General features: G+C 45.4%; 1 long non-coding RNA gene across 1 annotated transcript; it reads left to right on the forward strand.

Moving 5' to 3' along the window:
- Positions 1-140,535: 140,535 nt before the first annotated feature.
- LOC144775436 (uncharacterized) lies at positions 140,536-243,330 on the forward strand. The gene is made up of 3 exons (XR_013600553.1): positions 140,536-140,699; positions 190,961-191,242; positions 242,013-243,330. It is a non-coding gene; the product is annotated as an uncharacterized LOC144775436 (long non-coding RNA).
- The last annotated feature ends 24,462 nt before the right edge of the window (positions 243,331-267,792 follow it).

Consider the following 267,792-nt stretch of genomic DNA (forward strand, 5'->3'; position numbering starts at 1 on the left):
ATACGCAATCCCACTACAGCTGGAGAAATGAGATACAATGATGCCCATGGTAGGACACGTCGAGTGGTAGAACGAACATTTGGCCTGCTCAAGTCTAGGTTTCGGTGCCTGGATAAGACTGGAGGGGCCCTGCCTTACTCACCAGGCAAAGTATGCAAGATCGTGATAGCGTGCTGCATGCTCCACAACCTGGCTGTGCGCAATAACATTGAACTGCTCTTGGACCCTGATGAACTGCAAGTTCCTCGCCCTCCCGACCCACCCATGTCAACTGATGAGGATAGTGGTGAGGAGGAAGGTGTGGACCAGAGGCGCCAGATCATTGATCGCTACTTCCCTTGATTGTGAGTGTGCTCCTCTTGTGCTGCTTGGGTATGCCCTGTGAATGTGTGCTGGTGTTGTGGCATTGTGGTGTGCTTCATCTCTGTGTTCTGCAATGTGATGCATGCATGTGTGTGTGTGTTAATTTTTGGTCAATGCACGTCTCCATGATGTGTGTCGTCTCATCCATTACTGTTGTGATGCGTGTGGGTTGTTCAATGTTGCACTGCAGTGTGTTCTGATGAGTGTGATCATGTTTCCTGACGTGTCTTTGCGGTTTCTATTTTCCCTAGGTCACTCCCGCAGCGCCATGATTCTGTACCAGTTGGATACCTGTACCTAGTAACATCTGTTTCTGATGCATTCATGTGAATAAACATGGAGGCAACACATGATTGAGTGAGTAAGTGGCATTTATTTACAAATTGTGCATGGGTGTAGGTGCATATTTACAAATGAGTGAAGGGGTGGGGGAGTGAGAGTAGAAGGTTATGGCAGATGAAATGTCCGTGCTGACACCACATAGGGTGGTGTCTGCCTAGTGCAGCAGGCCTGTGGCAGGTGGGACCGGATAGTTGGCAGGGTGAATGGCATGCTCAGGTACTGTTATAGTCATTTTCGGTTCCTCTTGGAGCGTGTGCCAGCTGCTTCCACACTGCTCTCGCCCACTTCCAGCCTCGGACGGCCCCTCCGTCTTTGTGACGGTACGGAGTCAGCAGGGTGCGCTGGCGCATCAGGTACCACATCCGCCCCAGGTGGCGGTGGCGGTGGCGTTGTTTGTGGGGTTGTGGGGAGGGTGGTGTTGGCGGATGTACATGGCATCCGCATGTTGGTTGTCACGGTAAAAATGTCCACTAGTTGGCCAAGCCGCCTCTCAATGGCCCCCAACATAGCAGTGTTGTCAACAAAGTCCTGGTGGGCCCGGTCTGCCTGTGCCTGCCCACGTTGATAGCTTTCCTCCACCCTGGCCAGTGCTTCCAATGACTGTTGCACAGCATTGTGTGTGTTGGTATCCTCCTGTCGTCTTTGGCCTATGCTCCTGCCTGCCGGATCTGGCCTTGCATCTCTGCCTTGCCTCACACTCTCCCTGCGTGGCTGGGATGGCGCTGGCACGGCGTTGGCCGGTGGGTTGGGCAGGGTGGCAGGGGCAGAAGTGGTGGTAGTAGTGGTGGTGGTGGTGGAGGTGGTGCTGGTGGTGGCTGTGCAGGTCACAGTGGCCGGTGTTGTGACAATGGCAGAGGCCGTAGTCGTTGGTGCAGGTGTGACCTGGGAGCCAGATGGCCCTGGCTGCCTGCTTGTGCCGGGATCATCCTCTGCCCCGGAGGTGGCTGCCCAATCGTCCCCTGAGACTTCTGTGTGTGGCGAGTCTGGAGGGCGGGTGTTGGTTCCAGCTGTCAGATTAGGATGACCTGCAAAACGATAATGTGAGGATGAGTAATGTGGACTTGACAGGTTGTTTTCATTTTGTTGCCGATTCTGTCTGCACTGGTACTCACCCCACCCACCACCACCACCGCCATCCCTATGGACATGGGGGCCTGTTGGGAGTTGTAGTTCCGTCCCCTCACACCCACCACCCACCACCACCACCGCCATCCCTATGGACATGGGGGCCTGTTGGGAGTTGTAGTTCCGTCCCCTCACACCCACCACCCACCACCACCACCGCCATCCCTATGGACATGGGGGCCTGTTGGGAGTTGTAGTTCCGTTCCCTCACACCCACCACCCACCACCACCACCGCCATCCCTATGGACATGGGGGCCTGTTGGGAGTTGTAGTTCCGTCCCCTCACACCCACCACCCACCACCACCACCGCCAACCCTATGGACATGGGGGCCTGTTGGGAGTTGTAGTTCCGTCCCCTCACACCCACCACCCACCACCACCACCGCCATCCCTATGGACATGGGTGCCTGTTGGAGTGATTTCGACGTTGGTGAGTATGTGGACTGCATGCATGGGTTGGGGTCTGGGAGATGTGTCTTCACAGTTGTGTGAGGCACACCATGTAGTTGTGCTCGTGGTGCTTGGTTTGTACTTACCAGCCTCTTCTCCCTCAGCAAGTCCATCAAGGGTCTCAGGGTGGATGATGGTCATCACCTTGTCCTCCCACTCGGTGTAGGGTAAGGGCTCCGGGGGGGTTCCACCGCCTGTGTGATTTGCCCGGAGATAGTTCTTGGCTCGAATGGATTTCACTCGGGTCTTGAGATCATGCCACCGCCTCTGTATATCCTGCTTCGTCCTCGGGATGCTCCCGAAGGCATTCACCCTGGTGACTATCCGGTCCCACATGCTGTTTTTCCTGGCTATGCTGGTCTGCTGCACTAGGGCCCCGAATAAGTGGGGTTCGACACGGATTATCTCATCTACCATAACCTTTAACTCGGTGTCAGTGAATTTTGGGTTTTTTTTTGGTGCCATGGTGTGTGGTGCTCGGGGTGTGGGTTTGCGTGAATGGGGAGGTGCAGGTGTGTGGTGTGTAGGAATGGTGTGATGGGTCTTTGTGTGGTGGGTGTGTTTGGGTGTGGGTTATGTGAATGATATATGTCTTTGCTGTCAGTTAAGTCGTGTATCCTGCTAGCAGCTATGCAGTGATGCAGAGGATTTGTGGAGTGGGTGGGAGTTATTTTATGGTGTGTGTCTTGGCCGTGTCTGAATGGTTATTGGCAGTCAGGTGCTAGGTGGGTGTGTTGCCAGGTGTGCATTGTGTGGTGCTTGGCGGTGGATCATTGTGTGTTGTGATTGGTTTGGATGTTTTCGGTGGGTGGTCGTTCATTTTCGTGTGTTTGGTGATAACTTCCGTCGCAATGTATGGCATTGGTTTGACAGTAGGGATGTTGTTTGTGTTGGCGTTCCGCTGTGGAGCACGGATTCTCGGTGCATTGGTACCGCTGCGGACGTGGATGGCGGTGACTACCGGGGTACTTGCGGAGTTATCCTAATCGCGGACACGGACACTGCGCAGGTATCGCGGGGGAAGTGGATGTATTCGCGGTCATGTGCGTACGCGGCGGTCGGTGTTCTTTCTGTTCCGTCCGCCTGCCGCGGACTCAGGTGTACTACGACCGCCGCGGACGGGGATTGGTGTGCTCCGTACGCCGCGATCGGCGTTTTTAGCATATTTTATCCTAATTGCTGTTGCGGATTTTCCGCGGACAGGTCCGGAGTATCTTGCCACCTTCCGCGGCGGACGGTACACGTTTCCGTCCGCAATCCTAATCGACCCCTAAGTGTGAGTTATTTTTTTTTTTAAAGCTTTATTTAGCGCAAACTTGACCCGAAATCAGGTATCAGAGTGCTTTACATGGCACCAGTTGTGTTACATGAGGATAGATTAATTTTTGTTAGGCACGGGGAGATTAAGTGATTTGCCCAGATTCACAGTATGTTGAGCTTCATAGTCGAGACTCGGACCCGGTTCCCTAGATTTGAGGTCGACCGCCCTAGCCGTTAGGCTACATCCTCTACCCATAGTTACGTTTGCATTGCTGCCGCCAGTGCTACGTCTGCTCAAAAGGTGCTGATAAACTTGTCTGTTATCTACCTATTTTGTGCAAGAGTGAAAATTGCAAGCTGCACCTGTGCTGCCCCTCTTCTGTAGGTGTGAAAAGCATGTACTGCAGCTGTATGTTTTGCAAGTTCTTTCTGTGTGATGACATCTTGCACTGCAGCTATTCATGTTAAACATTGTGTGTGTAGGGGAAGCTTGTACTGCTTCTGCTTTCCATGTTGGACATATTTTTTCTATGTAGGACGCTTACCATGCTGCTCTTCATGTTGGACATCTTCTGTGTGTGCAAGGGAAGCTTGCCGTGCTGCTCTTCATATTGGACAACTGTGTGCGTAAGGAAAGCTTGCACTGCTACTTTTCTCACCATATGTGTCCTATGTCTGTGATAGGAAAACTTGCTGCTGCTATGCTTGTACCGCTGTGTCCCATGGTACAGATGTTGTGCGTGGAGGAATCACGTAAAGGCAGCCTTGCTGCTGCTGTCAGTATTCCCACCAGTACGCTATGTGGGAGTCGATCCTGCTGTACCACTTCCTGTTCTGGTTTTGCTTTCCGTGTGAGAAAAGTTTCAACTCGCACTTCCATTGGAAACTTGCACTGCTGCTGCCAACAGTTTTCTTAAGCTTAGTGTATGTAAGGACGCCTGCAATGCTGTTTTCAATTATGTATCTTTTTGCATGTGTTAGCCAACTTTCACGCATGATGGCATTTGGCATCTGTTTCATATGTTGCTGCTGTTGGCGTTGAGAGTTTTTTTTGTGTGTTTGGGAGAAGCTTGTACAGTTGCATGATTCATTACAAGAAGTGAGGTGATAAGCGGGTTTCATTATATTTCATCTTGCTTCAGAAGGGAAGTGCTTGAACCTGTGCCCTATTGTGGTGGGTACATTTCTCGAATATGTGGCAAGCTGCGAATGACTCATCCACTTTTCTTTCAGTCAGGGCCGGCTTTAGCGCTGGTGGCACCCAGGCCAACAATGTTTGCCCCCCCCAGTGACCTCTTTCTCCATGGACTCCCTCACTACCACCCTTCAACAGTGTCCCTCAAGTCTCCATAGCCACTCTCTCTCTAATGAATTTCTTTTGTTTTATAGCGCAACTCATACCAGTGTATGGGGTCAGAGCACTTTACATCACATACACATTACACAGAGACAATGAATCATGTGTGTAAATCAGTGTATAGGTAATGTTACATAAGACAGAGGACTACAAGGTGTTGGAGTCACATGTCATCTATACTGGTAAACAGCATAGTTTAAGAGTGCTTGCTCTGCAGAAGCACAAACTCAGACATTTAAAATGTAGCACCGTGTTTAGAGGTTGGCTTTCCTAATAAGTATTGATTTCTATACAAGTGAACCCTTTTTGCAACATTAGGATAATGACAGACTGGGGGAAAAATTATAACGCGCTAATCTATGCCTTGCAGTTTGCATGCAGCTCTTTGATGATAGTTAGTAGCTCACTGTTCTACGTTAGGATTTAAACTTATAAACTGCAAGAAACAAAAGGGGCTCTCTGACTGAAGCAGTGATGTGATCTTCATAGTACACATGCTTTCACTTTGTGATCTGCATAGTACATGTGTTTTGCAACAGGCATTTTAACCCCTTCGCTGCTAGGCCTTCCCCCCCTGTGCCAAGCTTGTGTTTGGCTATTTGGGGTAGTTCGCGCTAAGGCCCCTTTAACTTTTTGACCACATAAGGTATCCACTCCAAATTTGCGTCCTTTTCATCTAAAATCATAGAGATTTTAAGGGTACCCAGGGTTTGTTTAGTCCCCCGGGGTAGACCCAGAAAGTAGCCAAAATACAGCTAATTTATTTGTTTTGTTGGAAAAATGGGAAAAAAGTGCTGCAGAAGAAAGCGTCTGTTTTATTCCCCTGAAAATTGTATCAACAAAGGGTTTTGTGGTGCTGAAATCCACATCTACCCAGCTTTCAGGGACTGACAGACTTTGGTCCGAAAACCACACTTTTTTTACACACTTTTGGTATATTACTGGGACATAGCCTATTTTTGCTATTTTGTGTGCTTTCAAACTCCTTCCAGTTAATGGTAGAAATGGGTAGGAAAGCAATAATAGATCCTGGAAAGCTATACATTTCAGAAAAGTAGACAACATTTTGAATTCAGCACAGGGTCATTTTTGTAGATCCTTCAAGTTTTGGTTGAAGAAACTAACAGCTGAAAATAGGAAAAATTGAAAATGAGTTGAAAACAACTGCTATTTTTACCAACGTTTTAACCTGTAACTTCTTCTAAGTATGACAGATATTTGAAAGTAGTATACTGTTACATCCACTGGACCCTTCTGATTGTGGGGATATAGAGGACTTGTAGGCTTCACCAAGAACCAGAGGAACCCAGAACCAATAACTGAGCAGTATCTTGCAATGGTTTTTTATTGTGTACCAGTATATAGCAATTCATTTGGGAAAACAAAAACTTTGAAAAATCGGTATGAAAGACACCTACGTATTTACGAAATGGAAACAAAATATAGAGTTTAGAAACAGTAGCATTTTGCACATCTTCAAAATTGTTGGTATCCATACTAGCATACTAGCATACTAGCATGTGAATTATAGGACATTTTTCAAAGTGATTTTCTTTTACACATTGTCTTACATCTGGAAGGTCAATAGGTAATAACAGTTATTCTACAACTCTATACTCCCCCAAGTCTTCCGATAAAAATGGTACCTCACTTATATGGGTAGGCCTAGTGCCCACAATAGGAAACTGACCAAAATGCAACGTGGACACGCCACATTTTTACAGTGAAAACAGACCCTTTTTTTGCAAAGTGCCTAGCTGTGGATTTTGAACCCTAGCTCACTGGCACAGAGGGGAACCTATAAAACTTATACATTGAAATCTAGACACCCAGAGGAATCTAGGATGGGGTGACTTGAGTAGCTCTCATCAAGTTCTGTTACCCAGAATCCCTTGCAAACCTCAAACTTTTTAAAATCAAACACATTTTTGTCACATTTCTGTGATGGAAAGTTCTGGAATCTGTGTGGGTCCACAAAATTCCACCCACCCAGCATACCCCAAAGTCATCCCAAAAAAATGGTACCTCACTTGTGTGGGTCGGCCTAGTGCCCTCAAAAGGAAACGGCCCAAAACGCAAGGTGGACACACCACATTTTTAGAGTGAAAACTGACCCTTTTTTTCAAAGTGCCAAGCTGTGGATTTTGTACCCTAGCTCTTCCGTCACCTAGGGAAACCTAGCAAAGCTATACATTTTTAAAAACTAGAAAGCCAGGGGAATCCAGGATGGGGTAACTTGTGTGGATCTCACCAGGTTCTGTTACCCAGAATCCCTTGCAAACCTCAAACTTTGTAAAAAAAAAAAGAAAAAAAGAAATTTTCCTCATATTTCTGGGATGAAAAGCCCTGGAATCTGCGTGGATCCTCAGAATTCCACCCACCTCACATTCTTCAAAGTCTTTTGATAAAAATGGTACCTCTCTTGTGTGGGCAGGCCTAGTGTCCGCGACAGGAATCGGACCAAAACGCGACGTGGGCACAACACATTTTTACAGTGAAAACTGACCCTTGTTTTGCAAAGTTCTTAGCTGTAGATTTTGGACTCTAGCTCTGCCAGCTCCAAGGGAAACCTAGCAAACCTAACATTTTTGAAAACTAGACACCCAGTTAAGTCCAGGATGAGGTGACTTGTGTGGCACTAAACACGTTCTGTTACGCAGAATCCCTTGCAAACCTCAAACTTTGTAAAAAAGAAAACACATTTTCCTCACATTTCTGTGATGGAAAGTACTGAAATTTGCGAGGATCCACAAAATTCCACCCACCTCGCATTTTCCATATTCTTCTGATAAAAATAGTACCTCACTTGTGTGGGTAGACCTAGTGCCCACAACAGGAAACGGCGTGAAACACAATGTGGACACACCACATTTTTACAGTGAAAAAAATGACCCTTTTTATGCAAAGTGCCCAGCTGTAGATTTTGAACCCTAGCTCTGCCGGCACCTAGGCAAACCTAGTAAAACTATACATTTAAAAAAAACTCGACGCCCAGGGGAATCCACGATGGAGTGACTTGTGTGGCTTCCACCAGGTTCTGTTACCCAGAATCCATTGCAAACCTCAAACTTTGAAGAAAACAAAAAACACATTTTCCTCACATTTCTGTGGTGGAAAGTTCTGAAATCTGTGTGGATCCACAAAATTCCATGCACCCTGCATTCCCCATAGTCTTCAGATAAAAATGATACCTCACTTGTGTGGGTAGTCCTAGTGCCCGCGACAGGAAACGGCCCACAATACAATGTGGAAACACCACATTTTTACTGTGAAAACGTACCTGTTTTTGGCAAAGTGCCTAGCTGTAGAATTTGAACCCTAGCTCTGCCGGCTCCCGGGGAAATTTTGTAAGTAAAAGAGATCCAGATGTAGCCAAGTAGTAAGTTCTAACAATGTGGTTTATTAAGTACAGTTACAGATCATGAAGATGGTCAGTATGATGATAGATAGATAGCTGATAGCCTCACCAGGAGCAGCCTCCCTGCTGCTCAGCCTGCACACACGAACTGACACTCAGCCCATCACCAGGTACCAATGCATTCCATGACATCACCAAACATTCCAACACTCATCCTGGATGAGCAGTAAGGAAGATATAACTAAGGGAAAGGAGAGGTGACAATTAAGTCACAACATATCCCCTTTCTTTACAGAAACAAAAGACCGAAGTAAAATGTGAAAATGTGAATTCAGCAACTGAATATAAAACAAAGATAAAAGGTTGCAAACATCATTAAATACGTTAGCATCACTGAATAATAGACATCACATACAATATGTCCTAAATGCTATAAAACATGAAATGAATTGGTAGAACATTCCTGAAGTCATAAAAAAATGTAATTATGAAAATGCATTAAATCTTGTAAAGAATTACCTTGAAATCGCTCTCACCCATTCCCTTTCCTCACAAGAGAAAAGATGCAAGCACATGGCACATTATACTGTATGCATGACATGAACTACCGTCACAGGCAACACACATACGCATCCTATAAACCTGACAAGACCTAATGTCTCAGGTAAAACACACTACACTGTAAACTGTAGGGCGAGCAACCCTATCACGCATACACTACACTGTAAACCTGACAAGACTAAATGTCTAAGCAAAACACACATAATCTCCTGTACACCTGACAAGACCTAACGTCTCAGGCAACCACGCATACTATGCACCTGACATGACTTCCCTTCTCAGACAATGAACACACTACACCGTAGACACTAGGGCAACCAATCCTATAGCGCAAAGAACTGCGCTGTACACTTGACAAGACAAAATGTCTCAGGCAAAGCACACACTATGCAGTAAACTCTAGGGCAACCAACCCTATAACGCAAACACTGCGCTGTACACCTGACAAGACTTGACATCTCAGGCAAAACACCTGGGAGTACACAACCCTTCCCACAGCCCAAGAATAAAAAACCCTATAACTCAGAATCAAGCACATAACATTACCATGCAGTACTAGGGAACAAAACCCCTAACACAACGAACTTCTGCACACAACTAAGTACAGTACAAGTAAGCTAGAAGTCAACAATAGCCTCATTAAATTTCAAAGTATAGATTAGCCTTACTAAATTCCAAAGGATAAATACCAGCACACTTGAAAACAAAGCCAGAAAAAGAGTAGGTAATATAACAATATACCAGTGAATAGCAAGTGCATCATGTGACTTAAAAACATGAGCAAATGAAATAAACAGCAGCATGGCACTGTAGAAAGAAAAACATAAGTATAGACAATGTAACAGGAATAAAACAGTTGTCAATATCATAGTTCCGTGTTGTCACTGATGTAACTCTGCTGAGCGATAACCCACCCGACCCATTGCAGAAATAGTTGATAGAGACCTCGCCAGGACTCTACCATCCACTCGCATTAGAGTAATTGCAGATGGCCCAACCCTTCAATCCTCCAATAACTTTGTGCTCTGCGGTCCACTAATGTCTTCCGTTGCATCGAAAATGGTGACAAACAGGCGCTGTAGACACTTAAACTGTACTCGCGTTGTTCGCCTTAATAAGGTCACACCAGATAGGATGTCCGAATACCGACATGGTCCTTTGTTAGCTTCCGTTAAAAACAAATGGCGAGAAACAGCACACTCAAGCATTGCACAATCAGAAGGATAAGGAATGCTGCCAGTATACCCACAGTGAATGCATTACCAGCAGACTTTGAAGCCCTTACTCGCAGCAGCGTGAAGAGTGAACTCAGGTAGCCAAGATGGCGGCAAGCACGGATAGAGGGCACCGGTTGGCTCACACCCCGTGCGTGTTCTTTCAACATGCAGTGCCACTTAACAGGAAAGCTTCAAATCGACAGTGGCAGGCGAAAACGTATGGGGAGCTTCACGCGACACCAGGATAAGGTAAGATGTGAGCGCTCTGGCCATTACCACAAGCGGACTGCGGCTGATTCAAGTGCCACTTAAAGTAACGGCAAACGGCAATCTTCAGACACAGTTAAAAAGCCACTCGCCAATAAAAACAGTGGAGACTCTCTTCGCCACACCAAAACTAATCCGAATGGCTTACGATGCCAAAAACTATGAATGAATGAATGAATGAATGGAATCTTCTAAAGCGCAACTTAGCCCAAGGGCGTCAAGGCGCATAAACAGGTCAGGTAGAGAGTAGTAAACCAGGTGAGATCTTACAGATACGCTTCAGAGAAAAACCAGGTTTTCGGTGCTCTGCGAAACAGTGCAAGAGAGGGTTGCCTCAAGAGCTCAGGGGGAGGGTGTTCCATAATCTGGGTGCAACCATGGAAAACGCTCTACCTCCCCATTTGGCCTTTTTGAACTTAGGTACTTCAAGAAGATTTTTGCTAGAGGAGGGAAGAGATCGACAAAGTAAAGTAAAGTAAAGTCCACATTTGTAAAGCGCACAATCACCCGTAAGGGTCTCTAGGCGCTGGGGGCCGTCGGGAAGATTAAGCGAGCTATTGCCCAGCGTCAGTCGCCCTGGCCGCGGCGCCAAGGAGCATACGGATGTATAAGTGACCTAAGACCCTCAGCACCTGTGCCATGGAGAGCCCCGTGGGCAAGACAAAGAATCTTAAATGAAATCCTAGACTGAATTGGAAGCCAATGTAGCCTTTTACGGGCTGCCGATGCCGAGGCACGTCTAGGGAGGTTAAGAACCATCTTTGCGGCCGCGTTCTGAACCATCTGAAGGCGATGAATAAGACTCTTGTTAATGCCCATGTAGAGGGCATTACAGTAGTCAAGCCTCGAAGAGACTAAGGCCACAGTGGCCAGTTTCCGGGTGTCAGGGGACAGGTAGTGAGCAATTTTTCTGAGGACCCTGATGATGCCACAACAGGTGGAGACAGTCCTACTGACCTGACGGTCAAAGGAAAGTGCGGAGTCCATCAGAACCCCTAGGTTCTTAGCAAACTGACGGGGAGGGAGGGCAGTCCCCGAGAGAAGCCGGCCACCAGTCGTTAGACCAGACATCCTGACTGCTCCCAAAGATCAACACCTCCGTCTTCTCCCCGTTCAGTTTCAGGAAGTTCTGAATCATCCACTGAGACACCGCCTCCATGCAGTTCCTGAAGTTCAAAGCAGAGTCCTTCACAGGCTGCGAAATAGGGACCAATATTTGGGTGTCATCGGCATATGAAAGTACTTCAAGCCTGAAAGATCTAACTTTCCTGGCAAGTGGGGTCACATAGATATTAAATAAAGTAGGGCTGACAAAGCTGACACCAGATGCGGCTTCTGGCTCCTCAGAAGCAAGCGCTTCCTTTATAAATCATGAACCCCTTTCACTTTATGAAGCACACGCCGCAAGAAACTGATGATTCTGTTCTCATCAGTAAAGCCTTAAATCATGGAGTACTTGTTCAAGTGCGGCTTTCCACGCTGTGGCAGATGTTTGCCAGACTTCGTAGATGAGTTGTTTGAAGTCTTGCCAGACACTGTAAATAATAAAATCATGCTCTGACAGTCACTGCAGTTCGCTGCTCAAATAAGGATGCAAGTAAACTCCCAATGACTAATATCCATGTTCTTAGATTTGAGGAAGGTCAAACGCCCTAAACAGGCTGTCCAGGTAGTAAAGGACACTGGTGGGGCTAGTAAGGGCGTTGTTTTCCTTCAAGTTCCAGGCTTCTTGAGCACATATTTCTTTAGTAGTTTCCAGTAGTACCGTTCATTATCAGTATTCTTCGTTACAGGTTTCAGGTTTCCACAGCAGTTTTAGATGTAAATCATATTCAAATACACACAGGTTCTTGTTTCAAACATCGCCAGAATGTTGTAAGTAAAAGAGATCCAGATGTAGCCAAATAGTAAGTTGTAACAAAGTGGTTTATTAAGTCCAGTTACAGATGATGAAGATGGTAAGTATGATGATAGATAGATAGCTGATAGCCCCACCAGGAGCAGCCTCCCTGCTGCTCAGCCTGTACACACCAACTGACACTCAGCACATTACCAGGCACCCAAGCATTCTATGACATCACCAAACATTCCATCACTCATCCTGGCTGAGCAGGAGGGAATCTATAACTAAGGGAAATGAGAGGCGACAATTAAGTCACAACAGGAAACCTAGCAAACCTATACATGTTTTAAAACTAGACATGCAGGGTAATCCAGGATGGGGTGACTTGTGTGGCTCTCACCAGTTTCTGTTACCCAGAATACCTTGCAAACCTAAAACGTTGTAAAAAAAACACATTTTCCTCTCATTTCTGTGAGGGAAAGTTCTGGAATCTACATAGATCCACAATATTCTACCCAACTTGCATTCCCCAAAATCTTTCGATAAAAATGATACCTCACTTGTGTAGGTAGGCCTAGTGCCCGTGCCAGGAAACGTCTGAAAACGCGACGTAGAAACACCACGTTTTTACAGTGAAAACTCACCCTTTCCTGACAAAGAGCCGAGCTGTAGATTTTGAACCCTAGCTCTGCCAGCACCTAGGGAAACCTAGCAAAGCTATTCATTTTTTGTAAATCTAGGCACCCAGGGGAATCCAGGATGGGCTGACTAGTGTGGCTCTCACCACGTTCTGTTACATAGAAACCCTTGCAAACCTCAAACTTTGAAAAACAAACCACATTTTCCTCACATTTCTGTGAAGGAAAACTCTGGAATCTGTGTGAATTGACAAAATTCCACCTACACTGCATTCCCCAAAGCCTTCTGATAAAAATAGTACCTCACTTGTGTGGGTAGGACTTGTGCCCGAGACAGGAAATGGCACAAATCAATCTGGACACATCACATTTTTACAGTGAAATTGGACCCCTTTTTTGCAAAGTGCCTAGCTGTAGACTTTGAACCCTAGCTCTGCCAGCACCGAGTACAACCTAGCAAAGCTATGCATTTTTTTAAAACTAGACACCCAGGGAAATCCAGTATGTGATGACTTGTGCGGTTCTCACCAGGTTCTGTTACCCAGAATTCCTTGTAAACCTCAAACTTTGTAAAAAAAAAAAACATTTTCCCCATATTTCTGTGATGGAAAGTTCTGGAATCTGCGTTAGTCCATAAACTTCCACCCACCCACATTGTCCAAAGTCTCCCGATAAATACGGTACCTCACTTGTGTTCGTAGGCATAGTGGCTAAAACAGGAAATGGCCCAAATTGTACTGTGGAGACTTAAAAATTACCTATCATAAAACTACCTGGTTTTGCTTGGGCATCTGTTTTTTTGCCCTTGGGCTCGCGGCCATCTACAGAAACCTAACAAACCCACACATTTCTGAAAACTAGATATGCTGGGAAGTCCAGTGAGGTATGGCTTGCGTAAATCCCCCAACATTTTCCTACCCAGAATCTCTTGCAAACCTCAAATTTAGCTGAAAAAATCACTTTTTCCACACATTTTTGTGTGGGATCACTGTGTCAGTGCCTGTCTGTTAGAAGTAGCATGAAACCTTACTTACTAATGTGCCAGCCGCCCAGAAAACCTCCAGGTGGATCATCAGGCATAAGTAAGCATCAGCATTTTAAATGGAAATGTAGAAGTGCAGGTACTCACTGTCCAGAGTACCTGTTTGCTACTGAGGAATGCAGGTACTCTCCCTTTCAAATTAAAGTGCAGGTACTCAGTACTGGACAATACCACACATATGACTCCGTTGATCAATGCAGTGCTGCTAATTCAATTGCCTTTATTTTGGGACCCATATTGAGTCATCAGTCTCAAGCATCAGCTAAATATGTCTTTGTTTTCCTAAAAGAAAGAGCTTGATACCCCACTCTTCTATTTTATCTAAGACCCAGCGTGCAGTGCTGGCATGCTTCCGCCAAAGATCTTTGCCCTATGGTCTATCCGAAATCATGATACAGCAATGCTTTTATTTTCGGCTTTTTATGTACTACTAATTTTTTACTCCATAAACCCAATTCCTGACTGTTGGCCATTTTAGATTTTTTTATTTTATTTTTAGGGGCTTTCTTTCTGAGCTTTAAGTAGGAATAAAATTATGTGTGGGCTCTAAAAGGGGCGTGGCAGAAGAAGCATATTGAGGAAGCATGGCTATGTAGTTAAGGGCATGGCTTAAAGCATATCAACTAAAACCTTGCGCTCTCCACAACATCCATCTGGCCAGTATTTTGTTGCCTTTCTATGAGCTTTTTTTTCACTACATTCAGGCAGACCTCACAATAACTCACATATATGTAACAGCAAGGAATAACAAATACGCCGCACTCTTCTTGGATGTTTTCAAACACGGTTTATTGACCCGTTATTCTCCCTTTCACCTACGCGTTTCGAACTTTTCAGTTCCTGGTCACGGTAGTATAACAAGTCCATCATTAGTTTCTTACATTTATCCTGAGTCACCACTTTTACCTTTACGGAGCATTGTGGGCTTAGTAGTTTTTATATATACATGGCTAAATATAGCCTATCTGTCTCATTCGCTGTTTATGTGAGCCCTGATTCCCACCGCGAGTCATGGCTGATATTAATTACCATAGTGGTTTGATATTTGTCTGTGAGCTTATCTCGTGGCTAACATGAAAGTATAACTATCATGTTTGCCAATGTCTCTCGATTTATATTGCAACATTATTGGGTACATTGGTGAGACTACTATCATTAGGCTAAGTGCCTTTTAAATCAGCCATGTGCCAAAAAGTGTTTCCCAACGTTACCTTAATATATCAGTTGAAAGCCTCAAGACTGCCCATTCCCTATTGTTTAATTCTTGCCTAAGTGCCATTAGTTTGCTATGACCACAATCGATGTGTACTCCACAGCTCACTCTACAGCGACGACCACAGATACAAAATACACTACTCACTATTACTTATTTACACTAACTTCGAAGAATTTGACTGCTTGTCTAAGACTCATTTTTCCTTTTTCCAGTTTTTACACATATAGGGGCTCATTAGGATGGCGGACGGACTTGCGTCCGTCCGCCACCCTAGAGTAGGAGGGACCGTCCGCATGGGCTGCGGCGGTCCCTCCGTGCAAATTAGGATGTGACCGCCACCCTGGCGGTCACATCCTGGATATTTAACATTGCGGCGGGTGCAGCTTCAAGCTGCACCCGCCGCAATGTTAAAAAAGCATACATTGCATATGTAGGCAGCAAGCAGCAGGCTCCGCGCTGTGCCTGCCGCTTGCTGCATACATATGCAGGGGGGTACCATAGGTGCCCCCCATGTGCACCCCCCACCCCCCTTCACCCAGGGGGCCCGCAACGGGCCCCCGCAGTGAAGCTCCGTATGCTTTTACACGGCGGAATATCCGCCGTGTAAAAGCATTTCTTTCTGTGCATCCTAATATGGTGGACGGTGTCTGAGAGACACCGTCACCATATTACAGCTTTTCCGCCGCGGTTGTAAGCCAACCGCGGCGGAAAAGCTGCGGACGGAAACCAGGACCCACCAGCCATCCTAATGTGGCGGTGGGTCTTTGGTGGGTCCGCTGCGGTATTTCCGCATCCTCCGGGCCGGCGGTGGATTCCGCCGGCCCAGAGGATGCGGAAAAACCGCCATCCTAATGAGCCCCATAGTGTTGATATCTACAGTGCATTATGGACCATTCTTCAGGCAACAAAAAGGATTGCTAGAAAGCGTGAGGATTTTGGAAAGACATGTAGATGCATGATAAAAGGAACGTAAATGTCTAAGAGGATCGAAGATTATTTGGGATGGAATTTCTCATAAATGTAACACAAAGTCTATAAAATCAGATGGTATTGGAATTAATGTGGTTTTCTCATTTCATTTAGACCACCCCAAGTCCGTTCAATATCCTTTCCTGTCATTTTTCTCAGGTATTCAAAGCCTTGAATATTCAGTTGATAAGTTGATATATATTTTTTAAAATATTTTTTAGTGGACAGTTATAGATGTACGTACATCTCCTTGTCCCCATTTAGACCCTGGGGAATCTTGGTCTTAAGCAGATAATTAATTTCGATTCCAAACGTCTCAGTTTTTGGAGTCGATTGCCTCCTCTTTCATGTTCAATCACCATTGCTAGACCAGAATATTTGATGTTTTGCCAAGTTTTGTTAGTGTGGCTTAGCATGTGTTTAGCTATAGCATACGTTGTGTGCTTGTTCTGGATTGCTCGAATATGTTAAAGTATTTGTTTTTTCAGTGCACATATGGTTGATCCAATGTAGCGTTTGCCACAGTCACATTCAATTAGATAAACTATGAAATGTGATTCACAGGTTATTTTGTTTGTGATCTAAAAATGTTGCCCCCTAGGGTCCATGATAGATTTAAGTTTTTTTCCTATCTTGCATGCTTTGCAAGACATGCATTTGGTGAATCCTCTCTGTCGTTTTTACAGCCAAGTTTCTGTTTTTTTGTTGGTAAAGTGACTATTAACCAGTGTGTCTTGAAGAGACGGTGCTTTTCCATATGAGATTAATGGTCGATCTCCAATCAGACTGCCAATGTCGGGGTCCTTTTTGAGCGCGCTCCAGTATTTCGTTAAAGTTTTCCTAATTTGGAAGCTTTCTTAGGAGTAAGTTAGGATGAGTCGAGGTTTGTCCTCATCATTTGATGATTTCTCTCCTTTATTCTTTGCAATTAATGTTTTAGCTCGTGTTTTTGTTCTAGCTCTTAGCTCTCCGCGGTTGATGTCACTGTGTTTATAGCCTCTCTTGGCAAATCGTGTTTTTGTCTCATTGAATTTTTTCTCCATCTCTGTTGGTTCTGAGCAGTGTCTCTTCATCTGTAAAAACTCTCCGTACGGAATGCTCTGTTTTAGAGATGCTGGATGGAAACTTGTTCCGTGGAGGATGCTGTTCGTTGATGTTTTCTTACGAAAGACTGTGGTTTGTAGCTTATTGTCTTTTATGTACACTTTTGTGTCCAGAAAATCTATTTCTTTACGTTGTATGTTGTATGTAAATTTGAGGCCCACTTCATTGTGATTCAGTACTGCAATGTATTCAAGGAGTTCCTGTTTGGAGCCTTTCCACAAGAGGACGAGATCATCGATGAATCTCAGCCACAATGCCCCATTGGCTGTATATGGATCGTTTTTTTCTCTCCAAGCTATGTGTCTCACCCACCATCCCATGGTGAGATTAGCATAGCTTGGAGAGAAGCTAACGCCCATAGCTGTTCCACACTTTTGTGAATACATTTTGCTGTTAAATAGGAACACATTGTTGGTTAAGCATATTTTAATCATGTCCAGAATCATTTTGGTATGTTGAAGTTCTCCTATCGGTCTTTGCTTTAGAAAGTATGAAATGGCATGTAGACCTATCTCATGGTCAATCGAAGTATATAATGACACAACGTCAATTGTGACCAATAAATATTGAGGTTGCCATTCTGTATCCATCAAGATTCTTAAAAAATCCCCTGTATCCTTGATAAAGGAACTCAGTGTGGGAACTATAGGAGCCAAAAAGAAGTCAACGTATGACGCTATGTTTTCATAAAGTGATCCACAACTAGAGATTATTGGACGTGCTGGTGGTTTGTATAGTGTTTTATGAACATTGGGCAAGAAGTATATGGTTGGAGTTATCAGATTAGTCACGGTTAAAAAGTTCTTTTCATCCTGACTTAGTAAGCCTTTTTCTTGCCATTCTGTAATTTGATTATGTATGTTACTTGTCATCTCTGGGATTGGGTTCCCAAGCAATATTGTGTAATTAGTTGTGTCGCTTAATTGTCGATTTGCCTCCTCTATATAGTCTTGCTTATCAAGGATAACAATGTTTACACCCTTGTCGGCCGGTTTTATTTCAATTGCATTATTCTCTCTCAAAGATAGTAATGCTTGACGTTCATTCCATGAAAGGTTTTCTTGCTTCTTTGTTTTGATGTTTTCCATGACATCTAGTTCTGTCACCACTAGGTCATGGAATACGTCAATTCGGTTGCCAGGATGGAGGCATGAAGATAACGTTGGGGAACACTTTTTGGCACATGGCTGATTTAAAAGGCACTTAGCCTAATGATAGGAGTCTCACCATGTACCCAATAATGTTGCAATATAAATCGAGAGACATTGGCAAACATGATAGTTATACTTTCATGTAACCCACGAGATAAGCTCACAGACAAATATCAAACCACTATGGTAATTAATATCAGCCATGACTCGTGGTGGGACTCACGGCTTACATAAACAGCGAATGACACAGGTAGGCTATATTTAGCCATGTATATATAAAAACTACTAAGCCCACAATGCTCCGTAAAGGTAAAAGTGGTGACTCAGTATAAATGTAAGAAACTAATGATGGACTTGTGATACTACCGTGACCAGGAACTGAAAAGTTCGAAACATGTAGGTGAAAGGGAGAATAACGGGTCAATACACCGTGTTTGAAAACATCCAAGAAGAGTGCGCCATATTTGTTAATCCTTGCTGTTACAAATTATTGCGAGGCTGACTCTTCCTCGCCGCCGGCACCAGCTGTCTGCTGCTCCTCCCGTGAAGGACATTTTGCTGTAATCACATATATATATATATATATATATATATATATATATATATATATATATATACATACAAGCTGCAATTCAGGACTGCAAATTGTACCAAGTTCGTTCTATGCCTGGAAAGCGGGGCAGTCACGCCACGGATTTTGAACTTTCACCCACTGGGGTTTTATTTTGCTTGAACGTGAAGAAAACTGCGCACCCACTGGGGTATCATTTAAAGGAACTACACTCACCAGAAGGCAGTGAGAGAGCCGCGCCCACCGGGGCAGGTGTGTGTAATATAAACTGTGATTTTTGCAGTGCGAGTTTTCATTCCTGCATCTGCCACTGACGAAGGGAACTTGAATCCTGAAATGAGTTTGGCCTGCACTTTGGAAATGCTCAAACCCGGTGAATGTGACGGCTTGCAAGATTTTCGAACATTTAATAAATGAACTTTATTTCAAGCTTCTGTGGCTTCTCTCAAAGTGGGTGCTACCTGAAAGTTTGGATATATAAATATATATATCTCCTCCCGGCGGTCACCTGTAGGTAGTTATAGTTAGAACCTAGTTTCCATAGGAAAAGCATTTTTTGATTTGCTAATAACTTTGGCATCGTTTGAGGAATCTTCGCAAAATTCTCAAAAAAAAGGTCTATTCAGGTCACCTATCCTTAAAGTTTGGGGGTGATTCGTCAAGCGGGGGCTGAGAAAAAAGGAGATCCCAAAAAGTGTTTTCTCAATGTTAATTTCCATAGGAAACTTTAGCCAAGGCCACAGCCCAAACTGCTGATCAGAATTACACCAAATTTGGCAAAAAGGTAGCGCTTGGTTCAGAAAGTGACCTTTTTTTTAAATGGTGTAAATCCGTTCAGTAGTTGCTGAGAAATTCAAAAAATAAGAGACAAAAAATCAATTTCCTATAGGAAACTTTAGCCAAGGCTAACTGCTGAACGGAATCACACCAAAATTGGCAAAGAGGTAGTTCTTGGTTCAGAAAGCGACCTTTTGTACAATGGTGCAAATCCGTTCAATAGTTGCTGTGAAAATAAAAAAATAAAAATATCGATATCTTTGGCTGCGGTGGGTTAGTGACCCCTCCCGACCAGACGCTTCATTCTAATTGGCTGCAAACACGCTAAACCAGGAAGTGTTGGCTGCCATCTTGTGACTCGGTAGAACCAAGTCACAAGAAAACAGTAAAAGAAAGTGAAAAATGAAGAAAGGGGAGCCGGGTAGATGCACCCTGACCCCCTAGGCCTGCTCAGGGGGTCCCAGAAGAACTCCCCCCCCTCCCCCAATTTTTTTTTAAACATCTGAATGCGCGCTGGGTGCGGGAATCCGGACGAAAAAATGTTTAAAAAAAATTAACTGGGGGTTTCCCCACTTCATTTAAATGAGCCCCCAGGTGGGCCAGGTCCCTGGGCGATTGTATAATAATACGCCACCTCCTCGGTGCTATGTAAATTAGGTGCGGGAGGGCACACAGCCTTCCCACAGCCCGTTCAGGGCTGGGTGACGGGTCCTGCAATGTCCCGGGATGTCCACCACCATGACAGGGCGTGAGCATTGCTTCCACCTTGTGATAGCAAACCCTGGTTTGCTTTGTTGAAGCGAGAGGAGGAAAACCTCCTCCTGCTTCAATAAAGGAAAGGAGAATTGCTTTTGGGCAAGGGAAGCTGCATGTTAGCAGCTCCTGTTGCCCAAAAGTTACATAACCAAAGTTTTCCGCACTGCAAGAAGTACCATGGTTGCGTGTGCTATCCATAGCACAATGTAACGTGGTAGGGCCGAGGGGCAGCATCATGCATACATAATGAACACACAGACACAGTTAGATAGATAGTGGAACTGGGTATGGGCACGTGCGCTCAGCCCTTTTTTATTACCAGGGTCACATGTCCCGTGACGTGTTTCCTGGATGCGTGTGGAGTGAGTGTAAGGCAACCTTGAGGGAATGGTTGGTGCTGGCAACAAGTATCATATCGGATCATACACAGAGATTCAATCATAGAGGGTCTATGACTTGTGTTGCACTAAGGTAGGGGCACCAGATGTGAAATAATACACAAAAGATTCTAACGTAAAGGGTCCATGACTTGTGGTGCCCTGAAGTAGGGGCAGCAGATCTGAAATCATATACAAAAGATTCTATCATAAAGGGTCCATGAGTTGTGGTGCACTGAGGTGGGGGCATCAGAAGCATTCAGCGTGTGCGCAGCTAGCGATGATATGTGACCCGGGTGGGCCGCACTGGGAGGATTGTCTGTTGCCTTCTTGACTGCGTCATCTGCAATCGCGACTCGATCTAAATTGTGAGCCCTGCTGTCCTCAGTGTACATCGAAGGCAGTAGTCTGTACAGACATAACTCTGCAGTGCTGTGCCGCTGGGTTCGCAGGGGGCCTGTGTCAAAGGGGCCCTCAGTCACGGCGGCGGCCTTGTGGCAGGCTGAGGGCTGCCGCTCTGGCAGACACGTTGAGTTTTCCAGAAGTGAACCACACCCAGAGACCCGGCCTATTTATTCACAATCTTACGCTGGAGTGGCATGCGTTGGACCAGCCCACTCTGCTTAGCTTCTGCTTAAATGGGGGGACGACACAGCTACCTGATTGAGATCTTCCCCACTGCCTCAGGTAACATCGTTGCGTCCACTGTCCACAAAACTACAAGCACACATAGAGAGGTCTGTGCTCTGCATAGTGAGGTCTGTCCAGCACATCGGATGTATGATGTTACAACGAAAGTGAGTACGACGTGTGCCGTTACATCGCGGTCACTACAACGACTGTGATGTTACCACGATATGCCATTACAACGCAAGTCTTTACATCGACTTGCGCTAGATGGTGTGCTAACATTAGAAAAGTGTAATTTACTATTCCAACTCCAGTCCACTTAACAGTAGGGAAGGTGTTGGGATAGTAAACTACACTATTTGTAATGTCAGCACGCCATCTAGCGCAAGTCGATATAAAGACTTGCATTGTAATGGCATAGCGTGGTTACATCACGTTCGTTGTAACAACCGCAATGTAACTGCATCGCGGTGTGCTGACCGCGATGTGAAGGATGTTTTCCGCACATCACCGCTACACCTGGCTTTGTGTGCATTGTTCTTGATGGGTGACTTGCGTCCTTCACACATACTTGGTTCCCACATCTCCCGACATTCAGTGGAATATTTAGGCAGTGACGTCGCCAAAAAGCCCCGACCCGCTTGGAAGGGCGTTCCCCTCGTCGAAAATTCATATGGATGTGTAGTTAGGAGAACGCCCGCCTGCTGCCTTCATAATTAACTTGATAAGTTGGTTTTGCAGAGCCACCACTGAAACAGGAGGCCCTGCCATTGAATGGAAGGTAGGCCTGCTGGCTGAGGATTCACAGAACATTCCATGGCAGCCAGGGTTTGCGGAGGAAGTTAACCTCTGCACTTCGGAGAAGGAAAAGGACAAAGCAGGCAGCCGTGTTGTTTTTAAACATCCGACATTCATAAACATGATGTCGAGCATGCTTGGAATGTGAATGTGATTCATTACCGTAAGCCCAAATGGAACAATTCCGAGATGCAAATAAGGATGAGCAATGCCTTTCTCATTTCATTGACTGAAATCTGAACTTTAAACTGTTGCAACTTTGGAGGACACAAAAGAGTACTTTCCAACAGTATTACAATGTATTATGAAGATTGCAGTCCGAGTACGGACATTACTTTGATTGCAGCAGCATTAACTTCAACACTATTTCGAAATGGTTGCACTATGAAAAAAAAGTATTATGAAACAGAAGCTCAAACTGCAAGCTGCATTTTATAAGGAACACATTAGTGTTAAGGTTTCACTTTAAAACCGAGCCATACTTCCAGCACAGTAAAAGCCCTCCATTTGGAAAATAGGTAGAATAAGATTTTAATCATAGCAGGCAAGCCTTGTAATACAGCGACCCTTGACCCCACCAGGTAGGTCGCTCCCCCTCCGCACAGCACCGCCTGTGTGTCTCTGCCCCAGCTGCCGCTACTGAGGAAGTTTGGGGCCCTCCACTACCCGCAGGCTACCACCTGCGCCTCATCCCTGCTGGCCAGTGGTAGGCCGTAGTTAGGTTTGTTCATCTGCCGCTTTATTGCTTTTATTTTATTGCCTGTATTTTCATTGTTATGTCTGTGACTGCTGTTGTCTGTCTTCCCCCGCTGCCTGTACGTGGTCCGTGCCCCTTTTTCTTCCCTCTGTTCCCCTCGCTGTCCCCGTGCTCTCCCTGCCCAGTTTTCCAATCTGTTCCCCCCGCTGCCCCCGTGCCTCTCTGCCCGTTCTGCCTTCTGTTCTTAGCTGCCCCTGTATTTCTGTACTTTGTATTCTGCCTCTGTTCCACTTGTTTTTTTGTGCCCTTCTGCCCTCTGTGACACTCGTTTTTCCCTCGTTTTTTGTGCCTTTCTGCCCTCAGTTCCACTTTTTGTGCCTTTCTGCCCTCTGTTCCACTCGTTTTTTCCCCTCGTTTTGTGCCTTTCTGCCCTCTGTTCCACTTGTTTTACCCTCTTCTTTTTTTGCCCTTCTGCCCTCTGTTTCACTAGTTTTTCACTCGTTTTTTGTGCCCTCTGCCCTCTGTTCCACTCATTTTTTTGTGCCCTTCTGCTCTCAGTGCCACTTGTTTTCCCCTTTTTTTGTGCCTTTCTGCCCTCTGTTCCACTCGTTATTCCCTCATTTTTTGTGCCTTTCTGCCCTCTGTTCCACTCGTTTTCCTGTCATTTATGTGCCCTTCTGCCCTCTGTGCCACTCGTTTTTCCTCGTTTTTTGCCTTTCTGCCCTCCGTTCCACTCGTTTTTCGCTCGTTTCTGTGCCTTTCTGCCCTCTGTTCCACTCGTTTTTTCCCTCGTTTTTTGTGCCTTTCTGCCCTCTGTTCCACTCGTTTTTCACTCGTTTTTTGTGCCCTCTACCCTCTGTTCCACTCGTTTTTTGTGCCCTTCTGCTCTCTGTGCCACTTGTTTTTCCCTGGTTTTTGTGCCTTTCTGCCCTCTGGTCAACTCGTTATTCCCTGTTTTTTTTGCCTTTCTGCCCTCTGTTCCACTCGTTTTCCCCTCATTTTTGTCCCCTTTTGCCTTCTGTTCTACTCGTTTTTTGTGCTCTTTTGCCTTCTGTGCCACTCGCTTTACCCTCGATTTTGTGCCCCTTTTCCTTATGTTACCTTTGTTGTCCCTCACCGCTGCGTTCCCTGCGGCCCCGCCCCCTGACTGCCCACTGCCCATTCGCTGCCCCGCCTCCCAGCTGCTCCTCCCTCCCACCTCTCCATATATGCCAGCCGCTGGCGCGCCTAAGGCAAGCCCGTCTGGGCCCGTCTGCGCCTGGACCACACCCAGCGCCAGAACCCCTGGCCCCCGCACCCGCCACGACGACCACCGCCACCACGACGCCAGCACTCTGCACGTTCTCAACTCCGGATGGAGCCACACTTGCTTCAAGGCCGCCCCGAAATGCACACACGGCCCCTTCACCTGCCGGAACTGCAGCTACTCCAGCCTCAGAGCCGATGAACCACCCGCCACGAAAGACCCCCAACCACTTCCGATGCATTCTACTGAACACTCGCTCTGCACGCAAGCATGCCGCCGAGCTCTGGGACCTGCTCGATACAACATCCCCGGACATCGCCTTCCTGACAGAGACCTGGTTTAACGACTCATCCGCACCCGACATCGCCATAGCCATCCCAGACGGCTACAAGATCACCCGCAGAGACGGCATCAACGGAGTCGGAGGAGGAATCGCCATCGTCCACATGAACAGCATCAGGGTCTCGACTAGCACCGATGGTGTGCTCAGCACCGCCGAACACATGCATTTCCAGATCCAGATAGACCCTAATTCCACCCTCAGAGGCTCCCTGGTCTACCGACCCCCCGGAACCCACCCCTAGTTCAGCGACTCCATCGCCGACTTAATCAGTACGCATGCCCTGACCTCCACTGACTACATCCTCCTCGGAGACCTGAACTTTCACCTTGTGAAGAAGAACAACAACAACTCCACAACCCTGATCGATAACCTCGCCAACCTCGGACTGAAGCAACTCGTCACAACGCCCACCCACTCCGCTGGCCATGCGCTCGACCCCGTCTTCTCCTCAAGCCCGTACGTCTCCATCTGCCACACCACCGAACTCCTCTGGAGCGACCACCACTGCATCCACTTCGCCTTCCAGAAACCCACCACACACCATCGCACCCAACAGATCCCCCGCCGCTGCTGGAGCAAAATCACCGAAGACCAACTACACGCAAACCTCGCTCTCAGCCCACCCACCGAACCCTCCAACGCCGACGATGCTGCCCACAGCCTCAGACGCTGGATCGAGGACTGCACCAATACCCTTGCCCTGCCGAAGAACCCCCCCCCCCCCCACAGAGACACCAGGAAGAGGGCCAGCTGGTTCACCCCAGAACTCCTAGCCTCCAAGCAAGCCTGCCGGAAACTAGAGAAGAAATGGCACAGTGAACAAACTCCGGACAGCCAGGCAGCACACAAGGACGCCATCCGCAACCACCACCACCTCATCAGGGTGGCCAAGAGGACCTCCTTCAAAGACCGCCTCAACAACAACGCACACAATAGCAAGGAGCTCTTCAACATCGTGAAGGAACTCTCCAACACCAACGACATCCCGCCGCCGGAAGCCCTGTGCGACTCCCTCGCCACCTTCTTCCACCGCAAGGTAGCAGACATCCACAACGGCTTCAACACCCAGACAGCCCCAACAGACATCAACAAAACAGACCCTCCGTACACCATTGACCATGACCCCTGCTAGCCTGGGCCAGCGTGAACATCGATGACTCCATCAAGACCATGCGCTCAATCCACTCCGGCTCTCCGTCAGACCCATTCCGGGACCATGTCTTCAACAGAGCAAGCAGCTCCATCGCACCCCACCTGCGCAACGTCATCAATCTCTCCCTCGAGACCGCAACCTTCCCAGAGATCTGGAAACACACCGAGATCCACACCCTATTTAAAAAACCTAAGGCAGACCCAAGAGACCTCAAGAATTTCCAGCCCATCTCTCTGCTCCTCTTCCCGGTCAAGGTAATCGAGAAAACAGTCAACAGACAGCTAACCCGATACCTCGAAGAAAACAGAATCCTGGACCCTTCCCATTTAGGGTTCCGCAATAACCACCGCACCGAGACTGCCCTCATTGCAGCCACCGATGACATCAGGACCCTGCTGGACAATGGCGAGACTGCAGCACTCATCCGCCTACACCTCTCTGCCGCCTTTGACACCATCTGCCACCGCACACTATGCGCACGCCTCCACACCGCAGGGATCCGAGACAAGGCTCTGGTTTGGACCACCTCCTTCCTCTCCGGCAGAACACAGATCGTCCGCCTCCCCCATTCCGTTCCAAAGCCTCTGAGATCATCTGCACCGTACCCCAGGGATCCTCCCTCAGCCCGACATTGTTCAACATTTACATGGCCCGCTCGCACACATAGCCTGACAGCACAAGCTCAACATAATCTCCTACGCCAACGACACTCAGCTGATCCTCTCCCTCACCAAGGACCCTATCACTTCCAAAGCCAACCTCCACAAAGGTAGGAAGGCCGTCGCCAAGAGGATGAAGACCAGCCATCTGAAGCTGAACTCGGACAAGACGGAGGTCCTCATCCTCTGCTCCAACCCTTCAGCCTGGGACGACTCCTGCTGGCCAAATCAACGCCGTCTCCTCCTCCTGCTTCAACACCCTCCGCATGCTCCGCAAGATCTACAGATGGATCCGGACAGATACAAGAAAGACAGTCACCCAGGCCCTCTTCAGCAGAAGACTCGACTACGGAAACACCCTCTATGCGGAAGCCCCAACCAAGCTCATCAAACGACTGCAACGCATCCAAAACGCCTCGGCACGACTGATCCTCGACGTACCAGGCCACGGCCACATCACCCCCCACCTGAGAAACCTGCACTGGCTCACCGTCAACAAGAGGATATCCTTCAAGCTCCTCACCCACACACACAAGGCACTCCACAAGACTGGCCCAGCCTACCTCAACAGATGGCTCTCCCTCTACATCCCCAACCGCCACCTACGCTCCGCCGACCTCTCACTCGCCACCTTCCAGCGTATCAAAAGAATACCACCGGTGGGAGATCCTTCTCCCACCTTACCGCCAAGACATGGAACACCCTCCCACTGAGCCTACGACAGACCCAAGACCTGCTTACCTTCAGGAGGATACTCAAGACCTGGCTGTTCGATCAGTAGCGCCCCCCAGCACCTTGAGACCCTTGCGGGTATGTAGTGCGCTTTACAAATGATTGATTGCTTGAACCTAATGGTCCTAATCATATGCAGCGCCAAGCATCTGGTTTTTTCAACTTATATATGCAGCAGTAGTAAACAGCAAAGGAGGACACAATACACAGAAGCTCGGTTTTAAAGTGAAACCTTAACACTAATGTGTTCCTTATAAAATGCAGCTTGTAGTTGGAGCTTCTGTTTCATAATACTTATTTTGCATTGTGCAACCATTTCGAAATAGAGTTCAAGTTAATGCGGCTGCAATCAAAATAATGTCCGTACTCGGACTGCAACCTCCATAATGCATTGTAATACTGTTGGAAAGTATTCTTTTGTGTCCTCTAAAGTTACAACAGTTTAAAGTTCATATTTCAGTCAATGAAATGAGAAAAGCATTGCTCATCCTTACGTGCATCTTGGATTAGTTCCACTTGGGCTGATGGCAATGAATCACATTCACATCCCATGGAGAGAGAGAAAGAGAGAGAGATATATATATATATAAATAAAAAGAACATTCGATCAGAGGGCGACCGAAAGGAAAAGGGCCAGAAAGCGTAGACAAAACCGGAGACGGAACTCAAGGCGCAAGCAACATAAGAACAACTGGGATGGGAACCAGAGGCCAGGCAGCAAAGAAACAATAATGGATAACACCACACAAAAACTCACGGTAATGAACCTTAGTAACAGATTGTTATCTGATGTAGAAACCAATGTACTTGAATTGGGTTTATCATTTTGTCCTGATAAAGGTCTAGACTATGAAGAACTTAGGGTTGATCTTTACAAGTTCGAACGTAAATTGAAACTATGCAAACTACATGCATCCAAGAAAAACAAAACAGGGGTAGACTCCAACCTAACTGGGGACGAAAACATGGACATAATAATCAGAGATGTTCCTGCACTTCAAGTGTTGACCGACTTGGCACAACAGACACCCGAAATTACCCCCCCTGCGACCATAGATCCCTTTGATCCCAGAAGCGCGACCGACATCCCTGACCTCTTAGGAGTAGAAACATGCAAAACCCCACTGACTGGTTTCAAGAGTAAATCTAAATACATACCAGTACTACCCAGCAATAACATAGACGTTTTCAGCGAACTAGTTGTACATGATCTCCTTTCGCTTACAGGGAAGCCCAACACCAGCAACAATCTCACTAAGGCACAGTGGGGAACCATCAACAATCTACAAAAAGATCACAACATAGTTATCAAACCCTCTGGCAAGGGCGGTAACATTGTCCTGCTGACTCGGGAAATGTACCTCAAAGAGGCATACCGCCAACTAAATGACAAAACATGCTATGTCAAAGTAGACAGAAAATATCTAATCACACTCAAAGACACATATCACGAGAAACTTAAGAACTGGCATGAACAGGGTCTTCTAAGCTGGGACGAGAAACAATACCTTACCAACACAACACCCACCACACCGACTCTATACCTTCTACCAAAGTTCGTAAGAGCGAAACCAATCCACCAGGGCGACCCATAGTCTCCTCCAAAAACAGCCTTATGGAAATAAACAGCACATTTGTAGATCACTTTCTCTTCCCTTATGTCAAGGAATTGAAATCATACCTACGTGACACAACCAATTTCCTACACAAAACCAAGGACATCAGAATGGGGGTGGGTGATTGGCTGGTATGTCTAGATGTAGAGGCGCTCTACAGGAGCATACGACATGCCGATGGCATAAAAGCTTGTCAGTTTTTCCTAAGGAGCCGTAGAGTGGAATATTTACAACCTACTAACATGCTGATAGAGATGATATCTATGTGCCTAAAAGAAAATGTTTTTATGTTTGAAAATACGCATTTTAAACAATTGCAAGGCACTTCCATGGGCACTTGCTTTGCCCCCAGCTATGCCAACCTCATGGTGGGCTGGTGGGAGAAGCAAGTGCTCTGGAATGAACAAACTGAAAAGTGGGCATTGAATGTTGCAAAATGGCTCAGATACATAGACGATGTCTTTTTTGTATGGAAAGGATCTGAAATTGAGTTGAATATGTTCATTGACTCTCTAAACTGTAATGATTTTAATCTGAGATTCACCAGACACTACAGGCAAACATCGATTGACTTCCTAGATCTGAGACTCCCTGTAGATAGAGGGAAAATAGGCACTAATCTTTTGCACAAAGCCACAGCAGGAAACTCCATCCTACACTCCACCAGCGCGCACCCACCTAGCTTTAGATGGGGGATTCCTTACAGTGAATTTCTCAGAGCTAAATGCAACTGTAGCTCTGAAAAGTCCTACATTGAAACCAAACAAGACATGAAACTCAGATTCAAAGAAAGAGGTTACTCCAAGAAATCCATACACCAGGCATAAACTAGAGTAGAAACCAAATGCAGAGAGGAGATATTAGAAGAGGACAGAACCGTAAACAGAAAGAGATAGAACAATGGTACACAACCAATAAGGTTTATTACCAAATTCTGCAGTCAATCCAATCAGATCCTCAGAATCCTTAAGAACAGATGGGGAATACTCAGACAAGATCCAATCCTCCGCAACCCGATAGGGATTACACCATATATCACCTAGGAAAGAAACTCTTCCCTCAGAGATATGTTAGTACAGAGCCATTTTCAAACTAAAAAAAGTTGCTGGCTACAACAGACCAAAGGGTTCCTCAAGTGTGGAAACTGTAAGGCCTGTAAATATAGCAACAATGTCACTGACACCATCCTAGAGAGAACCAAAACCAGATGGAAAATACCGCATCTAATCAATTGTAACACTTAATTTGTAGTCTATGCCATCGTCTGCCCATGTGGCCTCTGGTACATAGGGTTAACCACCTTTGCAGTAAAAAAGCGCATCCTTGAACAATGGTGGGTCATTGCTAACCAAGACAACAGCTACAGCACAGCTAGACATTTTGCTAAGGAACATGAAGCAGACTGGACCAAAGCTAGATTCTTTGGCCTAGACACCGTTCACCCCAACCCCAGAGGAGGAAACCGCATTGCAGCACTCCGCAAACGCGAGTCACAGTTCATCCTCCTAGCTGTTAGTAAGTTCCTGTATGGCATGAACCAGGATGAGGAGTTATACAGTCACCTGTAACCTTAAAATTTAATTTTTCTTCCTTGCTCGCCTTGTCTCGCTGACCTACTCGCCTCCCTTTCTTCCTTGTAACCTCCCCACACACCCACTGACTCTCCCTTTCCTTCACCATGAACTCACCTCCTGATCCCCTTCTTTTAATATGAGTACTGCAATTCCAGATACCACTTTTTCATGGTTAAATGGATACATAGACTGACCTGATGCAATAACTGTCTTGTTTTCCTCTTACAGGAGAGTGTCGCGCAGTTTACTCCACAACTCACCAACAATAGAGATATGAGCACTGGAGCATACGGCGGCCGCCTGAACTCCTAGTCACCTTTGATACTGAGCACACTCAGGTACTAAACCTGCACTTTGAGGACCGTAATAATAAGACAATCTACACTTATGATTTAGCAGTGTATAGAATGATCAAGGAAATTTGCACTCTATGTATCTTACAATTTTCATATGTTTCATTCTATGTGTACTGTTTTGACCACTATGTATAATCATGTTGACAATCTCCAGAAATAAGTTTTTTTTCTGTTAAAGAAGCATCTACGTGGCACCTGTATAGCCATACTACCATCTATAAGTAATGTACTTTGAAACATCTTAATCACGCTGGCAATTTACAGTAATGTACTCTATACATCCTTATACTGGCTACAACACTGAACCCTAATTGGCCCTAACAGTAATGTACTCTAGACATCCTACATACTGGCTACAACCCTGGAATTGAATTACAGTACCTTTTGTTTTCAATCTATGCACAATTATAATTTTTGCACTCCTATTTACTTTCTAATTTGACATCAACATGTGTTAAAGATGTTACTTTTCTTCTATGTCTATGACAGACAAATTGTAATTGTGTCTTTAAAATGGCTGCAATGTGGAGACGTGGGTCATGTGACCAAGACCACAGACGTGGTCGAAACGCGTCGTCTTTTCTGCCAGGAATAAACTTACCTGCTGCATCTATCTTGTGGACTCGCCTGATTTCCTCCTCTCTGGATCTCTGCTCTGAAAAAAATATATATATATATATTTATTTTTTTCCCGCACCGAACCTTCACCGCCGCCGCTCCTCCAACGTTCCCGGCTGCTTCAATCCAGCGGAGGTGAGCCGCTTTAAAACTCCAACACAAACAGCTCGTATCGCTGAAAAACGGAGAGCACACAAGTATCCTATTGCACGATGTTTATTTACAGACCCCTTCACTCCCCGACAGACGAGTTTCGCCTTCCGGCTTCAGCAGTGTCGATTTGTTTGTGACCACAACCGCCATTTCAACTTTCCAAACAGTATTAAACTTAAAAGAAGGATTTTAGCAAGCGTTACGAATGCAGCAGCCATCTTATAGCATGTAATTCAGACACAATCGATTTGGAAAATACATGGGATTGGTTGTTAAAACATATAAAGTGCTAAGTGCCAATAACGAAAAGAATATGTGTGTAACAAACATTAATGTGCAGAAATCAAGGGGGGAACATATGTCATTTTTTGAGACAAAATATACCAAACTCACTGAAAACTTTCATTATCATTCGGTTAATATAATATATGCAATAAAACATTATATTTGTTTAAAAATGCACATAGCATAAAAAATTCATATATGTATAATTTTCATATAGTGTACTAATTATAAATCCAACTTATAATTTTTAAAGATTTTAGTTTCATATCTTGTTTGGTCTAAGTCTCTACAAGAGTTCCCTTCCTTATTATACGGCCCTGTATGGGCAATTTCAAACTTGGTGTAATGAAGATCGCCGTATCAGAGGGTACAGTGTTCTGGTTACATAACCTGACTGTATATACAATGTTCTTTTATGCTTTTACTTCTAATACTGTCACGTACCCCCGAGACTTAAGAGAGCGCGGTTTTACCAAGGTGATTACTTCTTTAGTGCATGGTCCCATGTCCTAAAGGTGTACCCACAGTTCTTCGTCATTGTTTAACCCTCATGGGGCTCTCGTCTGGAGGTCTATAATATACTTGGATTCTAAGATCCGGAGGGCCTTCACTCTATCCCCTCCCCTTTCTTTACGTTCCACCTGATCTATGCAATAAAAGCTCAATAACTCCCTGCTGCTCTGATGGAATTCTGCAAACTGGCGAGCAACAGGGTAGGTCTTATCGTTATTAGCAATTGCACGCATGCGCTCTAAGACGCAGACTCAGCAAAAGGAATGGTTTTAATGCTAATAAGGTACGCTTGGAGCGATCGAGAGAAGTGCCTGAAAGAGATCGGCATCCTCGAAGAGACAATCAAGAAAGAGAAGGATGCCAAAAGCAGTGAGAACTTGAGAAATGCCATGACAAAAAGATTAAAAGATAATGAAACAAGCATTAAAAAGAGAAAGCTAACTAAGTTCCAACGGGACGAGCAGGATTACGCGACGGGTTGTATCCTAAAATTCGCCCGCAAATTTGATGCCACAAGGAAACGGCTGGCGCAGAATACCCCTCATGTGAGCAATAGACACACATCGGAATCTGAAGCAGAGGCATTGGATGGCGAACAAAGAACGAGCAGAAGCATAAATGATGGATCAAACGACCTCCCTTTTTTAGACGAATATCATGTGATCAAAGAAACTCGACAAGACTTATCATCATGAGCCAAACCCCCACAACAAAACGCAAAAGGAAAACTAGGAGGGGCAAGAGGGGGAGGCCAGGCCACCGCTTCGCCGAGAATAACACGGAGCCGCGGCAGGTGGAACAAGAGACAATAAAGACAGAAGACAACAACATCATTAACCTATCACAACGAGTACTAACGGAGGACGAAACAAAAGTACTCAAAAAGGGTTTAAGCTTTTGTCCTTCTGCCGAATTTGATCAAGTGAACATACGGATAGACCTATTCAAGTATATACAGAAATTGACATTTCAGAAAATATTTCTCCTACACCCAAACACTAACGATCTGGGGGAGCCTCATACTGATACAAGTGAGGACATTGACAACACACAAGGAGCGAATTCACAAACTTTATTGACAATCTTAGCCCTGAACAAAGAGCAAATGGCAAGAAATGGAAACACAAGGGAACAGGTGGAGGAACCAAGGGTAACTCAAGTAAGAGACCCCAGTAATTTCAAAAGGAAATCTAAAAAACTCCCAAATACATCTAATGACGCCATTGATGTCTTCAATGAGGCAATCCTCACGGGCTTGGAAAAATTGGCGAAGACAAAAAGTAAAATGGACAATAAACAATCCAATATAACCAGCAGAGAATGGGAAGCGATAAAATCTTTGAGAAATGACGCAAGCATTGAGATTAAACCCTCGGATAAAGGGGGAAATGTGGTGATTTTTGAGAAAGAGGACTATGTCCAGGAAGCTTTGCACCAACTGATGGACGTGGAATGTTACACCACAATCAAGAGAACAGACTATGTCCAATGTACAGTTGATTATCAAATATTATTAGAAGGTTAGAAAAATGAGGGTATGCTGAGCACAGAAGAATTCCAATTCTTACAATGCGAAGCACCGACAATACCAACCTTCTATCACTTTTCCAAGATCCACAAGAACGCCAAAAGACAACCAGGAAGGCCAATTGTATCCTCCATTGGCAGCCTACTTGAGAACACTTCAAGATTTATCGATTCTTTCCTGGCTCCAATCGTAAAAGACTTAGCGTCGTATGTGAGCGATACGCAGGACTTTCTCCGACAAATGGACAGTATAACATGGGAATCAGACATGCTACTTATCATGCTAGATGTCACCATGTGTATACCTGCATAGCACATGAACATGGGATTGCAGCTACCAAATGGTTTATAGACAGAAAAGCATCGAAATATTTTAAACATAATCAGATGCTACTTAGCATGATGAGATACTGTCTTTACAATAACATCTTTCTTTTTGCAGGCAAAATCTACAAACAGATTAGGGGGACAGCGATGGGCACGTGCTTCGCCCCCAGCTACGCGAACTTGTTCGTCGGCTGGTGGGAGAAGCACGTGGCCTGGGGCCTGGGGCAATGCCCATGACCACAGGACCAGCAGGGTACTACTATGGACTCGTTACATAGACCTTTTTATCATTTGGCGCGGAGCCCGCTCCTCGGCTGAGGAGTATGTGGCCGCTCTAAATGATAATGACTGGAATCTGAGATTCACTAGCACTATGAGTACAACATCTGTATGCTATTTATATTTGGAGGTTTTTGTAGAGAACAATATTTTAAAAACGAAACTCTACAGAAAACCTACGGCGGGAAACGCCGTGCTGCACGCAGCGAGTTATCACCCCAAGAGCCTAATAAAAAACATTCCCTTTGGCGAACTCCTACGTTTAAAACGTAACTACTCGACGGAGGAGGATCATCAACACGCCAGAGAGGAAGCGAATATCAGGTTCGCAGACAGGGGGTACTCAAAAACCTTTTGAAGGGGGCAGCAGAAAAGGCAGCCACAGTCAAACGGAGGGACCTTCTGGTAGTGAAATCAATAAATAAAAAAGAAGAACCTACCAGAATGATTACTGACTTTAACGTCAGATCAGGGGAGGTGGTGCACATTTTTAAGAAAAACTGGCACATCCTACAAACTGACAACATTCTCAGGAAACACTTCCCAGAGAGCCCCCCGATCTCATACAGACGATGCCAGTCACTCAGAGACCATTTGGTTCGAAGCCATTGCTCTCTCCCACAGCAACCCCAGAGAATAGGAAACACCAAGGGGTTCTTCCCATGTCTCCGCTGCAAAGCCTGTAAAAGCAGTAAAAAGGTATTAAATTACCCAGGGAGACAAGATGACACCAAACCCACTAGAGAAATAAAGAAACTTCTGAATTGTAGTTCTGAATATACGATATACTGACTACAATGCCCATGTGTGAAACGGTACATAGGCAGCACGTTCCACACTGCGAAAAAACGCGTCTTAGAGCACATGCGTGCAATTGATAATAACGATAAGACCTACCCTGTTGCTCGCCATTTTGCAGAATTCCATCAGAGCAACAGGGAGTTATTGAGCTTTTATTGCATAGATCAGGTGGAACGTAAAGAAAGGGGAGGGGATAGAGTGAAGGCCCTCCGGATCTTAGAATCCAAGTATATTATAGACCTCCAGACGAGCGCCCCATGGGGGTTAAACAATGACGAAGAACTGTGGGTACACCTTTAGGACATGGGACCATGCACTAAAGAAGTAATCACCTTGGTAAAACCGCGCTCTCTTAAGTCTCGGGGGTACGTGACAGTATTAGAAGTAAAAGCATAAAAGAACATTGTATATACAGTCAGGCTATGTAACCAGAACACTGTACCCTCCGATACGGCGATCTTCATTACACCAAGTTTGAAATTGCCCATACAGGGCCGTATAACAGGGAAGGGAACTTGTAGAGACTTAGACCAAACAAGCTATGAAACTAAAATCTTTAAAAATTATAACTTGTATTTATAATTAGTACACTATACGAAAATCATACATATATGAATTTTTTATGCTATGTGCATTTTTAAACAAATATAATGTTTTATTGCATATATTATATTAACCGAATGATAATGAAAGATTTCAGTGAGTTTGGTATATTTTGTCTCAAAAAATGACATATGTTCCCCCCTTGATTTCTGCACATTAATGTTTGTTACACACATATTCTTTTCGTTATTGGCACTCAGCACTTTATATGTTTTAACAACCAATCCCATGTATTTTCCAAATCGATTGTGTATGAATTACATGCTATAAGATGGCTGCTGCATTCTTAACGCTTGCTAAAATCCTTCTTTTATGTTTAATACTGTTTGGAAATTGCGGTTGTGGTCACAAACAAATCGACACTGACGAAGCCGGAAGGTGAAACGCGTCTGTCGGGGGGTGAAGGGGTCTGCAAATAAACATTGTGTAATAGGATACTTGTGTGCTCTCCGATACGAGCTGTCTGTGTTGGAATATGAATATATATATATATATATATATATATATATATATATATATATATATGTTTTTATATATATATTTATATATATATATATATATATATATATATATATATATATATACACATATATATATATATGTATATATATATACATACATATATATATATATATATATATATATATATATATATATATATATGAATCCGACTTTGATCCAAAATTCAAGCATCCGGGTGCTCTTCAGCGGTGCACTCAAGGCGCGGCAGGACCCAGCCGCGTACGTATTTCTTTTACGGTTTCTCCCGAAGGGGAAGTTTGTTCCTTGTGCACTCCCAAGCTTCACAATAACTTTCTCTTACACGTTTTTGGTCGTGAATTCTTTAATCATCACAGCAAGCCAGCAACACCTTACGCGTTTCGGTCTCTACAGAGACCTTGCTCACAGGAAAATATATATATATATAGTAAGCCAGTCCTGTTTCTTTTGCCAAGGCTGGTTAGAAGTATCGTAACCCTAACAACAAAAGAACCGGGGGTCTATAACGGAGCTTCAAGTACTCCGAGCTGCTGTAAAACTCCTACATAAGTGAGTTACGCGCTAATAGAGCTACATAAGTCTCTATATCAGAATGTGTGCCAGGACAAACCTGTCGAAGGACCTACTGAGATTGTTGGTAAGACCCGTACAGAGATGTGTTGGATTCCCATCAAATAGGTATGTAGATCAAGTGTTCTCATTTGGTCATCCAAAAATGGGGTGGTATGTCTCTTGATCAATGAGACCCATCCATCGCCCTTACTCAATTGGGTCGCACCATCAATCGCTAAGGTACCCATGAACAAATGATACAGATGGGATCGTGTGCAGTGCAAAAATCAAAAGATATGTGAGTTAAAAACAAGGGGTAAAAGGATCAATAGGCGAAAAACTCTAATGTAATTTGTCCTTTCCCTCAAACAAACAAGAACAATGCAGAGGAAGCAGTCTAAACATATAACTGCATTTACAAGGCCAACATGTTTCAGCCGGTAGGGACAAGATCCCATGGCTTTCTTCAGGGCCAGAGTTCTAAGCATTAGCTACTGCATACATAAAGTGAACGTAATGACAATCTGTAAAGGATATACATAAATAGTCCAAAATCGTGTTCCTCTGTACCAAACGGTGTCTCTTACATCTGTTAACAAGAAACAAGAAATAAATTGTAGTAAGTCCTATCAAAACAGGAAAGACCTGGCACTGGCTTCTACTAATTAAGCCAATTTATTTTACTAATGTTACTCAACTGAATAGTACAGGGAGTGTACCTCACCTCTCCTGGAACCCAGCTAAGGAAAAAGGAGGCCCCGCTCTGTGAAGGCAAGGAAGGGGTAATGAACGGAAGGGTGGACAGTACTACTCTATCTCTCCCTCCAATACATAATATAGCCCCTATAACAGTCAAGCTTCACAGAGCCACAAAAAATCCTAAGGGTGGAATAAGTCACAGAGCCCATAAAAGTCCCAGGTTCCCAAGATCCATCACTTAATGTAAAAAGCTTTCCTCTAAATATGAGTGTCCTAAATAGGATGGAGCTAAACTGTAGCAGAAGTATCAGACAAATGAGCAAATGAGTTACAACAATGATTTTGTTGTGAATAATTCTAATTGAAAAAGTTTCACTTCTGAAAGTATGAGACTGTGAATTAAATGTTATTGAGGTCTCCTGAAAGGGCAGTGGTCTTCAGAATGTGGCAGTTACTCTACACAGAAACGCACCACTCACCTGTAAGCACTACATTTTTATTTACTTTCACACTGTAAACAATTTGACAGCTGTTTACCTTCTTCACACGCTTTTGTGAAAATCACAATTATAATTGGCATTTGTGACCAATTGCTCTGTGTGATCTGCAGAGAGGCCAAGGACCAGATGAGCACGTGTTCCGAGCACACAGACACCTACCAGACACCTACAGGCAACCCAGTTCCAGTTATAAAACCATTGCTCAGAAATCACTATGGGGCAGATTTACAAGCCCCTTGCATCCCTTTTGCGCCACAGTTGAGTCACTTTTAGTGACGCAACAGCACCGTAAACAATGTGCCACATTGTGGCCCATTTACAACGTGACACATCTAGGATGATGCATCACCTTGTAAAGCCCTGTGCCACCTTATATCTGCGTCAGGTATAATGTATGCAGGGTGGGCGTTCCCACGCAAGAAAGCCTCGTAGAAATGACACAAGATTTCACTGCACCACCACGCTGTGAAATATACAAGATTTCAATGCACCACTTCTAGAACACCACTGCACCAAAACCTTCGAAGGAGTGACACAGCACAATAAGTATAGGCCTCCCCATGCATTGGTGGAGTTGCGTTGTGTCGACTCCAGCAATGCGTGACTTTTACGTCAACAGATGCATCAGAATTTTGAACGCATTTGTCAATCCTTGCACCATGTTGCCCCGTATTATAAATACGTCGCATCCATGGTGGAGCAAGGGTTTCGCATGGAGGCACAGGGAAATTGATGAATTTCTACAGACACGTCAGTTTCTTGTAAATATGCCCCTCAATGCTTTTCCCTATAGAGAGAGGATATAGGGCCTGAAAGTCACCTGTTTTAACATCAACTTTTAACTACTGCAGGGTCTCGAGCCCATAAGGATGAGCCCCAATTAAAGTCCTACCACCCTTCAAAGTTGAGTAAAGCTGAATCGCTCATTTGTCCTGCAACTAAAAAGAAGGCTGTTGAGTTGTGTTGCTCCACATGGTAAGCTAGGGCTCTATGCATTCTGGTTAACCCCTTCGCCATGGGCCGAATTCAGCTGCGGTTCGGGGGGGGGGGCTAGGGGGTGGGTGTGTCGCTGCGGTACTCATGTCTTGTTCTGGTGCTGATTCTCCTCTGGTTTGTCTGTCAGGTACAATGTGTCTCAAACCTTCACATTGTATTAGTCCCATGCCCAGTGCTTCTGTTACATTGCTGCTCTTTAACACAAAACAATCTGTCTCCCAAAAAACCCTCGAAGAAACGGCTTTGTCAGGAAACAAGCGTTGTCTCAAATGTTGGTAATTGAGCCTGTGTGCTACTGTTTTCAGACAAGTTTGTATGACCGGTATTCTTTGGTTGAAGAGTAACTGTTTCATGTTCAGGGATGGGGAGGGACCAATTTGACACTCCAAAAAGAAGCTCCCGAAAGAGGCCTTGCATCAGTCTATGCCCCAGAGCCCAGATATGAACTCAACATTTAGAATCAGATTGTGATGTCTGGCGGAGATAGTGAGTGTCAGAAAAAGGGTTCCCCTTTCTGAGTCACTTAGCTAGTTAGAGTTGAAAAAGGGAAATATTTGGAGACGGCAAAGATAAAAGAAAAATATAACTACAAAAGTGGATAAGACCAGTGGGAATATGTGGGTTTTTGGAGCTTTGCAGAGGTAGTGATGGGACATTAGGCAATAGAGGGCCGAATTTAGAGTTTAGCACCCAGATATCCTTTCCGTCTTATTACAAATGCCATAGGATATGATGAGATTGTGAAATTAAGAACGGAACATCTGTCATGTTTGTGCGTTTAAGCGGAAAATAGATTACTATGTTCAACTATGGCTCAGCGCTCGGTTGTGTGGCCAGCTATCTTTCTGACCGTACGTTCCAAGTTTTCTCCCCTTCCGCAGCCTCAAAAATTCATCACTCCACCCGCGGTGTCCCTCAGGGCTCGATCTTGAGCCCTCTATTCTTTAACTTATATGCTAGATCCATTGCCACCATTGCGGAGCAAGCCGGACTCGTTATTTATTCCTAAGCTGATGATACTCAAATCATCTTTTCATTATCCACAGGTCAAAATTCCTCTACCTCATCTCTTCACTCTGGTCTTAATAACATAGCGAGTTGGATGCATGACAACAAATTAAAACTAAATGGGGACAAGACCGAGCTTCTTTTGTTTGGCCCCAATACCACACTTTGGGGTCCCCACCATTGGCCACAGCAATTGGGCTCCCCACCTGTTCCCTCCAAGACAGCTCGCAACCTAGGCATCGTATTTGATGATCAGCTGTCGATGAGGCAACATGTGATCAAGGTCTCGGCTACCTGCATTACCATCATCAGGTGGCTGAGAAAAATCATATGGATGCTTCCCCATGACACCCAGAGAACCGTGGTCCAGGCGTTAATTACTTCTTGGCTGGACTATGGGAATATCCTTTTTCTGGGTGCATGCAAGGAGGTAACGCGCAAACTCCAGACAGTTCAAAATATGGCCGTTCGATTACTATGTAATCTTCCTAGAACCTCTTCTACCTCGGCTTCGCTGGGCAGCCTTCATTGGCTCCGCATTGAAAACCGTTCTAAATTTAAGGCCCTCTGTTTCATGCATCGTATTAAGTCAGGCACTGCCCCTTCCTACTTAAGTACTCTGGTTCATCAATACTGTCCCCCCCGTACTCTCTGTTCGTCAACCCAAGAAAGATATCAGGTCCCTCGCATCAGGAGAGCCAGAATGGGCGGTCGCTCATTCGCTTACTTGGCTCCCTCCCTGTGGAACGCATTACCTTTCTCCCTATGTTCTGAACCCTGCTATCTTAGGTTCCGTAGAGATCTCAAGACCTGGTTATTCAACCTTTAGACCATCTAGTTTCTTTAGAGACCTTCTTCCGCAATTAACTGCCCCCTCTTGTTTGGTTAGCGCCGGGAAACCTCCGGGTAGCTGCGCGCTGTATAAAATTAAATATAATAATAATAATAATAACCCTTTATTTTTCTGTTTATAGAAGGTGTATTATAAACTGGAAAAAGGGTTCTAGGCAATTCACATTAAATCTATGTTTGCAGGCAAACAAATCTAGAAAGTGAATAATGCAATTACATGTATGAAAAGACACATATACAACGTAACGTGTTATTATTATTGAGTTGTTTATTCATCATTTTTTTAGAAAAGGTTTTTCATATCTTAAGACATCCAGTGTTTACTGCGACAGATTCCTGACGAAGGCTCAGCCGAAATGCACGTAGTGTCAACAACCCACCAGCTTTTGTCCATCGCTTAGTCATTTCATTCAGCACTGTCTATAAAGAGCATTCATGGTTCACATAATGAAGTTATGTAAAAGTAAAAATGAAGTGATAATACGGATTAATGTAGTATATATGCAAATATCCATGTAGTCACTGTGAATTTGGGAACTTGAAAAAATTATTATAAAACATTCTTTTAAAATATTTAAACATTTGCCCTTGTTCATAGTCCGTCTGATCTCTCGCGAACTTATGCGCTATGCGAATTTTGATTCTATGTTCATATTTGCGCAGTCGTTCGCTTATTTCTTTCCGTGATTTAGATATTAATTCCTTTTGCTCACTTAGGGCTAATTTGTCCAGCTCCTCATTAATTTTCTTGATATCTTCTAGGAGAGCTTGGCGGTCGATCACCTCATATTTGATTAGAATTTTTACTAAGTTCATGGATGCCTCCAGGTTACTTTCCCCCCATTCTCACAGCATAGCGGGGTTTGGTTCCTCAAAGCTTGGCGCCAATAATATCCTCATTCCCCGGGGGACTCGTCCACCTCCACATATTTGGTGAGAGACTTATGCTCCCACCATTTAGTAATTTCGCTCTTCATTTTCTTTTCCAAATTCTTCAGTAACTGTTTTGTATCATGATTAATCACAGTTTGGCTATTGTCTGCCCCTTACTGTATTAGTGCTGTTTTTTGGTCGATTGTCGAACAATACTTCTGCTGCCTCTTCCCGCTCTCTTTCAAGACTGGCTGACATTCTTCTTTAGAGCGGAGTCAATTTAATCCCGCGGTTGGCGTTCGCCGTTCCCCCCCACCTCTCTGCTGACGAGTCGTTACCCCCCGCCCACCACCTGCGCGCGGCTGAATTGTAATCACTCACCGCTGGTCTACATGTTCGACGGGTCCTCCGACTCAGTCGTTCTCGTGTACCACTCGGTTTCTGTGATGGATTATGCTGCCGTAGGGGGCCACCGCTTTGCTACTCCTCTCCGGAATCGTACATAGATTTGGTTGTTGGCGTAGGCCACTTCTGGGGGAGGGGGTACCGTCACCGGAGACAACCAGCTTCCGTCATTACTTCGCACCAAACATTCTCTCCAAGTTTTCACTCTCAGTGAAAAGAGAGAGACGGACTCAATCAGTTCTGGCAGGTAGATATTTATTAAACCTCCTCTCTGCTACGCGTTTCGAGCCCGAAGTGCCCTTGATCACACAGAAAAATACAGCGTCTGCCATTATTTTAAAGTTTTCAAGTTGCTTAGGGCTAGATGTAGCTAAATCAGATTTACCGATTCATAAATACCGAATTTTACCGATTCGGTATTCATGAATGGGTAAATCTGATGTAGGTAATTATTCGGTAACAAATACCGAATCGGTAGGATTCAGTATTTACCGATTCGGTAATTACCGAATCGGTATTTGCCATTGATTCCTATGGGCCTTGAAGCCTATGGGCCTTGAAGCCAATAGGAATCAATGGCAAATACCGATTTGGTAATTACCGAATCGGTAAAAATACCGAATTGCCAAGGGGGACAGGGTGTCACTTTGACACCCTGTTGCACCCCTGTTTCTAGCTTGTGTGCCATGTGACACACATATATGCCCTTAGGGCATGTCTGTGTGCCACATGGCACAGGTGTACATGCACAGATGTGCATGTACACAGGAATTCGTTATTTACCATGCAATAGTATTACATGGTAAATAACGAATTTCTAGGGGCCTGTGGCACTGTTTACTGTGCCACCTACATCTGGATTTACAGAATCCGTAAATTTACCGATTCTGTATTTTACAGATTCGGTAAAGTTACCGATTCGGTAAATTTACCGATTCTGTAAATCTCAAGCCCCCTACATGTCAAACACCAAATACCGGTCGGTAACGGCCGAAATCGGCCGTTACCGACCGGTATTTGGTCTCCTACATCTGGCCCTTAGTGTCCAACCCCTTTTGTGAGTCACAAGACTTCAAACACTAGACATAGAAGGAAAACTCCGCTTTTTCACTCACATACCAATGTATTATGTCGAGTGTTTTTTTCTATTTTCATGAGTTGTAATGGCTTATTTCATTGAGGTTTTGTGAGTGTTTTACATTTCTTTAACAGCATAAATGCCAAAGAGTGCAAATGCAGCAAATCAAAATAAATACATATATAATTACATAAAAAAATATATAAATATATAAATAATGATAAAATCTTTCCTCCATCTGCAACTTGACGAACCATATGATAGTATAAAAAAACATATACATTAATATATTAATATATACATGTAATCAATTGACTGTGCAAAAATTCGCAATATGTGCAAAATCCGCAACTCTGGGTTAACATTTAGGAAAAGAAAATCCTCATGTTGGTTCCTCAAAACACTTGATTAACTTAATCATCGAACCTACTGGCGGTCACCAGTAGGTAGTTATAGTTAAAACCTAGTTTCCATAGGAAAAGCATTTTTTGATTTGCTAGTAACTTTGGCGTCGTTTGATGAATCTTCGTGAAATTCTGAAAAAAAAGGTCTATCCAGGTCACCTCTTATCCTTCAAGTTTGGGTGTGATTCGTCAAGCGGGGGCTGAGAAAAAAGGAGGGTCCCAAAAAGTGTTTTCACAATGTTCATTTCCATAGGAAACTTTAGCCAAGGCCACAGCCTGAACTGCTGAACGGAATTATACCAAATTTGGCAAAAAGGTAGCGCTTGGTTCAGAAAGTGTGCTTTTTTTTAAATGGTGTAAATCCGTTCAGTAGTCGCTGAGAAATTAAAAAAATAAGAGTCAAAAAACAATTTCCTATAGGAAAGTTTAGCCAAGGCTACAGCCCGAACTGCTGAACGGAATGACACCAAAATTGGCAAAAAGGTAGTTCTTGGTTCAGAAAGCGACCTTTTGTACAATGGTGCAAATCTGTTCAATAGTTGCTGTGAAAATAAAATTATCGATATCTATGACTGATGTGGGTCCGTGACCCCTCCCGACCACAAACTTCACCAGTAAGTGTTGGCAGCCATCTTGTGACTCGGAAGAACCAAGTCACAAGAAAACAGTAAAAGAAAGTGAAAAATGAAGAAAAGCGGGCAGGGTAGATACACCCTGACCCTCTGGGCCTGCTCAGGGGGTCCCAGAAGAAGAAACACGCACATTTTTTTTTTAACGTCTGAAAGCGCGCTGGGTGCGGAAATCTGGACGAAAAAATGTGAAAAAATGTAACCCGGGGCTTCCCCACTTCATTTAAATGAGCCCCCAGTTGGACCAGGTCCCAGGGCGATTGTATAATCATACCGCCACCTTCTCGGTGCTATGTAAATTAGGTGCGGGAGGGCACACGACCTTCCCACAGCCGGTCCAGGGCCGGGTGACGGGTCCTGCAATGTTTCGGGATGTCCACCCCCGGGACTTCGCTATGACAGGGCGGGAGCATTGCTTCCACCTTGTGATAGCAAACCCTGGTTTACTTTGTTGAAGTGAGAGGAGGAAAACCTCCTCTCGCTTGAATAAATGAAAGGAGAATTGCTTTTGGGCAAGGGAAGCTGCATGTTAGCAGCTCCTGTTGCCCAAAAGGAATGCCGGCTCCTGCAGGAGGCGGGGAGCTGGTGGGAGCTGGCATTGGGGCTCCCCCCACGGTCCGCAACAGAGAGGCCAGGCCTGGGGGATGGGATCCCCTGGGACAGAAGTAGCCTGGGAGGGGGGCCATGGGACCCCTCCTCCCTTTTGAAAAAAATAAAAAATAAATATGTAGATGTGGGTATTCCTCGGGGGATGGGGTCCCTGAGGGGAATGTAAATTGATGAAAGTGAACGCTTTTTATTTTTCAAAAAAGTTTGGAGTTGCGACCCTAGAGCGGCCCCCTAGTGTAAACACGAAGGGTGTGCGGCTCTCAGCGCTTCTCCCTGATGTGAATACAAAGGGTGCGCGGCCCCGTAGTGTGAACGCGCTGGGTGCGCGGTACTCGAGTACTCCTCTAGTCTTTAAAACACTAAGGGGCATATTTTCAAGGACACGGCACTTTATTGCAGCGAAAATGGTATTAAATTTAACGCACCATTCACAAGTTGGTGCAAACAGCCCATATCACCAGTTTACCAGCGATAGCAGCCTAAAAAAAACATTGTCACGGACGACCCCAGCAAATATCGCTAATGAGATGCAGAGTAGGCGTGCACGTGCAAAAAGCAGTGAACACACCACTTCGCAACCTTTTCAACCATCAGCAAGATCAGCAAAAAGAATACAAAACAGGCGATAAGGTGCGTTAACAGTAGGAAGTTTACACCTGCTCTGACCTGGGGTAAAGTCGGACTACAACCTGCAATATGAAAGGGAGCCCAGCCCACAGCCATACCTAAATGGCAACAGATTCCATGGAGCCAATGATCATGCAGCTCAGACCCCAACAGTGCCCCGACACCCCCCACCTCCAGACCAGTGTCAGCCATCCCCTCCTGAACCCCCGACAAACAAATGTGACAGCAACCTTCCGGACTGGAATGTAACAAATCTGCTGATGTTGCACAATTATAATAAAAAAGATGCATGTTCGGTTGGACAAATGAGAATCACAGTCATCTATGGATTTAAATATAAAACATTTTATTTAAACAAAACAACAACAAATAAAAGTAGGTACAGCCATGGCGTGTTATCCCTCGACAATTTGTGAATCACAGCCTGCAAGACAAAAAGCAAAATAAGATTGTGTGTCATGCCCCCATCAAAGGAGAGAGGGAGAGAGAGAGAGAGAGAGAGAGAGAGAGAGAGAGAGAGAGAGAGAGAGAGAAAGAGCGAGAGAGAGAGAGGAAGAGAGAAAGAAAAAATGTGAGCGAGAGAGGAAGACAGAGAGAAAGAGTGAGGGAGAGAGAAAGAGAGAAAGAGTCAGAGAGAGAGAGAGGAAGATAGAGAGAAAGAGTGTGAGAGAGAAAAAAGAAGAGATGGAGAGGGAGAGTGAGTGTTGACTTTGTGGACAAAACCCTCACAGCTCACCTTTCCACCACCAGTGTGTCTTCAACCGCGTGCCGGGACATACTGCAGCCCTCAAGCTCACTCATCTGAAACATAGACTAGAATGAGTAATGGCAGAGTACATACAACTGCACACGCCTAAATCGTTGTACTGCCCCTGCGCACCAAGGCTGCTGCACCCCATCCACTCCTGCCGCCCAGAGGTGTCTGCCTGCTCCTGCGCACCTAGGCTGCTGCACCCCATCCACTCCCGCCACCCAGAGGTTTCTGCTTGACCCTACACACCCAGGCTGTTTCACCCCATCCACTCCTGCCACCCAGAGGTGTCTACCCACCCCTGCGCACCCAGGCTGCTGCACCCCATCCACTCCCGCCACCCAGAAGTGTCTGCCCACCCCTGCGCACCCAGGCTGCTGTACCACATCCACTCCCACCACGAAGAGTGTCTGCCCACCCCTGTGCATCCAGACTGCTGCACACCATCCACTCCCACCGCCCAGAGGTGACTGCCTGCTGCTGCACCAACGAGCCTCTCTGCTCACCTACCCCCACGGGCGTGTGTGGAAGAGGGCCCACCACATGCCTATGAAACCTCCTCAGCCGTGGCATACAGGCAGTCGTGCCGAGCTCACAATTCAAATCCGGTATTGATTGCCAGGATGGTGTATGGAGGCCACGCATCATCTTAGGCTGCACACCTGCTCAGCTCTGGTGGCACTAACTCAGTGGAAATCAAGTCATCACCATGTGGCGGGAGGCCCTTGTCGGGCAGAGTGCCTCGGCTGCCACCAACTCTGTGTACTTCAAGTCATGGGAGAGAATGGAAATGGTGTAGAGCACGTGCGCCCAGGCCTTTTTATTGGCAGGATCACATATTCTGTGACGCCTGTGCTGCATGGGTGTGGTGTGGGTGCAAACCAGCCATGAGGGAGTGGCTGTGGCATGCTGACAACTAGACCTGTGATCAGTAGATCACTAGAGGGAGGACCTGTGACATGTAGCATTGTGGTTCCTCCCTGTAAGCGTAAGCGGATTGGGCTGGCCTGGCATATGCCAGTTCTGTGTGAGGCTGTGAATAATGACTCCAGAGCTGTGGGCGTGGTTCCATCCTGGGCTGTATGAGGAATCAACTGATGTGGGTGTCTCTGTTGTAGTGTTGCCGCCATGCGGGCCGCAAGCGCTAATGTGTCACCCTGTGACCCAAGTCCCTCAACATGGCCAAAATGGAAATTAGGGGGAATCACTGACCCTACATTCATCCATACTTCCGCACATAAAAGATCGGGGACATATGTATGTGGATATGAATGTTTATTGCACATTCAGTGGAGTGTTGCAGCTGTAGCAATACAGGGCCATGCAAAGCCAATTAGAGCCAAGCTCGTGCTCGGGGGTTAGCCTCCGCCAACATACGTACTTATCCAATCACTCCGCCAAGCCCCAAGCCCTTTTAAATTCACTATATACTCTCCTTGTAGTACTCTAATGATCCAGTCTCTACCTATGTACAATGACCGAGACAAAGTTACATAACCGAAGTTTTCCGCACTGCCAGAGGTAACATGGTTGCATGCGCTATCCACAGCACCATGTAATGTGGTAGGGCCCAGGGGCAGCATCATGCATACATAATGAACATACAAACACAGTTAGATAGATAGTGGAACTGGGTACGGGCACGTGCGCTCTGCCCCTTTTTAATACCAGGGTCACATGTCCAGTGACGTCTTTGCTGGATACGTGTGGGGCGAGTATAAGGCAGCCTTCAGGGAATGGTTGGTGCTGGCAACAAGTACAAAGGTAATTATCGGATCATACACCGAGATTCAATCATAAAGGGTCTATGACTTGTGCTGCACTAAGGTAGGGGCACCAGATGTGAAATAATACTCAAAAGATTCTAACGTAAAGGGTCCATGACTTGTGGTGCCCTGAAGTAGGGGCAGCAGATCTGAAATCATATACAAAAGATTCTATCATAAAAGGTCCATGAGTTGTGGTGCACTGAGGTAGGGGCATCAGAAGCATTCAGCGTGTGTGCAGCTAGCGATAATACGTGGTACGGGTGGGCAGCACTGGGAGCAATGTCCTTTGCCTTCTTGACTGCGTCATCTGCAATCGCGACTCGATCTGAATTGTGAGCCCTGCTGTCCTCAGTGTACATTGAAGGCAGTAGTCTGTACAGACATAACTCTGCAGTGCTGTGCCGCTGGGTTCGCAGGGGACCTGTGTCGAAGAGGCCCGCGGTCACTGTAGCAGCCTCGTGGCAGGGTGAGGGTTGCCGCTCTTGCAGACACATTGGGTTTCGCAGAAGTGAACCACACCGAGAGCCCCGGCCTATTTATTCACACTCCTATGCTAGAGTGGCATACGTTGGACCAGTCCACTCTGCTTCGCTTCCACTTACAGAGGGGGATGACACAGCTACATGATTGAGATCTTCCCCACTGCCTGAGGTAACATGGTTGTGCCCACTATCCACAACACTAAAAGCACACATAGAAAGGGCTGTGCTCTGCATAGTGAGGTCTGTCCAGCACATCGGATGTATGATGTTACAATGAAAGTGAGTACAACGCGTGCCTTTACATCGCGGTTGTTACAACAACTACGATGTTACCACGATATGCCATTACAACGCAAGTCTTTACATCGACTTGCGGTAGATGGCGTGCTAACATTAGACGTCATCAGCATTGCATTGCGGGGCGTGAGTTATAGTTAGCTGAACTAACTATAACGGGGGAATTTCTATGGTTTTGTATGAGAGAAATGTCCAACTAACTATAACATGCCCGAAACCTATTGTTTTTTCTGTGAATTTCTTCAGAAAATAGGTCAAATAAGATTTTAATCATAACAGGCAAGCTTTGTAATACAGCATAATGCGTTTCAACCTTATGACAGTCTTAATCATATGCAGCGCCAAGCATCTGTTTTTTTCAACTTGTATATGCTGGAGTAGTAAACAGCAAAGGAGGACACAATACACAGAAGATCGGTTTTAAAGAGAAACCTTAACACTAATGTGTTCCTTATAAAAGGCCACTTGCAGTTGGAGCTTCTGTTTCATAATACTTTTTTTGCATAGTGCTTCGAAATAGTGTTCAAGTTAATGCTGCTCCAATCAAAGTAATGTCCGTACTCGGACTGCAACCTCCGTAATGCATTGTAACACTGTTGTAAAGTACTCTTTTGTGTCCTCCAAAGTTGCAACAGTTTAAAGTTCATATTTCAGTCAATGAAATGAGAAAAGCATTGCTCATCCTTATGTATCTCAGAATAGTTCCATTTGGTCTGATGGCATCCCAAGCATGCTCGGCATCATGTTTACGAATGTCTGATGTTTAAAAACAGCACGGCTGCCTGCTTTGTCCTTTTCCTTCTCCGAAGTGCAGAAGTTAACTTCCTCCCAAACCCTGGCTGCCATGGAATGTTCTGTGAATCCTCAGCCAGCAGGCCTCCCTGCGATTCAATGGCAGGGCCTCCTGTTTCAGTGGTGGCTCTGCAAAATCAAGTTCATTATGAATGCAGCTGGCGGGCGTTATCTTAACTACACATCCATATGAATTTTCGACTAGGAGAACGCCCTTCCAAGCGGGTCGGGGCTTTTTGGCGACGTCACCGCCTGAATATTCCACATGAAAAATCATGCCAGACTTCCAGCACAATAAAAGCCCTCCATTCAGAAAAAAAGGTAAAATAAGATTTTAACCATAGCAGGCAAGCCTTGTAATACAGCATAACGCGTTTCAACCTAATGAGGGTCCTAATCATATGCAGCTCCAAGCATCTGGTTTTTTCAACTTATAAATGCTAGAGTAGTAAACAGCAAAGGAGGACACAATACACAGAAGCTAGGGTTTAAAGTGAAACCTTAACACTAATGTGTTCCTTATAAAATGCAGCTTGCAGTTGGAGCTTCTGCTTCATAATTCTGTTTTTGCACAGTGCAACCATTTCGAAATAGTGTTCAGGTTAATGCTGTTCCAATCAAAGTAATGTCCGTACACGGTGATGTCATGAGTGATGTCACTGACCATGTGATGAGTGATGTAATATGTGACGTCATCAGCAGTGTATTGCGGGCGTGCGAGTTATAGTTAACTACAACGGGGGAATTTCAGTGGTTTTGTATGAGTGAAATGTCCAGCTAACTATAACATGTGTGAAACCTATGGTTTTTCAGTGAATTTCTAAGTTTTTTTAAATGCTAATTTTTAACTATAACGCGGGTGAAACCTATGTTTTTTTCAGTGAATTTCTAAGGTTTTTTAAATGCTCATTTTTAACTATAACGTGGCTGAAACCTATGTTTTTTTCAGTGAATTTCAAAGGTTTTGTAAATGATCATTTTTAAATGTATGAATTGTTATATATTTGTTATACTGATTTACTACATTATTTTAAATTATTTATTTTTAGATATTTTATTTTTTAAATTACATTACATATTTTTTATATAAATTGAAAAATAAATGTTTTTAAAAATATTGAAATTGTAATATTTGTATTTTTTTATATTTTTTAATTGATATATATTTTATGTAGCAGGCAATGATATCCTATGGAAGAAAATTCAAGTTACTGGTAAGTACAGTTAAATTTACTTTTCAGGAACAGTAGTGAGCTGAAAGATGCAGCACTGAGGTCTCTCCTGAAAACAGGTGGGTAAATAAGAATTCGTAGTTCGACTGATTTTTGAGGAATTTTTTAAAGTTCCAAAACTCCACACTTAGAAGATTTTCCAAGTAAAACATGTCTATGTTAGCCTATGGAAGGAAATTCAAGTTACTGTAAGTATGGTTACATTTACTTTTCAGGGTCCGTCCTGGGCTCAAAGATGCAGCACTGATGTCTCTCGTGATAACAGGTGAGTAAATCAGAATTCATAGTTCGGCTGATTTTACAGGAATTTTTTAAACTTTCAAAACTGCACACTTACAAGAATTTCCATGTGAAACCAGTCAATGTTAGCCTATGGAAGGAAATTCAAGTTACTATAACTACGATTAGAATCTTTTTTCAGGATCAGTAATGGGCTGAAAGATGCAGCACTGAGGTCTCTCCTGATAACAGGTGAGTAAATCGCAATTCGTAGTTCGACTGATTTTACAGCAGTTTTTTAAAGTTCCAAAACTCCACACTTAGAAGAATTTCCAAGTAAAACATGTCAATGTTAGCCTATGGAAGGAAATTGAAGTTACTGTAACTACGATTAGAATTACTTTTCAGGATCAGTAGTGGGCTCAAAGATGCAACACTGACGTCTCTCGTGATAACAGGTGAGTAAATCGGAATTCGTAGTTCTGCTGATTTTAGAGGAATTTTTTTAAAGTTCCAGAACTCCACACATAGAAGAATTTCCAAGTAAAACATGTCTGTTAGCCTATGAAAGGAAATTCAAGTTACTGTAAGTATGGTTACATTTACTTTTCAGGGTATGTCCTGGGCTCAAAGATGCAGCACTGACGTCTCTCGTGATAACAGGTGAGCAAGTCAGAATTCGTAGTTCGGCTCATTTTACAGGAATTTTTTAAAGTTCCAAAACTCCACATTTAGAAAAATTTCCATGTGAAACCAGTCAATGTTTGCCTATGGAAGGAAATTCAAGTTTCTGTAAGTATGGTTACATTTACTTTTCAGGGTCGGTCCTGGGCTCAAAGATGCAGCACTGACGTCTCTCGTGATAACAGGTGAGTAAATCGGAATTCGTACTTCGGTTGATTTTAGAGGAATATTTTGCTCATAGTGAAGGAAGGGGGTGGGGCCTGAGGACACATGTGTGCAAACACGCCCTGTGGCGCGTTTTAGGTTGGGGAATATATTCCTCTTCAATCCTGAGGTCACCTGTGAGCCAACTAGCCCATCAAGTACCTCCAGTTTGCACCAGGGAGCTGCGTTGTAGAGAGGTGGTCAGAGGGCACGCCCCCTTTTTACAACACTCTGCAACACAGCTCCGTGGCACTTACTAGAGGTACCCGTTGGACTAGTTGGCCCCTAGGGGACCTCTGGATTGAAGATGAATATATTCCCCAACCTAAAATGCGCCACAGGGCGTGTTTGCACACATGTCACCTCAAGCCCTGCCCCCTACCTTCACCACTGTGCAAACATGCCCTGTAACGCGTTCTAAGTTGGGGGATTAAGTCCTCTTGCATACTGGAGGTCCCTGGGGGCCAACTAGCCCACCAGGAACCACCAGTATGCGCCAGGGGGCTGCGTTGCAGAGAGCTGTAAAAAGGCCACACTCCTTTTTACACCTCTCTGCAACGCAGGCCCCTGGCACGTTTGCAGAGGGGGAAGTAATTCCCCTCGCATACTGGAGATCCCTGGGGCCCAACTAGCCCACCAGGAAACTCCAATGTGCCCCAGGGGGCTGCGTTGCAGAGAGGTGTAAAGAGGCCATGCCCCTTTTTACACCTCTGCAACGCAGCCCCCTGGTGCTTTTTCAGAGGGGGAACTAATTCCCTTGCATACTGGGGGTCCCTAGGGGCCAACTAGCCCAATGAGCTGCATAGCCCCCCTCCTATACTACCATAAGACCCCGGGGTGGCCTGTTTTATTATTATTTTTTTTTTGGGGAGGAGGGCCGTGTGGCCCCCCTACTGGGCCACTTCTGGCCCCGGGGACCCCATCCCCCGGGGCCTGGCCTTCCTCGTTGGGGGGTGTGGGGGGGTCCCCTAGCCCCCCACGGTCCCTGCCGGCTCCCCACATCCTGCTGGAGTCGGCATTGCTTTTCTGTATGGGGAGCAGCTAACATGCTGCTCCCCGTACAGAAAAGCAATCGGCTTTGATTTTTTAAAGAGAGAGCAGGTTTCCTGCTCTCTCTTTCAAAAATGAAAGCAGTTTGCTGTGGTAGGGTGGGAACCGCGAAGCTCCCACCCTACTACAGCAAACAGCAGTGTCCCGGGGGTGGGCACCCCGGGACACTGCAGTAGCCGGCCCTGGGGGGTGGCGGTCCCTAGGGCCATCAAGGGCTCCAGGAGGGGGGCCGCGAGGTCCTTGTCGGACTCCCTAAACAGGCCTAGGGGTTCAGGGTGTGTCTACCCTGCCCCCTTTGCGTGTTTTGCGCATTTGTTTTCAGCTTTCTTGTGCCTCGGTTCTTCCGAGGCACAAGATGGCTGCCAACACTTCCTGGTTTGGAGTGTTGACAGACAGTTGACAGACAATTAGCATGCAGCTTGTGATCGGGAAGGTACGCGTACCGTAAGCTTACTGTACAGAGTACAGTAAAGAGTACGGTAAGCTTCTATAGATATACTTATGATTTTACTTATGATTTTCTCACGAACTACCGAACGGATTTACATCATTCAACAAAAAGCGTGATCTGCGAACAGAACTCTACCCTTTTGCCAAGTTTGGTGTAATTCCGTTCAGCCGTTCGGGCTGTAGCCCTGGCTAAAGTTCCTATGGGAAATTGCATGGGGAAAACACCTTTTGGGCCCCCGCTTTTTTCTCGGCCCCTGCTTCACGAATCACCCCCAAACTTTCAGGGAAGGAACAGAGCGGAGCAGGCCATTTTCTTGGTGAAATTCGCGATGATTCGACCACTGCCGCCAAAGTTATTCCAAATAGAATGTTGCGGATTTCCTATGGAAACTAGGTTTTAACTATAACTACCTACTGACGACTGCCAGTAGGTAATGAAGCCACGCCCCTTTTTACACCTCTCTGCAACGCAGCCCCCTGGCACATTTGCAGAGGAGGAACTAACTCCCCTTGCATACTGGGGGTCCCTGGGGGCCAACTAGCCCACCAGGAACCTCCAGTATGCCCCAGGGGGCTGCGTTGCAGAGAGGTGTAATGAGGCCATGCCCCTTTTTACACCTCTCTACAACGCAGCCCCCTGGCATGTTTGCACAGGGGGAACTAATTCCCCTTGCATACTGGGGTCCCTGGGGGCCAATTAGCCCACCAGGAACCTCCAGTATACACCAGGGAGCTGCATTGCAGAGAGGTGTAATGAGGCCACGGCCCTTTTTACACCTCTGTGCAACGCAGCACCCTGGGGCATTTGAAGAGGGGGGACTAATTCCCCTTGCATTCTGGAGGTCCCTGGGGGCCAACTAGCCCACCAGGAACCTCCAGTATGTGCTCGGGAGGTACAGAGTACAGTACAGAGTACCATACAGAGTACTGTACAGAGTACTGTACTTCATACCCCGTAATTAAAAAAACAAAACAATTGGGGCCTTGGGGGTCCTTGTGGGACCCCCTGAGCAGGCCTAGTGGGTCAGGGTGTGTCTACCCTGCCCCCTTTGCGTGTTTTGCATGATTGTTTTCTGCTTTCTAGTGCCTCGGTTCTACCGAGGCACACGATGGCTGCCAACACTTCCTGGTTTGGAGTGTTGACAGACAGTTGACATCCAATCAGCATACAGCTCGTACTCGCGAAGGTAAGCTCCTATAGATATACTTGATTTTACTTATGATTTTCTCAGGAACTACTGAACGGATTTACACCATTCAACAAAAAGCGTGATCTGCGAACAGAACTCTACCTTTTTGCTAAATTTGGTGTTATTCCGTTCAGCCGTTCGGGCTGTAGCCCTGGCTAAAGGTTGCATGGGGAAAACACGTTTTGGGACCCCCCTTATTTCTCAGCCCCTGCTTCACGAATCATCCCCAAACTTTCAGGAAAGGAGCGGAGCGGAGCAGGCCATTGTCTTGGAGAAATTCGCAAAGATTCATCCACCGGCGCCAAAGTTATTCCAAATAGAATGTTGTGGATTTCCTATGGAGAGTAGGTCCTAACTATAACTACCAAATATGTGATCAAGGGCATTCATGCCCGAAACGCGTCACTACATGCTGAATTGGGAATAAAGAAAATTCACTTGCCAAAGAAAGTGGTCTGTTCTCCTTCTTTGCCGGTTTCCTTGGGACTGGAGGTGGCTTGGAGAATTGTTTTTTGCTATATATATATATATGTATATATAAGGACAAAGGACTTAACCGTGGTGGCTGAGTTCGCCTGTCATTGCGTGCACCTCCAACTGTGGCAGCGTAATGGAACATATTTACTGGACTAGCCAGGTCGGGGAGGTAGCAACATCACGAAAATGTTTGTGGACTGCAGGATTCGAAATGTTGAAAAACCGCATTGCAGCATGACAGGTTTTGTGCATTTAATTTTAACGGACACAGATTTGGAGGCCCGACTAAGGGTTTGATTTTATCTTGCAGGAGGCAGAGCCCAACATGGGCCATATGGTGGTTGGAGGACTACGAATCCCATAAGTCCAAAGATGACGTCAGCAATAACTTCTATGAAACAGGACGAACCTGGGACTTGTTCTCTTCCTACGTCTGCCGCTGCATGCCCGCCCCGTGAGCAAGGGGCATAAGGAGCTCCGAAACGCATTGGGGCTGAATGAAATATCCAGCGCTGTGTCCCGTTGTGCCTCAACAAAGGACTTAACCGTGGTGGCTGAGTTCGCCTGTGCGTGCACCTCCAACTGTGGCAGCGTAATGAAACATATTTACCGGCCTAGCCAGGTCGGGGAGGTAGCAACATCACGAAAATGTTTGTGGACTGCAGGATTTGAAATGTTGAGAAACCGTATTGCACAATGACAGGTTTTGTGCATTTAATTTCAACAGACACAGATTTGGAGGCCCTACTAAGGGTTTGATTTTCTCTTGCAGGAGGCAGAGCCCATCATGGGCCATATGGTGGTTGGAGGACTACGAATCCCATAAGTCCAAAGATGACGTTAGCAATAACTGATATGAAACAGGACGAACCAGGGACTTGTTCTCTTCCTACGTCTGCTGCTGCATGCCCGCCCCGTGAGCAAGGAGCATAAGGAGCTCCGAAACGCGTTGGAGCTGAATGCATTTGTCACCCCAAGTGGGATGGGTATACTCAGACGTGAGTCCCATGCTCTCCATACCACTGGAGTCAAGCTATCCTGGCTGAAGACGGCTGATAGCCAGAAACCGGTCCTAGGATGCTTGATTCCGGTCCAGGAAAGACATGGCTTGGCAAATCGGGCTGGACTGTTCCCATGAGGCACAGGGTCAAGGCTGATTTGCATATGGCCATGTCTGAACTGGGGTGGTGTGGAGTGCTAGAAAACGATGGATTTAGGCCCAGATTGCTGTCCTGGGTGAATGTATGACATTGTTGTGCATTCTGTCCATCAACAGTTGTTTTTGCATTCATTTAATAGTGTGTCAGCAATGGCATCACCTTTGGCTAACTTAGATTTAGCTCCTGTGTAGGCTTCACATTTTTATTACCGCTATCCTGGCGTATACTAGTCAAGTCAAAAAGCACTTTATTCGATTAAATAAAAATCATAAAAGTATACTATACAAATACATAAAAACATCATACAGGGCTGTTAATTACTGTACATTTAAAATTCATTAGCAATACATATGGATTGTACTAACACACAGAATTTACACAATTATCAGTAATATTTCATATTTCATTATAAAATATATGTAGAATGAAACAGAACCTGGAAATTAGATCGTACTATCAGGTATAGGGCAAACATTTACCCCAGCTATACTCGTCTGGAGTCTCTTCCGTCTAGCACGGATTGATGCAACCAAAAAATTGGCTACACCGAACATCACCCGATGATTTTCCATTAATTGAAGAAACAACAATGCAGGTTTCAACTGTAAAAAACCCATATCCCTTAGGAGGGGCTTAATATATTTTGCCCTACCTTCAGAGAAGAAGGGACAAAAGAATACAAAATGTATCAAATCCTGATCGGAGAAATTGTCACATTCACATGGTACATTATCCATTGGGGTACACCATTTCTCATAAATACCCAGCAGAAGATGTGCCTGATTAAATCTGAATTTGGTTAGCAACCAGCGATGATATGGACGTGTAACAATAGTCAGATATGGTTGCACTGACATTGAAGTAATCAGCATAAAATGTGACCTTACTGTAGGTTTAGAGATTTCAATCAACTCTCTTTCCATTTCTCGGATCTTAATAAAATTAAGTTTTACCCAGTTGATATCTTCTTTATTCAAATTTTCCGGGTTTAAATATAGTTCTGGTCGACCCAGAAGTACTGCAGTTGTTTTAATATAGGCCAACCATTTAATATCAGCCACTCTGTCCCGCCCCAAACAATCAATAATAATTTTATGGTTCAATGTAAGTTTGGGGTTAAGCCAAGTTCTAATCCATAATAAAAGCGGCGCCATGTTTAACATGTCCGCAATATATCCCATTCCCAACTCTGAATGGACTGCAAAAGATGATGTGGATTGGGGGAGGCCCAGGAGGGATCGCAAACATTTATTTTCCTCTCTCTGTATCAAAGATAAATCTTTATAGCCCCAAATTGCTGCCCCATACCTGGCTATTGCTATTGTTTTGGCTCTATAAATCGCCAAAATTGCCTCAGGAGGTTTCCCACCCAATCTTTTCGCAAAGCCTAGTATTGCAGCCGATGACCTTTTCACTGCCACTCTTTTATTGGTGACTTGGGGGGCCCAGCTACCCAGGTCATCAAACACTACACCAAGATATGCGAAGATTTTTACTTTTGATATTACTGAGCCATTACAAGAGAGGGACTTGATGTTGTTCCTGCCTTTCCCAACGAACATCACATGCGATTTCTCAACATTGATTACAAGGTCCAAATTTCGCATAAAATTCCCAAAGGAGTTTAAAAGACGTTGTAAACCTATGGGTGTCCTCGACAGCAGCACTGTATCGTCAGCATATAATCAAACTGGCAATGGGGTACCCCCCATGCACGGGACATCTACAGACGCTGCCGTCAGATTTGCACCCAATGAATTAATATAAAGGGAGAATAACATTGGGGCCAAAATACAACCCTGGCGTACTCCCCTCCCAGACTTAAAATCAGCCGTACACTTCCCCTCCTGTGTCATGCGTATGGCCGCTGTCAAGTCTCTATGCAATTCAGCCAGGAAGTACACCAATGCCTGATCTAACCCCATATCCAATAGCATGGTCCACAGCTTTGACCTATTAACTAGGTCAAAAGCTGTGGACAAGTCCATAAACGCCAAATAGATTGACCCCCTTGAGGCCACAGTATATTTACTGACTATTAGATGTAAGTTGAGGCACTGATCCTCAGTGCCTCTACCAGGTCTGAAACCATACTGTGCGTCACACAAGATGTCATTGTTAGTTGCCCATGTTGAGATCTTAGCTAGGATCACCTTCCCTAGTATTTTAAAGGACGAATCCAACAATGATATCGGCCTATAGCATCTTGCGTCCCCCCTCTGGCCCTTCTTAAAAATTGGGACTATAATAGACCGTGACCAGGTTATAGGCAGTCTACTTTTATCAATGCTGGCTATATTAAAGATATTTGTGAGGACAATTGACCATGTGGAAGAGTTGGATTTATACATGTCTGCTGGTACCCCATCTGGGCCCGGGGCCTTATGAGCAGTTGTGTCCTCTATAGCCTTTTGGACTTCTTTAATAGTGAATCTCAAAGGTAACACTAATTGTTCACTTACTATTGGTACAAATGGGTCTATCGGGAGGTTGCTACCATATATCTTTTCAAAGTGGTTCAGCCATTCCTTTTCAGGTATATTCAGTTCCAGCGGAGAATTTTCTTTATCACTGAACAAAGGTGTATTTACAATTTCCCAAAATTTGGAGCTATCCCTCAATGTGGCCCTATCATAAAGTGAGTCCCAGGCGTTTTCCTTGATCTCCTTCTTATGGGATTCTACTATGGTTTTATAGTTTTTCCGTAATGTGGCCACTACTTGTTTGTCCCGGGGGGACTTTTTTAATTCTGCCAATAAGTCTTTATGGGCCTTAGAGCACTTTGCATCGAACCACCCATGCAGTTTTTGCTCCTTGGGTTTCGTCTTAGCAGTTAAGTTCGAAGCTACTTGCTGGCAGATAATTTCAAAGGAAGTAATAATGTCACCTCCAAACCTAAGAGGGTCCATACAGGTGTTGATTTCATCTCCCACCTTCTCAGTAAGTTTAGAGAAAAATTCCTCTGGGATAATTTTACTCCACTTGACCCGTCTCCCCTGGTCTTTGGCAACTAACTCCATACGGGAAACAATCTTTGTATTTGCAGATAGTATTGCTAGATTTTTGTTACATAATTCCATAACCACTAGGTTATGGTCACTAAAAGTTGTTTCCACAGCATTATAAAAAATTACATTTGGTAGCAAGCCTGGTGACACAAATATGAAGTCTATAATAGAATTTGAATCCCTTGCACTATATGTGGCTACCCGGTCATTGGTGTCGATAAACTCTGGCTCAGATAAATCGACATCTGACAGTAATTCTTCTAGGGCAGCCCCCTTTATAGAGTGTTCAAAGTGAGAGTGGGGAGGACAATCCATATCTGAGTACGCCCTATATTGACAATTTTGCTGACATACCCTTGGGGAATGTGGGTGACGTTGCTATTGAGTCTGATGAGGTAAAGAGGGTGGTGCGTTCTCCACCGAGAAAAAGAAGGAGAAAGGGGGGCGTAAAAAGGAAAGGCCAAAATCGCCAGATAGTACTATCACCCCCACCAATAGTTATCCCTGACCAACTAATCTCCCCTCATGTAGAGCTACCGGCGCCAGAATTATTAAATTTGCCTACTCCTGAATTAGTTACTGTAGGGTCTGGTGAGGTGTCTTTTGCCATCATAGAGAAGCTCATTAAATCTTACATGTTACCTTTGTTGGAGCGTGTTAAGATCTTGAATGATAAACTGGATTGCCTATTGGTACCCTCTGAGTTAACACAATCCTCTACCTTAGTTAAGGGCAAGGGAGTATCCACTAACCCACAAAGTAACGCACAATCCACAGGTAATATAAATCCTAACATCAGTCAACATCCTAACAGGGTAAAAAATACAGCCACTATTCCAAATAAAGCATCTGCTGTGGCTGTTAAACCCCCTAGTTCAGCTAGTATGGCCAATGCGAATCCCAGGGTAGTCGCTAACAAACCTCCCCTACAGCGAACTGTCCAACAATCAAAGAAAGGTGAGGGTAAATCGGCTCCCCGATCTGGTAACCCACACAAACCCCCATCAAGGAGGCTTAACGTGGACCTACCACCGGATTCCATGAATTTTGTTATAGTAATGACGGGTGTGCCACCAATCGCGGAAGGGGATCGGGAAAACAATGGTAGCCTAAAAAATAAAGTCATCTTTTGGCTAAAGACAAATAGACCCCTTCCTGCACATCTTAATGGGGACATTGTCTCGGTCAGAAGATGTCAATGGGTGGGGGTTCGTCCAAAGGATTTAGAGGGAGATATAGTCATCATCAACTTTAGGGACAACAGAGTAGTATCCTTCATCTCAGATTGGTTTGTAGGAAAACAAGAGGGAGGGGTTTCCACCAGGAACCTTGGTTATTTTTATCCTGAGACCTTGATTAACCCAACTGAACAACCCCATGTTAAAAACACCAAAAGCCTCCTCAAATGGTCCAATTTTACATCTAGTTTCCATGGACCCCAAATTAACCCTGAGGAACAGTATCGTTCCTATAACCAATCTAGCTACAATTGTCCCCCGCAAACTCCAGGTTGGGCTAAAATTAAATCTCAACCACCTGGCCCTCCAGTCATACTGAACTATCCTGTTCCAAATAATCCTTTGTACCCCACAGCTCCTTTTACCCAAGTGTTTCCACAGGCTCAACAGTTCCCTAGTTTTTACCCAGCTTATCATCATACATCCAGCCTTAACCCCAAAGACCACTGGAGTATACCGCTGAGGAACTTTTATGAGCCATTAACAGGGTTATCGTCAAATGATTGACCAGTAGTGTTAACGAGGGATGATGAATCTATCTTGGATTATATGGGAGGGGGGGTTGTTTTGTCTAATTCATCACTCCTTAATGGAAGTTTAGTCAAACAACCCTGTAACGGTATTGAGGGGGGCACGACTAACCGAGTGGTGCTAGGCACACCGGATATGGCATTAACCCCTTTGCCTTTAATGAGTGTTGTTATAGAGGGTGCAAATCCAGAGCCATGTTCTCAGGTCGGGCCTGAGGGTTCGATGATGCTAGGTACGAACTTGGTTGCCTCCGTGCCTGAAGCAACCCCTCCCCGGTCTAATGACTCACACCTTCTCGAGAATTCTAACCTGTGTGAGCTAATGTACAATAAGGGCACTGTTATGGGTTGTTGGAACATCGCAGGTTTGGAATCTCGTACATGTATTCCTGATTGGGTAGAGTTCGTCTCTGAAGGAGATATTTGGTGTTTTCAGGAGACTTGGGCAACCCTTCCAGTGTATCTCCAAGGTTTCCTGAATTTTTATAAACCTGCGACTAAAGGTTCAAGAGGCCGGGCTATGGGTGGCCTCACAACATGGGTTCGCCAAGCTGCAGGTGTAACTGTCAATGAAATTTTTATTGATTGTCCTGACCTGTTGATAGTTACAATTCATACATGCAGTGGGCTGGATATAATGTTGATTAATGTTTATGCTAGGGGTATGACGGGTGGCAGAGTCTCACACACCCTTACTTGCTTAGATGATTTTTTAAGTTCCAATGTTAACTCCGGATATGTAGTGGTGATGGGTGACCTTAACACCTGCTTCGAACCATTAAGTTATGACGATGGTTTATTAACTGAAGCAGAGGACCAGACCTGGGGGATCCCACAACTTGAAATTCCCCCGTTAAATAAATGGTCTCAAGCAGCCACATATATTAAAGGTATTTGTTTGAACTGGGGGCTCCGAGCACTCAATGGTCGTACTAGCTCGGATATGATGGGAAACCACACTTTTTCTAATGGTAGACATAGCAGTCGTATTGACTACATTTTAGTTGATATCAAAATGTGGCCTGTGATTTTGGATATGACTGTTAAACCGCGCCAAGAAAGTGACCATGAACCCTTGGTGGCAGAACTGAAGGATTTTAGTTTTGTAGGGATGGCAGTACGTCAGCCTAATCCTGTTCAGGAGGCGGTAGTACTCACGAATGATATGAGGGGGGTGCGCTGGCCTAAGGTCTCGGTAGACGTAGAAGCACGCAAAAAGATTAGAGCCTTGGTCTCAAACACCCTGGTAGAAACTGAAAAGTGTGATGTACAGAATGTAGATTTCTCATCCATTCATGCCAGTTTGTTTCTGTCCCTAAAATCATTGTTTGTTAAGTTTGTTGCAAATAAAGGGAGAGGGAAGGGCAAGAAACCATTAAATTGGTTTAATGAAGCCTGTAGGAAGTCCCACGCAGATCTGTTTAAGGCGTTAAAATCCAAAAACCCTTCCCTAATCAAAGAAAGTAGGAAGGCTTTTAATGTAGCCAAGCGTCAGGCCAAAGCCGCCTGGGATGAGGAGCGATGGTCATCTCTCGCCGAAGCCTGTAGCTCTAGGAATCTACAGCAGTTTTGGCACCTCCTTAGGTGGGGTAGCCCACAGGATGATCGCCCAAGCCCCGCATCTGTTGCACCACAAAAATGGGTGTCCCACTTTGTGGAACAATTCAGTTGTCGCAACACTGCGCATGTTTCCATTAGCTGGCCATTATCTTTTGACACTCTTGTGTTTTCGGCTAAGGAAGTTGAAGCAGTTTTGAAAGCCATCCCTAGGGGTAAAGCGCCAGGTCCAGACTGTATCCCAGCGGATATATTTTTGGAGGACCAGGATCTCTGGGTTCCATATCTGGTGCGTTTGGTAAATGCTTTGGCAGCGGACGCCAGAGTACCTGACTCCTGGGCCGGTGCTGAAATATTGCCTATCTTTAAGAAGGGCGATCGGTCGGTTCCATCCAACTACCGGCCGATCAGTCTAATAGACGCGGTACAGAAGATCATAACCCGTCTTGTGCTCACCAGGATCCAGGCATGGATAGAGGAGTATGATATCCTCACCCCTCTCCAAGCTGGGTTTCGATCCCATGTGAGCACCTTGGATCAGGCATTCCGATTTATGCTTCTGCACTGGAAGACAGTTACCCTGGGTAAAGGTAACCTGTACGCGGCCTTCGTGGATCTTAGGTCAGCGTTCGACCTGGTCCCGAGGGCAGGCCTATGGAAATCCCTACTGGATATGGGCATGCCGCCCATATTGGTACGCCTCATAGTAAACCTTCATGCCCAGACCTTTGCTTATGTGCGTTGGGGCAAACCGGGTGAGGTGACGGAGAATTTTCCCGTGGCTAAAGGCGTCAGACAAGGTTGTGTCATGGCACCTACCTTGTTTTCCCTATATATCAACGGGGTCACTAAATACTATGACAACTGTTCCACGGATGCTCCAAGTCTGGCCGGCATGCGAATCCCCCTGCTCATGTTCGCTGACGACACTCTCTTGATTTCACGTACCAGGCAGGGTCTGCAAAAGGCACTGTCTAGGTTTGAGAGGTTCTGCAGCGAACATGAGCTGGAGGTGAACGTGTCTAAAACCAAATTTATGGTTTTAAGGGGGCACAGACAAATAAACGCCAGGGTTTCCATGGGGGATATACCCCTGGAACAAACTAAGCACTTCACCTACCTAGGTGTTGCCTTCAGCGACACCTTGAGCTGGACCCATCAGATCGAGCTCATGTCCTTGAAACACCAACAGTTGGGCGGGGCATTGATCAAGGAACACAAAGGCTCATTTACGAGGCCGATGTCCCCGCTTATTAAGATCTATGGTGGTAAGGTTCTATCAGCAGTCCTGTACGGTGCGGAACTATGGGGTGGCAGCAATTTGGGTCCGCTTAAACTTGCCCAAAATAAATTTTTGAGAATGTCTACAGGTCTGCCTCAGTCGACCCCACTAACTCCCCTTCTTTACGACCTCGGGTGCCAATCGGTGGAGGACCAAGCTAGACTCCGGCCTCTAACATTCTGGCGCCGTTTGTGGACAACACCAGAACTCCATCATTATGCTGTAGCATGCCTGGAGGTTAAAAATAGCCCTGGTGCCATAAACATAGGATGGTTCAGAGACCTCAAGGCTACCCTATTGGCTTTGGGTCATGGAGATCTTTGGTCCACGCCGGAGTCAGCCATTTTCCCTTCCAAAAAGGAACTCAAAAAATGTTATTGGGATTGGGTGACTCACAACATGTTCTTGAATTCGAGCTCAAGCAGCCTCACTGGACTATTCATTGTGCATGAGGACGCGCCCAAGCTAGAATGGTACTGGGATGCTATTACTAAACCCCTGGACCGCCAACTTTTTTTTCAATTTAGATGCGGTTCGCTACCCATTGGGGAATTTACCAAAAAGTGGGGAACGGATAGGTCGGGGTTTTGTCCTAAGTGTCCAGGTACTGGGGAAAGCCTGAATCACTTTTTGTATGTGTGTCCTTTATACTCTGCCCCCAGAGCCAAATGGCTAAGACCGGTGTGTAGAAATTAAGGTACCAGATCTGCTGTGGAAGCTACCAGATTGTTAAAAACTAACCTGGATTCCCTTATTGTTGTGGGGGTTGCTAAATTCCTTGGGTGGGCCTGGGTGCTCAGAATTAGGCTTATCAAAAATAACCAATTGGTGACTGCCTAGACTTTTGTAACCTGCTGACCAATGGTTGTACCAGAGTTCCTCTGTAAAGGCGTCAGACAAGGTTGTGTCATGGCACCTACCTTGTTTTCCCTATATATCAACGGGGTCACTAAATACTATGACAACTGTTCCACGGATGCTCCAAGTCTGGCCGGCATGCGAATCCCCCTGCTCATGTTCGCTGACGACACTCTCTTGATTTCACGTACCAGGCAGGGTCTGCAAAAGGCACTGTCTAAGTTTGAGAGGTTCTGCAGCGAACATGAGCTGGAGGTGAACGTGTCTAAAACCAAATTTATGGTTTTAAGGGGGCACAGACAAATAAACGCCAGGGTTTCCATGGGGGATATACCCCTGGAACAAACTAAGCACTTCACCTACCTAGGTGTTGCCTTCAGCGACACCTTGAGCTGGACCCATCAGATCGAGCTCATGTCCTTGAAACACCAACAGTTGGGCGGGGCATTGATCAAGGAACACAAAGGCTCATTTACGAGGCCGATGTCCCCGCTTATTAAGATCTATGGTGGTAAGGTTCTATCAGCAGTCCTGTACGGTGCGGAACTATGGGGTGGCAGCAATTTGGGTCCGCTTAAACTTGCCCAAAATAAATTTTTGAGAATGTCTACAGGTCTGCCTCAGTCGACCCCACTAACTCCCCTTCTTTACGACCTCGGGTGCCAATCGGTGGAGGACCAAGCTAGACTCCGGCCTCTAACATTCTGGCGCCGTTTGTGGACAACACCAGAACTCCATCATTATGCTGTAGCATGCCTGGAGGTTAAAAATAGCCCTGGTGCCATAAACATAGGATGGTTCAGAGACCTCAAGGCTACCCTATTGGCTTTGGGTCATGGAGATCTTTGGTCCACGCCGGAGTCAGCCATTTTCCCTTCCAAAAAGGAACTCAAAAAATGTTATTGGGATTGGGTGACTCACAACATGTTCTTGAATTCGAGCTCAAGCAGCCTCACTGGACTATTCATTGTGCATAAGGACGCGCCCAAGCTAGAATGGTACTGGGATGCTATTACTAAACCCCTGGACCGCCAACTTTTTTTTCAATTTAGATGCGGTTCGCTACCCATTGGGGAATTTACCAAAAAGTGGGGAACGGATAGGTCGGGGTTTTGTCCTAAGTGTCCAGGTACTGGGGAAAGCCTGAATCACTTTTTGTATGTGTGTCCTTTATACTCTGCCCCCAGAGCCAAATGGCTAAGACCGGTGTGTAGAAATTTAGGTACCAGATCTGCTGTGGAAGCTACCAGATTGTTAAAAACTAACCTGGATTCCCTTATTGTTGTGGGGGTTGCTAAATTCCTTGGGTGGGCCGGGGTGCTCAGAATTAGGCTTATCAAAAATAACCAATTGGTGACTGCCTAGACTTTTGTAACCTGCTGACCAATGGTTGTACCAGAGTTCCTCTGTAAAATTTTGTATATTTGTACAAGAAGCTGATTAGCTATAAATGATTTAATACTTGTTTTAACTGTTTTATATGTATATATTGTATTTTATGTCTTTTAAGATGAACTAATCGAATAAAGACTTCTTGAACTTGACAATTTTGCTGACACAAATGTATATTAAAATCTCCAAACAAGATTAAATGAACAAAAGTGGTTTGACTCTCCTTATAGGTGGTTAAAAATTTTGCTAATTCGTTAATATTTTCATTACAATGCGTACCATGAGGGGCATTATAAAAGTTAACATAAAGGAATTTGACATTGTTGGGTAAAGTAAACTCACAGGCTAAAAGGTTATGAGAAGTAGTGCTTACGATTTGCGCAACTCCCCTGTGTTTAACAGAGATTAGGAACATGAGCCCACCTCGATCTCTCCCTGAACTGGAACCCTGGGCAGCTTTAAAATAGGAAGAGTACCCGTCCAGCCAGAAATTACATTCCCTATCCCAGGTTTCCTGGAGCGCCACCACCTCATAGCCCTTTAATTGTTCCAACCATATTACATCATCTCTCTTGGAGCGGAGACCTGCAATATTCCAGCTCGCCATTTTAACAGTCTCCCCACTTTCCCTAACAATGGTGGTAATACAGTGAGTCTGGTCTGTATCAGCAACATTACCAGGCAGTCAATCATTTTCATCTAAATGAGACAAGGCAGTGAATCTATTTGTTAGTTCTAAAGTGGCCCTATTTGTAGGTCTAATGGGGTCGATATGACTAGGGGTAAGATTTGGTGTTTGCAATGCCCAAGATGACAGCCCAGTACCCCCTCTGATGGCACCTAGCTGCTTTTCCTTACCTAGTGGTAATTTGGGGATAGTTGGCCGTGGGTAAAAAAAAACAAGTGGTACAGCTCGAATCCTTCCAACCTTTACGTCCGTTGCATCCCAGAATAAACGGGCAGCCTCATGGGGTCTGTTAAAATTGACTATAATGCAATCACCTGGAAGGTTTTTTGCCGTATACCCCAACCAGTCAACTCGTCTCCCCATAGTGATGTGAGTGGATATATCCCTTGGCCCTGAACAATTTTCATCACACCACGCTTTTATATTTGCTAATAGGGTACACTGGGACTCCACCTCCCCTGGGTTCAAGTGCGGAATGTTTACTAAAACAGCGACAAAGGGGGTTGCCTCAGGTGGTAAATTAGTACGGGGCTTCCCCCGCGGCCTCCTTTCTCCCTGTAGCTGTTCGCTTTTATGTACGGTGGTTTGCCTAGCTACAATGTTGACCTTATCCCCAACTTGGGTCAACATCAAGGGATCGGTGTGCCCGGCCAAATTGATGGGGGTTTTTGGACATACTGGGACGGGGGGTATTGGGGGGAGGATTGGGACAATTGGGACAAGTGGAGTAACAATCCCTATCCCTTCCATTGGTGTTTCATGTTGGACAATGGGAGCAGGTATAGCCGGAGGGGCCAAGGTTGAACATTCAGATATTTTAGGGCATAACAACATATTTAGCCTATCACATTTCCCCACTATTTCCGAGACACAATCTTTCAAGGTCTCAACAATATCATTCGCAATCTGGACAAGGGTACTTTCAATTTTATCTGTGAACACTTTTTCCACCTTGTCTCTAATGCCTTTTTCAAGTCTCCTAGATGCGTAACGTGATGTAGCAACCAGCTGTGAAAAATTCCTTTTTGATCTCTTTAGTCGCCTTTGGTGCGCTTAATAACTGGGGTTACAATGTCTTGTGCGCGACTTTGATAATCAACTGTGCCCAACAAATTAGGTTCATCAGGAGCCATTGCAGTACATTGGGGTTGTAATGTCAGATCCTTGGCGGTAATAATCTGAACAGAGGGCTCTAAAGGTATAGCTTGTCTCCCAGACAGTGGGGGCACCGGGTTATCCAATAGAGGTGTGTCTAGCCCCAGTTCACGTTCTGTTGCTGCAATCTCCTGATTCAGTTTCCCCACAGCAGACGTTAGATAGGACATAATGCTAGCTGAAGTCGGAGCTTTTCGGGGAACCTTAGATTTGCCTGCCCCACCGGTAATTGATGTTTGGAGTTTGCGCTTACCCATGTTGGAGTTGAAGGCCTTAGGGGGGTGACCGTCCCGTCCCTCGGCGTCCCCGGATGGCCACAGATGGCCCGCCCTCTGCCCCGGCTCCGCCCGGCATCGCCCGCGCGCGTCCCGCGACGCGGAGGGGTTGTCCCGCCTTTGTAGCGCCTCCGGGCGCGAAGACAGCGGGAAACCGGAAGTCCACGCAAAGCCCGCTGGGAGCTGTAGTCTCGAGCCGCCGTAGAGTGGTGATGGCGGCGAGACCTACAGCGTACCAGACCCAGGGGCAGAGGCTGCGTGTGGCGTGCTGTCCAAAAGGTAAGTGTGGCCAGTTGACCCCCCGCTCCACCGAGGGGTTGTCCCGCCTTTGTAGCGCCTCCGGGCGCGAAGACAGCGGGAAACCGGAAGTCCACGCAAAGCCCGCTGGGAGCTGTAGTCTCGAGCCGCCGTAGAGTGGTGATGGCGGCGAGACCTACAGCGTACCAGACCCAGGGGCAGAGGCTGCGTGTGGCGTGCTGTCCAAAAGGTAAGTGTGGCCAGTTGACCCCCCCTGTGGCCAGTTGACTAGTATTGCTGTAAATAAGATCCTTACTAAAGGACCATTTTTAATAAGACGCCCGGCTTCTGTTATGAATCTGTGATACTTCCACAGCTGGCCACAAATAAGAACTGCAAAGCATAATGTGAGTCAGTTTAAATGTTAACAGTTTTACCCTTGACTAGTATTCATGCTTTGTTACAGCATACAGGTCATCTTATTGGGTAGATGTTCCAAGTGGCAGAGCTACACTTCAGCTATTGCTATAGCATACCCTGCTCTGTAATCAGTGTCTATCATTCTGCTAGAGGAACCATCAGTGTACAACTAATAGTCTGTCTTTACTAATAGTGTCTAATCTTGGCGTGGTGCCGTTTTCTACAATCTCAACAACAACTTACTTAGGGGTCTTATCTGTTTCTAAGAGAATGGATCTCATCAGAATAACCTATTGCAGGTAATATTTTTGCCAAATTAACAGGTGGGAATCTTATTATGACAATTAGACAACATGGTGCCATTAATAACCTGTGTGCCTGCTAGCAGAAAAATGTTGTGTCGATCCAGACAGCAACAACTACACCAAATATGGCACCTAGACAATACAGGTATAGTCCAACACTATGAGAGCCGTCCTCTCCACCATCACAGCTGCGGACTCCTAATCACTGCAGAAAGCAAAGTCACATAGTTGTGTTCCACAGGCCTTTCTTTTCCAGCTGTGCCAGCACACCATTGGCTGGACTGTTCCCATGAGGCACAGGGTCAGACTGATTTGCATATAGCCATGTCTGAACTGGGGTGGCAGAGTGGGCTAAAGAACGGTGATGGATTAAACCCAGATCTTTTGACTTGGTGTGAGTGTTTGATTGGTTCAGATGCTCCGTCCATCACCACCCCCTTTTGTACAGCACACCATTGGCAGCACCACATCATTTGCAATGTTATTTTGCTCTGAAACAGAGATGGAAAGGCAGTTTGTAGTCCAGCAGTCCCATGATGGCGCGATACACAATGTCTCTTTCAATTTTTGAAACAGTTTGCAAGTTCATTTTGTAACAGTCATAGCATCTGCATTCATTACCCTTTGGTGGCAGCAGTTCATTATCCCCAGGAAGGACATCATTACTTTCTTGGTGGGCAGAAGCTGAAAGCCCTGAAACAATTTAATTCACTGCAGTAAGCAAAGTCACATAGTTGTGTTCCACAGGCCTTTCTTTTCCAGCTGTGCCAGCACACCATTGGCTGGACTGTTCCCATGAGGCACAGGGTCAGACTGATTTGCATATGGCCATGTCTGAACTGGGGTGGCAGAGTGGGCTAAAGAACGGTGATGGATTAAATCCAGATCTTTTGACTTGGTGTGAGTGTTTGATTGGTTCAGATGCTCCGTCCATCACCACCCCCTTTTGTACAGCACACCATTGGCAGCACCACTTCATTTGCAATGTTATTTTGCTCTGAAACAGAGATGGAAAGGCAGTTTGTAGTCCAGCAGTCCCATGATGGCGCGATACACAATGTCTCTTTCAATTTCTTGAAACAGTTTGCAAGTTCATTTTGTAACAGTCATAGCATCTGCATTCATTACCCTTTGGTGGCAGCAGTTCATTATCCCCAGGAAGGACATCATTCCTTTCTTGGTGGGCAGGAGCTGAAAGCCCTGAAACAATTTAATTCTGTTAGGTGATATGCGGCGTGTAACTTGGAATATCACAAAACCCAGGTAAGTCACCTCTTTTTCTTTTTGCAGCACTGGCATTTTGACAATGAGGCTTCTCTTCTCTCCTGGAGGTAGTTCAGCAGAGCTACAGTGTCTTTTGTCACAGGCTTTCACAGGCCTCAAGTGATGGAGATGTCACAAGGAGGTTATCAGCATAGGTGGTCCAAGTCTCTCTTTACTGCCTGCGCATTGACATTGGGACTCACAGTGAACGAAGTGGACTTGGTATTACAGTATGATGTCACAGGGGTTTTCACCCAGTGGATAGACTTTAATGCTAAAACCCACTGAGGAGAGAAAAATACTCTGCCTCTACAGGTATAAATAATAATGTAGTAGTGGTGTCAGGCACAACAGGCTCTAAGGGAACCACAAATTCATACGATAATCACTTTATGAGGACAGCATGTTATCACCACATTTCTTTTTAAAATGTTATTTATTTTAACTATCACTTTATGTTGAGGGCATTTTTCCAAACCTCTCCATTCCTTAAATCTTTAACCTTATTGTTAGTTATGTGTACATCCATCCATTTCCTTTTCATATGTAACAAACTGCAGTCTAACAGCATCATTCATCATCTCTCAACACATCCCTAAGTGCGCTACAGAGGTTTTATACAACAGAGAATCCTTACTGAAGCTGTAAGTAGTACTTGCCCAGTTCTAACCTGTCGTTAGGTATTTGCGAGTATATTCCATTTATTAGAAAAATATATATATACATATACTGTTGCAAAATTATATTTATTGATATTAAAGTTGTGAAATGTATCCCTTTATCTCCCACGTTAGTGGAAACATCTTCCACTTTAGTGGGAACATGAGATTCTCCTTAGGCATGTCTGATATCTTCATCCTGAAACACTGTGCAGCAATGTAACTGATACCATACTCTTATCTACTCTCTGGTATCTACGCTTCACCCCTTGATAATGTTATTCAGTGGAATAAACCCACCCTGCATATCTCCTTCAAAGGTATTATTTCTCAAGAAAACAGTGATATCCTAAACAGATCTGTGGTGTCCAATATAGTTCCAGGAAGGCGTAATCAAGCCCAAAATTCCATTGCAACAACTAGGTAAATTCTTCCATTTATTAAATGTCGTTAAATTACTAATGGCGATATCCCTAATATTATTAACATGAATTGGGCATTAATTTTGACCCTAATTTCTTTAGGCACATTATAGATTTAGACATCATTTGAGCAAAATGTACATTTACCTGTAGTGCTGTAGTGTTGTACCCTACAATGGTAGAATCAGGATATTTAATTAATATAAAGGAATTTAAGTTGTTTAAATTACTCTTCAACCTTACAAGCTTTCATAGTGTAATGTAGAAATCACATACTGTCTCAGTGGCTCCCTGTGCGGAAAATTTTACATGTAGTAAGGCTTGTTCATTTTAAATAAAGAACTTGGCCTTTTGACCCTTAAAAACCTGTTTTCTCTTGTGTTAGCGACCCCAGTGACGTTACCCCATGTGGCCATCACAGTTCAAGTAACTCTCGAGGAGCATGGCTGAAAAAATATTGCTGCTCCGTGCCAGTGTGCTGATATATATTTTTTTAAGGTAGGATGTAATTTATACTTTCTTATTTGTTTTATTCTTGTATACTACTCTTTTCTAGTAACCTAAAAAAGTGGCTCAAAATATTTCAGTTTTCAGAATGCCATACTTTTCTCCTAGTATTCTTGTGCATAAAAGCCAGAGATTGCATAAAGGTTTGTGTTGTATTCTACCTATTGCATATTCCCATGTATGCCTTAACCCACTTAATGCCCTTCTTGTGGAATGTCTCAGCACTGTGATGCACTACGGAATGTTGGGTGCTGGTTGAAGATAAGCACAGTTATGATGGGGCTGAGCTGACTGCTGGCTGCTCCTGGTGGGGCTTATTCCAGGATACTTAACATCTTACAATAAATCTTCATGAAATACCTCAACCAGCCTGAAGTTAATTACTACATTTTGATGGCGACGATTTGATCTTACCTACGTGTTCAACTCAAGAAATCAAGCTTCAAGAAGGCAAGTCTTTCAAAATGTTTATCTATCTTCCAACTTCAAACAAAGACTCTGGCACCAAGCCCCACCAGTGACCATTTCACCGGTCGCCCCCAACTTCTTCGTGCCAGATTCCTGTTCACATGTCTCAATAATTAGACTTTTCAACCATATCACATAACCAGTTTGGCTCTATGGATTAGCTGTTGAGTGTGCCTGCCATATATAGTATGATATTCAAGCTCTGTTCCTTTCAATCTCAAACAAATCCAAAAATGGGAGTTCATCCTGCTTACGTCTCCCTTCTACCTCACACTGCCAGCTAAGTGATGTTGCGCAAAGACACCTGTTTATGTCAAAACCCCATCCATCAATAAGGCCCTAATGGTTTGGTGTTTAATTGAGACGCAGATTTTACAATTCCTGCTGCCTCCTAGTACCTACTACTCATACAATATCTCCAGAGAGATGGTAAAGGCAGGGATTCATTTCTACAACCTACGGTGTATTTTCAAAACTGCTGTGGATGTTTTCAACATTTAAACTGCTGCTGCTTTCTACGTGCCATGTTGTTTGGAACAAGTGTAATCAAGATTTAAGTGCAGTGCTGGAGTGGCGGTGTTTCCACAATATCTCAAGATTGTAACAGATTTCATCCAGTTGTTATGCCTTCAAGTGGTTTAAGACGTTTCACAAGCCTGGTGACAATCGATGGTTCAGTCACACCATACATCTCTTCAAACTTGGCTGACATCCCTGTTATTGAATCTCATACTTCTTGCCATTTCCTGCCACCTCCTGCTGCACTCACAGTACCTCAACTATGATGTTAAACTGCCTCAAGAATCAAGAGTTGCCAGCTCCTGCTTCCACAACGTCTAACTGTGTGCGCTACAAAGGAGTGCATACATGACATTTTCAAGTGCTCCTTGCGTCTAAAGTAGGAACAGACATTTCTACATAGGATCCTGCAATAAAACGGACCTGTCAAAATACTGTCAACTGTGAACATATTCGACGAAGTAAACATCGCACGAAGCAGAACTGTGCACATTTACAACGTTGATACTTCAAATCAAGCAGGTATGCAGTTATCCAGTTATGAACTTATGGGGTAAGTCTATTTTTTCTCAATTATGGCCCAGTCCTCTCCTCGACTTTTGGGCAGTTCAATCAGTCTGAAGAAATGGCAATATCTTTTTTGTAAAAGTCCCAACCTTCAAGATGTCTCTACAAACTACTTAGTACATTTGATCTACGGTGGCATCCGGATTTGTTGAGACATATTTTTGTCTTTTACGGTCTCAGGCATTTGAAATATTGTACATATCAACCTCTGTGCATATTTTTGAATTCAAGCACGAGTCTCACCCGGCACATGCACACTCACCGGCATTCTTTTTTCATGCTCAGCTATTCCAGTCTGATCACTGTTCTCGAAGCTCCGTTGCTACGAAACCCGGAGCTCTGTAATGGACGCATTGCAGCACGCCTTCACCAGGAGCCATCCGGCGCAACGTACAATGCGTTCGCCACACTGTGATTGGCAACGTGCTCCTCTTGTGCCTCTGCCGTTTTCATTCTATTAACCAATCACATGCAAGGTACGCACTTTCAATTATAATTGTTTGGGAATCACCTGTCATTCCCCAGTGTAGATGCTCCCCAGTGAAGACACGTATCTACCCGAACGTTACTTCAATATTTCAAAGGTACTTTTCAATTTCCACGCGCTAAGTTATCTTTGGGAACCTTCAAGATCTCCTCTTGTGTTTTCCATTGAAACTGTTTCTAGTGCTATATAAATAACGTTCTGCAAAACGCTGAGAAAAATAATTCTCTTTGAGCACAGAGACTTGTCAGTTGTCAAAGCTTCACAGGAAAGCACAGTCAAGTCAAAACAAAGTCTCTTAATTTATTGTTAACAGCGACACTTGGTGGATATTGGTAGTATTTTGAGTGCTTCCATTTCTCCATATGGATTTCTTTCCAAAGGCAAGCAGAACGAATGTCTTGAAATAATTAATTGAGGATAATAAAACCTTCTGTCGCACCTATAGTAACTGTCAAAATGTCGGAAAAAGTATATCTGAACAGGCTGATACATTAATGAAACACCAAAGGGAGTTCATCCGTCTGATGGTGGTTGAATGCATAGCAGCAAAAACAATCGCATTTATATTCTCAATGTATGGTAGACTGTGAACTCCGTTTTAAATTCATGTACATGCTCCTTGTTGGAATTCTTGGTGTTTTTTTTATTCTTTCCAGTAAAGGGACGCCTTGACTCGAAATCAACTACAAAGACCACGTTTTGCTGTCTTGAAAGGTACTTTTGGAAGTCATGCCATCTTCAGGTCCTATCAAATTTTCAAGTTCTTCTCAATTGTCAAATAGATATTACTCAAATTACATGCTCTCAAGATTTCTATTACTCTACATTCTCAATGTATTTTATTTATCAATGTACTTGCATACTTTCAATTCATCAATTATATCAAAGGACATGCATGTGATAGTTCTATTACTCCATGGTTTAAGTTTATTTTCATGCATGTTTGCATGTTTCTCTATTTGGGATTGCGCATTTCAAATTTTCTTTTTCTATGTGCACGGGTGTCTGTTGCATTTTCTAGTTGGACTGTAAATTTCAATTGTTTATTTATCAATGTGCATGCATGTGTTCATTTACTCAAGTACAAGGTTCAATTCTATTCTTGTTTTCAAGTTGTGCAGTATTTTTCTACCAAGGTCTGTACAGTTCAATTTTAAATTCATTTACTCAAAGACGGAGTTCAATTCTATTTTTGTTTTCAAGTTGTGCAGTAATTTTCTGCCAAGGTCTGTACAGTTCAATTTTCAATTCATTTACTCACGGACGGGGTTCAATTCTATTCTTGTTTTCAAGTTGTGCAGAAATTTTCTGCCAAAGTCTTTATGGCTCAATTTTCAAGTTGTTCAGTAGCTCCCACCTTCCCGAATCAAAGCCTATTGAATTAAAGTTATCACTTCCTTGTCCCTGCTACTCTAGAAGTTCCATCTCTATTTCACCTGTCAAGTGTGTCAATTCAACCTGTGCTGTGCCTTTGGTGAGGGCAAGCATGTCTCGAAGTACTCCTGCACACATCCATTGTACCTGCCTACCAGTTACTTTTACAGTGCCTCAAGAATCTACTATTCTTCCCATCTTGCAGTACCTCCTCCCGTCTATCAACCAGTGCTCCAAGTTTTGACATAGGACTTTAGATCAACTAGATTAAAGACACGTTGGGGACACGCACCTTAACTAGTACTTTAAATGTGCCTGGGAGGGTGACGACTCTATTTGTAGACATATTTTATACAGTGGGTAGACAGAGCCATGAACTTTTACGACGCAGATGTTTCATTTCAAGCACATTTGCTGCAGTGAGTCAATTTTAAGAGGTTTTGGTCTGTGGTTGACCTTACAACCACCCGGCACAACAGTTCGGTAATGTGTCGCAATCTCAGTATTGGCGCCTCACATCAAGATTTTGGTCCTCTTTCTCATTCAAGATGTTCACCCTCAATAAAGTTTTTTTCAAATAATGGCAGTGTTGAACACGAGTTCTATCTCGTGTTTCTAGCCCTAATCCAAGAAAATATTTTACATGCCTTGTTTTCTTCTATGTCGTTGTGGTGCATATCTAATCCACTGGTCATGCGTGTTTACATGAGCACGACTTTGACTCTCTAGAATTAATTTTGCCTCAACAATTAATCTATTTCTCTTCATGTGCCTTTTAAAAAAAAAATTAAATTTCTCACGTGTCTGACAGTGTGTTTAGGACATGCTTTACAAGCCAGGGTGTTTACCTCATGTTCTTCCACACCGGCAAAGTTTTGTTTTCCTGCCATGATGTTCTTGTTAACTGTATCTACCTTGGACTTCAATGCTTCACTATGTGCAGTGTGGTAGTATACTTCTTAATTTCAAAATGCTATTATTTGCTAATGTATGGTTTCAAATGTTACTATAAATTGTTCTACTGTTATTTTTGTTTTTTAATTCACATGCGTGCCTGGACTATACTTTAATTTTTCAAGTCAAATGTTTTCTCAAATTGTTTTCTTACAAGGTTGCATATGTGTAATTGTATTCAAATTCAATGGTATATTTCTACTTGAGGTTGCCCAGGTTGCACTTTACTCAATCCTTTATATTTTTCGATTTGTGCATGTCAGGTGACCTCTGCTTGAAGTTTTCCAGGTTTGCACATTCTCAAACTTATACATTTTCAAAAGTGCTATTACATACTGTTTAATGCCTTCATCCCTCTCATTCTTTTGAATGCCTTTATCCTCTATTTTTTCAATTAGCCTAGCATTTTCACGAAGTATTGCAAAGTTCAACTCCTCGATGTTTTCAATTTCTATTTGTACCGTTTTCTCTATCTATAATTGCACATTTCAATGTATGACTTGTTGGGAATGTTTGTCAAGTTTTTTTTCTTTTGCTCAAGCTTTTCCAATTTGTACATTCTCAAAAGTCTTAATATCAATTTTGCAGTATTCACTTGGTGGGATCAATCTAGTTTCTAGTCTATTGTATGAGTTCTCGCTTATCTAGTCTTGTTATTTTACATCGTTGTTTACAGGAAAGGAATGGGTCAATTTATATTGTTTATTCGTTTCCTTCTCTGTATCACTATGAGTTTTGTACTCTTAAAGTCAAGTTGTTTTACATTATATTTAATTTAGTTTCAATGCTCCTCTGTTAATTGTTTTGGAAGAAAAGGAGGTATGTTGTATTCTACCTATTGCATATTCCCATGTATGCCTTAACCCACTTAATGTCCTTCTTGTGGAATGTCTCTGCACTGTGATGCACTACGGAATGTTGGGTGCTGGTTGAAGATAAGCACAGTTATGATGGGGCTGAGCTGACTGCTGGCTGCTCCTGGTGGGGCTTATTCCAGGATACTTAACATCTTACAATAAATCTTCATGAAATACCTCAACCAGCCTGGAGTTAATTACTACATTTTGCAATGTAATTCTCATGTCTGTACAGCTACTCATTGCATAACTTTGTAAGTGCCCTAATATTCAGTAATACTGTGATTGCTAGAGAAATTTAATATTCACCCTTTTAATTTGGTACAAGCACAAAAGCTTTACTGAAACATAGAAATTTTCTTTCACCCTTTAGAAATAAGTAATTATTTACTATGAGATCCAAAAATATGGAAAAGCAGGATAGGAAGTCCTTACTTGTATTCTTTCTGTTTTAACCAAAATATTCAACGTCTATTTTAAAACTTTCAAGAGTGCTGCAAAATTTTGTATCTATTTTTAATATGTGTTATGTCCTAGTTTTGTAAAAACACACAAATTCTTTTTTCTCTGTGAGGCCTACTTTTTTTCTATTCAGTACCTTTTCCTAGGAACAGTCAGTATTAACATTTATCATGCAACAATTAGTATTAAAGACAAGGTCTGTCTCTACCAAACCACTCGCCCCCACTCCTACAAATCTATTCCTGCCTGACCTTTTCTGCCCTTTTTGACACGTCCTGGGTTAACAGCTGCTGCCAAAAGCCTCTGATTCTACTGACGGTGGTTTCCGTGAGGCTATGTATAATGCTCCTAGTAACATGAGGATGTATGCTAGTATTTCTCAAAATATTCATATTGGAAAAACAGTTTAACTAGTTTAAATACATTTATAGAAAACAAAAATAAATAAGCAATGCCCAAGCCAATAGGTCTGAAATTGGAGGTCAGTCTTTTGATTTTTTTCTTTTCAATGCATGCATTTTTCTAGGCATGGTTTTTTGTAAAACCATATCAGTGTTGGAGCTGCTGGGCCCTCACCATTTTAACAAGCATTGCCAAAAGCAAAAATCGTTTTTGGTCTAAAAAATTACACATTGCCACAGGATTTCTGGGCACTGTACAAAACGTTGTGGGTCAATATGCTGCTTGTGAAAGAGCAGAATACAGTCACTCACAGTGATGCCAACATGCAAGTCACTAGGTTTGCACAGACTCAAAAGGGCATTCCAACCCTGGCTTACCACTAACTTCAGCCCTAGTATGAAGACCTGCAGAAACGTGGCAGCCTAAGGGATTTGCTAGTATTCAACCCCTGCTATGGTATGAGCCCTGGCATAATCAGAAATGCTATAACAAAACATTTATGTAATGAGATTGCTGCCATAATTTGTTGTAGCATTGCATGGCAATACAGGGCAATGTATGCAAAACCAGTCTCCTTTTATATGCTGTACTTTGTAACTTCTTCACTGTCCATAGTACTTAACATATTGTCTATACTTCATATTCTTACCTTCATTTGAATTTTTCTCTCCTGATGGTTTTTTAAACAGCTTTCTAGTGAGCTTACCATGATTTTCATCTGAGATCCTGTCTTGTGATGTTTGACTTGTACTCACAATGTTCGCTTATACCCTGAAAGATAAATTCAAAATGTCTCCTGCAAGGGAAACATTGTTAGGTGAGGGATAGAATAGGTTAGAAAAAAGGAAAATGTACACTTATGGACCAGCCAGAGACATCACATATAAAACCCATTTCCTTCTCTCGTGCACTAATGTGCTTCACTTTTTATACAAGTCAAGGAAACATAGAGGTTCAGTACTGAAGATCAATACCCTATTCAAATGTAGTCATTCATCCATGACATAACTACGCATATTTCAAAATTATTCCCTGTGTTCCGTTGCAACCAGCAAATCAGAAGCTCCACTCACTATATTCTGGGAGGGTTTTTTGTGGGTAAAAACAAGACCCCCTCCTAGCATAGGGTCTCCTGAAAATGGATTTTATAAAACCCCCAAAGGGTCTAGCCATTTGTCAATATTTATTGACATAAAGTAACTTAGTTACTTATCAGTCACCTGCTTCACCACTTCTTATATGTGTAGGTACACATAAATTATTCTCTAACCCAGGCTCTCTTGCAGTGTATGCCACATATCAATTAGTATATTGAAACAGAGAGTATTTTTAAAAACATTCTCTACAGTCCCCTGTCTTGGTTAAATGCCAGTCAATGCTCCTTTTATTAATACTATCTGTTAAATACATATTTGAAAAGACTGAAAGGTCACTTACAGCAAGGCAAGTTAGTTATTTAGCTTACATCTCACTTACCAACTGGTGACATCACAGTCCTCCAATATGTCCCACTTTCTGACACCATTTTAATGGGGAAATACTGGCACCATCCCAGGAGCAATTGAATGAAACTCACCAGACATAGCAGGTTTGCTCAGAAACAGAGTGAAATGTATTTATTGTTACCAAAAGCATGCATCATTGCTAATCAGCAAGCAAGAAGTCAGATCTGCCACCTTAGGGGCTCACAGACCGCTTCTTCCCAGAGTGACAAGTTTCTAGGTGTTATATAGAGTATGAAAAGCCATATCAGCGGAACTAGAATAAGGCACCGAGCCAAATAAGGCTGACATGGATGTGCAATGTCTGCACCATGCAAAACAGCCAGATATGGGCAGACCAGAAAGGCAAGCTCTGCACTGTGTAACACTTGCATATCATGTGGTCAAGACAAGCAAGGTGACCTGTAAGGGGGCACAGAATAGCTTGTTGAGGCTTGTCCAGTCAAGGTCAGATAGGAATCCCTTTTGAGCTCCAGGCCTCATGTTAATGTGAAATATCTAATCATGATATCTTTTAAAGTACGTACACATGAATTTGTAAGGATATTCATATATATTTTATGACACTCACATCTTTCTGAAATTTTCCATCTGCACATTTCACACATCATCTGTTTCCACGTCTGCATGCAGTTTTCATTCTCTCCTGCATGTACTTCTTCACATCTCCTTTTCGTCATCGTCCTCTACACACAAACTCACCCACTCACCTGCATGTAGTTTTTATTCTTTACTGCATGTACTTCCTTGCATCTCCTTTTCTTTATTGTCCTGTACACAGAAACACACGCACTCACCTGTAAGCACTATATTTTTATTTACTTTCACACTGTAAACAATTTGACAGCAGTTTACCTTCTTCACACACTTTTGATAAAATCACAAGTTATAATTGGCATTTGTGACCAATCTGCAGAGAGGCCAATGACTGGATGAGCACGTGTTCCGAGCACACAGACACCTACAGGTATCCCAGTTCATAAAACTACTGAATAATAACATCCAGAAAAAGCAAATACTCCTAGGACGGAGAATTGAGTTAACTATGTGAAATGGAAACAGGAGCTACCTCTCTGATATGGGCTGTCGTAACACATTGTAAAACCATTGCTCAGAAACCACTTAGGGGTAGATTTACAAGCCCCATGCACAGGCGCGGTGCGTCCATTGGGGCGTAGGGGCGTAGCCCCCCTAAGTCCCATGGACCCACCGCGTCGTCGCTAAAATAAAAATGCAAATATTTAATGATTGCCCTACTTGCCGGCCGGGAATGCGGGAGACACCCGACTTTTCCCGAGTGCGAATGGGGGGCTGGGCCTGCTGCAGCATGAGTGACAGTCCACTCAGCTGCAGCAGTACTGCGCACGTGAATGTTTGGGCAGATACTAGCCCGCGCATGCGCAGATGGGTTTCCAGCTCAAGTTCCCCTTAGAGAGAGGAGCAGGGGGCGAGGAGCAGGGGGCGGGCCACAGCCCCCGGGGTTGCTAAGGGGACTGGGCGAGCAGACATGGTGCCCCCCTAGCCAATCCTGGCGCTGTATGCAGCGCCAGGATTGGCTGGTCCAGTGGTCCACGTGCAGGCCAATCACTCTGTGACTTCGGGATGGCCGCCACTGTAAGGTTGTCTTCCACTCTTAAATTCATCTAGCCTGGAGCTCGCTTCGTGCCAGGCTGCAGATCGTGTGTGACTCTTGAGTCCCGCCTCACCGTCACGGTACAGCCAGGTAAGGCCAAAGAGCATTATGCGTTATGTTTTGCAATGTTATGTTTCCCGTTTTTCTTGCCCGCTTTTAATCCGTTTTTTTTGCCCTCTTTGCATTCGTTTGCCTTGCCCTCTGAGTTTCTCCGATCTCCTTGCCCTCTGTTCCGTGTGTGTGTGGGGGGGGTGCTTCGTGCTTTGTGTGTGGGGGGTGCTTCGTGCTTTGTGTGTGTGAGACATTAAAGCGCTTTGTTTTTCCAAGTTAAGTCCCTGTGGAACTGCCCTTTGCTTCTTGCTTTGTGTGTGGGGGGGGTGGGGGGGGAGGCTCTGTGGTTATTTTGCAATGTTATGTTTCCCGTTTTTCTTGCCCTCTTTTAATCCGTTTTTCTTGCCCTCTTTGCATTCGTTTGCCTTGCCCTCTGAGTTTCTCCCGATTTTCTTGCCCTCTGTTCCGTGTGGGGGGGGGCGGGGGCTCTGTGTGTGTGTGTTTGGGGGGGCTGCTTCGTGCTTTGTGTGTGTATGGATGCAGGATGGGTGGGTGGATGGATGGGTGGATGCATGAATGATGTATGGATGGATGCATGGATGCATGCATGATGGGTGGATGCATGAATGATGTATGGATGGATGCATGGATGCATGCATGATGGGTGGACGCATGATGGATGGATGGGTGGATGCATGAATGAATGATGGGTGGGTGGATGGATGAGTGGATGCATGAATGATGTATGGATGGATGCATGGATGCATGCATGATGGGTGGATGCATGATGGATGGAAGGGTGGATGCATGAATGAATGATGTATGGATGCAGGATGGGTGGGTGGATGCGTGAATGATGTATGGATGGATGCAAGGTGGTTCGGGCTCGCTCGCTGCGCTCGCTCGCAGCGCTTGCTCGCTGCGGTGCAATATGCAAATTAGTTTACGCCTCACCACTTTCAAATGTCACCAGCCGCCCCTGCCCATGCATCCCTTTTGTGCAGCAGTTGAGTCACTTTTTGTGATGCAGCAGCGCCGTAAACAATGTGCCACATTGAGGCCCATTTACAACGTGACACATCTAGGACGATGCGTCACCTTGTACAGCCCTGTGCCACATTATATCTACGTCTGGTATAATGTATGCAGGGTGGGCGTTCCCACGCAAGAAAGCCTCGTAGAAGTGACGCTGTGAAATATACAAGATTTCAATGCACCACTTCTAGGACACCACGGCGCCAAAACCTTAGAAGGAGTAACACTGCACAATAAGTATAGACCTCCCCATGCATTGGTGGAGTTGCGTCGTGTTGACTCCAGCAATGCGTGACTTTTACGCCAACAGATGCATCAGAATTTCCGACGCATCTGTCATACCTTGCACCATGTTGCACCGTATTATAAATACCTCGCATCCATGGTGGCGTAAGGGTTACGCATGGAAGCGCGGGGAAATTGATACATTCCTACAGACACGTCAGTTTCTTGCAAATCTGCCCCTCAATGCTTTTCCCTAAAGACATTGGATATAGGGCCCAAAAGTCACCTGTTTTAACATCAACTTTTAACTACTGTGGGGTCTCCAATCCATAAGGATGAGCTCCACTTAAAGTCCTACCACCCTTCAAAGCTGAGTAAAGCTGAATCGCTCATTTGTCCTGCAACTAAAAAGAAGGCTGTTGAGTTGTGTTGCTCCACATGGACCGTCGGTAATCTAGGGCTCTATGCATTCTGGCTAAGGGGGCTCACACAGGCAGATCACCCATGGCAGGAGAGAGAGGGCACAGAAGACATTTACTATTATCTTCTGCCTGACACGAACACCACTTTAATTTCATTTGTGTGTTCAGAAGGAGCATTGTTGTGTTCAGGTCTGGATCTTTATATGAGTCAGTGAGAATCTCATTAAATCATGTGAAAAAGAGAAGTGCACTCCAAGTAGACACGCTGCCCACCAACACTGTCACATATTTACATCAGTTCAAGAAGATTGGATGGTATCAATGCGGTTGCCCTAAAATGGGGAACAACCTTTACAACGCAACTTTTACAACGCACTAACATTACAACAAAACTTTTACAACGCAACATCCATTACAACGCATGTCTTTACAATGCAACCATTACAACGCATGACACTACAATGCATACCACTAGAACGAATGTCATTACAACGCAGTCATTACAACGCATACCATTACAACGCATAACATTACCATCCAACACTTACCCTACTGTTGCACCCCCTGGTGTTAGAATAGTAATTTTTACCCCTACACTATCCAACACTTACCCTACTGTTGCAGCCCCTGATGTTAGAATAGTAATTTTTACCCCTACACTATCCAACACTTACCCTACTGTTGCACCCCCTGGAGTTAGAATAGTAATTTTTTCCCCTTCACTATCCAATACTTACCAAACATGCAATGTAATGTTATGCGTTGTAATGGTATGCGTTGTAAAGGTAGTATGCATTGTAATGGAATGCGTTGTAAAGGTAGTTTAACAATATTCGTTGTAATGGCATGCGTTGTAATGGAATGCGTTGTAATGGATGTTGCGTTGTACAAAATGCTTTGCAAAGGTATGCGTTGTAAAAGTATGCGTTGTAACGTCATACAACCCCCTAAAATATTAAGAACAATTATTTTGCTTCTAATTTTCAATCCAATTTCTTGTTACTTAAGCATCCTTTAGAATGTGCACGCACGGTGCGGAAGACGTTTTTGCAATGTCTAAACAAGAGTTGGAGAATGGACATGTTTTTCTCCTGCCTATTCACAGCGATGCAAGTTGAAGGAAAAAAAGGGAAGTGTTCCTGAGAGGATTGGGGCACCAACAGCTGAGGTCAGACTTCTCCAGCCATAGCTCTTGTTCTGGTGCCGATTCTCCTCTGGTTTGTCTGTCAGGTACAATGTGTCTCAAACCTTCACATTTTATTAGTCCCATGCCCAGTGCTTCTGTTACATTGCTGCTCTTCAACACAAAGCAATCCATCTCCAAAAAAAGCCCTGAAGATACGGCTCTGTCACGAAATAAGCGTTGTCTCAAATGTTGGTAATTGAGCCTGTGTGCTACTGTTTTCAGACAAGTTTGGTTGACCGGTATTCTTTGGTTGAAGAGCAACTGTTTCATGTTCAGGGATGGGGAGAGGCGGAGAGGAGAGGGGAGGGGCCAATCTGACTCACACTCCAAGAAGAAGCTCCCGAAAGAGGCCTTGCATCAGTCTATTCCCCAGAGCCCAGATATGAACTCAAAATTTTAAATCAGACTGTGATGTCTGGCGGAGATAGTGAGTGTCAAAAAGAGGGTTCCCCTTTCTGAGTCACTTTGCTGGTTACTTAGAGTTGAAAAAAGGGAAATATTTGGAGACAGGGCAAAGATAAAAGAAAAATATAACATCTAAAGTGGATAAGACCAGTGTGAATATGTGGGTTTTTTGAGCTTCGCAGAAGTGAAGTTAGTGGTGGGACATTAGCCAATATAGGGCCAAATTTAGAGTTTAGCACCCAGATATCCTTTCCGCCTTATTACAAATGCCATAGGATATGATGAAATTGCGAAATCACGAACTGAACATCTGTCACGTTTGTGCGTTTAAGCGGAAAATAGATTAACTAATAGATTAACTATGTTCAACCCTTTATTTTTCTGTTTAACGAAGGTGTATTATAAACTGGAAAAAGGGTTCTAGGCAATTCACATTAAATCTATGTATGCAGGCAAAAAAATCTAGAGAGTGAATAATGCAATTACAGGTATGAAAAGCCACATACAACATAGCATGTTATTATTATTGAGTTGTTTGTTCATCATTTTTTTAGAAAATGTTTTGCATATCTTGAGATAAATATATATAAATGTATTGTTGATCTTTTGATTAAATATTTTTAAATATTTTTTTACAATAATATTTTCAAGTTCCCAAATTCACAGTGAATACATAGATATTTCCATATATACTACATTAATCAGTTTTATCACTTCATTTTGGCTTTAACATCACATCATTTTGACCTTATCATGAGTCTCTATTGCCTAAGATCTAGATATAAAGAGAATGAAAGAGGAACCAAAATGGTGAATAGAAGAAAAAGAAGAGAAAAGAGAAGTAAATGATATTTCATAATATGAATGGTGTTGACCAGTCCAATGTTATCTTATGTAAATACCTCAGTGCAACCTCATGCTGGAGAGAACATGCTTTTGATAGGCTAGAAGACAAGACATACCTATGATAATGATGATTCAACTGGAAAAAAAGGTATCATGGAGATCAGGTAAAATGTTGTCATGGAACTTGAATGTTCCTATATTGATGCAAACATGAATGTATCAGTATAATGCAAGGGAAATTGTCTTTAATGTTTAAGAGACCAATAGTGGATATATTAGTCAGCAATAATCCATTACCTTGTGTATTATGCAGTAAATATCTGGGAACTGTACGTAATGTTAATAATATTGTAATCTAGTCTTATGTTATTTTGTGTCCTATCCAGCGTTTACTACGACGGATTCCTGACGAAGGCTCAGCCGAAATGCGAGTAGTGTCAACAACCCACCAGCTTTTGTCCATCGCTTAGTCATTTAATTGAGCACTGTCTATAAAGAGCATTCATAGTTCACATAATGAAGTGATGTAAAAGTAAAAATGAAGTGATAAGCCTGATTAATGTAGTAAATATGCAATTATCTATGTATTTACTGTGAATTTGGGAACTTAAAAAAAGATTGTAAAAAATTCTTTAAAAATATTTAAACAAAAGATCAACAATAAATGTATATATGTTTATCTTCAGAAATGAAAAACGTTTTCTAAAAAAATGATGAATAAATAACTCAATAATATTAACATATGTTATGTTGTATATGTGTCTTAATATACATGTAATTGCATTATTCACTTTCTAGATTTTTTTGCCTGCATACATAGATTTATTGTGAATTGCCTAGAACCCTTTTCCCAGTTTATATTTTCCTTGTTATAGGCAAGTTCATCTTGTATACAGGCCCCCCTTCTTTGCGAGTTTATAGAGGGTGTATTTCAATCCCTAATATCTTGCTTGTTTTTAAATGCTTTTATGTGTGCAGTCTGTTTAAACAACCATTTGTTTGTAATAATCTATCCTTTAAGAGCTGGTCTTTTATTATGAATGGGAATTCTCAGATGAGGGGCCCTTTGATCGCAGCTACAAAACATGGGGTTACCCAATTATCATCTTCAGCGCTAAGATATCTGGGACAGAAACCATTAAAGCCATTTATTTTGAACTTCTATAGTGTCAGTCTATCCTCAGCTTTGACCTTGGCTCCTAGAAGGTCTGTGCCACATTACATTGTCACCTAATTTCACCCATTTTTATGTGACCCAATGATCTTCTCTGCATATTATAGTGATCTCTCTGTCCACCAAAGCTTCACCTGTACCTTATATTGCACTTGATATCCCACTATATCCAGAAATGCTGTGCTCGTTCCTTAGTCTCACAGTTTCTGTAATGGTCCAGATCTCCAGACATGCACCTCTTACCGGAGTGGCCACTGATTTTCTTCAGATTATCCAGAAATAATGATGCCCTTCCCTCACTTTTGTGTCCAATGATGTTCTTCCTACGATGGCGGTCCCTCACATTCTCCCTTTATGCCTAAGTCTGACTTTCAATTGCATGTATCCAAGTAGCAGTGTAATAATGGGGGCATCTCAGTCTCCGTATACCCTTTAGAATGTGTGGCACAGGGTTGCCTGTCTCGCTTTAAACTCCCACAAACCTTTGGAAAAAGGGACCGCTATGTAAAACTGAAACCATTTCCGAAGAAACCTTAGCGTAGGAGGAGACAGATGAAGACATACACAAACCTTATAGAAATGTTGAGAATCTCCAGATCATTGAAAGTCCCCCATTGGTAAATCCCCTCAGTACAACCATCATTTCAGAGTGTGTTGATAAGTCAACTGGAAAAATCTCAATTGCTCTATCGTTTCTCAGTGAAGTTTGGCTTTTGTAGCGAGACCATGAGTTTGAAACTTTCAGTGTTGATGAGTCACAGTGTACAGTTTGGGGTCGCAGGCTAGGAAGGTCTGACTTTATCTCATCTGCGGGTGTTTTGTAATGATTCAAATTAGGTGCCTCCCCTGAGTAGAAACAACGGGCCTAGAGCTCATAAAACGAGGTACAGACACTGCAATACCCAAAAGTCAAAATGCATGGTTCAAACTGACGGCCAAGACTGTCAGTAGTGGCAGACCAAAACCTAGACAAATGAAAGTGCCTTTTTGTACCTTGTTTCAGGTCAGTCTTGGATATTGTTAGATAAGAGAAAGCACATAAAGCAAAGAAAAAAACACACTCTTTGTATTTGCAAATTTATTTAAGGGACACCATATTATGTTATGTTATGTAATGTTGATTTGTAGAGCGCACTATCACCTGGAAGGTTATCCTGGTGCTGAGTCCAGTCAAACGTAGGGCCTAGTGGTACTACTCAAAAAGTCAGGTCTTCAGCTTCTTGCCAAATTCATTAAGTGAGGAGGAGACTTTTATGTGTTGCGGCAGGTCATTCATACTTTAGAAGCGATGTAGGAGAGGCTCAACCACCGGATCTGGTTTTCTATATGTGTGGGATGTTTGGAAGTAGGAGTCTGGATGAGTGGAGGTATATGGAAGTTTATGTAAACAGATGTTGAGGAATGCTGGGCTAGTGCTACGTCGTGCCTTGAAAATGTTGGTGAGGAGTTTCTAATGTGCTCATTTGTGTATGGGGAGCCAATGGATCTCCTTCATGTGTGGTGTGATGTGGGTGGTGGAGAGTGATACTGGTCACCTAGTTCCCAATGGTCTTCAGTCTTCTGGTGAGTTTTTTGTTGATCCTGCCATTGTAGTGTAGCTCCTATTTTCCCAATAGGCTCTGCGCATTGGAATAGTACCTACAGCAGTAAAGGCCTAGACCAGACGTTAACTAGGTCTACTACTGTCGATACTAGACTTAATTTTTGGGTTTGCCAGCTAAGCTCAGAGTTCGCTAGAAACTTTCTCGAATGTTCAAGGAAGGATTAACTCCCCTGATTAGACAAGAAGGGATTTAGTTTCTGACAACCATAGAACATGACAACTTTGCTCTCCCCTAATCAAGAGTCAATCTCAAGAGTCGTGTGAGCACAAGGCAATTATTTTACTCAGTCAGTACGTGCATTCTTAGTCTCATCAGAATGTAGAGAAAAGGAAGAGACGGGCGTGTTCAATAAAAGATGTTATTTATTGATCAGTCTCTTTTCTCGTACAAGAGAAATGGATCGATATTATTGCAATACTTATTGTTAAGTAAAGTGCATACATTAGAAGCAATAGTATAAAATAATACTGTAAAAACATTGATATGGTTTCTGAGCCATATGATGTTTAAAATGATTAAAATATATTTACATATACATATACATTTGACTAAACGTACTCAACTGGTGTTTCTAAATACGCCTACCCCGTGTACCTGACCTAAGTCTAATGCGTGGGCGGGAATAGAAAGTTACAGTTTAAGTTAAGTTTGTTTTTGCCAAGTGAATAACTAAAGAATTCTCTGTGAGGGGTTATTCAGTTCTGTACCTGGAATTTAGGATGAATGAGGAATGGTATCTCTTTCTCTGCTCTCGATATTCCAGGCTGCCTGCGAGGGCTGCCCAGAAGCGCCGGTGCTGGGTCTCTCGGCTTGAGATAGCAGCGCGTCTCTCAGCGCGTCAGGAAGGCGGGGCTGTTGCCTGCGGGGTCTGCTTCTGCTCTCGGCTTCGGCAAGTATGGCTGCTCCGTCTTGTCACCACGCGTGTGTTTGCATAGGGCAAGGTCGGCAATATTTATACCTTAAAGGTGCCGGGATTGACGTAAGGATGGACATAGGTACGTCAATAAAGATGTCATACGACTTGCTCGTTAGCACATTCTTTACTAAAGTTCTCTGTGAAATCAAAACAATGGCCGCACGGATTATCCAGGTTGTCATAGGTTTGATTTGTTATGAGAACGTCGTATGCCTTATCAGGGGCTGGAGGAATGTCGCTTGTCTAATTAGATCTCAAGCGTTATGACCTAATCAGATAACACGTTCCTGTGCCGTAGTGTGACTGCGTCAGATAACGGTATCTGCATCATGGGGGTTTTCTTGCCTCATGGGCTGACTGTTAGTTAACTAGCTAGGTAGTTTAACCAGAATAGGGTCAGGAATAGGGGGATCGATTCAGAACCTATAGAAATACACGACACCCACTCCACGCTAACTATGGTCATATCTACTAATCTATGCATAGTATAACATAGTACAACATACTATAGAGTATAGTGTATACCTTACCACCCCAAAATACATAAATGCATTTTGAAATTTTCAAATATACTGAAAAATTGCAGTCATATATTGTATGCACTTAAGCTATGAATTAAATGCAAAAGTAAGCACGCATTTTATGCATTATTGCTTGTTGGTATATGAGAAATACACATGAAATGGCTCTTAATATGGCTATACAGAAAGAAAAGTCGAAACCATTTCATCACATAATATATTTTGTGAACATACCAGCGGGCAGCTAAAGTCTATATAAAGTATCTAAAAATAGAAATCTTAGTTCTCTAGGAATAGTTTCTTACTTTAAGCAGAAGATCAGTGTCCCGGGGAAAAAATATATAGAAAAATATTTTAAGGGCTTGCTGAAAAAGGTTGCTGTCCGTGAACTGGATTGTAATTGTTCATGTGACTTTATTTTTAAAGTTGAAGGCCGAATTCAGGGAACGCCGTGTGTGAGTTTACTCAAAAGTCTCTATTTCTGTTCCGGAGAGAACATCATATCATTCAGGCTTTCGAAAAAACTGTCAACAGCTTCATGGGAAAGTTCCTCTAAGTCGGAAATAGGGGTAACCATGCATTCGTGCGCATGATTGTCTCCATTGACATTCTGATTTGCATTGCTGACAGAAGGTCGTACCTGTTCGATGCTGCTTTCATCTTGAACTTCACTACTCTTCAATCGCAGTGGTGAAGATTCCAGGAATGCCGTCATCAGAATTGGCAGCCTTTGAGGGCAGCACAGTGCGTGAACCTTGGTAGGAACCAACAGTGTATCTGCATCCACCGGCGCATCCGATTGTAGCGTCAGACAGGTGTCTAACACGCATTCTTCTCCGCATAGCAGACACCTTAGTACAGGTAAAACACACCTTTGCCACATTGGTCGAAATGATAGAAACCAAGTCATGTTTAGAGTCCCAGGATTTTTGATATCCGGTCCCGGTATCCAATGGCTAGGATCGTATCTTCCATTGTCGCGAGAGTTTGATCTGTGACATGGGTTGCCATAACGAAAAATAAGGACTAGGAATAGGATTCCTGCAATTAGTCCCAGGATCAGGGGAAGTCCGCCAAAAATCGAATGGACGAAATCTGGAAAAATACCCAGTATGGCTTTGAATGGTGTTAATGCCATCGAAAATACTGTCTTAAATACCTTTGAGACCCCAGTGGTATCAGAAATATTTAAGATTTCGCTCAGGATTTCTGCGAAATGTACGGGGGAATTAGTTGATAATAATGTATGTATCTCTGCAGTCGTCCTTGCGACTTGTAGATCATACGTTTCTTTAGATGACGTGAGCCTTGTAGGCGTCTGAAGAAGCACTGTTTTCATTCTGCTCAAAGTATCTATTTGAATAGAAGTAATTTTCAAACCGGGCCATGCCCTTGCCTCCCTGTCTGGAAAGGAGCTGGGGAACAAAGAACGTCCACAGCACTTGACCTTCGCCGTCGTAGTGACGAGATAAGGAGTCCCGGGCATAAGACTACAACATCTGCGGTCTACAATAAGAATGTAACTCCCATTATAGAGTCTTTGAAAGAATGGTTCTATTTCAGTTGCAGGTGCGCCTTGCTGGTGACATGAAAGGTTGTATGAATTCCCTTCACAGGCTCCGTGCAAACTAATACCGTTACACAGAAGCGTGCCGCTTAGTGACATCGCACAATTGTTGCCACTAAGAAACACTTTCTGTCCTTTGTTACTGACACATGCATGTGAATAGGGCAGGTTCCAAGTTGTTTTAAGGTACCCCTTTCCCAATTTCTCGTACATGCCAGCCTGTATATATTTTTGGCAGTATTGAAACCTGAAGGTTGAGATTGGAATATTTATGATTCCGTGGATTATCCATTCACTGACAGGTCGTTCTGACATTGTCATTGGTAATCTTTCTAGTTTTTCAATGCTCAAGATTGTATAATCAGCACCCTTCTGCGCCATACCGATTTGTCTATCAGTAAGGTTAAAGATTTGGAATAGTGACGTTGTGTTGATTAAACGCCAAGGCACGTAGCCTGAACGCAGATTTTGTAACGTCCAGCCAAGCTGTACAATAGAACGCAATTGTGACTGTCCATGTTGTAATAACAGTAAGTCTTGCGATAATATATCGATTGCTGAAGACACAATGCTGTCCAATGAAAAAATTCTGGAGGACAGAGTCATTAACCCATTGTCCACTACAGAAAGTGATTTTTCCAAATTAATACGATCAATTTCACGTATTCTCTCTGCTGTCTCAATTTGAGTAACCTTCCAGGCCTCATTGTATGCTGCATATACAGAGGCTGCTATGAAACGCTTATGACGCTGTTTGCGTGGTCCCAGTATGAAATCACGCAAGTCAGCACCATCAGTAAGTAAAGTTAGGTGTTGCTTAATTTCAGGCAGTGTGGAAGTTTGTAGCCATTGAAGGCATAATTTGCCCACACTGTAGGTTGTAATTATCCCTGGGTGATGTCTTTGGGGATATCTAGGGTCTGGCCTGGTCATTTTGAAACCCTGTGTTTTATTCAGGAATCTATCTTGACAGTTATTTGTATCTGTGGGCCAGATCAACCATTGTTTCCAATCAGGATGTGTTCTGTTTTGGTTAAGTATATGGTTTATGTCTATTTCTTCATCTGTATCAGAGTTATTGCTAAACATTGTTGGCTTTGGAATAGACAGGTTATTTAAATCTTTGATTTTGGCTAAGCCAAGACAGGTGGTTTGTTGAACAGTGTCATTTAAAAATATCATTTGTTCTGGGATCATGCAGGCTCTAAACAAAGCTTCTATACCCTGTACTTGCCATTCTTTTGTACCCCAAACACTTTTCAAATCAACATTTTTGTCCCAATAATCAAATCCAAAAGTATTCATTTTTTCAAAGAATGAATCTGAATATATCAATTTCGTGTTGGTTATCATGGTTTTCATCCCTGTCTTGTTTGACAATTTGTAATAAAATGTTTCAGCATTAGTTATGTTAAAACCTGAAAAATATGAATATTTGTCATAAACGGTTCTAGAGCTCCCTTTTGGAGGTGTAGCACAATGTTCCCATTGATTATAATTTAAAACATTTCTAGTTTGTGCAGATTTATGCAAGAAATGGTTACCATAATGGTTATAGCAATACATACTATCATAATTTGTAGAACCCTGCAAATAATCATGTTTTGTAAATTTAGCAGACATTACTAAGTCAGACATCATATTATTTATACTTTCAAAGTCCCAATCATCAGCAAATGAGTTTGGTTTTGCAAAATCACTCAAGGAGATCTTGATTTGGTGTGGATATTTCAGGATCTCGACCGGACCATAAATTTCATAGTCAGTGTTGTCCCAGGCTACCCCACCAGGTATTGGAATTGCTGTGAAGTTGGCTGAAGAAAGTTCTGAAGAAAGTTCTCGTTTCTTGACGTGTGAAGATGTGTGTGGTTTGAGGACCAAGTTGATGTTCTGACTTGCTGTGTCCATTTTAGCATATTTTCCCTCAATGAAGCGTCCCAAGGTAAATACCATGATGAGCCAAAGTATGAGGATAAATGCACCAAAACCCACCCAAAATTCAATCCATGGAGAAATCAGATATGTTTCTTTTAGTTGTTTCAAAAGTTCCTTTGCTTTGTCTTTAAAGGATTTTGATGATGGCTGTGTCTTTTGTTCACTGAAGCCGTCAGAGGAATCATCGAAGTTGATGAAGTAACCAGATGCAGTTCTATCAATTGTTCCAATTGGTTCAGGATTTTTGTTTTTTGCATTTTCACTTGGTACTTCAGTATAGATTGGTGTCTCTCTGCTAAATGTCTTTATTTGGGTTTTCAGAGGTCTTAGTTCTATTGCATTGTTGCATAGTCCTTGTTGTTCTTCTGTAGGCGTTTCGAATGTGATGAGCCTCTTTGATAGGACCTCTGTACTGGTAGCAAACCTTGGTGTTCTGCTACTTATTGGGAGTCCACTTGGCCTACTGTTTGTTATCGGCCACATGTTGTGGTTTTACCAGGTCGATGGATACAACTCGGTTCTCCTTTTTTCCAGCAAGTGGCGGTAGTACAACTGATCTTGTCCCGTTGACAGACAAGACAGGAACTGCTTTTCTGTAAGAAGGCCCAATTCCTTCTTTACCGCGATCTTCTCCCTGACTAGATCCCCGACTTTTGGAATCCAGACAGGTCTTGCTGGGACAGGTGGTGAATCTTCAGTGGTCGTTGGCTGTTGTTTCAACTGTATGTTGCTCAGGTCTTTTCTTGTTTTGTTTAAGTCCTGCAAAATAGCCAAACGGTCTTTGACATCAAAGGTTTTTTCTATTACCACTGAAGTCTGACTATCAAGGTCAGAGATCAACATCCTAGTTCCGAATAATAATTCGTACGGACTGAATCCCTTCAGAGAATTTCTTGGCAAGTTATTTAGACTACGTTGGACACTTATTAGATGTTTGACCCACCCAGCTCCCGAACCTAATATCCTTTCTATTATAGATTGCTTTCTGCCTTGGTTTTTTCTTTACACCGTCCCATACCCTCAGGAAGGAAGTGAGAAGATTCCCGCTGGGCTGTGCTCATTTGGCCATGTTTCCCCCCCAGGCTGGTTTGCTTGAGTGAAAGAAATGGTCGAACGTAGCATGCTCTTAGCGTATATGCCATTTAGACTCGCAAATCTTGTATAATAGTCCGGACGTCAGCCAAGTGCTGGTGATCTACATTATAAGTGGAAACTAGCCTGTATATGTTAATCGCAAGCCATTCTTTTTGCTGGTAATTTTATCTGCCTTGATACGACGAGGTATTAAACTGCTTTTCTCCCCACTGCGATCTCTGTTGCAGTTTGGGCAGTTTTTTACAAACATGGTGTAGTGCAGGCTCATGCCTGGCCACCAGTACCGTGATTGTAATTCTTCCAGAGAATCTTTTAATTTAAGGTGTCTGTGACCCTCGCCCATGTGTGCGTCTGCGATTAACAAGTTTCTCCTGTCCATGTTTGGAATCACTCTATCCCCCACTCCAGGGATTCGAGCAAAAGGGACGGAGTTTGCATCGATTATGTATGTATAATTGAGTGGATAATTGATCGGTAACGCTGAGCAGTCGCCTTTTGATGACGTTTTCACCGCCAGCAATGTTTCGCCGTCAATGTATTTTAATGTACGCTTTTTTCGATCTACGGGAGCCGGTTTACTGGCTGCCGCTGCGGCTGTTTCAGCCAATGAATTCCCTACAACGTGAACGCCATCACGCTGGTGACTCAGTGTATGTATCACGTGAGTCTTTGGTAGTTCTTTTTTCAAAAGAGCTACTTGTTCCCAGAGAAGTCTCTGCTTTATTGGTGCATCTGTGTCATCTTTGTAACCGTTCTGAATCCATGTCTGCAAATCCTTGTTATATGCTTTGACGCAGTAATATGAATCTGACACTATAAGTGTCGGGAATTCGCGATCCGCATTATCTAGCGCCATTTTCAAAGCTAATATTTCAGTTTGTTGTTCTGAATTGGTTTCTACTGAGTGTGTCTTTGTTAATAGAGGTCTTAGTTTACCTCCGCGCCACACTTCTTTTGTAATCTCACATGTGAGATTGTATGCATGTTCTCCCCAAACTGAGGGTTGAGCATGTCCGTCTGTATATATTACACAGGCGTAATGTCGTAGAGGCAGAATGTCGATTGGCAGAGGATACGTCTTTTCATATTTTAGATTTTCCAATTCTTCTAGTTCTGGATCAAAGAAGTAATATACTTTGTCCGTTGTGATTGAATTTACCCATTGTAACCATTCTGGATCCAATGTTGTTGTTGGTAAATTACACGGTGTTGTTAATGCCTCAAAGGCTGATTCAGCTGTTCTGACTGTGATATGTCTACCGTCAGCTATGTCTTTTTCTCTAGCTATTGCGGTTTGAACTGCTTGAACAATTTTTCCTTTGTTGTTGAATCTCTGTTCAGCTTTTGTGTACAAATGTGATTTGAATGCAATTGGTACCTTTTCTCCCTCATTAGAGGTTAGGTATGTGAATCCGCATCTCCCTGGGATGACTCGGATCACAAGGTTGCGTGTATTATCACGGGTTTCTAATTTTGTTTTAATTAGCATGTCTGTTTGTAAGGATCTCAAAATTTCTGTGTGTGCTTGAGTCCAACTGGATCTTTTAAAGTCTGGTTTAATTAGATCATAAAGGGGTTTGACCCTTTCTGCGTAATTTGCAATGTATGTTCTTCCGAAATTTAGGAAGCCTAAAATTGACTGTAGGTTTTTTAGTGTTTTAGGAGCTTGGATAACGGCACATTTCTCTAGGAAATTGTCTGCCAGGCTTTTACCTTCACTTGATAGCTCATATCCTAAGAATAGGACCGTCAGATGGGCAATTCTGGACTTTTTGAAGTTGAATTTGTAACCCTCTGCAGCGAAACCAAGTATTATGGTGTTCACTCTTTTCAAGTGAGTCTCCAAGTCATCATCTGTTAAGTAAATGTCATCGACATAAGATAATGCTTCATCATCATATAGTTGTAGTAACTCTGTTACTCTCGCTGAGAATACCCCCGGGCTGTTCTTGTACCCCTGGGCTAACCGACAGAATTGTTTTTGAGTGCCATTTACTGAGAAAGCTGTTAAATATCTGCTCTCTGGTGCTATGTTTTGACAAAAGAATCCATTGGAGATGTCCAAGGTTGTTTTGTATTTTTTGCGCACTATGTTATTCATTAGTGCAGCACTGTGTGAGTTTTGCACTGCAAAGGTTTTGCAACATGTGTTAAGGTGTCGGTAATCCAAAACTAGACGATATGAGTTGTCTGGTTTGGCAACCGGAAACAAAGGATTGTTCATTTGTGAGGTGCAAGTTTCAATCACCCCCTGGTATTCTAGCTGATCTAGTATTTCATTTACTTGTTTTTTAGCTTCTTGCTTAATTGGGTACTGCCTTTGTGCAGTTGGTTGTGATTTTAACTGGACTTTGTGAGGAGGAGAATCCTCATCCCATCCTACATGATTTTTATATAAAGCAGGTGCTAAGGCCACTGCCCACTTTCTAGCAAGTGTATATTTTTTATGAATCGGTATTTGATTCGAGAAGGCAGGCATAATTACTTCTTCGCCATGAGGGCACTCCCTGACAAACTCTGGTGGCCAGTCTTTTTCAGCTAGAAGGATGTCATAGCCTTTGGAGAGGTTATCCCAAAATAGTCCCCTAATTTTCCTAGTCTTATCTCCCTCTATACGTAATGTTATCTCGTATATTTTGTGGGGTTTGCTAACTCTGGTATCTGCAGTTTCCACTTGAAGGTATTCATTCGTGTCCACTGTCTCCAGATGATTCATAAGGACTTTGCGAGCTATGCTCACCTCTGCTGCGCTGTCTAGCATTGTCTGAGCCCACTCTCCGTTTTTCAGTTGTGTCCTCAGTATTCTCGGCATTTTTAACTACCTTGATACTGGCTACCTTCTTTTTTGGAAATTGTGATTTCTTTTTCAGTTGAGCAGGTTCCTTGTCTTTGGACTTGGCGTGCTCTTCTGATCGTCCTCTTCTTTCCGATTTCTGCGAGGAATTCTGAAAAGATTGAGAGGGACGTGTATCAATGTCTTGATATCTATCAGGTTTTTTAATATTATCCCTATTTCTAAGGTTATATCTATTCCCAGAGGGGTCACTCTGGGGTGACCTTTGTCTCGGGTTTGGAGATTTCTCTCTTCGCCTAGGAGACCTTCCTCTGGACTGGAATTTCTTTTCTTTAGGATTGGATTGTTTATTTCCATCCCAGTTCTTTTTTGGTGAATTATTATTATTATTAAAAAACATTTTTTCTGGACTTGTAGTCAGTTGCGGTTTTACTGGTATTCCACCTAGACTATCTCTGCCTAGTTCTTCATAGGATTTTTCTATGATTCTGGCAATTTCAGCTGGTTGGTCTGCTATATCTGTCTCTTTTAACCTCTGGCGGATCGCCACGTTTGCTGCTTCACCTTTTATGTTGGCTAATAATATAGCCGAGACCTGCTTGAAGTCTTTCAGTAATTTTATACCAAGAGTTAAAGCAGGTTCTGGACCGTATTCATCTTGAATTTGTTTTAGCACATCTGGTATTACCGAAATGGATGGAACACCGTGCGTTTTTGTATAGATGGAAGCAAAGACTGTACCCCAAGTGTCACAGTCCTCAATGTGTGGTGCGATTCCCATTGGGAGACATATAGTCAGAATCCTGTGTTTTTCCAGCGGGGTGGTGTCAGGAAACACCGCCTCTATTTGGGTAATTTTCTGTGCCAACCAGAATGGTATCTGTTCCCGTTTAGCTGGAACTTTACCTAGGCAGGATTGGATGTTCTGTGGTGTAATTTTATTTGTGTTCCCCTGGTGAGGGGTCAGCTGTGGAAGTTTAATCGCTGGCTGAATTGTTGAAGTCCGCATTACATACTGAACTAATTGTCTGTGAATTTTTAGTAGTTGTTTTAGCTGTATTAACAGCTCTGCTGCAGGCATTCTTTCGATGTCTGGATGTGGTGTGTATCCGGCTAAGACCGGCCACGTTGCTCCTGGTCTTCCTAAAGGACCGAGCCTTGTAATGTGATTGTTATGTTTTAGGGCGCCATCAAATATGAGCAAATGCTCTTGGAATTTGAGTGGTACTTCCACCTCCTCGAAAGGAGTGTACGTTTCAGGAGGTTCCTCTACTTTGTAATAGTGGAAGTACTTTGTTACAGCATTTGCTGCTGGAAAATGTATCCATGTATAGTATACCTCTGTCTGCCGATATTCGTGTGCCTCAATTACGAATATGACTGTGCCACCTCTAGGTGTCAGTCCATTTTCTATAAGTTTTAAGGTTATAGATCTCCTTTTAATGACCGGAATGAGTATTATATCCGCGTCTGCTGCTTGCATGGTAGCATCAGCATCTGCTATTTCAGTAGCTAATCTAATTGCCTCTCTTTCTCCATCACTGTCTCCCATTTTACTGACAGGATGGTATTATTTTTGTTTGCAGATCAGGTTTCTTATGGAAACAGAGATTAGATGCACAATATTCTGGAACTGTTTTATCCTTCAACGTTGACTAGACCAAGAACCATACATAGGAGTTCCCTCCTGCGAGGTTTTGGAGGATATAATAACCTTTCACCCACTCCAGACGTCTTTGGAGTATTTGGGAAAAGGGGTCTGAGTGAGAAAGCACGACTGAGTTACTCTAAATGTCTTACGTTAGTTTTATCGCCCTTTCCAAACGCGTTGGGCGCCATGTAGTGTAGCTCCTATTTTCCCAATAGGCTCTGCGCATTGGAATAGTACCTACAGCAGTAAAGGCCTAGACCAGACGTTAACTAGGTCTACTACTGTCGATACTAGACTTAATTTTTGGGTTTGCCAGCTAAGCTCAGAGTTCGCTAGAAACTTTCTCGAATGTTCAAGGAAGGATTAACTCCCCTGATTAGACAAGAAGGGATTTAGTTTCTGACAACCATAGAACATGACAACTTTGCTCTCCCCTAATCAAGAGTCAATCTCAAGAGTCGTGTGAGCACAAGGCAATTATTTTACTCAGTCAGTACGTGCATTCTTAGTCTCATCAGAATGTAGAGAAAAGGAAGAGACGGGCGTGTTCAATAAAAGATGTTATTTATTGATCAGTCTCTTTTCTCGTACAAGAGAAATGGATCGATATTATTGCAATACTTATTGTTAAGTAAAGTGCATACATTAGAAGCAATAGTATAAAATAATACTGTAAAAACATTGATATGGTTTCTGAGCCATATGATGTTTAAAATGATTAAAATATATTTACATACACATATACATTTGACTAAACGTACTCAACTGGTGTTTCTAAATACGCCTACCCCGTGTACCTGACCTAAGTCTAATGCGTGGGCGGGAATAGAAAGTTACAGTTTAAGTTAAGTTTGTTTTTGCCAAGTGAATAACTAAAGAATTCTCTGTGAGGGGTTATTCAGTTCTGTACCTGGAATTTAGGATGAATGAGGAATGGTATCTCTTTCTCTGCTCTCGATATTCCAGGCTGCCTGCGAGGGCTGCCCAGAAGCGCCGGTGCTGGGTCTCTCGGCTTGAGATAGCAGCGCGTCTCTCAGCGCGTCAGGAAGGCGGGGCTGTTGCCTGCGGGGTCTGCTTCTGCTCTCGGCTTCGGCAAGTATGGCTGCTTCGTCTTGTCACCACGCGTGTGTTTGCATAGGGCAAGGTCGGCAATATTTATACCTTAAAGGTGCCGGGATTGACGTAAGGATGGACATAGGTACGTCAATAAAGATGTCATACGACTTGCTCGTTAGCACATTCTTTACTAAAGTTCTCTGTGAAATCAAAACAATGGCCGCACGGATTATCCAGGTTGTCATAGGTTTGATTTGTTATGAGAACGTCGTATGCCTTATCAGGGGCTGGAGGAATGTCGCTTGTCTAATTAGATCTCAAGCGTTATGACCTAATCAGATAACACGTTCCTGTGCCGTAGTGTGACTGCGTCAGATAACGGTATCTGCATCATGGGGGTTTTCTTGCCTCATGGGCTGACTGTTAGTTAACTAGCTAGGTAGTTTAACCAGAATAGGGTCAGGAATAGGGGGATCGATTCAGAACCTATAGAAATACACGACACCATAGTGGGTATTTCCAGAGTCCAGCTTGCTTGTGACGAGGGCGTGTGTGACGGTTTTATGGGTGCTGATTGGCAGCCACTTGAAGACCATGAGAGAGGTCAGCTGAATGCTTAGGCACGATCTGACCCTGTTACAGAGCCCAGCACAGGCGGTGGGGGCTCCATGGTGTTGCCCTTCAGGTGGAAAAAAGCATTGTGGTTAAATAGTACTGAGGTGATGTCATTTAAGGAAGTCTTTCTTCCAATTCAATCAGATCAGGAAATGTACAGTCATACAGGCTGCTAATTTCAGTTGTGATTGCGTTGCCACGCAACGTAAGCGTGAACAGAGATGTGTATGTAAGTGGGCCTCCTCTAATATTCTCTCTGCTCATGTCATGCAGAGAAGGCTTAGGGCTTTACTGGGAGTAGTGCGTGGCCACTTCCTATTTCTTCAGTTGTTTAATGCATTCAAACAAGACCTTGTGGGTATCACTGCGAAAGGCGCACAATTTTTTGAGATTCAAATCAAGTTAAAAAACAGTAAGTGTGGCCCTGTGCACAATAAATAAGACTTTTTCTCAATCACTGTCATTTTGGTCACCCTAGTTTCGAGTGAGCGATTTAAACTTGGGAAAACTACCTATCTTTGGGTACCACAATGCCACAACAAAGTGCTTTCTTCCTTTCACTTCTGGGTTAGAAGTTCATCATTGCCCTGTGCTGAACCTTAGTTATTTTACCAGACTCAAACTGTCAACATGGATACCACCGATCCACCCCTTACCCACTTTTCTTCAGGCACTTGGCAAACTGCCTCTACAGTTTAAGTCATGGTGTCATGACTTTACCTCAGTACTGTGCATGTGCATCACTGTAGAGGAATGCCAGAAAAAGAGTCATATTGGTACATTTCTTGGGTAGTTAGGGACACAGGGGCTTATTTACAAGCCCCTTGCGCCACTTTAACGTCACTTTTAATATGAGAAAAGTGACGCAAAAGTGGCACAAGGGGCTTGTAAATCTACCCCACAGAGTATTTTCTCATCCTCCTGTGCTTGTGTAAGCGGAAGGAGAAGTCCTTGATGAATAGGAGGAAGCTATTGAGAAACAGTTTTCCATTAAACACTTTAGTGCATAGGCGATTCAGTTCTTGTTCCAGAGAGCAGCTTGCTGGAGAGAGTATGGGCACCTACCTTGCTACATTGATTGGGTGGCATCTCAGTGAGAATTTGGTAACTTGTTGAGGCCCTGATCTGAGACCAACTTGTAGTCAAGTGCTATGACAAGAAGATCCAGGAAAGGAAACTTTCAAGTAAAGACTCTTCATTACACATAACCAATAGTATTCAATCGTTGCAGGGAGAGGTTGAAGAAATCGGCCACAATGAAGGGGTAATCTGGCGGTTGTAAAGACATTTCAGAAAGGAGGGCTAAAATGTAAATAGTCAACTGAATCAATGCTCTCTAGGGTGGTATGTGATATAGGCATGGCTCTTTGGGTAATTTAGCAAACTCCAAATACCGCCCAGTTGCAAAAAAATACATCATGCCCGTTTTTTAGACCTATGTGAATTCTATGCACAATTTAGTCACAACTTTGCGGGTAAAGTGGAATTTGACAAAGTTCTACAAGAGAAACGTTAAGTTTGAGTGGGGTGGGTGCAAAATCTATCTTTGAACAAGTTCAAAGAAGTACTGTGTAATGCAATTGTGTTAAGTAGGTACATCATGCCAAACAGGGAAGTGTGCATCATCACGGTTAACGCAGGTGATTAAAGTGTAAGAGCTCTTGTGACACAGATTAGTAGCAGTGGTGAATAGACGGTAGCCTTTGCATCTTGAATGAAGCAGAGAAGGCTTACGCGGTTAACAGCTTGCATGTAGGCTGTTAAAAGGCTCAAACACTACTCTGGTGAAAAAAGTTTACTTTCAATACTGATCACAAACCGCTTATGTCTATTTTGAGTGGAATAATCGTCAGTCAGTAAAAATGAGGACCCTCCAAATGATTAGTTGTTTTACAGGAAATCAAGAAAAGTGTGAAGGCGGTCCAAAAGAAAAGCAAGCAATGGTATTATGATAGACAAACGGTAAGAAATCTGGATGTTAGTGCATGTGATAGATCAGAATGAAGTTTCCAGGAAGATGAACTAGAAAGAAAGAAAGAAACTGTGTCTGTTATCATATTTTGTCTCTTTTTTTCTCTCGTTCCATCGTCGCGCATTGTATCATTCTAATATACATTTGTTGTAGTAAATGGGAATAAGAAATAAAAACCCATGGCAACAAACAATAGTTTTACCCGTTCACCAGGTTGTACCCACTAGTCGTGGTTCCACCTAGATCGCTGGGGAGTGTCTTGCAGTCCTACATACGCTTGGTTACCACCTACTGTCAATTATGAGTGGCCTCCTTCAGAATGTGCCTTTTATGTCTGGTGTTTCATCACTTTAGGCTACCTATGCACCCTCGGTGTATGAGTTCCTAGCTGTATTTGTTAGTTTTGGTGTTAATGTTACATGCAGTAAGTACATTATTACGGAAAAGAACATTATTTCATGGTGGTTGCTTGTCAGCCACAGATGATTTTTCCAACAGGATAGTATCCTAGTCATCAGTAGCAACTCCACATGCCCCGTGTGTTCTTTGATTTACAAGTATCCTTAATCCAGCTCGTAACATCTTGAAACCAGGTGTTGGTGCCCTTGTGGCTTTTCATCAGATTGTAGTATTTCTTTTGGCAATCACCATCGCTAGGTCTATACATTTTGTGCTTAGGTCTAGGCATGCAGGCACACTAGGGTGCTGAGATCTATGCATTTTCTTGAGCGATTTGTTAACAGTGTCTAAATGCCAGCCAAATATTGCTTCACCCCATGGCACTGCCATATCATGTGTTAGAAGTCTGCCTGTACAGCCTGGCCGCTCAGTGAGGCATCAGATGCACCAGGCTTTATTTTCGGACTACCTTTTTCATAGATTGGTAAGCTAGATGCAAATAATTCAATTGCGTGGGCTTGAACCTGGGATTCATAGTCTCCGTCTTAATGTATGACATTATCTGTACCCATTCCTTTTCACTTCTCTTCCCATTGTCCCTGTAGCGCTGTTCCATCAATATGCAGAACTGAGACCACAGTTTATTTCAAAATGTTTATGGCACGTTTACTAGTGCCATAAGTTATTACCTTAACGGTTCAGATCTAGGGGGTTCATTTAGTTCTTCCTTCCACATCATCTTGACAGTTTTCATCAGCATATTAAGAGGTAGAATTGTCCTCTATCCAGTACAAACTGTTCTATGAGTGATTTGTTTGAAAGGAGGTTTTGTCCCCGAGTAATGGTCACCATCAGTAGTTATTTCCAACTCTTTCCAGGAAGTCATGTCATGTGTTTTGAAGAGTGCCTGAAATCTAGACAAGGGCCGCAGTGATATTTCTGGGGTGAACAACACAGGGGTACGACATATCTAGATATATCTTACCCAGCAGTATCTTGCTGTATGCCGCAACTTGGAGCGGTGAAAAGATAGGGCAATATCTCCAAACAAGGCCCTTGAACTGAAATTCCCTTTTGGTCCCCTATTATTTCTATTCCCTCAGTTTCCTCTTTACTGTCCATCTATCACAATGGCCATATCAGTTGAGCTAGAAGTAGTATTCTCAAGATTGGGGACTCCAAGGTTCCCTCTGCAAGCGGTCACAGTGCCTTGCCCATGGCAAGTTGGTTTCTGGGGGTGTTTTTGTGTTTAAAATAGTTGATTGATTATAGTCAAGACAGAGAAGTAGGAACATACACAGAATAGTGCAGTAACTGTAAGGAACAAAATCTATCAAATTGCATAATAATCATACCAATGATAATTTAGGTCAGCATATTAGATTAATAAAGTGGCTAAGAACTTAAACAAAATAAATGAAATCATAATGATATGGGCTACTGTAATAAAAGAGAGAACAAAATATTCTGAGCACTATGATGCATTAGAGTTAATAATGTATGGGTGTATCGCACAGTAGAAACAAGCATGAGAGAATCCTTACGTGGAGAAGATATTTTGAAAAATACTAACACCTAAAAAAGATGTAAAGTCCCACCAAGCATGAACATATGATAAATTGTAAACTTTCCAATTTGATGTAATCGAATTACCAGCTGTTGTGATAAAGAAATCATAGAGCTGGCAATCATTGTGAGAAAGTGCATGAGACTTAAACATATTGATGGTGAATGACATAGGTATTTGAAGACTTAACATAATTCCAATAATTTCCACACTTATGAAATTGAAAATAACAGAGCAATCATAGAGCATATGTTTTAAGAGAACCCGTTGCATGTTTGCCATGCTAACGGTTTGATGTGCCAATTCATTTCTCTGTAAACATTTTAATTAGAGACCAGAAACAATTGTGTAAAAGAAACACAGTAGTTTATGAGAGAGACACCAGGAGAAAACTAGTGATATTACTTAGCCAAACAGATTGCCACTGTTCTATGGGTAGATAAACACCACTATTCCATCTGTGTGCTAGGTTAGTAAAAGGTGAGGAATTACTAGTGAATTTGTTATATACTTTAGAAGCTATGGGGTCCATTAGGATGGCGGGCGGATTGCCCCCGCCAGGCCGGCGGTAGCCACCGCCGGCCTGGCGGGGGCAATCCGCCCGCCATCCTGAACCAAAAGACCCCCCCGCCATATTATGATGGTATGGTTGGCCGCGGCGGACGGAAAGACTGTCCGCCACTTTTCTGCCCCGGTCCCCTTGCGGCCGGGGCGGAAAAGGGTTCATATGGTGGCGGTGTCTATTAGACACCGCCAGCCATATTAGGATAGGCATTTGTGAATGCCTTTCCGTGGCTGCAATGCTGCCACGGAAAGGCATGCGGAGTCCCCCTGCGTGGGCCCGTTGCGGGCCCCCAGGGACACCATGGGGGTGGGGGGTGCACATGGGGGGTACCTATGGTACCCCCCTGCATTTCAATGCACAACATGACAGGCACCTCGCGGTGCCTGACATGTTGTGGATTGAAATGCACAACGTGTATTTTTAGCATTGCGGCGGGCGGTGCTCTCAGCACCGCCCACCGCAATGCTACAAATGCGGGAAGCGCCCGCCACTGTGGCGGGCGCATCATAATGTGTGGCACGGGACCCCCGCCCTTATGGCGGGTGGTCCCATACACCGGTAGGATGACGGGCGGACAAAGTCCGCCCATCATCCTAATGGACCCCTTAGTGTCCTGAATGACTAAAAATGCTTAAGCAAACTTAAGTTGATGGTATCAAATTAAGGTAGGCATTAAAAATAGAATAACGAAACAGTTACTATTCATAAAAGTCTACTTTAGGTAGATCGAATTTAGAACTTAATTTAAAAAAAGAATAAAATGCATATCCTTGGTAATTACCACTAATGTAAAATACATGCCTGCCTCAATCCAGAAGTTTAAAAGAGATGTTTGTTATGTTTCAAATTGAGATTGTACCTTTTTGGAGGACATCATATTGGTGCAGAATATGTCAACAAAAATCAATAGAGCAAGTTTAGTGGTATTCATATCAGGTGAATGTTATCAATGTTAGTGTTAGCCATAGTTAAAAAAGCAGGTAAGGGGAAGAGGTGTAATTGATTATGTTCTATCAATAGCATATTAGGAGCATGTGCAGGCACAGCAGTTTGGAACTATAATGTACTTTGTGCATCTAGAAATGATGAATGGTATATCATAAAGTCTGGTAATCTAATACCCCCGGATGTATGATGGTACGACGCGTACTTTGACAACGCGTACCGTTACCACGCTAGTTTTACAAAGCAAGTCGTTACAACGACTTGCGTTGAGGGGCGCTGGATAGTAAATAGTTTTATTTACTATTTCAACTCCAGTCCCCATGGACTCTAGGGAAGGAGTTGGATAGTAAATTAAACTATTTACTATCCTGGAGCGCCCCCTAGCGCAAGTCGTCGTAACGACTTGCGTTGTAAAAGTAGTGTGGTAACAGTACAGTGTTGTTAAAGTTTCGTCGTAAAGGATGTTCCCCAGTACCACCATATTTTTGGGATTTATAAAGCGTTAAGACTAATGCGTGTAGGCTTGTTGTTTCAAAGAGATTTATTCAAATTATTATAGAGGCTAGATAGGAAACAAATAGGTAGCATAGATAATGTGTATAATATTTGAGTAGTAATAACCATGTTAATTGCTTCAATTCAGCTCATTCAATTCGAGTGACCTTCTATCAAGTGTGTCCGTTGTTATACTTATTAAGTCGAACAATTAATTTCAAATGTTTTTGACTATGTTAGAAAATATAATGCCTAAGTATTTAAGGGAAGTAGAGTTCCCTAGAAAAGTCGAGTATGGCAAGTCTTTTCGAAAGTTGCCCCATTGGAACTCTGATAATACACCCTGCTGCTCCTTAAAGAATCTCCCCTCAGTATCACTGGTGTTTCCATTAAATGATATAATACTCCAAGCAATATTAGCATATTCATTATTGTCATCCTTCCAGGAGGTGAAGGAGTTTGTGTCAAAGTGAGATAGACTGGATAAGCTTTATATTGCTTAATCATGTTTGCCTACAATTAATTGTGCATCAGTATGTAAGATTTTCCGACCATATATATTTAAACATGATGGACTACCATTGTGACGAGACCCAGTGTGCTTCCATTCTGGCATGATCAGATGGAAGATATATTGAAAAAAGGCAGGATGTACTTTAATTGATCCTTAGGCCAGACTTACCACCAAATTCATACATCACCTTCATTGTTTCAAGTCGGTTATTCAGTGGATCTTGCAAGTATAGGTACTGCTGCTGCATCCTCTGCTCTGCTGCCCTTCCAGTTAATGCGTTTTCTAGAGGCTGTATTGTCAAGGCAAATAATAGGAGCAACAGAGGACATCCTTGTCTTGTGCCTCTCTGCATTGGCCACCAAGAGGATACGACTCTCCTTGTTTGCACTGTGACTATTCGGCTAGCTAACAGTTCGATCCACCTAAAGAAGGATGGTTCCATCCCTATTCTTCTTATTACTGCAAACTGGTATTCCCATAAAGTGTGTCTAACACCTTTTCTATTTCTACAGAGGCAACTACTGAGTTCCCTTGTGCTTGTGGGGTCTTATCAAGCACACTAAATAAGAGTCACAAGTTGGCATGGGTATTTCGCACTGGATGAACCCATATTGATGGGGTGTACGCGTGCCTTAAACAAGGGCATCTGTCTGCTGGCTATTATTTTCCCTAAAATCTTGTATTCAGAGTTTAGGATAAACAGTGGTCTGTAGGACCAAACATCTATCAGATTTCTCCTGGGCTTGGGCAATACTATCTATTGCTTCCCTTGTGGACACAAGTAGGATTCCCTTATAAAAGTCCCTTCTATACATGGATAATGATGTAGGAGTTCATTTTTCTTTAAACATGGCATAGAATTCAGTGTGTACGCTACCAGTGTCCGGAGTTTTGCCTCTGACAAGTTGTTCGATTGAAGTTCCTGCTTCTCCAAGGATAGTGGGGTCTCCAACAGATCTGCTTCCACCTGTGCTAATTACACAATGGGCCATTAATCACACGTCTTTTGATCCTGATATGCTACACGAGGTTCCAATGAAACCCTGAGGAAGGGGGAGGTAGTTTCCCCCGAAACACAGCGTGTTTGTTTGGAGCTGTGATAACTTTGGTGGAATATGTGTAATAAACAATAAACTTTTGACTCGGGCCAGAATCCAACGATGGATTTGAAACATAACAAACTGGATTGAGATTGGGAACTCTTGAACTGTTTTATCTCTGAACTCTGAGTGTCTGGCTAGGAGTTGTGACTCCAGAGATGGATTCTTTGAACTTTGAAACTGGTTTGAGTCATAACTGGACCAAGGTATGGTACCTTGAACTGTGTTGTTTGTTTAGGCTTTGAGCACTTTGATATTTTTGAAACACCTAGTTCTGTAAATGAAGCTTTTAATCCAGCTTGATTTTCATAAGATTTTGGGGCATCATAAACAATAACTGGTTATAACATCTTGAATTTACCCCATTAACCAATTCCCTTGGATTTATCATACAATAAAACAGGTGTTTTCTCAGCATTTGTATCATTTGCAGACTGAGTGCTATGAACGTTTTATAGTACCCGAAAGGCTAATGTAGTAAGACATTATTTTATGTGATTTTTCCCATAACTACAGGTCCCCTCTAAAGGAGTTTTAGTAATTCTTTAGTGAATTGCTAAAAATCTTAGGCAACGCAGATGAATGGGCTGCGCATGGCACCGAGGAGCTTTGCAATTAATCACACGTTCCATCTCAACTCTCAAAGACGACCTGTCTTTCTTTATAAATAATACTGAATTATAGTCACTACCAAACACTCAAGGACATTCCAGCATATAGTTAACTTATCTGACAAAGACTGGAAGAACTGTATTTGGTCATGATTCAGCTTACACACTTGCTAATGTAAGGTCCAAATCATCCCCTCTAATATAGTGAATGTGCCCTCAATGTCTATATGGTGTATCTGTTTGATAATTGACACCCGAGTTAAATAAACTTTTTTTATTTTTTCCCACACTTTGCCATGTGGACATCTCCACTACAAATGTGGAGCTGCCCTATGGTAGAGTATAAAGAAATTTAAAAAACTTGAAAATATAAAAAGTAGTTTACATTAAATATTAATGTAAATTTGTTGAATATTCTCACTTTAAATTCATAACAAAACATACTGTAGCACTATTCAATTCATGTATAATTAAAACTTGTAAATGTATTAAATTAAATGTATTTTTCTAAATTGGGGTGAACTAATACCTGTTTTCATGTACATTACTAATTATTACAAGTTATGTTTAGCATTTATTAAAATAAATTACATTTTTTAAATAAAATGTATTGTTAAATTATGTGTTAGATTAAAGATCTGTTATTAAAATATTTAACAATTAAATGCTACTCTTAATGTACTTTTCATACAGTTGTTTAATATTTATTTATATTAAATTATATTTTCAGCTATTTTAAATAATTTGTTTTTATGATATTTGCAATGAGTTTTTATTTTAAGTCCCTGCTCCATTATTTTCTGGGAGGAGGTGTTGTAATACTGGTGGCTGGTCATGTGTAGAGCTGGATTTACTACTGGTTTTGTTCAGTAGTAACTTTCACTCGGAGTGAGTATGTCCATGGTTGTAGATGTGTTTGTGCAATAGTGTGACTACATAGCTGTAGTAACAGTGAATTCAATGCTGACCGCGAACGGGAAGGTATCACTGGCATAGTTCATATTATTGCAGAAGGTGCAGCAGGAATGGGGCCCAGGGATGTGATGAACAATCTCTTCCTACCGGCTGGAGTGGGGGTTTAGGAGGACCCTTTTCTTGCTCGCATTAGGGCCAAAGACCCTTGTTACAACAGTAGGAGGTATTGGTATTTTGTAAAAGTCTCTAACATTGAAGACATGCTTGCTCAGTTTGCAGTTATGGAGATAGTAAACAGGATGCTGGGGCAGCTGACCTGATGCCCTGTTTGCAATTACAAACAAGGGACTGGGGCAGCTGCACCTTATCCCGAACTCACTTGGACCGACTATGCAACCCTGCTGAGACTAATATATACTAATATGCATTAGAGTATGAATCTGACACTGAGTTGGACAGTGTATTTTCGTACTCTTCAAGCTTTTTGTCTCTCTCTGGCTAATGGACAGAACACCTTGCTCAAGGTTAGGATTAAAGCAATTTAAGGGGGCTCCTTCAAACTTGGCTTGATCATTTCCTTTGGAGTTCTATATGGGTCTGTTAAATCCTTTCCATCCTTCTCTTTCCCTTCCCTGCAAAGTGGTATTTTATATGTGAAAGCAGGTTTGACATTGCTAAAATTGTATGGCGGGTGGGAGTTATGTGAGTAAGGCTAGCGTGGGAAATAAGGTTATGGTTGTACATTAAACATATCATTTTCTATTGTTTTTAGTTTTTGTGCTTTAGCTACAATGAACTTTTGTGGGTGGGTGTTTTGTGTTAGCATGATTCTTCGCTCTCCTCCTAACATTTCCCTGAACCCCTTCCATTTTTTAATAAGTTATTCCTCATTCTCTTTCCACTCCTGCTGGTCCCTCCAACATTTATGCCTAAATTGTATACTTACATGTATGGAAATATGCTCCACCCCCATGGTGTTAGGTTCATTAGCCAAAGTTGCTTCTTTCTTCAACCCTCTTGCCTCTTTCTGTGCCCCTTTTGCCTCTTTGTGCACGTCTCCTGCCTCTTCCTGCACCTGTCTTGCTGTTTTCTGCAGTTCATTTGCCTCTTTCTGCACTGATCTTGCTTCTTTCTGCACCTCTGACTTAGAGGTAGTATTAATCCCCCTGCCCTATTATGTACTAGGGCCTTACAGGGGATGTCATGCCAATCACAGGGGTTCTCCAACCCATAGTGTACACTAGTGTATGTAGGTGTTTTCACTGTATTTTAAGTGTTTTTCAGTATAGCACTAGCTCTGGGCCTGGTTATTCAGAGTCAGTTACCACCAGTACCAGTCAGCAAAATATTGCATGCACAGCATGACTTTGCAACAAGGCCTCTTTCTACACCTCTGTTGGTTCTTACTGCATATCTATTGCTTCTTTCTGCACCTTTATTTGTCTTTCTGGACTTCTGTTGCCTCTTTCTGCATTTCTCTTGCTTCTTTCTGCGCCTTTCTTCCTCTTTCTGCACATGCCCCACCATTGTAGGCATAGTTAGAAATTAGCATTTAAATAACCTTTGAAATTCACTGAAAAAATCACAGGTTTCAGGGACGTTATAGTTAGAATTTAGCATTTAAAAAAACATTAGAAATTCACTAAAATTAACCACAGGTTTCAGGGACGTTATAGCAGAGAAATGTGTCCGTTATTGTTAGTTGAGGTAACTATAACTCATAACCCCGCAATGCACTGCTGATGATGTCACATATTACATCACTCATGACATGGTCAGTGACATCTCAAATGACATCACTGATGACATCACTGATGGCATCATCCATGTGATAATTTGATGCACCTCCTCACACCCTAATATAACCTTTGTTACACCACTCTAAAATACAGACTACCATTTTTGAAACCAAAGACACACCAATACCAGTTACTACATACCCACTCACTGATTTCTAGGTCTACACACACCTTTACTCATTCACCCATACAGTCACTCATACATGCAATTACTCATCAATACAGCACTATCATATACACTCATACACCTATACAGACACTCACACCGCCACTCCCCTGTAGAGTTACTCACATACATAGTCATGCAAATGATTAATCACACCTCCATTTACTCTCATACACAATTATACACACACCACCTCACTTATTCATACAGATACTAACACATACTTACTCTCTTATACAGTCACTGACACAAGCACACACTCATCCATACAGGCACTCTCACAATCACTCACTTGAACATATAGTCATTTATATACTCCAACACTCACATATAATGCCTTTCACATATGTAGTTACTCACACATGTGCCACTGAGACATCTAAACACTCACCAACACACCCACATACACACTCACCCACCCATACAGCCCTTCACAGATGCACTCATGAACCCATACGCTCAGGGAATCACCCACTCACACATCTATGCACAAATACTCAGACAACCAAGCAATAACCCATATAGACACTTATATAGCTTCTCACCAACCCATGCAGCCGCTTACACACCAACAGACAGGCTGATACAGACATTCACACAGTTTAGTCACTAACCCATGCATTCAGTAAGACACATTTAATCCCTCACTCATACAGTCAGTCACACACCTACTAAATCATCCATTCAGACAGTCATACGCCCACTCATTCTTCAATACACCTTGGCCTATATATATATAAAACATATTTAAACTTTACAGAAACACACAGTCACTGGATGATGTCATCAGTGATGCCATTTTAGATGTCATAAATGATGTCACTGACCATGTCATGAGTGATGTAATATGTGACGTCATCATCAGTGCATTGCTGGGGCGCAAGTTATAGTTACCTCAACTAACTATAACAGCCAAATTTCTCTGATTTTGTATGAGTGTAATGTCCAACTAACTATAACATCCCTAAAACCTGTGTTTTTTTCAGTGAATATCTAAGGTTTTCTAAGTGCTACTTTCTAACGATAACGTCCCTGAAACCTATGTTTTTTCAGTGAATTTCAAAGGTTTTTTAAATGCTCATTTCTAACTATAACGTCTCTGAAACCTATGATTTTTTCAGTGAAAAAAAAAAATAATATATATATATATCAGTTAAGAAAGGCTTACGCCAAAACGCGTCATTTTGTAACTAGTGCACAATAAAGTTATTGTGCAGTCCTCTGGAGTACCGTTTTCTTGGTTTGTTGGCTGATTGTGGCGAATGTACACACACACATTTATACACCTAGAGGGGCTGTGAGACATCAACATTCACATTTCTCCCACTACAGCCTACCGTGTGGGCAAGAGGGTCAACCCACTTTAGACATTGGATTAGACACTGGCTTGTGTCACTTTGAGTGACTGCATATTATCTCTGCACTTCCACTTGAAAATAAGTGCATTTTAGGGCAAGGGCTTCCTGGGCAATCTCTTTTCGACAAGCATGTGGTGCTTAGTGAAATGCCTTGCTTCTTTTCTTCTCTCGTCTGTTGTGGTTTCACTTTATTACTCTTTGAAGTGCTTCATAAATACTTTACACATTGCCTCCAAGTTGAGTCTGAATGCTCTGTGCTAAGCTACCGGAGGGTAGAGCACATGTGGGGTTGTCTGTGCCTCACCCGGACAAGGATTGTGGGTGCTGCTTGACATCGGTTTTACTCCCTCAACCAGTAAACCAATTTCTAACAAACACCGATGTTTAACTTCAGTTATAAGAAGACAGCATTAATAGCCAAAATATCTACTCTTTGATGTTGGATGCTGGATGTGTTTGAAAAAATTACTACAGTGTGGTTTTATCTTTGATTTAATAAATATTTACATTTCTGCATCTTATCTCTATTATTTGGCTCTATATTTTATAGGATTTTTACAAGTCAACTAAGCAAATACATTCACTATAGTGTGCCGTTTACTTTTGAACAGGCTAAAATAAGTGCCTTGATTATCTTTTCTTTTGTCTCTTTCTTTGATAAGTAGCTGATGGGGTGAATTGCTTAAGTTTCTTTGCACAGAAATTAACACTTGGCTTTTTATCATAGGCTTGTTCCTTCATTGACAATAGTGTACCTGTCTGCATGATGTTTATAAATGTCAACCTTCAACTCTTTATAAAAATATGTTATTCCTTGTATAGCATTCTTTGCCAAGGTCCCTGACAATAGTCATTGCCTCACTCTCTAACTTGTCACTTTTTTCCAGTACTTCGTTTCCCCAGGCTCACCCCTGATGTAATTGTGTGATCTTGCGTGCAATCGTATCTCATTGTGTTGACTTTCAATGATACCTCTGTTGCTTCTCTGTTTTCCTTGTGCCCTTGTATTTTTCATGCCGAAGTTACTTGATTTTAAGTTGCAATACTTCAGATGTGTGGCCTGGCTTTACACTTAAATGCTACTTTTCTAATTTCAGTGTTCAGTTTAAAGCATAATTCTAATGCCATGATGTGCTTTTTAGAGTTAGTCACTGTGGCTGCTTCGTTGCAGGCTGCATCTTACTACAAACCTACAAGTGTTGGAGAAATATTTAAGGGCATTGTAAGCATCTGTTAAGAGCCCACATTTCCTTTTTCCTCATTTCCTCTGGCTCACCCTTGAAAACATTGTATGATCTTGTGTGCATTGTTATCTCACGTCCCTGCCTCTTTCTGTACCTCCATTCCCCTATGTGGTAAAATTGAGTGTTCAGTATCAAGCTTTGTTGGTAAAATGTAGCAGCGGCCCGAGCAGGAAAGAGTGGTGCGATTTCGCCAGTTGATGGTGAGGGAAAACTATTTATTCGTTTAATTTTCCCTCATGGTCGTCTGTCAAATTCCCTCCTCCCAACCCGGCCCCACTGCTCTTACCTGCATGGGCTACTGCTGGTAAAATGTAACTTACAAAGCACATAATGTCATCACTATATTACTCAGCTGCAGATGGCGACTTCGGTATATTACTTCCTGAAGCAGCATATGAGGAGGATGAGCAAGGCTCCAGGGACAAAAATGCTTCATTTTACAAGCATTTCCTACCTGCCATTCTCTGTTGCCTAATGATACGCATATGAGAATGTGCAAAGTTAAATCTAGCATACCCAAACATCTAACAGATTCAGTTTATAGCTGGATGAATGTATGCACTTGATGTATCTATGTATAGTCTATTGTAACCCTGGGCGTAAGTAGGGCTACGCGTAGCTACGCGAAGTGCACTATGCGAGCTACGCGTAGCACTACGTGAACTGCGTAGTACCCTGTTCGCACTGTGCCAGATGCCGTTTTCAAGGATTGCACAGTGCGGACAAGCATCCGGCACTGTGCAATCATTGAAAACGGCATCTTGCACAGTGCGAGCTGTAGTTTTCTCCTGACGTTTGGGTAGATTTTTACTCGAGCAGCAGCTTTCTCAATGCGGAGTGGTAGTTTCTCATCGCAAGCAGTCACGAGCATACGCGACCACTCACAATGAGAAACCTGACCTCCCTGCGTTGAGAATCTCGCCGGGAGGTTTATTTTCCACGCTCGCGATTGGCAACTTGATGTTGCTGATCGCGAACGAGGAAAAAGTCTCACCGGGATGTCATTTTGCTTGCTCGCGGTCGCCAAGATGACGTTGAGGACCAAGAGCAAGCAAAAAATGACCGCTGCACTACGCTACACTAGGTGTGTTTGCACTGTGCTACGTGCAGTTCGCTTAGTGCGAAGTAGCGGAAACTTCGCAAACTACGCGAGCGTAGCGTAGTGCTTTGCCCAGGGTTACTCTATTGTATTGTATTGTATTGTAATTGTATTTATTTAGCGCTTACTACCCCAGACGAGTTGTTGAATCGCTTTTGAGGCGAGTAGCAAGCTACTCCGGAACCCATAAAGGATTAGTGGTGAATTAGTATAATGAAATATGAAAGTAATTTGATAATTTGAGTGGGGAATATGTTAGTCAGTTATTTGGATTGAGTAGGATAGTGGAGGGATAGAAGAGGGACAATATGTATGTATGCAGTCTTTTTACAGTGTAAATCTAGCAAAAAGGCAGAGGAGCGCTGCACATTATTGTAGTTCAGCCTGAAGTTGACAAGTTACAAGAGGGAAAGCTGAGTTGTGGACGATTAGTGCATTGTGATGTGGTGTTCTTTAAAATGGTATGTCTTTCCTACATTAGAGTAGCATTGTGGCAGTCCTGTTGGATACCGGGATAGTGTTACAGATCCAAGGTGCACAGAAGACAAAGCCTGCTGCCTTTTGCTTTTTCATTTTTTAAACTTCTTAGTGCACAGTCTAATATTGTCCTTCCTGTGGTTGCGCCAAGAACCAATAGAGATGGTGAACCTGTCGGCAAGATAAATGGGGGTGTTGGTTGTGAACTATAAATGATGCAGATGCTTTTGTAGATGGTAGGAGCTGGCAAGGTAAGTAGTTGGAATTCCATCAGGATGAGGGTATAGAATCCCCTTAAGGGGAAGCATAGTTATCTGTAAAGGTGAATGTCTGCACTACCTCATGTCGCATAACAGTAAAACCTTTGAGTGTTCTGTAAACCACACACATTTTCACCACCGCCTGCTTACTTAAATGTATAATCTGCACACCTATCTCTCACACCTGTGTAACCACCACACTGTTAAGTGCTGCATCCCAGAACACAATAACTGCACCTGGGTGGCTATCATGCACAACATGGAAACTTTCCACTTAAGATCACAACAAAAATATCACCCTTCCAACCACAAATCATAACCTGTGTAGATAAGCACTGTGGTGCCCTCTAGTGGTAGTAAGCGCTATATAAATGCTCCAGTACAACACAGTAAATCACGTATGCCCTAGTGAGTGTCGGTTATCCGGTTCATCTATTTCAATATATAATTTTTGATTAGGAAATGACTGGTGGCGTGGTTACAACCTAATACTTGTTTCTCCAGGACTGTACTATTTATTTGCATATTACTCATAGGTAATGTTGGGTTAGTAATTACTCATGACGTATGCCACTAAAACAACTTGGAAGCTCTCTACCTGTCTCTACAAAACCATTTCCATTCGGCACAGGACTCATACGGACATGCAGAACGGACTAAACTGTAAACTATAACAAAAAGAAACGCAATTCTAATGCTAGCCACTTTTGCCTAATTTGTGTGATTTTGGACACACCTCTGTTTGACTCTTTTGCTTTTCTCCGTTTCGTCCCCTGTCACCTCCTTGAACAAATTGTGCAATCTTGTGTGTATCACTGTTTTATTTAAGGTGCTTTCCTAAAGTACCTTAAATCCTGAAAAAGTAAATATAAATTTACAAAATGCACATTGCCAAGGCCAGACCTATTGGCTTTGCCAATGCTTGTATACATTCCTTTGTTCACTACTGCAGTTACGTTTGCGGGCACCACGTAGCTGTACCACACATAACAGCTATCCGGATCGCTAGTGCATTGTGTGGAGTGACTTGAGAAGGACTTCTTTGCCTCTCTATGCTTCCCACATCCTCATTTGGACTCAGACGTTTTTGGGCAAAATACTGGCACTGATGCTGACTGCTAAGCCCTGTTGTGGTAACCAGGAGAAGGACGTATGCATACAGTCCTGCACCTTTATTTAAAAAAGAATTGGGAGGAAAATCAAACCTAGTTCCAAACCCAGAAGGCTACTATGCGGTGTATTGAGAGTAAAGTAAGTGCAATGAAATGGCTGACCCTATCTCTACAAATGAGTCTAATTGTGCACACCCACCCTAGGTGTTTAATTTGAGCTGGTGGTTTCCTGTGCTCGGCATTGTCACTTAATTGTCAACATCGGCACCCATGACAGCTGTCCCATGGTGGTGCTGTTTGTTCAATTAAAAGATGAGCAGAGCAACAGTTATTTATTAATTCAATATACAGTAAAACAACTAATGCCAGTCGCCCAAGACATTCTTATAACTTTGGGGACCTCAACCAGTATGAAATACCTCTCTTGTAGCAGTGTGTAGGTACCGTCATTGGCAGTGCAGGCAGTGGCAATGAGTGGTGCAAGTTGTAGTGGCCTCCTGACCAAGGCCCTGGCACTTTTCTTTTTTTTTTATAACTAAGCACTGGAAGGGTTCATGACTGTGGTAGTGTCAGAGGCCAAGGCGCTGTTATCTAATGTAGATTTGATGTGAGGCAGTCACCAGACACCCTCCTGCTCATCCTACTTCTCCCAGCCCGAGATCACACGTGGACAATATTGTGGGGTGGGGAGTTTGTTGCAGCAATGCTACCAGAATCCATGGCATCTTTGTATGTGCCTCCATTCCATTGTACCCTTCCCATGAACTTCATTGTTCACTCTATTGCGGCATGATGAGGTTTTGCCCAGGCTGAGCCTGGTTCTGCAAGGGCAACAACAGAATCGAAAATTGGCAGACTCTCTGACCGCATCACATTTTCCAAGCAGCTGCCAAGAGAGACTGAATCTGAGAGAGAGAGAGAGAGAGAGAGAGAGAGAGAGTCGGAAACCACTAACAAAAGTTTCAATAATCAGGCAATTACTAGGTGAAAAAAAAACAATTTTCTGTTATGTGAGAAATGTGAGTTAAATGTATTTGGCGAGTTATTTCATCATTTAATGTGTTGATTCATTTCCTAAATCGAGTATCATTTCTTGTTGGGTAGGCCAGGCGATGCCTACCACTTCCTCGCAAGTCTTCTGAGGTTGTTCGTTTGTTTGAACATGACAGCCCCCTGGACGCAGGATAGCAGATGACTGTCTAACAAGTGAAAGCTACAGCAATAGGTCTGGTTTGGCAATGCTGTCGATTTTTTGTTTTTGCACGCATGTGCAATAAACATTAAAAGTATAAAAGCAATAAAAAGTGAAAATGCCGTATTCCAAACGTGGTTGCCCATGTTTGCATAAAAAGAAGCAAAGAAATATTCACAAAATTAAATATAAAACATGTGACTCCATGCTTATACGTCAGCACATATAATTCTGTACAATCCTGCCTCAAGGGAAACATCGCTAGGAGCATCGAGCCACAGTGGGGATGGTACTAGCTTGAGGCAGTGGCAGGTACCAGGGAAGTTTGAGTTTGCAGTGCTCCAGCAGAACACTCAGGACCGGACTGGCTGTAGCAGGCACTGGGCATTTCCCAGGTGGTCTGGAAGGGTGGGGGACGGTTTTGTACCAGTAGGGTCGTTTTTTATTACTGGGGGACGGTTTTGCAGCAGTGCTGCAAAATAGGTTCCTTGTAACAAAAGCACAGCAACAGAGTTTGTGGCTCATCCGCCCCGGGTCGGTCGGACGTAATTGCCAGGGCTGGTTTGCGATCCCAATCTGACCCCTGGAACCCACACACAAGATAGCGGCTGTGAACACTCTGGTGTTGGTCCCCACATGACTGCAGCAGTTCTGGAGCAGCGAGAGACATCGCAGGGGCACCTGGACCCGCGGTATCCATTCACGGCCCGAGTGGTGGCGTACCACTACTGCAGCATCCTGTGAGCGTTCACCTCTGCCCCTCTATTGGGTGAAGACATGTGCTATGCAGATGGGTCTAAATTGGAGGCCAGCCCAGCGCAATGTTTCCAGCAGTGGATTTGCAACTTGACTTCAGATGAGGGTACATTGAGGTTGGGTCCGGCTAGCAAAAGCATCTTCCACAGGAGCCTAGGTCCCACGGGATGGCTGGTGCTGCTCTGATAGGACAGAGGTGTCCAGGCAGATGAAGTGTGGACAGCAGGCCCGCAGAGCAGGCTAGAGTGGACATATCTCCTCTTTTGCCTTTGTGGACCGCAGCATGAGCCTAGGTATGTGGCGGGTCCTAGAGTGGCTCCTGTGGAGACTAATTAGGACCGGGCGGTGCCAAGATGGTCCCTAGTCCTAGTTGTTCCGTACCATGTAGCCGTAAAGAGAGGAGATGCCTGCAATAGTGTGCCTCCCTGGCAGCTCCCTTCGAATTCCCAACCTCTGTATTCAGGGGCCCTTGGAGGGCAGGTACCCATCCTGTTGGTGCTGGGGCCTTGTAATGGCTCCCTAAGGAAGAGCATAGTTTGGGAGAATAGTGCTTTGTGGGGTGGGGGCTGACCTGTCCTAGACATCTGAGACTGAAATCTGCACAGCATTTATCAGTGCATTAACAGAGGAGAAGGACGAGCGGAGCGGCGATTCCCAAAGAGACAGGGTTGACCTCACACCATTGGCTGGGGTGATGACTTTTCAGACTACTCTCTGAGTGGCCTGGGGCCACCAGCTTGGCCTGAGGGCCCCTCATTGCTTCCCTTCTAGAGCATCAGTGAACAGTAGTGGTGGCTAGTGGTTGGCTGAATGCTCTCTGCTGGGGTAATTGCAGTAGCTTACGATCTTACTGGACTGCTCATATCCCATTGAGGTGGGGACTAGCATATCCAGTGGGTTTCAACAACTCGTGAGTATCTATGTAGTGATCTCAATGGGGATCGAGGACAAGATGTAGACCTGAGCAACAGTGCCAGGGGCAAGTTCCTGTCACAGCAAGGAAAACTGGTCACATTTTGCCAAGATCTTTCCAGTGACTCAATTGAGGTAGGTCACATTGACCTTGGTGAGGGGCCCCAATTGAGTATGGACGACATCCTTCAAGTGATCCAATCCATCTGACAGACCCCCAAAAATGAGGGGATTGGGGCGAATAGGACACTTCTGAGGCAGGATTTCTGCACCACCACTGGCCATTTTACTGAAGCAAAGGGCCATAGTACAGGCTTCGAAGATACAGTCAGGGTGTTTCACAAGAAATTCCAGAAGTGACAATGTTCAGCTAGAGAAACGGCAGACAGGATTGAGGATGCTGAGGGCTGCTTAATGCACAATAAACCTTTCTTCCTGGGGTTCCTTGATGGCCGGGAGGGGATTGTAGGAAGGTGGGATCCTTCTGCATGGTTTACCCCATTTTTTGCTGGTGTCATACTGTTTTTATGGCTATTATGAGAGGGATCCATCTTTACAGAACCATAGTCACTGTGCTTTCTCCATAAATTGGTTATGGCGAGTAACCTGGTACATTCCTAATTGGCTGCTGGTGTACCCTAGTAAGTCCCTAGTATATGGTACTAAGGTACCATGGGCCTAAGTACACTAGGGGTCTCCCATGGGCTGCATCATGTGTTATGCCACCCATAGGGGAGCCTCCAAACTTTAACTACAGGCATGCCATTGTTGCATGTGTGAGTTGGTGGATGCACCTCTCACAAAAGATATGTCTCATTATATCCAACACCACCGCACTCAAAACCTATACGTCACCCCTCTAGCAGTCCTTTAGTCCTGAAGGCAGGGTGCTTGGTTCTGAGTGTGAGGGTTGCCCTGTGTGAGCAGATTGCCCCTACAATCCAAGGAGTCCATTCTCTGAGCTTTGCAAGTGAATCAGCTGTTACGATATAGGGAGGCCAGGGATATTAGGGAGAGGTGTGGCGCCGCGGCCAGGGCGACTGACGCTGGAATCTGGGGACCACGGTTCGATCCCCGGCTCCGGCGGCAGGTTAGCCCAGCACCATGTGACTCTGGGCAATAGCTCGCTTAATCTTCCCGACGGCCCCCAGCGCCTAGAGACCCTTACGGGTGATTGTGCGCTTTACAAATGTGGACTTTACTTTACTATGCGTCATTACGAGATGACCATCTCTAAACTGGCTGGTACGAACCTGAGCATGTTTGGTATCAAACACGTTGGAATCATACCCCAACACCATATCCAGTGTTGGAGGTATGATTCCATCCATGGTAGGGCCCCTCGGGAAGCCCTCCATGCTCCTGAATCAATTTTACAGAGCCTGACAGCAACCTATGGCTACTGCTCACCACAGACACGATTCTGCCCTCCTGCTGCTGGGCCAGGCCTGAGCAGAGGAAAGTAGGACAATAGGCTTCCTGTCACAGGGAGGTGTGACCAGTCCCACCTCCCAGACAGGACTTAGTGTATTGGGCTGGGTGGGGGCACTTGCCAATGCTACATAGTCTGGTGGAAGGGCACATTTGGTGCCCTCCTTGCATATTCCAGTTCAAACTAGATCATGGAGCCATTGACTTGCCGCTCTGGCGCAAAACTGGACTAAGGACATGTGAGTATCCTCCCCACTGTCCGACCCCTCCTCTGGTAGGGACCCCCGAATCATCCCAATGGTCACCTTGGGGTATTTAAGGGTTTACCTGTGGGAGGGCACCTACATTTGTCATTGGATTCGATTTCAGGTGCAACTCCACTTCTACTCTGACCGCCTGGGTACACTGGACTCTGCTGAACTTCACTCTGGGCACGAAGACTGCACCTGGGAAGATCCCTGCTGCTCCTGGCCTCCTCCTCCTGCAAGCACGCCTTAACGTCTGTGACCACAGGTCCTCCCAAGGCCTGTGGACATCAAAGACAATAGAAGGTATCTCCCTTGGAGTGAAGGAGTCACTCCCCTCCATCCGCAGGCACCGCAACACAACAGACCAGTCTGAAGATCCTGGGTCTCCACGGACTCCACAGGGCTCAGCAACACAGGAGGTGATTCTGTCCTCCCTTGAGGCCTGAGCTGTCCTCTCATCTAGTTAAGGCCAATATCCCTCGTCGGGGTCTCTCTAATCAAACCTCTGTGCACCACGTCATTACATCACTTCACCACACAGCAACCGCAATGCTTGTCCCAACTGACTTGTGCCAACAGAGTCGGACGCATCGAAAGGTTCTGTCAACAAGTCTGCCCCAGTCATAGCTGATCAGTGCCAACATGGTTGGTTAGAAGGGACGGACTCTGTTGTCTTCAGCTTCACTGTAGCTCAGGCTGAGCTACCGACTCAGTGAAACTGTGCTTGAAGCTCCTCATCACCTTTTTACCTTCATCCTTAAACTCGGGGGCGCTCATCTTCCATGCCTCCAGGTCACCCCTGAGAGGCATAGACTCTGTCCGCTCTGCTTTCAGGTACACTTCTATCAAATACAAGTGTGGGTTCCAACTGACTCTTTTCATCCTCCGGTGGTAAGACTGCAACTGCGACGTACCCATTGAGTGCTACTGAGTACACGGTCATGTATCCTCTGCACACGGCCGTTGTGGGGTTCCTAGACTCTCAGCTGGGGGATTCCATGGGTTTCCAATTCTTCTACATCTCCTGGGTCCCGTCTCGACGTAGGTAGTGGTGCACATCTCACAATATTGATATATCGTCTGGTCTCCCTCCCGGGGACCTCGGTGTATTGGTGCTACTTGCTATTCTATGTCCAAAGTATTATGTGCATTGTGATTATATCTCCGGGTAGGAGATATTGTAATGTGTTAATGAGTGATTGTAATGAATATCTATTTTTATAAGTACACTGTGTGGTACTTTTTTAGTTAGCCTATACTAAAGGATTAGATACTGGTAAACTAAACTTTTTTCACTCTTCCCAGATTAAGGCTGAAGGCTGCTCTCCACAGTTACCACTTAGAGAGCTTTCTATAGTTATCTAAACCCCTAAAATCACCAAAAGGGTGCTACACTTACATAAGTGAACACCATATACTGACCCGGCTTCTCACAGGGATGCACCCGGAGTAGTTCCTAGAAACAAGGATACACATCTTCTACCACCGGACCAGATCTCGCCATGTTTCTTGATTGAGCGTGCCCACTGCGCCCTGATGCAGAAACCTCACCTGGAGCCCCTTCAAGGACTTTAACCGCCTGCTTCCTGAGCCACGTAGACAGAGACCTCGTTCTCTAGTCTAGACCATGTGAAACTTAGGGGAGATAATGCACAATTATCTTTACTTGACTATATAAGGCTTGTACAGAAGCACACAAAATCATTTGAGTGGGTGAAACAAAAATCTGGGCAATGGAAATAAAATGCATGCTTCTGTGCCCTACTAAGCTGAAGGTCATTCACCAAGAGAAAGCTCTAGTCTTTGACTTTCCAGACCGGGTTTGGGATTGGGTGAAAGAGCATGCCACGCTGCCACTTGAGAGAGTCCTGCTGTGTCAGGAAGAAGAGAAGATTGTGAGAGCGAGCCAAGAAATGAGCGAGTCAAGGCACCCGGGCTGCTGACGATTGCGGCACAGGTGGGGGGTTGCAGCAGATCGACCCTAATCAATAGACACAGATGATGGGGAGAAGCATGGCTCACCCAGTCAAGATGCAGTGCACTGATGTACCAAGGACCACATTTAATGAATGAGAGGCAAACTATCCATTAGTAATTGTTGCCTTTTAGTTAGTGGAAGGCTAGGCAAGAAAGGAAAGGTACCCAGTGCCTAGCCTGAGTTCAGTTACGTTTTTGCTAGGGTGACAGATTATTCTAGGTGGAAAGTATGTGGCAAGTGCTTTTGGGGAAATAATTGTCCTGAATTCAGTGAGGTATATTGTGGCAGCAGAAGGATCCGAAACCATGACTCCAAAGTTGAGATATGCTGCAGATGCAGACATGGTGATAGAATGTATCTGGAAGTCCTCTACCACAGTGGGTCCCTATTGTAGAAGGTCATGAGTCTTCTCAAAGTTGTATCTATTTTTTTATTATCATTCCAAAATGCTCTGGTGATAAAGACAAAGGAAAGTGCAGTCAACACGTGTTTCGCCCCACTGTGGTGCACAGGCCTGGGCTTTTTCAAGGCTGGACATTAATGCTTAAGTGATCAACCAAGGAAAAGAGGAAGTAAAAAGGTGAAAAAAGGAAAATGGAGTAAACAAAATAAGACCTTTGCTCGTAATTAAAGTTAAAGACCAGTTGGTGAACAGAGGAGCCCATTTCAATGTAATTTGCCAGAGGCCAACAGTACTCCATTCGTGTAACATTTCAAGTATAAAAGACACATTTGAAAGAACATGCAAGTACATAAGTAGATTAAATGGCAGCAGCATAAGAGAAATTAAAAGTGATTCATATATAGGTAAATGTATTGATATATTTAAAGCATAACAGTAAAGTCATCAGTTGCAAAGACTTTTAAAGCATAACAGTAAAGTCATCAGTTGCAAGAAAAATATAAGGAGCAGAAGTGTGGGTCAAAAAAACATATAGTAAGACAAATCAATGGCAATTGACAATATATCATCATTGTAGTCCAGAGAACGCAAAAATAAATGCAAGGAGTAAGCACATCATATATACAGAGCAAAATGAATGAAGATGATCCGATCAGGCATTCAAAAGGTGTTGGGTTATCCATGCGTGGTATGCATAAAAAGGTCAGGTGGTGGAGGAATGGAAATAGTATGAGGAAAAAAAATTAAAACAACTTAGTTTGGTCGTTAAACAATGTACACTATTGCAGTATAATAAATACAGTGTGAGTCCATGTGGCTGGTGCACTTCATTTAAAAAAAAGCCACTAGCTCTGTATATTCCATGCGTGCTACATAAATCATTAGTGATTAAATGGAGGACAGGAAAGGAAATGAGATCGAATGCCCGTGACCCTCTTTGTCATTGTTTAAATGCTTGAAGTGCCCATGGTCCGCAAAATGTTAAGTTCATCCCAAGGGACACTGTGTGCATGAATCTAATAAATGTAAGGGGAAGTACTGAGACATTTGTATTCCAGTCGGAGGTACGTATGTTGTCTTTACACAGCCAGACATAAAAGTGGCAGCTCCTCCCACTAAGGTGGAGGAGCGTCGCCCGCTGCTTTGCAGCAGTGAAATAAAGGAACATAAAATGATAATAACTCAAGGTTATTACCATTTTATGTTTTCTTCTGCTGCAGCTTTGCATGGCGGGGCAGGCTGCTCCGATGACAGAGGAGCAGGGGAGGAGTGGTTTGCCCACTCCTAAGTGCAAGAGGGCTGGCCAAACCATCATGTGTACTTTGCATGACTCCACCCATCTGCAATACCGCCTGGGTGGAGAACATGCCCAGGCTCCCATTCCCTGGCTGAGCGCTGAACCACGGCGCTCAGACCAATCAAAACGCTGCATTGTAGCTTGATTGTTCAGGGGAGCCTGGGTGTACTCCCTGGTTCCTGTTCAGTGGGGAGAGAAGACAGAGGAGAGATGCGGCAAAAGGCTTGTTTTTCTTTTCTTTTTCTTTTTTTTACAGGGGCAGAGTTTGAAACAAGTGAGTATATCGTGACATGTACTGATTTTATATTTGAGTAAGATTAGTACCATTATACCCACTGAATTATTGATAATTAGAGCGCAGGACAACGCATTATTAACATATTCCGAATGCTAATGATGCAGAATGCAAGACTGAAACTTGCCTCTGGCTGTTTGCTTTCGTTTTTTAACTGGTTCAAACAAGTGTGTATCATATATACTAGATCCATCTCCTAATCATCTATAAAAATTATGTATAATAGCAATGTAACCAGATTATGCGCCATCACAAACTTGTAATCTGGCCCTATGTCTCATTCACGTGGGCAGCTGATACAGAGGCTATCAATACTTACAAAAGCTGTAGCCTGAAATCAATAATGATTGGAAAATTAAGACGCGGGACATCCAAAACATTATAAACCAGGCCTACTGTAACGCTATGCCAAAAGTCAAGGACCACTCACCAAAATTACTGTAAAAAATGTACATGGTCCGCTGACATGTTTTTACCGATGTCAAATTTTATTCCAGGACACACTCTCGCTGTGATTCTACATTTGTACCTCCGACTGGAACACTAATTTTATGGTACTTCTCCCTAAATGTATTAGATACATGCACACGGTGTCCCTTTGGGTGAACTTAGCCTTATGCTGAACATGGGCGTTAAAACAAAGACTAAAAGGCTCATGTGCATCAGATCTTCTGTTCCTTCCAGTCCTCCATTTAATTAAAAGGATTTCTGTAGCACGGAAGGAAGAATATACGAAGAAAGTGGCTTTATGAATAGGGTGCACCAGCCACATGGACTCACACTAAACTATACTACAATACATATACATTGTATGATGGCCAGACTAAGTTTATTTACGTTTGTTATTTTTTCCTCTTACTATTTACATTCCTCCTCCAACTGACCTCTTTACTCATACAACGCACGATGACCCAACACCTATTGGATGTCTGGTCTCTGCTACTTTTAATGTCCTTGCAACTAATGACTTTACTGTTATGCTTTAAAGATATCATCATATTTACCTATATGCTAATAACTTTTGATTTATCTTATGATGCTGCCATTTAATCTACTTATGTATTTACATATGCTTTCACATTTTTCTTTTATATTTTAAATGTTACATGAATGGGGCACTGTTAGCATCTGGCAACGCACATTAAAATTGGCTCCTCTGTCCACTCACTGGTCTTTGACTTTATGTATGGTTGAACGTCTTATTTTGTTTACTTCGTTTACCTTTTTTCACCTTTTTTATCTCCCTTTTCATTGTTTTATAATTTATGCATTAATTTCTAGCCTTGAAAAAGCCCAGGCCTGCATGCCACAGTAGGGCCAAATATGTCATTTGTCATTTACCCTGGATCACCAGAGCAACTTGGAATAATAATACAAAACTGGATACAACTTTGAAAAGACTAATGACGTTCTACAATAGTGACCATTGTAACAGAGGACTTTCAATTACATTCTATCACATGCTCTATCCTTCATGCAACTTCAGGCTTTCTATATTAAGGGGTTAGGCGTTTCCTGTTCTGGACATCTGGTTCCAACAGAATAAAGCCATTAAATTAGGATGGACACCACCGGGACATACAACCCCTTTCCTTAGTCTTACTAGACATGCTACAGATGCAGTCAGCCTGTAACACAGAGGGACATTATCAAATATTGCCATGGAATGCCTACGAGCTCCTAGGCTAGATTACTTGTGGGGTGATCAAGTTAAATGTCAACAGGCATAAACCAGGAGTTCTTCTGTTAAAGGAAACACATCTCCTGGGCACCACATGCAGGTTTCCGGAGAGACCTGGGTGCACTAGCCTGTATCACACTGGGTGTACTAGGGGTCCTGGTAGGCAGCGAACCTACAGCCTCTACTTTAGTGATCTCCAAGTTCCATACTGATTATCCTGGTTGGTTTGTAGTAATAGAGGAGGGAATTTTGGATGGGACGCCCAGGTCATAAGCGTGTCCATGTACGCCCCCCCCCCCCCCCCACTCTGATTAGCACTATACTGCAAGCACTCTTCAATAGGTACATTGGCAGTGGGAGGAGGCTTCAATGCCATTCTGAAAAACACCCTAGATATAGATACACCCTCCACGACTGCCAGATTGAAGGTGTTAGATAAATAGGCAACCTTCATGGGATTTGCAAATGTGTGGCATGTATGGCACCTGGGAGAGAAACATTTTACACACTACTCGGCCCCTCACAGCTGCAGCTCTCGAATAGGCTTCTTATTTGTCCTGGTCCCCTGGCTCTTTTCCACTTTGGTGGCCCGCATCCTCTGCAGGGGACAGACTGACCATGCACAGGTAGAAATGCTTCTTTATGGTCCAGGCATGGCCCCAGGGCATCTGGCATCTTAGTGTGTGGTGGGGCTTAAAAAGGAGGCATTCATGGATTTTCTCTGGGAGCTAATTGATGAGTATTTTAAGTTAAACAAACCTTTGCTGTCATCCCCAGTTAGTTTATTAGAGGCTTTCAAGATGGTGATCCAGGGCAAGGCCTACTCTAACTACAGAGGCAAAGAAAGGGATAGAGAGCAAGAGACCACGGACCTTGAGAGCCAAATTCTGGCAGTCAATTGGAGTGCTCCCTCTGAGCAAATGAAGTCAGGGCACAGATGGCTGGAACAGCTCCAAATGACAACGAAGCAAAAAACTTTTGGACACAGCCCAAATGGCGTGGAGTATGCCTGATACAAAATCTACGAGCTTGGAAATAAGATGGGAAAGCAGCTTTACTGGTTTGACCACAGGACAACAATATTAGAATTATCCCAGAGATCCGAAAGATTGGGGGACAGAAGGGCTCAAAGTCACTGGAGATCATGGCAGTTTTTGACAATTATTACCAAGAGCTATACTAAGACTTCCTCTGCAGATGGAGCATCTTCACCCTATCTCCGATGACTTAATTGGTCAGTCGCTATCTGAAGCCGAGAATGAAGATTTAGACTTGTTGCTGTCACTAGATGAGATTCACAAGGCCAGTGCTCCTTACGGCAAAACGTCTAACTCCCTATACCTGTCTAAAAAAAATCATCACTGCTTGTGTCGCACCTCCTGAAACTCTTCGAAGAGATCTGGATGCCTGCTTCCCTTCTGGAGGCTCTCCAGTTGTGAATGGCAATCCACAAATTAGAAATTTCATATACTCCTCCCCATCCTGCAGTTGCACATACTTATGACTGTGTGTGTCACTTCATGTCAGCTGGCTGCTGCCGGTTTTGAGTTGCTTAGTTGAACCGCTAGATCACTGGGTTGCTTTTTCAGTTGCTGTCACTGCTCCTTCACTGTTTGTCATCTGTTTGTAATTCCGGGCTTCTTAGCTTGCAAGTAGTATTTTGTACTCTACAGAAACTTAAGGGGTCATGAGGATGGCGGGCAGACTTTGGACGCCCGCAATCGTATCGGGAAATGTGACCGCCCGCCATAAGGGCGGGGGTCCCGTTGGAGCCATTAGGATGCACCCACCACAGTGGCAGGCGCATCCTGCATACCTGTCATTGTGGCGGGCGGTGCACTCAGCACCGCCCGCCACAATGCCAGGAAGGCATGTTGTGCACTTCCATGCACAACATGGCAGGCACTGTGCTGTAGTAAATTAAATTTACTTATTACCTAATTTCTGAATTTCTATGCTTAATAAATCATAATTTCTTGTCAATGCAAACTCAAATGAAGGAGGAGAAGACCAATAACTCGAGTTAAGGGGAGCGCTTCCAGCACCAAGCGGGCACAGGAGCAATCTCTCAAGTCCCTCTCTTGAAGTGGGTGTCTTTATTTTCAACAGCAGAATATTTATACAGTCTTGGTCACGAGGCAAAATAGAGGAACAAACAGGTCGTGGCAGATAGAGGAACAAAGATCAGCAAGAGGAGCAGAGTGTGAAGAAATGGGGGCATGTCTTAGGCTTCGTGAGGGGACTTGCGATGTGAAATAGTCTGACAGTTGGAAGGGGGAGGCTTCCTCATTTGGGGGTTTGTGCTCGTGCTTCATGTCAGAAACATGAACCATCTCTGCGGGGGGGCAGGAACTCATGTACTGGTTTCCCGGACTTGGCAGAAACCACAGAGACAGATGGTGAAAATGAGGAAGGCCAGGTGCAGGGGTGTCGTGCTCGTGCTCGGGGTCTTGGGACACCAAAGGGTGAATTAAAAACAAAATGGTGCCGGCTTTTAATGTGGGCAATTATTAATCGCGCAAAGGGGATCGCGCAAAGGGGCATAATTAGATCGCGCAGAGGGCAGCGAAGGGGCATAATTATAGATTTTATTTCCACATTCCCTCCTTGCCCCAGAGTGTACCTACATTATATCTCAATTTGCATGAGATCATTTATACATTCTTGTAACATGATTCTTTCCCTTTCTCTCTGCTGGACAAGTGGTTTAGGAATGCATTTTACAGCGCATAGACCTCACAGGGCAGGACCACATTGGATGCAAAGGCAGCATCCAGTTATTATCAGGCATACTATACCTGCTGCTGACAGCAGTTGCCATCCCCAGGACGATATTATCTTCCAGAACCAGTCAGACCACGTCCAAGTGCCAGGTTCTTGATGTAAACTTACAGCTATCTTGTGTAATTTTGTTATGGCCGTGTATACAGATGGGGAATTATCAGGAATAAATATACAGCAGCTAGAGCCTATAATTTTACAGGCTCCGCCTCTGTCAGCCAAGATGATGTGAAGGACAAGGCGATTTTGGAGAGTAACCAATCGTATGGCAGACTGCTCCTGGGTTAAGCTCCCCAGGGCAGACGCCGTCTGGTTTACAACAGCCTCTAAGGTCCTTGTCAACCTGCGTATAAGCTTGCTGTTCTGTACAGGGCCAACAAAGAAGAAGAACCCTTTGTTAAAATCTGTATACTGTTCCCATGAGGTTTCCGTTTGGTCAACCAAGGAGGTATCGATCGTTCTTTTATGTCTGACATGGGGCACTAGGAGGTCTCGGTGGTAAGTGGATGGGGCCACAAAGACAGGGGGTAACAGGAATGCTATATAGCAAGTTCCCTCCCAGTTCAAGGGCAGCTGCACATAGGCCGTTTGGCCACAGATGAAATAAGTATGGCGAGATGCTAGAAATGAGGACTTTCCTCTGTCTTCAAAACTTATAGTGGTATGACAGTCACTGTGTCCTAATGGAACAGAGCCATTTTTCTGGATGCACAGGTGTCCTTTTACTGGTGAGACCGAGATGGAAGGGGGACCAGCATTCTTTTTAGGTTTGGTATTTAACATCTTGTAGGACATGGTCATGTTCCCTTGCTTGTATTCTTCAGTTTCTAGGACTGTACCGGTCGCCTGAGGATCTCCCTCCTTATTCGGGTAACAGGCAGTATTGAGTACCTTGTTTAAATCCCCCCAAGGCCACCCATTCTTGCATGAATTATTTCCGTCACGGCAGGAGGTGGGGGTAGTATCGTCAGCTGTTATTAGGGCGAACCAGGCTTCACAAGTTCCATTATAAGAGAATGGGAAAGGAAAAAGAGGCATCCCTCCCTTTTTCTGATGAGGTGGGATGCAGCCACATATCCAACAATTGGTGCTATTACTGGCCTGCTGAGTGTGGTGTAGCATCTGTATGAAGGTATTGTTTCGCAAGGCTAGTCTATGGGTTTGTTCATGAGGGGGTAGGTCGTGATAGGTGTGTTCCTGAGTGCTGTTGGGTGTATGAGAGGTGTGTTGTGTTGGAGGAAAAACAGTGTGGAGAATCCAACCAAGACACATCATAACTGCCATGAGGAAAAATAATACTGTCAAACATATAATAGGACCATTATGTCTTTTTCTAGAGTTCATTTTTTTTTCTCCCACATAGTCAAGGTGTTAAAATCCATTCCTATGCTCCAACTGCTTCACCACTGGACCGACGCCCAATGGACTTAATTAGCCAGAGTCCGAATGGCAGACCTTAACTTTGATTTGTAATCCTGTTGTGGGGTTAGTTCCAAAGGCAATAAAGATTGTTCAGTCACAATGTCAGTGGGATTGGCAGGGCCATCAGCAACAGTGTCTTTTTGTCCAAAATGTTTCCGGCAGTGGCTTGCGTGGAGCCAGCCCTTCCTGCCCTCGACCTTCACTGCTGTCCGTGTTGTTAGTAGTACGAGTCTTGGCTTCTTCCACCTGGGCTGGAGGGGACTGGTCCGGTCGAAGTTCCTCACGAGAACCCAGTCCCCGGGTCGGATGGCGTGTTCTTCCGGGTTGGTTTTGTCAGGGAAGGTGGCAGCAACCTGAGAACGACAAGATTGGAGTGCAGACATCAAGGAAGCCAGGTAATCAGTCAGCATAGTACTGTCAACATCAGTTATTCTTTTAGGCCTTGGCGTGCCCCACATATTTGGTGGTCTGCCAAAGACCACTTCATATGGAGATAAGCCAGTTCTGGAATGGGCTACCATACGCATGTAGAAGAGGGCAACCGGTAAGGCTACCATCCAGTCCACGCCTTTGTCAGTGCATATCTTGGCCAATTTTGTCTTCAAAGTTTGGTTGTGCCTTTCTACTAGACCTGCTGCCTGAGGATGTCTTACACAGGGAAACTTCCAAGTGTACCCTAACAGAAGAGACACTTGCTTCATGAGTTCAGAGGAGAAGGGCTGGCCGTTGTCTGAGTAGATGACGCGGGGCAACCCATATCTCGGGAAATATTCTCTTACTAGTTGCTTAGCAGTTGTCGTTGCAGTGTAATCTGGGACGGGATAGGCTTCTGTCCATCTGGTCAGAGCACACACTACAACTAGCACATACTTGTGACCTCTACATCTCTCCATCTGGATATAGTCCATCTGGAGAACTTCAAATGGATGGTCAGGGGGTTGGAATCCTCCCTGTTCCACCTTTGTGCCTTTTCCTGGGTTGAACTGATTACAAATCATGCATGTTTTAACTTTTTGTTTGGCTGCAGCTCTCAAATGTTTGTTGTGCCATATATTCTGTATGCTGTCTAACATTGCTTTTTCTCCCAGATGCGCTGGTCCATGTATGGTGTTTATCATAACCTGTACCATGGCATCCGGTAGAAACCATCTTTCAGGTGTCATCCAGCCTTGATCTGTAAGGACCCCTCCTTTTTCCTTCCATTCTAGCAGTTCCTGTGGTGTGGCGTGACTTTGGACATCCTGGATGTCAGAAAAGGGGTCTCGTATTGTATATTGGCGGTGTGGTATACTTAATTCTGTGTTTGCTGCTAACTTGGCTGCACTGTCTGCAGAATCATTCCCTTTTGATATTTCATCTGTTCCTTTTGTGTGCGCTTTACATTTTAGCACTGTGATTTTCTCTGGTAACTGACTGGCCTCTAAGAGGGCAGTGATGAGTGTAACATGCTGTATTCTGGACCCATGTGATGTGAGAAATCCTCTCTCTTCCCATAATGTACCGAAGTTGTGTACAACTCCAAAGGCATATTGTGAATCAGTGTAGATGTTAACTGACTTTCCTTTTGCTAAGTGACATGCTCGTGTTAGGGCTATGCGTTCTGCTGCCTGTGCCGACAGTATCTCTATCTTGTGTGCTTCTAAAGTGTCTGTACCATTTGTGACGGCATAGGCTGCTGCTAATTCTCCTGTGGGGAGTCTCATACATGAACCATCAACAAAGAGTGTCATTTCTGCCTTAGCACGGGGAGTATCTTGTAAATCTGGTCTTGGTTTGGTCACTAAATCAATTATGTCAATACAATCGTGAATTTCTTCAGTAGGAGAGGTCAGTGGCAACAGTGTTGCTGGGTTTAAAATGTTGCAGCGTCTAATCTCAATGTGTGGCTGAAAAAGTGTCATCTCATATCCGGTGAGTCTGGCTATTGTCAGATGCTGTGTTTGTGTTCTGTTTAACAGAAGTTCTACAGCGTGTGGGACCTGAACTATCAGATGATGTCCCAATACAATAGAATCGCTTTGTCTAATAGCTTGTGCAGTAGCTGCTACTGATTTTAGACATGCAGGCAATGCTTGTGCTACTGGATCTAAAGTGCTTGAAAAATAACCACATGGTTTATGTTTGTCTGCTTGAAGTTGGGTCAGAACTGATAGTGCTGTACCTGAGTTTTCTGTTACAAATAATGTAAAATCTTTGGTGTAATTAGGTGTTGCCAGCACTGGGGCTTGACACATAGCTTTTTTAAGAGACTGAAAGGCTTGCGTGTGTTCATCTGTCCAGGGTAATTATGGAGTAGCGCCAGCTTCGAGTGTTGTCAGCTGCACTAACGGTTTGGAAATGAGTGCAAACTGTGGGATCCACTGTCTACAATATGAGGTGAGACCAACAAAAGCTCGAACTTGTTTCTGTGTTGTTGGTTGTGGTATTTGTTGTATGAGGTGGATGCGTTCCTGTGTAAGCTGCCTACCCTCCTTTGACAGCAAGTGCACTAAGTAGGCCACTTGCTGTAAACAAAATTGGAGCTTACCAGGGGAAACTTTATGGCCATTTGCAGCTAGGAATTCTAGTACTAGTAGTGATACTTCAGCACATGCTGCGTCAGATCTGGCCGTAATGAGGATATCATCAACATATTGTAGTATGGCTGTATCCGTGGGCATTTGAACAGTATCTAGTTGTCTTTTTAATGCTTGGCTATATACGCTTGGACTCTCTGTGAAACCTTGAGGAGCTCTTGTGAATTGGAAACTTCGTCCTTGTAAGGAGAAGCCAAAAAGGTATTGACTGTCTGGGTGAATAGGTATGCTAAAGAATGCGTTTTTCAAGTCAATGACTGAAAAATGCGTTGCTTACGCATCTATGGCTGTGAGTAGGGTGAAGATGTCTGGAACCACAGGGTGTTGTGGAACGACACATTTATTGAGCTCTCTCAAATCCACCTCTAGTCTGTAGACAGGTGGTGTTCCTGGTTCCACTTTTTTATGAACTGGTAAAACAGGGGAATTGCGAATGTTAGAAGTTGTTTCCTTAATCACACCTGACTGTATTAGGTCCTGAATAATTAACATTAATGCTTGTTCAGCCTGAGGTGGAATTTTGTATTGCTTTATGCGTGGTAGTTGGGCTCCCTCTTTCAGTGTAACCTTGTGAGGTGTTATTTCCATACATCCTACTGTGGTGGAATCAGTGGCCCACAGGGTGTGTGGCAAATCTTTCAAATGCTCATCTAATTCTCTACTTGTGTAGTAGCCCTTGAAATCTCGCAGAAATAGTCTGACATCTGTAGGTGAGCAAACAATGACAGCTCCTAATTCTTTCAATGTTTTTATACCAAGCAAGTTTTCTGGACATGATTTTGTCAATATAAGATCTGTAGTTGTCATGAGGGGACCAACCTGCAAGGGCAGTGGCTTTGACGTGACGTTTGTCACAGGTTGTCCCAAGAAACCCAGAGAAATACTTTTTGAACCCGAGAGAGGAGCCTCTGGGACCTCTTGATGGCTTATTGTTGTTTTACTGGCCCCAGTGTCTAGTAGAAACTTCCTATCCTCCCCAAGAAGCCGGACCTCTATAAATGGACCTGTCTGATCTACTGGAATGGGGATTAGGGGCAGTTTGTCATCTTCTCTCTCTGGGCAACATCATGAGAAATCTGGGTAATATTCAGTGTAGGCGCTGTCTATAATATTCATTTGGGCCATTTGTGTTGTCAGTGGAACTGAAGGTGTTGAACTGTCTAGGGAACCATTCTGTTTTGGCTGATATGGGCGTGGCTGGGTCTTACCAGTAGCCAAATTGTGCTTTAAGACAGGGCAATCTTTAACGAAGTGTCCCATCTTTTTGCAATAATTACAAGTGCTTTTTACATTTGTCTGGCTACTTGGTGTCTGTTGACGCTGGGGTGCAGTTTGGGCTACTAATGCTTTCATCTTTGTGTCTTTCATGCATTTCTTATCATTTTCTTCTTCATCCCTAATGTGATTCTGGTGATATTGTAGCATTTGTAACACCTGTGGAGGTGTATGTGCTTGCCAGGTACTTTCTACTTTGAGTACTCTGTCCTTAATGGCTGGCAAGGCGTTATCTACTAATTTGGAAACAAACAGATGCGGGTAAGCTTCACTTGTCGGCGTAAGGCCGCTATTTACCGCAAAACACTTTTCAAGTCTAGTGTAATAATCTCCTATGTCTTCACCATGTTTCTGTTTGCAGGAGGAAATGGCATCCCAGTCCTCCTTTTTCACTGTTAGTAACTGTGGTAGCACCTTTAAAATAGTGCCAGGAAGTGCTTTTAGTCTGTCTCCTATACCTTGACCTGCTACTCTAGTATTTTCGTCATTCTGAAGTTCAGTCCATCTAATGTGTTCACCTGCTACTTCCCAATCTTTTTTTCTTAGTTTGTCATATATACCTGATGGCAACAATAATTTCAGAATTGCTGTGATATCAGAAAGAGTATATGTTCCCATCATTAATACATCTCCTAATTCCTTAAAGAATACAGCAGGATCCTTTGAGTGGGAGGGAACCATCTCTTTCATCCTTAGTAACTCAAGTTTTGTCAAGGGTACATAAATGAAGACGCGTTGTAGCGCTCAATTTGTGTCAGCTCTGGGGTGGACCTCTCTCATGGGGAACTGGCGTGTTTGAGGAAGTCTATTCGTTGATCCACACGTATTATGGGGAGATCTATATTCAGTCACTTTTTGGTATTTCTGTCTAAAATCTATCAATGTGTTGAGAAAAACTGAACTATTGTGGAGGAACATGTTATCAGCGCAGTCAGACAGAAAATCTTCGAGTCTTGGATCATGTTTAAAATGAGTGTCATTGAGTGTGATGAGATGTTGTACCATGTAGAGACTTGCTAATCTTTGATGTGAGCGTGGTAATGCTAGAAAAAGCTGGGCTATGAGATCATTGTCATATATCTTATATTGAGAGACCCATAGGGTCGCAGTTATGGCTATTTCCTCCTCCTCCGGTGTAAGCGGAGGTTCCTGGTCTAACCAGTAGTCTAATGCATTGGATGTATTTTCAAAAAACTCATCTGGAGATGACCGTTCAGAGTGACCTTGGAGGAATGTAGGCAGGAGTGTTCGTGAATTAGGGGCGGAAGAACGAATGGGTAGGACTTTTTCAGTAGGTTCAGTAATTTCCTCCTCAAGTTTCTTATTCTCTTCATTTGTTTGCAAGTTTTGCAGAATACGGGTCACATTACGGGTGAACCTGTCTAGTGCATCATTTATAAGTTCTAGACTAGTGTGGTCGGATGCGGAATCTAATAAGTCAAAAAGTGAAACTGGTACATTTCTTTCCTCTGCTTGTATGTGTTTTATGAAACAGCAAAGGAGGAACCTATACATGTGCATTTTTACAGGGTGTGATCTTCTTGTAGTCATAGCGTTAATGGCTCGTGAGTTCTCTTCAGTACGAAGAAACTCAGAGGCCGCTTGAAGAAACGTGTCAATTGCTGGTAGATGTCTTATTTCTTCCCAGGAGTCATGAAGTATTTTACTTGTTCGGCCCGCCTCCCCTGTGTTGCTCGGAGTCGGGTCATAGGGGCAGTCGGGAATTGTTTTACCTGGGTCTGGACCTACGGCACCCCCTTCTGGAGTGAGAGGTGGTGCGTTATGTTGTGAAAGGGGTGGCGGAGGCAGAGGGTGTTGAATGACTGGAACTTCATAGGGTGGTGGAGTATCTAAGAGAAAATTAGTAAAAGTATCCTCTGGTAGTGGGGCTGTAGGCTGTGCTGATGCAATGTTAAGGTTTTCAGGTGCAGATGGCAATACAGGATAAAAACCAGTAGAAATGGCTGATTGTTCCCTTTTATTCCTTTCACTAACTACTTCTTTCCCTATTTCTTGTAACTGTTCATTCTTGGCCTGCTCTGACATTCTCTTACCCTTTTCAACTTTATGCAATTCCTTCTGTTGCCTCCTATGGGCTTCTTTTCTCCATAATTCTACTGAGTCACTCTGTGACTGGCGGACTCTCTTTTTCTTTTCTTTTTTAAATAAGTACACCGACACCATGTTTTGCATACATGAAGTGTCCTGGAGTATCCCGAGGAGGAAGGGGAATTTCCTTCTCAAGAATACTCCTTTTGGTTGCCATCTTACGTATTTTCGAGAAAATACGCATGATGGCAAGACTTTCAAAGATTTTTAGAAGTGAGAAAAACACAAACAGAACAAATATCTTTAACGTACCCACGAAAGAGAGTCCGTCTTTTATACTAGTTTAGTAGTCCTCACAAAATAAGTGAGAAACCCACAAAAAACATGTATCTTTAACGTGCCCACAAGGTAGTGAGTCCGTCTTTTATACTAGTTTTAGTAGTCCTCACCAAAGATAGGTGAGAAACCAACAAAACGCGTATCTTTACCGCCCCCACAAAAGCTGTGGGTTTGTTTTTATACTTTTCAGCAGTACTCACCGAAAAATAACTGGAAGGCCTCTTGAAGATTTTGGGAAAACGCGGCGCGCAGTTTCAAGGTGGGATTTGTAGAACCTCGGACTCGTCTGCTTCGCAGGTTGGGCTTTGGTTCAGGACGTTCCGCTATTTCCACACCGCCTCGTGTGGATGCTGGGCCGCAGTGGGTCCCCCTCTTCGCCTCGAGGGAGTTAGCGGGAATTCCCCGCGTTGTGCACTTTTGAAGTCCGTCAACGGTCAGGAGGGGACAGTACCGGGTCCAATATCGCCGGCGCGTGGGGGAAAGGGAATGTCCCTGTTCCGGGCGCCAATTAATGTGGTAAATTAAATTTACTTATTACCTCATTTCTGAATTTCTATGCTTAATAAATCATAATTTCTTGTCAATGCAAAGCGAGGAGTCCGTGGTGCTCAAATGAAGGAGGACAAGACCAATAACTCGAGTTAAGGGGAGCGCTTCCAGCACCAAGCGGGCACAGGAGCAATCTCTCAAGTCCCTCTCTTGAAGTGGGTGTCTTTATTTTCAACAGCGGAATATTTATACAGTCTTGGTCACGAGGCAAAATAGAGGAACAAACAGGTTGTGGCAGATAGAGGAACAAAGATCAGCAAGAGGGGCAGAGTGTGAAGAAATGGGGGCGTGTCTTAGGCTTCGTGAGGGGACTTGCGATGTGAAATAGTCTGACAGTTGGAAGGGGGAGGCTTCCTCATTTGGGGGTTTGTGCTCGTGCTTCATGTCAGGAACATGAACCATCTCTGCGGGGGGGCAGGAACTCATGTACTGGTTTCCCGGACTTGGCAGAAACCACAGAGACAGATGGTGAAAATGAGGAAGGCCAGGTGCAGGGGTGTCGTGCTCGTGCTCGGGGTCTTGGGACACCAAAGGGTGAATTAAAAACAAAATGGTGCCGGCTGTTAATATGGGCAATTATTAATCGTGCAAAGGGGATCGCGCAAAGAGGCATAATTAGATCGCGCAGAGGGCAGCGAAGGGGCATAATTATAGATTTTATTTCCACAGCGCGGTGCCTGCCATGTTGTGCATGGAACTGCAGGGGGGGTACCATAGGTACCCCCCATGTGCACCCTCCACCTCCCAGAGTCCCTGTGGGCCCGCAACAGGCCCCCCAAGCATTTACCGCATGCATGTTTCTGCCCCAATGATAATATGGCTGGCGGTGTCTGACAGACACCGCCATCATATTAAACACTTTTCTGCCCAGTCAACTTGTTGACCGGGCGGAAAAGCGGCGGACGGTCTTTCCGTCCACTGCGATCCCCCCACCATAGTAATATGGCAGGAGGGAAATGGGTGGCGGGCAGGGACGGATCTCGGGCGGATCGCCACCGCCATGCGGGCGGTGGCGATACGTCCGAGATCCTAATGGGCCCCAAAGTGTGGCCCTGGCTCAAAGGACCTGTATTTCTAAGGCTGCTAGACTACATCCATAGCCACCATAGCTGCTTCCTTGATTGCGAGTTGAGCGGAGAGGCTGCCAGACTTGGAAGCTGAGGGGAGTGTGGAAGGCAGAAGCTGCAGTCACAACTCCTGGTAATCTAGAAGACAGCTTTATCAAGGGATTGCATTGTCCTTGCATCACACTAGGGGACCCGAGAAAACACAAGCCCTTAAATGATTTACTATGCCACACAGAGCCACCTTGTGTGGCATAGTACATCTGGAGCAAGGCAAGGCAGTGCAAGTCTCTCCCTTGCATTACTCTTCCCTGGAAAAACGTTCCATGGGTGGTGCATGGTTCAAAATGCCATATCTTCCCAGGTGAGGTGTAGCTAGGAGAAATATGTTTGTTTCTCCTTGTTTTTCCTCTTTCATTGTGTGATCATTGTTGAGGAAAATATATACATATCTCCATATGTATACACTTAATACACATCTGACATGGCCTGGACAAGCTGCAACAGCTGTTCAGAACCAACTTAGAGGTCACTTTTGCTTTGCCTGACAACCATATTAGCTTCCTCACCTTTTTGCTTACACTGTATGCCTGGCACAGTGTATAAATGGTCCAGTGCCAGCTTGCATTTCTCTGCTGCTCATATTTCACATCTTGCATTTCTGTACTATAATTCGCATTGGTGCCATATTTGGCACTGTGTCTTTTTCTAGTTCTGCTGAAGTTGCCATTCTGTTTGTATATATGGCCCACAAACCAGCAATGCAGGGAAGGGGCAGACTGAGAGCACCTTGTGTGAACTGACCCTTTCCTTGCAGGGCACCAAGCATGCATGTGTACAGACAAATACCTTTCTTGAGCAAACTGCTGTATTGTATGTTTCTTTTATCGCTTCTGGGAGGGTGCAAAAGTATTTATTACTCTAAGAAAAATGGAGTTAGAAGTGGGATGCATTGAATAATGTCACCGAGCTGTAAGTGAGCTGAATACCTTGCCACAGTGGCCTTTCAATGCTTAGTAAATAGTTATTAGTGAAACAGGGGACTGAAGTGTAAAAACAAATACTGGCATTTAAACAGTGTACTGAAGAAAAAACCATGACTTTTCTCTGTATCAATACATTGATTGATAAGTGCAGGAGAGACTGAACCAGATGACAATTTATGACCCCAGAGGCAAGGAAACAGTAAGCCCCCCCCTCCCCCAGAGTGTAACAGGGCTAGCATTGACCATCAGCTGGCACAGAACACAGGGAAATGATTTTGAAAGGTGCACAGTTATGTCATTGATCAATGAATGTACTTAAAATATGTGTTGATGTTTCAAAGTAAATGTACCGCTATGTTTCCTTGAGTGGTCCACAGCTGTTGATTTTTCTCTTTTCACTTTTTCTCTTTTCACTCTCTCTATACAATTGTGTTTATCTTTCAGGGTGTAAGTACACATCGTGAGAAAAGAAAAAACACATTTTACAGGAGTAGATCTCTGAGGAAACTGTAAGGTGGTAAAGCCCATTGGAAAGTTGTTGAAAAAGCTGGTAGGACAGCGACAAGTTTAAAAATCAACACCAGATAGCCCTGCAGATAAAGGTAAGAATATGAATTGTAGAAATATGTATGGAAAGTGTCGTTATAACAAAGTCTAGATGTGTAAATCTTCAATTATTGTATCTCACAGAATGGTGAAAAATAGAATTAAAACCAGAGGCAGAAATGCCAAGCATTCCATATAAAAAGACAATGGACTTTGCATACATTTTTCTATGATTCTGAGGAAATATGTTGTGTTTGTTTATGTACATGATTGATTTATGCAGGGTATGGAGGTTTTATTTACCTCTTGTAAATGTTATCACATAACATGAAAGTGCTCTGATACCTTTGGGTATAGCTAGTGTTATATAAAACTCAAAATAATAATAATACTTTTAATATAGTAATGGGAAAAGGCACTCAATATGAGAGGAGTATGCCTCACAGGGAAAAAAGAATTTGTGTGTTTCATACAACCAGGACATGTAAAACTTAAACATAGATGCCCCACCTTTTATTAGTATTGCTTGCTAGCTACCTAGCGCCTACCTTAGTAGCAGTGGTGGCTCCTCTATAGGGGCATTTGGGTGCCGCCCCCCTTCTTTCTCGCAGTGCGAGAAAGCAGAAACATAAATGGCAATAACTACCATTTGTTTCTGCCTTCTCGCACTGCGAGAAAGCAGAAGTTCCTGTTTGGGGGTGGGCAGTCCTGCCCATGGGCAGGGGTGAGTGGCTTGCCCACTGTTATTCATACTGACTGTTTGGGAAGCCTGAGGCCGCCCAAACAGGCAGTATGAACAGCAGTGGGCAAGCCACTTCCCCCTGCCCTCGAGCAACACCACCCACTCTCCCTGTTCTCTATGTATGCTGCAGCCTACATAGAGAAAATGACCCGGGTGGGGCAGCGGCCTCACCAATCACAACGCTGCGGTGGAGGGGAGGGAGGCTGCCTGCAGCCTTCCTGATGACGAGCACAGCACTGCTGGAATTCAATACGGAGGACAGCGAGAGTCGGGATTCTCGGGACAACCAAAAGCGGTGCGGTAAGTTTAACTTTTATTTTATATATTTTTTTTCATTGAACCCCTCCCGCCTCCCCCTCACCCCCTCCGCGGCGCGATTACCCCATTGCCTCATCCCCACCCCCCTCCACACCCGCCCGTAATGCCGGCCGCGACTGCAAACGAGAGCATAAGCCGTCCCTCTTATGTAACTGTGAGGATTGGGGAGAAACCTACAGAAAAAAAAGGTCAGAGGAAAGGTCACTCCCGTATCCCTACTCATTAATCACAAGATAAGTTCTGGAAAGGCAGATGTGGAATACTCATTTACATTGAAGGAATGAATTTGAATTATTTGGTAAATTAGGAACAATTAGTTTCTAATGTTAAACCTTCTCATAAGCTCAGGTTAGGAAACTGCCGCATGTGGATATAAATAGTCTGGAGACACCCGCCGAGCCTCTATTTATAGCGACACCCACTCATTTCTGCTCCAGCCCGTGGTATTGGCAGGGGGAAACTTGCCGTTCAGTCCGTAACCTGCCATGCACTGCACCCCAGAGCGGTGAACAAGACAGAGAGACAGAGGACAGGGATTAAAAGGGCACTAAAAATGTCAAGCAAGGGAGCTGTAGTTAAAATATTAGGTGAGACCTAGCACTCATTTATAAATAGCAGAGCACATCCTGCCGTCAGGACGTCCCCAGTACCGCACTTTCCTGTTTGTTTGTGTCATTGTGTGAATTTCTGTACGTTTCCAAAAATCGGTTACACTTCGTTGAATCTAAGGGATGGTGGAAAAGTGAGATTGCAAATGTGCACAAAGCGAATTTTGAGTGAATTTTGCTAGCAGCGCCACACTCGACTTTCCTTTAAGCAAATGTTGAGTGAATTTTGCAAGCAGCGCCACACTCGACTTGCCTTTATGCGAATTTTGAGTGAATTTTGCAAGCAGCGCCACACTCGATTTGCCTTTAAACCAGTTATTGTAAATAAATGAGGTTGCCTGCGCAGGAGGAACCCGGAGAGGTGTTCCTGCATCGAGTGCTCTAATTGTAATCGGTGCAAAACATGAAGTAGTCAGATAGACAAAAGGTCTGGCTATTTCCACACGTCACTTATGACAACCCTTTAGCCTTACCACTTTCAAATCTCACCAACCACCACTGGTTAGTAGTAATGTATATGTAGTAAAAGGGGAGTTCAGAGCTTGGCAAGTAGATTCACATTTATCAAAGATGGGTTACAAGCACACCTGGTTTTGAATGATATACAAACTTTTCACTAATGCTCAAACATAATATTCGTGGATTATCACTCTGTTGCGTGCTACCCAGTTTCAAAGGGGCTGCCTATCCCTAGGATCTCAATAAATCTAATTTATGGTGCCAAACTTAAACTGTTAGGACCTGACTGGGAGCACAGCATATCGATTCTATTCAAACTTAGACTTGTGTTAATCAATTTTAACTAATTTTAACTAAATTCATTATTCCTTTCTGCATAAAACACAATACAAATGATCTTGAATCATTCAATGAATCTTTGTTTCTTATTTTTCTGATTTTTTTTTACATTCTCAATAATTATACAATCATGCAATCAATGTTATTACATCATGACAGTTGGGTTGCTACAATAAGAGTTTGTAATAAACAAAAAAGCCGATGAATTTAAATCCATTGATGACAACTTGAAATTAACAGCAGTTGATTGGGATTGGCCCGATGCATTTCGGGACCACATGTCCCTTCTTCGGGGGCCACTGTAAATAGAACATTTAAAAATAATCAGCAACCATAATTTACTTTTTTGCTGGATTCACATGCCAAGTCGAAGTAGCAGTAAAGTGCGCACACATGCCTTGCAATGGTAAGCCTGAGACAGGTATGAAAGGCTACCTGTACGAAAGGCACAATAAAGTGCTGCAGCCCGCTGGAGGCATTTAATTTACAGTTAATAGAGGCCCTGGGCATATGGTAGAGCGCATTATAATGAAATTGTAAGTAGATTAAATATGTCAATAGTGTATATACCATGTATAATTGTTAATAAACATAGGAAAGTTAAGTTGAATTTATTCTTGAGGTGGCGTAGATTTGCTCCTCCTCAGATGGATGATAATAAATATTAAAGAATTTCACGATATATGAGTAATTGGTGGCTGCGGTAGGGTGAACTGCTAAAAAGAGAGTCCTCCTTTTTTAGGTCTCGGCCTAGCGTACACTGCGCAGTAGTGTTTGCACAGCCTGATTCCTTTTGGCAGGGTTTTCGAAATGGACCTGGAAATTCCACACGCTTGTGCGTGTGAATTTCCATTTGCGACCTGCTATTGGCCTTTCATTGCTTGCTGTTTTGTAAAGTAGATACCAATAGGCCAAAGGCGGGCACGTAGCTCCGCCCCTGGCCTATTGGTGTCTATTACGCGCATTTCTGGCATATGCTTTCAATTATGGCGCCCACACACGGGCGCGATAATTGAAAGCATATGTTTTGCCATGGCGCGCGCGTGTGCAGCATTGGTGGCTGTCTCAGCTTCTAAAACCTATTGCTTTCGGTTTCATCATTGCTCCGGGGGACCTGCTGGACTGCAGCCGCCTGGGTGTTACCGAGCTGCCCGCCCTGCTGCCTTCCTGGGTTGTTAGCATGTAAGTACAGAGGTAGCTCTGTCTGCGTGTCCGTGGCACTGCCGCGAGACTACCCTTACCAAACAACCAGTCTCCTAAATAACTCCACATGACTTCTGAACACTGCCTCGCTGCATCTCCTGCCGTGTGGCACGTTATCGTTACCTCCCGCCGTGCAGCACCCCTGGTATCCTGCATCCTCCCAGCACCCCGAGGCATGCGAGACCCCGCGTACCCGTCATCTTGCAGCACGCCCTGAACTTCACTGTTATGAACCATACTGGGCACTGCTCCTCACGGCGCCCCCTGATAAGCTACACATGCGTATGCTGTGCTGCATCCTCTGCTACTACGATTCAAAAAGGGGGGTGGTGATGGACAGAGTATCTGAATTAAGCAGAACACTCCTACCCAGTCAAAAGATCAGGGCTTGATCCATCACCGTTTTTTAGCTCACTGCACCATCCCAGTTCAGAACTTGGCTACATGCAAATTAGTCTGTCCCTGGCCCAGTGCATCATGGGAACAGGGCAGACCAAACTACCAAGCCAATTCTTTACTGGAAAGGAAACAAGCTTCCGGGGACTGGTTTCTGGCATTACAGCCGTCTTCAGCCCGGCTTGCTTGAATCCTGATGGTGCAGTGAGCAAGGGACTCACATCCGAGCATACCCTTCCACACTTGTGGTGGCCAAAACGATTCAAAAAGGGGGGTGGTGATGGACAGAGTATCTGAATTAAGCAGAACACTCAACAGATCAGGGCTTGATCCATCACCGTTTTTTAGTTCACTGCACCATCCCATTTCACAACCTGGCTACATGTAAATTAGTCTGTCCCTGGCCCAGTGCATCATGGGAACAGGGCAGACCAAACTACCAAGCCAATTCTTTACTGGAAAGGTCCATCACCACCCCCTTTTTGAAATTATTTTGGCCACCACAAGTGTGGAAGGGTATGCTCAGACATGAGTCCCTTGCTCACTGCACCATCAGGATTCAAGCAAGCCGGGCCGAAGACGGCTGTAATGCCAGAAACCAGTCCCCGGAAGCTTGTTTCCTTTCCAGTGAAGAATTGGCTTGGTAGTTTGGTCTGCACTGTTCCCATGATGCACTGGGCCAGGGACGGACTAATTTGAATATAGCCAGGTTCTGAACTGGAATGGTGCAGTGAGCTAAAAAACGGTGATGGATCAAGCCCTGATCTGTTGACTGGGTAGGAGTGTTCTGATTAACTCAGATACTCTGTCCATCACCACCCCCTTTTTGAAAGCATCCTCTGCTACTGGCATGGTGTGTTCTATCCCGTGCTATTCTACCCTTCGCAATACTACTCTCATGTTGCATTCCATCCCAACCTATCGGTCTGCCCCCATGCCCACCTGTCGCGCTGCACCTTCTCCAATACCATTCCATGCAGCGCTCTGTTCTAGCCACGTTGTCCCACACGCCTTGGTGCACGAATAGCCTTGTATTTGGAGTGATTTGGTAGCCCTGCTGCCAGAGTCTTAGAATTCCCAGGGCATTGCAGGAAACGGGGTCCATTGTTTTGCCCTAAAACTCTCTCTACTCTGTACAGCTGTCGGTGTATCTGATTATTGGTCAATTCAGGTGCTTTTTAACTACCAGTATTACGTGGTTACTTTCCAGAAGTCGAGCCTAACTTGTTAATTAATAAACGCAACTCTTTATATATATACACACATCTCACGTGCGTGCAATAAATGTAGTAACTTTTAAACGTAATCAGTATTTCTATTGTGTAAGAGGTAACAAAACCGGTTTTCACTGCATGCCTGGCCTATTCTGTTTCGATCAGCACTTGTTGATTACTTTAAATAGTTTTGTTTACTGTTACTAGATTTTGTAGTGCTCGTCACATTGTGCTTTTAGCATATATTAGAAAATGGCAAGTAATGAAATGGAGCAACAGAATCTGGAAGCAGTTGAAAGCTTGGTCCGAATAACAATTTGACGCTGTTTCAATAACTTAAGGTAGCTGAGTTACAGTTTAGCAAAATACATCTTTACTTGTAAACAAGAAGCCTTTGTGCTGTTGACTGAAATAATAGCCAGGCTCAATAGTATTGTTGTGTTGGTTTGTTTACATGTTTTTCCACTCCACCGAGATTCTTGCGTGTCTTTAAGTGCCTCGGAGCAGTCAGAGTAGTGTTGATGTTTGGGATTACTCTGCTCCAGTGGTTTGCTTGTTGTATTTTTAAATAAATGTGGTCTTTAGCTTTCTGTTTGGAATGGCAGACATGCGGTTTTGTATTTGATGTGAAGCTCTGTTTGCAGCTGGCAGTGTGTCACTGCGTATTTGGTGTGAAGCACGGCCTTATTGCAGCTGGCCGTGCCACAGTCAGTGTGTATTTGGTGTGAAGTAGCTCACTCCCTGCTCTCTTTTGCAGCTGCTCCCTGCCCTCTTTTGCAGCTGCTAGTGGCACTGTGATTAAGTTATGTGCAGCTTGGTACTCCTTGGAAGAAGCAGTTTCACTTGGAGTAGTTATTGGAAGCATGGCCCCTGGCCCAGATGTTTATTGGCAGTATTACGCAGTTTATTGGAGTAGGAGCCCGGCTCACCCATAGTCCTCGCTCTGCGGCTGGCAGTGTCACGGTGTGTGTTTGGTGTGCAGCACGGCCCCTCTCTTCGGCTGGCAGTGCCATGGTGTGTTTTTGCTGTGAAGCACAACCCCTCTCTGCGGCTGTATGTGCTGTGTTTTTGGTGTGAAGCACGGCCTCTCTGTGCGGCTGGCAATTCCATGGTGTGTTTTTGGTGTGAAGCACGGCCTCTCTGTGAGGCTGGCAGTTCCACGGAGTGTTTTTGGTGTGATGCACGGCCTCTCTGTGCGGCTGGCAGTTCCATGGTGTGTTTTTGGTGTGAAGCACGGCCTCTCTGTGCGGCTGGCAGTGTCACGTGTCATATGCACACCTGTGTTGTGAGTGCCTACCGGGGTACATGTGCTTTAACACTATGGAGTCTCAAGGCGAGAGCAGCATCTCCTGTGCCCTGCCCCAGCACAGTCTGTGTGTGTGTTTGTGTGTATGTGATGTGAGAGTGTGTTCATATGGGTGTGTGTTTGGTTGTGTGAGAGAGCGCGAGAGAGTATGTGTATGTGTGCATACCCAGAGGCGCATACTGCACCAGTGCACGCGCTTCTCCTTTTATTTAAAAGGATTCCCAGCTCGATGCGTACAAACACACACACACACACACACAACCACACACACATCCACACACACAGCCACACAACCACAGCCCCAAACACAACCACACACACACACACACAACCACACACACAACCACACACACACAACCACACACAACACCACACACACAACACCACACACACCACACACACAGCCACACAACCACACACACAACCACACACATAGCCACACACAGCCACACACACACACACAGCCACACAACCACACACACACAGCCACACACACACAACCACAAACCACACACACACAACCACACACACAACCACACACACAACCACACATACAACAACACATACAACCACACATACAACCATACATACAACCACACAGACACCCACACTGTCAGTGCACACTTTCACCAGGCACAGACACCATCAGTTGTCAGTGCACGCTTTCACCGGGCCCAAACACCACCAGCTGTCAGTGCAGGCTTTTACCGGGCCCAAACACCACCAGCCGTCAGTGCACGCTTCCACCAGGCACACACCACCAGACATCAGTGCATGCTTTCACCAGGCACACACACACCACCAGCTGTCAGTGAACGCTTTCATCAGACACACACCACCAGCAGCCGTCAGTGAACGCTTTCACCAGGCACACACATCACCAGCCATCAGTGCACGCTTCCACCAGGCACACACCACCAGATGTCAGTGCATGCTTTCACCAGGCACACACACACCACCAGCTGTCAGTGCACGCTGTTTCCAGGCACACACACCACCAGCCGTCAGTGCACGCTTTCACCAGGCACACAAACCACCAGCCATCAGTGCAAGCTTCCACCAGGCACACACACCACCAGCCGGCAGTACACAATTCCTACAGGCACACACACCACCAGCCATCAGTGCACACATCAATTGTTAACACATCCACGATCAACTATTGTAGCAATCACAGTATGGCGCACTTTACTTTTAAACATATTCATCTAAAGAGCAGCATGACACCATTGCTACAAAAATAAATACACTTTTTTTTGCCTACAATTTATAGACTTTTGTTGCAGTTGGTGTTGCAATATTTAGCAATGCCAATAGCTCAAACTTAATTAACCAGAGACCTATTGCATTGTAAATGCTTGTTTGCCCTGGAAATAATAGCTTTTGACTGGCTTGGAGTGCCTGGTCTTTAATAGAATGAAGTAGGTTCATTCCCAGCACCAGCAAGAGAACTTTAATAGCTGTTGAGCTGTCCAAAGGCGCACTTCCGAGCAGAGGGAGATAATGAGTGGTTTCAGTGAGGACATTACAATACAACACATTGCTGTCATGCAGACAGCTGGGAGACTTGTATTTAAATGGCAGTCCAATATATACGTTCCGATCCCAGGAACAGTTAGCATCATAGGGGCCCTGTGTCATTAATTGTCAGACAGGATTTATGAGGGTTGGAATGGGATGCATTCCTTAGGCAAAGCTGCAGAGGCTCACATCTGCGGTTCATAAAACACAGGTCGATAAATAAGCCAGGGCCTACCAAGACACAGGCTGTAAATAAAGCACATTTGTGGTTTTGATGGTAAATAATTCCTGCTCTCTCTAGGGTAAAACACACATTTCTATGTTTCAGTTAAGCTTACTTAGGGGTGATAATAATTTGGTGCTTAGTTTCAAAAGGCGATTTGTATGTGGTATAAATAAATGCATTTAAAGGCAAATGTTAGCTTTACATAAAATAAACCCCACATTAGAATTCAACGTAACGAAAGAAATTAAACATTTAATCTAAAGAAACAGCAACAAAAGTGTCAGTGATTATTATTCAATAATAAGTAAGTCAAAATATGGCTTACTCCCACACATTTTCTCAGCATACATACATGTAAATTCATTTTAAAATTCATTTTACTAAAATAGTATTTGCATTTTTATAATTGTTATAATCTCTAAGTCCTGTACATATCATGATGCCCTACCATGTTGTGTCCAAAATAACAACATTAAATGTGATTTTTAGAGTGGCATAATGGCTATAGTATGTCTCAAATACAACAGATATTAAAAAGTATGCAAAAAAAGAGAGTAATTCTGGAGACATATGGATTATATTTCCTGCCTTTTTGGACAAACAGATCGCACGGCACAGAAATACATTAAATGGCCTAGCATATAGTGGCTGCAGTGCATCCTTAACCTCTTGGATGCTATGGGAATTCCCCTGCTGTGCTGGGATTTCGTGATCCTCATTGGTTTATGACGAGCTGGGCTCGTCATGAGCGTGCCAGGAGGCTACTGCATGACGAGCCCAGCTCGTCATGAGCGTGGAAGGGGTTAATACCCCGGCGTGGGGAGATCCTTGTAGCAGATATGCGGTATTTAGGGGTCAAGTGTGGGAAGTAATTTATGTTTAATTAATAATTGGTTGATCATTAATGTTAATTAATTAATTGATATTTAATTAGGGTAGTTCTTTATATTGCTTTGTGTGTGGGTTTTACTTTTTTGGGGTAAAGGGTGAGGAGTAAATACATTTTACTTACTTTATAATTCGTTGATATTTACTATTCGTTTTTTAATTGAAAATAAGTTTTAATTGTGTAATTATTTTTTTACAGTTTAATTTTACTCGTGGTTTGTGGGGATCATAGAGGTTAAGTCTGGGAAGTTTATTAATTTTTTTGAGTTTTGATTTGTTTTTTAATTAATAATATTTCTTTAATTGGCCATTAATTATGTTAATTATCTAAATATTTTTTTCATAAATGTTAGATGTGGGTTGTGAATTGAGTGATGTTATAGGGTGGGAAATAGAAAGAAAGATAAATGTAATAATGAATGATTTTGATTCTAAATAATTTCTATTTAAAAATATTTCTTTGAAAATTATTTTTTCTTTTATTTAATATAACATTTGTAGGTATTGGTCATATGCATTTCATATTATAATATGTTTTAAAAAGAATATGTAATGTTAAACATATTTGTATTCTTTTTTATATATTCGTATATATTTTTATTTATTTTAGTTTCTTAATATTTTTGTTGTTAATATTTTGCTTGTTTTTACTTTTAAACTGACTGGAGTGAGAATATTGTTTCCCCTTTGCAATCCCACATTTTCCCTACTGTTGAACTGACTGGAGTGGGAATAGTAAATGTTATCCTGCTACTATCCAACACTTTCCCTACTGTTGCACTAACTGGAGTGGGAATAGTCATTTTTACCCCAACGCTATCCAACACTTTCCCTACTGTTGCACTCATTAGAATGGGAAAAGTAATTTTTACCCCTCTGCTATCCAGCACTTTCCCTACTGTTACACTCACCGGAGTGTGAATATTAAGTTTTACCCCTCCGCTTTCAAACACTTTCCCTACTGTTGTACTCACTGGAGTGGGAATAGTAATTTTTATCCCTACGCAGTCCAAGAATTTCCCTACTGTTGCGCTCATTCTCCTTCCCAGCCGGGTTAAAAAAGCACTCACAGGGGTCTTCGCTCGTTCCACAAAGATTTTATTTAGCCACTTTTAATCATGACGCGTTTCGGCTACTGCCTTCGTCTGATGGTATCACAATTTATGCGCCATAGACGACATTTTTAAAAACCCACCAATCACTTCAAGTCACGTGATACAGCAAAAGCCAGAGATCGACTTAGGGCAAAACATCTGTGTGCATATTACATCGGCGCCATCTTTAAACATGTGATATTAATTGCGTTTACGTATAAGCCAAAACACGGCATGATAATGCGACTATCCTACTGAAATGTGGGATGAAACCATGTTTATACACTTAGATTTATAGGTGTAATAAAGTTTGGAACATTGATGTTAATCATGGAATAACACCGATATATGGTAGTACAACGATAACATTGAATAGAGTAATCACATGTACCATTCGCAAATGAATGTGAGGCTATTAAAGTAGAGGCAATATATGCATGTTTAAAGATGGCGCCGATGTAATATGCACAAAGTTGTTTTGCCCTACGTCGATCTCTGGCTTTTGCTGTATCACATGACTTGAAGTCATTGGTGGGTTTTTAAAAATGTAGTCTATGGCGCGTAAATTGTAATAACATCAGAAGAAGGCAGTAGCCGAAAAGTGTCATGTTTTAGACTGGCTAAATAAAATCGTTGTGGAACGAGCGAAAACCCCTTTGAGTGCTTTCTTTAACCCGGCTGGGAAGGAGAATGAGCGTTGATATATACATACTTTTTTTAGATTACGTTTATTTGTTATATTTGTTAAAATTTACATTAAATCCACTTTATTTTTTGTAAAATTAATTTTATTATTATATATATTTTATATATAAAAATCGATATTTTATACAACTATATTTTTTCTCAACATATTTGTAGTTACTTATTTAAGTATAAGGAGTCAATATTTTTGCATTCTATAGTTTTTTCATCGATTTTTTTTTTTTTACATTGATATTCTGTCAGTGAATCGTTTTGAGTTCTGATAACAGACGCTGGAACAAATATATTTTATTTTTATTTTATTTATGCAACTTATAAAGCGCGCAAATACCTTTGGGTGTCTCTGAGCTGTGGACGGCTGGCATGGATGGCTATTGATTGAAGAGCCAGGTCTTTAGCGGTTTTCGAAAAGTGAGCAGCGTGGGACTAGTCTTGATGCGGAGAGGGAGCTTGTTCCATTGTTTGATGGTGGTGACCGTAAATGTTCTGTCACCCCAGGAGGCTTCTTTGGTTTGGGGAACAATCAGTAGGTTAGCTGCTGATGAGCGTAAAGGTATGGTGGGGTTGTAGGGGCAAAGCGTTTTCCTTATAAACTCTGGTCCGATGTCGTGGACTGCCTTGTATGTGATGCATAGCGCCTTGAACTTGGATCTGCTCCTGATGGGCAGCCAGTGGAGCTGTCGTACCACATTGGTTATAGGTTTGAATTTGGGGGTGGCTGTCAGAAGTCTGGCGGCTGCACTAGTTGTAGCTTGTTTAGGACTCTTTCTTGGTCATTGATGAATAGGCAGTTACAGTAATAGGCCTTGGACATGACTAGTGTGCTAATGAGAGGTGTATGAATGACAGCTTGTCGTCGAACATAAAACCTAGATTTCTTACCTTTGAGACAAGGGACCGAGGTGAACCCAACTTAGCTGGCCACCAAGCAGGGAACCAGGCAGGGGAAAGGTTACTGAAGATCATCACCTCCGTCTTGTCAGAGTTTATTTGAGGCAATTGTTTGCCATCCAGAGACTGATGGATAGCATTCCCTCTTGGAAGTTTGCAGCCACTGCCCCTCCATCATTGTGGACTGCTAGCACCAATTGTGTGTTGTCGGCATACAATGTTAGGCCCATGTTGTAAGATTTGATGACCCTCGCCAGGTCCAACACATAGATGTTAAACAAGGTCGGACTTAGCGAAGATCCTTGAGGCACACCACATGGGAGGGCAAATGACGGGGAGTTGACGTACCAAGCGTCACTGATTGAGTGCGATTGGAGAGGAAGGAGGCTAGGAGGGCCTTGGCTTTATGTGTGATGCCAATGGCTGCGACACAGTCGATCAAGGTGACGTGATCGACCATGTCGAATGCCGCATAGAGGTCCAGTAGCACAAGTACTGCAGCACCTCCCACATCAAGTATCTTCCTGATTTCATCTGATGCTTTGATGAGAGCTGTTTCAGTGCCATGGCCCTTTCTGAAGCCGAATTGGGTGTCATCAAGTGGATTGTTTTCATCGATAAATTGTGCTAACTGTATGTTCATGATTTTTTGGGAGATTTTTGCATTTGCCCCGTACTTACCAGTAACTTCAATTTCCTTCCATAGGATATCATTGCCTCCCACCCCTGTTCCTGTTCAATAGTTTAATAGTACTCCCGTGAGTCATTGAGCTGACGAGTTCATGGATGAACCACCCGCATGCCTGTGAGAGTTACCTGACCTGAGAAAGTTGTTGGCAGCCTACTCAGCATACCCCAAATTTGAAAGACTATCATCTCTACTGATGGCGGTTAAAGAACCAGAAACACGTGTCTACAGATCAGCACTATCTGCACCAACTGTGACGAAACACTCAAACACTCTTGAAGTAAGCAAGTAACTGAAACTGCATTTACCACAAAGCCAGGGGCGAACCTTGCTGTGAGGTGAAGCGGTGTGCTCCCACCCCTGTTCCTGTCTAATAGTACTCCTGTGAGTCATTGAGCTGACGAGCTCGTGGATGAAGCAACAACATGCCTGTGAAAGGTACCCGACCTGAGAAAGATGTTGGCAGCCTACTCAGCAAACCCCAAATTTGAAAGACTGTAATCTCTACTGATGACGGTTAAAGAACCAGAAACACGTGTCTAAAGATCAGCACTATCTGGGCCAACTGTAGAAAAACACTCGAACACTCTTGAAGCAAGCAAGTAACTGAAACTGCATTTACCACAAAGCCAGGGGCGAACCTTGCTGTGAGGTGAAGCGGTGTGCTCCCACCCCTGTTCCTGTTTAATAGTACTCCTGTGAGTCATTGAGCTGACGAGCTCGTGGATGAAGCAACAACATGCCTGTGAAAGGTACCTGACCTGACAAAGATGTTGGCAGCCTACTCAGCAAACCCCACATTTGAAAGACTGTAATCTCTACTGATGACGGTTAAAGAACTAGAATCACATGTCTAGAGATCAGCACTATCTCCGCCAACTGTGGTGAAACATTCGAACACCCTTGAAGCAAGCAAGTAACTGAAACTGCATTTACCACAATGCCAGGTGCGAACCTTGCTGGGAGGTGTAGCGGTGTGCTCCCACCCCTGTTCTTGTTTAATAATACTCCTGTGAGTCATTGAGCTGACGAGCTCGTGGATGAAGCACCCGCATGCCTGTGAGAGGTACTTGACCTGAGAAAGATGCTGGCAGTCTACTCAGCAAACCCCACATTTGAAAGACTGTAATCTCTACTGATGACGGTTAAACAACCAGAGACACATGCCTAGAGATCAGCACTATCTCCGCCAACTGTGGTGAAACATTCGAACACTCTTGAAGCAAGCAAGTAACTGAAAGTGCATTTACCACAATGCCAGGGGCGAACCTTGCTGGGAGGTAAAGCGGTGTGCTCCCACCCCTGTTACTGTTTAATAGTACTCCCGTGAGTCATTTAGCTGATGAGCTGGTGAATGAAGCACCCTCATGCCTGTGAGAGGTACCTGACCTGAGAAAGATGTTGGCAGCCTACTCAGCAAACCCCACATTTGAAAGACTGTAATCTCAACTGATGACCGTTAAAGAACCAGAAACACGTGTCTAGAGATCATCACTATCTGCGCCAACTGTGGTGAAACACTCGAACACTCTTGAAGCAAACAAGTAACCGAATCTGCATTTACCACAATGCCAGGGTCAAACCTTGCTGGGAGGTGAAGCGGTGTGCTCCCACCCCTGTTCCTGTTTAATAGTACTCCCGTGAGTCATTGAGCTGATGAGCTCGTGGATGAAGCACCCGCATGCCTGTGAGAGGTACCTGACCTGAGAAAGATGTTGGCAGCCTACTCAGCAAACCCCACATTTGAAAGACTGTAATCTCTACTGATGACGGTTAAAGAACCAGAAACACGTGTCCAGAGATCAGCACTATATGTGCCAACTGTGGCGAAACACTTGAACACTCTTGAAGCAAGCAAGTAAATGAAACTGCATTTACCACAATGCCAGGGGCGAACCTTGCTGGGAGGTGAAGCGGTGTGCTCCCACCCCTGTTCCTGTTAAATAGTACTCCCGTGAGTCATTGTGCTGACAAGCTCGTGGATGAAGCAGTCGCATGCCTGGAGAGGTACCTGACCTGAGAAAGATGTTGGCAGCCTACTCAGCAAACCCCAAATTTGAAAGACTGTAATGTCTACTGATGATGGTTAAAGAACCAGAAACACGTGTCTAGAGATAAGCACTATCCGCCAACTATAGCGAAACAGTCGAACACTCTTGAAGCAAGCAAATAAATGAAACTGCATTTACCACAATGCCAGGGGCGAACCTTTGCTGGGTGGTGAAGCGGTGTGCTCCCACCCCTGTTCCTGTTTAATAGTACTCCTCTGAACATGGAGAGACAAGTATGGAGTTTTGGAACTTTAAAATATTCCTCTAAAATCAACCGTAATACAAATTCCGATACACCCACCTGTTATCAGGAGAGACCTCAGTGCTGCATCTTTGAGTCAAGTATCGATCCTGAAAAGTAATTCTAACACTTATAAATTCACCCAGGCAATCTCCTTGCAGTACTCTAATCACTCAGTCCGTATCCAAGTACTTATGCAGCGAGCCAGGCATTAGCACATGGACTGCCTCAAACCCCTATCCACTATGCATGCAGTCCCCTAACTAACCAACACACTTATAGTTCTGCACTTATACATTCACCCCAAAAATAATATTTCAGTTTCAATATTTAAAAAAATATATTTATTTCCAATTATATTAAAAATATATAATGTAATTTAAAAAATAAATTATGTAAAAATAAAGTTAAAAAAATGTAGAAAATCAGTATAAAAAATACATATAACTATTATTACATTAAAAAATTATCATTTAAAAAACCTTCGAATTTTACTGAAAAAAACATAGGTTTTAGGGCTGTTATAGTTAGCTGGACATTTCACTCGTACAAAACCATTGAAGTTCCTCCATTATAGTTAGTTGTACTCATTATAACTCTCGCGCCCGCAATCCACTGCTGATGATGTCACATATTACATCATTCATGACATGGTCAATGACATCACTGATGACATCACTGATGACATCTCAAATGACATCACTGATGACATCACTGATGACATCATCCACGTGACAATGAGATACACCTCATTATACACTAGTATAACCTCTCATTACTCACTGTAAAATACAGAGTACCGTCTGTGAGTGAGTGCATGAGTGTCTGAGTAGGTCTGTGAGTGGGTGTGTGAGTCTCTGAGTGGGTCTGTGAGTCATTGTGTAATGTCTGAGTGGCTCTCTTAGTGGGTGGGTGAGTGTCTGAGTGGGTCTGTGTGTGGGTGTCAGAGTGTCAGAGAGGGTTTGTGACTTCCTCCAAAAGTGTGTGAGTCATTCTGTGAGTGGCTGCTTGCTACTCTGTGTGGGTCTGTGAGTGGCTATGTGAGTCTCTTAGTGGGTCTGTGAATGGGTGCATGAGTGTCTAAGTATCTAAGTGGGTCTGTGAGTGGGTACATGAGTATCTCAGTGTGTCTGTGAGTGGGTGCATGAGTCTCTGAATGGGTCTGTAATTGAGTGCATGAGTTTCTCAGTTGATCTGTGAGTGAGTGCATGAGTCTCTGAGTGGGTCTGTGAGTAGGTGTATGAGTCTGAGTGGGTGTGTGAGTGTCTAAGTGGGTCTGTGAGTATGTGCATGAGTGTGTAAGTAGGTTTGTTAGTGGGAGCATGAGTCTCTGTGTGGGTCTGAGTAGGTGTATGAATGTCTCATTGGGTCTGTGTGCGGGCGTGTGAGTCTCTGAGTGGGTCTGTGAGTGGGTGTGTGAGGATCTTAGTGCTCTCTGTTTGCCCTCTTCTGACCTGTTTGACCTTTCCTGCTTGTTTGTCTGCCCTCTGTTTTGCCTTTCCTGCTTGCTTTCCTTCCCTCTGTGCTGGCCTCTTCAGCTCTTCTTTGCCTTTCCTGCTTGTTTGTCTACCTTCTCTGTTGCCGTTTCTACTTGTTTTTTTACCCTCTTTTTTCCTTTTTCTGCTAGTTTTCCTGGCCTCTGTTTTGTTTTTCCTGTCCGTTTTCTGAACTCTGTTTTGCCTTTTCTGTTTGTGTTTCTGCCCTCCGTTTCGCCTTTTATGAGCTCTGGGGGCCACTACCTGCTATGGGCTTTACTAATATTAAGCAGGGGGTTGCAGGCACCTCCCTCCAGTGAGGTCCAAGAGCCCCGGGGACCAAAACCTCCACAATGCTTCATTTAAACCAAAGGAGGGGGCTGCATGGATCCCCGCTCCGGGGCTTTCATATGTCCCGGGGACCACCACCTCTCCGAGGCTAACTTAAAAATTGTGCAGGGGCTATGTAGACCCCCTGGGACCACCATCTCCCTACATTTTCTTTAAAGTGGGTATGTGAGTTGCTGTATGAGTGTGTGAGTAGTTGTGCTGGTGTGTGAGTGGTTGTGCTGGTGTGTGAGTGGTTGTATGAGTGTGAGTCATTTTGTGGGTATGTGAGTGGGTTTGTGATTAAGTGGTTGTGTTGGTGTGTGAGTGGTTGTGTAGGTCTTTAAGTGGGTATGTGATTGGCTGGATGGATGTGTGAGTGTTTATATGGATCTGTGAGTGGGTCTGTGGGTATGTCAGTGGGCATCTGAGTGGTTGTATGGGTGTTTGAGTCAGATCAGTGACATTATATTGACACAATCAATAATGACTCACAAAATTATCGAAAATAAAATATAATTCGCACAAAATATCGAAAACCTATACATAACTATAAAAGACACTTGTGTTGAGCACATAAATATGAGATTTAAAAATATTAAATTCTACATATATAGAAAACAAAAATATTGGTAACAAAAATAGCGTCAATTATAAATAAACGTATAATATCTCAAAAATATCAAAAATAATAATATCAATTACAATTACATAAATATCATAAAAACAACAAATAAATACAATTGCAAATTACCAAAAATACATTATACAAACAAAAAACAATTAATTGATACTGAAAATATAACTAAAATCCGAATAACACTATTTTAAATCAACAAAAACTTGACCTTAAACAATATTAACATAAAACACCTTCAAAATATATTTGACAAATATTAAAAATTAATTTTAACACTATTAACATGCATATTAAACTATATCAAATAGAAACTAAATACAAATAAATATATTACTAAATAAATACATACATAAAATAAAAGCTCAAAATGAACGCTAATTAGTGTTGCCCAAATGAGGTTATAACTGCCAAACAAAACTTAAATAACCCAAAAGCAACCAATAACATTAAACTATGCTTAACTATAACCAATAAAATAGCTTAACCAATTAAACAAACAATATACAAGTCAAACAAATTACATTAAAAATAAATCTCACAAAATGCCACACATTTTGGGCCCCATTACGATGGCAGGTGGACACGTAATGATAAACGGGAACAACCGCCAGATGTGCGGTAGGCCAATTAGGATGCGCCCACCACACTGGCGGGTGCATTCTTGCCATTAACATTGCGGCAGGCGGTGCTGTAAACAGCACCCGCCGCAATGTTAAGGGAGCATGTTGTGCATTGCAATGCACAACGTGACAGGCACCGTGCAGTGCCTGCCACCTTGTGTATGGCAATGAAGGGGGGTACCATAGGTACCCCCAGTGCAGCCACCCATCCCCCACACCCCCCCGTTGGGGGCCCCCAATGTTATTTAACATGAGCCTTTCTATGCTAATGTGGCAGTCGGTAAATGGGCTTTAGATGGCGGGTGGATCGCCGCCACTGCAGGCGGATCGCAACTACCTGTGATCGTAATGAGGCCCTTAATGAGGAGGAAACTGCTGGATTTTCCCTGCAAACTACAAGACTACAAAATATACAACTTTTCAACAACATTTCCAAGTAAGTATAATTTATATTTCAAATAAAAGCTAAAATAATTGTTAATTACAAAATGTCATTTAAAATTCAATATCTAATACACTGCTTAACATTTCTTTTTTAAATGGATTATCCAACGTTCTAATAAAACCGAATAAAACCTACACATCAAATACCACAAATTAAAGTAAGTATATTTAAATAACTACTTTAATCCTAACATGTAAACAGCACCAACACGTGCTAATAAGTTAACCGTTGTCAAACACTGAAACTATATTACATGCAACAAATAAAACTGCTTTTTCTCTCCCAACAAAAAAAAACACCTGTTACACAAAGAAGCTTCCTGAGACAAAAGACTGTAACAACAGAAAACTTCTCTAAAGATCGCACAAGTAAACTTAGATAATAAATAAGAAATGTATATTTAACTGTATATTAAAACAAACAGAGTAAATATCTATTTTTTAATTTTTCTATTACTACAGTAAATAAATTACTAGTGACAGAAGGAGCGAACTTTATAACATCACAGAAAGGAAACTATTATTAAGTTACAAGGGATATACCAACAGCCAAGAATATGCTTCTACTGAACATATTAATTGGAAATGCACTAAGTATTATTCCAATGCATGTTATAAGAGGGCAACTACCAAAGAAACTGTGGTTATTAATGTTAAAGAGCAAAATTACCCCTAATATAAGAGAAATAGAAGTGAGAGAAGTGTTAGAAAATATCAGAGATGCAAGCACTAGTACCCAAGAACCCACAACACAAATTCTCAAAAATATACTACTGCAAGTACCTGAAGTTATAACAGGCCATTTACCATCAACTCTAAACTTAAAGCTCCTGATAACACACACTAAATGGCGACAAGTGACACCCCACCCGATCCTAAAACATAAGGAGAGATAGACATGCCAAACAGCCTAACATTAACTCACAGAGAGAAACCCTTCCTACTGTATGATCAAAATAATGAGAAACAAGTACTAATATTTTCTACCCCTAAAAACGTACTAAAATTGTCCCCATGCCAAACCTGAATGATGGATGGGGCATTTAAAATGTGTCCCAAGCCATTCCACCAACCATACACCAATAATGGTGAATTTTAACACACCAATATTCTTTTTGTTTAAGCTCTACTCTCTAACAACCAAGACAGTACCTACTGCTCAACCAAATTGAACAACAAATAACTTTTCCCCCCCGAAAATAATAATTGTTTCAAACAAGCTGAGTCAAATTTATACAAAATATTACCCCTACACAGCCCTACAAGGATGCTATTACTATATTAATCAAAATATATGATGCCACCTACAAAAATGCACTAAGGGGCCTGCTACAAGTTTGGTGGTCTGACCGCCATGGTCCATAGAAGACTGTTGCACCGGCGGTCTTCCGCCTGCTATATTATGAGTAATGCAGCCTGAAACCCAACCACATTGAGCTTGTTGTTCCCACATTGGCCGCAGTGGTCTGCAATGTTGGTGATTTGAACTCTGCTGATGTTAGGGCTGCGGCTTCCCGCCGAGCCTATTATAACAACGCAATGATACTGGCGGTCCCCAAGCAGTGGTTCCCCAACTGCAGTAGACTGCTACGGTATGCTCACAGTAAACCACCACAACAGTGCCCATTGGATGGATTAAAAAACTACATAACTGATGTCCTTTTGTCGTGGTGAGCCTCAGCTAGGCCTACCAGTGCTAGGGGTTCGCCCTTCTCTGCACAAGTCCTCAGACTAATAGAATAGAAGTTGGCACGGAAACTGAAATATAAAACAAAGCACTTTATTAACCTCAAGAGGTGGAACTACATTCACACAACACCCTTCGGTAGTGTTGGAAGTAGCACACCAAACAGAAGGAACATGGATCTTTTATACCCACACAGGGGCTCAAAAGAAGGCAGTACAAGTACAGAAGAGAAGGGTTTACAAACATAAAAGGGCATACAGAAATGCACCATCAACAGTAGGGAGTTGCTTAGCAGTTTGCTAATTACAGTAAAAATACCCTGACTGTTACAGACTAAAACATGTGTGAACAGTTACAGTGTCTTTTGCGCATGCGCAGAGTAGCAGAGCCTAAATATAGTCTGTCCATAAGCAGAGTACAAGGGTAAACAACAGCAAGGAAGGACAGAGCACATGGTGAGCATATGGCAGACAAAATGGCTGCCGGAAACAAGATGGCTTCAGCTAAATGCTAACATCGATCGCTGCCAAATTACAACAGACAACTCTTTTAGCATTATCGGAAGACATTCGTTCATTTAGGATAGTCTGAGTTCATATCTTGTACATTTATTAGCATAATTTCAGTAATTTCTTTATTCAGCATGTGTTGGACTTTTATTTCTGCAACATTGCGCTTAGCAGGTGTACAGGCAGTGATACAGACGGATCAAAGCATTGGACCACATTGTATACACATACAGCATGTAAATAAAATTACAAGTATCACACATAGGATGGTCAATAGCTTCCAGCCCCAAGTGACAAATAGTGTCCAAAACCAGCCGGCAAACGTCCACATGCAAGTATCTGGGGGAATTTCAGCAGCAATCTCATGCAGTTTAGAGATCGCATCGAACACTGAAGGAGAGTGATCAGGAATGTAGACGCAGCAACTACTTCCGATGATGTAATATGCTCCACCTCAATCAGCCAAAACTACATCTAAAACCATACGATTTTGGAGTGCTACAATACTCGCAACTTGCAGTTCTTATGTAATGTTCCCAAGTGCCATAGCTTTCTGATTAGTAACAGCTTCTACAACACAAGTCAATTGTCTTATCTTTCTGCTGTTTAATGCAGCACCCACAAAGAAAAACAAGCCCAAATTGAAATCAACGTATTGTTGCAAAGTGGTGTCAGTCTGGTCCACTTCATCAGTGCTTATTGTCCTCTTATATCTGTTCATGGAAATGTCATTGTACAATTTGAAATCCTTGTGATACGATGCAGGTGCCAGAAACACAGGCGGCAACAGAAAGGACACATAGCATACTCCAGACCATCCAACAGTTAATTGGTAATATCCCTTAATACCACAGACAATGTATGTATTAGGAGAGGATATGAAACTACTATTATTGGCACCTTCAATAGTCAGAACTACAGTACATTCACTTCTTCCTACTGTAAAAATACCCTGACTGTTACAGACTAAAACATGTGTGAACAGTTACAGTGTCTTTTGCGCATGCGCAGAGTAGCAGAGCCTAAATATAGTCTGTCCATAAGCAGAGTACAAGGGTAAACAACAGCAAGGAAGGACCGAGCACATGGTGAGCATATGGCAGACAAAATGGCTGCCGAAAACAAGATGGCTTCAGCTAAATGCTAACATGGATCGCTGCCAAATTACAACACTTTGGCCAAGTGGACATGCCTGCAAATCACACTATAAAACACACCCCTTCCCAGACCATAATCCTTTGTCTCTACACTGCAGCACAGCAAGACAGAGAGCACACTTTGAGATAAGGCAGCCCTTTTCTTCCTATCCCCTTTAACACTCTCTACACACTCTTTTTGATTAAGCCTATTCACTAATACCCCTTGTTTTTTTAAAGAATTATTACAGTCATGATACACCCCAAAAATCCATGATTGACAGAGGCTGAGTTGACAGTCAAGGTTGATGAAATCATTAGAGTAGAGCCACACATTTTTTAGAGCCTATATACTCCTCTCAGGAGGAAAACGGAGTTGTGGAACATGATAGTTGACAGAGTGAATGCTGTTGGTACCACCCTGTGCACACAGCAGTAAATTAGGAGCAGGTGGCACGACCTGAGGTTGAAGGTGTATACCCTGGCCTCCAAGCACCACCTGGAGGCCAAAAGGACTTGTGGTGGCCCTCCCAGCGGCCCATTATAGCTGTTTCCCTGGGAGGAGGTGGTCTTGGTCATCCTGCATGCTGAGGGCATGACAGGAATACCAGGACAACTGGAGTCTGGTAATTTACACTTGAATAACTGTCACAATACCTCAATGACCTGTTGGCTCTCAACTCTGCTTTTGCTATTGTGTTGTCTATCTGCTTTCCTAGCATGCAATCCTCAAAGTATCAGAGATGTTGGTTTATCAGTATTAACATGTAATGTTGCATATAAGATCCCATGTATTAATCTCCATTACATGCCACATATTGGAATGCTGTCTGCAAGAGTATAATGAGCAAAATATCATCCCGGGACCCGTCATATTTGTAAAAATGTTAAGGTATCATCCATCCCAAATGCATGTTGTTAACAGGTATGTTAAACAAACCATTTGTGAAGTGTTGGTAAGTCAAAATAGAAATGACTACAACTACCATGAGGCCCTGTGATTGTAACTCTAACCAAGATGAAATAGTCATTTTGCCCCTGCTCACTTGACTGCCATGTTACAACAGATGTTCACTTATCTTGGACTGTGCAATATGCATACAATGCTTTACTCAGAGACATGTCTGACTACTTTTATTGATGGTGTCCTGGTCTCCTCAACTGAAATTATTGATGGCATGAGGGATACGAAGTGCCTACCTCAAATTTATGTAAGCCATGAAGGTAACTCAGCTGAATAGAAGTGGCTGGTGGCCCATTGACTCTGCACTGCTCACATGAGGAATAATGCTAAAAATACAACCTAGTTATTTGTTCCCCGCTAATCTACACAACTAGGCCCTGGAATAGACAAATACACATATCACTTCTGCACTGTGTTGCCTGAAATGTTTTGGAGATGTCATGCTTATCCCTAAATCCAAAATGATACATATCAACATATCAAATGAGCTGCTTCATTCTACTGCATTTATTGTATGTCTCCAAATGTCTTGTAGCCAACCTCAAAACCACACAAATAGATCACAATAGTAATCTCTACCTATCTTGTATCATCTTAGGTCTTTACTTACCGTGACACAAACGATGTGGATGTATATGCCACTTCCACCAATAACAATATTCTCGATTTATCAACATGTGGATCTGGCAGAGCAGCTGGGCAGAGGTTGCTCACCAAACAGACTCCCCACTACACTCGAGGATCAAGCCCTCAGTGATGACCACACTTCTTGAGATGTGGCTGACCTTCCTGGCCCATCTGGTCAGACGCGGCAGACTGCAACAGTGGGGCTCCCGGTGCCCACAACAACACCTCCCACCACAGCTACAACAACACAGTCAATCCCTGCCCCCCAAACCTGTGGATTGTGAGGTGACAAACACCAGCCCAGTCACTGAGGAAGAAGGACCCAGTGGAAGGGAGCAGTCTGGGCCGAGGTCACAGGTCCATGGGGGTAGGTTTCATGGGAGAGTAACTGTGGGCCAGCTAAGTGAGCCTGCTGGGGCCACTGACACCCAGGCCACCATCACCCAAGACCTGGGAGTCTATCAGGACTCCCAAGGCGTGCTGGGCCAGGTACTCACAAAAATCCGTGAGATGAATAGCTGCAGAGGGACACATACCAAGAGATGGTCAACATCCACACTGAGGTGGCTGGCATCAACACCAACATGGCCTCCCTGATTGGGATGCTGCAGAATATGAACACCACCCTCGGCAGGGCTTTTCCACCGGCAACTACCCCTTCCTGTGGTCCAAGTACATCCAGGCCATCAATATCTGTGGCAGCCACAGGAAGGGAGGCCCTGTCAGATGAAGAGACGTTTGCATCTGCAGACACCCCTGTCTCAGCAGCAGCGGATCTGCCCTTCCCCAAAAGGAGGCGATGTCCACCCAAAGATCTAGGAGGTCAGGATGGCAAGATACCCACCACTGCCAGTAAGAAACCCTGCACCTAATTTCCTCTAGTGTATGCAACACATTCACGTTGTGGACTATTTCTGGACACTATTCCTTTTCTGATGGGAGCAGTATGTTGGGCTTAGGACTTCAGACATTTTGGCATCTACAACCATGGTTTCATTCGCCATGAATGACTACTTCACTGTTTTATGTTTGTTTTTGCACAATGTATCAATCAATCAATCAATCAATTAATCAATGCATTTGTAAAGCGCACTACAAAAAACCGTGAGAGTCTCAAGGTGCTAAGGGGGGGGAATGCTGCTACTGTTCAAAGAGCCAGGTCTTGAAGAGTCTCCTGAAGGTAAGTAGGACTTGGGTCTGCCGTAGGCGGATAGGAAGGGTGTTCCATGTCTTGGTGGTAAGGTAGAAGAATGATTTGCCACCGGCGGTCACTCTTCGGATGCGGGGGACAGTGGCGAGGGCGTGGTCCGTGGAGCAGAGCTGGCGGGTGGGCGTGTAGAAGCTGAGTCAGCTGTTGAGGTTCGCTGGTCCGGTGTTGTGGAGTGCCTTGTGTGCATGGGTGAGGAGTTTGAAGGTTATCCTCTTGTTGGCAGGGAGCCAGTGCAGGTCTCGGAGGTGTGGTGTGATGTAGCTGCTGTGAGGGATGTCGAAGATCAGGCGTGCAAAGGCGTTCTGGAAACGCTGGAGCCGTTTCAGGAGTTTGGCCGAGGCTCCTGCATAGATGGCGTTTCCGTAGTCCAGTCTGCTGCTGACGAGGGCCTGGGTGACCATCCTTCTTGCCTCGATGGGGATCCACTTGTTGATCCTGCGGAGCATGCAGAGGGTGTTGAAGCAGGAGGAAGAGACAGTGTTGACCTGCTTTGTCATGGAGAAGGTGGAGTCCAGAATGACCCCTAGGTTGCATGCATGGTCGGTGGGTGTTGGGGCTATCCCTAGTCCCTAGTGCAGTCGGCCACCAGGAATCATCCCAGGCTGAGGGTGTGGATCTGAGGATGAGGACCTCCGTCTTGTCCGAGTTCAGCTTCAGGCGACTGTTCCTCCAATTGGCGACGACATTCATTCCTTCGTGGCGGTTGGTTTGGGCGGTGTGGGGGTCCTTGGTGAGGGAAAGGATCAGCTGGGTGTCATCGGCGTAGGAGATGATATTGAGGTTGTGCAGTCGGGCAACGTGGGCGAGTGGTGCAATGTAGATGTTGAACAGCGTTAGGCTGAGGGATGAGCCCTTGGGTACGCCGCAGATGATCTCAGTGGCTTTGGAGCGGAAGGGTGGGAGGCGGACGCTCTGTGTTCGTTCTTCCGGAGAGGAAGGAGGTGGTCCAGTCCACATCCTTCTTTTGGATTCCAGCGTTGTAGAGGTGTGTTCATAGTGTGCGGTGGCAGACCGTGTTGAAGGCGGCTGACAGGTCCAGGAGGATGAGGGATGTGGTTTCGCCGTTGTCCAGCAGTGTCCCGATGTCATCAGTGGGGGCAATGAGTGCAGTTTCGGTGCTGTGGTTGCTGTGGAACCCGGACTGGGACGGGATGAGGATGCTGTTCTCCTTGAGGAATCTGGTCAGTTGTTAGTTGGCGGCTTTCTCGATGACCTTCGATGGGAACATGGGTCAGAAGTTCTTGAGGTCCTTAGGGTCCGCCCTGGGTTTCTTGAGTAAGGCGTTGATCTCGGCGTGCTTCCAGCTCTCCGGGAAGATCGCTGTCTCAAAGGAGATGTTGATGGATTTCCGGAGATGGGGTGCGATGGTGATGCTGGCTTTGTTGAAGATGTGGTGTGGGCAAGGGTCTGACGGGGATACGGAGTGGACGGTGTTTATGATCTTGATGGTGTTGTCGTTGTTGATGTTGGTCCAGGAGAGCAGACGGTTGGTGCGGCTAGTGGGGGCAGGGGTCTCAGTGGGTGCCGGGGTAGTCGCGATGTTCAAGCTGTCGTTTATGTCTGTGATCTTGCGGTGGAAGAAGGTGGCTAGCGAGTTGCATAGGTCTTGCGAAGGTGGGATGTCATTGGTGTTGGAGCAGGGGTTGGAGAGTTCCTTCACGATGTTGAAGAGCTCTTTGCTGTTGTGTGCGGCGTTGTCTAGGCAGTCTTTGAAGGAGGTCCTTTTGGCAGATCTGATGAGGTGGTGGTGTCTGCTGGTGGTGTTTTTGTGGGCTGCGTAGCTTTCCAGTGTTCATTCACGGATCCGGTTCTTCTCCAGTTTTCAGCAGGTTTGCTTGGAGGCCTTCGGTGAACCAGCTGGCTTTTTTGTTGGTGTGGCTGTTGCAGAGCTTCTTGAGCGGGGTGAGGGTGTTGTCGCAGTCGTTGATCCACTGTCTGAGGTTGCGAGTGGCGGCTTCGGGGTCGGTCGGGTTTGCGGGTGGGCTCCGGGCTAGGGTAGTGGATAGCTGGTCTTTGGTGACTTTGCTCCAGCAGCGGCGTGGCATCTGTTGAGTGTGGTGGTGCTTGGTGGGTTTCCGGAAGGTGAAGTGGATGCAACGGTGGTCGGTCCAGTGGAGTTCGGTGGTGTGGTTGAAGGAGACGTGGGAGCTTGCAGAGAAGATGAGGTCAAGCATGCGGCCGGCGGAGTGGGTGGGTGTTGTGGCGAGTTTTCTGAGTCCAAGGTTGGCTAGGTTGTCGATCAGGGTGGTGGATTTGGTGTTGTTGTTGTTCTAGAGGTGGAAGTTCAGGTCCCCGAGGAGGATGTAGTCCGTGGATGCGAGAGCGTGTGTGTTGATGAAGTCGGCGTGGAGTCGCTGAACAGTGGCCGGGGGGTCTGTAGACGAGGGTTCATCTGAGGGTGGTGTTGGGGTCGGTGTGGATCTGGAAGTGCAGGTATTCAGCGGTGCTGAGGGTGTCGTTGGTGTTTCTCGAGACTTTGAGAGTGTTCCTATGGACGATGGCGATTCCTCCTCCTACTCCGTTGGTGCGGTCCTGGCGAGTGATCTTATAGTCTTCTGGGATGGCTATGGTGATGTCAGGTGCCGAGGAGGGGCTCAGCCCGGTCTCCGTCAGGAAGGCGACTTCTGGGGTGATGGAGTCGAGTAGGTCCCAGAGTTTAACGGCGTGTTTGCGTGTGGAGCGGGTGTTGAGGAGGATGCATCTGAGGTAGTTGGGTTCTTTGGTAGGTGGGTTGGCGGGCCGGATGCTGGTAAAGCTGCAGTTCTGGCAGGAGAAGGGTCCTTGGGTGCGCCTCAGGGCGCCAGGCAGCTGGTGCGTGATCGTCCGGCGTTGAGAGCGTGGAGAGTCCTGGAGTCGTAGCGAAGACGGGCGTCGTGGTGTTTGCGGAGGCCACGGGTTTTGGCGCTGGGTGCAGTCTAGGCGCAGACGGGCGTGCCTTAGGCGCAGCCACCATATAAGGGGAAGGAGGGAGGAGCAGCTGGGAGGCGGGAGCAGGGCGGCGAATGGATGAGCGAGGGGGCGGGCCGCAGGGCAGCAGCGGCAGGAGGAGACGGGGACACAGAAAGCAAACGGGGAAAGGGCCACAGAACAGTAGGCAAAAAGGGGCAACCATGTAATAACGGCACAGAACGGTTAACACAAGGGGCAACCAAGTAGTAAAAACAGCACAGTAATGGCAAACTATACACAGCGAAGGGGGAGCGGCGAACTCACGGAGCGGCAGCAGTGGGCGCAGAAGGCAGGCACACACATGCGGAGCTGTGCAGCGTGGGGAGCGGCCTAACCTGCAAGCAGGGTCAAGAGTCGCTCCCTTTACCGCGCAGCGACCGCCATGTAAGGGGAGGGATGGAGGAGCAGGGGCAACCAAGTAGTAAAAACGTTTACCACTTTAATAAATGCACAAGTCACAAACTCATTGTCTGCTGTAGTAAGTCACAAATCTAGCAATGTATATATGTATTCCCATGTGAACTTTACAATGTCAAAACAAGCTACTTGTGTAAGCATGGATTGCATGTACACAATGTTTAGCTCAGGATCACAACCATGTCACACCAACGCATACATACAAGTGTATTGTCTCATAACATCTTTATTTCATTGTCTGAACAATAGGCTGACAATATGTCAGAAACAATGCAATTCATACATGACTCGAATATTGTGTGTCAGGGTCACATTTCCAATTGCAGACCTTCACAACATGGAAGGAGGGGTACATCAGAGAATTTCCTATTTAGCAGGCAAAAACACATTGGTTTATGACATCAGCTGCAGTCATATCACCTACCTCACAAATGGAATTCCACAGCACTATCACCAATAAACGGAAACATAGCAGTGCATCATTTTCTGATCACAGGAGCATTCCAATCCTGTGCAGCCACATCTGGTTGAATGTCACAAACAAATGTCAGGGGTGTGCCACAAGCACTTTGGCCTACAATGAGAAGACAAATCAACAGCTACATACAGTTTATACACAATGAGGATTTAGCCAATATGAAGTTAAAACAGTATGATTTGGCCCCACAACAACATTTTGTTGAAGCACATGATTGCACACCTATTGCATTAGGACCACTACACAATGAGGAACAAGTCCAATGGATTCCTCATAACTTCCATCCTATGGCGGTGTAAGCTCTCTTGGTACAGGATTTGTGACACACATTCCCAGGACCAACCCATGTCCCCTTTGTACTTCCAAATAAAATCAAATACCCGCCAATGTCACAATTCTGAAATTTTCAAATGAAGATGACATGGTGAAGGTACCTAAAACAGACCAAAACAAAGATATTAGCTATTAAACCATACATATAACAAAATTCACCCGGTCAACTTCTGAGGAACACAATCCATAACAAAATATCAAAGCTGAACAAAGCATTGCTACCAAAAGGACCATGTATGAAAATCTTCCTCCACAAAAACCTTTCACCAGGATTTTCCAGATCTTTACCTTCCTAAAAGTGTCCCTTAACGTACTCCTCACATCATTATAACATTATAACAATAGTTGCTGTAACAGTCAAAGTCATGGCATATCACAATATGCTTACACTCATGAGAAGAAGCTGCCAATGAGATCTTGACGCAAGCCAGCTCCTTCTTCTTCACCACTATCATCATCATTTGGCATTTCAGGAGCCTCACCCGGTGGTACTTCATGGTCTCCATCCTATGCAATATAAGGGATGTTCTGTCGCAGATCGATGTTCTGGAGCATGCAGCAGGCCACAGTGATTTGACACACCTTCCCAGGTGAATAGAGGAGGGGTCCCCCAGTCTTGTCCAGACATCTGAATCTGGGGTTTTCGAGGCGGCAGACAGGCTGAAACGCCATGACTCAGTGACGAGTGCGATTTACGAAAGTCACCTATCACAGTGACCTGAAGAAACCTTTGGATTCCGGGAATATACCATATGTATTGATGACATTTCTGACGTGTTTTAAGAGACTGGTTTTCTGCCTGTACTTGTGGGAGATCAATTGAAAGTTTTCCGTGTGGATACATCTACACCAATGGATTGCTGCCTCACAGGTTTTTAAAAAGTATAGCATTGTGATGATCCTGGGAGTAAAACGAGCGATATAAAGATGTGTGTGCTGTAAAATTTGCCCTGAAGAAGCCCCCTCTTTTGGGGCAAAATGCGTCGGCTGTATTCTACCTTCACCAGTGGTTTGAGAAGCCATTAAATGATCACCTGTTGAATCCATTGAAGAGTCATGATCAATTCATGTGTTGTGCATTTATGCCTTGATAACATTTGTGTTGCCTCTCTGTGCCTTTGGTATTGAATCTGGCCTTCAGCCTTCTGGAGCCCATAAGCTCACTCCACTGGCCACCGTGTTCTTTTATGGCCCTCAATGAAGCAGACTTTCCCTGGCATAGTTGGATTTCTCAGCGGTGCCAAACACCATGGACAGTTGGGATACACTGAGTCTTCGAGATGGAAGACAGACATACGTGCAACAATAAGTTACACACTTTCTGATTATACTACCGGACATAACCCACACTAAGCTAGAGCAGATGGAACTTACCAACAAGCCAGACCCTCTCTAGTCGTAGTTGTGACATCAGGTAGGGTATAGTGCAGTTCCGCAGTTTGGAGAAATCATGGGCTGTTCCTGGGAACCGGGCACAGACATTTGAGTTGTACAAGTACGGTAAGAAGACAACTTATATGTTAATAGAATGATAGTGTTTCCTGTTACAGTAAACTTGGTCCCTGGCCTGCAGTGGCACTAAGGTGATATAGGTGCCATCAATGGCTCCAGCCACACGTGGGAGGCAACCACATCCATAGAAGTCAACCTTCACGGTGGCTACGTCCTCACGTCTGGGGAACTGAATGTAGCTGTCAATGTGTCTCATCATTACTGAAAGCAAGTCTTGTAGTACACCACTGAAAATTGGTTGTGACATACCACCTGATATAGCCACAGTGTAATGAAAGGAACCTGTTACCGTGAAATGCAATACTGCCATACGTTTCGCAATAAGTGGAATATATGTGGGATTAGTGTTTTCAATGTTTTCAGGAAGGAGATCAGGCTTCAACTGATGTCATGAAGCCTATATTGTTTGCCTATTCAGACAAAACTTCTTAATGATATTCCTTCCTTCTATGGTCTGAAGGTCTGGGACTGGCCAGTACACTAGAGGCTGTTGTATCCTCCCTCTCCCAAGCTACCTATGTATGGAGTTTAATATTGGTCACAGTGTCCAGAGTAACATATCTGAAGAGTAAGCCAAAAGTCATGTGACAAAACATAACTGGTTCAGAAAGCATGACACATGATGCACATACTAAAAGTCTACTGTCCAACATCCACCTGTAATCCCCATTGTGGTCTTCACATGTGTCTGTAACAGAAATGTGCATATTATACATCCAAAAATGTATCATGAGCGCCTTAATATTGTACATTTTTAATTGCTCTCACAAAATACTGTCATCGGTGGTGTACAGTGCAGAGCGGTTATATAGCGTTCTGACCATAAATCACTACATTGAGGTTTGTGTAAAGGAAATTACAGGGCAAATGGAGTAGTACATATGGAAACATGCTACAACACATTTGTAATGGTGGTGATGCACTTAACAGTCACCAATACTGTGCTTCCAACCACTAAAATGGTGGATGCCTGACCTCGCATACTGGACATTCAGAAACTACAGCCGCCGGGAGAAGTCAACTGCACTATGGAGGCTTTAGCCACAGCACATACAGGCATAGGCTAATGTTGGTGATTGTGGCGGTCGTGGCCCAATGGCTTTGTTCGTCTACGCTGATGACCGCGTATGTGGCGTTCATGTACATTGACACTGACACTGCTGCTATCAACACCTCCTCCACTTTAGTTGCTGTTTGCCACCTCTGGGAGCAATCATGCCATGCCAAGCATGTGAGAGGGTCTATGCCTTCCTTTCAGAGGAGCTGGACAAACTGGTTGAAGAGGTCCTTCCCCTGTATGGCCAGCTCTATGGCTCACCAGAGAAACACATAACTATCTCACATACATATTTTACTCTGTTTAACTCCATTCTTTCCATTCCATTCACACAGGCAACAACGTGCCTCTGAGTCCCACAGTGTTTTCAGATTACTGTTGTTACATTTTGTGGTCCCTACATAGGACAATCATGTAATGTATTGTACAGCACTGTATTTTGTGTGCTTAACATCACCATTGTGATGTGTGATAAGCTCTAGATTCTACTTCTGTTGCATGTACACATTTAGTGGTACCTATGATATAGGGGGACGCGCACTATGCCTTTTTGTGTGTCCACGCTGCTGAGGTCAGTGCTTCTTTACTCTCCTGGCCCTCCGTGAAGTGCTGCACTTGTGCCCTGCTTTTCTGCATCCTAGGTTGAAGCCGTGGCAGAGTGGAGTGCGACTGCTGGAGACTCCAAGTCCCACAAGCCCTAGCTGGGCTACCACCTGGCATCAATTTACAGTGCTACTAAAGCATGAGGGAGTCTTGCTACAGTGGGGACACGCCCTCTGCCTTTGTGTGTGTCCGCACTGCTAGGGTAAGTTCTTCTTTACTCTCCTGGTCCTCTGTGAAGTGCTGCACTTGTGCCCTTCTTTCCTGTATCCAAGGTTGGAGCCATTGCAGAGTGTACAGTGACTGGTGGGGACTCCATGTTCCACAAGAACTTGCTAGGATACCATCTGCCATCAATCTATAGTTCTATTAAAGAATGAGGGAGTCCCAATGCACTGGGGGCCATGCACTCTGCCTTTGTGTTGTCCACGCTGCTTGGGTCAGTGCTTGGGTCAGTGCTTCTTTACTCTCACTGTCCTCCATGAAGTGCTGCACTTGTGCCCTGCTTTCCTGCATCAAAGGTTGGAGCCATCGCGGAGTGGAGTGCAAACGATGGGGACATCAAGTCCCACAAGCCCTTGTTGGGCTACCACCTGCCGTCAATCTAAACCACTATTAAAGCACGAGGGAGTCCCATTGCGCGGAACATGTGTGGGCCATGCCAGGCAAAGCCCAAGCCAAGGGTGGGCCAATCCTGTGCCTTTCAGTGACCGGGAGAGGCTTGGCTGCTTCCCCCCTCCACTTGGTTGGTTACACAAAAGTCATTGGGAAAGAGAAAGCAAAGCAACCGGAACCAGGTGGGGAAATCGTAACAATCCTCTATTTGTTCCTTGTCCAGGCAGCCAATGTGCTCACTAAAGAGATAGAACCTGTGCAACAATGTCTTTCTCTGGAAGAGGTAAGTGGCGGGCTGGTCACTAGTGAAAGTGCCCCGATAACGGAAGCTACCATACCAGCAGACTTAAGGGGGTGAATGGAATCCAAGAGGAAGTGACAGATCCCCCTTTGAAAACCCCAGTAAAGAAGAAAAGGGGTGCGGTAAGAGAACAAAGAGCCCCAAAAGCTAACAAGATGACTGGCCTTAAAGCAAAGACTTTGACACCACCTACTACAAATATAGGCAAAACATGTCACAGACTGGAATGTATAGTCTCCATCCTTTTAAAACCTGTGTTAAGGGAGCGTGGCCAAGATGGCGGCAGAGTAGGACGTGCTTACCTGTCCCTCCGGCGCCGCCTGACAATTTGCTTTGGATATCGCCCTACCTGGTGCCCATCCACGCCAGCTGCGGAGCGCTGCTGCACCTGTGAGCAGTCTGGAATCCAGCAGTGCCGTTCTTTTCGTGCTGAGAGGTTGCTGATCACTGTCTTGGGGGTCCGATGCTGACTCTGCGGGCACCTGTCAGGCCTGGTGGCGGAAGGAATGGGGGTCGGCCCACTGCGGTGCGGCGTCCTGCCTGGTCGAAGTGGCGGCTGGCTTTAAGCAGTTAATCTGGCCAGGGCCGTGTGCATCCTGGCGGAGGAGGAGGCGGACAGTACTCGGCCCAGCAGCGTGGCGGCCATTGTATCGGACTGCAGCCTGCCCACGAGTGCCAGGCCTACAGAGGAGCGAGGTCCGGTGCAATGAAGAGCAGCCTGGGTGCCCACCTTGACAAGGTGGCGGCAGTTGAGACCCCCGCTGGGCGGGTGTGTGCTCCCACGCCGCAGTAGTGCGATGAGGCATTGCCTGGGCCCCGCTAGCGAATGACGGTGCGAGGTGAGGAGCTGAGGGGCGGCTGACCCAGGACCGGGAGCTCGGTCTGCGAACCGGTGGACGGTGGGGAGGCCCCCACAGGTGTCATAGGCGGTGGGCCTCGCCGCCAGATAGTGAGTGGAGTGCTTGGTGACCCACCCCCGCTCTCTGTTACCTGCTGCCCGAGGGTGAGGCGGTCCTTGCTGCCTGACTGGGGCTCTGTGCCTTTTGGGGCAAAGAGAGGGGCCTCACCTCGGCCCGTATATCGACGGGTGGTGTCATGAAAATCAGCTGTTGCCCCACGTGAGTGGGAGCTCTCTGAGGCCTGTGTTTGCGAGAGTGTCCCGCCGGCGCTGTGGAAGAAGCTGAGAGTGCATGGGCAGCCATTTTGTCTACCTGCGGCCTGCCCACGTCCGCCGACCCTATGAGACAGTGAGACCTGATCTGGCGTGAAGCTGTCTGGGGGCCTGCCTTGTTGGGGCGTTGAGACCCCCTGCTGGGTGCTCGGTCCGCAGGTCGGCGGACGGCGGGAGAATTCGAGCTGTCCCGTGGAAAGGGGAAGGGGACAGTCTGCGTGAATATGTCTGTGCGCTGTTCCGACAGATTCTTGATGAAGGGGAAGAGCAGGACATTCAGCTGGATCGTGTTCATCGCGTTGGCCTGCTGAGGGGTGCCAAAGCTCCGCCATTGGACATTCTGATGTGTGTGCATGACTTTCAGATTAAAGAAAGGATTCTTCGCAAAGCCCGAGATCTCAATCCTGTGCAATTTAGGGGCCATTAACCGGCACTCTTTCAGGACCTGGCGGCCTCCACTCTCATCAAGCACAGAAGCTTTAAACCTATCACTGCCTATCTGCGGGAGCAGGACATCCCCTGTTCGTGGGGACACCCATTTCGGATTATTTTTAAACATAAGGGCAAACTTCTGCAAATCCTCTTGCTTTATGCAGCCTTCGAGGCCCTAGGACTGGAGCAGCCCGCACCTCGGGCCGAAACCGCTGGGATCCCCTCCTTGGCAGCGCAGACGCTCTACCGAATGGCAGCGAGTTAGGAGATCGTCTCCGCCGGTGAAGCCGGACCTCTCTGCGAGCCTCCTGGAGAGGGAAGCAGCTGTTTCTTCGGTTGCACTGGTGAATGATAACACTGGAGTTCATTGAGGTCCGCAAGCTTGGCACTGGTTGGGTCCTTCTGCGGTGCCGGACGCGGGACGCTTGGGGGGAGAGAGTACTTCTTTTGTTCTTTTCCTTGTCCTTGTTGATTGGAGGCGCCCTGTATCAGGGTTGGGTAAGGTTCTAGGATGGGGCCATGTTCCCCCAACAGTTGGTTTTGTCAGACGTACTATAGTCATCACACAAGACTCTTGGTATTTTCATTCTTCTGTGTGGTTCAGTACTTTCTAGTGGGGGTTGGGGTTTGGTTTTGGGATTGGGGTTATTTTTGGGGCTCCGCATCAGTTCTCCTAGTAGTTAGGTGTAGGTTAGGTCCGCAGGGCACTCACAGTGATCCCTTTAACGCTACTGTCCTGTGGTACCGCGCTGGCTCTTCCCTTATTTTCAGGGGTTATGGGTAGGGACCTGAAGATTGTAAGCCTGAACGTTAGGGGCCTGAATAATCCTGTCAAGCGTGCAGCCATCCTTTCCCTATTGGAGAATGCAGAAGGTGATGTGTGCTTGTTACAGGAGACTCACCTCCTCTCTAGGGATACTAAACGGATGAAGGACAGGCGATTTCCTGTACAATTGTGGTCCTCGGGTCCAGCGAAGAAACATGGGGTGGCGATCCTTTTTAGTGCACGCGCGCATTGTAAAATTCTCTCCCAGGTGGTCGATATCAGAGGGCGGTATTTGGCTGTCCGTGTACAGTGGGGAGACACGCAACTAACGGTGGGGTCACTGTATGCTTCAAATGAACGACAAGAGCCCTTCCTGCGGGCGGCCCTCTCTGAAGTGTTGGCATCCCCGGATGCATTTGTGCTAGTGGGTGGGGATCTGAATATAGTAATGGACCCGGGACTGGATAGGTCTGAGATGCGGTCTCACCAAGCTGGGGCTCTGTCACGGGGGGGAGGCAATGGTTGCTAGAGGATGGGCTGCATAATGTGTGGCGCGTCCGGCATCCCCTTGAGCGTGATTATTATTATTATTCCTCCGCACATAAAACTTATGCGTGCTTAGACCATTTCTTAGCAACGTCCTCTCTTCTACCTCACTTGTCCGCAGCAACTGCCACCCCACGTTCCCTCTCAGACCATGCTCTTATTTCAGTCTTGCTCTCCTGTCATAGCAAACTGCCGCCGCCATCTAGTTGGCGTCTCCGAGATTCCCTACTTCACTCAGAGTCCGCGGTCACTCGAATTAGGGATACTATCACTCGATACTTCACCAACAATTATCAAAATGACATGTCCCTGGCATCGATATGGGAGGCCCTTAAAGTGGTGGTTAGGGGGGAGTTTATTGCCCTGGCTGTCACATATGCGCGGGTGCGCAAAGAGAAGCTTGCGGAATTAGAAAAAGAAGTGGGTGCCTTAGAAGCGATACATAAGAGGACGGGCCCCAAGAGTGTGGAGGGAGTTGGAGACAAAGCGGCGCATGCTAAAGCACCTAGATTTAGATAGGGCAGAGCACGCCCTTTTGCGCCTGCGACACAAATTCTACCTCAGCGGGGACAAAGGGGGAAGGATGCTAGAGCATAGCTTGCGAGCACGAGTGCAGCTGACGGCCATTCAGTCCATTCAGGATTCTCAGGCAGTGGAACATACCACTGATTCACTTATTGTGGAATCCTTTCGGCAGTTCTATCAGGGCTTGTACAAGGGGAAGGCATCGGACTCTGAGAAAATAGCAGCTTACTTGGCATCCTATGACATTACGCTTCTCCTTAAGACTTTGGCAGATGGTCTGGATGCCGCGATTCGTATAGAGGAGGTCGTATCCGCTATTGCGCGCCTGAAGGTGGCCAAATCCCAGGGGCCAGATGGCTACTCTGCCATCTTTTATAAAACCTATTGTGTGGAGCTAGCTCCTTTTTTAGACCGCCTTTTCAACTCCTTTTTGGATATGGGAGAGGTGACTCCCTCCATGTTGGAAGCAGCCATTACGGTTATTCCCAAGCCCGGGAAGGATACTAAGGAGTGTGGATCGTACCGACCAATCTCGCTCCTTAACATTGACGCCAAGCTCTGTGCAAGTATCTTGGCAGCGAGACTCAGCCCGCTGATGGATGGAATCATAGACCCCGACCAGGCAGGCTTTATTCCAACACAACAGGGGGGAGATAATACTAAGTGGCTTCTTCACCTCACGGATCTGGTTCACCGTTCTCGGGCACAGGCCTTTTTTCTATCTATCGATGCAGAGAAGGCCTTTGATCGTGTGGACTTGGAATACCTGTTTTCGGTATTGAAGGTGTTCGGTCTGGGCGACAGCTTTGTGCGAAGGGTGCGCTGCCTTTATGCGGCACCTAAGGCTGTGGTGCAGGCGAACGGGTGCAGGTCTGCCCTCTTTCGCATCAACAGAGGGACACGGCAGGGGTGTCCCTTATCCCTGCTGCTTTTTGCGCTCTATATGGAGGCTTTTGCCCAGCGTATTCGGTCAAATGGGTATATATCGGGGATTCGGTTCGGCGCTGATACGCACAAAAGTAGCTTATATGCCGTGATGTGATCCTCTCGCTCACTCAACCTCACTCCTCCTTGCGGCACTTGTCGGGAGAACTCCTCGAATTTGGTAAGGTTGCGGGGTTTAAAGTTAATTTCTCCAAATCGCAAATACTCATTATCCCCATTCCTGATGCAGAGGTGCAGGATTTACAGCAGGACTTTGACTTCCAGTGGTACATTCCAATATTCAGTACTTGGGAATCCGCCTAACTTCCTCTATAGCTAAAACGGCCTCTTTCAACTACAAGCTGTTGGTGGATCAGACGGCCAAATCGCTGTCGAATTGGTCCCGTCTTAATTTGGCTTGGTTCGGGAGGCTGGCGGCAGTCAAAATGACAGTGCTCCCACGTATCCTGTACCTCTTTCAGATGCTACCATTGAATCCCCCGCCGGGTACTCTTCAGAAACTGCAGGTACTCCTTAATACATTTTTGTGGGGCAATAAAAGACCAAGACTTGCTTTATCTCTTGTTACTGCTCCTAAGTCTGTGGGATGGGTTTCCCCTTGCTGAAGGCCTACTTTCAGGTGGCATGTTTGCGTTATATCATTGAGTGGAACAGGCCCTGGTCCAGCAAGCACTGGAACTTCATGGATCAGACGGTGGGGGGCTGTAATATTTGGCCCGAGCTGGGGCTGTCTCGCAAGCAGAGAGCATGGGGTCTCTACTCTTCCCCGGTGACATCACTGACTCTGAAAGCCTGGGACAAATTGGCACAGTGCAGGGGTTGGACTACTTTCCCTTCCCCTATGACTCCCATTGTTGATAATCCAGATTTCCCCCCGGGTTGCGCGTCTCCGATCTTCCATCGCCGGAGGGAAGAGGGCTGTAAGAGGCTGGGTTCCCTCTTTGACCTCGACGGCCTGATTCCATTCCCCCAGCTCTGTAAAGACTATTTTTCTCTACCAGAGTCCGATGTTTTTCCTTACTCGCAGGTGGCGCATCGGGTGATCCAGCCTTCTAATTTTGCTTCTATGTCCCGTCCTTTGACGTCCTTTGAACAATGGGTAGTCTGCAAGAAAGATGATCGTAAGCTTATATCTGACTTATATGCTATGATTATGACTCACCCCAAATCACAGCGTACGAAGGCGCAGGTTCACTGGGAGACGGAGCTGGGGCGGCCGCTGACACGTAGGAGTGGGAACACATTTTCTATCGTGTGCATCACACCACTGCTAACGTAGAGGGTACGGAGTCCGCCTATAAGGTGGTCGCTTATCGGTATTATGCACCAGCCCGTATCAAGGCTTGGGATGCGACGAACTCAGGCCTTTGTTGGAGGGGGAGTGGTTCCCCAGGTACCCTGACACACCTGCTGTGGCATTTTCCGAAGTTAGAGAGGTATTGGAAGGCGATTATTGATGACATGGACAATGCCTTCCAGATCACATTCCCCCGAGCACCTGAGCATGCGCTATTGGGGCTTCCCCACACCAAATCGTTTCCTTTGCGCTCGCTGAGGGGTAGACAGATTGCATTAGCATTACTGGCAGCGCGACTAGTCATTTTGGCGCAATGGGGTTCCCCAGACTTACCTGACCCGAGGGATTGGATTAGAAGACTTTGGCACCTTTTGGCTATGGAACGCCTTTCGTTGAGCATGGATGAGAAGGGTGCTGAATACGCGGAACTGTGGGGTCCATTCCTGCGTCTCCTGTCAAGGGACCTGAGGGAGGTCACTTGTCCGAAGTACCTACAGATCCTTCAACTTATCCCTTTGGAGCCTTGGGGAACTGCTAAGATTGTCTGAGTGGCGGTAGGTGGGCCTAGGGGCAGTAGAGAGTATGAGGAGGAATACAAGACTGATGCGGAGGTGGGTGTGGGGTGGCGGTAGGGAGGTTCGGGGGGTGGGGGGAGTGGATGTTTCTTTTGTTTATGTCTGTTTTCTCTGTTTTAAAAGTGGTAGCTATGCATCTGTACAGGCTACTTATTGCGGCCCGACGCTTTTATCGCGGGGTCGCCCTCCGGGGTGTAGGCCCGCACGCTGTGTCTGCTACTCCTAGAATTTGCTCTGCCGGCCAGTGGATGTAGGCAGTCGAGCTGTGTTCTGTGTTGTCTTACCACTCAATAAAGACGATTGATTCTAAAACCTGTGTTAAGTTGGCTGGATTCAATACAGAAGAGCCTAACTCAATTGATAAACTCCCACATGAAAGTACCTCACACTGAGCCCAACCCGCAATCTAGGGATTGGCACTCACAGCCAGTAACCACGCTGTACCTCTTGCAGTATCTATGCCAATAATTAGTACGGCAAGGGGGGAGGGGTTGCGTATTCTCAGCAATCAGTCCATCTTTCCTGCCCCAAGGAATCACAACTCCTGGCAGGGGCACTGTATTTGCATCTGGAAGACAACAGAATACCTGCAAACTTAAACTGCCCACCTCCTTGCATAGCTAGGACCTCCAATTTGGTGCGTGCGGGGCCAGTTGGTCAGTTATCTACCAAGTCCCCCGGAATGCTAGCATGTGAGGGAGGGTAGATTGTAGTGGTAGGGGGGCAGGGAAGAGCGAGGTAAATAAATGGGTTGCAGGGTAAAAAGGGTACAACACCTGGATCTTCCCCTGCAGTGTGTCCGTATATTCTAATTTTGGTAAAAGTCCCCAAGTTAAGGCAATTACAGAACGAAGTTGTAGAAGGATATATATGTGACTATGGTTACTCCAGATTTTTTGCCTTGTGTTTAGCTGGTTTTCAACTTAGTTGGTCTGGGACCCTGCTAATCAGGGCCCCAGGCTATCTGCTCTCTCTGTAAAGTGGACTCCATGTACCCTAGGTACATAACTAATTGGATATTGAGTCACCTTATCAGCCCCTGTACAGTGTACTATAGGTACCCAGGGCATAGGTGCACCCAAGGCCTACCAGGGGCTGCAGCATATCTTTTGCCACCCCTGGATGGCCATCCAAACTGACACAACTGGCTGATCACTCAGCTGGGGCAAGGTCGTGTAATCACCCCTTGCTTAGGTATAGTATTCCTGTATCTACCTTTACATATAGACACATATGCAACTATAAGTCACTCCTATGGCAGGCCGTAACAATCCTGGAGGCAGAGTGCTTGGTTTTATGTGAGATGGTGCTCTAGCATGAGCTGAGCCTGTCTGCAGCTTTCGGAACCATGTCCTTATAGCTGTTCTATGATATTGCCATACCATATACTCTTAAGTACATTATAATTAGGGCTCCCGGTTTTATGGTATTTATTTTTTTGTCATTTCCGTCTGTATTTATCCATATTTATTTTTGGGGTATTTTTTCTGTATTTATCCACATTTATTATTGCCACAAGCAAAAGACGGTGTTACAGCTAGTATTTTTCCGCATTTATTTAAATTGACAATGCACACCAGCGCCCGGTTGTGATTGGCCAACACAATACATTCATTTGAGAACTTTGCCATTGTAGTAGAAGCACATGTGCATTTCAAGAGACTTTGCGGACATTCTAAAAAGAATAAAATAATACATGAAACCAAAATTAAAACACAAGTTAATAGTTCCAAGATGTAATTGGCTTCTAATAGAAAATACTCCATAGTAGTTCTCGAGAGGTACACATAATGTAAATAGGTCAGTGGGTTACCGCTTTTGTCAGAGAGACCCTATTGTTACTTGCAGTTAATTAGTAAAAATATTAACATAGAACAGTAAGCTATTAACTGTCACGTAAGAGCTGTATGCAAATTGCAAGGTATAAGTTGGAGCGTTATGGCTTTTCTTCCAGTCTTTCATCATCCTAATGTGGCAAAAAGGGTTAATTTGGGTAGAAATCAATTCTGATTATTAAAGAGACTCCCCAACCATGGTATTACGTTTTAAATTCTGAGTTTGTTTCTCCAGACCAATCACTATTAAACTATGCTGCCTACTAGTATGGTTGTCATGTGACTCCTATACCTGGTAGTCCTTTGTTGCAAACTAGGATATTTTGCCTTTCATTTTGAACTACTCTTGTGGGAAAAGGGAGGAGAATTGCTGAGGACAGAAACTCCCTGGCTGCTAAGAAGCCATTACTAACTGCATTTATATAGCGCTTACTACCCGTGACTAATGTATAGCGCTACCGGAAAAATAAGCAAAAAGTGGACGAAAGAAACGTTGCCTCTGTGCAATGTGTTCAAAAGCAGTGCATTCGATAGGTTCTTCTTCTTAAGGCACATGATAGCCGAGTCAGACCTGTGCTCCGAGGCCTGTGATATTCACAGTGAGTTATAGGCCCCGTGTGAGGAGGATCGCTGCGCTGCTTGGAAACAAAGGGGTCAGGTATTAGTGTGAGCTCACAGAATCGCCTTTTTAGGCTTGTATTTTAATGGTGTCTCTATAATGTCCAAGCAATGCAATTGTTGTGGAAAGGTAAAATGTTTATAGTTTTTTAAGGTGATATGCTTAGTAACTTTAATCAGTAATGTTAATAAGTGGTATGGTATTAACATTTCTCTCTGAACTCATACGTCTATTACTTGTGCCTCGTGCTAACATGCCCTGATGAAAGGCTCCAGTAATCTGGATCTACCCAACTAAAGCCCAGAGCAGCATCTGCTGGGTGCATGTTTTTGTCGGTGCAGTTCTTTATCTATCCAGTCTCTAACACAGCCACTTGCCGTGGCATAATGGGAGCTGCACTCCGGGAATGCGCTGCTCAGCAGCAGTCACGTGGGCACATTTCGCTAGTTTCACAGTTTGTTGAAAGCCGCTGCCTGACTCTCATATAAGCGGAAAGATGCATAGACTAGGCCATGATTTTAAATGATGCATAAACAAATAACCGCATGTTTTGTTTGTTAATTTCGTTTTGTGTTTGGTTTTTGCTCTTCTGGGTTTACTAGGCGTGGTATGTGCGAGAACTAAAGACGCTCCTATGAGGGGGAGGCCGGAGCTGTGTTAAGGCAGGTGGGGGATAGAATCATGGCTCTCGAGTCAGTCTGGCCCCTATCCCGCCCCCCAGTTTGTTAACCTCTGAATAAGTAGGCAATCAATCATGTAATGGCGCGACGGTGGGCCCTTTCCCTCCACCCCTGCTATAAACTGTTAAGCTTTTCTGTTCTGGAGACACTGCAGGCTCCGAGCCTTAATGATACTACTATGGGACACAAGGCACCCTGTGGTATTCAACACGCACGGTAATTAAGAAAATAAAGGACAACAATTGCCACCTCCCCCTCACCCACTTGACGACGGAGAATAAGACCCTCTGCTGCTGCCGGGGCATAGGAGGGGCAGGGTCCACATGAGGGCGCTAAAAGATCGTGATGGAAAGGGATTAAAATGAATTCCCAGGGGCGTGCAGAGGAAACAGCATGCAGCGGCAGCGCGGCAACATTTGCCAGTGTTTTGCAGTTTCTAAATATAAATACAGACAAAGGAAATATTGATTTCCGTCTGTATTTATATGTAAATATCCGTAAAAACGGAAAACCGGGAGCCCTAATTATAATCCTCGCAGTTATTGCTAACTTTGGTCTGGCTTTATCAAAACATGTCGTGTAAGGTGTCATACACTTTGGAATACTACCCCCTAGCCAGTTCTGGCGACGGGGGTAGCATTCCACCCTTCTAGAGGGAGAAGACATGTTACTGTACTTAAACGCGGTTAAAACTAACCAGAGCCTCAGCATCACAAAATGGATGCTGCTGCCACAGACACAAGTCTGGCCTCCTGCTGCTGACCGAAACTTGGCAGGGGAGGCTTGGACAAAAGGTTTCCTGTCACAGGGAGGTGCTAACACCACCCCAGACAGGAGATAGTGGATTGAGACAGGGGGGGCTGAGTGAAACTAGACACTGCCTGAGGCACACAAGCTGTACCATGCATAGCCCAGTTCAAACCGGTGCTGGGGCACTCCAGCCCCAGCTCTGGCGCGAAACTGGACAAAGGGAAAGGGGTGTAACCACTCCCTTCCTGGGTCCCACCTATAGGAGGGACCTAGCAGGTAATCCAGCCCCTTGATTTGAAATAAAGGTAGGAGCTGTGTCCATAGACTTTAGATAATCCTGACAGAAACTTTGATATGAAACTCTGGACCCTTCGACATCCTACTCGACGTAGAAGACTGAAGAATCTCCCTTGTGGTCAAGGAGTGACCACCCTGTGCAAGCAGGCACCATCAAGCGCTCAACAGTTTGCTTTGTTGCAGCTCCCGCTAGAGCTCAAGCAACAGAGATCAACAAGAACTGGATTCCCAGACATCCAACAGCCCGATCCACAGCCACAGCAAAGCTGAGACCCGTGGAGGCGACGAGAGACGTGGGACCAGCCATCTTGGAAAGCCAGCGAAGTGCTTCCCATGCAGCTCCCGAGGCACCCTCGAAGCTGTGCATTGGGGATTGAGAAACCCCAGCCCGAGCAGCTTTTGCACCGAAGATCACCTCTCCACACTCACCGAGTGCTGCTTGGGGCCCTTTTGCATTTTCCTGCTCGACGCGTCTGTCCGGTCACTTGTCCGTTGGCTAGTGGCCTCTGTGACGATGAACCTTCAAATTTACACCACTGGTCTGGTTGCTCCAGACTGGCCCTTGCTCCCCTGAAAAGGAGCAGCCCGTCAGACCCTGCTGGTCTGATCCAGAAGCCATCTTTGATTCCTGCGTGGGTTGCATTTGCCAAGGCCTGTTGACTCCAATCTGGAAGCCGACACCACCGACAGCAAGAGCCTTCGTGGGACAGTCCGTGTTCGACTCCTGGTCATCGTCGATGCCCCCGGGTCCACGTGGCAGCGGAGACAAGCTTCTTCTCACAGAAGTCCACAAATCAACTTTTCTACTCTTGTTGCTCAGATAAGAAGAATTGAGTGGGTGGGATCAGCACCTACAATAATAGATGGGGACTGTATTGTGGTTAACTTTGATAACCATACGTTAATGAGGGACGTTCTACTACACTACCCCATGCCCCCTTATTAGGCTCTCAGATAATTGCCCTCCCATTAGGATACTTTTACAAACCCCGAGCCTGGCTGATGACAGAAGCAGGGCTAGGCAGAGTCCACAGTCCCCCCATACTACACAACCCCATGAGTGAGAAGTCTGAGGTTATGGTAAGAAATAGGTAAACAGCTGTAGTACAAGCTTCCATAGAGAAATGATAGATTGTGCTCATCCCTGCACCGCTTGGCAAACACCTCAAGGAATCAACAGCGGGCACCATAGACCTTGCCCCCCAACAGGAGGCCGCAAGGAAAAGGGGGCCCGGCCCGGAAAGCTCAGCATAGAAAGCCTGTGGGAAACCGAGCATCATAATCCCAATGGCAGAAACCCTGTCCATTGGGATTACGAGCCAGTCTCCGACTGCCCGATGGGCTCTTTAAGCCCGTCGGAATCCAGCCAGAATGAACGGCCAGTTTCAATTCCTACAGCCTAGATTGTAATTAAGCGGTTGGAAGTGAAATCGGCGATTAGTGTCAGAAAGCCTTCAATCTGAAGTCAGAGGCTTTCCGACACTCATCGTAATCGGCTCCTAAGTGTTTTATGAGGCTGAGGTAAAGTGAGTGTTTGCCCAGTATAGCACCTTGAAGGCCCCAGACCCTGACGAGGTTCCGTTAGACATCTGTCTGGATCACCAGGACCTTTGGGCCCCCTTGTTGATTAATTGTTTTCAACTCAGTTGCTAAGAGGTGTCCCCCAAGGTCCTGAATGCAATCAATAATTGTACCCATATACAAAAAAAGCATTTACAATGCAACGGTCTCGGCATTGCAAAAGTTAGAGCTATTAGCATTGTAAATTAACGCGAGTTTAAGGTCTTGACATTGTAAATGGCAAGGTCATTTATTTATGTTTTAAAAACAAAAATATAAATAAAAGTCATTGTCATTTACAATGCCAATAGCTCAAAGTCGCGTAATGTGTATGGCTAACTACAGTAGCCTCCTGACGAGTGCCCTTTCACTTAATTAACGCTTACTTACAGGTAATATTTCTTGTTGTGTGGGATTAGATGATGGGAGACATCCCTCAGAAAACGGAACTCTTCAGATTAGGGAAAATTAGCGCACCACCTTGACCTAAAATACTAGCTTCCAAGGGTAATGGCGGAAACGAGTATAGCAGGAGTGTCCAACATAGGTCCACGAGGGCCAGATTCACACCGGATTTATAAGATAGCCATGGTTTAAGTAGGTGAGTTTCACTGGGTTACACTATATGTACATTTATTTTACATGGATACCCTGAACTTCTGGCAAAGAGGAGGCCTTTGTGGACCTTCACTGGGCACCAAGGGGCTAGTGGAAAGGATTATGGAAAAAGGCAAAGCAGAGGAAACAAAGATCGCCCTCTCTTCACACCTATTACTCTGAGTAAGTCAAAGAGCAGCAAATATAGGGGGGCAGGTGGAGGTGACGGAAGCCTGACTGAGAAAATAGTTATTGGTAAGAAAACCAATAATGCTACCCTTTCTTCAAGAAAAGTACAGGAACTGCTCTTAAAGATTTTCAAAGGGTATTTTAAAGTTACCCTCATTTTTATTTGATTCAAAGTGTTTATTGAAATACCTCCACGCATAACCACACATTCCAAAAATACTGATTGCCACCTTTCTGCTCTCCTCACCCATCTCAATGCACCCTTGTCCATACACGGTCTAGCTAGTAGCTACTGTGTGGGTCTGGGTTACGCAGGAGGGGAAAGGTCACAATGCGAGGGGATGTGGGTTCGAGTCCCCAGTGGGAGCGAAAGCACAGAGCAGGCTGTTACCTGCAGCGCGCAGGCCGCCCTCAGCAGCCAAAGAATGTGTTTAAATGTTTGTGGTGGGGAAGGATTCCTTCTGTGAGGGAGAACGCACTTGAAAGACACAGAAAAGTTCTTACAACAGCAGGATCTGGGCTTCCGGAAAGTTTGCTGCGACTTTTGAAATCGCTTTCGCCTCGACCACTGGCTACCTTCCTCACCTCGCCCATGAGAACTGTTTATATGAGGTTAAATCTGAAACGGGTTCGCTGTCTGAGATCAGATGCAGGCCTGGCCGTTCCAAAACTCAGGGTTAAGAAGAGGGTACAAACAAATAAAGTTATTATATACATATATATGCTTCCGCGATGTCTCCGGAAGTCAGGCAAAGTCGCCGGTGACGGGGGCGGGGCTGCGTCTGCACCGGAAAAGAAGTCAGGCGGAGTGAAAGCGTCTCGCGACGCCAGAAGGAGAGCGGAGTCCCTCTAAATTGACCTGGTAAGTTGAAAAGGGCGGGGGCTCGGTGCACTCGTGTGTGTATGCATGTGTGCGACGGCGGGGGAGAGGGGGGGTGCACTCGTGTGTGTGTGCGCGCGTGTGTGTGGGGGGGTGGGTGTCTCTGTATGTATGTGCGTGCGTGGGCGCTTGTGTGTGTGTCTGTGTGTGTATGCGCATGCGTGTGTGGTGTTTTGAGCTTCCTAGGAGACAGCGCCTGGCCACAGCGCTCGTTCGCGTGCGCGTGTCAGTTTGAAATCGCCTCCAAGGCGATGCGCGCGGCCAGGATTGTCTCCTGGGAAGCTCACACGCCGACAAAAGGTTCTCGGTGGAGACGCACTTCGCGCGGCTAGCCGAGACCTAAAAAGAGATACGATAAATCCCAAAAAATTATAGGCCAATTTCTTTGATTGACAGTATGGCCACGCTCCTGGGGCATCTGATACATAACAGGTTGGAGGAATGGGTCGAGAATAGGAACATTTTGATGGAAACAGTATGACTTTAGAAAGCGCAAAGGGACCATAGACCAGTGTCTCAACTTGAACATGGTATTGTGAAATATACGATGGCCAAGAAAGGCCAAAGTTTGATGGCTTTTATGGACCTCATAGCCATGTTCGATGTGTTTCCCACTCCAAATTGTGGTCTGTTGTGGAGGAAGTTCATGTACCCATTATTGAATTTATAAGGCAGTTTACTCATGGGCGACTGCCTGACTGTGTTCTGGTAGAGAGGGGGAGTATACAAATGTTTTCGATATTGAATGGTGCGTTAGACAGGGGTGCATCCTTGCACCATTCCTCTTCTCTCTTTCCACCAATAGGGTGGAACCAGTACTGACGGGGTACAGAGGGGATGTTCCATAAATTGCTTCAGACGCCCTCCTGATACTCCTTTATGCGGATAATGCAGTGCTTATAGCCAGAACTGGCCAAGCACTGCAGAGACTCATAGAGGAGTACACTGGGTTCATGGAAAGCTTGGACCTCTGAGTGAATTAATCCAAGTCTTACAAATTTACCACTGGGACACGCCCAAAGAAACTTCCAGCTTTTCATATAGATCAGTATAAGGTGGAGGTGGCGGAAACATTCTCCTATCTGGGATCCTATTTAATGGGAAGTTTACTTGGAAAAACTTGGTCCTAAACCGAAGTCTCCAACTAGAAAAAACATAGGCACAACCTTGAATTTTGCAAAGAAATTGGGCACCAAACCCAGCAAAAGCTGTTGCTATTGCCAGATCTGGGACAGTGGTAAGGGGGATGGTGGACATCGATCCCCTTCAGCGAGTCGAGGACACCTTTGCCAAAAGGCTGCTATCTTTGCCAAGTAGTTGAGCAAATTACATATGCCATAGTGAACTGGGGTTACCTTATATTGTAAACACTATCCAATCTGGAGAAGGGCTACAATACCATTGAACCAAGCTGCTCTGAGAGACTGTTTGAAATTGTACTTGGCACTTAAGATCCCAAGATTGCGCTATGTAAGGTGCACGCCGGGTTAGCTGGGCTTACGTGCGTTATTTGAATCCCCCCTTGGGTGCTTGGGCATTTCAGAAATGAAGCTCAAAGACATCTTTCTGGCTAAGGCTGCGTCAAATAGATGGGAGTTCAACAGAAATGATCTCACTGTAAACTTATCAAAAGTCCCCGCCCGCAGTCCGATCTGGCTTTTGTCCAGAACTAGCACCGACTTGTTTTGGCAAGATTTCATTTAAACTACATTCCACTGATGCTTGGGTTGCCGGCAAATGTCTACTCTGTAAGTGAGGTTTCTCTATGCACTTGTGACGGCACGTCGCAGTCAAACTTCCATATTCCGTTTTTCTGCCCATTTTATACCGTCCAAAGAAAAATATCAATATTGGCTGTGTTGCATAGGTATCATTTTACACAGTCCACCCTGCCTTACTTTTTATTCAACAGCTTGACAACTCAGTGGTGTGTTATGCTCTTGTGACATTTCTTTGTGCTTCTTTGAAGTGTAGGCAATCTTTCCTCAACTGTGATTCAAGAGTTGACTTCATTAGCTGAGGTGCGATTTTAATTTTTGATGTATTCATGATGGTAAAATGCTGAAGTTATAATTATCGAGCACTGTATATAATTTTTGCCTCGAACACATTGGCATAGCATAAGATGGGATATTGGAACAACTGGTGGAGGTGCATGAATTTTTAATTGTTTACGTTTGCAATAGTGACGCATTTTGCAGATATCTATGAATACTAATGCCACTGCAAATATCCACTTTTTATGCAAAGACGATATTGTATGAGTTCCTGTTATTAACAATTGTTTTTAAATGGTTTAGGATCTTGTTTTTATCATGATTTTTCTAAATTTGTATTTATGTACTTTTTATGCTCCAGGAACAAAGTAAAATAAAGTTTTTGAAATGAAATGATATATTTCCTAATCATATCATGGTAAATGTGCAAAGAAATGTAAAGGCTTTACAGCATGAGCTGTGTATGTATACCGCAGGAAGCAGTTGAGGATGATGTTCGTTATGTGTACAGTACCACATATCAGTCATCCCCGATCAGGGCTCGCCAAACTGTTGTCTGGGAGCTAGCTATACCTCGCGGACACAGTCAGAATGCCACACAACTTTTAGGCCATGTATTGGCCACAAGATGTACTATTATATATTAAAGTGGTGGACATGTGATGTTCACGTGGGATCAATATGCTCAGCTTGCAGAGAGCAAGGCCTGACAATGAGTTGAGCCCAGTCTGGGTCACGACAAAGGCTGGAGAGAGTTACTGTGGCAATGCACCCGTTGCACAGTCATCTCCATGTTGACCTGTAGATCCTTGGATTTTTCCAAAATGAGTTTTCTGAACCACTAGTAGCCCTGATTGCTTTTACATGTACTACATTTAGAATGGTGACTAGGGTAACCCCCTGACCTGATCCTTGTTTCCATTGACCCACATTGTCAATGTGTGTCATTAACTTATAAAAGACCTGTCATTCCTACAGGTCTGTTGTCGCATTTTCATAAGTCATGCTTGCATTGTACAGGCCTATTGCACATGTGGCACATTAACCACATTAGTGCTAAGGCAATTCCCCCTCTGTGCTGCAGCCCCTTGATTACCATTGTGCATGACAAGCTCAGCTCGTCATCAGCACAGGAGCAGTGTACTGTATGACGAGCTGAGCTCGTCATGAGCATGGAAGGGGTTAACAGTGCAGCTAGTTGGTTACTTATGAAGACATTTTGATATGCGAATCACCAGCTTTGTTACATTCAACCAATCAACCAAGTAATACAATGGTATGTTGATGGCATCCCTATAACAGTGCCACATATGGCAAGAGGTGTGTCCTGTGATGGCAGTACATACCAAACAAACTCAATCAGACATAGTATGATATCCCATTAAATAGTCCACATGTCCACACATCCCCAAAGAGGAAGCTCTCAGTGACACACATGCCAGCCCTTTCATTGTGACCTACGTCTTAGGATGTAGTCTATACTGTGGTACCAGGCTGTAAAGACCATATGCATCAAGTCATTGGGCCTAGCTATAAATGTGTCTGTACAATCATGCACAAGTAGTTTACCCTTCAGAAAGTCACAATGGTGTGTTGTGTTTCATAGTAGCTCACATCATAGTACATGTAGGATTGCCCTGAGCTACATAATGTTGGTGAGCTGGATTAGTCAGTGTAGGACATGACTAGAGATGAGAATAGCCAGCAAATTACTACAAAAGTGTATATTCATGTCTTTGTAGTGCTCAGAATGTCATGTAGTGTGTTAACTATTGATTTATGCGTGTGCTAGATGTATACAAAATGTGTGTCAGCCAAACAGATATCCAAACATTTTCAGTTATAATCTGTCCATTCATCTATAGCATCCATACAGGTCAACGCCCATGAAAAGCAAGACATTTGGAAAGCCACTGCCTGGAATGAGCAGACCCTGGGGGTTAATTGCAGGCAAAGCATCTATTGCAGCAAAAGGTGGGAGGAACTGAGGCACTGAACCCAGAAGATCATGGAGGTCCAGATGGGGATGTCCTCCCAACGTTGATGGGGCACGCACGGGACCCTGTACTCTCTAATGCCCTATATTCTGGTGGTAGCCTAGGTGGAGCTTCATGGGCAGTTGAAGGCCTTACAGCGGCTACATGGGGGTGAGTCTTTGCCAGAGTCATGCATGTTACATTTCTAACTTGTGTGTTACAGGCAGGCATTTCCCCATCAATATAGGGTTTGGCTCATGTGCAACTCATAAGAAGAGTTATTGATTGTGTAGGTCTGGTAGTAGCTGCAGGCTGACGTGCTTTGTCTTTTGTCTGAATGATTACCAGGAATACAGCAGAGTACAGTCCACTACCAATTTACTGTCTTGAGCAGACACATGACTGATTAAAGTGATTAATCGCCTCATGTTCTTTGATATTCTGGGTGACAATTGTACCAAACAGGCCACTAGTCTTCATTGTATAAGGAGTAATGCTCCCTTACATCTGTGTCTCATGTGATGGCAGCCTTATTACATGTGGCATGGCGTACAGTGCACTTTTTAGGCAGCGACTGGACAACACTTCCCATTGGTAAATTGGAATTCTACAGTAACATGAGTGTGCAAACATCACTGATGCCGTCAGCATTAATGCCTACATATTGCCAGGTGTACCTTTCCCTGTAGTTATTTAATCTGCAATACAGTTTCAAGTTTCATTCATTGACTGGTGACATGCATCAGGGAGAGAGATGTAGAGATCATATGAGAGTGTGTACTCGCAGTCTTACAAGACAAATTCTGTTTGCATACCAGATGGTGCTGTGATGTGCCATATCATTAGGATTATAGTCAAGTCAAGTCAAGTCAAATAGGCTTTATTTCGACATAAAAAATATCTTAAAAAGCATACATACATAGTAAATTCAACTTTTAAAACATTGCTAAAAAAGCATAAAAAACCCCTTAAACGTTTTTTCCTACAATTTCTGGGGGGGGGAATTTATATAAATTATCTAAAAGAGATAGGCCAAAAAAAAAAAAAAAAACTGACCATAAATTTCAAATCATGATTAAACAATTTGCCTAAGTCTTTTTGACCGAATCCGCCATGCCCACCCAAGATATTTCGAGGTGGCGCATGCAAAAAATGTGCGAGTGTCTGTGAGTAATATTCTTAGTGCCACAATACAATGTCTAGTGCCCAAGGTGAGACACATTGGTTTAATCCATTTCATACGAGGAACCTTGTAGGCAGGGCACTCGAATAACAAATGGGGGACAGATTCACGGCGCTGAGGGCAGAAGGGGCACCATGGAGCAGTCTGATATGGAATTTTCCAGTGACATGTAAGCTCCATTACAGGGAGAAGACCTATTCTAAATTTAAAGTACAGGGATCTTTCCCATGGGGCGGAAATGATGTCCAAATACAGTTCTCTGATGGGGACATCTTTGAACTCCACAAAGTTTCTGGTCGATTTACAGGTCGTTGTGGAAGAGTTTCTTTTGTTTACCACCCATGACCAATAAAGTTGTTTTAACGTAGCTTTGGGTGGGGCTGACTGTTGATGCCATGCTTCTTCCAGCCCCAGGTTGGCAAGAAGGGCCTTGATGTCCCTTAGCCATTTTATTTTTGACCAACCTGTGGAATTAATTATCTCCCGAAGGCCATCCGCATAACTTGAGAGCTCTGGCACTCTCCAGATGCGGGCCCACAGTAGCAGTGGGCGTAACTTCGCTTGGTCTTCAATCGGCCGACAGCCCATGTCCAGTTGCAGTGGTAAAATAGGGACAGATGGACCGAGAGACATTAGGCTTCTCAAGAAGGTGTTCTCAGCTCGAGTTAGCTCTTTCATATTTGACATCCCCCAGAGCTCTGCCCCATAAAGTGCTGCACTTACTCCTCTGGCCGAGTAAATGTCCATTACCGCTGCTATTGGTTTTGTAGAAGCTGCTCTCTGCTCTTTCAACAGGACCCCAGTCACTCTTTTCAGGCTCAACAACATTTTGGTCAAGTGACAATCCCATTTCATAGAGTCCACCATCCGGATGCCCAGGTAGTCGAACATCTTGGTCCTTTCCAGTGCAACAGGCCCCAGTGTTGGAGGGGGGCCGAGTTTTTGCGGGGGGTTCAAAATGAGATACTTTGTTTTATCTGTATTAATACAGAGACCTCTCTGCTTGCAAAAATCCTCAAAACCAGAGAGGAGCTTCTGGAGGCCCATTGGAGATTTTGACAAAAGTAAGGTGTCGTCAGCAAAGAGCAGGGTAGGGATTAGACGACCTGCCAGACGGGGCGCATCTGCTGGTAACTTGGTCAGGAAATCCACCACCCCATTAACATAGAGGGAGAATAGGGTTGGGGCAAGAACGCAACCTTGCCGCACACCTCTATTCACCTCTATTCTTGGGGTCTTTTGCCCATTTGGCCCCCAGCGTATTTGGGCGTAGTTATTTTCATGGAACCTCATGATCAAATAAAGCAAGTAGGGTGGCATACCAAGATCACACAGTACCTTCCATAGGTTGTTTCTGGGTACCAAATCAAAAGCCGTCCGAAGGTCGATGAAGGCCAGGTATAAGGTACCCTTCCCAATCGTGACGACCTTCCAATGGATCATGAGCAGCCTTAGCGATTGTTCTATTGTTCCTGTGCCAGCTCTGAACCCAGCCTGGAGGTCCGAGAGTATCTTATTTTCGTCTGCCCACTGCTGAATTCTAGATAAGAGGACCTTGCCCGCTACTTTTTGGGAACAATCTATTAGGCTGATTGGCCTATAATTAGCTGGATCATCTCTTGAGCCTTTTTTGTGCAGGGGAACCACCTCAGCGGCCATCCAAGAAGCAGGGAGGGGGGCCCCTGCCATAGCAGCGTTTAGTAGCGATGTGATTAGCATGCCCCAATCACCTGTATCCGCGCGAAGGAGGTCGCCAGGAAGGCCATCAGGACCAGCTGCTTTGCAAGGAACCAGAGATTTTATAGCAGTTTCAACTTCTTTCCTGGTAAATAGACTTTCTTCATAGCTCTCATCACCTCGAAGAATCTGTGGTAATGGAAAGTCCATCGCTTCTGCTGTTGATGCTGTATACAGTTTTGAGAAGTGGGAATACCACAGATCTTCGGTGATATTGCATGTGATAACAGTGTCTATGGGTCTATTTTTCTTCCGCAATAGGTCCCAAAAACCTTTGGCATTTTTCTCTACACTGGCGACACGGAGTTCCTGCCAAAAGGCATCTTCCCAATCTCTCCTTGCTGCCTTTAACACAGTTTTGTAGCACTTACGTTTGGTAGCTATTAATGATGCATTACCGCTCTTTACTGCCAGTATTAGAGCTCTCTTTCCAGCACGGCACTCCGACGAGTACCAGCCTGATTTCCTCTGTCGATTGCCATGGTTTTTATTTCCCTTTTTTGGTTTAACCATAAACAAGTCCCCAATCGTCGATGAAACCTCACTAAACATGGTTGCAATCTTGTGCGGGCTGGGGGGATTATAGTGATCCCACCTCTTCATGTCATAGATATTCACTAACACACAACAACCTTCAAATGTGGATTGGCTTGTAGGAATGCAATCTGTGAATGGTATTGTCAACAGTACCAAGAAGGATTGGGGATATTCACAGGGCTATAAGGACTCTTATTCTGTGTGCACTTGGAGTATCCATCTCCAAAAACCTTGCCCCTCAATGTCTCCAGGATACTTTTCTATGTTAAATGTGATATGTAGCTAAACTACTTCAGTACAACTTTCATTAGACTATTCTGGAAGTGGACATATGATGAATTTCCAAGTCAAAAGTGTCATTAATAGGCAATGAGCACTTGCATGTGGCATTATTTCTGCTACTGCACATATTGATGGTACATTGGTCTTTAACTTGACCTTTATGACATTGTTGGAATTGGTGAATATGATGTCAATGAATTCCATGATGTGTGCTGCCCGACAACGACAATACCAATAAATGCAATGTCAATATGTGCCATAACCTGTGCCCGCATAATAATGTCAATACCCATAAATGCAGCGTCAATGTATGCCATAATCTATGCCTGCAGAACAGTATCAATACCAGCAGTAACAATCTCAATGTATGTCATAATCCATGCAAGCATTACAATGTTGTTACCAGTAGAAACAATGTTGATGTACGCTATGATCTAGCATGCATAACTATGTCAATATCAGTAAAGACAATGTCAATGTACGCTGTAACAACTGTACACATGATGTTGAGAATGTTAATAAAAATGATATCAATATCTGCCATATTATTTTCAGAAGTTCTAAGGAACTCGTATAATTGCTGTGGGATTCAGCCAAGGTGACCTCCCAAGCAACCCTGAGTCAGAGATACATGATCAGACAGGTCCTGCTACTCCCAACCCATGCCTATTGAGTGAAAGGTTACAGGTGGGGTTCACTTAGCCCAAAGACACCCAGGGAAAACTCTGATCAATCCAACAGATAGGTGCAGCACAAACAGGTCCAAGGAAATTGGCCCCAATAAAACACATTAGTCCAAAGGCACGCGTTCCACAAAAATACCACAAAGCTAGATGCCACATGTAGATAGGAACACTCAGCCAATCAGGACACAACATGCACACCACACATAATGATCATGCAAGAGCCATCTGTGTCCTTATCAGATGCCCAAACTTGTTAATTTACGACTGCTTTTTCAAGAATGGAGAATTTTTTTACTGTACCTCACAAGATGTGTAAATAGTCAGCCGAAACTTTATACAACAAGAGACTTTCTTCAGACGCACTCTGTCGAGACTCTCCTGACCACTGTGTTTAATTAAACCAACTTGTTCCTGTTTTGCTAAATGCCTCTTGCCTTTTCATTTCTTCATGGTAAATTCATATTCGAGCAACAACATCATGATGGTTTTACGGTAAATTAACATTTGGTGAAATCTGGGCCTTGTGTGAACATTGTGGAAATGCATATTTTGTACCTATCCTACTTGGTAACATCATTTTACTATGGTATACTACAAGTGCCATAGTATACAAGGTGATCTACTATCCTAGTATGGACATAAGGATGGAGTGTAGACAAGTCCACCAATACAATTAGAGCTGTCTGGGGTTATGACATAACTGGGCCCAACTGTATCCAGATTATGTAGCATGCATACATGTGCTCATGCTAATGTTGAAGCCTATATAGTAAACCTTGAAGCCGGTGTGGTCTATGCAATTAATAAATGTTTTCTGTTGATAAATGATGGTCAGATGTGAAAACGCAGTTGCAATAAACCAATTTTGCATTTCATTTCATATTCATTCAGGAAAAGCAAAGGAGAAGGGACCAACTTTGTTAGGAACACAGCTTTCCACAGTGGGTCTGGATGTAACAGTTCGGACATGTAGGGACCCAGTGACCTAGAGGGTGTGATGAGTGCCATGGAGGACACAAGCTTGGGTTCTTCAGATACAGAGTCATCCTCTGGTGGACTAGTTCACCCTTCATCCTTGTCCACCACCCGCAGTTCCATCGTCACCCTCCCTGTTGTTCCTCAAACATATAGCCGGACCCTAACCCCTACTTCATCCAGGACAGAATCCTCTCCAACTCCCACAACTCTAAGGAACTCTTCAGTATCATACAAGAATTCACTAAACCCCCAAGCAAAACGTCTGATGTCCCTTCCTCTCAGGACCTCTGCAACAAACTCGGCTCCTTCTTCCATCACTAGATCAGGACTTTCTACGACAACTTCAACGAACAGAACCAAGGCACCAACACAACACCGGCCACCAACAATGCCGCTCAGGCTGAATATCACCACCTGGACCCCTGTCACCACAGAAAACACTGCATTGACCATGAGGAGCATATACTCAGAGGCTCCCACGGACCCCTGCCCGCCGAACATCTTCCACAGGGCAGCCTCCGGCATAGCACCTGAACTACGACGTACAAACAACTGCACCTTCGAATCAGGCATATTCCCTGATGACTGGAAAAGCACAGAAGTCAAGCACCCCCTCAAGAAGCCCTCTACAGACCCCACGGACCACAAAAACTACAGACCCACCTCTCCTCCCCTTCGCCGCCAAAGTCACTGAGAAGATTGTCAACAACCAGTTTACGATCTTAATTGAATCCAATACAATTCTTGACACTTCTCAATCCGGATTCCGCAGCAACCACAGCACCGAGACTGCCCTCTTAGCCATCACGGATGACATTCACACTCTTCTCGACCAAGGCACACAGCAGCCCTCATTCTACTAGACCTCTCAGCAGCCTTCGACACAGTCTCTAACCGCACTCGAGCTGCCAGACTCCACAATGCTGGTATACAAGGAACTTCCCAAGACTGGATCCACTCTTTCCTTGCCTGTCGAACTCAAAGAATTAGACTCCTGCCCTTCCTCTCCGAACTCCCAGAGATCAGAAGCGGAGTACCCCAAGAATCCTCACTCACTCCCACGCTCTTCAACATTTACATGGACCTGCTCACAACCATCGTCAGAAAATATGGACCCAGCATAGTATCTATGCTGAAGACACCCAGCTCCTCCTCTCCCTCTACAAGGAACCCGGCATCACCAGACGAAGTTTCCAAGAATAAATAAAGGACTTTGCATTCTGGATGAGCAGCAGCTGCCTGAAGCTCAACTTGGAGAAAACAGAAGTCCTCATCCTTGGATCCACCCCCTCTGCATGTGATGACAACTGGTGGCCCCCACCTTCGGCAACCCTCCCACACCCACAGATCACACCTGCAACCTCAGCATCAGACTCGACTCCTCCCTCACCATAAACCAACACCATATCTTCCACATGCTTCAACACACTCCGCATACTCTGCAAGACCTTCAAAAGGATCCCTCCAAATCCAGAAAGACCATTACCCACGCACTCATAACCAGCAGATTGGACTATGGGAAAGCCCTCTATGCTGGAATCAACAAATCTCTGCTCCACAAACTCCAGACAATCCAAAACGCCGCAGCCAGGCTCATTCTCAGCATCCCATGACAAGACCACATCACCCAGCACCTATAAGACCTCCGCTGGCTCCCCATCAAAAAGAGAGTGAATTTCAAGCTGCTCACTCACGCCTACACATCCCTCAACAACATCGGACCCCAATACTTCAATGAAAGAATCTCCTTCTATGCCCCCAAGAGAAACCTCCGCTCCGCCAACCTTGCTCTGGCCAAAATGCCTTGCATTCGCAGCGTGGGAGGAAGGGCCTTCTCCTACAAACTCAGCATCAGGCAAACACCCACACTGCAAGCATTCAGGAAGTGCCTCAAGACCTGACTTCTGCTGAATCAGAGCTGCCCGAATTTCCCCCCTCCCCAGCGCCTTGAGACCTCACTGGTGAGTAGTGTGCTTTAAAAATCCTGATTGATTGATTGAATGAAGAGGAGAGCCATCTCCTTCACTCTAGGCACCCCAGCCCCTGTCCCCCCTGCTCCACTGAGTGAGGAGGCTATTGACCTCCCAAGGCACATCTTTGTGGGTCAGACTGCATTCCTGAAAGCTACCCAGGGGAAATGCAGTCATGTGCACCAGATGGTGGCCTACCTGGAAGGCATCCACAGTGCCATGTTTTGCTTACATTTGGGCCTGATTACGATGCAGTTTGGACCGCAACCGACTGCTTGTCATCTACTGCTGCGGGCCGACCGACGCATTAGGATGCGTGCGGTGGGATGCAGCAGTCGGAGGGACCGACCAACACAATCCGATGGGCTCATGGAGCCGGTCAGTCGGAAATGCCTCATAATCCCTTAAGGACAGCATTTCTGCCGTCGGGATTATGATGTTGGTTTCTGACAGCCTTTCCATTTCAGGCTTTCCGACATGGAAAGGCTGATGGAAAGTGACATAGGGGGCCCCTAGCAGGGCCCCCTTCCTCCCTGGCCCTCGGCATCCCTGCACCGTGTGGCAGGCAGAGTGAGGGACCTATCTCACGGTGCAGGGATGTTCACAAACTCCCATTTCTCAATGGGAGCTTGTTCTGCAGGCAATTTCCACCCATTGCACAAGCCCCCATTGAGAAATGGGAGTTTGCAACCACACCATGTGCGGTCGCAACCAAATAATGCAGCCAGAACCGCTGAACTGAGGTCGGCGGGTTCCCTATCTGCAGCAATGTTGGTCAGAGGCAACTCTGACCGACATCCTAATCAAGCCCTTTGTGTTTTGGTTTTGAATGAGAAGGGATCTTTTTCATAAGGGAACCCATTACTAGATAGTTTCTTGTTCTTGCCTCTGGCAAGTATTTACAGTTGTGAGCACTCTTTGAGTTCCGATTTTCTCTTTTTTTCTTTACATGCCCCTGCTTTTTAAGAAATTGGGTGTTCATTCTCCTGCCCTTAGCCCTGTGGTTAGCGCTGGCAATATGCTGGGCTATCTTATCACATATAAGCAACTGCTGTCGCTTGAATTTCCTACAGGATATCAAGCCTTTCCCAGAGGAGAAAAAAGGGCAGTAAACCTGGTCCCTCAGTAGTATATAGATGTCCCTTGTCTGAACTTCGGGTGGTGGGGTATCCAAAAATATTAGAATAGATGCCTCACTCACTTATCATGACATGCTTCATCGTAGGCGTCTATCCATACCCAGGTAAGATGGTACTACCTGGGTGGACTCTACAAAGATGTGATGGGAGTTCTTATATAAAGCAGAAGCTGGTCATGCAGGGAGCCAGATGAGTGATCATACAAATACCTCCAGGTACCCGGGGTATAGATAGAAACATGCAAAATTCGGGATTATACTGAACGTAATTGTTCAGTTGTATCCCTTTCAAGGTGCCAACATGTTTCAGCTCACTCTCTGAGCCCACGTGGGTCTGGGGCCTTCTTCAGGGCTAGTTATCTATTATTAAGTGTCCCTGCCTGTGAGAGGCGCACACATTTTATGCACTAGAGTGAGGCTTAATGCGCTCACCTGTTTTCATTGTGTCATAAAGTAGATTTTCTACTGGATATTTATAACTAGGTAACATGACGATCAAGTGGTTGGCGCTGTCTTGTAGTCACACTTTTGTCAAAGATCAAGCATCACCTGAGTACCTCTGTATCTCACTGCGTCCGCCGCTGATGGGATGAATAGGCCTTGATACATTTGTCCTCTATTTCTGTAGTTGACAAAGATTTTTTCCTTCGCTCCACTACTTCTTTTACTTTGACCCTTCACACCATACTTGGGTGGAGTCCTCCCTCCCTATAATGACAAAGATGCAGGGAATACTATGAAATGCACACATATTGAGAAATCGTATGGTTTGTCCACACAATGTTGTATGTTATACATCACATGACAAAAATATTGCTCCACTACAGCGACTTAACCACTACAGGGTAAGTCCATGGAACTGGATCTGGAAGTAAGAATAGTAATTAGAACATTAGGATGTTGGAAGCTCCATTGAAAACAATAGAGCTCTCTGGGCTTCTAATGGCTAGTAGAAGCCTGGAGCTCCAACATTCCAATATTTGTTCACAACTTTTGCTGTGAACATAAGGTCTCACCGAGCCCGAGGGGATTTCAATCTCCCTCTGGCTCCGTGAGGTCTTTGTTTTACAAATTAGAACATTCTGCCCTCTGGGGGCGGAATATTTTCATAGCCTTAGAGCCCTCCGTAGTGGGCTCTCCCAGCCAATAAAGGCCTGGTTCCTTGTTAAAAGCCCTTGGCTTCGGCTCGGGCCTTTAACACTGGAGAAGGCCTTTAATGGCTAATAGTGCCCGTTACGCAGGCTCTAAGGCTGTATTGGTACATTGGAATGCTGGGAGCTGCAGTGAAGACATGGGAGTAGCCCCGGACTTATAATGGCTGGTATAAATTTGGAGCTCCTACATTCCAATGTTTGTCTTAATGTTTCTCGCTTTTTAATTCAAAACATTCTACCCTTAGTGGGTGGAATGTTCCAATAGCATTATAGCCCTTCTGCCTCAGGCTTTACCAGTTGTAAAAGGCCCTCTCCGATGTTATAGGCCCTCACCTGCAGCTCAGGCCTATAACTCTGGTTCAGGGCCTTTAGCAACCGGTATAGCCCTCGGCAGCAGGCTATAAGGCTTTATTATAAACTTAACTTGTCGGTGTATTGGTAAACAATGGAGAAGATGCGATATTGTTGCAAATTGATATTATCAGCCTCGATATCGTATCATGCAACTGCTAGGACAGTGATGGAAGTCACTTGAGATGTGAAAATGTTTGAGAAAATGGTGGCAGTGAGGAACCCTTTAGACTCGACTCCCACATTGATGAAAAACAAGACTTTTCCCCTGTGGTGGGCGTTATGATCTGCTGTGGCACCTCGCACTGTTTTGCTGCAGTGCTTTGACAGAGCTGTGTAAGTAGGGAGGAGATGGCAAGGGTATGGAGGAGATTAAAGCAATCGGCTCCGGGAAGATGCACTGTTTAACTCGCCGAGGCCACCTGATCACAGAAATAGTTTCTTTAAAATAAAAAAAAGATAAAATAAAATATAGCAAAAGCCACTGAAGACAAGAAAGCCAGTTTGCATATATAGTCACTTCTCACGGTTCTAGTTGGTTGAAGAAATGTTTGCTGTTCAGCATTTTAATTGTTCTGTGGTCAGGGGGATACCCCCCAAGGATATGTTGTGGAACCATCTGGCTTTTTATAGGGGGTTTCCGTGGTTTGGTGCTTTCTCCTCAAGGGAAACATGCCAAACAAAAACAAAATAACAAAGCTAAGTTCCAAAATGGGAGATACATAACGGCTTCAGTATGGTAAGAGGTAAGGGAACCATGGGAATGCTTGGATGGGTGCCAGGCCAGGCTAGGTCATAGGTAGTTCGTTCTCTTAACCCTCGCACTCTGCCCCACTCCCCTAGGTAAGCCATATCATATTTCCCTTTCTAGTACTCCCTCTCCCGCCAAGAAAGAGACATTTTTCTCGTGGTGGTCATTTGTTGGCCGCAGTTTATTAGGAATACAAGGCAACAAGAAAAAACTTAGCGTTTTGCATGTTATGTCATCACACTTCCTCTGTATTGTCTTTTTGGCCCTTCTGGACCGTTTCTATTTGTAGGTTGGATTTTTGGGCCCTTTTGCGCGGGAAGGGAGTAGCTTCTGTCCCGGAGTTAGGCCACCCCGCTACCTTGTCCGATTTTTTTGTCCCCTGCCATCTGGCGGGGGCTGGGCTGCGAGCGCCGTCCCTGTTTGCTACCCCTCCTTTGGTAGGCCAGGCTGCCCAGCTTTGAAGCATCCCATAGTCGCTGTCCTTAGGCCACCTCACCCAGCCGTGAGGCATCTGAAGGTGAGTGGACCTATTCTGGCGCACCGCCCTCCAGTGTGCCTCCGTACCAACCGATATCAGCGTGGTTCTTCGCCATGCCTGGTCTCTTCCTCAGCCCTGCGACATTGCTGTTCCTTAGGTGTGGGTGGGTGGGACAAGATCCTGTGCTCACGCCGTGTTGCTCCAGCACTTCATGAATCTAGGAGCTTGCCTGGGGGAGCAGCGCTTATAAGCCCCCCCCCCCCGGCTCGCCTTTTCTGTGCAGGCCCCCACCCACTGGAGGGTTTGAATCCCGCCCTTGCCCTTATTGGCTGGAGGGGGTTTTGGCGCCACTTGGGACGGGGGGAGGGACCCAGGGGGCTTCCTTTGCCGTTTGTCCTGCCTTGCTGCTTTGCGTGCCATCTGTGGTCCCCCGCCCCTTTTGTCCGGGGGCACGACGCTGGGTTATGGCGCCGGCTCGTGAGCCCCCTTCGGTTGCAGCCTCTGCGATTTCCAGCACTACTGTGAAGAGTTAGCAAAGGCACTCTTTCCTTCCCTCTGGTGGGCTGCCTTGCACAATCAATTACCCTGGGCCAAAAATTTCCTTTTCCCTTTAGGTTTATGGAATATGGGATGGTTCAATATTGTAAGTGCTCTCTGGTTGACACAGATGTTTTAATGGTTTAGTACACTTTGTGATGTTTTTGGGTTCTTAAGATTGCCGCTACAGGACAAGTTGTTGGCAGGAGGAGAGTTGATTGCAGAGTTGGTTCTTCACTGAAATGGTGAATCCAGCGTGCGTGCGGGATAGGGTAGGCCCGACATAGGACATTGGCTTAGGGAAGAAGGATGGTCAGGGTCCAGGTATCTAGAGAAGGGTTAAAAGAAATAGGGTGCGAGAGGACGGGGTGATGATTGGAGGTCTCAAGATGTTTGCTTTGAGCTGTTATTGGTTTGTGGGAACCTTAAGGTTCCAGCATGGGTTAAGAGTAAGAATGTTAGGGTCTGCGTTGCGTATTAATGATGCAGGGCCTTTTGTACCATGTAGTATATGCTCAGTGCTCGTGCATGCAGACATGCCCAGTTAAATTGTCCTTTTACATTTGAATAATTTAACTGTGGTCATCTGTGATGAATTGCCCAATGCTATAGGTTGCTTTCAATGGAGATGGGGACCAGGGAGGCCGGTCCTCTGCTAGGAAAGTGTGTGTGGGGGGGGGAGAGATCCTCAGCTGTCCTGGTAGGCCCCCCAAAATTAAATCAAGCCTATGTGTTTGTGCACTGGCAGAGAGGCGGCTATGCCCAGACAAAGGCCTCTCATGCCTGTTATTTCCCAGGCAGGTAGCAACAGAGAACGGCTTGTGAGAGGCGAAGGAACGAGACTAACCACAAACCAAGGTTTCATGCAGACATCAGTGACAGGGGAAAACTTTCCTTTTCACAATGTGATCGAAACTAGAGTGAAATATGCCTTGTGTTTGACATTCTTTGTTTTGGTATTTTTTTATTGGTTGTTTGTTTCATTGTTCACTAGACATTCCTGTTGAGTGAAGAGAAAGAAACTGTCAAGTAGGTAGACTTTGATCTTACATGCTTGGCCGAGGGCACATATTCAAGCAATCATTGGCACGTAGCCTCTCACTGGTTTCTCTTCAGGTTTAGATCAAGACTCCTTCAAGAGGAAGACAAACACACGGGGCCTGGTTTCCAAAGACAAACTTACACTTTTCTATACGTTTGCTATTTTTTTTGTTATTTACAAACTGCGAGTTAATGCTAAACTTAAGACCTATCTTTTTATGTTCAGAGTTCTTTGCCCCAACTGCGGACTTTCCACAGTCCTAAACGTTCTTTACCGTTGTGAATCAGGCCCCACAGCGTTCCTGCAGAACTTGGAACCTTTCTTGGCCGGGAGAAGAGAGCACTTGTGTACTATCTGTTTCCTGGAGCCCGTGCCAAGCTGTGTGACGTAAACATCCCCAAATAGCAGCGTGATCATGTTTCCCAAGCAAAGTTTACCGTGGGCCGAAAAGTTGCCTCAACATCATTGGCTCGCCACGCTTTGTAAACACAGGGCTGGGCAATGTTTTACCATTTGTGCAATGGAGAACTACACATTTTAATTCAGCGTTGTACTGCGGACTTCTAATAAATTAGGGCCCTAGTGTTGACAGCTGACTGACATAAGAAGAGATGAGGACAGACATACGCACATGATAACCTGGCAGAAAATCGTGGTGCCCTGTGCTTATGTTAATTAAAAAACCCTCGCTATCAGTGGTGTAGCATGGGTAGAAAGGGTCTTAATGTGCGAAAAGAAAAAAGGCCTTGATGTCCCTTGTAAGGACAATAAAAAAAACGCCCTATTTATTTATTAAGCAGATTTCTATAGTGCATGGTCACCATACATATATTTGCACTTTACAGGTTAACAATAAGGGCGACATAAGGTCTCACATAGAACTGACATTTGTAGTAGTAAAAAGTGCAACAGCGATTAACGTAGGGGCCGATTCACAGAACTAACTTAAGACAAAATCCTAAACTTACTACTTTTGTTATTCACAGAAGGCATTTAGTAGTAGTAAAGTTAGGATTTTGTCTTAAGTTTGTCTTAAGTCAAACTGTGAATCGGCCCCTACGTTAATCGCTGTTGCACTTTTCACTACTTAAGACAGACTTAAGACAAAATCCTAACTTAAGTCGGTCTTAAGTTTGTCTTAAGTCTGTCTTAAGTTTGTCTTAAGTCTGTCTTAAGTCTGTCTTAAGTCTGTTTAAAGTCTGTCTTAAGTTTGTCCTAAGTTTGTCTTAAGTCAAAATCCTAGCATTACTACTACTAAATGCCTTCTGTGAATACCAAAAGTAGTAAGTTTAGGATTTTGTCTTAAGTTAGTTCTGTGCATTGGGCCCGTAGACAGGTTAAGGGAGGACGAGTAGGGGCAGAGAATGAGTGGAGTACATGGGGCCTCATTTACAAATTTTTACGCGTGGCAGCGCAGCAAACCTTCCTGGTGCACTGCCATGCGCCAAAAAAAGGGAAGGAACGTGCCGTATCGACAAGATACAGTGCATTCTTGTCCTTCTCCCCTGTGCTGGCGCACAAACAGCAGCCGTGCGCCAGCGCTGACACCCTTCCATCATTTTGCAAGGATGCCTGCACTGAGGGGATAATCGTTTTTGTGCATGAAGGGATACCTTCCTGCACAAAAGCAATAATTGATGGAGTTTTCCTCTTTCTATGTGGGCTGCAGAATGCAGCATGCATTGTAAGAGGAAACAAGCATTAGAAATGCAATCGGGCTCGGATTTATTTGAGTTTGAGCTAATGGCATTGTAAATGGTAATGTATTTTTGCTAAGTGTTATGGAGTGTGTTAATGTGGTGGTGGTGGTAGTGGTAGTACTGGTGGTGGTGGTACTGGTAGTACTGGCGGTGGTGTTAGTACTGTTGGTGGTGGTAGTGGTAGTACTGGTGGCTGTAGTAGTGGTAGTACTGGTGGCTGTAGTAGTGGTAGTACTGGTGCTGGTAGTACTGGTAGTACTGATAGTGGTAGTACTGGTGATGGTGGTGGTACTGGTAGTGGTAGTACTGGTGGTGGTGGTACTGGTAGTGGTAGTACTGGTGGTGGTGGTACTGGTAGTACTGGTGGTGGTACTGGTAGTGGTAGTAGTGGTAGTACTGGAGGTGGTGGTACTGGTAATGGTAGTACTGTTGGTGGTAGTACTGGTGGTGGTAGTACTGGTAGTGGTTGTACTGGTGGTGGTGGTACTGGTAGCGGGACTACTGGTGGTGGTGGTACTGGTAGCAGTAGCATTGGTGGTGGTGGTACTGCTGCCCGTAATACTGGTAGTGGTAGTACTGGTGGTGGTGGTACTGGTGGTGGTAGTACTGGTGGTGGTACTGGTACTGGTTGTGGTAGTACTGCTACTGGTAGTACTGGTGGTGGTGGTAGTACTGTTGGTGGTGGTAGTGGTAGTACTGGTGGCTGTAGTAGTGGTAGTACTGGTGGCTGTAGTAGTGGTAGTACTGGTGGTGGTAGTACTGGTAGTACTGATGGTGGTAGTACTGGTAGTACTGGTGGTGGTGGTGGTACTGGTAGTGGTAGTACTGGTGGTGGTGGTACTGGTAGTACTTGTAGTGGTGATACTGGTAGTACTGGTGGTGGTGGTACTGGTAGTGGTAGTAGTGGTAGTACTGGAGGTGGTGATACTGGTAGTGGTAGTACTGTTGGTGGTAGTACTGCTGGTGGTAGTACTGGTAGTGGTGGTACTGGTGGTGATGGTACTGGTAGCGGGAGTACTGGTGGTGGTGGTACTGGTAGCAGTAGCATTGGTGGTAGTGGTACTGCTGCCCGTAATACTTCTACCAATCTGCACTCTGCACTACCAATCTGCACTCTGCACTACCACTCTGCACTCTGCACTACCACTCTGCACTACCACTCTGCACTCTGCACTACCACTCTGCACTCTGCACTACCACTCTGCACTACCACTCTGCACTCTGCACTACCACTCTGCACTCTGCACTACCAATCTGCACTCTGCACTACTAATCTGCACTCTGCACTACCAATCTGCACTCTGCACTACCACTCTGCACTCAGCACTACCACTCTGCACTACCACTCTGCACTCTGCACTACCACTCTGCACTACCACTCTGCAGTACCACTCTGCAGTACCACTCTGCAGTACCACTCTGCAGTACCACTCTGCAGTACCACTCTGCACTCTGCACTACCACTCTGCACTACCACTCTGCACTCTGCATTACCACTCTGCACTCTGCACTACCACTCTGCACTACCACTCTGCACTACCACTCTGCACTACCACTCTGCACTCTGCACTACCACTCTGCACTCTGCACTACCAATCTGCACTCTGCACTACCAATCTGCACTCTGCACTACCACTCGCACTCTCAATCTGCACTCTCACTCTGCACTCTGCACTACCACTCTGCACTACCACTCTGCACTCTGCACTACCACTCTGCACTACCACTCTGCACTACCACTCTGCACTACCACTCTGCACTACCACTCTGCACTCTGCACTACCACTCTGCACTCTGCACTACCACTCTGCACTCTGCACTACCACTCTGCACTACCACTCTGCACTTCCACTCTGGACTACCACTCTGCACTACCACTTTGCACTCTGCACTCTCACTCTGCACTCTGCACTACCACTCTGTACTCTGCACTACCACTCGCACTCTGCACTACCACTCTGCACTCTGCACTACCACTCGCACTCTCACTCTGCACTACCACTCTGCACTCTGCACTACCACTCTGCACTCTGCACTACCACTCTCACTCTCACTCTGCACTACCACTATGCACTCTGCACTACCACTCTGCACTCTGCACTACCCTATCCTTCACCACAGCACAGAGCAGAACGGCGCCTTCCCTCATAGACTGACATACAGCATGGTGCCCAGTAGGACTGCGCCAGATTTATATTTAGCTGGTGTCGCAGCCGCCCAAACTCACACTGTGAACCCGAAGTAGGGCATGAAAAGCGCACTCTTTACCTCTTACTGAACTCGCCACCCGTCAGGTGCTCCTGGGAACTCCTGCATAGTCAGACGCCTATTAACTGACACATCGTTGAGCAAATAACAAACCTTTCCTTTTTTTAAATAAGTAGCTGAACTGTGTCGACAGAGTCCTTCACGCACGGCAGCTTTAGGCGTGAAGAAATATCATGTAGGAAATCGGGTGACCCAGAGAGGCTCAGATTATATTATACAGAATAAAATACCACTACAAAATCTTTTTAAATGCATAATTGTTGAAATGAGTGAATGTTCAATATCATCCGAAATTGCACTTTCCCACTTATTTTTATCGCAGCAAAGAGTGACAGTCAAATATACAGCTGGTACCGTATTCTTCCCTCGTTATTCCACTTACCATGTCAGCCGCTTAAATAAACAAACTGGCAAGCCAGCCCGAAGCACCCACCACGTCGACCCTGAAGTATCACCTCACAGGGCTATCAGTGCTCTAAAACAAACTCGCTTTACATTCCGTGTTCAAACAAGGAGGTGCAAGCTAGCTGAAAACTGTAAACCTTTTATTCAAAACAAACATTTTAAATTTCGGTAAAAGCATTTTCAGCTATTCAAACATTGAAATTAGCCGAGTAAATCTGAGATGAAAGGAGCAACAAAATAATGCATGGCGCGCGCCCACCAAAACGCACTGCAGAATGGTGAACGCGCACACAGCATCTGGATTCCATTACAGCACCTCCCTGACAGCTCCTAATTGATATTTATGGACGGCCGTGCGTGAAACCGCTGAGAAAATGCCAACATGGCCGCCTAATGCCCTATGGCATCAAGACTACTACAAAAACAGCACCGCGACGACCAATCACCATTCAGATAAGAAAAAATAACTCGCGCACTAAGGAATGTGTCTTTCCCGAGCCCTAATGAAACTTTTTTTTTTTCTCTTTAATAATAGGATCTCGGAGCTCTGCCCCGAGCCCTAAAAATGAGTGTTTCTCCTCATTGCACCTTCTGCAGCCTACCCTGGGGAGGAGTAGGATTCTGATGCATTCCCAGGTTTCCAAAATGTTATAAATCTGGGAATGCATCAGGTTCCATAGATATTGCGTGGGAACACCCTCAGCAACACCCGTGGGACGGCCTTTTTATGCAGCGGTATGCCTGAAAGGGCAGCATATTTACAAGGCCATGAAAAGTAACGCAGGTTGACTTTACATGTAAGTATGGGGAAGCCCATTGTGCTGCCGGTGCATCAATAAAAGTGACACACCAATGGCACAGTGGGCTTGTCAATAAGCCTGCTGGTTTGTGCATGGTCAACATAGGATAACCTTGTATTTGACTGTGAATTTGATTCGGCTTTTATTTTATGTTCTTGGTACATTCTATGGTTACCTGCAAGCTGTGTTCCTTAGTCACATGTCCGCAGGAGAGATCAGATATCCGTCAGTTTTCTTGGAACCTGAATTTGGGCATTCTACATTGGACAAGGATTTGGTCATCTGGACGAGGAGCCACATCCCCCACCTCCAAGGCCCTGAAGACAGGTGCCGGCTGGTATGGACCGGTTTAGGGATGTGGCCACATCTGTGGAATTTTCGCTGGCTGTTTTCCTGCGTTTAATGGCGATTGGGCAAAGGGGGTCTGTGGGGTCACCTGGGCGGCTTGCAGGGGCAGCCAGTCAGCGCTTAACAGGCGTTGTCTTTAGCCTGGAGAGCACCTGCTGCCTGCTTGCCCCTGCGGATTGCCAGTACACGTCGTCTGGAGCACCTGAGGACCGGAATTTTCTTTTGCCCACCATCCCATCCCCTTTAATTTTGTGAATCATATAAGGAAGGCGGTTAAGGAATCTTGTTTGACCACAAAAACGGGTTGGCAACGTGGGGCATCACAAATACAAGCGCAAGCACAGCACAGATCTGCCTCATCTGCTTCCCTTTGTATTCAACGAGTTAGAACAGTTACATGGGGAGACAGACGTTTCTTGGTAGCTGCCTCGAGGCTCTGGAACACCTTGCCCCATCAAATAAAACGCAGCCCGTCACTGATGATCTTTAGAAAACAAGTAAAGACCTGGCTATTCAGTCAATAAATGCAAAGAAGTTTTCTCTTTATCTGCCTCTCTATCAGCCTAGCGCCGAGACACCATCAGTGGTATTTGTTTGCGCTTTATAAGTTGAATAAATAAATAAATAAATAAATAAGCGGATTTAAGATGTTGTCGATTACCCGGGGCAGGGGTAACACGGTCACTGGTCAGGGGCTGGGGGCATCTGATACCGCAATTGTCCTTTGTCCTGGAGGGTACCCCGAGGTACATCCTGTGGGGAGTGGAGGGGGTGAATGATGGCTGCACCAGGGGACAAAGATATGGCCCGGTTGCCCGGCCTCATTACAGCGTTTGGGTGCCAGGGGGAGTCCCTTCCTTGGGTTGCTATGGCATGGTTGGTCCTTTTAGGGGTCAGATGTTGAGTTGGCCCTGGCTTCCTCACCTTGGGGGAGTAGAAAGTGCGCCTTGTAGATGATGCCAGGAGGGGGGGCGTGGCTACGAGCCGACAATGGTGGACGCATAGACTTTGAGCTCCGTCCCTAGCTCGCGAAACTAGCTACTTATCCTGTACCCCCAGTAACACCACCCACCTATAACTGCCTTCCGGAGCATCGAGGAGACAAGGAGAAGCGGCGACGAGGTCCTGCCGTCCCTCAACACGTCCAGGGACCCAGGAGGAGTAACGACACCTGCGACGGCCTGCGGCCTCGTGTGAAGCCGCGGCCTGGATTTGATAGGCGGCCCGGTGGGCTATCTACTGACGGCGAGGTTGCGGGGACACAACAGGTACGCCTGACCTCGGAACGCGACCGCTCCCGCACCGACTACCCTGCCTCTTCAGCCTGGGTGCGGCCCCGCCGGGGCACCCTGTGAGACCGGCCTGCCCCCCCCGGCCGCGACCGAGAGCAGCTGCGCGCACTGGGGGACGCCGCGCTCGGAGCTCCACCACTACGGCCTGTGGGAACCAGGGCACCTGAACGCTGAGCGCGGTCTGTGGACCCGGACCGCGACGGGGGCGAACAGCGGATCGCCTTCTCAGGCAGGCAGCAGGCACTAACTGAGCGCAGTGGACGGCTGCGGCGGCGACGTCGGCGGACGCCATCTTGCCTCCCTCCGGGGCTTCGGGCTATGCCAGGATCGCCGCGCGGGGATCTCTGCCAACCGGGGCCCTGCACCAAAACCAAGACCACTGGGCACAGGGGGAGCGTCGAGCCACCGTTAAGGACCCACTCGCATCCTTGCGTGAGACGACCCCGACGCTCCCGGGGGCAGAGTTCCGAGTACAAGGGCACTATACCTGAGGCCTCTACTACTATAGGCCACAAAGCGGTGATCCCGAACCACCTTCGCGAAACCTCTTCTGCCACCCGGAGGTCGCCCCAACCACCACTGCCTGTACCCGTACATGCCCCACTGAGAACATTGCTCACAACACCTCAGTGTCCCACGCAGGCTCTAGGAGAGACGTAGTAACGGCTGGTTCCCGCCTCCCGGGTCCCATCTCTCAACGTTCACCGGGACGCAGGACACCACGAGCCACTACAAAGTGGAGCCTGCACTGAGGGCGCGTGATCAACGCAGCGTCGCCCTGCACACCAGATCCATGGGGAGAAACCGGGGCAAATCCCAGGACCAGGGCGCACCAACGGACATGCAGTCTGCCGGATCTGAAGACCCTCTGGCCTCCTCCAACGCGGATGTCATCCCACCAACCGGAAAGGGGACCCAAGACGCCAAACTGGACCTCATCCTGAATGAAATCAGGGCGACAAGAGAGGCACTCGAAACACGTATGGATACTATGGCAACGGGCCTCTCCCTGCTCAGGGCGGATCACAATAAACTGGCTGAGAGAGTGTCGGAGCAGAAAATTGCGCTCAATGACCTGATCCCCCAACAGACGGAACACTCCACAAAACTGGAAGGCATGGAAAAACAAATCCGCCAGCTATGGGACAGGGTGGACGACGCGGAAGGGCGGGCCCGCCGCAACAACGTCCGGATTTTGGGCATTCCAGAGCGGAGCGAAGGGAGGAATCCCACCCAATTTGTGGAAGACTGGCTCAAACAGATGGTAGGCCCGGAAGATCTTACTGCCCTATACAGCGTGGAGAGAGCACACAGGATGCCTTCGAAGCCGCCTCAGCCAGGAGCACCGCCGCGCCCTCTGATAGCACGCCTCCTTCACTATAAAGATCGCGACACAGTGTTACGCGCAGCAAGGGAGAAGGCGCCTATCCGATATGAAGACAAGACCATATCGGTGTACCCGGACTTCACTCCAGCAGTACAACGAGCCAGATCCACCTTCCTGGGTGTCAAACGCAAACTGCGCGAACGAGAACTGAAATACGCGCTCCTCTTCCCAGCCCGCCTCAAAATCCTGCACGGCAACAGATCACACTTCTTTGATTCCCCGGAAGAAGCAGAAGAATGGATGGAAGTCACACTCACTCCACCGGCATCACAAGACCCGTTCGCCGATGGCGCCAGCAACGGCCGCCGGAACCAACCTAGCCGTAGCCGCCCTACCTCTGATACTGGTCAAGGCCCCTCGACACGTACTCCACCGAAAGGTCAAGATGCGACAAACCGCTCACTGGAAAGAACGAAGGTGACACAGCTGACAGAGGCAGCACTGGCCACCCACGATGCGGGCACAGCAAGGGACGTGGCCAGCAACTCAGACACGCGCACAGAGGTATCGGGGTCTGCGGATAGTTTGCAGCTCTTCCCCAAGATCACGGCACAAATGGCTGCTGAATTTTGACTACGGCGCCTCGATCGATGCACGATTGGTAATGTATGAACAGCACGCTTAGCCACACGCAGGTGGGTGGTATGGGGGCTGTATGTGCTAAGGGCTTGCTGGATCACCACGGATCAGCACATAACAGGATCGGATAGACTGCACCCCCCATCGAATGAACATGGTTAGGTTAGGTTGTTACCCCCGTTGGGTATCACGGTTTGGACCCCGAGTCCGTTTCCATGGGGACCTTCAAGTTCAGGGGTTGTTTTTTCGAATGGCATTCTATCACCAACGCAGAATACTCTCGGCTTGCTCACCTACGAGCGCGACACTTCCTTATGCAACGCACAGACATGGGTTAACTTAATTTATATAACTTATGCACCTGGAACATAAGAGGCATGGGCTCGGTCCACAAACGGCACAGAATACTGGCCCAACTTAACCGCAGAGGGGTGGTGATAGCCTGCCTACAAGAGACACATTTAAGTGGTGCTGAGACCTTGAAACCGTCAAAGAAATGGAGGGGCCAACTTTTTGCTACGTCCTACTCTGCATTTTCGAGAGGGGCGGCTATATGGGTTCGTAATTCTGTGCCCTTCAAACCAATTGAACAGAGGATTGACAAAGAGGGATATTATGTATTTGTGCGGGGCGAGCTGGATGGTGTAACTGTTGTAATTGGCTGTGTGTACGCCCCGAATTCGGGCCAATCGGTCTTTTTAACTGGACTTAATGGTGTACTGGCGGACTGGGCGGGCTATCAATGGATTGTCGGAGGGGATTTTAATGCTGTACTTGATGTCATGTTGGACAGGTCACACCCACCTTTACACGCCACCGACAGCAGGAATCAGGCGGCCGCGCTGACACAATGGGCGGACGGGTGGGATTTAGCGGATACATGGCGCAGCAAACACTTGCTAGACAAAGAATACACCTTTTTCTCCCCACCTCACCAACTGCACACCAGAATAGACAGAGTGTTCTGCTCCCGCTCTTTACTGGGGGCGATCCTCACAGCACAACACATGGGTAAGACATTCTCAGATCATAACCCTGTGGAACTGACGATACAATGGGGTAGACTACTGACGCCTATACCAACGTGGAGGCTGCCCACGGACCTGTTGGAAGATATTGCCTTTAAATCGTCCATGGCGGACACCATTGAGGCTTTCTTCACCACGAACACTGGCACCGCTAGCTCCAGACGACTGGAGTGGGACACATTCAAAGTCTACATCAGGGGGGAGGCAATGGCCACACCGGTGGGCATGAAGAGGGTGGTAATAGATGGCCTTAAGGAAGTAGAAGGTAAACTGGCATTGCTAGAAAAAGAAGCAGCAGGCACACACCTCCACTTTACACCATTACAGGAAGCGCACATAAGACATGCTGAGCTCCTAGAAGAACTTAGGCTACTGGACTACCGGCAATACACTAACAGGCAACACACCCAGGCTGACCGGTCAGGCCCACTGCTAGCCCGCATAATACGGGATGCCCCGACACACCTCCCAATCCTTGCTGTTACAGACCAGGACGGCTCAATAGCCTCGACTCAATTAGGAGTCAACAAGGCCTTCAAAGACTATTACACCACATTGTACGGCCCGCATCAACCACTCTCGCACACGGCACTAGAGGCATTCATGGAGGGCCTGGACCTGCCGCGGCTTACAGATAGACAGCCGGATGACCTGAAACGTACTACCACCACTTCAGAGATTAAGTAGGCAATACACGCCTTGCCGAGTAATAAAACTCCTGGTACGGACGGCTTGCCTGTAGAATTTTACGAGACGTTTATTGACCTTCTCGCCCCACGATTACAGACCATCTATCACGAAGCACTACAGACTGATTCCCTGCCACCATCCACCCTGCAAGCCCTGATAACTTCCCTGTTGAAGCCGGGCAGGGACGGAATGCACTTAGCTAACTACAGACCCTTGTCCCTCCTTAATACTGATTACAAAATACTGAGCAAAGTTCTGGAGACTAGGCTGACACAATACATTCCCCAACTGATTCACCCCGACCAATGCGGGTTTGTTCCTGGTAGGAGCACGGCCTTGAACCTCCGTAGGCTAGCCCAGCTGCTGTTACCGGGCCGGGCGACCGGGAACACCGAGGGCTGTATCACGCTAGATCTCAAACAGGCCTTCGACTCCCTCCGATGGGATTTTATGTTTGCCACCTTCGAGAAATTCTGGTTGCCTCCAGAATATGTTGCATGGGTCAGACTGCTTTACTCCCAACCAACGGCACGGGTTCGGACGTCCAGATGCATCTCTGAACCCTTAACCATTGCAAAGGGTACCAGACAAGGATGCCCACTCTCTCCATTCTTATTTATTCTAGCACTAGAGCCGTTGCTTTGTACGCTCCGTAAAGAAGCTCCTCACCTGGGCATCCAAAGGGGTGGGAGAACACATGTGGTGTCTGCCTATGCTGATGACATCATCCTGTATCTCCGTGACTTGAAAGGAGACTTACACCCTATACCCACTCTCTTTGAGACTTACAGGTTGCTATCGGGTCTCACGATAAGCGAATCCAAGTAATTTGGTTACTGCTTTACTGACACTGATCCGTCCACGCCACTACCATTTCCGCCATACGCCTTCCAAATGGCGGACATCACTTTCCGTTACCTCGGGATCCAAATATACAGGGGAGCGGAGGCAAAGCTACATGGCAACCTGGACAGGGCAATACGATCGCTCAAATCACAGGTGCAATTCTGGCAGTCGCTACCGTTGTCGGTGGCAGGTAGAGAAGCAATCTCAAAGATGGTAGTGCTTCCCCGACTACTTTATTATTTCACTAACTTGCCATTCCTGATCCCAGCCTCTACTTTCAAAACACTAGACACATTACTGACGGAGCTAATTTGGGGATCGGGGCGGAGACGCATTGGCCTGACTAAATTGCAGCTTACCACTGGGGCCGGGGGCATGGGAGCACCGGGCTTTAGGGCATACAACTACGCATGTCAGTTACAATGGCTAGCTTACTGGCTGGCGGGTAGAAACCTACACGAGATTGACATGACGGAGGATGACCGGTCTAAAGGGAAACTCCACACCTTACTTCTACCCCATTCGGAACTACCTAGAGAGGCCCCTCCTCTTCTCCGCCTTGCCGTTCGCTATTGGCGGAAGGCGGTGAAGTATACATCCCCCACGAATTCCTACGCCCCTACAACCCCACTGCTCGGTATTCCGCTGGAATCCGGCCTGCTCACAACCCACAAGCTAGCTCCATGGCATGACGCAGGGGTCATGCACGTTGGAGATCTATTCGCAGATGGACGCATATTATCCTTTGAGGACTTCAGGGCCACGCATAACGTCATTCCTCTTACATGCTAGTATACGGCATTATGTGACAGAGCAATGGGCGGGAGATGGCAAGGAGCCACCCACAAACCCACTCCTGTCCATGCAATACCTCATGGGAGCGGGTAGCCACCTCACCAGATGGCTCACTGCAGGTGTTCGAACTGGGAGGGCGATCCCCTTAACCCCTTCCACGCTCATGACGAGCTGGGCTCGTCATGAAGCAGGGCGCTCACACGCTCATGACGAGCCCAGCTCGTCATGAATGCACTGAATCCACCATACCCCCAGCACAGCAGGGGAATGTGCTGAGCGGCGAAGGTGTTAACACCCCTTAGGACCAAATGGGAAGACGACATAGGACGACCACTTGAGGAGAAGGAATGGGAGCGGATTCTACAATTTCCCAAAAGGGTGGCCAGAAGCCCGAAATTCAAGTTCATTCAACTGATGGTCCTACACCGGGCTTACCTCACGCCACACCGCATACATGTTATGTTCCCCGACGCTACTGATGCCTGCCCCAGATGCAGAGCCGATGACGCCACGCTACTACACATGCTATGGAACTGCTCACAATTGGGCTATTACTGGACAAACGTACATGACTCGCTCGCCAAAGCAGGATCTTCCTTATTACCCCGCACATTAGAACATACACACAATATTAGGGCTAGGGCCGGGCGCGCGTAAACGGAGTGTGTCGATACGCTTCACTGATATGGCCTTGCTATTAGCGAAACGCGCGATAACAATGCGGTGGAAATCACCCAAACCGCCAGAACCAGACACATGGATAGCAGAAGTTATACGGTGGGGTAAGGCAGAGGGTGAGGCACTGCAGCGTGAAGAGCGCAGGGGCCATAGAAAGACGCCGATATCGCTGGACTGGTTCACCATTCTGGGAGCCTTTGAAATGGATGGGGTGGAGGGATCTGATATGTCGCTCTCTACTGCTTGAACTGCCACCTACCCTTGCTAGACCATAATTTGCCTCGTTACCGCCGGGTACGTCTTGAAACATGATAACCAAATACCTGTAATGTGTGTTGTTTATACCTCTACCTAACTGCATGGGACGAAACAACGAATAAGAGCTATGTAAGGGAACAGCCGAATGACACTTGATTACCACAATCACGAATACGAATGCCAGCGGTGGGGATACTAGGGGTGGTGGGTGGGAGGTTTAAGGGGGTTCTGTTGAGCTGTTCACGACACAACAAAATATGAAAAATTTACATTATGATTGTTATTACAATACAGCGAGGAGCATGCCCTCATTTGTGTGTTTTATTCTATGTAGACTGTAACACATTGATGCTCTACTTGATATTCGAATAAACAAATTTTCAACAAAAAAAAAAAATTTCCATTCCATGTACAATCCCGAAAATAATTCTCACCACGTTTCATAAACTAAGAATCAATCATGAATGGCATGATACATATAGTAAAGACTGGTAGAGAGATCAAAGAATAAAGTGGACACAAAATACCTTTTTCATTAAAAAAAAAAAAAAAAAAAAAGTAGATGATGCCAGGAGGAGCCGTGAGGTGGTCAAGCAGGACTCCTAATAGAGTGCAATAATATTGTATATATTTGGTGTTAATGTATTTGGAAATGTTATGAAATATCAAGAAAACTGAAGAAAAACATGTTTAATGTTGTGTTTATGAAGTATGATAAATACGGCCAGAGAATGCTGTCATTTCTCTAACGCAAGTATGGCTGTCTGGTTGGTTTCTTTTGGTGGGATGGCTGAATTACGAGAGAGGGTGGAAATGTCTGTCTCCTCTTGCAGCACACCGGGCTCATGACGGTCCCCCACCTGTTAGATCGTGAAGTAATATTTTGCAGTGTGCCTTGCTTGTGGGTCTGGTGTTTCACATTGGGCAGCACTGCAATCCTTTGCCTGCCCTTCGAGAAATGCCCATACTGATATAGGGACATTCAATCGGTCGGATATAATGAGTTTCTTATCTGTTTCAGGGCGGGCCCAGGAATAAATGTGCACTGCCTGCCAGTAATGAAGCCAGGTGTAAAGACAGGGGTGGTAAAATGTTCCATAAGAGGCACCAAGATCAGTTGCAACTGGCGGAACATTCAAAATGAGGCATGGTGTGGAGGGAAGAGGTCGTTGCAGTGCTTAATTTGTAAAAATGTAAGTGATATTGCCCAAGGTGTTTCACTGCAGCCGGCTCCACCTAAAGCTCCTGCCTCTGCTACTGAATGACAGTGACAGCATTGCCTACTACCCATCATACTTATAAAAAAAGTGTGAAACTTTGGATTACTGCAGATCAACTGAAGCTGTAGGCATGGCCTGGAAGTCTGCGTTTTATCATTTTTAGGGCTCGGGCCTAAGCCTCCACTTCGTGGAGGCGGAGCTTGCGAGCCCTAATGTGTTCAATGCAGAAAGGGGTCCAGGCTGGCACATTCCTTAGTTTTTATGGAATCTGCCTAGTGATTCGTCTTCGCTGTGCTGTGTATTTAGTAGTGTTGACCTGATAGGCTGTAAGTAATTTACTTGTGCCCGATGTGGCATATTCTGTGCGAGAACGAGCACGGCAGAGTGATTAATCTTAATTAGGAGCTGTCAGAGTGGCCGTGTAATGCAATCCAGATGGTGCGAGCGCTGCATAAAGTGTTCGGCAGAAGAATACATAAATCCTCAATTACCAGCTGTCCGAGGTGCCGGTAATTGAAGGCAGATGGTGCTGGGAGCGTGTGCACTGCTGTGTTTTTTGTAGAGAATCACATGCATCAGATCTGGTGCGTAGTGCAGAGGCGTAGTGCGTAGTGCAGAGGTGTAGTGCGTAGTGCATAGTGCAGAGGCGTAGTGCGTAGTGCAGAGGCGTAGTGCGTAGAGCAGAGGCGTAGTGCATAGGCGTAGTGCAGAGTGCAGAGTGGGTAGTGCAGAGGCGTAGTGCGTAGTGCAGAGGCGTAGTGCGTAGTGCAGAGGCGTAGTGCGTAGTGCAGAGGCGTAGTGCGTAGTGCAGAGGCGTAGTGCAGAGGCGTAGTGCGTAGTGCAGAGGCGTAGTGCAGAGGCGTAGTGCGTAGTGCAGAGGCGTAGTGCGTAGTGCAGAGTGCGTAGTGCAGAGGCGTAGTGCGTAGTGCAGAGGCGTAGTGCAGAGGCGTAGTGCGTAGTGCAGAGGCGTAGTGCGTAGTGCAGAGGCGTAGTGCAGAGGCGTAGTGCGTAGTGCAGAGGCGTAGTGCAGAGGCATAGTGCGTAGTGCAGAGGCGTAGTGCGTAGTGCAGAGGCGTAGTGTGTAGTGCAGAGGCGTAGTGCAGAGACGTAGTGCGTAGTGCAGAGGCGTAGTGCGTAGTGCATAGGCGTAGTGCATAGTGCAGAGTGCGTAGTGCAGAGGCGTAGTGCGTAGTGCAGAGGCGTAGTGCAGAGGCGTAGTGCATAGTGCAGAGGCGTAGTGCGTAGTGCAGAGGCGTAGTGCGTAGTGCAGAGGCGTAGTGCAGAGGCGTAGTGCGTAGTGCAGAGGCGTAGTGCAGAGTGCAGAGTGCAGAGGCGTAGTGCGTAGTGCAGAGGCATAGTGCGTAGTGCAGAGGCGTAGTGCGTAGTGCAGAGGCGTAGTGCGTAGTGCAGAGGCGTAGTGCGTAGTGCAGAGGCAGAGTGCGTAGTGCAGAGGCAGAGTGCAGAGGCGTAGTGCAGAGGCGTAGTGCAGAGTGCAGAGGCATAGTGCAGAGTGCAGAGGCGTAGTGCAGAGTGCAGAGGCGTAGTGCGTAGTGCAGAGTGCAGAGGCGTAGTGCGTAGTGCAGAGGGGTAGTGCGTAGTGCAGAGGTGTAGTGCAGAGGCGTAGTGCGTAGTGCAGAGGCGTAGTGCGTAGTGCGTAGTGCAGAGGCGTAGTGCATAGTGCAGAGGCGTAGTGCAGAGGCGTAGTGCGTAGTGCAGAGGCGTAGTGCGTAGTGCAGAGGCAGAGTGCAGAGGCGTAGTGCAGAGGCGTAGTGCAGAGTGCAGAGGCGTAGTGCAGAGTGCAGAGGCGTAGTGCGTAGCGCAGAGGCGTAGTGCGTAGTGCAGAGTGCAGAGGCGTAGTGCAGAGGGGTAGTGCGTAGTGCAGAGGCGTAGTGCGTAGTGCAGAGGCGTAGTGCGTAGTGCAGAGGCGTAGTGCGTAGTGCAGAGGCGTAGTGCGTAGTGCAGAGGCATAGTGCGTAGTGCAGAGGCGTAGTGCAGAGGCGTAGTGCAGAGTGCAGAGGCGTAGTGCTTAGTGCAGAGGCGTAGTGCGTAGTGCAGAGGCGTAGTGCAGAGTGCAGAGGCGTAGTGCAGAGTGCAGAGGCGTAGTACAGAGGCGTAGTGCAGAGGCGTAGTGCAGAGGCGTAGTGCAGAGGCGTAGTGCAGAGGCGTAGTGCAGAGTGCAGAGGCGTTGTGCAGAGGCGTAGTGCGTAGTGCAGAGGCGTTGTGCAGAGGCGTAGTGCGTAGTGCAGAGTGCAGAGGCGTAGTGCATTATGCAGAGGCGTAGTGCGTAGTGCAGAGGCGTAGTGCGTAGGGCAGAGGCGTAGTGCGTAGTGCAGAGTGCAGAGGCGTAGTGCGTAGTGCAGAGGCGTAGTGCAGAGTGCAGAGGCATAGTGGGGAGGCGTAGTGCAGAGGCGTAGTGCAGAGGCGTAGTGCAGAGGCGTAGTGCAGAGTGCGTAGTTCAGAGGCGTAGTGCGTAGTGCAGAGGCATAGTGCGTAGTGCAGAGGCGTAGTGCAGAGGCATAGTGCAGAGTGCAGAGGCGTAGTGCATAGTGCAGAGGCGTAGTGCGTAGTGCAGAGGCGTAGTGCGTAGTGCAGAGGCGTAGTGCGTAGTGCGTAGTGCAGAGGCGTAGTGCGTAGTGCGTAGTGCAGAGGCGTAGTGCGTAGTGCAGAGGCGTAGTGCGTAGTGCAGAAGCGTAGTGCAGAGGCGTAGTGCGTAGTGCAGAGTGCAGAGGCGTAGTGCAGAGGCATAGTGCAGAGGCGTAGTGCAGAGTGCAGAGGCGTAGTGCAGAGTGCAGAGGCATAGTGCGTAGTGCAGAGGCGTAGTGCAGAGGCGTAGTGCAGAGGCGTAGTGCGTAGTGCAGAGGCGTAGTGCATAGTGCAGAGTGCAGAGGCGTAGTGTGTAGTGCAGAGGCGTAGTGCAGAGTGCAGAGGCGTAGTGCGTAGTGCAGAGGCGTAGTGCGTAGTGCAGAGTGCAGAGGCATAGTGCAGAGGGGTAGTGGGTAGTGCAGAGGCGTAGTGTGTAGTGCAGAGGCGTAGTGCAGAGGCGTAGTGCATAGTGCAGAGGCGTAGTGCGTAGTGCAGAGGCGTGGTGCGTAGTGCAGAGGTGTAGTGCGTAGTGCAGAGGCGTAGTGTGTAGTGCAGAGGCGTAGTGCGTAGTGCAGAGGCGTAGTGCGTAGTGCAGAGGCGTAGTGCATAGTGCAGAGGCGTAGTGCATAGTGCAGAGGCGTAGTGCAGAGTGCAGAGGCGTAGTGCAGAGGCGTAGTGTGTAGTGCAGAGGCGTAGTGCGTAGTGCAGAGGCGTAGTGCGTAGTGCAGAGGCGTAGTGCGTAGTGCAGAGGCGTAGTGCAGAGGCGTAGTGCAGAGCCGTAGTGCGTAGTGCAGAGTGCAGAGGCGTAGTGCGTAGTGCAGAGGCGTAGTGCAGAGGCGTAGTGCGTAGTGCAGAGGCGTAGTGCGTAGTGCGTAGTGCAGAGGCGTAGTGCGTAGTGCAGAGGCGTAGTGCAGAGTGCAGAGGCATAGTGCAGAGGCGTAGTGCAGAGGCGTAGTGCAGAGGCGTAGTGCAGAGTGCGTAGTGCAGAGGCGTAGTGCGTAGTGCAGAGGCGTAGTGCGTAGTGCAGAGGCGTAGTGCAGAGTGCAGAGGCGTAGTGCATAGTGCAGAGGCGTAGTGCGTAGTGCAGAGGCGTAGTGCCTAGTGCAGAGGCGTAGTGCGTAGTGCAGAGTGCAGAGGCGTAGTGCGTAGTGCAGAGGCGTAGTGCGTAGTGCAGAGGCGTAGTGCGTAGTGCAGAGGCGTAGTGCGTAGTGCAGAGGCGTAGTGCAGAGTGCAGAGGCGTAGTGCGTAGTGCGTAGTGCAGAGGCGTAGTGCGTAGTGCAGAGGCGTAGTGCAGAGGCGTAGTGCAGAGGCGTAGTGCAGAGGCGTAGTGCGTAGTGCAGAGGCGTAGTGTGCAGTGCAGAGTGCAGAGGCGTAGTGCCTAGTGCAGAGGTGTAGTGCGTAGTGCAGAGTGCAGAGGCGTAGTGCAGAGTGCAGAGGCGTAGTGCGTAGTGCAGAGGCGTAGTGCAGAGTGCAGAGGCATAGTGCATAGTGCAGAGGCGTGGTGCGTAGTGCAGAGGCGTAGTGCGTAGTGCAGAGGCGTAGTGCGTAGTGCAGAGTACAGAGGCGTAGTGCAGAGGCAGAGTGCAGAGGCGTAGTGCAGAGTGCAGAGGCGTAGTGCAGAGTGCAGAGGCGTAGTGCGTAGTGCAGAGGCGTAGTGCAGGGGCGTAGTGCGTAGTGCAGAGGCGTAGTGCGTAGTGCAGAGTGCAGAGGCGTAGTGCGTAGTGCAGAGGCGTAGTGCAGAGGCGTAGTGTGTAGTGCAGAGGCGTAGTGCAGAGGCGTAGTGCGTAGTGCAGAGGCGTAGTGCGTAGTGCAGAGGCGTGGTGCGTAGTACAGAGGCGTAGTGCGTAGTGCAGAGGCGTAGTGTGTAGTGCAGAGGCGTAGTGCGTAGTGCAGAGGCGTAGTGCGTAGTGCAGAGGCGTAGTGCGTAGTGCAGAGGCGTAGTGCGTAGTGCAGAGGCGTAGTGCGTATTGCAGAGTGCGTAGTGCAGAGGCGTAGTGCGTAATGCAGAGGCGTAGTGCGTAGTGCAGAGGCGTACTGCGTAGTGCAGAGTGCAGAGGCGTAGTGCGTAGTGCAGAGGCGTAGTGCGTAGTGCAGAGGCGTAGTGCAGAGGCATAGTGCGTAGTGCAGAGGCGTAGTGCGTAGTGCAGAGGCATAGTGCGTAGTGCAGAGGCGTAGTGCAGAGGCGTAGTGCAGAGACGTAGTGCAGAGGCGTAGTGCGTAGTGCGTAGTGCAGAGGCGTAGTGCGTAGTGCAGAGGCGTAGTGCGTAGTGCAGAGGCATAGTGCGTAGTGCAGAGGCGTAGTGCAGAGGCGTAGTGCGTAGTGCAGAGGCGTAGTGCGTAGTGCAGAGGCGTGGTGCGTAGTGCAGAGTGAAGCCAATGCATATCTACAGGCTAGCGATGACAGTGCATATCTACAGGCTAGTGAAGCTAATGCATATCTACAGGCTAGCAATGACAGAGCATATCTACAGGCTAGTGAAGCCAATGCATATCTACAGGCTAGCAATGACAGTGCATATCTACAGGCTTTTGAAGCCAATGCATATCTACAGGCTAGCGATGACAGTGCATATCTACAGGCTCGCGATGACAGTGCATATCTACAGGCTAGCGATGACAGAGCATATCTACAGGCTAGCGATGACAGTGCATAACTACAGGCTAGTGAAGCCAATGCATATCTACAGGCTAGCGATGACAGAGCATATCTACAGGCTAGCGATGACAGTGCATATCTACAGGCTAGCGAAGCCAATGCATATCTACAGGCTAGCGAAGCCAATGCATATCTACAGGCTAGCGATGACAGTGCATATCTACAGGCTCGCGATGACAGTGCATTTCTACAGGCTAGCGATGACAGTGCATATCTACAGGCTAGCGATGACAGTGCATATCTACAGGCTAGCGATGACAGAGCATATCTACAGGCTAGCGATGACAGTGCATAACTACAGGCTAGTGAAGCCAATGCATATCTACAGGCTAGCGATGACAGAGCATATCTACAGGCTAGCGATGACAGTGCATATCTACAGGCTAGCGAAGCCAATGCATATCTACAGGCTAGCAAAGCCAATGCATATCTACAGGCTAGCGATGACAGTGCATATCTACAGGCTCGCGATGACAGTGCATTTCTACAGGCTAGCGATGACAGTGCATATCTACAGGCTAGCGATGACAGTGCATATCTACAGGCTAGCGATGACAGAGCATATCTACAGGCTAGCGATGACAGTGCATATCTACAGGCTAGCGATGACAGTGCATATCTACAGGCTAGCGATGACAGTGCATATCTACAGGCTAGCGATGACAATGCATATGTACAGGCTAGCAATGACAGAGCATATCTACAGGCTAGCGATGACAGTGCATATCTACAGGCTTTTGAAGCCAATGCATATCTACAGGCTAGCGATGACAGTGCATATCTACAGGCTAGCGATGACAGTGCATATCTACAGGCTAGCGATGACAGTGCATATCTACAGGCTAGCGATGACAATGCATATGTACAGGCTAGCAATGACAGAGCATATCTACAGGCTAGCGATGACAGTGCATATCTACAGGCTTTTGAAGCCAATGCATATCTACAGGCTAGCGATGACAGTGCATATCTACAGGCTAGCGATGACAGTGCATATCTACAGGCTAGCGATGACAGTGCATATCTACAGGCTAGCAATGACAGTGCATATCTACAGGCTAGCGATGACAGAGCATATCTACAGGCTAGCGATGACAGTGCATATCTACAGGCTAGCGATGACAGTGCATATCTACAGGCTAGCGATGACAATGCATATGTACAGGCTAGCAATGACAGAGCATATCTACAGGCTAGTGATGACAGTGCATATCTACAGGCTTTTGAAGCCAATGCATATCTACAGGCTAGCGATGACAGTGCATATCTACAGGCTAGCGATGACAGTGCATATCTACAGGCTCGCGATGACAGTGCATATCTACAGGCTAGCGATGACAGAGCATATCTACAGGCTAGCGATGACAGTGCATAACTACAGGCTAGTGAAGCCAATGCATATCTACAGGCTAGCGATGACAGAGCATATCTACAGGCTAGCGATGACAGTGCATATCTACAGGCTAGCGAAGCCAATGCATATCTACAGGCTAGCGAAGCCAATGCATATCTACAGGCTAGCGATGACAGTGCATATCTACAGGCTCGCGATGACAGTGCATTTCTACAGGCTAGCGATGACAGTGCATATCTACAGGCTAGCGATGACAGTGCATATCTACAGGCTAGCGATGACAGAGCATATCTACATGCTAGCGATGACAGTGCATAACTACAGGCTAGTGAAGCCAATGCATATCTACAGGCTAGCGATGACAGAGCATATCTACAGGCTAGCGATGACAGTGCATATCTACAGGCTAGCGAAGCCAATGCATATCTACAGGCTAGCGAAGCCAATGCATATCTACAGGCTAGCGATGACAGTGCATATCTACAGGCTCGCGATGACAGTGCATTTCTACAGGCTAGCGATGACAGTGCATATCTACAGGCTAGCGATGACAGTGCATAGCTACAGGCTAGCGATGACAGTGCATAGCTACAGGCTAGCGATGACAGTGCATAGCTACAGGCTAGCGATGACAGTGCATATCTACAGGCTAGCGATGACAGTGCATATCTACAGGCTAGCGATGACAATGCATATGTACAGGCTAGCAATGACAGAGCATATCTACAGGCTAGCGATGACAGTGCATATCTACAGGCTTTTGAAGCCAATGCATATCTACAGGCTAGCGATGACAGTGCATATCTACAGGCTAGCGATGACAGTGCATATCTACAGGCTAGCGATGACAGTGCATATCTACAGGCTAGTGATGACAGTGCATATCTACAGGCTAGCGATGACAGTGCATATCTACAGGCTAGCGATGACAGTGCATATCTACAGGCTAGCGATGACAGTGCATATCTACAGGCTAGCGATGACAGTGCATATCTACAGGCTAGCGATGACAATGCATATGTACAGGCTAGCAATGACAGAGCATATCTACAGGCTAGCGATGACAGTGCATATCTACAGGCTTTTGAAGCCAATGCATATCTACAGGCTAGCGATGACAGTGCATATCTACAGGCTAGCGATGACAGTGCATATCTACAGGCTAGCGATGACAGTGCATATCTACAGGCTAGCGATGACAGTGCATATCTACAGGCTAGCGATGACAATGCATATGTACAGGCTAGCAATGACAGAGCATATCTACAGGCTAGCGCTGACAGTGCATATCTACAGGCTTTTGAAGCCAATGCATATCTACAGGCTAGCGATGACAGTGCATATCTACAGGCTAGCGATGACAGTGCATATCTACAGGCTAGCGATGACAGTGCATATCTACAGGCTAGCGATGACAGAGCATATCTACAGGCTAGCGATGACAGAGCATATCTACAGGCTAGCGATGACAGTGCATATCTACAGGCTAGCGATGACAGTGCATATCTACAGGCTAGCAATGACAGTGCATATCTACAGGCTAGCGATGACAATGCATATGTACAGGCTAGCAATGACAGAGCATATCTACAGGCTAGCGATGACAGTGCATATCTACAGGCTTTTGAAGCCAATGCATATCTACAGGCTAGCGATGACAGTGCATATCTACAGGCTAGCGATGACAGAGCATATCTACAGGCTAGCGATGACAGTGCATAACTACAGGCTAGTGAAGCCAATGCATATCTACAGGCTAGCGATGACAGAGCATATCTACAGGCTAGCGATGACAGTGCATATCTACAGGCTAGCGAAGCCAATGCATATCTACAGGCTAGCGAAGCCAATGCATATCTACAGGCTAGCGATAACAGTGCATATCTACAGGCTAGCGATGACAGAGCATATCTACAGGCTAGCGATGACAGTGCATATCTACAGGCTAGTGATGACAGTGCATATCTACATGCTAGTGAAGCCAATGCATATCTACAGGCTAGCGATGACAGAGCATATCTACAGGCTAGCGATGACAGAGCATATCTACAGGCTAGCGATGACAGTGCATATCTACAGGCTCGCGATGACAGTGCATATCTACAGGCTAGCGATGACAGAGCATATCTACAGGCTAGCGATGACAGTGCATAACTACAGGCTAGTGAAGCCAATGCATATCTACAGGCTAGCGATGACAGAGCATATCTACAGGCTAGCGATGACAGTGCATATCTACAGGCTAGCGAAGCCAATGCATATCTACAGGCTAGCGAAGCCAATGCATATCTACAGGCTAGCGATGACAGTGCATATCTACAGGCTCGCGATGACAGTGCATTTCTACAGGCTAGCGATGACAGTGCATATCTACAGGCTAGCGATGACAGTGCATATCTACAGGCTAGCGATGACAGAGCATATCTACATGCTAGCGATGACAGTGCATAACTACAGGCTAGTGAAGCCAATGCATATCTACAGGCTAGCGATGACAGAGCATATCTACAGGCTAGCGATGACAGTGCATATCTACAGGCTAGCGAAGCCAATGCATATCTACAGGCTAGCGAAGCCAATGCATATCTACAGGCTAGCGATGACAGTGCATATCTACAGGCTCGCGATGACAGTGCATTTCTACAGGCTAGCGATGACAGTGCATATCTACAGGCTAGCGATGACAGTGCATAGCTACAGGCTAGCGATGACAGTGCATAGCTACAGGCTAGCGATGACAGTGCATAGCTACAGGCTAGCGATGACAGAGCATATCTACAGGCTAGCGATGACAGTGCATATCTACAGGCTAGCGAAGCCAATGCATATCTACAGGCTAGCGAAGCCAATGCATATCTACAGGCTAGCGATGACAGTGCATATCTACAGGCTCGCGATGACAGTGCATTTCTACAGGCTAGCGATGACAGTGCATATCTACAGGCTAGCGATGACAGTGCATATCTACAGGCTAGCGATGACAGAGCATATCTACATGCTAGCGATGACAGTGCATAGCTACAGGCTAGTGAAGCCAATGCATATCTACAGGCTAGCGATGACAGAGCATATCTACAGGCTAGCGATGACAGTGCATATCTACAGGCTAGCGAAGCCAATGCATATCTACAGGCTAGCGAAGCCAATGCATATCTACAGGCTAGCGATGACAGTGCATATCTACAGGCTCGCGATGACAGTGCATTTCTACAGGCTAGCGATGACAGTGCATATCTACAGGCTAGCGATGACAGTGCATATCTACAGGCTAGCGATGACAGAGCATATCTACATGCTAGCGATGACAGTGCATAACTACAGGCTAGTGAAGCCAATGCATATCTACAGGCTAGCGATGACAGAGCATATCTACAGGCTAGCGATGACAGTGCATATCTACAGGCTAGCGAAGCCAATGCATATCTACAGGCTAGCGAAGCCAATGCATATCTACAGGCTAGCGATGACAGTGCATATCTACAGGCTCGCGATGACAGTGCATTTCTACAGGCTAGCGATGACAGTGCATATCTACAGGCTAGCGATGACAGTGCATAGCTACAGGCTAGCGATGACAGTGCATAGCTACAGGCTAGCGATGACAGTGCATAGCTACAGGCTAGCGATGACAGTGCATATCTACAGGCTAGCGATGACAGTGCATATCTACAGGCTAGCGATGACAATGCATATGTACAGGCTAGCAATGACAGAGCATATCTACAGGCTAGCGATGACAGTGCATATCTACAGGCTTTTGAAGCCAATGCATATCTACAGGCTAGCGATGACAGTGCATATCTACAGGCTAGCGATGACAGTGCATATCTACAGGCTAGCGATGACAGTGCATATCTACAGGCTAGTGATGACAGTGCATATCTACAGGCTAGCGATGACAGTGCATATCTACAGGCTAGCGATGACAGTGCATATCTACAGGCTAGCGATGACAGTGCATATCTACAGGCTAGCGATGACAGTGCATATCTACAGGCTAGCGATGACAATGCATATGTACAGGCTAGCAATGACAGAGCATATCTACAGGCTAGCGATGACAGTGCATATCTACAGGCTTTTGAAGCCAATGCATATCTACAGGCTAGCGATGACAGTGCATATCTACAGGCTAGCGATGACAGTGCATATCTACAGGCTAGCGATGACAGTGCATATCTACAGGCTAGCGATGACAGTGCATATCTACAGGCTAGCGATGACAATGCATATGTACAGGCTAGCAATGACAGAGCATATCTACAGGCTAGCGCTGACAGTGCATATCTACAGGCTTTTGAAGCCAATGCATATCTACAGGCTAGCGATGACAGTGCATATCTACAGGCTAGCGATGACAGTGCATATCTACAGGCTAGCGATGACAGTGCATATCTACAGGCTAGCGATGACAGAGCATATCTACAGGCTAGCGATGACAGAGCATATCTACAGGCTAGCGATGACAGTGCATATCTACAGGCTAGCGATGACAGTGCATATCTACAGGCTAGCAATGACAGTGCATATCTACAGGCTAGCGATGACAATGCATATGTACAGGCTAGCAATGACAGAGCATATCTACAGGCTAGCGATGACAGTGCATATCTACAGGCTAGCGATGACAGTGCATATCTACAGGCTAGCGATGACAGTGCATATCTACAGGCTAGCGATGACAGAGCATATCTACAGGCTAGCGATGACAGAGCATATCTACAGGCTAGCGATGACAGTGCATATCTACAGGCTAGCGATGACAGTGCATATCTACAGGCTAGCAATGACAGTGCATATCTACAGGCTAGCGATGACAATGCATATGTACAGGCTAGCAATGACAGAGCATATCTACAGGCTAGCGATGACAGTGCATATCTACAGGCTTTTGAAGCCAATGCATATCTACAGGCTAGCGATGACAGAGCATATCTACAGGCTAGCGATGACAGTGCATAACTACAGGCTAGTGAAGCCAATGCATATCTACAGGCTAGCGATGACAGAGCATATCTACAGGCTAGCGATGACAGTGCATATCTACAGGCTAGCGAAGCCAATGCATATCTACAGGCTAGCGAAGCCAATGCATATCTACAGGCTAGCGATAACAGTGCATATCTACAGGCTAGCGATGACAGAGCATATCTACAGGCTAGCGATGACAGTGCATATCTACAGGCTAGTGATGACAGTGCATATCTACATGCTAGTGAAGCCAATGCATATCTACAGGCTAGCGATGACAGAGCATATCTACAGGCTAGCGATGACAGAGCATATCTACAGGCTAGCGATGACAGTGCATATCTACAGGCTCGCGATGACAGTGCATATCTACAGGCTAGCGATGACAGAGCATATCTACAGGCTAGCGATGACAGTGCATAACTACAGGCTAGTGAAGCCAATGCATATCTACAGGCTAGCGATGACAGAGCATATCTACAGGCTAGCGATGACAGTGCATATCTACAGGCTAGCGAAGCCAATGCATATCTACAGGCTAGCGAAGCCAATGCATATCTACAGGCTAGCGATGACAGTGCATATCTACAGGCTCGCGATGACAGTGCATTTCTACAGGCTAGCGATGACAGTGCATATCTACAGGCTAGCGATGACAGTGCATATCTACAGGCTAGCGATGACAGAGCATATCTACATGCTAGCGATGACAGTGCATAACTACAGGCTAGTGAAGCCAATGCATATCTACAGGCTAGCGATGACAGAGCATATCTACAGGCTAGCGATGACAGTGCATATCTACAGGCTAGCGAAGCCAATGCATATCTACAGGCTAGCGAAGCCAATGCATATCTACAGGCTAGCGATGACAGTGCATATCTACAGGCTCGCGATGACAGTGCATTTCTACAGGCTAGCGATGACAGTGCATATCTACAGGCTAGCGATGACAGTGCATAGCTACAGGCTAGCGATGACAGTGCATAGCTACAGGCTAGCGATGACAGTGCATAGCTACAGGCTAGCGATGACAGTGCATATCTACAGGCTAGCGATGACAGTGCATATCTACAGGCTAGCGATGACAATGCATATGTACAGGCTAGCAATGACAGAGCATATCTACAGGCTAGCGATGACAGTGCATATCTACAGGCTTTTGAAGCCAATGCATATCTACAGGCTAGCGATGACAGTGCATATCTACAGGCTAGCGATGACAGTGCATATCTACAGGCTAGCGATGACAGTGCATATCTACAGGCTAGTGATGACAGTGCATATCTACAGGCTAGCGATGACAGTGCATATCTACAGGCTAGCGATGACAGTGCATATCTACAGGCTAGCGATGACAGTGCATATCTACAGGCTAGCAATGACAGTGCATATCTACAGGCTAGCGATGACAATGCATATGTACAGGCTAGCAATGACAGAGCATATCTACAGGCTAGCGATGACAGTGCATATCTACAGGCTTTTGAAGCCAATGCATATCTACAGGCTAGCGATGACAGTGCATATCTACAGGCTAGCGATGACAGTGCATATCTACAGGCTAGCGATGACAGTGCATATCTACAGGCTAGCGATGACAGTGCATATCTACAGGCTAGCGATGACAATGCATATGTACAGGCTAGCAATGACAGAGCATATCTACAGGCTAGCGCTGACAGTGCATATCTACAGGCTTTTGAAGCCAATGCATATCTACAGGCTAGCGATGACAGTGCATATCTACAGGCTAGCGATGACAGTGCATATCTACAGGCTAGCGATGACAGTGCATATCTACAGGCTAGCGATGACAGTGCATATCTACAGGCTAGCGATGACAGAGCATATCTACAGGCTAGCGATGACAGTGCATATCTACAGGCTAGCGATGACAGTGCATATCTACAGGCTAGCGATGACAGTGCATATCTACAGGCTAGCAATGACAGTGCATATCTACAGGCTAGCGATGACAATGCATATGTACAGGCTAGCAATGACAGAGCATATCTACAGGCTAGCGATGACAGTGCATATCTACAGGCTTTTGAAGCCAATGCATATCTACAGGCTAGCGATGACAGTGCATATCTACAGGCTAGCGATGACAGAGCATATCTACAGGCTAGCGATGACAGTGCATAACTACAGGCTAGTGAAGCCAATGCATATCTACAGGCTAGCGATGACAGAGCATATCTACAGGCTAGCGATGACAGTGCATATCTACAGGCTAGCGAAGCCAATGCATATCTACAGGCTAGCGAAGCCAATGCATATCTACAGGCTAGCGATAACAGTGCATATCTACAGGCTAGCGATGACAGAGCATATCTACAGGCTAGCGATGACAGTGCATATCTACAGGCTAGTGATGACAGTGCATATCTACATGCTAGTGAAGCCAATGCATATCTACAGGCTAGCGATGACAGAGCATATCTACAGGCTAGCGATGACAGAGCATATCTACAGGCTAGCGATGACAGCGCATATCTACAGGCTAGCGATGACAGTGCATAACTGCAGGCTACTGAAGCCAATGCATATCTACAGGTTAGCGATGACATGGCATATCTACTGACTAGCGATGACGGTGCATATCTACAGGCTAGTGAAGCCAATGCATATCTACAGGCTAGCGATGACAGTGCATATCTACATGCTAGCGATGACCGAGCATATCTACAGGCTAGCGATGACAGTGCATATCTACAGGCTAGCGATGATAATGCATATCTACAGGCTAGCGATGACAGCGCATATCTACAGGATAGCAATGACAGCGCATATCTACAGGCTAGCGATGACAGTGCATATCTACAGGCTAGCGATGACGGTGCATACCTACAGGCTAGTGAAGCCAATGCATATCTAGCTAGGCTAGCGATGACAGTGCATATCTACAGGCTAGCGATGACAGAGCATATCTACAGGCTAGCGATGACAGCGCATATCTACAGGCTAGCGATGACAGTGCATAACTACAGGCTAGTGAAGCAAATGCATATTTACAGGTTAGCAATGACAGTGCATATCTACAGGCTAGCGATGATGGTGCATATCTACAGGCTAGTGAAGCCAATGCATATCTACAGGCTAGCAATGACAGTGCATATCTACAGGCTAGCGATGACAGTGCATATCTACAGGCTAGCTATGATAATGCATATCTACAGGCTAGCGACGACAGCGCATATCTACAGGATAGCAATGACAGCGCATATCTACAGGCTAGCGATGACAGTGCATATCTACAGGCTAGCGATGACGGTGCATACCCACAGGCTAGTGACGCCAATGCATATCTACAGGCTAGCGATGACAGTGCATATCTACAGGCTAGCGATGACAGTGCATAGACTCACAAGGAGACCACAGGCAGCTGAGGTGCAATCTTCTCCCACTCACAAGAACGACATCACAGGCAGCAGCAGTGCAAGCTTCTTACACTCACAAGGAAACCACAGGCAGCAGAGGTGCAAGCTTCTCACACTCACAAGAAGGACATCACAGGCAAGTGGTGCAATATTCGCACACTCACAAGGAGATTACTGGCAGTACACACCACATGAACACACTCCATAACACATAGCAACAATACATTGGCATTTACAATGCCATTAGCTCAAACTCAAATAAATCCGAGCCCGATTGCATTTCTAATGCTTGTTTAATACATGGAATTGTTAAACACTCGTGCTGAGTTCAAAATATAAGCTTAGAGAACAGGGCCGGCTTTAGCGCTGGTAGCACCTGGGGCGACAACCACTTTTGGCACCACCATACCCCATGACCGCCTCCTCTGATCCTCTCACTACTACCAGGCAAAAGTGCCCCCATCTCTCCAATCATATGTTATTGCTAAACACAGCACTCCCCCCATGGTCAGCGCCCCATCCACAGGTCACCGTCCAGTGCGGCCGCACCGGTCGCACTGCCCCAAAGACAGCCACCATGTGGTGTACTCTCATAAACATGTGCCAGTGTATAAAAATAAGTGCTCGTTTTGAGCATCGACAAACATTGTGGTGTGTGGGAGGGGGGGCACAATCCACTCCATCCCCCAAGACCAGTGCTTAATCTGTGACGGCAGCCACTGTCACCTATTTTTAAACACCGGTACAAATTAAGTACTGGTTGGTGAGGTGGATGGGAAACAGCCTTTATAACGAAGTTTTAAAAACGACTGACCTGAACAACGAATCTTAAACAACGACAACATCCTTAACCACGACATCCTGAACTACGACTTACTTGAACAACGACTTTTTAAAACCACGAAAAAAAGACCTTGTGACTGGCCAGTATATGGCACCAACGTAATTAAAAAGAACAGCTTGAAAATCATACTAAGCACTGCTGGTGGCTGCATCAAAACCCACTCGCTCCCTTTAATTAAATTTTCACATTTGTTTTGTAGGGGAGCGTTTAATGAGTCTGGCAGTTGTTCCGGAAAAGCAGAGAGGCTGATAGGTATCTAATCTACCTTTATACTCTGTAAAGCATACAGCATACCTTGGCTCATTTGAAGTGCTTGCGAAGACGGGCAAAGCTAAATAAAGTTTATATCCTAAAAAATAATTCACTAGTTGAAATTTAGGGGGCATTTTACTATTACATTGCTTTTATTTAACGTTGTACTGTGACACGTTCAGTGATTGAAGTCACAGCTTGTGACCTTAATAACAGCTGTGAACTGTGATAGCTGGTGGACTTAAGCTATGGTTGTAAATTAATGCCCAGAAGGAATTGAGAAGAGCAAAGGAGTGAATAAACAAGAGTTGTAAGTGCTACAGATGTGTACAAGTGTTTGAGGTGCGGAGGAAGGACAGTTATGCTGTGGCACACTTTCAACTCAATGTCACAAAGAAACTGACAGCAGTGCAAGCCTATGATGTTTTCTTCTCAATACAGTACTACTCCAGTGCAGGTCTCTACCTTGTCAAGAAGAAACAGATTGTACTGAGACAGTGCAGGCATCAGCCTTTTCAAGTTGATTATGCAACAAATAAAGTGACACTGCAGTGGCAGTGGAGGGTGCAGATTTTTGTGCTTACGTGTTCACACTTTTTTCTCTATTTGCCTGTCCATATTAGAGAGAAAAGTAAGCTGCTGGATCATTTTGTAGACGCGCTCATGCCACGTCATGAACATTGTGGGGCATATTATCAAGGGATTTATCTCCGCTTTTATGGCTTTAAAAGCCAAGAAAGCGGAGATAAAATTATCTCCCTATCAGCAACAGGGTGCTAAAACGCAAATTCGCATGTTAGCACCCTTTTTCTCTACGCTTCCCCTTGCATCTCTAATGAGATGCAAAGGGGGCGTTCCAGAGAAAAATAATAGGAGAAATGTTGTTAAGCGACATTTCTCCTATTATCAAGGACTACGCTAACCCTGTTAGTGATAAAAAAAAGCAGCGCTAACCGCGGTTAGCGCTGCTTTTTTTACACCTGGTATTTTCCTGACTTAGCCATGATATCCTATGGAAGGTGGATATCGTGGCTAAGTTTGTGAGCTCCTATCATCAAGCTAACGCCAAACTTCGAGAGATTATCGTTGGTTTTCCAGCGATAATCTCTCATTTGGCAGTTAGCGCAAGGATTTTTATCACTTCTGAGATAAACCTTGCTAATAGCAAGTTATCTCTGCGTTAATTTCCAGCGATGCTTAGCGTTAAAAAATGTGTTGCTAAGCCTTGTTATCAATAAATATCGCTAATCGTTGGTAATATGCCCCTGTATTTCTTATTCAGCCATGCTGCACAGCTTTTGGGATGCTACACCCCAGAGTTTAAAACTATTGACAACTTTGATAGGTCTCAAACGCTCGACCCATTGTCTTTGCCAATGCTTGTTAGAACTGATTTCACCTGTAGCGCAGACAAGGTCAAAATAGGAAGTATGCAGAACGCAACCACATATTTTCTTCCTGCTATTTATCGCCATACGTCCGCAATGTCCCTCGCTTAAAATGAGGGTGCGAGTGTTCGACCACAGGGTCCAGGCCAGCAGTGTATTATGCGTCACATAAAACACACACAGACAGACAGAAAACCACAAACAGGAGTGTCGCGAACCCCACAAGTAAGACACCGGAGTCGGAGCGTTTGGTAGTATGTCTTTATTCCTTGACTACCATGCTCACTCTAACCTGTTCCCAGCTTTCCTGTTTCCCTTTCCGGTCCCCGCCCCTCCCTGCTTGCCTGCCCTGTCCCTGGACAGAGGTCAGGCGTAATGATACGACACCTCCCCCTTTTGTACAAAGTCTTACTGTCTCTCATATTTATAGTTCCTCAATCAATCACACGGGTCTGCAGGCCACCCGTTTAAGCTATAAAGACACATATCCAGTTCCATGGTGTCACTTTCCCTTGCCTTGACAAAAGTCTCCTTGACTACAGAAGTGCATCTTTGAAATTGCGGAATGTCTCGTGTGGTCGTCTCGTTCCCAGATTCATGGCGGTTTCCGGTAGGCTTCTGGGTTATCCACTCTTCTTCAGTCTCGTAGGCGATCATGATTTCCCCTTGTGAGGTGACAGGGAAGGGCTCAGCGTGATGGCGGCATTCTGTCTTCCTTTGTGGCTCTTGTTCGATTGACGCTTGATTCCTTTCATGAGAGGATGTTGTTCTGGTTCTCTTCCGAGCACCGGCATACAATTTTACTTCCTTTTGTCTTGTCCAGTCGAGGGCAGCACTGTCCTCTTGTTCAGCGTCATGCATACCAGACGGTGATGCACCGTTTGGAAAAATCATTCTAGTTTGGTTCGGGGACTCATTTGCTGCCGCTGGTTGTCTCACCCACTCACACTCGCATTTGGGACTGATGAATGCTTTGACTATCTGAGCACGTGCATGTTTCCCTCTCATTTGATGATGATTTGTCTCCATCGGCACGTTAGGATTTCCTTGCGGAGTGACTGGGTGGCCCTTTCTCATCCGGTGTGTAATGTCCTTTGTATCTGTTTTCATTCGGTAAGCCCTTTGAGTCAGTCTCGCTGACCACATCAGGGGCGACGGTATACTTTTTATGTCTTGACATACCTGTGACTGACATGACAGGTTGTCTTGTGGGGTGATTGGGTGTTCATAGACAGCGGCGTGAGATAGGTTGCTCTTGATGGGACGAATGTCCTTTGGTTTGATGGTGTGTTCGGGTGATTGATGCCATGGACGTTGTCGGAACCATGACTCGGTCGACCCGAGGGATCGAGCAGACATGCTTTCTGAATCGGAGGAGTCTTTTGCTGATTTCCTTCGAGAACGTTCCTTTGGGTGTTTCTTGGATGGTGGATTTCTGACACAGGTAGGCCGTGACGGACTGCTTCTAGAGTCGGAGTTCTCTTTGGGATATTTCTCCAGGTACCTTTCTCGAAGTGGCTTCGGTGCCATCTCACTGGGGAGGTTGTTTGATAACCACATGTTTATTTATTGTGTTTGATCCCAGGGTACTTCGACTCTGCCTCTCTCGTATAATGATAATGGCCTCCTTTCAGTTTCTTCGTTGTCTCGGATGTCGTGGATGTGTTTGTCTTCCCTTTTCCGGTATCTGAGTGGATCAGTCCGTCTTGTGCGGCTTGCTTCTTCCTCCCGCTTGTCTTGTGCGCTGACATCTTTGTTACGGGTGTGAACATGTACCGATTTCCAGTGTTGGCGTGACTGGTCCAGTCCTCTATGGTTTGTCATTCTTGCATCTTTGTTGGGCGGCTGTCATCTGGTCCATTGGTGCGGTCTGTCCCACTTGACACGTCCTCTGCTTCAGAATCGTTTTCACCATATGTTGAATGACTCCTTGAGGTTGAATCACTCCTTGAGGTTGTGTCAGTGACGCTGTCGCAATCCTGGGTCATCTCAGTCTTTTGTGTTGACTCAGAGTATTTCATGTCACTTTGTCTCTCCCGTTGTCTTGAGAAGCTGTCGCAATCCTGGGTCATCTCAGTCTTTTGTGTTGATGACTCAGAGTATTTCATTTCACTTTGTCTCTCCGCAGTCTTGTCTCTGGTCTGCCTTCATCCTCCCTGTTTCTGGTTTTGTTTGCTTCTTGGGTTTTATTTACAGACATGAGAGATGTCTCTTTCCTGGTATCTTTGTGTCTTGCACTCGGTGCACTTCTTTTGATAATTCTCTTGCTTTGACCCGCACTCCAACTTCGGCCTTCCTGATGATTTCCTTTAGCGACCACTGCCCTCGAAGAATCTTGCACTTTGTATTAGTATTTGAACAGTCTTCGATTACCCGGAGTCGAACTGCTTCCTCATTTGAGAATGTGTTGAAATGGCAGCATTGTACCAGACTTTTCAGCCTTGTGATGAAGTTTGGCAATGATTCTCCTGGTTCCTGCTGGGCTGCATTGAAAGCCATACGTTCATGATCTACGTTTTCCTGTGTGTTGAAGTGAGTGCGTAGCATCTCTTTGAGGTGTCTATATGTCTCTGTGTCCTTTGCTGAAAACGTCCTGACTAGGCGTCGGCCTTCGTGACCCAACAGCTGACATAGTAATAATAGACAGTTGCTATCTCTTTGCTCGCCAGTTGTTTCGAGAAATGCATCTAGTGATTCTAGCCACCGGTTCCATCTGGGACCCAAACTCTGGCCACTGGTCTGTGTCACTGGGGGTGGTATTCCAATGCAGGGTTTAGATTTACGTGCTTCCTTTCGCACTGACATGATGGGGGCAAGTCCTCGTATGCCACTGTCAGGTGTGTCCATCGGTTTCACCTTTCCTTTTCACTACCAACCTGGCTCGGTGTCCACCCTCAGCGTGACCGGCTCAGTAGACCTCAGTGAGTTCCATATGGCTGATACTTAGCTGCAGCATGCGCGGCTCGTGTCTCAGGGATTCCTGCTTTCTGTAATGTAGCGTGCTGGCTGCAAGTATTTTGTGTTTCCTCAGCACTGGTACTTGGCGATGACGCTATCTTGTTCTCGTATACCTTTTCACGACTAGTGCAGGTTACCAGTCACTTAATTGACGAACGGAAGCTTCCTCGATTCTTGTTTATTCGTGTTTCCAGGTCATTCATTTTCTTGATTTCCTTTGATTTCAATTGCTTACGTTCACGTGGTGTTGGAGGTTTACCTTGGGACTTGTACTTGCTCAGGCTTTGTTTCGTTTGACACTTGCATGGGCTGGGGCTTGTTGCATTCGCAATTGACGTTTGCTTGTGTGTGTGGCATTCAGGACTTGCGGTTGCTTGTGTTTGTTTACATGTGAAACTTGCATTTACTTGTGCTTGTTTCTATTTTCGATTTCACACGTGCCGGTATTTGTTGTGTGTCACTGTTGCTTTGGCTCATGCTTGTTGTCAAAATACATTTGATTCATTGCATCCTTTGTTACTTGTGCTCGTGTTTGTTTTAGTTAAATTCTTGCATTTGCTAATGCTTGTTATGTTTGCTGTCGCCTTGCACTTGTCAAAGTTTGTTTACTGTGGCTCTTGCACTTGCCAGTGCTTACTATTCAACTCAGCTTGCCTGACCTCGGAATGGCCGCCTAATGTATTTAGCAGGGGATGGGAGCAACTCTGCCTGACCCCAAGATGGCCGCCATTGTGAGTATCTCGTTTTCGACGAGATTTCAGGTCTCCCCCACTTTCGATTTCTCATTACCGGTGCTCACTCACCATACCGGCTGTCAGGCGGTGGGACTCTCACGGAGGTCAGGGCTGCTACACCGCTCTGCTGGATCAGGTAGGACTGGGGTGGGCTCCCGGCGTCCTTTGACTTTTGGCCACGTTACTTTCCGCGGCCCTGCGCACCCTCAGGCATCGGGGGTGAGCACTTGCAATGTTGGCGCGCGACGGCGCATACAGTCTCGCGCATATCAGCGCTCCCAGGCAGGCACTCCTTCAGGTTCTCTGGGCCCCAGAGATGCATGGCTGGGTCATCAGATCGTCTGCTTGGCCCCCACTGGGGTCCTTGTTTCTGTGGCACCTTTCGTGCGAGCTCGCACGCTCTCGGCAGCTCCCGACGCGCAGAGTGCCTTCGTTTTCGCGCTCTTCCACGCGGTCGGGTGATCGGCTGCAGACTCGCCGGTTAACGGCCGTGCACGGACGGCTGGGGCTGCGTTAGATTGCGGTGGGTATACAGGGATCCCAGCCTCGTCGCCAGTGTCGCGAACCCCACAAGTAAGACACCGGAGTCGGAGCGTTTGGTAGTATGTCTTTATTCCTTGACTACCATGCTCACTCTAACCTGTTCCCAGCTTTCCTGTTTCCCTTTCCGGTCCCCGCCCCTCACTGCTTGCCTGCCCTGTCCCTGGACAGAGGTCAGGCGTAACGATACGACACCGAGGAACAAGTGAAAGGGCGCACCAGCAAGGAAAGGGAAGCGGAGGGGGTAGGTGGGCGGGGGCATTCGCCCCCGTTATACGTCCGTCAGTGTTGTGCACAATTACTTCCCTTTGTCCAGAGAGAGTAAACGCTCTCATGCGAAACAGAAGTGGTTGTCCGCATTAGTGTGCATTTAAGGACTTTCGGCTTTGGCGCATGTAAGTATATTAAAAATAAAACCGGGCAGAACTACTCCTGCAGCCACCACAGCTGCAGAGCCCAGCCTTTACCTCGTGTCGTGCATGCGCCTGGCATCTGCACATGCCCAGACTTGCCTTGTTTCTAAACTCTTACTGAATCCGGGGACCTTGGTGATATGGTTTTGTGGTTAAGTAGCTCATGGGAACACAATAAGAGATTGATCTTCTGTTTTTCTGGTAGGCTGGAAAGAGTGGCTAGAATCGCTCGAAGACACGTGCCTGAAAAAAGAAAAGAATGTGAACAAGATAACCAACAAAAACTTGGGCAGTGAATAACTGCTTTAACCTTTGGCTCGCTCCATAACTGAGGCACCCAGCCCTAGCAATAGGGCCAAGTGTGTTTTAGGGTTAGGTTAGCATGAGTGAAAGCATTAGTGACAAGGTTAGGATTAGGTTTATGTTTAGGATCTAAGTTGCAGAGGGATAGGATTTCAGGCTATTTTTTACAAATATATATTCACTGAAATAAACAAATATTAAAGTAAGGTGAATGTGTCAGTGACAACATTATTGTTTTGAACCCAAAAAACCCCACAGAATTCACCGGTTATAGTAAGCAGAGTTTACTATTGTGTCTCCCCATTTGCAATGCTTTTGACCTCACATGTTACATAACTCATGACATGTTCTATGCCATCATTTATGACATCACTGATGAGATCTCAAATGACATGATGACATAACTGATGACATTATCCAATGAGTGTGTTAGTGTTTTTTAAAGTTTACATAGTGGCAGGTAACTACCATAGTACTTCTCTACCTAGTTTGTACAGCTGTGTCCAGCTAATCGGTGTGTTTACAAAAACCATGTGCTCCTAAGCACCATAGGTGTGTAGAGGTACTGAACAAGTTATAAAACTTCGTATTGAAGAGTAACTTTTTGTGCAGGTGACAGTTGACAACTTGTGTTTATTATGTTCCACCCACGTTTCTTGGTACTGTAAAAATGTTTCCAGCAGAGCAAAGGTTCTACGTACTACATACTAAGTATTGTAAGTAGCCTTGAGTTATTAGACAAAATCATCTTAGCATGACAATTTCTGCTTAACATAGAAGACTGTGTTCACCAGGTGCTAAGCTACGTATATCTGCTTGTTTTGCTTCAGAAGATGGACTCTCGGTATAGTTTGCACCACGGTATGAAGGCTGCAGGTAGTATGAGCTTTAGCACCTTCAAACGTTTGCAATTTTAAGTGAATAGTTTCTCTTTGGACAATTTTTGCATAGAGTGTACATTGTTCTTAGTAGATATTTTTTAATACTCTGTTGTGTATATCTCATAAGCGTTTCCCTTTCTGCAAACCTAGTAGTACAGATTAAACTGTCTTCATAGAGTAAACAGTGTAAATAGCACTCACTTTTCTACTTACAGCCACTTCTTTTCTCAATGTAGGTTCAGTGACTGTCAGGGGTTTGATACAGGCAAAGACTGTCCATAGTATGGCATTAGTAATGTAACAGAACTTCAGTATCTGGAGAAACTTGGTTTTCCCTGAACAGTTTTATACAGATTGAACTCTGTATGCAGGATAGGGTACTCTTTCATCTATGGTTTATAATCAACAAGAACTCGGCTACCCATGAGGTGTATGGTATAAGGTCAATGTTGCACATAACACAAGCTTGTTTTACCTATGGGGTTGTTTGTATAATAGCAGTATTCTAAGCTAATTTGCGCTTACTTTCATAGCTCTAATGCTATACCTATTTGTTGTAGACTCTTCCATCCAATGAAGACACCAAGAGGAGGGACATTCAAAATGCAGGTTTATTGGAGCACAGGAACCCTATGCCAGGAGCACAAACACCAACCGACAGTCTCTACACCAACTGACAGAGAATTCCAAGTATGTCATAGTCCCACATCCCACTCCAACTTCAAACATGACAGGTGATAAGGGGAGAAGACAGACTAAAACTTTAGAGGTTTTAAGCATCACATCCAAAAAAGGCAAGTCTGAAAAACGCAGCTCCTAGTGGAGAACTGCCACTAGCCCTTTGAAAGAGAGCTACCCTTCTCATGTTCCAGACTTGCATATTGTCCAACTTCAGCCAATTTTGACCCACCTGCAGAACCTTGAAAGGACCATGAAATTTGGAGAGACCAGATTTGACACCACCTGGTTTGACTTTGACCAACTCTCCTACTCTAAAGAAAACTTCCTTAGGAGACAAAACAGTATCGTTGGAGGCAGAGAGACTTCCACTTTTCAACATCCAAGAAGGACACAACTTAGTGGAAGGTTTCCTGCCTCTCATCATTTCAAAGGGTGTTTTACCAGTAGGCCCATTGGGTGCGCTGAGGTATGCCCACAGCATGCCCTTGATAGCACTTTGCACATTCTGCCCTGCCCCATTGGCTAATTCCATGGTACCCTTCACCACCCTGTTGATCCTTTAAATTTGACCATTGCTCTATGGGTTGTACAAGGACATACAGACATGTTTCACCACAACATGAGTCAAAAAGGACTCCATTTCACAGGAAGTAAGCTGTGTGCCATTGACAGTGACAATATTAAGTGGAAATCTCCTACAACAAAGCAATGGTGGTTTTGGTGCTAATATTTAAAAAAAAAACACAACTTCTAACCAGCGTGACTTGGCATCCACCAAGACGTGGCAAAGCGTTCATGCACAGACAAAAATGTGAAAAGACCAATGAGATTGAGGCTGACCTTTTTCTAAACAGAGTCAGCTTCAGCCAGATGTAAAAAGGTGTCCTTATCAGAACCAACCAATTTCAATCTTTTTTCTGAATTTTTGCTATTAATGCAGTTCTCAACTCACCTCTTGACATCGGAATCCATTCTGGGCCACCGGAAATTCTCCTTGACTCTTTTAAGAGTAAAGGTTTGTCCCATGTGGCCCTCATGCGCCAAGGCAATCAGGTTGGATCTCAGAATGACAGGAGGAACAAAACGCTCACCCCTGACGATAATGTGATCTGGGTTAACAGACCATTCCTTAACCACTTTCGAATATGGTCTGACATCATCAGAATACCTGCTCTCTCTTTTAGCACCCTCAATGATCATCCTGTGAACAGTTTTAAGTTCAGGTTCCTTATCAGAAGATTTCAACCACTCACGTTTGGAGATGGCACCATTTACACCAGAAAGGATCTCATCAATACTCACCACAACTTCCTCAGTGAAAACCTCACCACCCTCACACATCTTATCAGGCAGCCTGGAAAGACAATCAGTTACTTTGTTTTTCCAACCAGGCAAATATTCAATGGTGAAGTCACATTGCTGTAGCTGGACAGCCAGTCTAGCAAGACGAGCCTAACAATTTTTAAATCCATTGGGTGCGAGGACCTTCAACAGGGGCTTGTGATCTGTTCTTAAGGTAACTCTAGAGCCCCAAATAAATCTACGGAAGTGAGAAGTTGCCCAAACAGCTGCCAATGCCTCCCGTTCGATGACCAAATTCTTCCTCTCAGTGTCTGAGAGAGAGTGGGATGCAAAGGCTGCAGTCTTTTCAACACCAGCATGCATTTGTGACAGGACAGCACCCACTCCATCAGCACTGGCGTCCACATTGAGTATAGTCTTTAAATTGCACTGGAATGGGGCCAAATTGTTTGCATTAGAAATCTCATCCTTAATGGAAGAGTATGCATTATCTTGAGAAACTCCCCTCTCAAGGGAAACATCCTTTACAACACAACTGTTACAACGAAGTACCTTTACGACACAACCATTACAACGCAACTTTTACAACAAATTGCGCTGGGGGGCGCTCTAGGATAGGGAATAGTTTTAATTTACTATCCAACACCTTCCCTACTATCCAAGGGGACTGGAGTTGGAATAGTAAATTAAACTATTCACTATCCAGCGCCCCCCAACGCAAGTCGTTGTAACGACTTGCGTGTAAAACTTGCGTCCTAAAGGCATGCGTTGTAATAGCATGCGTTGTAACGTCATACATCCCCTCTCAAATACCTAAGTTAAGGGTTTTACAGCCTGATTCATCATTCTCCCGTTTTGCGAGCCCCTGATAGCGATTCATAACAAATCGCTATTAAGGACTTGCAAAACGGGATTCATGTAGAAATTGCATAAAGAAATGCGATTCCTACACATTCCTTATTTGCGATTAGCAAATTGCTAATCGCAAATAAGGAATAACTCCCCATTCATTCCTATGGGCCAAAAGGTCCATAGGAATGAATGGGGAGTATTCCTTATTTGCGATTAGCAATTTGCTAATCGCAAATTAGATAGCGATTTAAAGGGTGCCAGGGGTGTCCAACGGACACCCTGTAGCACCCCTTACATGCAAATTGAAACAGGTGTTGCGCACACACATGTCCAAAGGACATATGTGTGTGCAACATGCAACTTAGAAAAATGCTTTTAAAAGCATTTTTCTAAGTTTTCGCTATTTCCCACGAGGTTTGACCTCGCGGTAAATAGCGACCCGAAATTGCGAATTCGGAATTTTTAAATGGATGATGAATTGCATTTAAGGAATCTCAAATAGAGATTCCTTAAATGTAATTCCTGGCAAAATAGCGAAATCGCTATTACCGATTTTTGCATTTGGGATGATGAATCCCAAATGCAAAAATAGAGCTTGCAAAGGGCCAGATTCTCAGAATCTGGCCCTTTGCGAGCCGATTTCGGCTTGATGAATCAGGCTGTTAGTGTATAGGAAGTATTGGCGCTCAGCAAATTTACGTTCAATGTATATGAATAAAACCAGTGAGTATGGTGCTGACCAGGAAGGGGAGACCCTTGTAACCCCTAGATGTGTGTAGGGAAAACCATACAGCAAAACAGTATAGATATATAATGTGCATTCATAAATAATAAAATCAGTAAATACAAGTATTGACATAGGCAATATGTACAGAGTTCTTGAGTGATGCCGTATATTCTTTATTTAGGCGACAAAACGCAACCAGCCGACACATGTTTCGTCAGGGAAAAGTAGTCCCATGACTCTTCAGGGCTAGGAATGACACAAATATTGGCATAAACACATAGAATAGGGTGACTGTAATTGGCATAAGTGCAGGACACCAAGACACACGTGGAAACCCTAATGAGCAAAAACCAAAACGCCGGTGAGTGAAGTGTGCATGTGACCATTATGAGTCTTGATGTAGGTGTTATCAAGTGACAGTCAAAATAAATGTAATGCATTACTTTTGAATTAATACAACTAAGACCTATAAAAATACAACATAGAGACTTATGGTGTGACGTGAGTTGAAAAAAGGGGGGTGATACAATTAAAAACCCGATAAATGGAGAAGCGCAAACGCAAAGGTTTTGTGAGAAAAACTCAAACTGCAGTAAGAAAAGTGAAAACGGGAAGGAGGGTAGCGGGAATATGTGAAACTCATGTTTGTGGTGAGCATATAAGCGACAAAATACTGTTAATACAGGTACCTGTAGAGAGCTGTGTGAACTCAGTGAAGTCTAAAATAGTACAGAAGAGAAAACAAGGGTGTACTTGTATAAGTCATTTATCATTCAATAGAGAGGGGCATACTATCGTGACAAAGTGGTTAGGTTTAGTCTGTATAGATCTTACCCCAAGGCCGGTGATAATTCCAACCCGGCTGGGCACGAGTATAGAGTGTAGGATTCCAAAAAGTGAAGCGTCTATAGAAGTATAAAGAAAGAGCCGGTCAAAAGGGATCACATATAGTATTTCTTGTAGGTAAAAAAGACACAACATACATTCAATACCTGGAAAGATTCTCAGTAGTACATCGTATTCTGTGGACAAATAAAGAGGGCCAAAGTTAGGATGGGGCTGAGAAAAGAGAAAATTAAAGCAAACACGCGGCAGATCTGAGTAAAAAATAACCCGGCAGTCCTAAAACATAATCGGTAGTGAAAAGCGAATATCTTGTGGTGATCTGTGGGGAAGGAAAACATAGTGCATGTCACTGGCCCAACCAAACAAAGGGTCTGCGATGAAATGTAGTTACCCGACCAAGCAAGTCGAAATCCAGCTAAAGTCTCACCTTAGTTTGACCATCCAATCAACAGGTGCCGCGAGTGAGGAAGCTAGTGAATCCAACTTAATATTAATCTGAAAATACATATTGCAAAGTTGCGTCAGAAAAAAGGGGGCTCAGGTAGAGATAAGGTGAAAGGAGTGTGACTCAGCGGAAACGTGGTAGGACAAAGCGCAACTTACTAAATTTGTAGGGAGTGATTACCTCCCAGCGTTAGGAGTATAGGTCAGAACGAAGATGTAGTCGGGCTGAACACATGAGTTTGTTCCCCATGTCCTTCTGTAAAACAGACAAAAAACCCATATCGGGGTTAGTGGCCGGAGTCGGAACTAATCTATAGGACCACTCCTACGAGAATCCAACTTTTAGGGTGGGGTCCATAACCTGCAAAGCAATTGTATCACTTACTTGAGTATAAATAAACAGCGCGTCCTGGCGGCACCGATTCTGTTGTTGGTGTGTAATGTGATAGAAACACGGAAGTGATTAAATGGTCACTTCCCTTCAAATCTCTAGACTGCACTTCCATAGTAATGAGTATTCACACTGTGTGTGTACTCACACGAGAGTTCACATGGGAAAGTATTCCAAATAAGATTGTATAGGTCAAAAGATCCTCAACATGGTGAAACCCACACAGGGTATTGTATGTAATAAACTTAATCGATCAATAAATGTCTATTAAATGAAAGTATTTTAAGGGTTTAGAGGTCTATTCATACCGCTGGGATTTGCACGCATTGGATAAAGAATCAATCGAATTAAGAGACCACCGGGCAGAGCGCACGTTCGCATGATATAATCCGACACAGATAATAATAACGAAAGGGAAACTATGAGGGAATTTTAAACAACCAAAACTTAGAAAAAAAACACTGGGATCGGAAAACCAAGACCAGAGGGAGAGGCAGCCCAAGAAAATATTATAACAAGAGTAAAGTAGAAAACAGCATAGACCACACGAAAACCTGTCAGGTACAGTGCCAAGGTGAAATGTTGGTGACTTGCAAAACATATTCTGTGTGGGGATGTGAATCTATTCAGTGATCCTTAACCAAGGAAGACATATGTATATAGTAAACAACTTTTTTATATCATTAGCAGTTATCGGCATCGCTATTACAGTTTGTTGATGTTGCAGTGAGAAAACAATAAATAGACATAAGCCGTATATTAAACAATATGTGAATGTCCAGTATGTACAAGTAATGCATAATATTTGTATCATCCATTTGAAAGTGGCACAGCTTTCAATGTTAAATGTTAGATACTTATATGAACGTCACCGCAAATAACAGGCAACAAACACTCCTGTCCGAAGTCTTGTATCTTGGTCGAAGTACCCATCTGTCAGTAGAGTTCAATTAGATGCCGTCAGCCAGAGGGCACATGTCTATGTAGGTGTTTGTAAGGCAGATGGAGCACGGGAGGCATTGCCCCAAGAAGTATTGCATCTCTGAATCACAATTTAGGCCATGTTCTACTATGTGAAGATGCATGCTCAAGGTAGCCTCTGTGCACCTAAGACGTAATTCTCTATTGCCCCCACGTGGACTAGGGTCAATTGTTTCAATTCCAAAAAATGAGAAGCCCTTACGTGAGCCCTGTGTAGGGCACATTGCAGCATGTATAGCTACGGGATATCTCACATCCTGTTGATGTAATTAATGCCCTAATGTGTTCTCCAATTCTGTCTTTTAGGGGTCTTATCGTGCTACCCACATACTGTCTCTCACATGTGCATTCGATTACATAGACCACAAATCTGGTGGTGCAGTTGATGTTGGATCTGATCTCATAGGGTCTATTATCATGGCTATGAAATGTTTTGGTTTTGTGTTTGGCCCATTCGCAAACACCACAGGAACCACATTTGTTGGAACCCATAGTGTGTGGGGTTAGCCATGACTGTGTACTGTGTGATTTTGGTACAGTGGGACTCAATCTGGTGCGTAATGTTCTGCCACTTCTAAAGGTGATTTGTGGGCGATTGGTTATGAAACTAGTCAAGGAAATGCCTGTCTGTAAGATGCCCCAATGTTTATTAAGACTCTTTCTGAGGGTATGATTAAGATCATTAAAGTCCGTGATCATGCGAACCCTTTGGTTCTCAGTGGGTGTCTTATTCTTGCTATGTAAGGTATCATCACGCTTCAAGTGAGAAATTCCTTTTTCAGCGCTTTTAAGGTTTTGAGTAGAATAGTCTATCTTCTCAAACCTCTGCTTCATGTCAGTTTTGGAACTCAGATTCCTCACTGCAGTTTCTTCTGGACCTTATGAACTCTCCATAAGGAATGGCTCTGAAAAGGAAGATGCTTGTGAATCTTAGGTAAGGTGTACAGGCAGGGAAAGGTGGGTCTAAAAACCTTCGAGCATGTGTATTCATCATCATCAAGAAGTCCCTTGATGTGCCACTCAGACAGGTGTTTATTAATCAAAGTGGTTAAGGGTACCATGTACAATGATTTACTTATCAGGGAAGCAAATAAGGGAGGGAATGTTGTGGTCATGAACCGGGTTGACTACAAGAACGAGATCATGTCCCAACTTAATGATGATAATGCTACGAACTGATGACTTACAATCCAATGGGACCCTTAACCACCTTGATTAATAAACACCTGTCTGAGTAGCACATCAAGGGCCTTCTTGATGATGACGAATACACATACCTGAAGGTTTTTAGACCCACCTTTCCCTGCCTGTACATGTTACCTAAGATGCACAAGCATCTTCCTTTTCCCCCTGGCAGACCTATTGTGTCAGGGATCGATGGGCCCACAGAAAAACTGGCTGAATATGTAGATCTTTGTTTAGGTCAGCTAGTACGTAATTTAGCATCATACATTCAGGACACTAAACATATCCAGAGTATTCTCTCAGACGTACATTGGAAACCTGGTATGATCCTAGCCACCTTAGATGTGGTATCTTTATATACCAGTATCCAACCTGAACTGGGTTTACAAGCGGTGACGCACAACTCAACAATAGACCAGCAACACAATGGTTACATAATGAAATGCTAATCACTATGATGCACCTTATTCTAAACAACAACTTCTTCATCTTTGAGAATAAGTGGTATAAACAGATCAGAGGAGTGGCAATGGGGTCTACATTTTCACCCTCACTTGCCAATCTGTTCATGGGCTGTCTAGAAAATGTTTGGATCTGGGGCACCAATGGTGCACCATCGATAGATCCTATCATCTTTTGGGGTCGCTACATAGACGATTGCCTTTTATTGTGGTCAGGTACACAACCCGAATGGGAACAGTTTAGTGCCTTCCTAAACACAAGGAATTTTGGTATGGAATTCACAATGGAACATAGTACCACCAATATCACCTTTCTTGATATTGAATTGTACATCAAAAATGAGAGACTAAACAGTCGACTTTTTCGCAAAAGTACTTCCTGCAATACTGTACTGCATGCAAATAGTCACCACCCTACACATCAAATCAGAGTCATTCCTTATGGAGAGTTCATAAGGGCCAGTAGAAACTGCAGTAAGGAATCTGAGTTCCAAAACTGTATTAAAGATATGAAACAGAGGTTTGAGCAGAGAGGCTATTCCACTCAAAACCTTAAACGCGCCGAAAATAGAATTTCTCACCTGAAGCATGATGATACCTTACATAGCAAGAATAAGACACCCACTGAGAACCAAAGGGTTCGCATGACCACAGACTTTAATGATCTTAGTCATACCCTCAGAAAGAGTCCTAACATTGGGGCATCTTACAGACAGACATTTCCTTGACTAGTTTCATAACCAATCGCCCACAAATTACCTTTAGAAGTGGCAGAACATTACGCACCAGATTGAATCCCACTGTACCAAAATCTCCCAGTACACAGTCATGCCTAACCCCACATACTATGGGTTTCCACAAATGTGGTTCCTGTGGTGTTTGAAAATGGGCCAAACACAAAACCGAAACATTCCATAGTTTTGATAATAGACCCTTTGAGATCAGATCCAACATCAACTGCACCACCAGATTCGCAGTCTATGTAATCGAATGCACATGTGGGAGACAGTATGTGGGTAGCACAATAAGACCCCTCAAAGACAGAATTGGAGAACACATTAGGGCATTACATCAACAGGATGTGAGATATCCTGTAGTAATACATGCAGCAATGTGCCCAACACAGGGCCCATGTAAGGGCTTCTCATTTTTTGGAATTGAAACAATTGACCCTAGTCCACGTGGGGGCAATAGAGAATTACGTCTTAGGTGCACAGAGGCTACCTTGATCATGCGTCTTCACACAGTAGAGCATGGCCTAAATTGTGATTCAGAGATGCAATACATCTTAGGGCAATGCCTCCCGGGCTCCATCTGCCTTACAAACACCTACATAGACATGTGTCCTCTGGCTGACGGCATCTACTTGAACTCTACTGACAGATGCGTACTTCGACCAAGATACAAGACTTCGAACAGGAGTGTTTGTTGCCTGTTATTTGCGGTGACGTTCCTATAAATATCTAACATTTAACATTGAAAGCTGTGTCACTCTCAAATGGATGATGGATGATACAAATGTTATGCATTACGTTTACATACTAGACATTCACATATTGTTTAATATACGGCTTTTGTCTATTTATTGTTCTCTTACTGCAACGTCAACAAACTGTAATAGCGATGCAGATAACTGCAAATGATATAAAAAAAGTTGTATACTATATATACATATGTCTTCCTTGGTAAAGGATCATTGAATAGATTCACATCCCCACACAGAATATGTTGTGCAAGTCACCAACATTTCCCCTTGGTACTGTGTCTGACAGGTTTTCGTGTTGTCTATGCTGTTTTCTACTTTACTCTTTTTATAATATTTTCTTGGGCTGCCTCTCCCTCTGTTCTTGGTCTTCCGATCCCAGTGTTTTGTTCTAAGTTCTGGTTGTTTAAAATTCCCTCGTAGTTTCCCTTTAATTATTATTATCTGTGTCGGATTATATCATGCGAACGTGCGTTCTGCCTGGTGGTCTCTTAATTCGATTGTTTCTTTATCCAGTGCATGCAAATCCCATCGGTATGAATAGACCTCTAAACCCCTAAAATACTTAAATTTAATAGACATTTAATGCTCGCTTAAGTTTATTACATAGAAAACCCCTTGTGGGTTTCACCATGTTGCGGGTCTTTTGACCTATATTTTATTATTTGGAATACTTTCCCATGTGAACTCTCGCGTGAGTACACACACAGTGTGAATACTCATTACTATGGAAGCGCGGTCTAGTGGTTTGAAGGGAAGTGATTATTTAATCACATCCGGGTTTCTATCACATTACACACCAACAACGGAATTGGTGCCGCCAGGACGCGCTGTTTATTTATACTCAAGTAAGTGATACGATTGCCTTGCAGCTTATGGACTCCACCCTAAAAGTTGGGCTCTCATAGGAGAGGTCCTATAGATTAGTTCTGACTCCAGCCACTAACCCCGATATGGGTTTTTTGTCTTTTTTACAGAAGGACATGGGAAACACACACACGTGTTCAGCCCCAACTGCATCTGCGTTCTGACCAATACTCCTAACGTTGGGAGGTAATCACTCGCTACAAATTAAGTAAGTTGCGCTTTGTCCTACCGCGTTTCCACTGAGTCACACTCCTTTCACCTTATCCCTACCTGAGCCCCCTTTTTTGAGACGCAACTTTGCAATATGTATTTTCAGATTCATATTAAGTTGGATTCACTAGATTCCTCACTCGCGGCACCTGTTGATTGGATGGTCAAACTAAGGTGAGACTTTAGATGGATTTCGACCAGCTTGGTCGAGGACCTACATTTTATTGAAGACCCTTAGTCTGGTTGGGCCAGTGACAGGCACTATGTTTTCCTTCCCCACAGATCACCACAAGATATTCGCTTTTCACTACCGATTACGTATTAGGACTGCCGGGTTGGAATTATCACCGGCTTTCTGGTGAGACACCAAATTATTTTTTCCTCAGATCTGCCCCGTGTTTGCTTTAATTTTCTCTTTTCTCAGCTCCATTCTAACTTTATCCCTCTTCATTTGTCCACAGAATACGATGTACTACTGAGAATTTTCCAGGTAGTGCTTGTATGTTGTGTCTTTTTTACCTACAAGAAATACTATATGTGATCCCTTTTGACTGGTTCTTTCTTTACACTTCCATAGACCCTTCATTTTTGGGAATCCTACACTCTATACTCGTGCCCAGCCGGGTTGGAATTATCACCGGCCTTGGGGTAAGAATCTATAAAGACTACACCTAACCACTTTGTCACGATAGTATGCCCTTCTCTATTGAATGATAAATTACTTATACAAGTACACCCTTGTTTTCTCTTCTGTACTATTTTAGACTTCACTGAGTTCATGCAACTCTCTACAGGTACCTGTATTAACGGTATTTTGTCCCTTATATGCGCACCACAAACATGATTTTTACACATTCCCGCTACCCTCCTTCCCGTTTTTCACTTTTCTTACTGCAGTTTGAGCTTTTCTCACAAAACCTTTGCATTTGCGCTTCACCCTATATCTGTTTTTTAATTGTATCACCCCCCCCCCTTTTTTCTACTCACGTCACACCATAAGTCTCTATGTAGCATATTAATAGGTCTTAGTTGTATTAATTCAAAAGTGATGTATTACATTTATTTTGACTGTCACTTGATAACACCTATGTCAAGACTCATAATGGTCACATGCACACTTCACTCACCGGCGTTTTGGTTTTTGCTCATTAGGGTTTCCACGTGTGTCTTGGTGTCCTGCACGTATGCCATATAGACAGTCCCTGTACGCCAATATTTGTATCACTCCCCTCTCAAATGTCTGCCCTTTCCTGAGCAAAACCCGCAATGGTTCAGATTTAGTGGCAAAGTCCTTTAAAATTTAGCATAATACTCAACCATTCCCATGAAAGAACGCAACATATCCTTATCCATGGGTGTTTGAGCATTTACAATGGCACTTACAGGGTTGAGTTTAGGCCTTACACTTTCAATGAAAATGCGATATCCCAGGTATTCTACTTCAGTAACTAAGAATTTGCACTTTTCTCTGCGCTAAATGAGGCCTGATTCCAACAACTTACCAAGAACCGTGTGTAGGGTGTCAATATGAGACTCAATGATGTCACCAAATATCAAGACGTCATCTTGAAAGAAAATGATATTACTTACACAAACTAGGACTTTGGAGATGAGCCTCTGAAACATGCTCGCTGCGGATGACAGTCCGAAGGGCAATCTGTTGAATTGAAAGACACTTTTAACTTAACCAAAGGCGGTAAGGTGTTTAGAGTCAGGATTTAACATGACCTGATGGTCCGCACTTTTGAGGTCTAATTTTGAAAATAATTTTTCCCCAGCCAAAAGAAAGATCAGCTCCGTAATATTAGAGAGGGGAAAACGGGCCATCACTACATTCTGATTTAAGCTGCGAAGGTCAACACAGAACCTCAAGGACCCATCATCCTTCTTAGGGATCACCACAGGAGATAACCACTGAGTTGCTTCAAAAGGTTTAATTACCCCATTCAATACCATTTGATCAATAATTTTCTTTACCTCTTCTCTCATGTCAATAGGAATTTTCCAAGAACTGTACCTCACTGGAATGGCATCCTTCCTTAAAATACTCCTATGGGTATAGTGTTTGTCTACACCCAATGTACTGTTAAAAACAGGTATGAATTTTTCAAGCACTTGGTTTACGTCATCCTCACACACAACCACTACCTGCTCTGCTGCTCTGAGGTTCACTACTATGTGATGATCATACTGATGAGACAAACCGAAAATTGGTGGACCCTCAGTGGCAACATACATTTTCCCTTTCGAGTGATGCTCATGAAAGAGGATCTCAGCCTCAAAGTACCCTATGACACGTATGTTAGCACCTTGGTAACCCTTCAGAACAACATTGGTATTATTCAATAATTTACAAGTACACAACATGTCCATCAAGTTCTTGAAAATGATGGTGTATAGAGACCCAGAGTCAACCATCAAAGTCACCAATTTTCCATCCACCAAAAAATCTGCTTTGGGACAAGAGTGTCTCTTAGAATCATCCGACTCTTTGTGTTGCAGTAGAGTTGATGGGTCAGAGTCAACCATAAGAATTTTGCGTACCATGAACTCCTCAGATTCCTCAACCACGGATACTTTTGTTTTGTTCGCTTTACACATGCGGGCAAAGTGGCCTCTCCTACCACACAAACGACAGTCTTTGCCTAGCGCAAAACAAGACTTAGAATCCGCAATGTGGAAATTGCTGCTTGCTGGGGAGAAGCTGTGGTTCTTGGAGAAGAATTGCGAGTAAATAAAGTAGTAGCAGTTTTCCTTTTGCCAAAATTAATTGAGTCTGATTAACAGTCGACCTCAGAGACCTCAATGTGCTCCCTATTGCACATTTTTTGCATTTCTTTCATGCACTTTTGCGATTCCTCCACAACTTTAGCAATTTTAATGGCCCCCGTTAAAGTGGGATCTGCAGCTGCCCACAAACGTTCCTGCATTTTTTTATTGCTGCACTGAACAATTAATTGGTCACACATGAGTTCCTCAGTCATGGGACCAAATTTGCACTTAAGATCCAGCTATCTTACTCTTGCTACAAATTCGTCTATAGACTCACTAGGCTTTTGAGGTTGGGTGTAAAATTTGTGGTGTTGCATGACAATATTAAACATTTTAGCAAAACGCTTGTGGATGTGCAACGTAGCCTCTTTATACACATCCTCCATAACATCACCATTGTCTTAGTAAACTTGTGGTAAGTACTTAAGCACATGTTGCCCCTCAGTGCCAAGGCATCCAATTATAAGCGCTTTCTTTCTAATAGGCGAAAAATGTGACCCCCCTAAAGCCACAATGCAGTTCTCAAAGGTTTCAATCCAGTGTTCCCATTCAATGGGAGGGTCCCCCTGTAGCATAAGAAAAGATGAGAGAGGAACCTCAGCTTGATTGATGCTCATGGTGGAAAGATTGTGGATAAAGTTTGAATAAACCAAAAAAACAAAAGGGTTTCCTTGAGTAACAATGTGGTAGTTCCAAAGATGGCCAGAAGATGGCAGTGCTTATGTTGACAACCATGCCCTTTCTGGAGTCTTGGGCTTCATGGTTGTATCACAAGTGAGAGGAGTGGAGAGACTGGCCAGACAGAAGAGAGAACAGCAGGATGAATGTGAGTATTTAAGCCATGCGAGGAGTGTGAAAGACAATCCAAAGCACTTGTGGGCTGACAGCCTGTTACAGTGAGTGAAGATAATGAGAAGGCACGCTGTTGAACACAGCGGTGAGCAAACAAAGGACATGCGAGGAGGCAGTGCATGAAAGATTGCTGTAATAAATATGCAGGCTCAATACCAGAACAAATGACACGTGAGGAGGCAGTGTGTGGAGGATTGCTGTAACACTGGCTCAATTGGCAGTGCTTGCTGAGCGCGAGGGAGACATTGTACATCGAGGGTGACACAGGCACATAGTAAGCAAAGCTGGTTGAGTGCGAGGCCGGCAGTGCGAGAGCGGCTCTCACGGAGAAGTTCGAATAAACAGTCTCGTGGAACAGCAGAGCGGCAGAGTAAAACAGAGGTATAAAAAAATATGAGCAAGGCAGCACAGTTAAAGAGGTAAAAAAAACAATCTCACTGCACCAAGGATAGTAGTGAAACAACGCAGGCAGGGCACAGGGTTCTGTTAGCAGGCTCCAGCTTCCACAGCTGGGAATTGAATAGTTGTGTCCGTGGCATATTCCATCCTCTCGCCAAAATGTTGTAGACTCTTCCATCCAATGAAGACACCAACAGGAGGGACATTCAAAATGCAGGTTTATTGTAGCACAGGTAATCCATGCCAGGAGCACAGACACCAACTGACAGTCTCTACACCAACTGTCAGAGAACCCCCAGTATGTCATAGTCCCACATTCCACTCCACACTTGACACAGGTGATAAGGGGAGAAGACAGACTAAAGACCCAATTTAACACTATTTATAGAGCAATGTGTACAAAAAAAGCTTGGATGATGTCATCAGAGATGTCATTGGTGATGTTGTTCTTATGTGAATTTACCTTTAAAAAACAAATGACAAGACGCATGTTAAAACAGGGACAGTTGGTTTAAGTAAACGCTTCAGCCGGGAGGACAGTTACAGAGTCAAAGTCTGAGAGCTGTCTCTCAAAGTACAATTGATCTGAGCACCATTATATTAATTTCTTGGAGCACCATAAACCAATTTGAAGATTCTTTTTAGGGAAAGGAATGTGGGCCTATTTTTGGATCCGTAAATTAGGCCACCTGATAACAAATGCAGGTGGGTCTAGACCTTGAGTGGATACAATGTGGTCAGTGGGTAGCGCGTCCAGATATCCGGCACGTGATCACTGCATGTACTGAGGTCTGATTGACTGGGTGTTCCTAACTTTTTTGTAGCATCTAGCATTTTGGTGTTTTGGGAACGTGTACACCCCACTGGCCATTGGTGTTTTATTGGGGTCATTCTCCCAGGGCCATTGTGGTGTCGCTGCCCATCTGTGGGATTAATCTAGGTTTTACTTGTTCACATGTTTGTCTACCAGTTACGTGTTGTTAGAAATGGGATCCCTGGTTGGCCGAGGCTTGCGCCAAGGCCAGGCAGAAATCACCATTTCTATTAGGGTAGGGAAGTCACCCGCCAAGACAACCCCTGCTCACCCCCTTGGTAGCTTGGCTCGAGCAGTCAGGCTTATCTCGGAGGTCATGTGTAAAGCATTTGCGCACGCACCCCCAGCAACAACCTCCCGGGCCCCCCACAAAAGGAACTCCATTCAAGATGTATATGAAAAATAGACTTTGTATTGAAAAACATACTTAGGGATAAATACACAATTTACAAGGTGCCAGGGGCACGGGCAGGGATTACAAGGGACTATACACAGGACAGGGCCAGGGGACCACTGCCAGGAATATGCACATGATGGAACTGGCATTTAAGACACATAACCACTGGGAGCTTCCTAGAACTAGTACTAGTACACATCACAACCAGGAGCTAGCATTAGAACACATGACAACCTGGAGCTTAATAGAACTAGCAGTAGAACTCACTCTAACCAGAAGCCACAGACATGAGACCTAGGATATTTAAGAGGGAAGGCAGGACAAAGCACTTAACGTAACAGAAGCACCTTCAGAGATGCAACACAGAATAACTCACAAGAATCACATAAGAACATCAGGCAATAACTTCCAACAGGCCAGCGGCCTTTTCGGGGGCTAGGACCCCCCAATGTCTCAGAGTCCGGACAGGCTGCAGGGAGCCAAGAATAAACCTACACGTGGCAGCTGCCCACGAAGTGCTGGGCAGCTGAGGGCCAAGGATGGGCCAACATGATGGAGCCTCTCAGGGCTCGAGAACGAGGTGCTGGGCTGAGCCTCACAGGCTCGAAGGGGCAATGAACACATGGTGGAGCCTCTCGGGGCTCATGGACGGAAGGGGGGAGTCCCTCCCGGGGGACTCGGTATCACCGTGGCCCTACAGGCCATCACGGAGCCTCTCGGGGCTCAGGAAGCAAGATGCGGGCTAGGGCCAAGCCTCGCAGGCTCGGCGGAACAAGGTCCAAATGGTGGAGCCTCTCGGGCTCAGGAAATAACTGGGATATCTGGGAGCCTCTCGGGGTTCTGGGCCGAGGGAAGAGCCTCTCAGGGCTCGAGGGCAAAGGGGTTGGGGCTGAGCCCTGCAGGCTCGGACAATGCACCCAGGTGGAGCCTCTCGGGCTCTGAAGGACCAGGACATCGGTGGAGCCGCTCGGGCTCTGGGAATGAAGGGACTGCTAGCGGAGCTTCTCAGGGCTCGAGCACCAAGATGGGGGACCCGGCATTGCTGGGGGCCCCGCGGGCCTCGGGACGCACAACCGAAGGATCTCTGGAGGGGAGGGGCGGGCACCGACAATGTGCCCCGACGCCCCCTCCCCTTCGCTGCACTCACCGGTTTGGTGCGCCGGTCTCTCCTTGCTCTCCGGGGCTCCCTCTCGCTCATGGGGGCCCAGGGGGGAATCGGCAGTCTTCTGGGGGGGAAGCAGGGGCGCGGAGTCGGCTCCCGCCGCCCCCTGCATTCCCGGCTCTCTCCTCCGCCTTCCAAGCTCCCCGGGCCGCCGTCCAATCACAGCGCGGCCCGGGGAGACGTCAGCAGCCAAGCCCGGGCCGGCAGCCAATCTCAGCGCGGCCCGGGGGAGGCGTCACGAGGGGTCCCGGGCCGACGGCGGTTTCTCTGGAGAAATGACGAGGGCCAGGCTCCCTCGAGACTGGAGGCAATTAGCGAGGTAGGCACTCGCTGGGGAGGCAGAACCTCCAAAGAACAGGGCAAATGCCGGGTGGGCACCGGCTTGTTGAATATAGCGCTCCCAGCGCTAGTGACACGAAGGACGCGCTCCAAAGCGCTAGGGGGCAAGAATCAGCGCTTCCAGGCGCTAGGAGTCAAGGGAAAGCGCTCCCAAGCGTTTAGGTGGCAAAAACAGCAAAGTCCCTAGGAAGTCCAGGACTTCAGGAGGAGCACAGCAGCTCCTAGCAGGGCAAGTCCATTAGGAGTCCAGGAGAAGGGCAGGGCCCAGGGAGGCAAGCCAACCCTGGGCCCAAGCAGCAACCGCCCCTGGCAGATTAAAGTTGGGAACAAGAACATTTGAGAAGAGGTCACAGCCTCTTTTTATACAAGAAATTCCTTTGTCTAAAGGTGCTGGGTGGGGGAGAAACCAGTCGCAGCTGGTTTTGGGAGTTTCTTGTTTTCCCCAACCACCCCTCTCATTCATCAGGCAGGCCAGGTCATCAGACGCACCCCAGGGGGGTGGAGCCAGCATTGTGGGGGAAAGCCCAGCCCCATACAGGATACAGGCACAGCTCCTCCCTCACATCAACATGCTAATCTCTCCATTCACCACCGGGCAGACCCACACAGACTCTTGGAGCCAGGCTCCCCAGCCGGCTTCAGCCAATCACGCGCCAGCACACCTAATGCACACACACACCCATGTCTAGAAGTGGCACTTCCCTTCTAGACACACACATGCCGCATACATCATCTTGCAGCATTTAACCACACGAGTCCACACATACCAGACTCGAGCCTGTACCCCCCACGCATCCGGAACTATCAGGGCCACATACATTCCCCATGCATTCCTATGGGAGGCAGGCCTCTCTCCTCTACACGCACTCAGAGTGGGAATCACCATCCCCAGGTCATATAACAAGCAAAAACTTCAGGGGTGGACCTGCCAGAAGGGCCCAGTCCAACACGTGTCATCCCACCTGTCATCTGACAATCAGTTGCCTCAGGCATAGGTTGCAGGGCCTGCCCGACCACATATTTCTGACTCTGGGTTGATTAAGAGGTCTTATCGGGTGATTTTCGACAATAGTGATTTGATTTCGTTTTCATGCACACATGTATCATTGCTTACATCGACATCAAGTTTTTCATTATCAACATTGCCTCCTCTAGTTGAATTTTCAACTAATACTGTACAAAATGGGAGAGCTCAAGGAGTCCAAATATTTTTTTGGGTAGAATGTTCAAGAAATTGATTTTGGGACAAAACGCGTTGGCTGGGATGATGTTGGAGTAATACTCAATGATTCAATAAAAGACAACTTTGGATGGCAAAACAATTTCATGGCTCCTACATTATTGCATGTTTGAAGGACTGTATTTTACATGGGATAAGGTTCTCAAGAAAACGCTTCAATATCAACTTCCTGAAAATTTTCCCAAAAAATCTTTGGATACTCCTTGAGCACTCACTTTTTGTACAGGATTTGTTCAATAGGTATGGTCTTGGATCGGTAAGGCCATAGAGAGGTTGAGTGCTGTACTTGTTTGACTACGTGCGATAATAACTGTGCAGATGTTCTTCTGACAATATTGCTCTTTCTAGTGGTTTCCTGAATTTTCAACTAGTACATTTACCACATACTTCACAACAATCATATGATTAGGGGATTGATGTGCGTCAGTTTTAACTGTGACTACTTCCCTAGTTACTTGCATCCTACCTAATTTGAGGACCTCATTTTTACAGCAGGAAATCACACAAAAAATATGAAGATGAAAATGGGCAGCAAGGATGTACACAGACCAGTCAACCACCAGAAGAGCCAGGAAAATCAGTTGGCATACCATTCCTACTCAGAGGCACCACTCCTCTTACGCATGTCTGTTTGTAAACGGTGCAGGGCTTGGATGGCAAGAGTCAAAGTTTCGCTATCCATGCTCGTTGCCTAGGACAAACATGCAACAGGACGGACCTATCTTGGCCCACACACCTACCTCCATTGCGGTCATCAGATCCAACACATATCAATGTTGCAATACCATGAGGTTTATGACTCTTAGTTCTTCCTTGATCGAATTAAAGCCAAGCTTAGTACTGTTCATAGTTTTCAACATTTCCCATCAGTTTTTTTGCAACCAGGGAGCATTTGCTTTTGTCTGCACGGTGAAGAAGGGTATGGACAATTCCGCATTTACCTGTGTGTCAGAAAGCAGTCTGAATTCTTCAGGAACGTGCTTGAACTGAGCCCAGCCATAATCATCAGCAGTTCTTTTCTCTCGAGCTTGATGCAACAGAATTGTCTTCTTCGATAGCGGATGTTGGTACAACTCTGACAGGTCTTCTACAGGAATTACCAGGGTCGGTGTGTATGGTGACAAGGGAGCATAGGCCCCATCATCGGGGGATGAGTTGGTTGTAGGCAAATTCACCACATTGCCAGTAGTTGCCCATCAGCATGGTGGTGCCCCATTGCATGTCTGGTATGTGTAATATTGCACAACAGATCTCATTTGTGCCAAGTGAAATTGTTTCTTTACAACTCTTTGGCCAGGGTCTATCACACTGGACCTCTCTTTTTATCCAGTGGGCTAGCAGGTGACAAACTTGCTGCGCAAAGGTCTTGCCTTCCTCTCTGGTCACTATCTCCCTTTGGGGTCAGTTTGTGTATCCCACGCATTCGGGAGGAGGAGCGGATGTCTTCATCGTTGCTGTCCTCGTGTGCATGCAAAGGGGCCATATTGGATTTCCTGCATCTTAATTGAGTCTGCACGAAACTATCATGATAGCTTATCACTTGGTCTGCACCTCTCCTACACTGACAATCTGGTGAGGCTCGGGTTCCAGGCCGAAGCCTCCCCACTAGTTCTACCTTGGACTCTTCTCTGAGTGGGGCTTTATACTTGCCCCCGCTCTCCTCAGCTGGAGGGCGCACTGCTCTGCCCTCTAGTTGTGCTCCCAGGGTGAGAACTCTCTCTCCATCCTTAATTCATGCCTCTCCTGTAACTCCCACCTTGGTTGCCTCCTTAATTCTGAGCTAGGCCCTGTTCTTCTGGGTAGGAAGTTGCCCTCAAAATCGCTTTCTGTTGTTCCTTTGGCTGCTTGAACATATCCTTTGGCTCCCCTCTTGTCATTGGATCCCGGAGGACCGGGGCCCCTTTTCTGGCCCCCAGTAGTTGTGTCACTGTCCAGAACTGCTATGAATCTCCTGGTCACCCAAATACGCTCACCTGGTCTGGTGGGAGTGCACATTCTGGGGCGTTCGAGTTTCGGGGAGCTCTAGCATTGGACTGGGATGATGCTGTTATTGCCTAGGCCTGCTGGCATGTTAGTCTCCCATGTCTGGATCTAGTAGTTCGTTGTTCGGTAGAGGGTCATCCCGCTCCCTCTACAGGTGGATTGGTATAACCTAATAAAGAGATGGCAGGCGTTAGAGAGAGCACCTCCATTCCTACATATGGTAGGGTAGGCATGGAGGCCTTGCTTGCTGGTTCTGGAATAGTACTGTTGGTCTGGGCGTCCTCAAAGATGGCCCAATGTTCTAACAGTGCCTCTCTTCTGGTCTTCTTTTGCCCTACATATTTGGTTTGAATATGTGTTCTTGTGTGTTCAATTATGTTAATGTCGAAGGTTCCACCCCTCTGGCCAGGGGAACAAGTGTACCTTAGTTTGTGTGTGTGCCATTCCCAGATATACTTGCTAAGTTTATTAACCTGTGTGGGGAACCTAGTTTGCATGTGATTTAGCAGCAACTCCAGCTCGGAACTTTTAAAAGGACTTATACACTCTAGCTTCTCTGGATTTAAATAATGTTAGTGTTGTAATCTGCATGTATCTTCTACCATTTATATCTTATTCTCTTCCCTGCTCCCTACTGTTCCTCTCTTCTTTCCCTCGCCCGTTCCACCCCTCTCTTCCTTCCCAGTTGGTACAAGCTCTTCTTAGAATGTTGGAGAGGTGCTTACTTTAGAATGTTGAAGTGCCTTAGTTGCCAACTGGTGCCTGAGGGTCTTGGTTGAATAAACAGCTTCTTGGTTGAATAAACAGCTTATCCAGCCTCTCTTTGTCTGCTGTTTACTTCCAACAACTAGATTCTACTCTGATATTGGGGAATTAAATACATGGGGATTCTTGCCGGCAATAACAACTTCACTACGAGCTCAACGTTGGACAAAGATGCATCAAAACAAACTTTTCAAAACTACAAGAAAGTGAAATGGTCAGTTCAAAAAGTTGTGAATTTAGCAGCAGAAGAGCAGATATGGAATAATTATTTGTGACTAATAGCAATGCCTTCGTGCACACATTAAATCACTGACAAAATACAATAATCAACATAAAACACAGTTGCAATGATTTACCAGAACCACAACATTGAGAATGCATCAATTTGAAACCACAATTTAAAAAAACTTTGACAGAAAAAAAATTATGACTGTCAAATTAACTTAGCCCTCTCCTAGTTCATGCTACCCGATGATGAGGGGAGGTTCTGCATGGTACACAGGATTAAGTGAGCCCAATATTCTTGTGAAAATTGGGTTTGGGACAAAGATAACAACAATTTACATGAAGAAGAAGGAAAAACTTGACAACCAATGGCCCTCCTTGGCCAAACACAAGCTACACCTAATCTCCAAGTTCCAAATGCTCTCTAACGTCTGAAATACACCTTATATTTCGACCAGACCACAGACAACATGACCGCCCTCAAACAAGCCACCCGCAAGCACCACCAGCTCATCCGCACCACCAAGAAGAAATCACTAAAGGATCGACTGGACAACAATGCCCACGACAGCAAGGAACTCTTCAGCATCGTCAAGGAGTTCTCCAACCCCAGCACCGGCAACAACGACATCACTCCCTCACAAGATCTCTGCGACTCTCTCGCCTCGTTCTTCCACCGCAAGATCGCCGACATCCACAACAGTTTCGTCGCACCACCCACGCACCAAACCGTCAAAACAATGCACCCCACCACCACCCTCCGCACCTGGACCACAGTGACCACCGAAGACACGGCCCGCACGATGAACACCATCCACTCCGGATCACCCACCGACCCGTGCCCCCACCACGTCTTCAACAAGGCCGACTCCACCATCTCACCCCAACTCCGGAACATCATCAACTCCTCCTTCAACACCGCCACCTTCCCGGAGAGCTGGAAGCATGCCGAGCTCAGCGCACTACTGAAAAAACCAACAGCGGACCCCACCGACCTCAAGAACTTCCGCCCCATATCGCTCCTCCCTTTTCCTGCTAAAGTCATCGAGAAGTTCGTCAACAGACAGCTGGCCTCCTTCCTCGAGACGAACGGATCCCTCGACCCCTCGCAGTCCGGTTTCAGAGCCAACCACAGCACCGAAACCGCCCTCATCGCAGCCACTGACGACATCCGAGCCCTGCTCGACAACGGGGAAACAGCGGCACTCATCCTCCTGGACCTCTCTGCAGCGTTCGACACTGTCTGCCACCGCACCCTAGTTCAACGCCTCAGCAACATCGGCATCCAGGAGAAGGCACTGGAGTGGATCGTCTCGTTCCTCGCCGGAAGAACACAGATAGTTCGCCTCCCCCCGTTTCGATCCGAGGCCACTGAAGTCATCTGCGGCGTACCACAAGGATCATCACTCAGCCCCACCCTCTTCAACGTCTACATGAGACCTCTTGCAGCCATCGCACGCCAACACAACCTCAACATCATCTCCTACGCCGACGACACCCAGCTGATCCTCTCCCTCAACAAGGACCCCGACACCGCCAGAACCAGCCTACACGAAGGGATGAAAGACGCCGCCGAATGGATGAAGACCAGCCGCCTGAAACTGAACTCGGACAAGACGGAAGTCCTCATCCTGGGACCATCACCCTCCGCCTGGGACGACTCCTGGTGGCCCCCCGCCCTGGGCACCGCTCCCAAACCAACAGACCACGCACGCAACCTGGGCTTCATCCTGGACTCCTCCCTCTCGATGACCAGACAAGTCAACGCCGTCTCCTCATCTTGCTTCCACACCCTACGCATGCTCCGCAAGATCTTCCGATGGATCCCGACCGAAACTAGGAAGACGGTCACCCAGGCACTCGTCACCAGCCGACTGGACTACGGAAACACCCTCTACGCCGGAACCACAGCCAAGCTACAGAGAAGACTCCAACGCATCCAGAACGCCTCCGCCCGACTCATCCTGGACATCCCCCGAAGCTGCCACATCTCCGGCCACCTGAGGGACCTGCACTGGCTCCCCGTCAACAAGAGGATCACGTTCAGGCTCCTCACCCATGCACACAAGTCTCTCCACGACCTGGGCCCGAAGTACCTCAACGACCGCCTGACCTTCTTCTACACACCCACCCGCCAGCTACGATCGACCAGCCACGCCCTCGCCGCCGTTCCACGCATCCGAAGAGCCACCGCCGGAGGAAGATCCTTCTCCTACCTGGCGGCCAAAACATGGAACTCCCTTCCCATCCACCTTTGACTGACCCAGGACCATCTCGCCTTCAGAAGACAACTAAAGACCTGGCTGTTCGAACAGTAGCGGACCCCTTCCCCCAAGCGCCTTGAGACCCTCCCGGGTGAGTAGCGCGCTATACAAGTGTTATGATTGATTGATTGATTGATTACATCATGCGTACTCTCTGTGTCACTCCCAGTGGTCCAAGCAAACAACACCTCTCACTTCTTTCAGACACCAACAGTGTTAAGAAACTGATAGCACTGAGAAAACCCTTTTAGACTAAAGCATAAGATTGAGGTGCTGACCCTATATCACACCCAATGCCTATGCATACCTACTGTTTTGTGCCCAGTAGTCCAATCGGTGAGGCCTCAACCCTATATCACACCCTGGCGTCAAGCGTACTGACTGTATCATGATCAGTGGTCCAAGCGATGAAACAACCTTCACCTTTCCTAGCCTGCTAACTCTCAACTTAAAGTGACCTCTTGCTCCCTTTTGGCAGGATATTCAAACATGCTCCTACCAAGCAAGAGCAAACACAGGTTTCCCTGTCCATGCTGGTGGGGGCAGGGAAACGGCTACGTCCCAGGGGTGGGCTTCCTGGGACAGCATGTCAGCCGGCCCCAGGGGATGGGGTCCCGAGGGCCATTAATGGCTCAGGGAGGGGGGCCTTGCGGCCTCTATCCCAATTTTGAATAATTCCAGCCCCCTGGGGTGGGCTTCCCTGGGCCTGTCATGGTTTGGGTAGCCGACCATGTGGCCCCATTCCCAATTTTTAGGAACTTCGCCCCAGGGGGTTGGCTCCCCAGGGTCTGCCATGGCTCTCCTTCATTATTGAAATTGGTCCCTGGGAGATGGGGTGCTCTGGGCCACTTGAAACTTGGGAAGGTGGGCCGGGCAGTCCCCCTTCCCTTATATGCAAATTACAGCCACAGGGGTGGCCCCTAGGGACCTTTAATGGCTTGAGGCGGGGGGTCCAAGCAACCCCCTTCCACTTATTGAATATGGCCCTGGCGCTGGGTTCCTCGGGTCTAAACTTAATGAATGCGGCCCGGCTGCCATTTTTTTTCCAATCCCGTGGGATTGAGGCAATTACTACAGATTTTTTTGTTTGTTTTTGGTCCTGGTGGGGTCCCACTGGGTCCCCCCTCATGCGGCCTAGGAGGTCAGGGTATCCCTATCTTGCACGTTTTACTTTTTATTTTTTTACTCCAGGAAAGGGAACTAAATCCCAAGTCCTGTAATGGCTGGCAGAAATATTTTTCTAATGTACCTCGCAGCCAATCAAAGTGCTCCCGCTCACAGGAGTCTGACTCTCATAGTAGCGTGACAGCCGAAGGGAAATAAAGCTCCTGAGCCAATCAGAATGCTCTATTTTTAAATTGGAGCTCCCACAAGAGTCTCTCAAGCCTCTGCGGACCCAAACATTTAGATATACAATTATTTTTTATCTTAATTTCTCAAAAAACTACTTAATGGATTCACAGCAATTCATAAAAAGCAGAACCTGTGGACCAAGATCTAGCTTCCTGACAAATTTGGTACAATTCGATTCAGCATTTTATTCTTGGCCCAGCTTGATGGATCACCCCAAAACATTTCATGCACAAACTTGTAAAAAAGTAGCACCACCTTTTTGGAAAGTTCTTTGGAGACTTGTCAGACGGTCCCAAAGTTATCAGCAATACAAAAAACACATTTCCTATGTAACAGCTGACCTAGATATAACTTCCCAGTAGCGACCACTGGGACACGCTGTGTTTGGAAACTGTCTACTCTTTTGTTAGGAAAGCGCGGGGAAGACTCTGGCCTTTTGTTTAAGTATTACTGTTAATCGGAGCCCGTGAAGGGGCTCTGATTAACAGCAATACTTAAACAAAAGGCCAGAGTCTACCCCGCCCTCCCTCATAGACGCAAGCGCCACTAGCCCTCCCCCACCTCCTTACCTGCAGGCCTCACGACCGCTCCGCCGCATTCGCGCCGCTCGCTTCTTTCAAAGCGGCCGGCGGCGCGACTTCCTTACCGTGTGCGCGCTCCACGCTAGGTGGTGCGCGGTGAGGTCAGGAGCGGTGGGCGCGCGCATGCGCGCCTTACAGGGAACGGTGACAGTAAGTAATATTCATGCAAACAGAGGAAGGTCATATTAATATTAACGTGATGTATATTTAGGAGTGATATACCTGATAAACATCCCTCTTCCAATTAAATTAAAGAAATAGATGTGCAGGAATTAACTTATAACTGTTGTATCTACAAGAAAAAAAGGTACTAAGCATTAATGTTAGTGCTGCAGAATCTGGCATTCAATTTATGAAAAGCATGAACAGTACTAATCTTAACGAAGGCCACCATATATATCCACTAGACCCAAAAATATATGTATCCTGATACTACTAGGAAAAAACCAAAAAACATATTTTCTTAGACAGGATAAAATAAGATAAACGCTACACAAACAAGCATTTACAATGCAACGGTCTCGCCTTTGCAAATGTTAGAGCTATTGGCATTGTAATGACAACTTTTTTATTTATGTGTTGGTTTTGAAATCAGATAAATTAATGTCATTGTCATTTACAGTGCCAATAGCTTAATCTCTCGTAAATGTCAGACCTATTGCATTTGCACCCACACACACACACACACACACAGAGCCACACACACACACACACATGAATGTGGTGGTGGTGGATGTGGTGGCGGTGGATGTGGTGAATGTGGT

The sequence above is a fragment of the Lissotriton helveticus genome, chromosome 1_1 (assembly GCF_964261635.1).
Source record: "Lissotriton helveticus chromosome 1_1, aLisHel1.1, whole genome shotgun sequence".
Taxonomy (NCBI): Eukaryota; Metazoa; Chordata; class Amphibia; order Caudata; family Salamandridae; genus Lissotriton; species Lissotriton helveticus.